Raw genomic sequence first — 288358 nt, 5'->3', positions numbered from 1 at the left:
GCTGGAGTGGGTTGCCATTTCCTTCTCCAGGGAATCTTCCCGACCCAGGGATTGAACCCGGGTCTCCTGCATTGCAGGCAGATGCTTTAACCTCTGAGCCACCACTAGTGCCACTAATATAATCTATAACCATAAGCTAATATGGAGTTTTTAACATATCAAAATCTAACTATTACCATAACCTGATGTCAGTTACTTTGAGAAAAAAATACATTCAAATAATACTGCCTTGATTCAAACTATGTTTGCTGTTCTTTTTTTTTTGACTTGTTTTCAGAGCCTAGAGCAAATTGCTTTGACTTAGAGTAGCAGATTTTCATGCTTTGAGGGTAGATTTGGTTTTCCAAAAGATCCAGAAATTATCCAGAACAAAAGATATCAAATCCAATAGTTAAATAAGAGTGCAAAGTTATTTTTGTTGTTTAAAAATTATAATAAAATAACAGATACAGCAATCAAACAAGAGTGTGACTATGAGGCAATGAGTTTCATTTTCTTCTGTAATTGTACACTGACTGTAAAGTAAAGGCAGTTTCAAAAAAGTGAAAGTGAAGTCTCTGTCGTGTCCGACTCTTTGCGACCCGTGGACTGTAGCCCACCAAGCTCCTCCGTTCATGGGATTCTCCAGGCAAGAATACTGGAGTGGATTGGGTGTTATCAAAACATGCTACATTGTAGCAGCAATGCTAGTATATGTTGCTTCAGTAACAGCAACTTTATAGTTGTAGTGTGTATGTATTATTTGAGTAATAAATGACTTATTGTTCAGTTCAGTTCGGTTCAGTCGCTCAGTCCTGTCCGACTCTTTGCAAACCCATGAATCGCAGCACGCCAGGCCTCCCTGTTCATCACCAACTCCCAGAGTTCACTCAGACTCATGTCCATCGAGTCCATGATGCCATCCAGCCATCTCATCCTCTGTCGTCCCCTTCTCCTCCTGCCCCCAATCCCTCCCAGCATCAGAGTCTTTTCCAATGAGTCAACTCTTCGCATGATGTGGCCAAAGTACTGGAGTTTCAGCTCTAGCATCATTCCTTCTAAAGAAATCCCAGGGTTGATCTCCTTCAGGATGGGACTGGTTGGATCTCCTTGCAGTCCAAGGGACTCTCAAGAGTCTTCTCCAACACCACAGTGCAAAAGCATCAATTCTTCGTTGCTCAGCTTTCTTCACAGTCCAACTCTCACATCCATACATGACCACTGGAAAAACCATAGCCTTGACTAGACGGACCTTAGTCGGCAAAGTAATGTCTCTGCTTTTGAATATACTGTCTAGGTTGGTCATAACTTTTCTTCCAAGGAGTAAGCGTCTTTTAATTTTATGGCAGCAATCACCATCTGCAGTGATTTTGGAGCCCCCCAAAATAAAGTCTAACACTGTTCCCACTGTTTCCCCATCTATTTCCCATGAAGTGATGGGACCGGATGCCGTGATCTTAGTTTTCTGAATGTTGAGCTTTAAGCCAACTTTTTCTATTATTATTTGAGTAATAAATGACTTATTGGGTGCAGATGGTAAAGAATCTTCCTGCAATGCAGGAGACCCGGGTTTGATCCCTGGGTTGGGAAGATCCCCTGGAGAAGGGCATAGCAACCCACTCCAGTATTCTTGCCTGGAGAATTCCATGGACAGAGGAGTCTGGTGGGCTACAATCCATGGGGTCACAAAGAGTTGGACATGACTAAGTGACTAACACACTAAATGACATTGCAAACTTTTAAATATTCTACTAGAATAAGGAATATCAGATTTTCATAAGCCCTCTTCTAGGGATTCCCTGATAGCTCAGTTAGTAAAGAATCCTCCTGCTATGCAGGAGACCCTGCTTCCATTCCTGGGTCGGGAGGATCCGCTGGAGAAGGGATAGGCTACCTACTCCAGTATTCTTGGGCTTCCCTTGTGCCTCAGCTGGTAAAGAATCCATCTGCAATGTGGGAGTCCTGGGTTCAATCCCTGGGTTGGGAAGATCCCCTGGAGAAGGGAAAGGCAATCCATTCCAGTATTCTTGCCTAGAGAATTCCATGGACTATATAGTCCATGGGGTCACTAAGAGTTGGACGTGACTAAGTGACTTTCACTTCACTCACTTCTAGTCTATGTACTTAGAGGTTTGGATTGAAGAGGAAAGCAGCTGGGGTTGAAGAAGAGGAGAAGAAACTTTATATGCCGCCAAGGAATGGGTGAAGGTGTCAAGAAAATCTGGCCTAGATGGGAGAGAATTCAGAGAAGATATGGTAATTGTTTGAAATTATCTGAAGGGCTTTCATGTAGAAGAATTAGGATTATTCTGTGTGTTCTAGAGAACAAAGCTAGAGCCAGTGAACATGTGATACAGAGATACAGTTATCTTCATTGGAAAAGGCCCCTTCAGAAGCAGTAAGCTCCTCCTCACTAGAGGTATTCAGATAGAGAACACGTGATCAGTTGATTATATTGAGGGGGAATTGAAATATTAGATGATAGTGTTTTGTCAACCTGTGATTCTGTCTGTGACAGCTGAAGATTTTCTTTTCCAAAATAGACTTTACTGGTGCAGGGAATCCAAAACATTCTTTACATACATTTCAATTCTCATATCTTGGAGTATAGTCAGGTTATAATATAGTCTCTTGGAATGCATTACTTGGTTTTATTTTTTTTATCCCCAGAGAATATGGATATGCATAATCTTCCCCCTTTTAGAGGAGTCTTTTATAGAAGATTTCTAACATTAATTTATCCTTATTCTTGGTTCTCTGTCTTAAATTTGTGCACAGAAATAAGGCTGCATTTTCACCTTTCAATTTGTTTCACTTTGAATGTTCTTCAAGATGCCATATTTCATTAAATTAAAGCATTGTGTCATGCTATCAAGTTCTAGTTTCTCATGATTTATGCTAGGAATTTTGTGTGCAAGTTTTCCTCCCCTTTGAGTGAATCAGTTTGTTTCTGTTTCATGCTGAAGTTTGCTTTCTGTCAGTATTTGTGATAAACTAGCGTCTGAATGGATCTAACAGAAGCAGAAGATATTAAGAAGAGGTGACAAGAATATACAGAAGAACTGTACAAACAAGATCTTCATGACCCAGATAATCAAGATGGTGTGATCACTCACCTAGAGCCAGACATCCTGGAATGTGAAGTCAAGTGGGCCTTAGGAAGCATCACTATGAACAAAGCTAGTGGTGATGGAATTCCAGTTGAGCTGTTTCAAATCCTAAAAGATGATGCTGTGAAAGTGCTTCACTCAGTATGCCAGCAAATTTGGAAAACTCAGCAGTGGCCACAGGACTGGAAAAGGTCAGTTTTCATTTGGTGATGGACAGGGAGGCCTGGTGTGCTGCAGTCTATGGGGTGACAAAGTCGGCCACGACCGAGAGGCTAAACTGAACTGAGCATCTGAATATAATTTGAAATGCTGGATACAAGCTATATGACTATAAAACAGTTCCCACTATAGCAGATGAAACAGTTATTTTTGGCCCACTGGTACTGCTGCTAAGTCACTTCAGTCGTGTCCGACTGTGCGACCCCCTAGACGGCAGCCCACCAGGCTCCCCCGTCCCTGGGATTCTCCAAGCAAGAACACTGGAGTGGGCTGCCATTTCCTTCTCCAGTGTATGAAAGTGAAAAGTGAAAGTGAAGTCACTCAGTCGTGCCCGACTCTTGGCGACCCCATGGACTGCAGCCTACCAGGCTCCTCCGTCCATGGGATTTTCCCGGCAAGAGTACTGGAGTGGGGTGCCATTGCCTTCTCCTTTTGGCCCACTAATATGACTTTTTCCCCCATTTTTTTTGTGGAGAAGCAAGGCAATTCAGTGTCTTTGTTACCAAATTGGGATTGTGGGACTGGGTAGGATTTGTGGCCCTTGTAGACAAACATTTCCTATCCAGAAACACTGAAAGATATCTCTAAGTAAAAAGGCACTTGATCTGTTTCCCTTATTTGAGATTATATATTTTAAAAAATACAGATTAGTGTTTTTTGGACTTCCCCTTTTCACATCTAAGCAGATTAATTTGGCAGTTAAATGTGCCATGGTTACTTTTGGTGCAATTAATTTGCTACACAGGTACTGTTATACACAATGCTAATACGAAGGCTTCCCTGGTGGCTCATTGGTAAGGAATCTGCCTTCCGATGCAGGAGACACAGGTTCGATCGATCTCTGGGTTGGGAAATCGCCTGGAGAGGAAAACGGCAACCCACTCTAGCATTCTTTCCTGGGAAATCCCATGGGCAGAGGAGGCTGGCGGGCTATAGTTCATGGGGTCACAAAAGATCGTGCATGACTTAATGACTAAACAACAGGTACACGACGATAATGTGAATAACACATTTGGGTTTAGGGCTCATTTTATATGATAGGTACCTTGTATAGTATTAAATTGGTAATAAGAATGTCACGTGATATATAAATGTAAAGCCCAGTTGACACTTTAAAATGTGATTAACCCTCACTATTCATCCAGAGTAGGCAGAGGAAAGTATGTTACTCTTTATTTTTATTTTAAGGATGAGGCAACAGACGCTCATTGTTGCTGTCACTCTGTAAAATAGTAGCGTGAGTCATAATTTGATTTCCCATCCAGGTCTTCAACTGGGTGACTCAGTGAAACTGACTAGACACATTCTGAAGCTGTGGTTTGATACATTCTCCAAAGGCTGAGGAAAATGACCTCCTTTTCAGGGTTATAAGTGCAGGGCCTGGAGTCAAATGGTCTGTGTTACAATTCTGGTTGCACTGCTTACTGTCTGTATGCATTTTGTTGTCATTTTGATCCTCAGTTCTTGTATCCAAGAATTTGTTATAATAATTGTACCTACTTTTTTGAGTTGTGGTAAGGATTACATGAATTGTTACATATAAAATGTTTATAACTATGCCTGGCACAGAGTGATAAATGTTATTGTTTCAGACTCTAGGGTTACAGTATCTGTCTTTCTGAAAACAACCTTTTAAGTTGCTGTTTCCAGTTTTCCCTTCCTCCCTTTTTTCTTTCACAGGCACTTATTGAGCATTTCCTTTGCTGTAGGCATTGTATATGAAGGGGAGAATATTTCCTTTCCCCTGCCTGTTTAGAGTGAACAATCTGCTGGTCTAGAAGGCCTCTTGTTTTGAATTGTTCTGCTGTCCAGAGTGAAGGAGGCAAGGGTACTAGACTCTGATCCCCTCATTTCTTCTTGTCTTTCAAATTTTGAGTCCTTTCTGCTCTTGGCTAAATTTTATCCTACATCCGCCTAATTTACTCCCCTGTTAACTTTGCTTTCAGATCATAATCAGGTCAGAAAATTAACTCTGTCTGCAAGTATTTTTTTTTTTTTAAGTCTGGCCCAACCTAATTTTCTTAGTTTTTCAAAAATTATGATTATTTCTCTTGAGCATGTTTATCTCTACACCTTTGCTTACATCGTTAATTCTTCTTGAATATAGTGTTTCCTGTGGTCAGGTAATTACATTCTCCAGATCCCAGATCAAACCTCATTCATCAATAAAGCCTTCTTAGATCACTCTAAGTGCAATTTATCTTCCTTCTTTGAGAGCCTGTTGCTGAACATTCTTTGAATGTGGGAGCCATTTTAATATTTCTTTGTATCCTTCCTTCTGACATTTGGTGCTGAGCAGGTAAAATAATAATACTCTTCAGTAAATATCAGTTGATTTCATTTATTGACACATGAGGCAGTTTCTTTATATTACACATCTTAGTGTTAAATATAATGTAAATTCCATGTCTGAATATAATTGAACTATGTTAAATCTTTTTCATAGCAATTCAGAGTTTAGGGAATTTTTAGCTTTTATATTATAATCATAATGCTAGGTATTGTGGGGGTATGTAGAAGGTTAATATGATCTTTGATCTCAAGGTACTTACAACTCAGAAACGGAGGGAAAGCATAAATCAAGGCTGAAAGGAAAAGATTCTTAAGAACTGGTATTACTGGTGTGGGGAAAAGACTATTTAATTTTGATTAGGGGGATGTTTTATTAAGAAAATTGAGCTGAGCTTTAACTCCCAAAAGGAATTTGTTAGAAGGAGAATGGGGATGTTGGCAAACTGTCATGATAGGAAGGTAGGTCCTTGATGGGATGTACTGAGGTGAGGCTGGTGATGTAGTTGGGAATCAGTTCATTAAAGATTTGATGGCTTTTGAGAAGTGAAATAACATGGACCAAACTGGTTAAGCATGACAGCCCTGCTGGACTCTTTATTTAATGATAAATAATATTTGAATGGTTTGAAAAGGGAATTTCAATTTTATTGTAAGAAATTTTTCTGCCTTATGCATTTTTAGAAACTTGAAAAATATCTAAGGAGCGTCTTTCAAAATTTAATGTTGTGAAAAAAGCCCAGCATTTCTAATGAGAAATTAAGTAACAAATATCTCCCTGCCCTCTCTGTTTTGAATTAGAGGCAGCAGTCTTTCTGATTAACTGAGTTGTTCCTTTGCCTTATTGATCTTCTGTATTATCTTTTACTTTGAGGGATGTTAGAAGTATGAGAACATTTTATGTCGTACTACTTACTTAACTTTTTGTGTATAGAGTTTTGTTCTTTCAAGATAAACAAACAGTTCACAATTTAGCAGAATTAATTGTGGCATTAACAACTGAGGTTGTCAGGCTTCAACCTAGGATGCAAATTATGATCTAATTCTTAATCATTATTAAATTCCAGTGCTAAATTATACCAAAGTGACTGTCTAATTTTATACTTGTTTAGGTATAAAGAATGCTATGAAGGATTTTTTTGACTTTTTTCACTTAGCTGTAATTATTATGGTTATTTTAGAAATTTGTGTTCAGAGATACAAGGTAAAAGAAAAACATCTTGGAATGGTGCAGCTCTAGAAATAAGGACAGTTATTTTAGGTCATCAAAAAAAACAAAAAAAACAAAACGCAAACCACTCTGGAGTTTCCTGAGACTCAGACCAATGCTTATATTGTCTGGGTATGTTAATATAGTGTTATCTCATTGGGAAACTGCCTCAGGCAGGGAGCTGAGAAATGGATTGTACAATAACTGATACACTAAACTATAGAGCTAACACTCTTGAAGGGGTGGAATAACTAAGAATGGAATTAGCAACATGGAATTAGCTACAGCATTCCTGGATGGATGTTGAAAATGTCCAAGTTTATATTTGGCCTCTTTCCCTAACTCACTGTGTGACCTGGAGATTTCAGTTTCCTCACTTTAGAACACAGCATTCATTGCCTCGATTTCACTTGGTAATGGTTTTGTCTTGAGGGTTAGTTTCATCAGATCAAGGTGTTCTTTGAAATATTTGATAGAAATAACAGTGAAATAATAATTCCAATGATGGTAGTTTTAAAAAAAAAAAGAGAAATTAGCATTAATTCTGAGTAAATTGCTGGAGTTGGAAATGGGGAGGGGATGGATAACCATTTTATCAAAACCGTCTAAAAGATGCAATCTGGTAAGATTTTCCCTGAGAGCAATGAGTATGGTTTACTTTGGCAAACAAATTAAACAAGTAAACACAGCCTCTGCTTCTATATTTCATTAAAATGCCACATAATATTTTTTTAAAGTTGCCTTGAAATTGGGTATATTAGATAACAGTGCATTTTTTTCTTAAATGAAGACTGCTGCTGCTGCTGCTCCTGCTAAGTTGCTTCAGTCGTGTCCGACTCTGTGCGACCCCATAGATGGCAGCCCACCAGGCTCTGCCGTCCCTGGGATTCTCCAGACAAGAACACTGGAGTGGGTTGCCATTTCCTTCTCCAATGCATGAAAGTGAAATTGAAGTCGCTCAGTCGTGTCCGACTCATAGGGACTCCATGGACTGCAGCCTACCAGGCTCCTCCATCCATGGGATTTTCCAGGCAGAGTACTGGAGCGGGTTGCCATTGCCTTCTCCGAATGAAGACTAGAAGTTCATTATTTGAAAAAAATCTATTTCCAATCAGACATGTTTAAAAAAAATAGAATCTATTAATATATTTAAAAATAGATACTCTTCAATAAAATGTTCACATTTATTATCAGGTGAAATGGTTAAACATCATTTAATGGATAAATATTTATTAAATATTTTCCTAAGAAGGCAATGGGGTGTACCGAAATGATGTGGAATGTGGCATTAAGCAGGTTTGAATTTGAAATCCGGATCTAATATTCCTCTATGTGAGACTTTAGGAAGTATCTTGACCTCTCTAAACCTTAGTGTTCTTTTAATTTTTTTTTAAATTGAAGGATACTTAATTTACAATGTTGTGTTAATTTCTGCTGTACAGCAAAGAGATTTAATTATATATGTATACATTCTTTTTAAAATATGCTTTTTCATTATGGTTTATCACAGGATACTGAATATAGTTCCTGGTGCTATACAGTAGGATCTTGTTGTTTATCCATTCCATATATAGGAATTTCTGTCTTCTAACCCCAAATTCCCACCCCATCCCTCCCCCATCATCCTCCCCTCTTGGCAACCATGATTCCTGTTCTATCTGTGAGTCTGTTTCTGTTTTGTAGATAAGTTCATTTGTGTCTTATTTTAGATTCCACATATAAGTGATATCTATTGTATTTCTTTTTCTTCTTCACTTAGTATGATAATCTCTAGGTCCACCCACGCTGTTGTAAATGGCATTATTTCATTCTTTTCTACGACTGAGTAGCATTCCATTGTATATATGTAACCACATCTGTTGATGGGCATTTAGGCTACTGCTGTGTCTTGACCGTGGTATAAACAGTGCCGCAGCACACATTGTAGTGCATCTTTTCGACTTATGGTTTTGTCTGGATATATGCCCAGGAGGGAGATTGCTGGATCATAAGGCAATTCTATTTTCAGTTTCTTGAGGAACATCCATGCTGTTTTCCATAGTGGCTGCACCAACTTACATTCTCACCAACAGTGTAGGAGGGTTCCATATATACATGATAATATCAGGTATTTGTTTTTGTCTTTCTGGCTTACTTCACTCTGTATAACAGGCTCTAGGTTCATCCACCTCACTAGAACTGACTCAACTTCACCCTTTTCTATAGTTGAGTAATGTCCCATCACATACGTGTGCCAGACCTTCTTTATCCATTCCTCTGTGGATGGACATCTAGGCTGCTTCCGCATACTGGCTATTGTAAATAGTGCTGCAGTGAACACTAGGGTTCATGTGTCTTCTAGAATTGTAATTTTCTCAGGGTATATGCCCAGTAGTGGAATTACTGGATCATACGGTAGATTTATTTCTAGTTATTTTTGTTTTTTTAAGGAATCTCCATAATGTTCTCCATAATGGAGAACACCAACGTGTAGGAGGGTTCCCTTTTCTTCACAAAATTTGCTAGAATTTTGTTGAGGATTTTTGCATCTATGTTCATCAGTGCTATTAGCCTGTAATTTTCTTATCTGGTAGTATCTTCATCTTATTTTGGTATTGGGGTGATGGTTCCATTGATTCTTAAGCCTATTTTTGTGCCAGCATCATGCTGTTTTGATTATTGCAGCTTTGTAGTATTGTGTGAAGTCTGGGAAGGTTATGCCTCCTGCTTTTGAACCTTAGTATTCTTAACTGTAAAATGGAATAAAATTCTTACCTAACAAAATTGTGAAAGTTAGGAATAGCACATTTAAAGTACCTAGTACCTGGTAGGTACTAAGTGAGTGATGTATTATAGAAGATACTTAATAGATAGTAACTATAAATATTTCTTCTATAAATATGTAAATAGTTTTGTTGAGCGTGTACTTGACACAAACTACTGTATTATCTCCTAGGGATATATCAGTGAATAGGATAGAAATGACTCTTGCTATTAACAGGTCTGCATTCTACTGAGACAGACATAAAGAGCTAAGGTTTTTTGTTAAGCTAACTCAAACATTAAAAAAGAAACCAAACATCTTCATTTACAAGCATCTATCTTTCAAGCATAACATATCTCAAAATGTGCAAGCATCTAGTGCCTGTTTCTCCTTTCAGGTTATAGCAGCTTAATGGGACTTTAATAAAAAGTTCTTAACACTGCAGACCTATCCCATTTCAATAATCTTAAGAAAATAGAATCTATTTCAAGATTAGAATTGTGAAGTTGCAATCGAACCAGCTCACTGTAGGTGTAATTAACTTTGTGTGACAGTGTCCTGTAAGGCCAGAGCCTGTATTATGTGATGAGGGATAACTTCCACTTGGCCACTGACTTAATTGTGCCCTTGAGGCCTTCTTGAAACCTCATGAGTTTCCTCTCATTCTATTTTTGTATTTGATTGCCCTTACCGTATACTAAAGATGACCTTCATCATGGTGAATATCTTTCTGACAGAGAGAGGATAGACCTGAAGCCTTCCTGCACAGTGTCTGTCCAGCTTAGAGGGCTCAGAATATCAGTTGCTCTGTTAGTTTTTTTCAAATAATAATCTTTTCAAAACTAAAAAAAGGCTTTGTTGCATTTTTTTATTTTGAAAGATAGTTATATGATTAAAAAAATTAAGATGTAAAAGTAAAGAAAGCATAATATATGCTATACTTGTTAGCTATGTATGTGACTTTAGGCAAGGCTTTTCACCTTTTTGGCTTTCCCTTCGTCTATCCGATACAAGGATTCTAATATTTTCTAAGTACTTTTCTAACTCCCAAAGAATTCTATACTTTTGTAGTTCTTGGACTCTTTTTCTTATATATTATTTTACATTTCTACATTTTGTCTGTTTAAATATAAAATAGTTATATTTTGCTGCAATTCACTTTTACCAAAAAAAAAAAAAAAAACCCCGTGAGAAATGTGTAAAGCATAAGCTCTTAATTTAGCATTTTTATTTCAAAATAAATACCGTATATCTTGGCTTTGCTTTTCTATGCCTATTTTTAAAATTCGCTGTCACAAGTGTTTGAATCCCTCAATGAAATAATGTATCTTTTCTTTGGATTTTTATTCAAAATTAGATTACCATTTTTGAATTAAGCAGGCTGGGAAAGCACCATTTATACTAAACCTCTAGAGTAGAACCTGAGGGCCAGAGGGCATGGACACGTTTCAAGGTTCCATGAATCACTTGACATTGTAGGCACAACACTTTGTGGATGTGTCTTAAGTGTATATGATAAGAGAGCTGTTGTCAGATTACAAAAAGCTGTTGTCAGGTTATGTTGCTGTTCAGTCACTCAGTTATCTCCGACTCTTTGTGACCGTATGGACTGTAGCCTGCCAGGTGCCTCTACCCATGGGATTTTCCAGGCAAAAATACTGGAGTGGATGCCCATATCCTCCTCCAGGGGATATTCCTGACCCAGGGATCAAACCAGCGTTTCCTGTGTCTCCTGCATTGCAGGCATATTCTTTACCTGCTGAGCCAGCAGAGAGGCCCCCAAAGAGGTCATAATCCCCCCACATTTAAGAGCTACTTACTGCTTCAGGTAGATTAGCAAAAAGGTGTTATTTTGAAAGAGAGAGGCCTTTTTTCTCTTCTTCACCAATCTCATTTTCTTCTTTTCTCTCTTTTGCTGTGTATTTTAAAATGTTGACTTTAGACAGATTCATTTTTCTCATAACCTGAATTCCTCCAGCTGAATTTCTTTGAGGACGAAGTTTGGATGCTTAATTTAGATAATGAACCTGGGGGAGTTAGGAAGTGATTGAGTATGAAATGGGAATACAGCATTGCATTCAAGCTCTGGATACTTCCAAAGAGATGAAGAAAGTGCTTTACCTACATGAAAAGTAGTTCATTTCTGCTGTTTATAGAGAGGAAATATTATACATATGAAGCTAGATGCTCATATTTCCCCTCAAAATGCAAGTTTGTTTTTATTAATGCCAAAATGAGGGATGATATAAATATTTAAAATTTGTATTGAATTATAATATGCACATGATAAAATGCATATATATATCTTAGTTGTGCAGCAAGTGGATGTTTGCATATGCATACACCTGTGTAACTACCATTGTAGTGAATAGATACAATTTTTTTCATCACCTAAGAATCATCTCTCTTGCCCCCTTTTAGTCAATTTTCTCTCTTATACAGAAGTAACCATTTTTCCAGTGTCTATCACCATAGATTAATTTTTCCTTTTCTTGAGCTTCCTATACATGGAAATCATACGGTATGAATTCTTTTTCCTTATAGCACTTTAAAAAAGATTTGTTTGCTTATTTACGGCTTTTCTGGGTCTTCGTTACTGCATGTGGGCCTTCATTTGTGGCAAGTAGGGGCTGCTCTCTAGTTGTGGTATGTGGACTTCTCATTGCAGTGGCTTCTCTTGTTGTGGAGCACGGACTCTAGGCACTCAGGCTTCAGGAGCTGTGGCTCTTGGCTCTAGAGCCACAACTCAATAGCTCACGGCTCAATAGTTGTGGCCCACAGGCTTTGTTGTCCCCTGGCATGTAGGCTCTTCCCGGGCCAGGGATGGAACATGTGTCCCTTGTGTTGGCAGGCAGATTCTTTACCACTGAGCCACTAGGGAAGCCTCCTGAATTCTACTTTTGATTATCATTATATCTTTGAGATCCATCCATGAGCTTTCATATGGTAATATTTCACTCTTCTGTCTGTACAGTATTCTATTACATTAATATACACACTATTTTTTACCCATTTTACTTTTGATCAATATTAGATTATTTCCATTTTTAGCTATCATGAATAAAATTGACAAGAACATTCTTGCATATTTCTTTTGTAAAAAATATTTATTTATTTATTTGGCTACTCTGGGGCTTGTTGGTGGGATATTTAGTTGTGGCATGTGGGATGTAGTTCCCTGATCAGGGATTGAACCTGGGCCCCCTGTATTGGGAGCTTGGACCTTAGCCACTGGACCACCAGGGAAGTCCCCATATTTCTTTTTTATAGACATATAAACTTCTTCCTCCTGGACATATAACTAGGGCAAAAATTATTGGGTCATAGGGCTTTAGTACCTGTTGCCCAACAGTTTTCCAAAGTGGTTTTCACATTTCCACCAGTTACATATGAGAATTCTATTTGTTCCACATACTTGCTAATCCTTGGTATTGGTAGCCATATTTTAGCCATTCTGGTGATTGTTTGGGTGACATAGATAGTTTGTTCATGCACGGGGAGGAATTTAAGACTTGTGTATCTTTAATTTGTTTTTCTGTTCAACAAATATCAATATATATTTCAAGCTTCTTGTGTTCAAGGTGTTCAAACGTATTTAGACCAAACTCATAAAGTCACATTTTGGTTAATGGAGCATAAAATAATTTATTAATTAGACATTTACTCATGGCATCTGGTCCCATCACTTCATTGGAAATAGATGGGGGAAGAGTGGAAACAGTGTCAGACTTTATATTTTGGGGCTCCAAAATCATTGCAGATGGTGATTGCAGCCATGAAATTAAAAGACACTTACTCCTTGGAAGGAAAGTTATGACCAACCTAGACAGCATATTCAAAAGCAGAGACATTACTTTGCCAACAAAGGTCCATCTGGTCAAGGCTATGGTTTTTCCAGTAGTCATGCGTGGATGTGAGAGTTGGACTGTGAAGAAAGCTGAGCGCCGAAGAATTGATGCTTCTGAACTGTGGTATTGAAGACTCTTGCGAGTCCCTTGGACTGCAAGGAGATCCAACCAGTCCATTCTAAAGGAGATCAGTCCTGGATGTTCTTTGGAAGGAATGATGCTAAAGCTGAAGCTCCAGTACTTTGGCCACCTCATGCGAAGAGCTGACTCACTGGAAAAGACTTTGATGCTGGGAGGGATTGGGGGCAGGAGGAGAAGGGAACGACAGAGGATGAGATAGCTGGATGGCATCACTGACTTGATGGACGTGAGTTTGAGTGAACTCCGGGAGTTGGTGATGGACAGGGAGGCCTGGCGTGCTGCGATTCATGGGGTCACAAAGAGTCGGACACGACTGAGTGACTGAACTGAACTAAACTGAATACTTGTTAAGTACTTAGTAGTGTGTTTAGTGGTGAGAAGGATACAAAAAGTAAAAGTAGAAAAAAAAGAAGTAGAGTGCTTGCTCTTGATGATTGTACAGTCTGTGTAGGGAGATAAAAACAATACATACAAAATGCAAAGTCCAAAATGACATGATGGGATGTAAACGCTGAGTTGTATGTGATAGACTGAGTAGTATGGAAAAAAGGAATTGACATTGGTGTTTTTTAAGATAAACTTTACAAGCACTTTTCTTCCTCAGTTTCCCATATTGAATCAAGTACTAAATGCTATCAATTCTGCTTTCTGAATATCTGAAATTTCTTTGCTTCTTTTACTGTAACTTCAGGTCAACATTTTTGACTTGCTGGTTTGTGTGTCTTATATTGAAATTGCCTTGGGAGTGGTATTTCTCCCTTCATTTCAAGTCCCTTTTGTCTATTTTCCCATTAGAATGTTCTCTCTAAAAGCTAGGTCTCATCATTTGAAGTCACTCTCCTACTTAATATTCTTCAATTGTTTCCTATTATTTTGGGGGCAAAATCAAACTCTTTACCAAATTACTTAAAATTTTTATCGTATTCTAGCTCTGGACAATATTTCTTGCCTCATATGTTGCTACCTCTCACAGGTATACAAATAATTTTCTGTATACCCTGAATAACTTCCATGTTTTGGAATCTGCTATCATATTTCATACTTTTGCATATGATAGTTTCTTTTGTGTTTCTATTCCTTTAAAACTTGAATGAAAGTTTACTTCTAGGAAACCAGTTTTGATTGACCATATCTGGTTTAAATGTTCCTTCTCTGTGATCCATGTATTCAGACCTCCATGTATTCTGCTCACAGAGTATTGTAATTGTTGGTTCATTTATTCATTTTCTCTAGTTGACTGTGACCTTCTTGAGGGCAAGGCTGCTGTCATTTATAATTAATAGGCAGGCAATAAATATGTAGATTGGCTTGAATTTTAATTACTTACTATATAGAATTTTTAGAAATGAACAGGATGGGGTAAAGTATTTTTGAGAAGTGGAACATATACGAAAAGAATGGAGGTGGGAATTAACATTTTGTGTATGGACAACAGGAGAATTAAATGGAGAGGTGTCTGGAAGAGTGGCCTCTACTGGACTGAATGTATAGTTTATGTTGAGGAACAGAGGAATAGAGACTGAAGAGGTGGGATGAAGTCAGATTATGGAGGCCTGTAAGAGTTTTATTAAGATGTTTAGGCTTGATACAGATAGCAAGAGGAAGTCATCAGAGGTCTTTGAATAGGGGAATAAAGTAATGAAAGAAAGTTTTAAGGAATATTATTTTAATAGAAATCTGCAGAATGAGTATTAGAGGAGATATTAGAGCCAACGAGATCAAATATAAGTTTTTCAAGGTAATCAAGATGAGATGATGAGAATGTAGTAACAATAATGACCCTGTGGATACAGAGGAAGAGATAGATCAAGTAATATTTTAAAGAACATATTGATATGACCAAACAATAGACTGGGACATAAATTCATTTCTCTTCAACTCTTTTCTGTTCAGTAAGAAACTGGGGATATTGGCCTACTCAGTTTTACATGAATATCAAATTGTACACCTTTCTTTCCTTCATCTTGGATGAAGTTGATACCCCTTACTTAAGATCCTTATTATCATTTACTGTCCACCCAATCCATTTATAACACTCATAGGGAACATAATGGACTGACAATCTTCCTTTCCCTGCAGTTTGCTGTGAACATCATGCTCATGACACATAATTCCTCACTGTCAGCACTTCAAGTCAACCATGCAGTGTTGAAAACCATCATCGTGTGGCAGGAATCCACCTTGAACCAGAGGCTCATAGAAGTTTGAAAACAGAAAGAATTTTCTACTATATATATATATATATATATATATATATATATAGTATATAACTATACAGTTAATATTCATTTTTGAGGTGAGAATCTGAGGCTAGAAATATTCCCTGATTTATCTAGTGTAATACAGCTAGTTACTTCTTATTCTTCTGAATTTTAGTCCAATAAGCTTTTAATTATATCATAATGTATTTTCTAACCCTAATATTCTTTATTCCAAAACATGATTAGATCTTTCTTCAACCAAAATTTTAAAAGATTTACTCCTTTATTCCTGTACTAACTGAACAAGCTCCTCATCTTTACCAGGGTCCGTATCTTCAGGAGCTACTTACCAATTACACACCTTCTATTAATACCTCCCTACACATGACTGCCTGTTTGGTCTATAGGACATATATAGCTGTTATAATACACTCCTTACTAATGTACTAAGCTTTCCTCGTATTTTAAATCTGTTAACATGATTCAGTTCAGTTCAGTTCACTCGCTCAGTCGTGTCCGACTCTTTGCGACCCCATTGACTGCAGCATGCCAGGCTCCTCTGTCCTTGGGGGATTCTCCAGGCAAGATACTAGAGTGGCTTGCTGTGCCCTCCTCCAGGGGATCTTCCCAACCCAGGGATTGAATCCAGGTCTCCCACATCATTGCAGGTGGATTCTTTACCAACTGAGCCACCAGGGAAGCCCTGTGTTAGTTGCTCAGCTGTGTCCAACTCTTTGTGAACCCATGGACTATAGCCTACCATGCTCTTCTGTCCATGAGATTCTCCAGCCAAGAGCCATCCCTTCTCCAGAGGACCTTCCCCACCAGGGATTGAACAAGGATCTTCCACATTGCCACCCACCTGGAAACTGTTTCTTGATCTTAGTATGTCACTTTATCTTTACTTTGTCCATTTTCCTAAAGTGTGTTTAAAAAGCTAGTCCCACCAAATACTTTGTGGAAAACAGAATTCCAAATCAAATATATTTGGAAACTACTCATTTTATATTTCTTTCTTAAATTCAGTGAACTCGATAGCAAAGATTATAAGAAATCTAATAGTAAAAACAATTTCATAATTTCATATAATCCATTGTTTTTCAAGTTTACTTGTTTGTGGAATTATTTTTGTTCTAACAATTAATATCCATTAATACTAATGCACCTTAAAAGGAGTAAATACAGATGATGTTTTTACACTTCTATACTTGTAAGAATGGTAAGTGCTACAGGGAAAAGAAAGCTGTCCAGATTAAACTTGAATGGGAAGATAGATGAATTCAGTTTATAGTTTCTAAGATTGAGAAGTTAATGTGTATTTGAAAATTTACAGGATTTAAGTATGGTGAGATGCTGTTTTGTTTATCTAATTCTGCACAACAAACAACCCCCAAATTTAAATACCAGTCATTTTATTTGCTCATGATTCTGCAGTCTGGACTGGGCACATATTGATGCCTGTTTGGCTGTTCTTGAGAGTTCTCATCTAGGGTTGGCTAGGAGCTGGGCTCGGCTAAGACTTGGGGTGGCTGGGTTTTTTGCCTCACTCCATATAGTCGTGGAACCTCTCCTAATTGTATCTCCTGTAGGGTAAACAGACTTTTTACATGGCAGCTCATGGTTTTCAACAATGCAAAAGTGGAAGCTGCCAGGCATTCTGCAGACATTGACTCAGAATTGGCACAACATAAATTTATTCTGCATTTTTCTGTTTAAAGCAAGTCACAGGCCTAGCTCAGCTTCAAGTTGAGATGACTACATAAGGATGTAAATACAGAGTAGCATCGTTGACGGGGCCACCAAACAACAGATTACTACTGATACCATGCAGCAAAGGGAATAGAAAGTGGGTCCATTTGAGAAAAAGTTTTAAATTTCCTGTATAGTTGAGTTTTCCCACACTAGAACTTTGAGTCAAGGGTTGTATTTGGCTTTCTATTACATTCCTGGGCTTCCTAGGTGGTGCTTCCCTGATAGGGCTTCCCTGATAGCTCAGTTGATAAAGAATCCGCCTGCAGAGCAGGAGACACCGGTTCAATTCCTGGGTCGGGAAGATTCACTGGCGAAGGGATAGGCTACCCACTACAATATTCTTGGGCTTCCCTTGTGGCTCATCTGGTAAAGAATCTGAATGCAATGTGGGAGACCTGGGTTTGATCCTTGGGTTGGGAAGAACCCCTGGAGTAGGAAATGGCAACCTACTCCAGTATTCTTGCTTAGAGAATCCCACGGACAGAGGAACCTGACAGGCTACAGGTCACAGGATCACAAAAAGAGTCGTAGATGACTGAAGTGATTTAGCACACATTATATTCCTAGCTATTTGCACAGTGCTAAGTACTTAGGAGGGATTCAATAAACTTTTGTTTAATAAATGAATATATCTAAAGAGAAGAGCAGAGGGTTAAGTACTGAAAACATAGAAAATGATTCACAGATTGGGATGTGTAGAAGACAGAGAATTAGCCAAAGGGACAGTTTCAATGGAAAGGATGGTGGATGATAGTAGTCACTGTAAAAGTCAAGGAGAATTAAGGTAGAGAAAAGCCTTTAAGATTTTATTAGCATTCCTTAAAGGAGCAAGTATCATTCCTATTCTGTTTTACTTTATTGGTTGGTTGAAGAGATTTCTCAAATTTGTAAATCTCTAATCTAACTAAATTTCTTGCCTTTGGCACTTTAAAGTGTAATGACCGCAGTGAATTCATATTATGATAATTAGACTTAAAAGGGAATAATGCTTTTTAAGTAACTAAAACATTTTTTTGTAAAATGTTATAATTTTTTAAAATCTTTAATAATATGTATAAAAACTCGTAGGATCAGGAAATACAATAAACTCTAGAGTCACAATCAGCAGTGGAAATCATATCTAGGTTTTTTTAAATTGTGATAAAATTTACCATTTTAACCCTTTTGAATGTACAGTTCAGAGGCATTAAACACATTCACATTGTTGTGTAATCATTATCACTGTCTATCTCCAGAACTTTTTCATCACCTAATTCTGAAATTCTGTAGCCATTAAACATGAACTCCCCATTTTCCCCTCTGCTCCTTATGCTGCTAAGTCACTTCAGTCGTGTCAGACTCTGTGCAACCCTGTAGACGGCAGCCCACCAGGCTCTCCCATCTCTGGGATTCTCCAGGCAAGAACACTGGAGTGGGTTGCCATTTCCTTCTCCAGTGCATGAAAGTGAGAAGTGAAAGTGAAGTCACTCAGTCATGTCCGACTCTTAGCGACCTCATGGACTGCAGCCTACCAGGCTCCTCCATCCATGGGATTTTCCAGGCAAGAGTACTGGAGTGGGGTGCCATTGCCTTCTTCCTGCTCCTTATAATTCCTGGTAATACTACTTTACTTTCTTTCTCTATAAATGTAATTACTCTACATTCCTATATAAGTGGAATCATACAACAATTTTCCCTTTGCATTTGGCTATTTGACTTAGCATGATGCTTTCAAGCATGATTCAGAATTCCATTCCTCTATAATGCTGAATGATATTCCATTGCATGTATACACCACAGTATGTTTATCCATTATCCATTCACCTGTCAATAGATTGTTTCTACCTTTTACTTTTTGTCACTTTTTTCTTTTGTTTTTTTTGCATGAGAATAGTAATTTTGAATTTTTCTTAGCTTGAAGTCTATTTGAATTCTCCATATTTCCTTTCCTAGTTCTGCTTATTCAGGAAATTTTCTGGAAAGATGCTCTGGAGAGAACAGTGAAAGACATATTACAGCTATAGATAGAAAGCAGGGCCATGCTTTTCTTATGGTTGGAGAAGGGCTTGAATAAGATGATGATATTTGTGTGGAAATAGAGTTTTTATAAAAAGAAAGGGACATAATTTTCCCACTTAGGTAGCTGTGTGATCTTGGATAACATACCAGATCTATCTGAACTTTGGTTTCTTCAACTGTAAAATGTAGAAATAATATCTATCTCACAGGTTTGTTGCAGGAATTAAATGAAAGTACTTAGCTCATTAGAGGTTAATAAATTGAATGAAGTTCTGCATGTTTTCCCTCGGCATCATGGATTTTGGATTTCACCAATATTAGATCAAATTCCTGGGATGATATAACTTAAAATGTGAATTTGTTGCATAATCTTTCAGGGGCTAGAGAAAGTGTAGTGAAAAATGGGTAATCATCTTCTTCCAGAGCTATTGATACTGAAGTCCAAAAAGAGACCAGCTAAGAAGTCACATGGTTCACATATTAAGACGCTGTGGGAGGAGAAGATAAGCAACAGGTTCACATATGGACCCCGTAGAGAAGCATAAGGCAGACAGCCTGGTTGCAGGTACTAAGTTGCAATTGAGCAGCTTTATCACCTGGGAAACTCAATTTTGCTAGACTCAGGGTGATTCCCAGCAGAAATTTATTTATTCAGGTGTGGTTAATGATTATTTTACGCAACACTAGGTAGATCAGTTAAAAACTGATAATAGCTACCACTTATTGAATGTTTACTATGTTCCAGACCTTGTGTTAAGTGCGTTACCTGTGTCATCTCATATAATCCTCACAGTCATTCTGTGATGTATGTACCATCATGAATCCCATCTTACAGATGAAGAACTTGAGGTTTAAGTAATTTGTCTAAAAAGAGGCGAAGTTGAAATTTGAGCTCAAGCACTTTGTCTTAACTGAGCTTTTAACTACTACACAAAAATGATTTTTCCCCTTTTTATATCCTGATAACTATCATCCAAAGTTATTTGACTTAATACCAAATACATTTACCCAGAATTTATCTCAAAGATTCTCAGTTACTAAGTTATAAAAGGAATAATTATTGAGGTTAGAATGAGAAAAGAATCAGTATTTTGCTTAATGTTAATTTTTAACTCTCTACATTTCTACAGAGAGAAGTACTATACATCAAAATAATTCAGGGGCAAAGATGTTGCATTTAAGCTTGAAGAGGATGCTATGAAATCACTGAATATTGTCTTTTTCAAGTAATATTTATATTCTTAAATTTCCTTCTCTGGAACTTAAACCAGAGCAAAGGAACGTTCTTTCATTACATTCATCTGATAAATATTTATTAAACATCTCCTGGAGATTATGTATTCTCCATATTTTTTTAATTATAAAGGCTTCGATTTACAATATTAAGAAAGGAGTCTTGACTTCATGGAGGTGATAGTCTGGTGGTGGGGATGGACAGACAAGTATTATAATGAAGGATGAGGTCCTGGGGGCAGAAGAGTTAGCCCTCGACATGGAGGTGGAGAAAAAAGATAGAGGAAAGATAATCCAGTTGAAGCTGAGTTGCCTGAAAGATAAGGAGAAACAATTAAACAATAAAACTAAAAACCAAGTGACAAACTTGGAAAAAGATGTACAGTATATGTGATACAAAATATGTGATATTTTTAGTATGTATACCATTTTTATAAACAATATAAAAATCAAACTTCTTAGACTAGGTTTGGAGAGAGGAAAGTAACAAAGCACATTGTTAATATCTTTGTGGAAGAATAAAAAGAACAAGCAATTCTCAAAATAATTACAAATAACCCTAAAATAATAGAAATGACAAAAATGATATCTATTTTTCAAATATCAACTTATTAAAAATGAAAAGCTTGATAATAACCAGTGTTGATGAGGCAAGGGTAAGAGAAAGGGGCACTACCATTCTCTTATAGACACAGATCAAATAGTCTCATGTTTCTTAGAGGATCCTTTGCCAACATGTACTGGGAGCATTCATTTCTTCTGTAAGAAAATTTACTACTAGTACTTCATTTGAAGGAAATACGTAATCAGAAGTCTGAGCAAAATTGTATGGGAGTTATATTGCAGCATCATTTACATCGGTAAAATGATGGAAATCATGTTGGTTGATTGATGAGGTTTGTGTTTGTGACAGATTGGTATCCTGCCATTAGCAATGGGTTGTAGAAGACTTTTTGCGTGAGTGTAAGACTTTTCAAGAAAGTAACAAAAAACATCCATAATGAATTCCTAAGTTAAAAAAGGTGTGTGTGTGTATACATTCCTAATATATACACATATATACACATACCTATATTCCACATATATACACATATATATATGTGTGTGTGTGTGTGTATACGTTCCTAATCTATACCTTTTTCAGAATATGTATATATATATATTCTTTTTTCAGAATACATACATATACTCAAACACATATACGTACTCTGATTCTGTGGGTGCCTTTAAATATTGGAGGGACATACATCAAAATGTTTGCAGTGGTTCTCTCATTGTGTTAAAACTGCAGGTAAATTTTTCTTCTCTGTGCTCTGTTTTCCATAACAAACAGGTATATTTTAGCAATTAAGAAAAAATAAATGGACATAGTTTAAAATAATATCTTGGATTTATAAGTTAAAATGATCATATAAGTTAATTTAGTGTCAGTTCAGTTATGAAATTAAGTGAATTATAATAATTTAAAAGTTTAATATAGCCTTTCCTAACTTCACTGATTTTTTTCTCCCTAATCTATACTTTTTTCCAAATAAAATGTCTTATAGACATTTATTAAGCAATGACTTCATGTTAAGAGACATGGTCAACTATGATCATCTTTTTCTCAATACAGTTGTTCTTTATTGCTCATTAAAAAATAACAGTATAATTGTAGTTTATTCAGTTATCAAAGTGAAAGGTCTTAATTATAGTAAGAAAACCACTTATAAACAAAGTTTTTTTTAAATTTTTTTTTTCAAGTAAACACTAAACAGTATTATCAAGGATAAGCTCTCCATTCTAAAAATTATGTCTAAAAATAGGATAGAAAAGCCATCTGCTTTAGAAGGCTTAGGTGTTAATCCTTACTGAGGCAGAATCACTTGACTTAATGACCTCTTGCTATTGCTTATAATTTTTAATTTTATAGTCTTTAAGAAAGAATATTTTCTCCATTTTTGTATTTAGAATAATGAAAAGTATATCCTAGAATAATGATTATAAAGTTACTGACTCAAATAGAGCCTCTAAATGTATCTTCTGTGTAGCGTCTGAAATGCATTAGTACTCACTGAGATTGGATAGTTAAGATGACAACTATTACATTGTTTTACCCGTTAGTTCTATAAAATTATTAGGTAAAAACTTTTACCATCAAAACTATGGTTTGAAAATTATTCTTTGAAACTATTGCTTTCATGTTAAGGGATGATGTTTTCATTGGGTAGGAACTGACTAAAGTATCTCTTTTGGCATTTTTATCTCCTTTCCTTAGTCTTCCACTCACAACTAAGTGATAACGTATATTCACAATTTGTTGATGTAATTTAGTGGTTGCTTTCACTATTCAGGAAGGAATAAACAGAAAATTATGAAAGCAAGCAGAGTGCTATCAGACATTATTGATTTTCTAGTACTTAAGATTTAGAGATCATTGTCTTTTAAAAGCAAGATCTTTACAGATGTTATAATAAATTTTTAATTTATGCTTCTGGGCACCAAAGCTTTTTGCTATTTAAATCAACACTTTAGTGGGCAAATCAACTCTGCAGTAAGAATGGCAGGCTCTTGGCAAAACTGTGAAGTAAAACAAACACATTTCTGGACCTTTCACCTTTTCTTTTGGGACATTTCTATTCAGATTCTTTATCTAGATTCTACTTGGCATGCTCTGCCCTGAGTACCCCCATTTTCCCAGACTACTTAAAACTTGCTCAATTTCAAAGAAAGTAGTGGATTCATGACACATACTTCATCTTCAAAATGAATTAAAAGTTCCATTTAAGTATCATAATTTCTTAATCCAGTAAAATATGGAATGACAGCTGGTGCTGAGAATTTCAGGCACTGTTCGGATTTTTCCTGTGTCTTAAATCCCAGTGTGTGAGCCTGCCCAGTCCATCTTGGTCTGTTTCCAAATCTACTCATACAGAACCTTGCTTACTTGGTTTCCTTTTATACTATGGCAGGTGCTGTTTGTGTAATAAAAAGATCTGGAGTCAACAACATAGAATCAATTTTCTTAAACTGGAATTTTAAAGAGGTGAGGGTCCCATTAATATAGATATTAATAGATATTAATTTTATTTCTGTGTGAATATACAGTATATATACATGTGTGTGCTTGGAGTCTGTATAAAATATCTTTCACAGTGTGTTTTATTGTCTGCAATCAGATATACAGAGAGATGAGAATATAAACTTTTATTGTACATCAAGAGAATAAAAAGCACATTTATGCAAATTTAGCCCAATAGTTTATTGCCTTAAAAAGAGAAAGTTTAGAATTTAATTTTAAAAACTGGAGACTGTATTCCTACAGATATATAACTAATATTTTCATCAATAAAAATATTACTGAACACTTATTATCCACTCCAATCTGTGATTTTAAATAATCATAAAATGTTTCATGCCATAACTAAGTTTATAATCTAATTGAAGTATCAGATAGCCTTTTATTCTTTGGTTCAGCAGATATTTATTGAATGTTTATATAGGTACAGATAAACCTATTTGCAAAGCAGAAATAGAGACACAGATATAGAAAATAAACATATGCATACCAATGAGGGAAAGAAGAGATGGGATGAATGGGAGATTGAGGTTGATATACACACACTCGGAGAAGGCAACGGCAACTCACTCCAGTACTCTTGCCTGGAAAATCCCATGGATGGAGGAGCCTGGTAGGCTGCAGTCCATGGGCTCGCTAAGAGTCGGGCACGACTGAGTGACTTCACTTTCACTTTTCACTTTCATGCATTGGAGAAGGAAATGTCAACCCACTCCAGTATTCTTGCCTGGAGAATCCCAGGGACAGAGGAGCCTGGTGGGCTGCCGTCTACAGGGTCGCACAGAGTCGGACACGACTGAGCGACTTAGCAGCAGCAGCAGCAGCAGCAGCAGCAGCATATACATACTACTATGTATAAAATAGATAACAAGAACCTACTGTATAGCACAGGGAACTCTGCTCTGCTCTGTGGTGACCTAAATGGGAAGGAATTCCAAAAGACAGGGGATATGTATGTGTGTATAGCTGATTCACTCTGCTATACAGAAGAAACTGTCACAACACTGTAAAGTACTATACGCCAATAAAAATTCTTAATAAAGAGTCTTAACAGGTAAGGATGGACTGTTCAAAATATTGTTTTTATTTAGACCTTGTTGCAGCTGTGCCTTTTCTCTGACGTGTTCAGCTACACCATCGAACAGTTACATATGAACTGCCTAAAGAGTTTTAACCATATTTGAAGTCATTTATTACAACGTCTTCTTTCTCACCTACCAAAGAGCCAGCCTTCTGCTGCAGTGTACAGAGCATGGTTTGAAACACACTGTGCATCCTTGGGTTCCATATGCATCAAGACATAGGCAGTTAAAAGACTCCCATTCTTTTGCAAGTGCCTTGTAACAAATTTTATTTGTTAGAAGAATCTTTGAATTTTATCAATAAAAAAGCTGAATAAAATTTTTAAAATAAAAAAATCCTTTATCTGAGGAGTTTACAGGCTAAGGAGGAGATAAAACACACACATGAATATTATGAAACAAGCCTGTGAGTGGTAAACTACATTAAACAGACTTTCAAATTAAATGTTATGTATTTGGGAGCTCATGTGCATAAAAAGAAAGATGTCAATGGAGTGTAATATAGGCTAAATGCCAAGTAAGTGAGGTTCATAACACAGAGCTTTAGAGGAAAGAGGAAAGAATAGTCACTTAGATATGGGTAATCAAAGAAAATTCCACTTATGAGGTAAGACTTAAATTCTCCTTAAAAAAGCAAAAAATACTAAGTAGAGCCTATTGGTAGAACACTCTAGAATAAGTACTTAAAAACATATTGTTCCACTCACTGAAATTTGCCTTTTCATAAATCAGCATTTTTCAAAGATTTTTAAAAGATATTTTTAAAAGATATTGTTGATACATAGAAATATAAAATCAAATTATTCAAATAAAATGTGTAAGAATAGTGAAATATTATACATTTTCCTATGGGATGCAATTTTATTTATTTTTATTTTTTAATATAAATTTATTTATTTTAATTGGAGGCTAATTACTTTACAATATTGTATTGGTTTTGCCATACATCAACATGAATCCGCCACGGTTGTACACGTGTTCCCCATCCTGAACCCCCCTCCCAACTTCCTCCCCATCCCATCCCTCTGGGTCATCCCACTGTACCAGCCCCAAGCATCCTGTATCATGCATTGGACCTGGACTGGCAATTCATTTCATATATGATATTATACATGTTTCAATGCCATTCTCCCAAATCATCCCACCCTCTTCCTCTCCCACAGAGTCCAAAAGACTGTTCTATACATCTTGTCTCTTTTGCTGTTTTGCATACAGGGTTATCATTACCATCTTTCTAAATTCCATATATATGCGTTAGTATACTGTATTGGTGTTTTTCTTTCTGGCTTACCTCATTCTGTATAATAGGCTCCAGTTTCATCCACCTCATTAGAACTGATTCAAATGTATTCTTTTTAATGGCTGAGTAATACTCCATTGTGTATATGTACCACAGCTTTCTTATCCATTCATCTGCTGATGGACATCTAGGTTGCTTCCATGTCCTGGCTACTATAAACAGTTCTGCGATGAACATTGGGGTACATGTGTCTCTTTCAATTCTGGTTTCCTCGGTGTGTATGCCCAAGAGTGGGATTGCTGGGTCATATGGCAGTTCTATTTCCAGTTTTTTAAGGAAACTCCACACTGTTCTCCATAGTGGCTGTGCTAGTTTGCATTCCCACCAACAGTGTAAGAGGGTTCCCTTTTCTCCACACCCTCTCCAGCATTTATTGCTTGTAGAGTTTTGGATAGTAGCCATTCTGACTGGTGTGAAATGGTACCTCATTGTGGTCTTGATTTGCATTTCTCTGATAATGAGTGATGTTGAGCATCTTTTCATGTGTTTGTTAGCCATCTGTATGTCTTCTTTGGAGAAATGTCTATTTAGTTCTTTGGCCCATGTTTTGATTGGGTCGTTTATTTTTCTGGAATTGAGCTGCAGGAGTTGCTTGTATATTTTTGAGATTAGTTGTTTGTCAGTTGCTTCATTTCCTATTATTTTCTCCCATTCTGAAGGCTGTCTTTTCACCTTGCTTAGTGTTTGCTTTGTTATGCAGAAGCTTTTAATTTTAATTAGATCCCATTTGTTTATTTTTGCTTTTATTTCCAATATTCTGGGAGGTGGGTCATAGAGGATCCTGCTGTGATTTATGTCGGAGAGTGTTTTGCCTATGTTCTCCTCTAGGAGTTTTATAGTTTCTGGTCTTACGTTTAGATTTTTAATCCATTTTGAGTTTATTTTTGTGTATGGTGTTAGAAAGTGTTCAAGTTTCGTTCTTTTACAAGTGGTTGACCAGTTTTCCCAGCATCATTTATTAAAGAGATTGTCTTTTCTCCATTGTATATTTTTGCCTCCTTTGTCAAAGATAAGGTGTCCATAGGTGCATGGATTTATCTCTGGGCTTTCTATTTTGTTCCATTGATCTATATTTCTGTCTTGTGCCAGTACCATACTGTCTTAATGACTGTGGCTTTGTAGTAGAGCCTGAAGTCAGGCAGGTTGATTTCTCTAGTTCCATTCTTCTTTCTCAAGATTGCTGTGACTATTTAAGGTTGTTTTGTATTTCCATACAAATTGTGAAATTATTTGTTCTAGCTCTGTGAAAAATACCAGTGGTAGCTTGATAGGGATTGCATTGAATCTATAGGTTGCCTTGGGTAATATACTCATTTTCACTATATTGATTCTTCTCATCCATGAACATGGTATATTTCTCCATCTATTAGTGTCCTCTTTGATTTCTTTCACCAGTGTTTTATAGTTTTCTATATATAGGTCTTTAGTTTCTTTAGGTAGATATATTCCTCAGTATTTTATTGTTTTTGTTGCAATGGTGAATGGAATTGTTTCCTTAATTTCTCTTTCTATTTTCTCATTATTAGTGTATAGGAATTCAAGGGATTTCTGTGTGTTGATTTTATATCCTGCAACTTTACTATATTCATTGATTAGCTCTAGTAATTTTCTGGTGGAGTCTTTAGGGTTTTCTATGTAGACGATCATGTCATCTGCAAACAGTGAGAGTTTTACTTCTTCTTTTCCAATTTGGATTCCTTTTATTTCTTTCTCTGCTCTTATTGCTGTGGCCAAAACTTCCAAAACTGTGTTGAATAGTAGTTGTGAAAGTGGGCATCCTTGTGTTATTCCTGACTTTAGGGGAAATGCTTTCAATTTTTCACCATTGAGAATAATGTCTTTGGGTTTGTCATATATAGCTTTTATTATGTTGAGGTATGTTCCTTCTATTCCTGCTTTCTGGAGAGTTTTTTTTATTATAAATGGATGTTAAATTTTGTCAAAGGCCTTCTCTGCATCTATTGAGATAATCATATGGCTTTTATTTTTCAATTTGTTAATGTGGTGTATTACATTGATTGATTCTCGAATAGTGAAGAATCCTTGCATCCCTGGGATAAAGCCCACTTGATCATGGTGTATGATCTTTTTAATGTGTTGTTGGATTCTGATTGCTAGAATTTTGTTAAGGATTTTTGCATCTATGTTCATCAGTGATATTGGCCTGTAGTTTTCTTTTTTTGTGGCATCTTTGTCAGGTTTTGGTATTAGGGTGATGGTGACCTCATAGAATGAGTTTGGAAGTTTACTTTTCTCAGCAATTTTCTGGAAGAGTTTGAGTAGGATAGGTGTTAGCTCTTTAAATTTTTGGTAGAATTCAGCTGTGAAGCTGTCTGGACCTGGGCTTTTGTTTGCTGGAAGATTTCTGATTACAGTTTCAATTTCCATGCTTGTGATGGGTCTGTTAAGATTTTCTATTTCTTTCTGGTTCAGTTTTGGAAAGTTGTGCTTTTTTAAGAATTTGTCCATTTCTTCCACGTTGTCTATTTTATTGGCATATAATTGCTGATAGTAGTCTTTTATGATCCTTTGTATTTCTGTGTTGTCTGTTGTGATCTCTCCATTTTCATTTCTAATTTTATTGATTTGATTTTTCTCCCTTTGTTTCTTGATTAGTCTGGCTAATAGTTTGTCAATTTTATTTATCCTCTCAAAGAACCAGCTTTTGGCTTTGTTGATTTTTGCTAAGGTCTCTTTTGCTTCTTTTGCATTTATTTCTGCCCTAATTTTTAAGATTTCTTTCCTTCTACTAACCCTGAGGTTCTTCATTTCTTCCTTTTCTAGTTGCTTTAGGTGTAGAGTTAGGCTATTTATTTGACTTTTTTCTTATTTCTTGAGGTATCCCTGTATTGCTATGAACCTTCCCCTTAGCACTCCTTTTACATTGTGGGATGCAATTTTAAATGTTGAACATATTTGACCCATTTCATTGTGGGAAAATATTCCTTGTCTGCATTATGGTAGAATTTTCTTTCAGCATGTTGCACCCAAATTATTTAAATACAAGGTAATAAGTACCTTATGAGAGTTAAACCTTAGAGCCAACATATAATACATAGAGATATGAAATACTGATTTAAAGGGACCAAATGACTCTCAAATCTAAGAAAGTTTATTCAACTATTAACATTGGTAAAGACTATCCAGTCAGAAGGAGGAATAGTCAGCAGCTAAACATGGACAACAGAAGGGGACTAGGGCAAATTCTGATAGTACCCATAAAATCCAGTGTAGGGAACTGTGTCCTTGACCTGTCGAACACTTCAAATGACTGATGGATATAGATGGGATGTCTTGAAACAATCAAACATTGTACTTTATAACGTAGTCATCTAGGTTTCATGCTATCCTCACTAAAACAGGACTTCCCTGGTGGCTCAGATGATAAAGAATCTACCTGCAGTGCAGGAGACCCTGGTTTGATCCCTGGGTTGGGAAGATTCCCTGGAGAAGGGAATGGCTACCCAGTCCAGTATTCTTACCTGGAGAATTCCATGGACAGAGGAGCCTGGCGGGCTATAGTCCACAGGGTCCCAAAGAGTTAGACATGATTGAGCAATAGTACTTTCATCTGGGCTTCCTTTGTGGCTCAGCTGGTAAAGAATCCGCCAGCAATGTGGGAGACCTGGGTTTGATCCCTGGGTTGGGAAAGTCCCTGGAGAAGAGAAAGGCTACCCACTCCAGTATTCTGGACTAGAGAATTCCACAGACTATATAGGTCATGGGGTCACAGAGTCGGACATGACTGAGCAACTCTCACTCACTCACTCACTAAAATACTTTCTAATTACAATTTTTCTTTCTATGGTGATGTATTGGAGAGAGTTACTCCACAGTCATACACTTTTAAACTAATAAATCTTGGTAAACAAACAGAATTGTATTCCATAGGGTGGAAGTGCCAGTACTTTGCTGTTTTGATTACTGTAGCTTTATAGTATAAAGTCAGGGAATGTGATTCCTCCAGCTCTGTTAGTCTTTCTCAAGATTGTTTTGGCTATTTGGGTCTTTTGTTTGGCTATTTGGGTCTTTTGTGTTTCCATACAAACATTAAGATTATTTTTTCTCATTCTGTGAAAAATACCTTGAATATTTTGTTAGGGAATGCCTTGAATCTGTAGACTACCTTGGGTATGACCATTTTAATAATATTAATTCTTCCTATCTAAGAATATGGTATATCTTTCCATGTGTTATTTCTTTTTCAATTTCTTTCATTAGTGTCTTTTAGTTTTCTGAGTACAAGTCTTTTACTCCTTATGTAGGTTTATTCCTGGTTATCTTATTCTTTTTGATACGATGGTAAATGGAGTTGTTTCCTTAACTTCTCTTTCGAATAGTTCATTGTTAGTGTATTGAAATGCAACAGATTTTGGTATATTAATTCTGTATCCTTCAACTTTACTGAATTAATTGATGAGCTGTAGCGCTTCTTAATGGACTAATTCTTGCATTCTACAACTATAGAACTAAAGAGAATAAAAATTCAACAGAACAAACGTTTTGTGACATTTACTGACGTTTATCATACTTACCTTATTGAATCTTCTTTGAAACTGCTCCTCTATTTGCCATTAGAGTACCAGTTTTGAAACAACTATCCCAGAAAGGAAGATATGGATTTCATTCTTTCACTAATTCCGTTGATATTTTCAAGTACATTTTAAGTTCAGGAAACTATATTAAGTGCAATATAAAAATGATAAAATATAGATTTTTATCTTAAAGAACTTAATAATTAAGAGAGATTAGATAAGGGCATGTATAACTCTGAAAGAAAGCACAAATATTTCAGAGAAGTCAGAAAGGATGATTGAGGATTTGTTAAAGAGCTGTGAGAGAGCTAGGTAAGACTGAAAGTTTGTGGTAAGAGGAATCATGGAAGATGTGTTTTATTAAATTTTGATGAATTTATATGTGTGTGTGGAGAAACAAGCTAAATTCAGTGTCTAATAAATTTAGGCCTATGGAGATGAGGGGAAGAAGGCATGCATTCTAACAATAACAATAATACTTCTAAAGCATTTATTATGTTCTAGGTAGTTACTGTGTGCATTAAGCATTTTATATTTTTCTATCATCTAATCCTCCAGGAACACTATATAGATAGGTGCTGTTATTTTCTCCACTTTACTAATAGGGAACCTGAGGCCCGTGGAAGTTCTATAACTTTTAAAATGGTCTTCAGTAATAAATAGCAGCACCAGGATCTGAACCAAGATCAAAATGTAATAGCATGAACAAAGCTAGAGGCCTCAAGCACAGTATGATTACTGGGAATGGTGAGCTATTGAGTTTAGGTGCAATATCAGACAACTTAAGGAGGATCCTGTTAATAACATTGGAAAGTTATTTCAGGGTCAGACCATGGAGGTCGTCAAGTGCTAAACTAGAATATTTGTAGAGGGTTCCTGACTAGGTAATGACACAGTAGTTTGAGATAGGTTGCAAATAACAAAGATAAAAAATGGTTGCTGGATTTGGTGACTCAGTTCAGTTCAGTTGGGTAAGGAAATAGAGAATGTGTATAAGGCTACATGCACAAAGGTGTTATTATACTATTATTTATAATATTGAAAAATGGAAAAAAATAAATGTCTAAGAATAGGGGATTGGATGAAATGTGATACATCTATTTGATAGAGTAACATTCAGTTCAGTTCAGTCGCTCAGTCATGTCCGACTGTTCGCGACCGTATGAATCGCAGCACGCCATGCCTCCTTGTCCATCACCAACTCCCGGAGTTCACTCAGATTCACGTCCATCGAGTCAGTGATGCCATCCAGCCATCTCATCCTCTGTCATCCCCTTCTCCTCCTGCCCCCAATCCCTCCCTGCATCAGAGTCTTTTCCAATGAGTCAACTCTTCGCATGAGGTGGCCAAAGTACTGGAGCTTCAGCTTTAGCATCATTCCTTCCAAAGAAATCCCAGGGCTGATCTCCTTCAGAATGGACTGGTTGGATCTCCTTGCAGTCCAAGGGACTCTCAAGAGTCTCCTCCAACACCACACTTCAAAAGCATCAATTCTTCGGCGCTCAGCCTTCTTCACAGTCCAACTCTCACATCCATACATGACCACTGGAAAAACCATAGCCTTGACCAGATGGACCTTAGTCGGCAAAGTAATGTCTCTGCTTTTTAATATGCTATCTAGGTTGGTAATAACTTTTCTTCCAAGGAGTAAGCGTCTTTTAATTTCATGGCTGCACTCACCATTTGCAGTGATTTTGGAGCCCCCCAAAATAAAGTCTGACACTGTTTCCACTGTTTCCGCATCTATTTCCCATGAAGTGATGGGACCGAATGCCATGATCTTCGTTTTCTGAATGTTGAGCTTTAAGCCAACTTTTTCACTCTCCTCTTTCACTTTCATCAAGAGGCTTTTTAGTTCCTCTTCACTTTCTGCCATAAGGGTGGTGTCATCTGCATATCTGAGGTTATTGATAATTCTCCTGGCAATCTTGATTTGGTGACTAGCTGATTATTAATAAATCAGCCACATTTATTCTTTGGTTACATTATGCCAGGATTTTGAGGCAAATGCTGCCAAGATTGAGAATAATGAGGGCAGAGGTGTTTACTGTATTTGACAAAGGGAAAGGAACTGGTCATCTTCCCTTGTATATTATATACTATCTCCCCATACCTTTAGCTTAACAACTTTTAAAATGATCTGTTGATTCTTCTTTTCCCTGAACCAATAAACAATAATAGTATTATTATTTTTTATTGTTTATTGAGTTTATATTGTGTTGGCCAAAAAGTTTATTTGTGTTTTTCTCTACCATCTTATGGAAAAACTTGAATGAATTTTTTGGCCAACTCAATATATTAGTAGTCAGTGCTGACTGCCTTATGTATATTCTCTTACTGAACCTTCAAAACAGCTTTGTGTGATAGATGAAATGATTAAGCATGATTAAGTGTATTTTACAGGTGAAGAACCAGGTGAGGAGTTTAAGCAACTTGCTCATGGTCACTAACTGGTGAATCTAAGATTTAATCAATGTTTGTCTGACTTCAAAGCCACTATAGTATAAAAGTTGTGTTATATATCTAATTTTTTAAAATATATATTCTGCTTACCCAGGTCTGGAGGGTCTACACTCTCATCCTCAGATCTTGAACTCAATCATTTATATACTTCCAATTGTTTTATAATCTTATTGTATGTAGTTGTTTTTTCTTCTTCATTTTTTGACATTATAAGAAGCTTGTAACTATGTCTTTCTTAGAATGGCAATAGCAAATATTTATTCAGTGATTCCTCTGTGCCAGGCACTGCTTTAACTGCTTTATATGTGTTAATTACATTTCATCCTTACAACAACCCTAGTAGGATTATCATCATTTTACATAAGCAAACTGAGTCAGGGGCTTTCCAGAACCTGTCTACCAGTGCAGGAGACAAAAGAGACTGGGGGTTTGATACCTGGGTTAGGAAGATCCCCTGGAGGCAGGCACTGGCACAACCCACTCTAGTATTCTTGCCTGGAGAATTCCATGGACAGAGGAGCCTGGAGGGTTACATCCATACGATCACACCACACAGAGTCAGACAAGACTGAAGTGACTTAGCATGCAGGCATGCACAAACTGAGGCAGACAGTATATAAATATTCCAAGTTTGTAAAACCAGGATTTGAAGTTCACAGTTTGCCTCCATAGCTTGTGCTGTTAGCTGTAAGCCTGAATCCTTTTGACAAAGGTTGTTTAGAGGTATTTTTTGAGCAATTTATTTTTAGTAAATAAAATTTATTTTTAATGTGACTCAGCCTATATTAAATCAAAAAGGACAAACTGGTTTTCAATTTTTCATAATCTTCCCTTTAAATACAATTTTAGTATTGCCCAAATTGTATTTTAATGATAGCTAAATCTATCAGAAAATTCTACTAAAAGACTGTTATTTTATTGATTAAAAAAAAATAGCAATAGCTTTAAAGATCAAACACATTGTACATTTTAATTTGTTTTTCCAGCATTTACTCATCTCTGGAATGAATGATGCTTGGAGAAACTACATTTACATACAAACATTGTTTTTTACACATGATATTTTGAGAAACTTTGTGGTTCTTCTGAGTGGTTCCTTGGTTGAAGGTGTATCTTCTATTTGAAAGATTTCCTAAGGCTGAAAACTCTATTTTTATGTTTGTGTGTTTCATATTTTGTATGAGAGAAATCACATTGTGCTGATTAAAATGATTTCCCTTCTGTAGATTGATTTATTCAACACATGTCACAGAGGAAAAAAAAAAACAAAAACAACAATGTTCAGATGTATATTTGTTTTAAATTAGTCTTTGCCACCATTTAGTAACTTGTATTCAAAGGTTGTTGTTTTGCTTTACAATTCTAGGTGTATTCCCTAAGGAACGTGTTCTATCCTTGTCAATAAATATAGAAACTAGGAAAGTTTGTTTTTTTCTAGGTTTTTGCTATTGTTTTTGTTAGAATAATAACAATATAGGCTTATAAAGATAAATATATTTGGTTTAATTAAATTTAAGTCTTTGACTTAATGTGTTCCTGATTTCCCTTTATTTGCTTCTTAACTTACTGAGACTACTATTCTGCATAAAGTCTGTATGATAATACCTGGTTCTGGCAAAACAATGAAAAGAGAGGGTTCTTCTTTTGGAGAATGTAAATGGATATAGCCTATCTGTAAGGTAATTTAGCAATTCTTATCTAAAACCTCAAAAATGTTCATATCCTTTGATCCAATAAGTCTATTTGTTGGAGTTTATCCTAAGGAAATAGAGAATGTGTATAAGGCTACATGCACAAAGGTGTTATTATACTATTATTTATAATATTGAAAAATGGAAAAAAAATAAATGTCTAAGAATAGGGGATTGGATGAAGTGTGGTACCTCTATTTGGTAGAGTAACATTCAGTTCAGTTCAGTCGCTCAGTCATGTCTGACTCTTTGCGACCGTATGAATCGCAGCACGCCATGCCTCCTTGTCCATCACCAACTCCCGGAGTTCACTCAGATTCACGTCCATCGAGTTAGTGATGCCATCCAGCCATCTCATCCTCTGTCATCCCCTTCTCCTCCTGCCCCCAATCCCTCCCTGCATCAGAGTCTTTTCCAATGAGTCAACTCTTCGCATGAGGTGGCCAAAGTACTGGAGCTTCAGCTTTAGCATCATTCCTTCCAAAGAAATCCCAGGGCTGATCTCCTTCAGAATGGACTGGTTGGATATCCTTGCAGTCCAAGGGACTCTCAAGAGTCTTCTCCAACACCACAGCTCAAAAGCATCAATTCTTCGGCACTCAGCCTTCTTCACAATCCAACTCTCACATCCATACAAGACTGCTGGAAAAACCATAGCCTTGACTAGACGGCCCTTAGTCGGCAAAGTAACGTCTCTGCTTTTGAATATGCTATCTAGATTGCTCATAACTTTTCTTCCAAGGAGTAAGCGTCTTTTAATTTCATGGCTGCAGTCACCATTTGCAGTGATTTTGGAGCCCCCCAAAATAAATTCTGACACTGTTTCCACTGTTTGCCCATCTATTTCCCATGAAGTGATGGGACCAGATGCCATGATCTTCGTTTTCTGAATGTTGAGCTGTAAGCCAACTTTTTCACTCTCCTCTTTCACTTTCATCAAGAGGCTTTTTAGTTCCGCTTTCTGCCATAAGGGTGGTGTCATCTGCATATCTGAGGTTATTGATAATTCTCCCGGCAATCTTGATTCCAGCTTGTGTTTCTTCCAGCCCAGCGTTTCTCATGATGTACTCTGCATAGAAGTTAAATAAGCAGGGTGACAATATACAGCCTTGAGGTACTCCTTTTCCTATTTGGAACCAGTCTGTTGTTCCATGTCCAGTTCTAACTGCTGCTTCCTGACCTGCATACAGATTTCTCAAGAGGCAGGTCAGGTGGTCTGGTATTCCCATCTCTTTCAGAATTTTCCACAGTTTATTGTGATCCACACAGTCAAAGGCTTTAGCATAGTCAATAAAGCAGAAATAGATGTTTTTCTGGAACTCTCTTGCTTTGTCCATGATCCAGCAGATGTGGGCAATTTGATCTCTGGTTCCTCTGCCTTTTCTAAAACCAGCTTGAACATCAGGAAGTTCATGGTTCACATATTGTTGAAGCCTGGCTTGGAGAATTTGGAGCATTACTTTACTAGCATGTGAGATGAGTGCAATTGTGCGGTAGTTTGAACATTCTTTGGCATTGCCTTTCTTTGGGGTTAGAATGAAAACTGACCTTTTCCAGTCCTGTGGCCACTGCTGAGTTTTCCAAATTTGCTGGCATATTGAGTGCAGCACTTTCACAGCATCATCTTTCAGGATTTGAAATAGCTCTATTGGAATTCCATCACCTCCACTAGCTTTGTTCGTAGTGATGCTTTCTAAGGCCCACTTGACTTCACATTCAGGATGTCTGGCTCTAGATGAGTGATCACACCATCATGCTTATCTGGGTCATGAAGATCTTTTTTGTATAGTTTTTCTGTGTATTCTTGCCACCTCTTCTTAAAATCTTCTGCTTCTGTTAGGTCCATACCATTTCTGTCCTTTATCGAGCCCATCTTTGCATGAAATGTTCCCTTGGTATCTCTAATTTTCTTGAAGAGATCTCTAGTCTTTCCCATTCTATTGTTTTCCTCTATTTCTTTGCATTGATCGCTGAAGAAGGCTTTCTTATCTCTTCTTGCTATTCTTTGGAACTCTGCACTCAGATGCTTATATCTTTCCTTTTCTCCTTTGCTTTTCGCCTCTCTTCTTTTCACATTAGGGGCCATCTTTTAAAATTTAAAACTTTATCTGTTTTTCCAGTGTATATTTTCCATAGCTGAGATCGTTCAGTTCAGTTCAGTCTCTCAGTCGTGTCTGACTCTGTGATCCTTTGGACTGCAGCACACCAGGCTTCCCTGTCCATCGCCAACTCCTGGAGCTTGCTCAAACTCATGTCCATTGAGTTGGTGATGCCATCCAACCTCCCATCCTCTCTTGTCCCCTTCTCCTGTGTTCAATCTTTCCCAGCATAAGGGTCTTTTCCACTGAGCCAATTCCTCGCATCAGGTGTCCAAAGTATTGGAGCTTCAGAATCAGTTCTTCCAAAGAATATTCAGGATTGATTTCCTTTAGGATTGACTGGTTTCATCTTGCGGTCCAAGGGTCTCTCAAGAGTCTTCTCCAGCACCATAGTTTGAAAGCATCAATTCTTTGGCGTTCAGCTTTCTTTATGGTCCAACTCTCACATGCATACATAACTACTGGAAAAACCACAGTTTTGACTATATGGACCTTTGTCAGCAAAGTAATGTCTCTGCTTTTTAATATGCTGTCCAGGTTGGTCACAACTTTACTTCCAAGGAGCAAGCATCTTTTAATTTCATGGCTGCAGTCACCATCTGCAGTGATTTTGTAGTCGAAGAAAATAAAGTTGTCACATTTTCCACTGTTTCCCCATCTATTTGCCATGAAGTGATGGGACCAGATGCCATGATCTTAATTTTCTGAATGTTGAGTTTTAAGCCAACTTTTCCACTCTTCTCTTCCATCTTCTTCAAGAGGCAGTTTATTTCTTCGCTTTCTGCCATAAGGGTGGTATCTGCATAGTGAGGTTGTTGATATTTCTCCTGGCAATCTTGATTCCAGTTTGTGCTTCATCCAGCCTGGCATTTCCCATGATGTACTCTACATGTAAATTAAATAAGCAGGGTGATAATATACAGCCTTCATGTACTCCTTTCCTGATTTGAAACCAGTCTGTTGTTCCATGTCCAGTTCTATTTCTTCTTGACCTGCCTACAGGTTGATCAGGAAGCAGGTAAGGTGGTCTGGTTTTTCCCATCTCTTTAAGAATTTTCCACAGTTTGTTGTGACCCACACAGTCAAAGGCTTTAGTGTAGTCAGTGAAGCAGAAACAGATGTTTTTCTGGACTTCTTTTGCTTTTTCTATGATCCAACAGATGTTGGCAATTTGATCTCTGGTTCCTCTGCCTTTTCTAAATCCAGCTTGAACATCTGGAAGTTATGGTTCACATACTGCTGAAGCCTAACTTGGAGATGTGTTACTTTGCTAGCATGTGAGATGAGTGCAGTTGTGCAGTCATTTGAACATTCTCTGGCATTACCTTTCTTTGGGGTTAGAAAGAAAACTGACCTTTTCCAGTCCTGTGGCCACTGCTGAGTTTTCCAAATTAGCTGGCGTATTGAGTGAAGCACTTTCACAAAATCAATTTTCAGTATTTGAAATAGCTCAACTGGAATTCCATCACCTCCACTAGCTTTGTTCATAATGGGGCTTCCTAAGGCCCACTTGACTTCACAGTCCAGGATGTCTGGCTCTAGGTGAGTGATCCCACCATCATGGTTGTCTTGGTCATTAAGATATTTTTTGTATAGTTCTTCCGTTTATTCTTGCCATCTTTTCTTAATATCGTCTGCTTCTGTTAGGTCCATACCATTTCTGTCCTTTATTATGCCCATCTTTACATGAAATGTTGCCTTGGCATCTCTACTTTTCTTGAAGAGACCTCTAGTCTTTCCCGTTCTGTTGTTTTTCTCTATTTCTTTGCATTGATTTGAGATTGTACTACATAAATATATTGGGATTTTGTTTTTCATTCAATATTCTATTACAGTACACGTTTTCCTTGTCATTAACATCTTTATTGGTTACCAGTGCATTCCATTTTGTTGTCTCATAATATAGTTAACATTTCTCTTATTATCTCTATTTTTTCTCTTCTAATAATGTAGCACCAAACATCTTTGTACAGAAACCTTCATCTGCCATTTTTTTGGGTAAATTCTCCAAATAAAATACTAGGAAGGACTCAATGTTTTTAAGAATTGTAATATATTTTGCCAAATTACTTTGAAAAGTGAACTAATTTATACTTTAAAAAGCAAATAAATAAAAAGCAGTATTACATAAAACAAAATAGATTACTTAGGTTTCCAGAGATATTTTCTGGAATAAGCTGTTTTGGGGGGAGGAGGGCCAGCTTCGAGCAACAGGAGCAGCCCCAGCATGCCACCCAGCCACACCTTGGATGGCTCCAGAGTCTCATACATTTGCTTCACGCTGAATATTTTATTGTAGAGGATGCTACCCTCCCATTAGTAGTTGTCACCCACCATGGCTTGTGGGGTCAGTAGCCTGGTTGTATCTGAAGTGAGTTTTTTAGATTATATAAGTTTCTTGGGTATAACATTATAATTTGGTATCTGTGGACAAAGTGATCACCACCACAAATACAGTTGCCATCCATCACCATGCACCTCCTTCATCTATTTTGCCCACCCTCCAAGCCCTTACCCCCAGTAACGACTGATCTGTTCTCTGTATCTGTGAGGTTGTTTTTTATTTTATTTTGCCTGTTTTGTCCTTTTAGATTTCACATATGGGTGAAATCATACAATGTTCGCATAATACCCCCTAGGTCCATCCATGTTGTCACAGATGATAGGATTTCATCCTTTTTATGGTTGAGTAGTATTCCATTGTGTATATGTACCACCTCTTCATTGACAATTCACCCACTGATGGACACTTATGTTGCTTCGAGATCTTGGCTATTGTAAATAATGCTGCAATGAACGCAGGAGTTTCAAATTAGCATTTTCATGTTTTTCACTTAAGTGCTCAGAAGTGGAATAGCTGGGTCATGTAGTTGCTTTATTCTTGATTTTTTTTTTTTTTTTTTTTTTAGGAATCTCCATGCTTTTTCCATTCTGGCTATACCAATTTGCAGTCCCACTAACAGTTTAGGATTTCCATTTCTTTACATTCTTCCTAACATTTTTCACATCTTGTCTTTTTGATGATAGCCATTCTAACACATGTGAGGTAATAGCTCATTGTGGTTTTTGTATTTTCCTAATAATGACATGATATTGGACATAGTTTCATGTGCTTGTTGGCCAGATGTATGTCTTTTTTGGAAAGAATGTCTGCTCAGCTACTGGGTCCATTTTCAAATCAGGTTGTTTGTTGTTGTTGTTGTTGAGTTGTATGAGTTGTTTATATATTTTGGGGTATTAACTTCTTATCAGATATATGATTTGCAAATATCTTCTCTCATTCAGTATGTTGCCTTTCATTGTGATGATGGTTTCCTTCATTGTGCAGAAGATTTTCAGTTCGATGTAGTCCCATTTGTTTGGGGCTCCCCAGGTGGTGCTAGTGGTAAAGAACCCATCTGCCAGTGCCAGTAGATGCCAGATAACGGTTTGATCCCTGGGTCAGGAAGGTCCCATGGAGGAAGGCATGGCAAGCCACTCCAGTGTTATTCCCTGGAGAATCCCATGGATGGTGAAGCCTGGCAGGTTATGATCCATAGCGTCTCAAAGAGTCGGATGCAACTGAAGTAACTTAGCATGCACAATCCCAGTTGTTTATGTTTGCTTTTAATCCCTTGCATTTGGAGTCAAATCCTCAAAACCATTGCTAAGACTTATGTGCATTAGGTTACAGCTTGTGTTTTCCTCAAGGAATTTTATGGTTTTAGTTCTTACATTCAAATATTTAATTCATTTTGAGTTAATTTTTGTGTATGCTGTCAGATAGTGGCCTAGCTTCACTCTTTTGAACTGAACTTAACTGATCCAGTTTTCCCAATACCATTTATTAAAGGGTCTGTTGTTTCTCTATTGTATGTGTTTTTGCTTCTTTATCATAAATTCATTGTACGTATACATGTGAGATTTCTATTCTGTTCCATTAATCTGTGTTTCTTTTTTTGTGTCAGTACTTATAGTGTTTTGAACACCATAAGGTTCGTAGTATAGTTTGAAATCAGGGGGCATGATACCTCCAACTTTTTTCTTTCTCAAGGTTGTTTTAGCTATTTGAGATATTTTGTGGTTCCACACCTACTTTATTTTTTAAAAATTATTATTTTAAATATTTATTTATTTGGCCATGCCATGCAGCATGCAGGATCTTAGTTCCCTGACCAGGAGTGGAACCCATGACTCCTGGAGTGGAAGCACAGTCTTAACCACTGGACCGCCAAGGAAGTCTCTTCATACACATCTTAGAATTATTTTTCTAGTTTTGTGAAACAGACCATTGGATTTTTGATAGGAATTGCATTGGACCTGTAGATATCTTTGGGTAGTGTGGGGTAGTATGGATCTTTAAACAATGTTAATTCCTGCATTTCATGAACACGGGATATATTTCTATTTATTTGTGTATTTTTCATTTTTTTTCATCAGTCTTATAGTTATTGGTGTACAGCTCTTTCACCTTCTTGAAATATTCCTGGATGTTTTATTTTTTTGATACTAATGGTGATGCAGATATAGAGAACAGACTTGTGGACACAGTGGGGAAAGAAGAGAGTGGGATGAGTTGAGAGAGTAGCATTGAAACATATACATCTCCATATGTAAAACAGATAGCCAGTGGGAATTTGCTGTAGGACACAGGAAGCTCAAACCTGGTACTGTGTGGCAACCAAGAGGGGTGGTTGATTCACGTTGATGCATTGCAGAAACCAGCACAATTTTGTAAAGCAATTATCCTCCAATTAAAAAGAAAATTTTGTAAAGCAATTATCCTCCAATTAAAAAGAAAATTTAAAAAAGAGAATGTCACATCAATTTGTCTTTCTGATAGTTCACTATGAGTAAATAGAAATGCCAAAGATTTCGGTATCTTGATGTATCCTCTGGCTTTACTGAATTTATTTATTATTTCTAACAGATTTTGGAGGGTTCCATCTTTAGGGTTTTCTATATATAATACCATGTCAGTTGCAAATAGTGACTGTTTTACTTCTTTCGTTCCAATTTGGTTGCCCACTACTTCTTTTTCTTGCTGAATCGCTATGGCTAGGAATTCCAATTCTTTGTTGAAGAGAAGTGGCAAGAGTTTTTTCCTGATTTTGAGGAAAAGATTTCAAATTTTCACCACTGAGAATAACAGTAACTGTTGGTTTGTCATATATGTTTTTATTTTTATTATGTTGAGGTACATTCCCTCTATGGGCTTCCCAGGTGGTTCAGTGGTAAAGAATCTGCCTGCTAATGCAGGAGACATGGGAGATGTGGGTTTAATACCTAGGTCAAGAAGATCCCCTGGAAAAGGAGATGGCAACCAACTCCAGTTTTCTTGCCTGGAAAATTCTATGGACAGAGAAGCCTAGTGGGCTACAGTCCATGGGTCGCAGAGAGTCAGAGATGACTTTTCTACATTTGAAATGACTATATGATTTTTATCCTCAATTTTGTTAATATGATGTATCACATTGATTTGTAGGTGTTTGAGCTCTCCTTGTGCCCCTGGAATAAATTTGACTTGGTCATCATGGTGTATGATTCTTTTAAAGTATGGTTTTATTTGGTTTACTAGTATTTTGTTTAGGGTTTTTGCATCTGTGTTCATCAAGAATACTGGACTTTAGTCCCTCCCCCTTTTTTTTTGGTGTTCTTATCTGGTTTTGGTTTCAGGGTAATGCTGGTTTCACAAAATGTGTCTGTAAAGTTTCTCTCCAGTGTTTTAGAAGAGCTTGGGAAAGATAGGTATTAAATCTTCGAATGTTTTGTAGAATTTCAGTGAAGCCATCTGGTCCTGGATTTCTGTTTTGGGGAGATTTTTGAGTACCATTTTAATCTTCTTATTAGTGATCAGTCTATTCAGACTTCTGTTTCTTGATGATTCAGCCTTGGAAGATTGTATGTTTCTAGAAATTTATTCATTTCTTCTAAGACATCCAATTCATTGGTGTATAATTTTTCATAGAAGTTTCTCATGATTCTTTGTATTTCTATAGCATCAGTTATAACTTCTCTTATTTTATTTCTGATTTTACTTATGACAATCCTCTACTTTTTTCTTAGTTAGCTAAAGGTTTGTTGATTTTGTTTATATATTCAAATAAACAGTAGTTAGGTTCATTTATTCTTTAAAAAAATGTAACTAAAGTTGATGTATAATATTATGCTAGTTTCTGATGTACAGCTCCACATTCTTTTTTCTTTGATCTTTTCCATTTTTTTAGTCTCCATTTCACTCATTTACCCTCTGGTCTTTGTGTATGTGCCTTTAAAAAATGATTTATTTATTTACATTATTTAATTTTTTATACAACTTTAAATACACAGAAGAACTGTACAAAAAAGATCTTCATGACCCGGATAATCACGATGTTGTGATCACTCATCTAGAGCCAGACATCCTGGAATGTGAAGTCAAGTGGGCCTTAGAAAGCATCACTACGAACAAAGCTAGTGGAGGTGATGGAATTCCAGTAGAGCTATTTCAAATCCTGAAAGATGATGCTGTGAAAGTGCTGCACTCAATATGCCAGCAAATTTAGAAAACTCAGCAGTGGCCACAGGACTGGAAAAGGTCAGTTTTCATTCTAACCCCAAAGAAAGGCAATGCCAAAGAATACTCAAACTACCTCACAATTGCACTCATCTCACACACTAGTAAAGTAATGCTCAATATTCTCCAAGCCAGGCTTCAACAATATGTGAACCGTGAACTTCCTGATGTTCAAGCTGGTTTTAGAAAAGGCAGAGGAACCAGAGATCAAATTGCCCACATCCGCTGGATCATGGACAAAGCAAGAGAGTTCCAGAAAAACATCTATTTCTGCTTTCTTGACTATGCCAAAGCCTTTGACTGTGTGGATCACAATAAACTGTGGAAAATTCTGAAAGAGATGGGAATACCAGACCACCTGACCTGCCTCTTGAGAAATCTGTATGCAGCTCAGGAAGCAACAGTTAGAACTGGACATGGAACAACAGACTGGTTCCAAATAGGAAAAGGAGTACCTCAAGGCTGTATATTGTCACCCTGCTTATTTAACTTCTATGCAGAGTACATCATGAGAAACGCTGGGCTGGAAGAAACACACGCTGGAATCAAGATTGCCGGGAGAAATATCAATAACCTCAGATATGTAGATGACACCACCCTTATGGCAGAAATTGAAGAGGGACTAAAAAGCCTCTTGATGAAAGTGAAAGAGGAGAGTGAAAAAGTTGGCTTACAGCTCAACATTCAGAAAATGAAGATCATGGCATCCGGTCCCATCACTTCATGGGAAATGGATGGGGAAACAGTGGAAACAGTGTCAGAATTTATTTTGGGGGGCTCCAAAATCACTGCAGATGGTGATTGCAGCCATGAAATTAAAAGACGCTTACTCCTTGGAAGAAAGGTTATGAGCAACCTAGATAGCATATTAAAAAGCAGAGACATTACTTTGCCAGCTAAGGTCCGTCTAGTCAAGGCTATGGTTTTTTCTGTGGTCATGTATGGATGTGAGAGTTGGACTGTGAAGAAGGCTGAGAGCTGAAGAATTGATGCTTTTGAACTGTGGTGTTGGAGAAGACTCTTGAGAGTCCCTTGGACTGCAAGGAGATCCAACCAGTCCATTCTGAAGGAGATCAGCCCTGGGTGTTCTTTGGAAGGAATGATGCTAAAGCTGAAGCTCCAGTACTTTGGCCACCTCATGCGAAGAGTTGACTCATTGGAAAAGACTCTGATGCTGGGAGGGATTGAGGGCAGAAGAAGGGGATGACAGAGGATGACATGGCTGGATGGCATCACTGACTCGATGAATGTGAGTCTGAGTGAACTCGGGGAGTTGGTGATGGACAGGGAAGCCTGACGTGCTGCGATTCATGGGGTCGCAAAGAGTCGGACACGACTGAGAGACTGAACTGACCTGAACTGAAAGATTACTTTCCGTTTACCAAATATTGGCTATGTTCCCTGTGTTGTGCAATACATCTTTGAGCCTGTCTTGCACTCAGTAGTTTATATCTCCCTCTCTTCCGCTGCTCCATTGCCCCTGCCTTTGGTAATGACTAGTTTGTTCTCTGTATTTGTGAGTCTGCTTCTTTATTGTTAAAGTTTGTATGGAAATACAAAAGACCTTGGATAGCCAAAACAGTCTTGAACAAAAAAGAACACAGCTGGAGGAATCATGATCCCTGACTTCAGACTACTACAAAGCTGTAGTAATCAAAACAATATGATTCTGGCATAAACCAGATACATAGATCAATGAAACAGGATAGAGAGCCTGAAAACAAACCCATGCACTTATGGTCATTTAATCTACAACAAAGGAGGCAGTAGTATACAATGGAGAAAAGACAGTCTCTTCAATAAATGTTGCTAGGAAAGCTGATCAGATACAAGTAAAAGAAGGAAATTAGAACATTCTCTAACACCGTATATAAAAGTAAACATAAAATGGATTAAAGACCAAAATCTAAGACTGGATATTAAAAAACTCCTGGAGGAAAACATAGGCAGAACACAGCATAAGTCACAGCAGTAATTTTTGGATCTACCTCCTAAAGTAAAAGAAATAAAAGCAAAACTAAATAGCTGGGGCCTAAATAAAAGCTTTTCACAGCTTTTATTTAGGAAACCATGAAAAAATGAAAATGGAACCTGCTGCTGGTGAATGGATAAAGAAGATGTTGTATATACACACAATGGAATACTACTCAGCCATATAAAAAATAATTAAATTTTGCCATTTGTAGCAACATGGATGGACTTGGAGGGCATTATGCTAAGTGAAAAAAGTCAGACAAAAAAGACAAACACTGTATGACATCACTTATATGTAGAATCTAAAAAATACAACAGAGTGGTGACTATAACAAAAAAAGCATACTCTGGCCTGATCATCAGTGTTGTGACAAAATATATGAAAGAAAAGTACAATTTTCAGTTTATTTTTTGTTTATTCATTTATAATAATTTTGCTCAAATTTAAGCACATTTTGGAAGTCACAGAATGAATGTCAGATGAGCTTTCCTTCTCAACACTTTCTGGCTATTTTATAAAACTAAACACATACATGTGAAATAAATTAATGACAGTACATTGGAGCATGTGATGAAAGTATATGAACTGTCAAAATGAAATCTATAATAATTTAGGAGGTTATGAATAAACCTTGACACTTCTCTCTACCTCATTTCTCACATTTAGTCTCCCATCACATTCTTTCTAACTAAAAGGTGTATCTGGAATCTTATCAATTTCTCTCCATCCCTACTGCCACCACTTTGGTTCAGGCCATCATTATCCCCTGCCCCAAATTATATATCTTGTCTTTTTCCAGTTTTATTTTACTCAATTGATTCTCTCCCACAGCCAGAATAATATTAAACTGCAAAAATGATTGTGTTTAAGGATTCTCATTCCCCTGAAGTTTAAGTCCGTCCTCTTTAAATGGTTTCTGAAGAGTCCTGTGGTTAGACCTTGGTTTATCTTTCAGCCTTATCTCTTCTCTCTGTCCTACTAATGGTTCATGGTCTCACCATGCTGTATTCAGCATCCCTCAGATATCATCTACTCAAGATCTTCTCAGCTTTAACAGTAATTCCTTAGGAAGACCTTTTCTGATCCTTAGGTTAGGGATCTGTCCTACTAATCAGTCTCATATCCCTTGATCTTCTGTCATGGTATACTTGTTTAATTATCTGCTTTTGTGATGGCATATCTTAAATTGTCATGAATTCTGTAGCACAGCATCTGACACAAAGAAGATGTTTATTATTTTCCACATGAAGAAATAAATATAGAAAGGGAGATAGATGTTAAGATATCTCTTAAAGAAAACTTACCTATTTTGATTACAATAAGAGAGTAAATACTGTATGTATAAATCATAATACATATGATTTTCCATTCAGGTATGTCATTGGGTACATACAGCCAAAACTACCAAACGCTTTATCTGAACATGTGCAGTGAGGGGCAGTAATTTCTCTAAGGGCATAATGTGGATCAGACTATTAAAGACAACTAATTTCTTTCTTTTTACAAATAAAAATTAGATCTATTTAAGGTATAATCATTTACCTTAGATTTATTGAGATATAATTGACATATAACATTGTATAAGTTTAATTTGATATACTTACATATTGCAAAAATTACCACCATATGTAACTTTCAAGTATATAATACAATATGATTAACTGTAATCACTATCCTATGCATTTGATCCCTAGAACTTATTCATCTCATTAATTGGAAGTTTGGACTTTTGACCAACATCTCCCCTGTGCCTCTACCCATCAGCCTTTTAAAGAAGCCCAATTTCTAAGACTCATTAGTCTCCATGATAGTACAAATTATGCTCAGATGTTCATCAGATGCTATGAATGGGAGAAGGGAAGTTATACTGGTTTGTAATTAGTTTACACTTAAAAAACAGTTTCTGTATAGTTCTTTTAGCTATCATTAAATTTCATTTAGTTTATATCACATGTATACACATAAAGCATTCATAGGTATATAAAGAAAGTGTCCATTAATTCAGGCTATATATAATGTGAATACTCTTTTAGGGTAATATGTTATATTTGGTGTCCTAATTTTGCATTCAATTAAATATAAGTTTAGTCTTTGTTTTATTTCTAAAACATTATTTTTTATCACATGGTAAAGAGAAAGTATGTCCATTTATAATCTTGGAGGACATCAGTTTTCTATCAACAGACTATTTTATTAATCTGAAAATTCCTTAATTCTACTCTGTTGTGGTAAAAGAGAGCATTATAAGAATCTCAATGAACACAAATAAGATGCAATGAAAAATCACAATAAAAATGCCAATAACATAGGTTTAATTTCCTAGATTTAGATTTAACCATGCAGTTTTGGAATTTGATAATAGCATTTTGTGTTTTGCATATTAAGTTCTATAGGAGATTTTGTGCCTTTTATTAATAGTATAAAAATTATGTTGATTTGAAGTGTGTTGGTCTGAAAGATATGAAATAAAAATAGTTCCTGAGAATTAAAAAGTGAATATGCACTTACTTATTCTTAGCTATCTTCTATTATACACAATTATCAAAGATTGCCAGAAGAAAAATTCATCATTTTTAGGGACTTCTAATTTTAATGGGTTGGATAAGTGATGATGCACATGGTTTGGAAGAAAGAGTCCTTTAAGAGAGAGTACAGTGTTGCTTCTTAAATCATTAAAGCTTAGTCATACATGGAGAAAATGCACAATAATTAAGAACTAATGTTTTAACATGGCAACAGATGCATTGGACAGGTAATTAAATAGAACATTGCTTATTTGTAAAGAAATGACAAAAAATTCAAACTTTCCCAGGCACGTGAAATCTTTATAGTATCAAAAGTGGGAAACCTGAAAGACGTGACTCATTCTCTGTTTGGATGATGCAGAATTGCTCTAAGCAGTAAGCTTACTGTTTTCAGACAGCATTAGCAGCTTCAGCACATACAACTGTGTCATCCTCCCTAATACGCAGTGTTTATAACTGCAAAGGGGAGATGATAAACAGCATATGAGATCTGATATTTTCATGATGACTTAAACAGATACTGATGGACAGATCTGCTGTTTGATGTTTTCTTCACTAGCCCTGAAGATGCTGAGACATAGAGGTGGCTGTGATTATCTTTTGTAAGACAGGAAATGCAATCTTTAGGGATCTCTGGAAATAGAAAGGTCATGCAGTCTGGAACCTGTGAGTCTTTTCAATCTCTAAGTCATCAGGTATGACCTCATGAATTATAATGATGCTGTTAGACCGTAGAGTTATTGCTTTTTCTAGCTCATTTAGAATAATCAATGTAATTGTTTATTATTAGATTCTCCCTAGGATATTTGAACAAGTAATATTTATAGTAATAGATGCCAGATAAACAATATGAATTTTAGAAATATGTGTGTGTTTAAGTTTGTGTTTACTTTAGCTTTTTATGGGGATGTGGGAAGTAAAGAAAGAGATCCTTTGTATGTAATTAAGGGCAAGGTTTTGGGCTCTACAGATTTTTCCAGATTAAACCTGAATACAGTCAAATTGCAGCTTTTATTTTAAATGATAAAAATAGCATAAATCTTTCATACTGATAAGTATACACCATAGCTAGCTGCTTATATATAGTGACATATTAAATTTTTTTATCTGGGATTTCTTAAGCAGAGAAATAGATGTTACTGCTACTGTACTGTGCAACCACACAGCAACCCAACTGTGATGAGTAGAATTATCTTTATCAGCATCTGAGCTATTTTCTTGAAATTATCTTTCAGTATCTAAATTGTTTTAAAAGGCATAGCTTTTTAATTATTTTTCAGATTTATTGACATAATGATGCTTTGGTTCTCTTAATGCAGATCTGCTAAGGCACTGCTTATAGACTAAAGCAGATAATAAATCTGTTTTATTCTTTGTTTTGTTTTTTTTTTTTTTTTTTACAAAGAAATCGGGTGCCGTATAAGCTTGTTTAAGATTTTTGACCCAGAGATATTCTACTTTTGATTGCTTTCATTTTCAAAATGAAAGACTTAATTATATTAAACATGTTAACTACAAAGAATAGAAAATCATCACATCAAAGAATGTGGATTTATATATCCATTTTATTCTGAAACTCTGCTATTTATTTTAAACCATTTTCACCTATCATGTTATAATGCATTTAACTTTGGTTTTTTATAGCATATCCTCAGGGTTACATGCTTGGATAAGAAGCCTTGATTCTGTTTGACATTCAAGTTTTGAAGGAATTTTTTTTTTTTTTTTGTATTACACATACTTCTGCCTCAGGATTAGGGGACCTGGCAGATACTTGCCAAGGCATCCCATATTAAATGAACAAAAACAGAGAACATGTTGCAGCATTTCTCAGAAGATAGTTTTGTCTTCATGATTCCATAGTTTGATTAGGATTTAATGCCCCATCAAGGTAAAATGTTGTATTAAATATGAATATACTTATCAAAGACTAAATGTGATTTGATTCAGTTAAGGGGTCAGTTTCTCCTTTTTAATTAAAAGCACACTAAAATTTATACCTACTGATATTGACTATTATTTTTTATATGTTATTCAGACTACTTAGCCTGCTTAGATTCTTATTAGCAGGGAAGTTTGCCATATTCTTAAGCTTTATTAGTTTTGGAATGATTTGAATATACCTTTTAGTTGCTACAAAACCTGTTTAATCTGTTAGAATTTATTTCCAGTATTTGCATGTATTAGTCACTATGAGTACATTCTGTTTCTTGGCATTGCTTTGGGATTCCTCTAAGTATTGGTTTCACAGCATTCTGCTAGATTTTTCACTGTGTTTGTGACCTTTCAAAAGAACCAAACCATAAAGATTTTTAGTTACTTTCTTCAGTGACACTTAAATGAAGATATCTCAATAATTCTATAAGGTGAAAAAATTACAGTCTTAGTCTCATTTCTTTTACAAGGTGGAGAAAAGTGTTTCTCTGTTGGTATGTCAGAATATATAACATTAAAAAGTAAATATTGGTTAGAATGTCAGAGACATTTAATATAATGTCAATCTTTTTCCTGTGCAGCAAGATGATCTTGACCTTTTGAATGGTGAAATTGATTGTAAATCTGCTCAGTAATAATTGGTCATCTTCTTTTTGTAAAGGTTGTCTTTATTGGTACCATTTTATACATGCATTTCATTATACATTGTAAAGATTTCTAAAGGTAAGCTGTCTATAAACAACTATTTGGGTAATTGTTCAATTCAGTGAGCATTATGTGAAAGCTGATCATTTGTACAACATTGTATTTGGTGTTGAGAGGAATACGGAAAAGAAAGAGTTGTTTCCTGCTTCCAAGATTATGAGAAAATGTACATAATGAATTATGCTCACATTTTGAATTGACTTTTCAAAAGTGGTATGCTACTATCAGTTCTAATTTATTAATTGGTGAACCTTAGGATGAGTTACATATAATTCTTTTTTCCTCATGTAAATCTCTTGATGTTAGAGACATTAAAGATTGGATCAAACTATAAAATCAAGCATTATATAATTTTGATAACTGCATTAACTTCTATGATACATAAAATTATTTTTATTAGGGCATTATAAACTGTTAATAAAATTCAGTTCAGTTCAGTTCAGTCGCTCAGTCATGTCCTACTCTTTGCGACCCCATGAATCGCAGCACACCAGGCCTCTCTGTCCATCACCAACTCCCGGAGTTCGCCCAAAGTCATGTGCATCGAGTCAGTGATGCCATCCAGCCATCTCATCCTCTGTCATCTCCTTCTCCTCCTGCCCCCAATCCCTCCCAGCATCAGGGTCTTTTCCAGTGAGTCAACTCTTCGCATGTGGTGGCCAAAGTATTGGAGTTTCAGCCTTGTATGTTTTATAAGCCATAGTTTTCAATTTGAGAGCAAAAATATTGGCAGCATGCAGAAGCAGGGACCCCAACAATCATTTCAAAACAGGGATGTGACCAATTTTCTATAATTCCACTTTGGGGGTGGTTTAGTCACTTAAGTTGTGTCTGACTCTTGCGACCCCATGTACTGTAGCCTGACAGGCTCTTCTGTCCATGGGGATTCTCTAGGCAAGAATACTGGAGTTGGTTGCCATTTCCTTCTCCAGGGGATCTTCCTGACCCAGGAATTGAACTCAGGTCTCCTGCATTGCAGGCAGATTCTTTACCAACTGAGCTATATAGGTTATTATGGAAGGGGATTTTGATTTCATAGGGATTAAGTTTTGGAAGTAAGGAGTAGCAAGTTTTGGACTGTTTGATGCTAGGTAACCCACTCTTGCCTAGAAAATCCCATGGACGGAGGAGCCTGGTAGGCTGCAGTCCATGGGGTCGCTGAGTCAGACACGACTGAGCAACTTCATTTTCACTTTTCACTTTCCGGCATTGGAGAAGGAAATGGCAACCCACTCCAGTGTTCTTGCCTGGAGAATCCCAGGGACGGGGAAGCCTGATGGGCTGCCATCTATGGGGTCACACAGAGTCGGACACGACCGAAGCGACTTAGCAGCGGCAGCAGCAGCAGGTCAGGGTCATTTAGGGAGTCTGTTGAATAAATTGGGGAGGATAGGATTTATCTTAGGCTCTGCCAACAAAGGTCTGTCTAGTCAAGGCTATGGTTTTTCCAGTGGTCATGTATGGATGTGAGAGTTGAGCTATAAAGAAAGCTGAGCACCAAAGGATTGATGCTTTTGAACTATGGTGTTGGAGAAGACTCTTGAGAGTCCCTTGGACTGCAAGGAGATCCAACCAGTCCATCCTAAAGGAGATTAGCCCTGGGTGTTCTTTGGAAGGACTGATGCTAAAGCTGAAACTCCAATATTTTGGCCACCTGATGTGAAGAGTTGACTCACTGGAAAAGACTCTGATGCTGGGAAGGATTGGGGGCAGGAGGAGAAGGGGACGACAGAGGATGAGATGGTTGGATGACGTCACTGACTCGATGAACAAGAGTTTGAGTGATCTCTGGCAGTTGGTGATGGTTAGGGAGGCCTGGCGTGCTGCAATCATGGGGTTGCAAAGAGTCAGACATGACTGAGTGACTGAACTGAACTGACTGAGGAAGGGCACTGGTAGGAACTAGTAGGGAAGTAGACCTTAACCATCTCGCTGTTGGACATACATGCACAACTCTGTTCTCTTTCATACCAGTGTGCTGGCTGAAAGCAGCATGGAGGTGGGTTGTTGTTCAGTTGCTCAGTTGTGTCTGACTCTTTTCATCCCCATGGGCTGCAGCATGCCAGGCTTTCCTGTCCTTCACCATCTCCTGGAGCTCGCTCATGTCCATCTGGTTGGTGATGCCATCCAACCATCTCATCCTCTGTCGTCCCCTTCTCCTCCTGCCTTCAATCTTTCCCAGCATCAGGGTCTTTTCCAATGAGTCAGTTCTCATCAGGTGGCCAAAGTATTGGAGTTTTAGCATCAGTCCTTCCAATGAATATTCAGGACTGATCTCCTTTAGGATGGACTGGTTGGATCTCCTTGCAGTCCAAGGGACTCTCAAGAGTCTCCTCCAGCACCACAGTTCAAAAGCATCAGTTCTTCGGTGCTCAGCCTTCTTTATGGTCTAGATCTCACATCTATACATGACTATTGGAAAAATCATACCTTTGACTATATGGACCTTTGTTGGCAAAGTAACTTCTCTGCTTTTTAATATGCTCTCTAGGCTTGTTTTAGCTTTCCTTCCAGGGAGCAGGCATCTTTTAATTTCATGGCTACAGTCACCATCTGCAGTGATTTTTGGGCCCAAGAAAATAAAATATCTCACTGATTCCATTGTTTCCCCATCTATTTGCCATGAAGGGAGGTGGGTAGAGAAGATCCAAAAACCTTATTTCTCTGGAATCCCAGGCTGTTGCATGCTGCCCAGTAATGCTTATTTTCTTGAATTAAAGCAATAGAAAATTATTTACAAGTTCTCCTGGTTTGTATGGTATGGTAGTTAAGCATCCAGACTGCCATCCATGATCACTAGATTCAAGTCTTAGCTATACCACTTACCAGCTGTATGATTGTGGGCAAGTTACTTAACCTTTCTGGCTTTCAGTTTCCTCAGTGTGATACAGACGTAGTAATGGTGTCTGTGTCAAAGAATTGTGAAGGTCAAATGAGTTAAGGCATGTAAAGCACCTTAAGAGTTCTGAAATATACTAAGCACACTACTGCCAATGTTACTTAGTGGCAGACATTGTTATATACATTCTTAGAGCTTGGATGAGCTATTGGTAACGGTCATTGTGAGTTTAATTTTGACCTCTCACCCTCATTCTTCTTATCAAGTAAGAAATTCAGCTAAAAACACTTCATAACAGTAGATTACTGAGTCTTTGGGAAAGCTTAACAGCAATATCAGGTCTTTTTTAAAGTACTAGTTAGAGATTAAAATTAAGGAGTAAAAATCAAGGTTTAAATAATAGAGAAGTTATAGAGCTTAGGTTTAATGACCTGAGTTATTTTTTAAATCGTAAAAAATATCCTTGATGAAGACTCTTCACTCAAATTTATACACAGCTTGTTTTAGTAATTTTATTTGTTAATGAAAATTTATATTCTAGATGAAAGACTAAATTGAAATATAAATACAATACTATATATGAATACAGCAGTTCAAGTTCCTGTTTGATAGAGTATAATATTTTGAATTACTGATGCTTATTTAATGTAAAGACATCAATGTGCTTAAAAATTGTCAAACTCCTAAGTACAAGTGTGTAATTTGGTGCTTAGATGAAACCTAAATCTAAATCTTAAGTAATCTTGTGTTATATTTTGTGACATTTTTGCATTTTACTTCTGTTCTCTTGAGCAATTTTCTCAGTGTGCAGCTATTTCCCTCGAACACAAGGTCGATCAAATTACTGATCAAATTTCAGCACAATGCAATTTGTTAAAGCAAACAATAAGCCAAACATGCAAAACCCTGTAGTATTGCAGTAAGCGCAGTACAGGGCAAGGATATAAAGACCAATAGGTCCTTGCCTTCAGGAAATCATAGATAGTGAATTGTAAACACTAAATACAAATGACTATAACAGAATGTGAAAAGTAGTGAGTGCCGTAGAGGCTCAAAAATGAGATGAAAGAGGCATAAATCATTCTGCTGAGTTCAGCTGGCAGAATATTTCAAGCTAAGTGAGGAGAGAGAAAGAAAAGCTAGATGAGGAGTTGGGGAAGTATGTCAAGGGGCATATGAGGTAGACCTTGAAGACTGGCCAAGACAGGAAAAAGGCCATTTTGGGTAGAGGAAATGACATGAGCAAAAGTTGGGAGACAGAAAGCAAATAATATGTTTGAGTAGTATGCAATGGTTCATTTTGGTCTATATAGCCCAGTCGGGTAACTCAGATTATCAAAGGAAAGATTTGTTGGGACCAGATAATGTAGAATCTTGAGTGTTATATTATGAATTTCTAAACTGAAAACATTTGTGTACTGAACTAATTATTTTGGGGAGAAAATAAAATAAAAGATAAAAAAACAGCACTATATTTTGCAGTCATATTCAGAGCTCTAACCCTCCTGAGACTTTGAAAATGAAAATTAAATTCCTGAGTAGATTTAGTAGTTAGTAGACAAGGTAGGGGGTAGAAGCAAAATGAAGGATTTTAATCAAATTCTCTATCAGAGTTGCACGTGAGAGCATTTCTCGGTCTGTCCACAACCACTCAGGAGTCCTAGATTTCAGACCCTAAGAGACCTCCTGCTTGTCCCTGATGTAAACTCCATTTTATTGTTAAGTAATCAGCTTTAGCTTTGGCTTTATTTTAGACATTTCCTAGACCAAGGACAATCTAGAAGGATCATTTTAATACAATGAATATGCATGTCACTATGGTGAATATTTGGCTAATAAAGACTTTGTCTTAGGAAAAATTGGAAGGAGAAATTGCTACTGATAATCATGGAAGTTACAGGGATATTTAAGCTCTGCTTATTGCTAATATAGCAATGATAAAGTAAGTGTAATTGCTAATACATTTAATATCATCTATAAATTTTCTATTCCATACACCAGAACTTATTTAGTATTGTGTGAGGTTAGTAGCAGATCTCCCTTAGGTGTGACATCTGAGATGTGACTTTTGTTATCAGGAGGATAGCATTTGTGCATGGGAATTGAAAAAATTGGAATTGAATACTCTTATTTAGTACATCATCCATATAAACGATGTCAGAAGTAAACATGGAATTCCACAGTGTAAGTAAAAATGAAACCAGACACTGTTGCTTTTCTGGCCCTTTATTTAGAGCAATAGCAGACCCATGTAATTGAGAATACAAGGTTTCTTTCTGTAGAATACTGCATTATTTGAAAAACCTAATTTTCTAGACGTTTCTATGAAGTTGTTCTTATTAATCCTGTGACTTCATGTTGCCTTGGGAAATAGCTATACATATGGTAGTGGTATTGGCCCAGCAAATTTTCAATACTTATTTTAGAACCATAGGTCCATTTGTGGGAGAAACTTTGGAGAATATTGGATTTTAGGTTTTTTAAAAAAGCTTCTAAACATTCAAACACTTTTTACCTTGCTTGCATGCTCAGTCATTCAGTTGTGTGCAACTCTGCGACTCCATGGACTATATAGCCTGCCAAGCTCCTCTGTCCATGGGATTTTCCAGGCAAGAATACTGGAGTGGTTTGCCATTTCCTCCTCCAGAGGATCTTCTTGATCCAGGGATCAAACTCATGTCTCCTGCATCTCCTGCATTGGCAGGTGGATTCTTTACCATTGAACCGCCGGAAAGCCCTGCTTAAAAAACAGATAAAAGACATTGACTGAAATGATCCTTTCCTTATCCCAAGTCTTTTAGAAAATGATAATATAGGAATATAAATAAGTTAAAAAGACAATTGAATAATCTTTGATTAAATTTCTCTTTATAAAAGGCAACAGAACTTGGTTCATGAAATATTGCAATGCAAAATATGCTGCATATAAATATATATTATCTATTTCTCACCAATCCTTTTTTTGGTCAAAATTTTATTCAAACTCGTAATAATTTGTTGAGTCTATTGTATAGTGTGGAGGGAGGCAGTGTAGCACAGTAGTTAAGAGCCAGAGCTATGGAGCTGGATCTGTTTGTTTAGATCCTATATTCTCCATTTACAGACATAGTTTACTTTAGTAATGTTATCTAATCTCTCTCTTCCTCAGTACTGTCATCCATAAAATGAGGATACTAATGTGCTAATCTCTAGGCTTGTAATGAAAATCAATCAAATTAATGAATTAGTATAAGTAAATTACTTGAAACAGTGCCTAGCTTAATAAATATTGCTTATTAAAATTAGTCCCCACTGAACTAGGTAAAGTTGAGGAGAAAGCTACAAAAGATAAACAAGATATAAAATAAATCATCACCTGAAGGAATTTGGGGGTGTGTGTGCTCAGTTGTGTCCAACTGTTTGCAACCTCAGGGACTGTAGCCCGCCAGGCTCCTCTGTCCATGGAATTTTCCAGGCAAGAATACTGGAGCGGGTTGCCATTCCCTCCTCCAGGATCTTCCTGATCCAGCGAGCGAACCCCTATCTCTTGCATCTCCTGCATTGGCAGGCAGAGTCTTTACCACTAGATTCACCTGGGAAGGAATTTACATTTTTGTACGTGTAAAGTATCATATATAATGTTATATATATAATATGCATACATAAATACACATATTTAGTACATATGTATGTATAGTGTTAGTTGCTCAGTCATGTCCGACCTTTGCGACCCCATGAACTGTAGCCTGCCAGACTCCCCTGTCCATGGAATTCTCCAGGCAAGAATACTGGAGTGGGTTGCCATTCCCTTCTCCAGGGATCTTCCCAACCCGCGGATTGAACCTGGGTCTCCTGCATTGCAAGCAGATGCTTTTACCATCTGAGCCACCCAATAACACCCATATATACATACATACACACATATTATATATAATAGCTTGTCTAAGATCAAAATTGCCTACAAAAGATAGGATGATGTGGGGTTCAAACCAGGAGGTCTAACTGAGCTCTTGTTCTTAACTACTGTGTTATATATATGGCTTAGAGCTATGTACATTCAAATTATATTTTAAATAGCCATGTACAAGTTCATATGTTGTAAATGCCAAATTGAGACGAGAGACATCAAGGTAAACTGAAAGTGCTGTGGAAGACTTCATGGAAGAAGGGTGATAAGTTTCATATGACCCACTCTTTGATCTCTTTTTTACTGCAAATAACGTGTGTAAAGTCTTTAGCACAGTTTCTACCATAGGTACTCAATAAATTATAGTTATTATTATCATAATCTTTCTGATAATTTCTTCTAGATCTCCCCTAATTGGACAATGTGTGTTTGAAATCCTTAATTCTAATCTGTACTCATGACTTAAATTACCCACCAGTGATTCTTAATTGTCATTATGCATCAAAATAAAATGTCTAGCTTTTAAAAAATATTGATACTCTAGGCTTATTTCAGAAGTATTAAATAATATGGATTTATAACTCATGTTTTTATATTTGCAATAAACTTTCCAAGTGAATCTGATGGGCAGCCAAAATTGAGAACTGCTGCTTTACATGGTGATGAATTGCAATTCTGTACCTTAAATTTGCACCTTAACCTCTGTCTAGTGTTCCAGACATAGCATCTCTGCTCATTTATCTTATCAATATCTCAAACTTGGTATATCCTAAGCAAAACTTACTATTTAATCTTCAAGACCTCTTTGTTTTTCCTAGCATAATGACCTAATAATAATTCTCAACTTTTTAATCCCAACCATAGGTCCAATTACTCACCAAGTAATGTAGAGTGTTTCTCCTAAGGAGTCTAAAATTTACCTTTTCTTTCCATTCCCCATTGTCTTGACCTCAGTGTAAATTCACATTCATTTCTCACCTGGACTGTTGTAGTCATTTCTTAATTGATATTTCTTTTTCTTCCCATTGCTCATCTCCAAAGCAGCCTACTCACCAATCAGCTGCCAGAGTATTCTTCCTAAGATGGAAACCAGAAACAGATATTTCCCTCCTTAAATTCATTCTAAGGCTCCCCATTACTTTCATAATTTTTGGAGTTCAGATAAGTGAGAACATGCAATACTTATCTTCCCCTCTGTGACTTATTTCACTTCGCATAGTGCCCTCAAGCTTTATCCATTTCACTGCAAATGGCAAGCTTGCCTTCTTTCTCATGGCTAAATGATATTCCGTTGCATTTACTCCATTCATTCATTTATTGATATACACTTAGATTGTTCCCATATTTTGGATATTGTCAGTAGTGTGGCAGTGAACATGGAAGTGCAGATACCTCTTTGAGACAGTTATTTCATTACCTTCGAATACATACCCAGAAGTGGTACTGCTAGATCATATGGTTGTTCTATTTTTAATTTTTCGAGGAATGAGGAAGTGACATTTAAACTTAGCCATTTTTAGTTAAACTCACTCTAAATTCTACAAGTTAGAGACAGGCTCTCTCAAACATTTTAAAATGCTGTTCTCTTTGCCTATAATGTCTTTAGTCCCTCATTGCACTTGTTTTTACCTGGTTAACTATTTCTTATGTCTCAAGATTTATTTATATTAAGCACTGCCTCCTTTTGAAACATTCCTTCATCTCTTCAGAGTGAATTAGATGTTTTTTACATGGGTTCTTATGGATTTTTTAGCTATTTACCTTAAATGAAGCCCAATACATGCTGTATTGAAGCCGTTGATTTTCCTGTCTTGACTGTGAGCTGTTTCAAAAGCCAGATGTGTTTTACTTTTTCACACCAGCACTAATGTTGTTCCTGGCACACCATAACTACTTAATAAATTTTTGTTGAATATCCAAATGGGTAATTAGTATGAAATGTTGGTGTAAACATATAGTCTAGGTCACTTTGGACACCATTAGGAATTTATATTCACTGAGGTGTGTAAGTCTTTCCCATATTCTATTTCCTATCTCTGCACTGTTCACTGAGGAAGGCTTTCTTATCTCTCCTTGCTGTTCTTTGGAACTCTGCATTCAAATGGGTATATCTTTCCTTTTCTCCATTGTGTTTTGCTTCTCTTCTTTTCTCAGCTATTTGTAAGGCCTCCTCAGACAGCCATTTCTCCTTTTTGCATTTCTTTTTCTTGGGGATGGTCTTGATACTGCCTCCTATACAATGTCACGAACCTCCATCCATAGTTCTTGAGGCACTCTATCAGATCTAATCCCTTGAATCTATTTGTCACTTCCCTTGTATAATCATAAGGGATTTGATTTAGGTCATACCTGAATGGTCTGGTGGTTTTCCCTACTTTCTTCAATTTAAGTCTGAATTTGGCAATAAGGAGTTCATGATCTGAGCCACAATCAGCTCCCAGTCTTGTTTTTGCTGACTGTATAAAGCTTCTCCATCTTTGGCTGCAAATAATATAATCAGTCTGACTTTGGTATTGACCATCTGGTGATGTCCATGTGTAGAGTCTTCTCTTGTGTTGTTGGAAGAGGGTGTTTGCTATGACCAGTGCGTTCTCTTGGCAAAACTCTATTGGCCTTTGCCCTGCTTCATTCTGTACTCCAAGACCAAATTTGCCTGTTACTCCTGGTGTTTCTTGACTTCCTACTTTTGCATTCCAGTCCCCTCTAATGAAAAGGACATCTTTTTTGGTGTTAGTACTAGATAGTGTTATAGGTCTTCATAGAACTGTTCAACTTCAGCTTCTTCAGCATTACTGGGCGGGGCATAGATTTGGATTACTGTTATATTGAATGGCTTGCTTTGGAAATGAACAGAGATCACTCTCTCATTTTTGAGGTTGCATGCATGTACTGCATTTTGGACTCTTTTGTTGACTATGATGGCTACTGCATTTCTTCTAAGGGATTCTTGACCACAGTAGTAGGCATAATGGTCATCTGCGTTAAATTCACCCATTTAAGTCAATTTTAGTTCGCTAATTCCTAAAATGTTGATTTTCACTCTTGCCATCTCCTGTTTGACCACTTCCAATTTGCCTTGATTCCTGGACCTAACATTCCAGGTTCCTATGTAATATTGCTCTTTACAGCATCGAACCTTGCTTCTATCACCAGTCACATCCACAAATGGGTGTTGTTTTCGCTTTGGCTCCATCTCTTCTTTCTGGAGTTATTTCTCCACTGATCTCCAGTAGCATATTGGGCACCTACCGACCTGGTGAGTTCATTTTTCAGTGTCCTATCTTTTTGTCTTTTCATACTGTTCATGGGGTTCTCAAGGCAAGAATACTGAAGTGGTTTGCCATTCCCTTCTCCAGTGGACCACGTTTTGTTAGAACTCTCCATCATGACCTGTCAATCTTGCGTGGCCCTACACACAATGGATCATAGTTTCATTGAGTTAGACAAGGCTGTGATCAGATTGGTTAGTTTTCGATGATTGTGGTTTTCAGTCTGTCTGCCCTTGGATGGAGAAGGATAAGAGGCTTATGGAAGCTTCCTTATGGGAGAGACCGACTGAGGGGGAAACTGGATCTTGTTCTGATGGGCGGGGCCATGCTCAGTTCAGTTCAGTTCAGTTCAGTCACTCAGTCATGTTCGACTCTTTGTGACCCCATGTACTACAGTACCCCAGGCCTCCCTATCCATCACCAACTCCCGCAGTTTACTCAAACTCATGTCCATTGAGTCGGTGATGCCATCCAACCATCTCATCCTCTGTTGTCCCCTTCTCTTCCTGCCTTCAATCTTTCCCAGCATCAGGGTTTTTCCAAATGTCAGTCCTTCCCATCAGGTGGCCAAATTATTGGAGTTACAGCTTCAACATCAGTCCTTCCAATGAATATTCAGGACTGATTTCCTTTAGGATGGACTGGTTGGATTTCTTTGCAGTCCAAGGGACTCCCAAGAGTCTTCTCCAACACCACAGTTCAAAAGCATCAATTCTTTGGTGCTCAGCTGTCTTTATAGTCCAATCCTCACATCCATACATGACTACTGGAAAAACCATAGACCTGATTATACAGACCTCTGTTGACAAAGTGATGTCTCTGCTTTTGAATATGCTATCTAGGTTGGTCATAACTTTTCTTCAAAGTGTAAGCATCTTTTAATTTCATGGCTGCAGTCAGCATTTGCAGTGATTTTGGAATCCCCCAAAATAAAGTCTGACACTGTTTCTGCTGTTTCCCCATCTATTTCCCATGAAGTGATGGGACCAGATGCCATGATCTTAGTTTTCTCAATTTACTGGGCCATACTCAGTAAATCTTTAATCCAATTTTCTGTTGATGGGCGGGGCTGTGTTCCCTCCCTTTTATGTGACCTGAAGCCAAATTATGGTGGAGGTAATGAAGATAATGGCGCCTCCTTCAAAAGGTCCCATGCATGCACTGCTACACTCAGTGCCCCCAACCCTGCAGCAGGCCAGCCCTGACCCTTGCCTCCACCAGAGACTCCCGGACCCTCATGGGCTAGTCTGGGTCAGTCTCTTGTGGGGTCACAGCTCCTTTCTCGTGGGTCCTGGTGCACACAACGTTTTGTTTGTGCTCCCCACGAGTCTGTTTCCCCAGTCCTGTGTAAGTTCTCACAGCTCTGAGTGAGTGAGTGAGTGAGTGAGTGAGTGAAGGCGCTCAGTCATGTCCAACTCTTTGCAACCCCATGGACTGTAGCCTACCAGGCTCCTCAGTCCATGGAATTCTCCAGGCAAGAACACTGAACTGGGTTGCCATTTCCTTCTCCAGGGGATATTCCTGACCCAGGGATCGAACCCAGGTCTCCTGCATTGTAGGAATATGCTTTTCCATCTGAGCTACCAGGGAAGCTCACAGCTCTATGGTGGGATTAATGGCAACCTCCTTCAAGAGGGCTTATACCATACCCAGATTTATTGCACCCAGAGCTGCTGCCCCTGCAGCAGTCCACTGTTGACCCATACCTCCTCAGGAAACACTCAAACACTGTTCTGTCTCAGTCTCTGTGGGGTCTCTGGGTCCTGGTGTATACAAGGTATGTTTGAGCCCTCTGAGCATCTCTTGGGGGTATGGGGTTTGATTCTAAATGTCATTTCACCTCTCCTACCATCTTGCTGGGGCTTCAAAGACTAGAGATCTCTTCAAAAAAATTAGAGATACCAAGAGAATATTTTTCATGCAAAGATGGGCTCAATAAAGAACAGAAATGATATGGACCTAACAGAAGCAGAAAATATTAAGAAGAGGTGGCAAGAATACACAGAAGAACTATACAAAAAAGATCTTCACTACCCAGATAATCATGGTGGTGTGATTACTCACCTAGAGCCACAGATCCTGGAATGTGAAGTCAAGTGGGCCTTAGGAAGCATCACTGTGAACAAAGCTAGTGGAGGTGATGGAATTCCAGTTGAGCTATTTCAAATCCTGAAAGATGATGCTGTGAAAGTGCTTCAATCAATATGCTAGCAAATTTGGAAAACTCAGCAGTGGCCACAGGACTGAAAAAGGTCAGTTTTCATTCCAATCCCAAAGAAAGGCAATGCCAAAGAATGCTCAGACTACCACACAAATGTGCTCGTCTTACATGCTAGCAAAATAATCCTCAAAATTCTCCAAACCAGGCTTCAACAGTATGTGAACTGTGAACTTCCAGATGTTCAAGCTGGATTCAGAAAAGGTAGAGGAACCAGGGATCAAATTGCTAACATCCGCTGGATCATGGAAAAAGCAAGAGAGTTCCAGAAAAACATCTACTTCTGCTTTATTGACTATGCAAAAGCCTTTGACTGTGTGGATCACAACAAACTGGAAAATTCTTCAAGAGATGGGAATACCAGACCACCTGACCTGCATCCTGTGAAATCTGTATGCAGGTCAAGAAGCAGCAGTTAGATGGAGATGGAACAATGGACTGGTTACAAATCGGGAAAGGAGTACATCAAGGCTGTATATTGTCACCCTGCTTATATGCAGAGTACATCATGAGAAATGCTGGGCTGGATGAGCACAAGTTGGAATCAAGATTGAAGGAATAAACATCAATAACCTCAGATACGCAGATGACACCACCCTTATGGCAGAAAGCGAAGAACTAAACAGCCTCTTGATGAAGATGAAAAAAGAGAGTGAAAAAGTTGGCTTAAAATTCAGCATTCAGAAAACTACGGTCATGGCATCTGGTCCCATCACTTTGTGGCAAATAGATGGGGAAACAGTGACAGACTCTATTTTGGGGGGGGGCTCCAAAATCACTGCAAATGGTGACTGAAGCCATAAAATTAAAAGATGCTTGCTCCTTGGAAGAAAATTTATGAACAACCTAGACAGCATATTAAAAAGCCAGCGAATGTCTGTTTAGTCAAGACTATGGTTTTTCCAGTAGTCATGTATGGATGTGAGAGTTGGACTATAAAGAAAGGTGAGTGCGGAAGTATTAACTCAATGGGCATGAGTTTGATTAAACTGGGCGAGTTGGTAATGAACAGGGAGGTCTGTCGTACAGTAATCCATGGGGGTCGCAAATAGTTGGACATGACTGAGTGACTGAACTGAACTGAGCTGAACTGATTCCCACTGCTTGTATGATAACTGGCATATGTTAAATTATTAGTAAATATTAACTTAATAGGTGGATTATGTGATGTAAGTTTAAGAATAGTGAGTATAAATTTATTGAGGGGTTTTTGTGCTGTGAATTAGAGATTAGAAAATTTGATAATAGTTACAATGAACTATAATAGTAGCTTAATAAACATTAATAATAGAATAATTTTAAGAAGATAATATTACCCTGGTAGATATTTTCTGAAAGAATAGCAAAGATAAAGGAAAATCAGGAGACTTTTTGTAAAACTACAAAGTAGAATACCCACAGCTAGTTTTCCTTTCTCCCAAAATCCCATGAAGAAAAGAAGTAATGGTATTTTTAACCTTTTTTCTAGGCTAAAACTATATTAAGGTGTGGAGAATGGGAGAGGAAAAAGAAAACAGTGGCATATTTTGTCAGTCGAAAAACAGGAGGAAAATGCCAAATGATGTGGCTAACAGAGAAAACAGAATTGTTAACTGGCAGTGGCAAAAGCTGAGAAACAGCCCAATATATATTGAAATATCCTGAACAGGACCAGATACCTCTGAAAGAGAATCAAGCTGCTAGTGTAGTGCATTGAAATTCAGTTATATTTCTGGATCATCTTCCTCCTTCACTTCAATCAACCGGCAAATATTCCAATGCCACTCCATTAATCAACTGAAGTTTTATTCTATGGAGGGGGTAAAATAGAATCTCTTTGGAGTGAAAAGCCCAGGAACAGATCAATTCGTAAAACACATATTAAAAACAACTTCAGTAAGAATACTGTGATCCCAACTCTCCTCCATTTTGCTCCTAGAAAGTTGACAGCCAGGCCTTCATCTGCCAGGCAGGATAATAAAAGATACAAGGGGACTCAACAAGCTCAGGACGAATGTCCCAGACATATTGACATCAGGTTCCCCCAAGAAACAACCAAAGCAAATCACTGTACAATATGCTGAAAGCTGACAAGTCCTATCCAAATACACAGGGCTTCCAAATTCACTTTTTGATTTCATCCTTGTACGTATGAGCATGAAAGCAAAGAAAGCAAGACCTCTGAGGAGAACTTCTAACATAAAAGATAGAGACCAGTGAATTTTTTTTTAATTTGATATGAAAAACAAAGGTAACTAAAGAAAAAGTAAACAAGTAGAACTACATCAAATTAAAAAGCTGTAAAGGAAGCTATCAACAAAAAAATCAGGCAACCTACTGAATGCAAATCATATATCTGATAAGGGATAAATATGTAGAGAACTCACACAACTCAGTAGCAAAAAGGATTGGATTAAAAAGTGGGCAGAGCACTGGAATAGACATTTTTTTTTTTCCACAGAAAATGTGTGGACACCCAACAGGTACATAAAAAGTTGCTCACTAATTATCAGGGAAATGCAAATGAAAACCACGTAAGATATCACTTCATACCTGTTAAAATGGCTGTTATCAAAAAGCCAACAAATGGCAAGTGTTGGAGAGGATGTGGAGAAAGGGAATCCCTATGTACTGTTGGTGGAAATGTAAATTGGGGAAACCACTATGGAGACTCTTACAAAATTAGAACTACCAAATGTCCCAGCAGTTCCACATCTGGGTATTTATCCAAAGAAAATGAAAGCACTAACTCAAAAGATATATATGTATGTCCTAACATTCCTGAAAGTAATGTTTATCTTATTTTAATTTTTTTTCTTTATATCCTTCATTTTCTTGGCTCAGGGTTCTTTCTTGCATCTCAGACATTCTTTCTGGGGCAGTTTTATTTCCTCCTGATGTATGTACTTAAGTTCCTTTAGAAAGGGTGCCTTAGTGATAAATTCTCTTAATTTCTATTTGTCTAAAGTATGTTTCTTGAATGTTAGCTTAACTAAATATTTACTTCTAGAGTAATGATTTTTTTCTTAGTATCCTGAATATATTATTTTACTGTCTTCTGGCTTCTATTTTTATTAGTTTGTTATTCCTTTGTAGGTAATCTTTTTTTTTCCTTGCTACTTTACAAATGTGTCATTCTGCAGTTCCATGTGATATGTGTATGTGTGAATTGTCTTTTAATTATTCTGTTTGTAATTCATTGTGATTCCTGAATCTGAGGATTCATGTCTTCTATCAATTTTGGAAGATTTTGACCTATTTTCAAACAGTTGGAGGAGGAAATGGCAACCCGCTCCAGTATTCTTGCCTGGAGAATCCCATGGATGGAGGAGCCTGGTGGGCTACAGCCCACAGGGTTGCAAAGAGTCGGACACGACCGAGCGACTTCACTTTCAGTTTACAAACAGTACTTCATTTTCTCTATTCTCATTTTCTAGAACTCCAAGTGTATGTTAGACTTTATCATATTATCCCTCATTTAAAAAATATCTACTTCTTATTTTTCACAATGTTTTTCTGTGATACATTCTGTATAATTTTTTCAGATATTTTCCCCAATTTCTTAATTGTCTCTCCAGCCCACTGTTTTACCCATTCATGGAATTTTAAATTTCAAGAATATTATATATGTGTGTGTGTGTGTATATATGTAAGGCATTTTATATGCAAGTAATAAACTGTGGAAAATTCTGAAAGAGATAGGAATACCAGACCACTTGACCTGCCTCTTGAGAAACCTATATGCAGGTCAGGAAGCAGCAGTTAGAACTGGACATGGACAAACAGACTGGTTCCAAATAGGAAAAGGAGTGCGTCAAGGCTGTATATTGTCACCCTGTTTATTTAACTTCTATGCAGAGAACATCATGAGAAACGCTGGGCTGGAAGAAGCACAAGCTGGAATCAAGATTGCTGGGAGAAATATCAATCACCTCAGATATGCAGATGACACCACCCTTATGGCAGAAAGTGAAGAGGAACTAAAAAGCCTCTTGATGAAAGTAAAAGAGGAGAGTGAAAAAGTTGGCTTAAAGCTCAACATTCAGAAAACGAAGATCATGGCATCTGGTCCCATCACTTCATGGGAAATAGATGGGGAAGCAGTGGAAACAGTGTCAGAATTTATTTTTCTGGGCTCTAAAATCACTGCAGATGGTGATTGCAGCCATGAAATTAAAAGATGCTTACTTCTTGGAAGAAAAGTTATGACCAACCTAGATAGCATACTGAAAAGCAGAGATATTACTTTGCCGACTAAAGTCCGTCTAGTCAAGGCTATGGTTTTTCCAGCAGTCTTGTATGGATGTGAGAGTTGGACTGTGAAGAAAGCTGAGCGCTGAAGAATTGATGCTTTTGAGCTGTGGTGTTGGAGAAGACTCTTGAGAGTCCCTTGGACTGCAAGGAGATCCAACCAGTCCATTCTGAAGGAGATCAGCCCTGGGATTTCTTTGGAAGGAATGATGCTGAAGCTGAAGCTCCAGTACTTTGGCCACCTCATGGGAAGAGTTGACTCATTGGAAAGGACTGTGATGCTGGGAGGGATTGGGGGCAGGAGGAGAAGGCGACAACAGAGGATGAGATGGCTGGATGGCATCACCGACTCGATTGATGGACGTGAGTTTGAGTGAACTCCGGGAGTTGGTGAGGGACGGGGAGGCCTGGCGTGCTGCTATTCGTGGAGTCGCAAAGAGGCGGACACGACTGAGCGACTGAACTGAACTGAACTGAATATGAAGAGAGTAAAGACAGCATGAAGCAGCAGCAGGAAATTTAGCAGCAGTTAGCATCGTTTTTCTGGGTACAAAGTTGGGTTAATCTGGAGAAATGAGGATGTAAGAGGACTCAGTGACAAGGCAGGAGTTGAGAATTCAAAACAAGCAAACGAATCTGGAGGATCACATGGGCAAACAAGACAGAGAATTATAAAGAATGATTGCCCATTAGAATATTTTTGACTAATTGAAATTGTTCTTAATGTCTCATACACTTTTTATCCTTAAACCATCAGATGTAAGGCCCCCTAGGAGGCCTAACAGGAGAGATAGTATTCTTTGAATCACAGTGATGGTAATAAATACAATTTTATAGGTTGTGATGAAGGTAATCCTGAGCCAGAGATAGCTTAGCTTTGCAAGATTTTCATCACTAAGCTTCTCAACATTTTAACCTTTCAGTATTTCGAGCCTGACTCTGGACTACTTCATTTCCCTGTCATAACTCTACAGTCTCTAATAGGTCTTTAAAATTTGCATGGGTGAAGTTTTCCAAGTAAAAGAGAGAAAAATCTTAAATTTCTACATGATGAGTGATTAGTTTATGCCTTCTTATCCCTATTCCTATGACAGAGGGTTTTACTCTCCAATACTTAGTCTCAGTTCTATTTTTTCTTGTATGTGTAAAGATGAAATAACACATTTACTTTGCATAAGCAAATGAAACCTAATTGCCACCTCCCCAATTAGACACTTTAGAAGTGGACTTATTGCCTTTTTATTAAAAAACACTGAGAGGAGAAAGATTTCTTGTGCTACTTTAGAATAAATAAATATATTTCATATAATTCAGGTGGTACAGTGTATAAATTAGATGGATTGAATTTATATTACCATGAAATGGTATAGTCTATATTTTAAAGTAGACACAAGATTTAAATACCTAATTTCAAAATAATATGCCAGTAAAAATATATGGTTTCATTTATTTTATTGAAATATAATATACTAAGTGAAACTCAAGCCTGGTATATGCTTAGATTTCAGTTCAGCTAGTATTTATTGAACTCTTATGAAATGTTAATCTCTGAGCTAATGCTTTCTCATATATTGCACTGTGTAATACAGCATAATATAATTAGAGGTTAAACAATTAACCTTTTTCAATTTGTATAATGCTTTAGCTCACATGGAAAAATGAAAAAAAAAAAAAGGACCTCTCCAGAGTAAATATGGACACATATGATGAATAGTAACATTGAATTCAGTGTTAATTTTCACTTTTTATATTTTCACAATTTAAAATAAAAAGTAATGAGATGGATAAGAAAAGCAAGAAATTAAAATTCTGCAGGTTTTCATTGAAACAGTAGCAACCATTATTAAAGCAAAGTATGATAATAATGTAGTTTGTGACACGTTAAAGTTATAGAAAACATGTTTTAACATTTGTGAAGTGAAATGAGCTCTCAGGTCATGTTTATAAAATACATGTGTCTGTATGTTCCTGCTACTGCTGCTGCTGCTAAGTCGCTTCAGTCGTGTCCGACTCTGTGCGACGCCATAGACGGCAGCTCGTCAGGCTCCACCGTCCCTGGGATTCTCCAGGCAAGAACACTGGAGCGGGTTGCCATTCTAATTCTTAAATCAATACTGGAAAATGTTTCATTAATATTAACCAAGATATTAATCCATAGGTTGAAAGAAACCCTGTAAACTAAATTAAAAGGTAATTTCTGTGTAGAGCCTCATGGCTAGAAATATGTACACATATTACTTCTTTGCAAGTGTTTAATACTTATATTTGATTAGTTACTCTTTTTATTCCCTTTTGCACATCCAGAAGTTCATTCTATCACTTATTTTTGATTTATTTAATAAATTAAGCATTCCTGAGTTATTTATGCTACTGACAGTTGTTTGGTGATTCAGTCTCCTCCCTACTATTTTTTCCTCTAATCTTCATTAGATTAGGTTAATTGTTTAAAAGTATTTTTGTTAATCATAACATTTTTTGAATTGTATGCTATTGTTACAGATTGTTTGTATACAAAAAGATTGTATATTTGTAAAAAGACAGATGTGATTATTTATTTAGGTGATATGTGTTTTTTATTCAAATATAGTTGCTTTACAATGTCATATTAGTTTCAGGTGTACAGAATAGTGATTCAATATTGTTACAGATTATACTTCTTTTAAAGTTATTACAAAATAGTGGCTACATTGTCCTGTGCTGTATAATATATCTTTGTTGCTTATCGATTTTATACATAGTTCAGTTCAGTTCAGTCGCTCAGTCATGTCCGACTCTTTGTGACCCCATGAACCGCAGCAGGCCAGGCCTCGCTATCCATCACCAACTCCCGGAGTTCACCAAAACTCATGTCTATCGAGTCAGTGATGCCATCCAACCAGCTCATCCCCTGTCATCCCCTTCTCCTCCTGCCCTCAATCTTTCCCAGCATCAGGGTCTTTTCCAATCAGTCAGCTTTTTGCATCAGGTGGCCAAAGAATTGGAGTTTCAGCTTCAACATCAGTCCTCCCAATGAACACCCAGGACTGATCTCCTTTAGGATGGACTGGTTGGATCTCCTTGCAGTCCAAGGGACTCTCAAGAGTCTTCTCCAACACCACAGTTCAAAAGCATCAATTCTTCCACACTCAGCTTTCTTCATAGTCCAACTGTCACATCCATACATGACCACTGGAAAAACCATAGCCTTGGCTAGACAGACCTTTGTTGGCAAAGTAATGTTTCTGCTTTTTAATATGCTGTCTAGGTTGGTCATAACTTTCCTTCCAAGGAGTAAGCATCTTTTAATTTCATGGCTGCAATCACTATCTGCAGTGATTTTGGAGCCCAGAAAAATAAAGTCTGACACTGTTTCCACTGTTTCCCCATCTATTTGCCATGAAGTGATGGGACTGGATTCCATGATCTTAGTTTTTTGAATGTTGAGCTTTAAGCCAACTTTTTCACTCTCCTCTTTCACTTTCATCAAGAGGGTCTTTAGTTCTTCTTCACTTTCTACCATAAAGGTGGTGTTATCTACATATCTGAGGTTATTGATATTTCTCCCAGCAATCTTGATTCAAGCTTGTGCTTCCTCCAGCCCAGTGTTTCTCATGGTGTACTCTGCATATAATTTAAATAAATGGGGTGACAATATACAGCCTTGACGTACTCCTTTTCCTATTTGGAACCAGTCTGTTGTTCCATGTCCAGTTCTAACTGTTGCTTCCTGACCTGCATACAGGTTTCTCAAGAGGCGGGTCAGATAGTCTGATAGTCCCATCTCTTTAAGAATTTTCCACAGTTTATTGTGATCCACACAGTAGTTCGCATCTTATTAATTCCATACCCCTATCTTGCCTCTCCTCCTTCCTTCTCCCAATGGTAACCACTACTTTGTTTTCTGTGTGTGTGAGTCTGTTTCTGTTTTGTTCTATACATTCATTTGCTTTATTTTCTAGATTCCACATATAAATGAAACGTAGTATTTGTACTTCTCTGATTTATTTCACTAAGTATAGTATACTGTAGGTCCATGCGTGGTGTTACAACTGGCAGAATTTCATTTTTTTAATGGCTGAATAATATTTCATTGTATATACATACCCCATGATCTTTATCCATTCATCTGTTGATGGACACTTGAGTTGCTTCCATATCTTAGCTAGTGTAAATAATGCTGGTAAAGCAAACTTGAGAAAAAAGAATAAAACTGGAAATGTGCATCTTGACTTCAGGCTATGCCACAAAACTTCAGAAATAAAAGCAGCATGGTACTGACACAAAAACAACACGTAGATCAATGGAACAGAATAGAAAGCTCAGAACTAAAGCCATTGACTGATCAATTATTAATAGACTATTACAAAGGAGGCAAAAAACAATTGGAGAAAAGACAATCTGTTCAATAAGAAATGCTGGGAACCCTGGACAGGTTCATATAAAAGAATGAGATTAGAACATTCCCACACAGCATATAGAAAAACAAACTTAAAATAGATAAGACCTAAATCTAGGATTTGAAACCATAAAACTCCTAGAAGAGAACATAGGCAGAACACTCTATAACATAAATGGTAGCAATATATATATTTTTTTGATCTGTCTCCAAAGACAAGAGAAATAAAAGCAAAAATAAACAAATATACCTAGTTGAATATTAGACAGTGTTTCTGACAGATATTTTATAGTCAAAGTTCTCTAGGTAGGTAGCCATTTTGATTATATGTTCATCTCTACAAAACTTCATGTCATAGTATTTAATCATTAAAACAAATGTGAAATGTGAGTCAGAGTCATAGCAAGAGAGATTGTCACTCAAAAAGTGTGAGAAAAAAATTTAATGAAAGGACTGATTTGGATGAAATATATATACTGCTATATATAAAATAGATAATTATTAAAGACCTACTGTATAGCACAGGGAACTCTACTCAGTTCTCTGTAATGACCTATATGGGAAAAGCACTGGTCTTGGCAAACACCCTCTTCTAACAACACAAGAGAAGACTCTACACATGGACGTCACCAGATGGTTGACACTGAAATCAGATAGATTATATTCTTTGCAGCCAAAGATGGAGAAGCTCTATACAGTCAGCGAAAACAAGACTGGGATCTGACTGTGGCTCAGATCATGAACTGCTTGTTGCCAAATTCAGACTGAAATTGAAGAAAGTGGAGAAAACCACTAGACCATTCAGGTATGACCTAAATCAAATCCCTTCTGATTATACAGTGGAAGTGAGAAATAGATTTAGGGACTAGATCTGATAGATAGAGTGCCTGATGAACTATGAACAGAGGTTCGTGACATTGTACAGGAGACAGGGATCAAGACCATCCCCAAGGAAAAGAAATCCAAAAAAGCAAAATGGCTGTCTGAGGAGGCCTTACAAATAGCTGTGAAAAGAAGAGAAGTGAAAAGCAAAGGAGAAAAGGAAAGATATAAGCATCTGAATGCAGAGTTCCAAAGAACAGCAAGAAGAGATAAGAAAGCCTTCTTCAATGCTCCATGCAAAGAAATAGAGGAAAACAACAGAATGGGAAAGACTAGAGATCTCTTCAAAAAAATTAGAGTTATCAAGGGAACATTTTATGCAAAGACGGGTTCAATAAAGGACAGAAATGGTATGGACCTAACAGAAGCAGAAGATATTAAGAAGAGGTGGCAAGAATACCCAGAAGAACTGTACAAAAAAGATCTTCATGACCCAGATAACCACAGTGGTGTGATCACTCACCTAGAGCCAGACATCCTGGAATGTGAAGTCAAGTGGGCCTTAGGAAGCATCACTATGAACAAAGCTAGTGGAGGTGATGGAATTCCAGTTGAGCTATTTCAAATCCTGAAAGATGATGCTGTGAAAGTGCTGCACTCAGTATGCCAGCAAATTTGGAAAACTCAGCAGTGGCCACAGGACTGGAAAAGGTCAGTTTTCATTCCAATCCCCAAAACAGGCAATGCCAAAGAATGCTCGAACTACCACACAATTGCACTCATCTCACACGCTAGTAAAGTGATGCTTAAAATTCTCTGAGCCAGGCTTCAGCAATACGTGAATCGTGGACTTCCAGATATTCAAGCTGGTTTTAGAAAAGGCAGAGGAACCAGAGATCAAATTACCAACATCCATTGGATCATCGAAAAAGCAAGAGAGCTCCAGAAAATCATCTATTTCTGCTTTATCGACTATGCCAAAGCCTTTGACTGTGTGGATCACAATAAACTGTGGAAAATTCTGAAACAGATGGGAATACCAGAGCGCCTGACCTGCCTCTTGAGAAATCTGTATGCAGGTCAGGAAGCAACAGTTAGAACTGAACATGGAACAACAGACTGGTTCCAAATAAGAAAAGGAGTGCGTCAAGGCTGTATATTGTCACCCTGCTTATTTAACTTCTATGCAGAGTACATCATGAGAAACTCTAGACTGGAAGAAGCACAAGCTGGAATCAAGACTGCCGGGAGAAATATCAATAACCTCAGATATGCAGATGACACTACCCTTATGGCAGAAAGTGAGGAAGAACTAAAGAGCCTCTTGATGAAAGTGAAAGAGAAGAGTGAAAAAGTTGGCTTAAAGCTCAACATTCAGAAAACGAAGATCATGGCATCTGGTCCCATCACTTCATGGGAAACAGATGGGGAAACAGTGGAAACAGTGTCAGACTTTATTTTTCTGGGCTCCAAAATCACTGCAGATAGTGATTGCAGCCATGAAATTAAAAGACACTTACTCCTTGAAAGGAAAATTATGACCAACCTAGACAGCATATTAAAAAGCAGAGACATTACTTTGTCAACAAAGGTCCATCTAGTCAGACCTATAGTTTTTCCAGTGGTCAGGTATGGATGTGAGAGTTGGACTATAAAGAAAGCTGAGTGTGGTGTTGGAGAAGATTCTTGAGAGTCTCTTGGACTGCAGGGAGATCCAACCAGTCCATCCTAAGGTAGACCAGTCCTGGGTGTTCATTGGAAGGACTGATGTTGAAGCTGAAACTCCAATCCTTTGGCCACCTGATTCGAAGAGCTGATTCATTGGAAAAGACCCTGATGCTGGGAAAGATTGAGGGCAGGAGGAGAAGGGGACGATAGAGGATGAGATTGTTGGATGGCATCACCGACTAAATGGACATGGGTTTGGGTGGACTCCGGGAGGTGGTGATGGACAGGGAGGCCTGGCCTGCTGCGGTTCATGGGGTCACAAAGAGTCAGAGATGGATGAATGACTGAACTGAACTGATATAGGAAAAGAATCTAAATAGACTGCATATATGTATAACTGATTCACTTTGCTGTATGCCCAAAACTAATACAGCATTGTAAACTAACTATACTCCAATAAATTTTTTTTTTAAAGTGTAGGCCGGATAAAGGGTAATCCTTAATCAAATTCTAGAAATGTGTAACATCTGAAACTGTTACTACTCCTAGGCATAAAGGAGCAAGAAGTAGTTAATGCAAACCAGTGAGATCTATAGCTGTATAAGTCACATGACAAGAGCTTTTTTCTTTGATAAAGGATCACAGTCGTTGCCAAACTATGGTCCAACAGGGGCTATGTTTCTCTGATCTCACTCTATAGTGCTCTGTCATTATAGGAAGCTAAAAGTCAAGGGATCCTAGTAATGCAGTCTGTAAGGAAACAGAGCATGGTAAGAGTGGAAAGTGGATCTGTAAGTATTGGTGGAGAATACATAGGTCACCATAATATCCAAATGTATGATATTTTTTTAAAAGGCAGAAAAAGTGGTTACTTTTTAAAAAATATGGTAAATAGTTATAAGGAAGAAAAAGTTCTGAACTGAAAATGAACTGCTTTCTCCTCTATTAATCCATTTTCAAGTGAGATGAGAATTATCAGAAGGACATGAAAAAGTTTCAATTTTCCTGCCCAGAAGATTGCTGTTAGATTTTGGCTTGTAAAACCAGAAAGGTTTATTTCACTGATGACTGTGCTCAAGAGCCATGGTAAATCAGAAAAAGGTGTTTTTTGCATACTCTTAAAGCTGGTGATATTTATAAACAATTTTAGAAGAAATTTCTGTGTGAATGAGTTAGTCTGTCCCAGGGTCATAGTCTATACCAATGGTTTTCAAATTGCAGGTCACAAGCCATTTTTCAGTCCTTACATAAATGTAATGGGTAGTGACTAGGACTTCTGAATGAAGTAGTATACCCTTGAACAGAAAATATCAGAGTGCATTGTTTGTAGTAAGAATAAATGCTAGTTTGTGAAACTTTTGATTACATGTATATGAATATGTGACTATGTTGGGATATGTATTTTTCGCTATGGACCATGTTCCCCCGCCCAATTAAAACTCTATTTGCTGGACTCAACCATCTTAAAACTGTTTACCCAACAGTATAGCAAAGGTGAATTGTATTGAAAGGCAGTGTAATATATTTATGTGTTGTCTCTCTAACATAGTGCTAAGATTTGCTCCTAGATGAGTAAATATTCATACATATGGAAATTAGGGCACACTAATATATATCTGATTTTCACCAATTCTAAAGATAATGACAGTTCAAGATGAAGTAAAAATTTTGCTTATTGCTCTATTTGATTACCACATAGACTGGACCCAGTGCCTTATGTTGCTCTGCATTTCCCTATATCACACCTCATGTTTGCCTGCTCCTGGTCATATGGGGGAAGGGAACTACTATGTTAAAAGTCTTGAATAATATCAAAGCAATCTTTTGAGCTATAGCCAAAGTTGAGGAATTTCAGTATATATATTAGCATTAATCTATATCTTCAGAATTTGGGGTTGAAAATATGGAACAACTAGGGAGTATTTAAAGAGGATAATGTGAAACTACAAAATGAGTCACTTACATTGTTATATTCATATTCTAGCTTCTAGTTCTTTCTCTTTTAAAGAAAAATTAAAATTAGGTCACTTCTGTTAGTAACCTGCATAGTATTTAATCAATCAGCTATTTCCTATTTAGATTCCACTTCTACTTCTGATGCAGAATTTTATTTTATCTCAATATCTTAACATTAGCTATTCAAGAAAATTAACTTTTGTATACAGAGAGTATACATGCTTTATATAAATAATGGGAAAAAGCATTCTGTATAAGTTGAAAATTGCTTCAGGTCTTTGAAATCAAAATCAAATGTTTATGTATGGGGAAAAAGATCTTCATATATTCTATATAAAGCTTTCCATTTTGCAGTTGTTTTCTGAGCCTGCCATTTTGAGTTATAGTGTAACAGTGCTCTTTCTGACCTTTGAACAAGTATGCATGACTTAGCTTTTGGCATTCTTCCTAACAATACCCCAGAGGGCAGAGTTGTATTCCAATGTGACATGTATTTGAAAATGTCTTGCACAGAGGATAAATTTCATTTGTAAATGTATCAAGAGCAGATTCAAAATAGGCTGAAGCTTGCATTTATTTGGTTCAAGAAAATGATATGTCTCGACTTTGGCTATTGCTATTATTGCTTAAACCAACAGATTTTCTTAAACCTTGCCAAACAGAAGAGCAATGGGTTCTGAAATCTATCTTCATTTTAATTCTTTTTCTCATTATATTGTAAGTTTCTTTAATTCTAATTTCAAAGACTTTACCCTGCCTTGTGTCAGCACAAGTTGTCAGAAAGACAACAGGGTATAAAGCATGTCCTTCTGCTACATATTTTGCTGCATTTGAAGCATATGAGAGCTGATCTTTTTGGATTGAAATATGTCTATAATCTGGGTTTCCCTGGTGGTTCAGATGGTAAAGAATCTGTGTGCAATGCAGGAGACCTGGGTTCAGTTCCTGGTTCAAGAAGATCCCCTGGAGAAGGGAATGGCAACCCACCAGTATTCTTGCCTGGAGAATCCTATGGACAGAGGAGCCTGGTGGGCTATAGTCCAAGGGGTTGCAGAGTCAGACATGACTGACTGACTAACACTTTCGCTTTTCCCATGTCTGTAATCCTAGAACTGAAAGTACTGATTTGCTGAACGTGGAGGACAAATCTTTATTAAGATTATGATCAGGAATTAAAAGACTTTCAAAGAAGAAACAAAAATATATTACTTTTCTAATAGTTATAAACTTGAATAAGCTTAGACATAGATCTTGAAACATTCATTCGAATTTATTCTACCTTTCATTTCTCCTTTTGTGCCCAGTGTTCACTTTTAAGGCAGTTTTTACATAGATGTTAACCACCAGATACAAGTTGTAAATAATCTGTATTTCTCCTCATTCAGTATTTTGTATTTTGTATTTTGTCCATCCTACATGGTCAAACTGGAATATACTCACACCTCCCCCATTATTTTACTGAATACCTAATCACTGAGTCTGCTGGTTTGAGTATGTGTACAGTGTTCAAAATACAGAACCTATGTCCAGTTCTTCTAAATAGGTAAGAAAATTTAGAGAAACTGAATGAAGGTTTAATGCATATGATTGTAATTTAGTTTAATTTGAATAAAATGCATTATACTGAAGTAAAGTCACTAGAGTTGTATTTTATGTAGTAATTACTACTAATTGCTTTCAAGAGGTTAGTTCTCCTCAGCCATGTTTATAATGGCAAAGGAATTATTTGTCCCTGCCATAGCATTAGTGGTGTTCATATTAATGATTTTCATATTTCTTTTGTACAGTTCAAAATGTCATCTTGTTAACAAGAATTCTTTATCAGAGATAAAAATGCATGTTACTAAATTGACAGGATAACTATTTTCTATTTTTCATCTCACTAACAAATGATGCCAACTAGAATGTTTGACTGCCCTCAGTTTCATGGAAAATCAAGCGACATTCCTTCTCTGAATTGTGGTCAGATTAGTCTTTTCTTTTGTAAACTAACACTTGATAATCAAACAGAATAGTCATGTGCAAGTAGGTTTATGTTAATGAATTAGACCTCTAAATTATCAGGTCACATTGAAATTTATTTTCTGAAATTAAGAGAATATATAGTGCTATCATTTAGTCTTCTTTCTCTCTCTTCCAGAGAAATGATGAAGAAGCAGTTGTGGATAGAGGTGGAACTCGTTCTATTCTCAAAACACACTTTGAGAAAGAAGATTTAGAAGGTAAGACTTTTGGGGGGAAGGGGATACTTGTTGGTATTTCAAAGAAATGTGAAGTTTTCGTAATGTGGAGAACGGCAAAAGTTGAACTCAGAGTGGTGGTGGAACATGGATATGACGGTTTTGGTGTAGTCTGGAGAGCCAATAGGCAGTCCTGCAAACAATGAGAGCATTAATTCATTCAACAGACCTTTATTGAACCTCTCCTGTATTCCTATACTATATTGTGTGCCAGTCTTTCAGTAACCCTTGCTTCAAGGAGTTAAAATTAATTGGGAAATGAAAAGAAAAAAATTATGACAGATTAGCCACTCCAGTGTTCTTGCCTGGAGAATCCCAGGGATGGGGGAGCCTGGTGGGCTGCCATCTATGGGCTTGCACAGAGTCGGACACAACTGAAGCGACTTAGCAGCAGTGGCAGCAGCATCTTGGGTGGGGCTGCGTGACGGAGGAGAACAGGAGAAGCATCTCACTGTGTTGTCAGAGTAGACTGTCACTGGGAGTTAAGGACAATTGGTGTTCTAGTTTTATTGCGATATCTGTGAGAGAGGGCTCAAGGTGTCATTTGTGTGACCAGATAATTCAACAGGGAGATTCTGAACCAGAATATCCTGGGTTTAGATATCAGCTCTGTTCCTTATATGCTACAGAACCTTTAGCTAGTTAATTAGTTAGCTTCTCTGTGGCTTCTCTAGTGGCTCAGATGGTAAAGCATCTACCTGCAATGCAGGAAACCCAAGTTCAATCTCTGAATCAGGAAAAGCCCCTGGAGAAGGAAAGGGCAACCCACTCCAGGACCTAGCCTAGAAAATTCAGTGGAGGGAGGAGCCTGGCAAAGAGTCGGACATGACTGAGAGACTTCACTTTCACTTTCTCAGTTTTTTTCTCTGTTGTTAAAATAAAGATAACAATAGAATGTGTTTCCTAAAGTTCTTGTGAGAAAAAAGGGAAAAACACTTAGAATAGTACCTGGTGCAAGAGTTACATAAGTGTTGGCAATTTTTCAGTTCAGTTCAGTCACTCAGTCATGTCTGACTCTTTGCGACCCCATGGACTGCAGCACTCCAGGCTTCCCTGTCCATCACAAACTCCCAGAGCTTACTCAAACTCATATCCATTGAGTTGGTGATGCCGTCCAGCCATCTCATCCTCTGTCGTCCTCTTCTCCTCCTGCCTTCAATTTTTCCCAGCATCAGGGTTTTCTCCAATGAGTCAGCTCTTTGCATCAGGTGGCCAAAGGACTGGAGTTTCAGATTCAGCATCAGTCCTTCCAGTGAATATTCAGGGTTGATTTCCTTTAGGATGGACTGGTTGAATCTCCTTGCCATCCAAGGGACTTTCCAGAGTCTTTTCCAACACTACAGTTCAAAAGCATCAATTCTTCTGTGCTCAGCTTTCTTTATAGTCCAATTCTCACATCCATACATGACTACTGGAAAAACCATAGCATTGACTAGACGGACCTTTGTTGGCAAAGTAACATCTCTGCTTTTGAGTATGCTATCTAGGTTGGTCATAACTTTCCTTCCAAGGAGCAAACATCTTTTAATTTCATGGCTGCAGTCACCATCTGCAGTGATTTTGGAGCCCCCCCCGCAAATAGTCTGTCACTGTTCCCACTGTTTCCCATCTATTTGCCATGAAGTGATGGGACCAGATGCCATGATCTTCATTTTCTGAATGTTGAGCTTTAAGCCAACTTTTTCACTCTCCTCTTTCACTTTCATCAAGAGGCTTTTTAGTTCCTCTTCACTTTCTGCCATAAGGGTAGTGTCATCTGCATATCTGAGGTTATTGATATTTCTCCCGGCAATCTTGATTCCAGCTTGTGTTTCTTCCAGTCCAGCGTTTCTCATGATGTACTCTGCATAGAAGTTAAATAAGCAGGGTGACAATATACAGCCTTGAGGTACTCCTTTTCCTATTTGGAACCAGTCTGTCGTTCCATGTTCAGTTCTAACTGTTGCTTCCTGACCTGCATACAGATTTCTCAAGAGGCAGGTCAGGTGGTCTGGTATTCCCATCTCTCTCAGAATTTTCCACAATTTATTGTGATCCACACAGTCAAAGGCTTTGGCATAGTCAATAATACCACAATTTATGTGTACACACCGTTAGTTGATTTTTTATATATAAAGAACATTCAGTTAGAAAATTAGGGAAGAAAATAGGTTACTACAGTGCAATTTCTACAGACTTTCAAATACAGCTGTACTTCCAAAATCTTGGAATTAATAGCACTCAAAATTCCTCGGCCTTCCGTTTATCAAGCAGCAGGGTGTTTAGCAAACAGAGGGCGAGACGGAAACTCAAGAGACCTATATTTTAGCTTTGACCTTGTACTAAAGTGTATAGTTTTAGGCTGAGCCATTAAACCTACCAAACAATGAAGGGGGTGAAACAGACAATGATTATTACTAATGGGATCCAAGGTATATGATATTTTTCATCTCTTTGTTAAAAAGTGATACCCAAATCATCTGAAGTAAAATGAATTGGAGATAGCTCTTAATAATCTACTGCAGTCTAAAGTGTTTATTCCCCTTAAGAATTGTAATGTAGCCACTTAAATTACAATTAAATCATTATTCTTGGGTCTTAACTTTAGCTACAACAATTAAATAAGAAGAGAGGTAATATACTATCTAGAGACAACTTTCAAACTATACCTACTCTATGCCTGACATTTTGCTTGATTCACAGAAAACCCTCGAGGTCTAGAAAGTTTATACTTAATGGGTGGGCTCAGTAATTTGCATGCTATCCATATTTATTATATAAGTTGAAATGAGCAGAAACTTGAAAAATCTAACCCAGTAATGAGTAATATAAAGGTAATTTTTCTTTAGATTTGAAATGCTATTGCTTTTTTCTCAGCAGTGTATTTACTGTCCTGCTTAAGTTGTACCATGACTTAAACTATGCTTATAGTCACTAAACTCACACAAGAAAACCTAACAAAACAAGAATTTAGTGTAAGAATATACTCCATTCCAGGGAAAAATCATCTTGGGTTTAAAGATTATGGTTGATAATCCACATACAGATAAATGGAAGTTAACAGTTAGTAATTTATAAATGGGGCTTCCCTGGTAGCTCAGAAGGTAAAGCATCTGCCTGCAATGCAGGAGACCTGGGTTCGATCCCTGGGTTGGGGAGGATTCCCTGGAGAAGGAAATTTATTAATAGCTAAAGTAAAATGGTAAAGGGTCCCTTTGAAAATACATAATGCTAAAATAAGATTTACTAAGGTCATTTTAGTTATTGTGTTAACATATATTACATACATTTCCTTTTACTGGGAATGATTAGGAAATGCGCATAATAGTGCACAATGCTGTAAAAGAGATTTCTGATTGAAAAAACACAATTGGATTAAATCATATTTGTTTCATTTGCTGATGTCTATAGTGGGACTTTTAATCCCAAAAGTGAATAATTGTGACCAAGTCACTGGTGATTGAAAATAACACCACAGAATGCAAACTTAATATTATATTACAGAATTTTAAAAAATGAAGAAAACCTTATTTATGTTGGTTTTATAAGTATTTGTTTTGCTCCCAGATCATAGTGAGTAGATAAATATTCCAGCATTTGAGGATGCTGTAGAGGATTCTGTTGTGATGCATGCAAAGAATAAACACATCTGTTAGTGATTCCCAAGTTGATTACCCTGCATCAGAAAATAATGCAGGAGCAATGGTTCAGAAAAAATCATGGTTCAGAAAAAATCAACTGGCAGCATAATATATTGTAACATGGGTAAGGCGAGAGCACCAGACGGAAAGGTGGCATTACTGAGGATAATGGAGGGAGTATGGTAGTTTCTCCTTTTGTGTAATTAAAAGGAAAAGACGAGAGTGACAATTTCTAAGAGCTTCTTTAGTAACATAGATAAAATATACCAACAGATACTTACTTGAAATGAAATAGAAGTTCTTTGTGGTAAAAAAGCCTAACATAAAATTTATCATCATAACCAGTTCTAAGTGTACAGTTCAGTGTTGTTAAACCTATTCACAATGTTGTATAAGCCATCTCCAGAACTTTTTCATCCTCAAAACTGAAATTCTGTAAAACAACAGCTCCCCATTTCTTCTCCCCTGGCAACCACCATTCTACCTTCTGTTTCTATGAATTTGGCTACCATTATACACCTCATGTAAGTGAGCTCATGCAATGTTTGTCTTTTTTGACTGATTTATTTCACTTAGCATAATGTCTTGAAGGCTTATCTATGTTGTAGCATGTGTTAGACTTACTTTCCTTCTGAAGACTGAGTAATATCCATTGTATGTATATACTACATTCTATTTATCCACTCATCTATTATGAACATAATTGCTTTCATCTCTTTGCTGTTGTGAGTAGTGCTGTTATGAGCATGAATATGCAGGTATTTCTTTGGGACCCTGCTTTCAATTCTTTTGAGTATATACCCCTACGTGGACTTGCTGGATCCTAGGGTCAATCCTAAAGGAGTATCCATTGGAAAAATATCCATTGGAATATCCTGAATATTTAATCCTGAATATCCATTGGAAAAACTATGATACTTTGGCTACCTGATGCAAAGAGCTGACTCGTTGGAAAAGATCTTGATGCTGTGAAAGATTGAAGGCAAAAGGAGAAGTGGGTGGCAGAGAATGAGATGGTTAGATGGTATCACCAACTCAATGGACACGAATCTGAGCAAACTCTGGAGAGAGTGGAGGACAGAGAAGCCTCCACTATGTACTGTGGTCCATGGGGCTGCAAAGAGTCGTATACAATTTAGAGACTGAACAACAACAACAAGGGTCATTCCGTTTTTAATTTTTAGAGGAATTGTCATTTTGTTTTTCATAGCTCATGCACAATTTTACATTCCCACCAAACTGCACTAGGGTTCCATTTTTTTAAAACCTCCTCACTAATACAGTTTTCCAAGTTTTCTTGATAGTAGCCATCCTAATGGATGTGAGGTGATTTCTCATTGTGGTTTTCATTTGCATTTTCCTAATGATCGGTGGTATTAAACATCTTCTCATATGCTTGTTGGCCATTTGTGTGTCATCTTTGGAGAAGTGTCTATTCAAGTCTTTTGTGCATTGTTTGAGTTTTTAATGTTGTTGTTGATACATGATTTGTAAATATTTTCTCTTGTTCAGTAGATTGCCCCTTCTGTCTGTTGACTGTGTCCTTTGGTACACATAAAATTTTAATGTTTTGATGTAGTCCAGTTTGTCTAGTTTTGCTTTTGTTGCCTATGTTTTTGGTGTTATTTTCGAGAAATACTTGCCAAATCCAATGTCATAAAGCTTTTTCCTATGTTTACTTCTAATTTATAGTTTTGGGTCTTACCCTTAGTTCTTTGATTCATTTTGAGTTAGTTTCTGTATATGGCATAGAATGCTTGCCCTTTTATCTTTCATATTCCTTTGTTGCCTAACTTTATACTTGTTACAGCTTGCATCCCTCCACACAGGTTAAACTTCACCCCAAATCATTGATATATATAAATAAATTCTTTAGTGAGTGAGATACAATTTGTTTTCTGTGTTTTTAGCACATATTTCTAAAATAATACCTGCTATTTTCTACAGCTTGAGAACATATAGGAGGCAGTAAAACCTTAAGAATATTATTAGAAACTTTGTGTTCAAAACCTTTTAGTTGTTCCATACCAAATTGGGGGCTTCCCAGGTGGCTCAGTGGTAAAGAATCCACCTGCAGTGCAGGAGACCTAGGTTGGATACCTGGGTTGGGAAGATCACCTGGGGGAGGGCATGGAAACCCACTCCAGTATTCTTGCCTGGAAAATCCCCATGGACAGCGGAGCCTGGTGGGCCACAGTCCACAGGGTTGCAAAGAGTCATTCACGACTGAGCAACTAAGCACACAAATTGGGAACTTCCCAGGTGGCTCAGTGGTAAAGAATCCACCTGCAATGCTGGAGATGCAGATTAGATCCTGGGTAGGGAAGAGCCCCTGGAGAGGGAAATGGCAACCCACTTCAGTATTCTTGCCTAAACAGAAATCCCATGGACAGAGAAGCCTGGCGGGCTACAGTCTGTGGAGTTGCAAAGAGTCAGACACGACTTCGTGACTAAACAACAACAATACCAAATTGGTGCCTTCTCATCTTCTCCACCAGAGAAGGCAATGGCACCCCACTCCAGTACTCCTGCCTGGAGAATTCCATGGATGGAGGAGCCTGGTGGGCTACAGTCCATGGGGTCACTAAGAGTCAGACACAACTGAGCGACTTAACTTTGACTTTTCGTTTTAACGCATTGGAGAAGGAAATGGCAACCCACCCCAGTGTTCTTGCCTGGAGAAACCCAGGGATCGGGGAGCCTGGTGGGCTGCCGTCTATGGGGTCGCACAGAGCCGGACACGACTGAAGTGACTTAGCAGCAGCAGCAGCAGCATCTTCTCCACAAAGAATAGAATGTTCATTCTACCCACCCGTTAGTGTTACTTGATCCCTCCTGGCAGAATAATTATCCTCCTCCTTCAGATAACTCTTTCTGAATTTACATAATTTCATATATTATTATTACGTATATATTTCTTATCATTCTTATTTGATTACAAGCTTGTTCAGGAACAAATTTTTGTCTTACCTGTTATTTGCATTATATCATGGTATCTATCCAGCACTTTTTCTTATACTCGATAGATACTAAAAAATGTGTTGCATTGAATCTCATTTATATGTAATTCAATAATATTGTCACTAAACATGTAAGAAGTTAAGTTTATGTAATATAATTAGATGCATAATCAACACTCATCAAATATTTAATTACCTTTCAAGCATTTAACATGTAAATACAGGAGGTTCTGATTATGCACTGTACTAAGATAAATAAAACTAGTTACATCTTAATTGGATGTTCAGGAATTCATAAATTTTAGTTTAATGGAGAAGTTAAGCTAACATTTAAATCTTGGCCTACAAATTAAATTAAAAAGACATTTTGTTTATTTTATGTTGCTTTTAGCAGAGAGCAAAATACTTTTAAGTCATGGATTTAATAGAGAAAATTATACCTATATCTTGATATTCTTTTGCTCACTTTATTTTAGACAAAAAATTAGGTTTACTAGTTTATTTCTTTTAGGACCATTCAATATATTGTGGACCCAAAGTCCAGAAAATATAAGTAAAATACGTAGTGCAAAGCTGTCATGCAACATAATTTTATCAGTGATAATACCTTCCCACTTTCTTCACTTCACCTAATGCATTCCTGCACTCTTAAGATAACTAAAATGCTTTTCTGACCATAATTATTGTAATGTCAAAAGTATTTTTCACTAAAAAACAGAAGATAAGTTCTGATTCTATGATTATGATATGATATTTTTCAACCAAAGTAAAAAATAATTTAAAAAATAAAGAAAAATCCAAAATTTAGGCTTACATATTTTTCTTTCTGATTTTTTAATCTCCAAAAATTGCCGTCAGAAGGCAAAAATGAATTCTGGTGAGAGAAACAAAAGTTGCCTTCAGAGAGATTGAGATGGGCTTAGAAGGATGAATGAGAGTTCTGAGGACAAAGAAGGAAGGATTTATCATATTCTGGGAATGGCAAATATGGTGTGGCTAACACACTGGAATTGTGTACGTGGAGGTAAGGAGTGACTGGAAATGAAGTTTAAATATTTGCATAAGGTAAGTCAAATAATGAAGAATGAATTAAAATTTTAAAGTTACTCAGTGTGATAAGTGCTATTATCATCTCAATTTTATGGATAAAGAAACCAAAGCCCAAAAGATTGGGCTGCCCAAGCCCTGACTAGCAAGTGTAAGAGCAGGGATTCAGACACTCAGGGGTCTGGGCTTTTAACACCTAAATGTAAACATAATGTGGAGACTTGTTTTTTAGGTGACTGAATGGGGCAAGATGTGTATTAACTGGAAGACTGGGGCATATTTACTCAATCATAACTATTTTTAAAAAGTTGAGATTATCCAATGAAGCAATAAAGAATTTGATAGTACCTGCATTGCAGCAGCTTTCCAAATAATTTTGCCAAAATTTGAAAAATTTAAAACTAGTAAATTCCCATTAGACCGATTCATTTCCACAAAAGGAAGAGCTCTGTCCCATTGGAGACAATTTTTAATGTAACCTCATGTTCTCTTATTTTAAATTCTTGTCTCTGCTGTACCACAGAATGAATAATCTTATTGTTTCGTTATTTCAAATGCCTTTTATTTGAAAAAGAAAGAACCATTTTTCCTGCTATCTTTGTTTGCTAGCTTTTGTGCAATTTAATATTGTGATACAGGTTCAAAGTCACTTGATGGAGAAATTCTAACTGGTATTTGGTTCATTAGTAATAATTAATGGACTTAATTAACTACATAGGATCCATTTAAAATTGTACATTCTGCCTGCCAAACACTTCAGATATTTGAGGATGGAAATTGGGCAGATAGTCTAATAGTTAAGATACCAGAAAAAAAAAAAAGATAGCCAGTAGTAAATTTTATTTCCTAATTGACTATCTTGGCCACCTATGTGCATTTCACAATGAATTGTTTTATTTTTCTCCTGGATATCCTAAAAATAAAAACTAAATAAGACAATATTTATTTTTAAACAGTCTAATAGTGGAATTACTTTTATTCCAAAAATTAACTCCCAGGTGAGCTATACATCATGTTCCATGTTTCTTCATACTAATTGTTCCACATGAATTTTGTGTGACCCACATCTTTATTTTGATATATAAATTTATTTGTGATATTTTTTCTATTTGGAGTGGTAGCTTGATAGTTATTTATAGTCTGTTTTTAGAGTATATTGTAAATTTTAAAGATCTATTTTTCTAAATTTGGTCATGGCTTATTAGATCATTCACAAATAGTTATATCATTTGCAAGTATGTCCTTGCATGAGGATAGTAATAGTAACAAATATTATAATGTGTATATGTGACTAAGAAATCCAGCAAATTTATGGTTTCATAATTTAGGAGTCCTTGTTGTATTTTTTCCATCCCTAGTTTATGATGTCAGTTTTTAGGGAGCTGATTTTAGAATAAGAGCATATATTCTTAATCTCCCTCATTATTCCTTATAAATCTGTCTCTGTTTACTACCTGTTCTCTACTTATCAAAGGCACAGTACAGACTTGAAGTATTTTCTATGTAATGTGACCTAAGACATATCCTTTGTGAATAAGGAGAACTGTATGTTTGTGTGTGTATATGTAAAATTTTCAGTCATTTGCTATTTTAGTGATATAATAGATGAAAAGAAATCCATTTTCATTACCTTAAATATAATCCTATAAATATTAAAATAGGGTATTTTGCAGCAACGAATTTATTGCTTTAATCCTTCTATATTTTTCTTCAGAAATATTTAATACTTTGAAGACAAACCACAAATGACTAAAGCTTCTTAATAGTTTATATTAACACTATACTTCTGAGTTTTCCAGACATCTGAGACTTAAATGAGTTGATTAGTTATACGGTTTCATAATGTGGGAGTAGTATTCTGAAAGTGACATTGTGAAGGAATCAATTTAGTCTACTTCTTGATTAAATTCTTCAATCTCTATTTCCACTAGCTTCCCTCTAGAGCTATCCTACTTTAAAAACCGCTGGCTGCATGTGATTGGAACCTCCACAGGTTATCCCCTCACAATTGAAGCACAGGTGGGCTACCAATCAATTTGGACTTCCCTTGTGAAGTCATCATCATTCACCAATATTAATTGCATGCTAATGGTATACAAGCAGTGAGCAAAACTTCTGCTTTATGCTCTTTATTTTCAAAGGTGGTTTACATACTGGTGCTATCAAAAGGGCACTTGACTTCTAAACTTCCTTGGGAAAAATTACAGTGGCCACCTTGCACATAAATGTTTACATTTAAAATATAAACTGCAATAAATACTGATGAGAGTAAGTGTTAAATAGTAATTGAAAGAGGTGATGTTCTTAAATTTCTGGATTTTTTTTGTTGTTGTCCAGTTGCTAAGTTGTGTACGACTCTTTATGACCCCAGCACTGCAGAATTCCCTGTGCTTCACTGTCTCCTGGGGTTTGTTCAGATTTATGTCCACTGGGTCTGTGATGCTATGTAACCATCTCATCCTCTTACTGCCCTCCTCTCCTTTTGCCCTCAATCTTTCCCAGCATCAGGGTCTTTTCCAATGAGCTGGCTATTTGCTTCAGGTGGCCAAAGAACTGGAGCTTCAGCTTCAGCATCAGTCCTTCCAATGAATATTCAGGGTTGGTTTCCTTTAGAATTGACTAGTTTGATCTTCTTGCAGTCCAAGGGACTCTCAAGAGTCTTCTCCAGCACCACAGTTTGAAAGCATCAGTTCTTCAGCATTCAGCTTTCTTTAGTCCAGCTCTCACATAGGTACAAGACTACTGGAAAAACCATACCTTTGACTATACGGACCTTTGTCAGCAAAGTGATGTCTTTGATTTTTAATATGCTGTCTAGGTTTATCTTAGCTTTCCTTCAAAGGAGCAAACATCTTTTAATTTCATGGCTGCAGTCACTATCTGCAGTGATTTAGGAGCCCAAGAAAATAAAATCGGTCATTGCTTCCATTTGCCATGAAGCAATGGGACCTGATGCCATGATCTTCAATTTTTGAATGTTGAATTTTAAGCCAGTTTTTTCACTCTCCTCTTTCACCCTCATCAAGAGGCTCTTTAGTTCCTTTTTACTTTCTGCCATTAGAGGGGTATTATCTGCATACCCGAGGTTGTCGATATTCTCCCAGCAATCTTGAGTCCAGCTTGTGAACCATTGGAGCCCAGCAATGGATCCAGCCTGTCATATTGCATGATGTACTCTGCATGTAACTTAAATAGAGTGACAATATACAACCTTGTTGTATTCCTTTCCCAAGTAACTTTAGTCATGTCCGACTCTTTGTGACCCTATGAACTTAAGCCTGCCAGGCTCCTTTGTCCATGGGATTCTCCAGGCAAGAGTACTGGAGTGGGTTGCCATGCCCTCTTCCAGGGGCTCTTCTGCCTCAGTTTGAACCCATATCTCTTATGTCTGCTGGATTGGCAGGTGGGTTCTTTACCGCTAGCACCACCTGGAAACCCCTTTCTGTATTATACACATCTATACTTTTATCACACATTTTATAATTTTATTTTATACTTTTATTTTATACCTTATTTTCTTGGGCTCCAAAATAACTGCAGATGGTGACTGCAGCCATGAAATTAAAAGATGCTTGCTCCTTGGAAGAACAGCTATGACACATTGAAACATGTATATTATCATATATGAAACAGATCGCCAGTTCAGGTTTGATGCATGAGACAGGGTGCTCAGCGCTGGTACACTGGGATGACTCTGAGGGATGGGTTGGGGAGGGAGGTGAGAGGGGGGTTCAGGATGGGGAACACCTGTATACCCATGGCTGATTCATGTCAATGTATGACAAAAACCACTACAATATTGTAAAGTAATTAGCCTCCAATTAAAATAAATTAATTTTTAAAAAAGAAAGAAAGCTATGACAAACCTAGACAGCATATTAAAAAGCTGAAACATTACTTTGCCAACAAAGGCCCATCTAGTCAAAGCTATGGTTTTTGCAGTAGTCATGTATAGATGCTAGAGTTGGACTATGAAGAAAGCTGAATGTCAAAGAATTGATGCTTTTGAACTGAGGTGTTGGAGAAGACTCTTGAGAGTCCCTTGAACTGCAAAGAGATCCAATCAGACCATCCTAAAGGAAATCAGTCCTGAATATTCATTGGAAGGACTGATGCTGAAGCTGAAACTCCAATACTTTGGCCACCTGATGTGAAGAATTGACTCATTGGAAAAGACCCTGATGCTGGGAAAGATTGAAGGCAGGAGGAGAAGAGGATAACAGAGGATGAGGTGGTTGGATGGCATCACCTGCTTGGTGGACATGAGTTTGAGCATGCTCTGGGAGTTGGTGATGGACAGGGAAGCCTGGATTGTTGCAGTCCATGGGGTTGCAAAGAAACAGACATGACTGAGGGACTGAACTGAACTGATACTTTATCAGTGCTATTAATAGTATCACTGGAACCTTAATAGAATTAATTCCATTTTGTATACCAGTATTCTGAGGTTGCTTTTTGGAACGCTCTTTTATATTTTCTTCTGGTGACAATACCCCATTCTATCTTTCCTCTTTCCTAACCTACCTGCTGCTGCTGCTGCTGCTGCTAAGTTGTTTCAGTTGTGTCCAACTCTGTGCGACCCCATAGACGTCAGCCCACCAGGTTCCGCCATCCCTGGGATTCTCCAGGCAAGAATGCTGGAGTGGGTTGTCATTTCCTTCTCCAATGCATTAAAGTGAAAAGTCCAAGTGAAGTCGCTCAGTCGTGTCCGACTCTTAGTGACCCCATGGACTGCAGCCTACCAGGCTCCTCCATCCATGGGATTCTGGAGTGGGTTGCCATTGCCTTCTTCACCTAACCTACCTAGTCATCCCTATTACTTTTAGTTTGTCAGGACTGCTGAAAGCAGAATGAAAATGACTAATTGTTTCTTTCTTTCTCTATCATCTCTACCCCTCTATCATCTCTACCCCTCTATCATCTCTATCCCTCTATCATCTCTATCCCAACTGAGATCTTAAGTTGGGAAGATAATACACCAAATCAAAACAATTGAAAGTATGATTAAAAGAAAATAAAGATTTGATTTTCTGCTGATAAATTTAGCTTTTATCTTGTCTCTGCAGCAGGAATTTTATGAATATCCTTTTTATTGAAGTTAAGTTGATTTACAATATTGTATTTACTTCAGATTATAGCATAGTCAATATTTTTATAGATTATACTCCATTTAACATTATTACAAAATGGATGCTATAATTTCCTGTGCTGTACAATATAGCCTTGTTGTTTATCTACTTTACACATAGCGGTTTGTATCTCTTAATCCTCTACCCCTAGCTTGCTGCTTCCCCTTCCCTCTCCCTGATGGTGACAACTACTTTATCCTCTGTATCTGTGAATCTGTTCGGTTTTGTTATATACATTCATCTTACTTTTTAGATTCCACATATAAATGCTAACAGAGTATTGTCTTTCTCTGACTTCTTTCACTAAGCATAATGCTTTCTAGGTTCATGAATCCTCGTTGCTATAAATGGCAAAACTTCATTCCTTTTTAAGGCTGAGTAATATTTCATTATGTATTATACATTGTATATTATATATAATGACTTTAAGATTATATACAGTGTCCTTAACTATTAATATTCCTTTTGACTTTTCAAAGCTGCTTCTAAATTACCTTTGGAGCATTTGTGAATAACATATTAGTCTTATTACCAAAGGATTTATAATACCTAGCTAAATTATTTAGAATTATACCTGTTTTTTCCTTTGCATAACTCAATTTTTTCTTATAATAGCAAATTGCTATTATTTAATAGGGTGACAATATAGTGGGAAAGTATTTTTTGATAGTCTAATGCAAATGATAGTAGTACTGATCATGAACATGGAAGTCATGTTTACTAAGTTGAAATAGTGATCGCTTCTCTCATGCTACTCACTTTGATTTTCTCTTAAAGTTTATTAATATGCATTCTATCTATTAAAAAGGTGCTCTTGATTGCCAACTACAGTGGTCCCCTGTTGTCAGTCCCTTTGAATTCTCAGATGCTTGTAAACCTTTTGACTATACCTTTGCTTTTAGATCTTCCTTCTCCTTTCTCATCTCCCTTCCTGTGGCTTCTCAGAGCAGTCTTCCTTAGTGTTTTTTGTTGTATCCACTGGCCCCTCTTAGTCTACTTGACATTTCTATGTTTATTACCAAAATTAAAATAGTTTTTATTGTTTTAAAAGTTACTAAAACAATATTTTAAAACAAAAAATGACTTGAGTTAGAAAAATCCAAGAAATATAAAAAAGTATAAAGGAGGCAAACAAAACAAAACAACAGCCCCCAAAACTCACCACTTAGAAGCAAAAATTAATACTTTTGAACAGAATTAATATTATAAACAGAATACACTTTAATTATGTACATAAACAGACAAGGGTTCAGTTCAGTTCAGTCGCTCAGTTGTGCCTGACTCTTTGCTACCCCATGTCCCAAAACCCATGTCCATCGAGTTGGTGATGCCATCCAACCATCTCATGCTCTGTCATCCCCTTTTCCTCCTGCCCTCAATCTTTCCCAGCATCAGTGTCTTTTCCAATGAGTCAGCTCTTTGCATCAGGTGGCCAAAGGATTGGAGTTTCAGCTTCAACATCAGTCCTTCCAGTGAACACCCAGGACTGATTTCCTTTAGGATGGACTGATTGGATCTCCTTGCCATCCAAGGGACTCTCAAGAGTCTTCTCCAACACCATAGTTCAAAAGCATCAATTCTTTGGCACTCAGCTTTCTTCACAGTCCAACTCTCACATCCATACGTGACTACTGGAAAAACCATACCCTTGACTAGATGGACCTTTGTTGACAAAGTAATGTCTCTGCTTTTTAATGTGCTGTCTAGATTGGTCGTAACTTTCCTTCCAAGGAGTAAGCATCTTTTAATTTCAGTGATTTTGGAGCCCAGAAAAATAAGGTCTACCACTGTTTCCACTGTTTCCCCATCTCTTTGCCATGAAGTGATGGGACCGGATGCCATGATCTTAGTTTTCTGAATGTTGAGCTTTAAACCAACTTTTTCACTCTCCTCTTTCACTTTCATCAAGAGGCTCTTTAGATAGCTAAATTACATGTAAGTGAATTATAGTATAATTCACAATCTTTTAAACAACTCTCTTCATTAAAAAAACCAGCATCATTCCATGTTAATATTGATATTGTCCATATTAATTGTACTTTGTATTTCATTGCATGATTTTATCATGCTTTATTTAACCAATCCCTTATCAATGGACATTTTATTTCTCATTTATTTCTTTTAAACAAAGTTCCAATGAATTATTATTATATATATATTTTTGTGCACTTGGGTTTCCTGATGTAATTCTCAGAAGGATCACTGACTCAAAAGGTTATAGAGTTTAAAAATTTTGATCTATGTTTTACCCTCCCACTGACATAATGTGAGAGGTTCCATCCATTTCATCAAAGCTTTGTCTATTCTCATCTGTCTTTCAAATGTTGGTTACTCTCTATATATCTGTCCTTGATTTTTTTCTTCTTATTCTTTGTTCTATCTGGGTATGATTCACTTCTGGGAATGTTATTCACTTCTTGGAATGTAATTTCCACCTATAAGAGCTACAGGAGTCTGTATGGATGCATCCAAAGCATTCCATGTGCATCATACAGACCTTCATACAGTGAACATGCCTAAAGTAGGCACTGAAAAAGGTGAACATTACCAGAGTAGCGGTCGTCTTATACAAACATTAGTCGAGGGAAATGCTAAGGGAATACTTAGATCATAACTGCTAAATAACTGAGTATTTGAAAGACTGTTACATGAACGATGAACTGTATCATTTTTTTATGTTACATGGAAATAGTAGAGTTTTGCATGATGAAAGAAACTTAAGTTTTTAAAATTTCCCTATTGGATACAATTACTTAGAAATGTTTAGTTTTAGCAGTGTTGGGTTAAATTCTTCAACTTCTGTTTATTTCACATTTATTTCTATTTATTCCTCTCATGAAAATGAGAGAATCAGTCAGGTGCTCTCTAAAGAATTTTGCAGCTCTAAATTCTATGATCTTTAATTTCTAGGGTATGCTTTAAAATTTAAATTTCTTGTTAACTTTGCTTGATATTTGAATACTTTGAAGTTTTCAGTTCTCTTACTGACAAGAAAAGTTCATTGGTTTTGAATTTGAAAAGGACTGCTTGCTCTGTATAAGTGAGTGAAAGTGAAAGTCACTCAGTCATGTCCGACTTTTTGCGACACCATAGACTATACAGTCCATAGAATTCTCCAGGCCAGAATACTGGAGTGGGTAGCCTTTCCCTTCTCCAGGGCATCTTCCCAATCCAGGGATCAAACCCAAGTTTCGCGCATTGCAGGCAGATTCTTTTACCAGCTGAGCCACAAGGGAAGCCCAGGAATACTGGAGTGCGTAGCTTATCCCTTCTCCAGCAGCTTTTCCTGACCCAGGATTCAAACTGGTGTCACCTGCATTGCAGGCAGATTCTTTACCAACTGAGCTATCAGGGAAGCCCTCTGTGTAAGTGAAGGGTTTAAAAAAATGTCCTATTAATGATTCATGCTTCCTGAAAACATGAAAAATTATCCTTTACCTTTCTTGGGGAAGAAAGAAATTTGAAGTAGAAAAGATGGGCCAACATATCATCAAATATAAATTTTTTATGGAAAGGGTATATTTGGCTTTGTTATTTTGAGATGTAAAATTAGGTCATATTTGGTTAGCATTGACAGAGGTACATCCTGTCTGGATATTCCAAAAGTATGGCATTTCTCCTCGGGTTCTCCTCCCAAGTTCCATAGGGTTACTTAGACTAAATGGTTTAATCAGTCCTTAATATCTCTAACCAGTTGCCACCTTCAGTGAGAATTAATGGGACTTCAGATTCACTAATTTATTCTTTCCTCCAATTCTACTTAATGCCTATTATTAACTGCTGGCTCAGTGGTAAAGAATCTGCCTGCCAACACAGGAGACGCAGGTTTGATCCCTTGGTCAGGAAGATCCCCTGGAGAAGGAAACAGCAACCCATTCCAGTATTCTTGCCTGGGAAATCCCACGGACAGAAGAGTCTGGTGGGCTACATTCCAGGCAGTTGCAAAGGAGTTGGACCTGACTTGGGAACTAAACAGCAACAACAAAGATACTACTCTAGGTACAAGTAATATAGCAGTGAAAAAAGAGATAAAATATGGACCTTATAAACTAGATATCTCCCTCTTGGTTGATCTCAACAACTGTTTAACTCTAGCAAACTTAACATATTAGTCTCAGTATCTTCTACCACCAAGTAGAAATCTTTTGGCATCCAGGGAGTTGGGTGATGCAAGCTGCACTGGAGTTTGTGACTACTCACTATTATTTGGAGCAAGGCCCTGTCCACCAAGGTTTTTGATCCTTCCTGGTTTATCTGTACAGGTTAATCCAGTCAGCTACACAGCTTCCTTCTCTACATATATGCATACCAAAATCAGCCTTGAGACTTGAGTGTATACTTCAAGTTTTCCTCGCATAGAATAGGCTCTCTAGTACCTAAGTGACTCTGTCAGAAAGGTGTTTAGCGTCATTCACATGATGGACGTCAAACCATCAATACACACACACCCCCACCCCCCCACACACACAGAGTAATCTGGTGGCTGCAGATGAGTCTGGAAAAGGGTCCAAACTCTCCTCCCATCTATGGAGTTTCCTTTCAACAGAGAATGGAAGTGGGAAGCCTAATGCATTCCTGCTTGTCTTCATTTAGGGTACCATACGCCTTCAGAAATTATTTAATGACTTTACATCTCAAAGCAAAAGGATTTGGGTGCAGCTTCCCTTCTTCCTAAAATGCTCTCATGATCCTATATAAATGAGAGGATGAAAACAGATGCCCCCTAATGTCACTTTTCACCATCATCTTAGCTCTATGGTTTTGTATTGCCCCAATAATTTTTTTATTCTCTTGACTTAGAATTGGGTACTTGTGCTCCACATAATTACAAAACCGCACAAGTGAACCTTTCTAGAAAATGAAATCAACCTTATTAAGGTAAATTGATCAGGTCACATCTGGGTATAGACAGTTGTCAACAAATTAAAAAAGGAAGTTCCATCTTTATGTTCCACTAGGTACCAGGCAGCGGTGTTCTGATAGCCCTCCCTCCTCCTCTTCTCTTGGTTGCCTCCATAGCCTCAGTTTATAGCATTTTCCATTTTTCATGGCTGCTTTCACATCATTGAAATGTTTTCACTGAATACAGAGTTAGGAAGAGACATGCCCAACTAGTTCTGGCAAATTGACATAAGCCCCAGTTTCAACACACCATTGCTGTCAGGTCATATGTGGTAAAGTCATGGGCTTCATCTAAAATATCCCATAAATTTTTTTTTAAATAAGATATTTGGTTTCTATATGTAGTATGCTGCTGCTGCTAAGTCACTTCAGTTGTGTCTGACTCTGTGCGACCCCATAGACGGCAGCCTACCAGGCTCCCCCATTCCTGGGATTCTCCAGGTAAGAACACTGGAATAGGTTGCCATTTCCTTCTCTAATGCATGAAAGTGAAAAGTGAAAGTGAAGTCGCTCAGTCGTGTCCGACTCTTCGCGACCCCATGGAGTGCAGCCTCTGCCCATGGGATTTTCCAGGCAAGAGTGCTGGAGTGGGGTGCCATTGCCTTCTCCGATATGTAGTATAGGTATATGTTTATTCATGAGCAATGAATAAAGCATTTAATGAATAAAGTGTTCATTAAGCAATGGATATTTAAAGAAATAAAAATTCTGTTTACTTCCTGATAAAAACAAGTTACATATGTCTCTGGACCCTCTCTGTGCTTGTGCCTCCCTTCACAAGACATGCTATCTTTGTTTCACTTAGCAATACACATCCTATTTTCCTCAAAGTTCTCTCCCCTCTGAGCTAGTTTTTAAAATTTCTAGCCTACTTCAGCATAAAATTCTTTAAAAATGAGTTTTAATTTGTTGTCATTTATTCAGCACGTACTGAGCTTTTAATATGCCAGGTACTAGGAATGAGAACATGATTGTACAGACCTTATTACTGCCTCTAGAGCCTATCATAGGCATTATGTACCTGATTATACAATTAGTTATTTAACTGAATTTTTGAAAAATGTTATAAGGAAATATAAGGTGCTCATAGAATATATGGGCTTCCCCAGTGGCTCAGTGGTAAAGAGTACACCTGCAATGCAGGGGAGGCAGGTGATGCGAGTTAGGTCCCTGGGTTGGAAAGATCCCCTAGAGGAGGGCATGGAAACCAACTCCAGTATTCTTGCCAGGAAAATCCCATGGACAGAGGAGCCTGGCGGGCTACAGTCCATGGGATCTCAAAGAGTCAGACACAACTGAAGTGACAGCACCCACACAGGCATGCATGCATAGAATGTATACTGGTGATGGTATGTGATAAAATTAGACATATTTGATACATATGATTACATGGTGGCATAAGAGGAAAAAAACCACAAGCTTTCTTGTGGAAAGCAGTAGGGAAAAAAGCAAAAGCTTTCTCTAAGTCTTTTTTGTATCACATATGCCAGTGTCCCAAAAGTCAAAATAAGGTACATGGCCAAGCCAGGATTCAAGGATTAGAAGAACAGATTCTACTATTTGATGGGAGAATCTCCTAAATACTGTGGCCATTAAAAAAAAAATCTGCAACACTATTTCCTATTTGTAAACTTCTGTGTAGAAATGTTAAAAGTGTTTTCCTCTTTGCTTTCAGATATTTTAATTTTTTCTTTCCTTCAGTTTCACAGTTTGAGTTCCATCAACTGTCTTCATGGAAATCTTTTTTTCTTCAAAAAGTCTTCAGTTTTTCCAGGCAACCCTTCTGTCTTTAATTACCACAATTCTCAGAATGAGCTACTTTCTACATATGTACATGTCTTTCAGATTAATACAAGACAAGTCTAAATCTGGAAAATTTTACAGTTTTACTTTTTTGCTCAGTTCAGTTCAGCTCAGTCGCTCACTCGTGTCTGACTCTTTGTGACCCCATGAATTGCAGCACGCCAGGCCTCCCTGTCCATCACCAATTCCCGGAGTTCATCCAAACTCATGTCCGTCGAGTCGGTGATACCATCCAGCCATTTCATCATCTGTCGTCCCCTTCTCCTCCTCCCCCAATCCCTCCCAGCATCAGAGTCTTTTCCAGTGAGTCATCTCTTCGCATGAGGTGGCCAAAGTACTGGAGTTTCGGCTTTAGCATCATTCCTTCCAAAGAAATCCCAGGGCTGATCTCCTTCAGAATGGACTGGTTGGATCTCCTTGCAGTCCAAGAGACTCTCAAGAGTCTTCTCCAACACCACAGTTCAAAAGCATCAATTCTTTGGCACTCAGCTTTCTTCACAGTCCAACTCTCACATCCATACATGACTACTGGAAAAACCATAGCCTTGACTAAACGGACCTTTGTTGGCAAAGTAACATCTCTGCTTTTCAATATGCTATCTAGGCTGGTCATAACTTTTCTTCCAAGGAGTAAGCGTCTTTTAATTTCATGGCTGCAATCACCATCTGCAGTGATTTTAGAGCCCAGAAAAATAAATTCTGACACTGTTTCCACTGTTTCCCCATCTATATTCCATGAAATGATGGGACTGGATGCCATGATCTTCGTTTTCTGAATGTTGAGCTTTAAGCCAACTTTTTCACTCTCCTCTTTCACTTTCATCCAGAGGCTCTTTAGTTCTTCACGTTCTGCCATAAGGGTGGTGTCATCTGCATATCTGAGGTTATTGATATTTCTCCCAGCAATCTTGATTCCAGCTTGTGCTTCTTCCAGCCCAGCATTTCTCATGATGTACTCTGCATGTAAGTAAAATAAGCAGGGTGACAATATACAGCCTTGACATACTCCTTTTCCTATTTGGAACCAGTCTATTGTTCCATGTCCAGTTCTAACTGTTGCTTCCTGACCTGCATACAGGTTTCTCAAGAGGTAGGTCAGGTGGTGTGGTATTCCCATCTCTTTCAGTTGATTGTGATCCACACAGTCAAAGGCTTTGGCGTAGTCAATAAAGCAGAAATAGATGTTTTTCTGGAACTCTCTCTCTCTTTCCATAATCCAGTGGATGTTTGCAATTTGATCTCTGGTTCCTCTGCCTTTTCTAAAACCAGCTTGAACATCAGGAAGTTCGCGGTTCATATATTGCTGAAGCCTGACTTGGAGAATTTTGAGGATTACTTTCCTAGTGTGTGAGATGAGTGCAATTGTGTGGTAGTTTTAGCATTCTTTGGCATTGCCTTTCTTGGGGACTGGAATGAAAACGGACCTTTTCCAGTCCTGTGGCCACTGCTGAGTTTTCCAAATTTGCTGGCATATTGAGTGCAGCACTTTCACAGCATCACCTTTCAGGATTTGAAACAGCTCCACTGGAATTCCATCACCTCCACTAGCTTTGTTCGTAGTGATGCTTTCTAAGGCCCACTTGACTTCACATTCAGGATGTCTGGCTCTAGGTGAGTGATCACACCATCGTGATTATCTGGGTCATGAAGATCTTTTTTGTACAGTTCTTCTGTGTATTCTTGCCCCCTCTTCTTAATATCTTCTGCTTCTGTCAGGTCCATACCATTTCTGTCCTTTATCGAGCCCATCTTTGCATGAAGTGTTCCCTTGGTATCTCTAATTTTCTTGAAGAGATGCCTAGTCTTTCCCATTCTGTTGTTTTCCTCTATTTCTTTGCATTGATCACTGAGGAAGGCTTTCCTAACTCTCCTTCCTATTCTTTGGAACTCTGCATTCAGATGCTTATATCTTTCCTTCTTTCCTTTGCTTTTTGCTTCTCTTCTTTTCACAGCTATTTGTAAGGCCTCCTCAGACAGCCATTTTGCTTTTTTGCATTTCTTTTCCATGGGGATGGTCTTGATCCCTATCTCCTGTGCAATGTCATGAAACTCCGTCCATAGTTCATCAGGCACTCTATCAGATCTAGTCCCTTAAATCTATTTCTCACTTCCACTGTATAATCATAAGGGGTTTTATTTAGATCATACCTGAATGGTCTAGTGGTTTTCCCCACTTTCTTCCATTTAGGTTTGAATTTGGCAATAAGGAGTTCATGATCTGAGCCATAGTCAGCCTGTCTTGTTTTTGCTGACTCTGTAGAGTTTCTCCATCTTTAGCTGCTGAGAATATAATCAATCTGATTTCAGTGTTGACCATCTGGTGATGTCCATGTGTAGAGTCTTCTCTTGTCTTGTTGGAAGAGGGTGTTTGCTATGAACAGTGAGTTCTCTTGGCAAAACTCTATTAGCCTTTGCCCACTTCATTCCGTGTTCCAAGGCCAAATTTGCCTGTTACTCCAGGTGTTTCTTGTCTTCCTACTTTTGCATTCCAGTCTCCTATAATGAAAAGGACGTCTTTTTTGGGTGTTAGTTTTAAAAGGTCTTGTAGGTCTTCATAGAACCGTTCAGCTTCTTCAGCATTACTGGTTGGGGCATAGACTTGGATTACTGTGACAGCTCATATCCTACCAATTTCCCTGAAGCAAAGTGTCAAGGCTAATATTTAGTTAAAATGAGGTTAGGAGATCAGGAGCACAATCTTGTCTTTTGCATTCATTTTTTAAAGTATCCCAGAACATATGTTGATCTCTTTTCCTTGTAAAATAAAATAGCAAAACATGAATATTTGAAAATAATAGTGAAATTGCAAGCTTTTGTAATTACAAAAATGCATGCTTTATCTCACCTTACTTTTCTCCTGCTGTAACATGCACCTCACATTATTCCTCAAAAGTGTTCTTCTATTTTTGTGGGATTTATCTTGTTTTTCTGGATTTCCCCTCCTCCATTTCCCATTCTCTAGTTTAATACTCAAGTCCTTCTCCATGAAACTTTCCTTGATTGCTCAGGTTACCTTTGATTTCACTTTGTTATGAACTCCTACAGCATTTAATGTGTGATACAACACAAGAATATTAGCTTTAATACAGATTTTTTTTCTACTTTTTATTTGTTTGATTGCTTGCTATTTTCTTTTCTGGCATTTGATTTTTGAGCGATTGGATGACTATCTTTTTCTTTAGGTGCAGGGATCATATCCTATAAGCATTTCTTATTATTCCTGTTTCTTGACTGATTTTGACTAAATTCCCTTTGAGCACCCTAAACATCCATCATCAAGCTCTCTTACAATCTATCAAAATGGGAAATTCTCTTTTTTTTTTCTTAGAAAATACATGTTATGAACCCTAATAGTGAGGCTTATTATCCTCCAAGATAAAAGCTAACATTGATATCTCAAGGTACAAAGTAATGTAGTTGTTATGTTTTGCTCAAGATAGTGTTATAAACGTATAAGAGATAGTATATTTTAAAATATCCCACAGTATCTTCTAAACTAGTAAACCTCAAACTGTGATTTCTTTGATGAACAACTTTAGCACATTCAAGATTTTTATTTTCTGTAGAGAATAGTCACAGTCACGTGGTCTTTGGTTTTGTAATCATTACATATATGGTCTTAGCGTCAGGTGACTATGACTAACATTGGTGTGGCTTATTAATTCTTTCAGCAAAATAGCACAAGAAACAACAGTGCAGTAGTGGTAAGTAGCCTAATAGTATCTCTTTGCAATGTACACATATACACACTCACTTAACACCCTCTTGGTTTCTTTTCTTGCTCTCTATAGCTCTAATCTCAGAAGAGAATTTCTGTTGGACTTACAGCTCTTTGATGTGCTATGATAAATGATGCCTTGTTGTGTTTTCTGATTCTTTTAGAGTATCCATGGAATTAAAGATCACATGCTTATTCAGCTTAATGTACTTGACCTTTCCCCATGATTGACACGTCTAAATAAATGGCTGTAGCAACTCAGTAATTATGCACCAGCTGTGTTATATTTGTTTCACAGAAACAACACACAGTTCTCTTCAAGAGTAGATAGCTTGACCCCTTTCCTGCCAGCTAAATAAAGCAGAGTAGTTAATTAGTATTATTATGAATCATAGTAGGATTCCTTTCCATCCCAAATGCATCTCTTTTCTGAAAGCATTTTGTAAACACTCAGTATACTATGACCACGGACACATAAAGTGTTGTTTCAGTCCTGGTATTTCTTACATAATGAAAATATTTACAATAATTCTGGACCTGCTCAATATTCCACACAATATAAGGGTCAGAAATCCAGGATTTGTTAACAAGATTTGTGTTCAGAAAGCAGTATTACCTTTAATGAACCCTTTGTTTTTCTAATGGGGAAACTATTTTCCCTCAACTGACATACAAGTAAATTTCAAATAAATTCTTGTGTTCAGTGCTTATTTCTTTTAATAGCAGTGTTGCATTCTCACTTCTTTAAAATATATTCATATCTAAATTTTTATTAAATTGGGTTTTTTAACATTATGTAAAATTAATTCTTATTGACCATTTTGATGAATTTAAGAAATGCTCATTGGAAACAATTCCTTTTTAAAATAAAATTCTGGACTTTATCATAAAATAAAAATTGTTCTGTATCTAATCTTGAAAAATAATTCCAGTTATGTTTAATAAGTCATTTCAGAACCATGTCATTTATCACTAAGTTTCTTGAATTCTTTATCTTCTTAAGTGGTGTCTATTAAATTTTGAATATAATATTGTAGGAAATTTTTATGATAACATCAACCTGGAAATGTTACTTGTATATGTTTTTCTACAGAGTGTAAGGTGTTTCTCTAATTTCTTAGGCCAGGCTTTATATAGTTAGGATTAGAAAAGTTGGCAATATATCGAAAAGCTGGAAGACAATGAAATAAGACAGAAAATTTGTCTTCCTCTTTCTTTAAGCCATTGACAGTGAGTAGCATGAAGCGGGAACGGAACTAACCCGTGTCTACCATGTGATACAACATGTTCAGTATTTTATACCAGTTATATTATCTCGCATAATCTTTGTAGAAAATCTCCTAAATCTATTGGTAAATTTTTAATGCATATAATATTTAATTCATCCTAAAATCAAGCACAACATTTCTGTAGCAAAGGAGGACTATTATTATTTATCAGCAGTAACCACATTTGTTCTTCACACCCCATTCTTCCCTTTCAGCATAATGAGATGAGAACCAGATGGTAATATGCATAGAAGGGGAGCCCCAAAATTATGAGTCTGGAAATTTATATAGGAACTACTATACAACAGTCTTTTTCCACCTTGAGAGGCAGATAAATCTTTTCTACCTTATGTAAAAGAATCTCAGGGAAGATAAGGGTAAGATCCCCAGTTTAAACCCTTTGGAATACAAACCAGTAGCTCTTGGACTTTTATTATCTTTTGAAATGTAAACATATAAACCTGGGAGATAAGTGTCTATATCTCTTTGAAGGTCTCTATTTTTTAGGCAATCTTTAACTTCCAAAATTTACCCTTTAACCTAGGTTTCACTTTATTTGGTATATAAGTCTCTAACCATACAGATAATATTTTCTCTATTTCATAGCCATGAATTATGGCAATTTCAATATATCTACACTGAAATATGTGGCCATTAACTTTGTTTCTATTCTTAAGTTTTTTAGTGTGTTTAGTAGCATAATGCATCATTTTGTCTGTTATCTATGCATTTTACTAAAAATGAAAAGATTTATATGTGCAATAAAATTTTTTTAAGCATTAGAAACTATTGAGCACCATTCTAGATACTTGGGATACATCAGTGAACAAATTAGAGATCCCTGCTCTTCTGAAATTTAAAAACTTTCAGAAGAAACTAGAAATTCAACACTAAACATTTATTATGCTTATGTAAATAACTTAGTATAGAAAGTTCCCGGCTGGTAGTGAGAATGCCAAGGAAGCCAGTGTGGCTGGAGTGGAGTGATGAGGGAATCAGCAGAGGAGGCGATGGAAGAGCTGGCAGGAATGGGGAAACCTCAGGGGATGTGCAGATCTCAGAGGGTCTCATAGAGCGTTAGAGAAACCTTGGCCTTTTCTCTGAGTGAAACAGGTTAGCAGAAGATTTAGCTGAGGAATGACATAATCTAACCTGCCTTTTAAGAGGGATACATTAGCTGCTGCATTTAGAAGAGATTGTAGGGGTTAAAGGTAGACTCAAGAAGACCTGTCTGGAGGCTAATGCAGTAATTCTGGTTGGGTGTCATGTGGCTCGACCAGAGCAGTGAAATGAAATAATAAGCAGACAAATTTTGGATATATTTTGAAAGTTGTCCCAACAGATTTTCCAGTGGATTTGGTTGTAAGCTTAAGAGAGGTAAAAAATGATTCCAAGGTTTTTGTCCTGAGCAACTTGACAAATGTTTTATCATCGACTGAGATAGACAAGATTCTGGGGGAACAGTTTGTTTGGGGAGTTGGGTTGGGGTAGATTAGGAGTTTAGACATGAACATGTTGATCTTGAGATGTCTTTTAGACATGCAGTGGAGGTATCAGGTAAGCAGTTGGATATGCTAGTTTGGAGTTTGGGAAAGAAGTTTGAGCTGGAGATAGAAAATTGGGAGCTGCTCACATAAGGTTGTATTAGCGGCAGATTGAGACTTTGTATGTCCTGAAGCTTAAGCAATTTTGAGGATTCTCTAAGAGAAAGAATTCAAAATTTGAATTTAAACTACATACAAAGGTGAATATTTATAATGAGAAAAATCAAAACACTTATTTGGAAACTGATAAACAGTGCAAAATCATAACATTTGGAGAAATGGCATAATATTTTTAATAACTGCCTGACATACCTCTGCTCAATGGACATGAGTTTGAGCAAACTCTGAGATAGAGTGATAGGAAAGACTGGTGTGTTGTAGTTCATGGAGTTGCAAAGAGTCAGACATGGTTTAGTGACTGAACAATGGCAACAACGTATATCTGTAATACTTTTCTTCCAATATTCTTGAACTTTAATGTCAAATATTTTAAAACATTATTTTCTGTAGAGAATATGGAAAGTTAAATCAGTCTTTATCATGATTAATTAAAATTTAATTTTTACTAGTGATAGTCTAGAAAGATTTCTTTCATCTTTACAACTTATTTACAATTTTACGAAAATTTTCAGGGTTGTCTTAAAGTTTAAAACTTCTGTGAAGCTTCTTGCATACATAACCTGAAATATTTGGAAGAATTTTCCAAAGACTAACTCTGACTCTATGCAGTTGAGACCATGCTTCTTTTCTATTGACCACATGCTTCCAATACTAGGCAGATTATGATACCTCTGCATATTATGACACCATTTCAGCCCCGAACATTCATGTCACAATGTAGTACAATGAGTACTAAGCCACTGGAAACTATTCCTACTTTAGGATAGTCGGGATAGCTAACTAATAATTTACTCATATCTGGAAGTGATTGTGAATCACATAAATATGTTCATTTAAACCCAACCTAAATATATCTCCAACTCTATTTCCTCTTGTTATTGTTGTTTAGTTGCTAAGTCATGTCCAGCTCTTTTTGTAGTCCCATGGACGGTAGCCTGCCAGGCTCCTCTGTCTGTGGGATTTTCCAAGCAAGAATACTGGAGTGGGTTGCCATATCCTTCTTCTGGGCATCTTCCCTACTAGGGATTGAACCTGTGCCTTCTGCATTGGCATATGGATTCTTTACCACTGAGCCACCAGGGAAGCCCCTATTTCCTCTTAGTTTCCCCAAAATGTTTCCAGATACACAATCCCCCCCCCCCCCATTGTGAAGGTATTTTATATTTACAAATTTTCCTAAAATATATGACCGTGAGAACACAATTTGTTTTTAAATTAAAAGACTTCACTTTTCAGAGCAGTTTTAGGTCTGGGGAGATTATACAGAAAATACGGAGTTCCCATCTGCTCTTTCTCTCCCCTGCACACAGTTTTCCTATTATTAACATTTTGCATTAGTGCAGTACATTTGTTACAAATGATAAACCAATATCAATAGATTATTATTAACTAAACCCCATGGTTGACATTTGGATTTACTCTTTGTTTTGTATATTTCTGTGGGTTTGGGGGAGTATACAATATTACATATACATCATTACAGTATCATCCAGGATAGTATCATTTCTGTAAAAATGCCTGATACTCCACCTCTTCATCCCTAATCCCGCTCCCTGAACCCCTGGAATCTCTGACATTTTTAACTGTCTCTGTGGCTTTACCATTTCCAGAATATCATATACAGGTTAACATCTTAGAGTATGTTGCTTTTTCACTGACTTCTTTCACTCAGCAATATGAATTTAAGTTTCCTCTGTGTCTTTGTTGTTGCTGATACTCCATTGCATGGATGTACCACAGTTTGTTTATTCACTCACCTAGTAAAGGACGGAGAAGGCAATGGCACCCGACTCCAGTACTCTTGCCTGGAAAATCCCATGGACAGAAGAGCCTGGTAGGGTGCAGTCCATGGGGTCGCTAGGAGTCGGACACAACTGAGCGACTTCACTTTCACTTTTCTCTTTCATGCACTGGAGAAGGAAATGGCAACCACTCCAGTGTTCTTGCCTGTAGAATCCCAGGAAAGGGGGAGGCTGGTGGGCTGCCGTCTATGGGGTTGCACAGAGTCAGACACGACTGAAGCAACTTAGCAGCAGCAGCAGCAGCAGTAAAGGACATCTTGGTTGTTTCCCGGTTTTTGATGATTATAAAAAAAGCTGCTATAACAATTTGTGTGCACGCTTTTGCATGGGCATTAGTTTTCAACTCATAGTGTCAAATGGCTAGTGAGTAAATTAGCACTTAGATTAGGATCTAGACACAGACTTTACGCCTTTCACAAAAATTAACCCAAAGTGGATCATTTACCTAAATGTAAAACAAAATTATACAACTTCTAGAAGATAACAGAGGAGAAAATCTAGGCGACCTTGAGCTTGGAGGTGACTTCTTATATGCAACAACAAAAAGCACAATCCATGAAAAAATCTTGATAAATTAGACTTCTTTACAATGATAGCTTCTACTCTGTGAAAGACACTGTTACAGGATTGAAAAGACAAGCTGCAGACAGGAGAATCCACTTGCAGAAGGGAACTGATAAAGGACTGTGGCCCCAAGTATACAAAAAACTCTTGAAATTCAACAATAAGAAAATAATCCAGTTACAAAATAGGGAAGGATCTGAAGAGAAATCTCAGCAGAGAAGATATATAGATGGTAAATACGCATATAAAAAGAGGCTCAACATCATATGTCATTAGGGAATTGCAAGTTAAAGCAATTAGGTACCATTACACATCTATCAGAATGGCTAAAATCCAGAACGTTGACATCAGCAAATGTTGGCGAGGATGTGGTACAACAGGATCTCTCATTCTTTGCTCACTGGAATGAAAAATGGTACAGCTACTTTGGAAGATAGTCTGGTAGTTTCTAATGAAGGTAAGCCTATGTTTACCATATAATCCATCAATTAAACTAATAGTGAAAAAATGAAATGAGTCTTTTCTTTTTAACCAACCCTGTAGGATTCTGTGTCAGGAAATTCCTGCAGAGTGTTCTTTCTTTTCTGAACTAAAATGTTAGGTCAGCTCTGTGTCTTGGCATCCTCCTCTTATCTGAATATATTTGGATATAGTTTCAGATTGTTTATTTTCAGCCTTGACTTGGCGACTTCTTAGGATGTTACTTCTGGCAATTGCCCATGATATTCACATTCTACCAACAAAGGCAATATTCATTACCCTCAACCATGCCCTCTGGACTGGCCGGTCAGGTCCACGATTCTCCTTATCTTTGTCTTTCTGGTAATCAGTTCAGTTCAGTTCAGTTTCTCAGTTGTGTCCAGCTCTTTGCGACCCCATGGACTGTCTGGTAATTGCTTTCTTGATTAACAATTGTTAGAAACCTTTTCAACCTTTAAGGCTTAGCTCTAGGAAATAGTCACTGTCTAAACTTACACAACTTTTATTCATTTCCCTATCCACTGAAACTGCTCTCAAGAAAGTTACAGATAAACATTAATTTCCAAATGTAATAGCTAATTTTTAGTCAATTTTGTTTGACTCCTTTATAGCATATAGCTGGTAACTCTCACCTTCTTAAAACTCTTTTTCTTTGGTTTCTTTTAAAATTTTTAAAATTGTGAGCTGAAGCATACATATGGAAAAGTGCACAAAGTTTAACAAATATTTTTAAAGCAAAAACTTGTATCATGAAACAGAACATTTTTAGCACCCAGAAGTTTTTCCTGTGGTAAGAAGCAAGTTTAATCTCCCATGTTTAATTTAATTGGAAATTCACTCTTCATTTTTTTAAATTGTTTCTTAAGTCTTTGATTTTTTTTCTGTAACTCTTTAGTGTTAGTTTTATGCAAGTCTCAATCTTTGTTGTTTTATACCCTCTCCATGATTAATAGCCTTCAACTTACTAGCATAGAGGATTACAATGTAGTGATGGCCAAGTAATTCAAAATTATTAATGTTAAATACCAATGTTTGTGACTTATTTTAAATATTTAACTTTGTGGTATGTCCTGTTATCTTGTAAGGTAAGTTCTCCTTCCCAGAGCTTCCTCAAAAGGTTTCTGTTATTTTCGTTTTAATTAATTCATTAAAATTTTATTTTTATATGTTTTAAAGCTACAGTCCATTTACAGTTATTACAAAATATTGGCTATATTCCCCATGTTGTCCGATATATCTCTTAGCCTGTCTTATGTCCAGTAGTTTGTACCTTCCCCTCCCTCTCTTCTATGTCCCCCCCCCCATTGGTGACTGCTAGTTTGTTCTCTAATCTGTGAATCTGCTTCTTTTATCATTGTATTCACTAGTTTATTGTATGTTAGCTTCCACATATAAGAGATATCCTACAGTATTTGTCTTTCTCTGTCTGACTTATTTCACTTAGCACAACGCCTTTCAGATCCATCCATGTTGTTGCAAATGGCAAAATTTCATTCTTTTTTTAATGGCTAAGTAGTATTTCATTGTGTGTGTATATATATACACACATACAGGGCTTCCCTGATGGCTCAGTGATAAGAAATTAACCTGTAATATAGGAGATGCATGAGAGGAATCTTTGATCCCTTAGTCGGGAAGATCCCCTGGAAGAGGGCATGGAAACCCACTCCAGTATTCTTGGTTGGAGAATCCCATGGACAGAGGAGCCTAGCAGGCTACAGTCCATAGGGTTAGAAAGAATTAGATATGACTGAAGTGACTGAACACACACACACAGATATATATCACAACTTTATCCATTCATCTGCTGATGGATACAGGTTGCTTTCATATCTTGGCAATTGTAAATAATGCTGATTATTTTTATTAAAAGTTTTTTGTGTATATTTTAGATTGTTCCAGTTCTGTTAAAATAATGATGTTGGTAATTTTCAATTTTTTCAGTATATAGATTAAATCATGTCTTTTTGAGGGGGTGGGTTCACATCTTCAAATTGTTTCTAATATATACATTCAGAGCAATATACCACACTTGTGAATGTTAGTTTTTGTATAAACTGGAGAAGGCTGAAGCCAGCTGATTTGTAAGAATTAAATAATGTCTTATGTCTATTTGCATCCCTGATACCCATCTCAATACCATTCAATAACTTGTTCATTTCAGTAAACATTTGCCAGGCATCTGTTATATGCTCGGCACTGTGTCAGGTGACGAAGATACAAAATAACTGACACATGGACCTTCCCCAGAGAAGATTCATAAGAAAACTACTTATAAGTAAACAACTACAATCAAGTGCTTTGACTTATATGATTAAGCACCAGAGGATGCTAAGGGGAAAAACGGTCATGTATATTTAGACTGAGGGAGTATGAAAAGTCTCATACATGGCGTAATCCTTGAACTAAGACTTGGGAGATGAGTTAGGTATTCATCAGGAAAGACAAAGATATTTCATACAATTTGGAGAACAGTACCAACATTAAGTGAAAGAGAGACTTGAGAACACCTGGCAATTTAGGAATGAAAGGATACATGCTGCCTTATGCTGTGTGTGGCAGAGTGGAAGCCTAGAGAAATAGGCAGATGCCCGCTATTGTTTGGCTTTATAGATACTAAAAGCTTTATCCTTTAGGCAACAGAAAGCAATCAATGAGTCTAAAACAGGGGAGTAATGTAGTCAGATTTGCATTTTGGGAAAAAAATGGCATCAGTATTCAGAATGGGACAAGATTGGAATTAGAGAAGAACATGCTAGGGAGAATGCTCTAATAGTCCTGGTGAGAGATGAGGGTCCAAATTAAGACAGTGACACCAGTGATATTGAGGAGAGAATGAATTAATGAGATGTATAGAGGACCTGGTTACAAACTGGATGTGCTTTGAGATGACTAGACAGATCTTGCATTTACTGAGATAGATGTTGGATAGATGATACTTGGGGGACAAAGTAAAGGACAAGTTCCATGGAATTTAACATGCTTATGGAAGGATATCTAATAGATGGTTATGTAAGTCTACAGTGTAAGAGAGAATTGGTGTCAAATCCTGGGGATCCCAATCTTGAATGAATAAATAGAAACAGAGCTAGAAAAGGAAACTAATTTGAGCAAAAAAAGAAAAATAAAGGAGTAGGATGACCTAGAGAAAGTTAAATCATAGAGAAGAGAATGGTCAATAGTATCAAGTGCCACAGATAGAAACAGTAGAGCCTAAAAATTCCACAGGATTTGACGTTACTAGGATCTTGGTGAAATCTGTTTTAATTAGAGATAATGATCGTTTCACACACTCAACTGTGAAGGGAAGTGAACTGGTAAAATAACTGGTTAGTTAAGTGCAGGGAGAAAATAGAACAAAAAATTTTTAATGGAAAAAATATAAATTATGGGGAATAGACACAGGGGATTAATGTGATAGTTAATAAAATAATGGTGGTTATAAAATACTGTATAACCAAATACTTAGTATTGTAGATGTTTGATAGACCTATGCACCAAAGTACACTGCTAAGCTGCAAGCTTATCACATCATAAATACTCAAGAACCATTTGATGGATTGAATTGTATTGGGTTTCCAATAACAAGTAAATAATCATCTTCTGTGCCTTGGAATAATTCAAAGTTTAATTTGTATATTTACTTCTGATAAAGGTCATCGGACACTATTTATTGGAGTTCATGTGCCCCTGGGAGGAAGAAAAAGCCATCGACGTCACAGGCATCGTGGTCATAAACACAGAAAGAGAGACAGAGAGAGAGATTCAGGACTAGAGGATGGAAGGGAGTCACCTTCCTTTGGTAAGAATCTTCCTCTTTGTTTTAATTAAATTTATCATTGTAATATTATACTTGTTTAGACAATCCATAATTAGCAGTAATGCTTCATACTCATAAAATTGTTTATACCTTTATAAAAGATGTTGGGCAGATTGGGGAAAAGTGGGAGAGAGAATGTTTAATCTTTTTCTCTTGTGCATCTGTTTTGTAAAGGTGAGAATTAGCTTAGATTTGTGATTGAGGAAATACACTTAAATAGTAGAATTTATTGTATTAATTCTTGATAATCTATACAAATAATAGTGCTTGCTCTAAGTAGTTTGAAAATCCAGACAGAAATGTCTTTATCAAGTTCCCATTTAAACTACTGCTGATGCTCTCCAAATTTCACTCTTAAGATGTGAAATTTCTACTATTTTAAATGTTATTCTTTTGAAAATGTACAGTTGACCTTTGAACAATACAGATTTGAAGTTGGAGTGTCTACTTGTACATGAATTTTTTTTTTTCAATAGTAAATACCACACCACTACATTGTTCGTGGTTGGTTGAATCCATGGATATGGAATCAGATATGAGTGACCATAAATTATATATGAATTTTCAACTGGGAGGAAGGTCAGTTCCCCTAATTCTCACATAGTTCATGGGTCAACTGTATACAGAATATCAAAGCACAGTGATATGGAAGTTGCTAACAATTCCTGAGTGCTATGAGAGTCTGTGTATATGACATAATTAAGAACCTGACTTTCAGTTGTCTGACTGTCCCACTTCCTATGCCCTCCTTCACTGCGCCTTGTTCACTTACTCACCTGTAGTCATGCCTCCTCTGAAGTCACTAAGGCATTCATTTTGCTCTCTGACCACAGCTTCTCTCATTTGCTTGTTCAACTACTTGGCCTCTCTCCTTTTTTTCTATCCATGTTACGTTTATTTCCTTATCCTACTCTGATTTCATGGCCAATTTTAGTGGTGCTTTTGCTAATATTCTAAATTACCTTAGCTTCCCTGTTTTAGTTTTATCCATACCTTCACCTCTACCTTAAAAACCATATTTATGTTGGGGCTCCTCCATGTGCCTACTTCCCCTGGTAGGCATGCTCGGCAAGATATAGTCATTCAACAGGCAGATTGTAGCAATTTATATTCATTACTCAAGTGGGAATTCCCCAGTGGTCCAGTGGTTAGAACTCAGCACTTTCACTGTCAAGCTGGGTTTGATTCGTGGTCAGCACAGGTGTGCCCCCCCCCAAAAAAAAAAATTGTTAGTAATGTCAACTTTCAACACTGTCTCCCAATTCTATTGCATTTTTTCAATTTTTGTAATAATTATTTTTCAATCTCCTTCATCCTTCTCTAACATCTCTTTTGTCACAGTCACTTGGCAGCCACTTTCTACTTCAAAAGGAAAATATGTCACCAGAAAAAATTCACTCACCTTCCCTCTCATATAGACATAAACATATACCTATATCTGCAACTATGCTTTTCCACTTTAACAATAATGAAGTTTTCTTTTCAATTATGTTTATTTCCTATTCCCTCCCACCTGGAAATTTATACATTTTATAATCTAGTTGATTTCTTCTCAACTGGATTATTCTTGTCATCTGTCCTTCCAACTGCCTCAAACCCACATTCCCCTGTCAGATTGTATTCAAATTTGAGAGTAAGTTAGCATATGAAGTTTGGGGTACAGTTCTACTTTTAATACTCTATAGGCATAGCTTCAGAGAAGGCAATGGCACCCCACTCTAGTACTCTTGCCTGAAAATTCCCATGGACGGAGGAGCCTGGTAGGCTGCAGTCCATGGGGTCACTAAGAGTTGGACACGACTGAGCGACTTCCCTTTCACTTTTCACTTTCATGCATTGGAGAAGGAAATGGCAACCCACTCCAGTGTTCTTGCCTGGAGAATCCCAGGGATGGCAGAGCCCAATGGGCTGCCATCTGTGGGGTCGCACAGAGTCGGACACGACTGAAGCGACTTAGCAGCAGGCATTGCTTTATTCAATACCTGGTTTTGCTAAGTGTTGCAGAGAAGTTTTTGGTCTCTATATTTTTTCATTTTTGAAATCTATTTCTTTTAAGCTTGAATGCTTATAGACAGTTTTTAGGTTTTTTTTTTTTGTTGTTTTTTGTTTTGCATTCTCTTATTTAAGAAAACTTGCTAAGATAGGCCTAATGGTGAATATATTAAAAAGCCTTTACAGTCTGCACACACTGATGTATTCCATTTAGAGAACATTTTCTTGTCTTTTCTGATTTTGTTCCACTTACTTTGGTCTCTTCTTTGTGAATTATGAATACATCTGCATCTCGGATTTATGATATCTGCTCTTTGTCCTTTTTTGTAGCTTGAAGTTAGTTTCTCATTATTCATTTGATTATCTGCAGTATCAGTTCTGCATTTTACTACTTCTATTAGGGGTTTTGATTTTGTTGTTGTATTTTTAGTTTTCTTGAGTTAATTTCTTATCTCATCTGATTTTTCTTTACATTTCCTCATGTCCTTTCCTAGATTTTGGTTTTCCTGCTTGATGAGCTTCCCTGGTGGCTCAGATATTAAAGAATCTGCTTGGAATGCAGGGAAACCCAGGTTTGATCCTTGAATTGGGAAGATCCCCCTGGATAAGGGAATGGCAACCCATTGCAGTATTCTTTTTTTTTTTTAAATTATTTATTTTAGTTTTGGCTGCACTGAGTGAGTGAGGGCTACTCTTCGTTGTGGCTCACAGGCTTAATTGCTCTGCAGCATGTGGATTCTTCCCGGACCAGGGATCTAACCCGTGTCCCAGCAGGGTTGGCAGGCATATTCTTAACCACTGGACCATCAGGGAAGTCCCCACTCCAGTATTCTTGCCTGGAGAATCCCATGGACAGAGGAGCCTGACAGGCTACAGTCCATGGGGTCACAAAACGTGAAACACCACTGAACGACTAACACTCTTCTTGCTTGAGAGCCTGTGTTTTTAGTCCTTTTATGGTCTCCATTATTTCTGGACTTTTTCTTTTGATTCTGAAGCAGATAATTTTCAGAGGTATGATCTTCTTTGGGGTCATCAAGATTATTTTGACTTTCCATTGATTTGTAGTATTTTTACAGGCTCCCAGATTTTTTTCCTTTTTACTCGGCAAAGCTAAAACTTTCCATCTTGTTATTTTTAATGTCATCTTTCATTCACCTAATATAATTTAAAATTGCATTTTCAACTGGTAGCATGGGTGAGTTGTTTAAAAATAAGTTTGAAGCATAAGCTTGAAGTCAGTGAAAATATAAAAGATACTGAGGGAAATTCAGAACACTTTAATGTTAATTTGCTCCTCAGCCTCCCAACAAAGAATATAACAGGAATATGTACATTATAATTAGTTAGTGTATAAGCACTAGAAATGAATACTAAAGATATACACTTTATTAAATGCTTATTTAAAATATGGTACTCAAAGGTACTGTGTGAATTAACACAACCCTGGAATTAGGCTTGGGATTTTTCTTTTCTTAGATGTTAAACTGTATACATGCTTTAGGAAAAATGAAGAAAACACAGAAAATATCTAAGTTCAAATCTGTTTATTGATGGCAATGGCTTTCTGTTCCTATTTAACTCGCAGCTGGCTGATAGATGAGAATATCAATTAGTTTTTTAAAAAATATTTTTAATAAAGTATAACACAAATATTTATAAATGTTAACACAGAAGTGTAAATGTACAACTCAGTGGTTTATCACAGAGAAACATCTGTGTAACCGTTAATTTGGCTAGTGCTCCAGAAACCCGCTTTGTCCTCACTCCCAGTTACTACTCTCTCCCTTCTCCCCAAAAGGATCTCTAGTCTATCTTCTTACATTGATTGGGTGTCCTGCCTATTTTTTAATTTTTTATAAATTATGTCATACAGGAGGTATATGTGTCTTGATCAGTTGCTCAACAGTGTGTTAGTGGGATTCAAAATGTTTTTGACTGTAGCTTTGGTTTATTTGGGCTTCCCTGGTGGCTCAGAGGTTAAAGCATCTGCCTGGAATGCGGGAGACCTGGGTTTGATCCCTGGGTCGAGAAGATCCCCTGGAGAAGGAAATGGCAACCCACTCCAGTACTCTTGCCTGGAGAATCCCATGGAGGGAGGAGCCTGGTAGGCTACAGTTCTTGGGGTCACAAAGAGTTGGACACGACTGAGCGACTTCACTTTCACTTTGGTTTATTCATTTTTATTATGGCATAGTGTTCATTCATTTGTAAATACCATGCATTCTACTATTTATGGACATTTAGATCATGTAATTTTTGAAGATACTATGAAGAATGGTGCTGTGAACATATGTCTCTTGGCTCTTGGTGCATATATGCATTTCTCATACCTAAGAATGAAATTATTTATTACTGAGTCATAGGATATGTGTATTTCAATTTTAGGAGATGATATCAGTTTCCAAAGTAGGGTGCATGTCTATACTTTCACCAGTAAAGTGTGAGAGCGTTTGTTGTTTACATTCTAATGAACACCTGACAATTTCGTTCTGTTAACATTAACCATCTGATCAGGAGCATAATGGTATGTCATTGTCTTAATTTGCATTTCTTGATTACCAGTGAGGTTATGTAACTTAGCATTTGCCTTTTGGCCATTTGGATAGTCTCTTCTATGAAGTGCCTATTCAAATATTATGCTTGTTTTTTTTTTTAATTGCTTATTTTTTCTTTTTGATTTGTGGAAGTTCTTTACATATTATGGATATAAGTCTTTTGTTTTCATATTTCAATTATCTTCCCACACTTGTGGCTTATACTTTCATTCTTTTAATGATACTGTCTTATGTATCTACATATTCCAGAAGAGGCTACTAAGAGGCTGAGACCCTTATTTACTAGTGTAGTTTTCTATATTTTGTAATTTATTTCCATTATAATTTTACTAAATACAGAAACAAATTCTTATCTTAATCTATTAGAGCCTTAGCTACAGTTTGTATTACAGTGATCTATGGACAGAGGAGCCTGGCAGGCTATATAGTCCCTGAGGTTGCAAAGAGTCGGGCATGACTGAGCATGCAGGTCAGGATGTTTTCAGTGGCTATCTTAAAAATAAATAAAATCGCTATCAACATAAGAAAAATATTTATGCTTAAAAATTTTTTTCTGATATTGATATTACTATAATTTACATGATTTATGTCATATAATTTTAAGTTGAATAGACATTTAAAAGGTCATTGAATAACACATTTTGAACATTTGCTGTGTTGAAACATAATCTGAATCTCTTTTTAAGACATTATGGTGATAGGATGATCATAAAAAGATTTTTGTGAGCATAACCTAATATCTGAAAAATCATTTCTACTTTGAAGAATGAAAAGCCAGATACAAGAAGTTCTATTTATTTAAAACCCAAATAAAATATCTTTTGTCTAAGAATAAATTATCCTACTTTTTAAATTATTTCCTATGCTATTATCATTGTGTCTTTGAGAAATCTTTTATATATATGATGCCCTACCTCAGACTTTCAAAACCTCCTTATTCATAACTGTGAGGTTCTTATTTCTTCATATTATTTCATGGCTATGTTGTGATGAGTGATCCTCATGCTTTATTAGGGGAAACACTAAGAAGTCTTAAACATAAGGTTCCTGCACATAGTAGAGTTAGGGAGATTGGGTACATGGTAAATATTATAGCTCCCCATATTACTGATGCAGAATAAACTGAAATAAGTCACTGAAAACAGTGATGAGAGAAATTGTTTCAAAAGCATGAGAAACATAATGCCAGTGTTGAGGTATGGCTGCTCTGGAATGTGATAAGTGAGTTAGTAGTTAAAATAGGCTGTTGTGAGATATAAAACTGCTATGTCTTGTCACATGGGTAGGTCTAATAGAAAAATATAATTGATTTCTTAGTGTAACTATAAAATTGCAATTTTTTCTCTTTTTTTGTAGCTATTTGAAACTCTGATTTAAGGGTGGTTTTTGTTTTTTTTTTTGGTCCAGAGCAACCAGTCATAAAGGTAACAGGCTGTCTTGACTCTAATATTGGGTTTAGTATTTATTATTATCACCCAGATATTATGCTTTTAGGAAAAATATAATATTAGCATCTTATCTCAGATAAACTAAATCATAAATGTATTTGCTACACTGTAATTTCCTTAAGGACATTCATGGGAATTCAGCAGCCTCATTTCAAAATCAACATTCATATTACATCTAGGAATTTGGCATCTTCTTTTGAATTAGTTAAGCTGGAGACTTTTCTATTGACTTAATTCTTATTCATTTTGCTGTAAAATTTAGTTATCAAATTTCTTAAAATATTTGGTAATAAAACCAAATCTTACATATTAGCATTCTAAAAGAGAAATGTTTTGCCAATGCCTGAAGCAAATAAACTATGTAAATGTAGCTTCTTTTTCCTTTTTCTTATAATTTCTTGAATATGTATCATTATATGTATGATACAGTGGTGCATATTGGTGGGAACAATTAAACAATTTGAAAACTGAGGAGCCGTACATTTTAAACCTTTATTTTTTAGAACAGTTTTAGGTTTATGTCAAAATTCACAGGAAGGTAGAAAGAATTCTCATATACTCATTGCTCCCATTCCTTGTGTCCCCTACTATTAATATTGCTCACCAGAATGGTACATTTTTACCAAGGATGAACCTGTGTGGACACATCATACTCATGTCCAAAGCCATAGTTTACCTTAGGGCTCACTTTGGTGTTGTGTATCTATGGGATTGAACAAATGTATAATGGCATATGTCTGTCATTTTAATATCATACAGAATGCTTTAATGCCCTAAAAATCCTCTATATTCAGTCCTTTCATCCCACTCCCACTTCCAACAACCACTGACCTTTTTACTCTCACTGTGGTTTTCCAGAATGTCACATAGTTGAAATCATACAGAATGTAGCCTTTTCGGATTAGGTTCTTTCACCAATTAATACACATGTAAGATTCCTCCATGTCTTTTCATAGCTTAGTATCTCATTTAACTTTAGCATTGAATTATATTTTGTTGTCTGGATGAGTCATAACATATTTATCCATTCACCTACTGAAGGACATCTTGGTTTCTTTCAAGTTTTGGCAGTTATGAATAAAGCTGCTATAAACATCCATGTATAGAGTTTCTTTGGTAGGCATCAGTTTCAACTCCTTTGGGTAAATACCAAGTAGAGCAATTACTGGATCATGTACTAAATGTATGGTTAGTTTTATAAGAAGCTAAGTCATCTTCCAAAGCGGCCGTAAGGTTTTACATTTCCAGCAGCAGTGAATGAGAGTTTCTGTTGCTTCACATCCTTGCCGGGATTTGGTGTGGTTAGAATTCTGGATTGGGGGCATTTTAATATGTGTATAATGTTATCTCGTTGTTCTGAATTTCCCTGATAACATATGATGTGGAGCATCTTTTCATATATTTACTTCCCATCTGTATATCTTCTTTGGTGAGTTACCCATTAAAATTGTTGACCTGTTTTTTAAAAAGAAGTTGTTGGTTTTATTCAGTTCAGTTCAGTCATGTCCAACTGTTTGCAACCCTATGAACTGCAGCATGTCAGGCCTCCCGGTCTATCACCGACTCCTGAAGTTTACTCAAACTCATGTCCATTGAATTGGTGATGCCATCCAACCATCTTATCCTCTGTCGTCCCCTTCTCCTCCTGCCTTCAATCTTTCCCAGCATCAGGATCTTTTCCAAGGAGTCAGTTCTTCGCATCAGGTGGCCAGAATATTGGAGTTTCAGCTTAAGCATCAGTCCTTCCGATGAATATTCAGGACTGATTTCCTTTAGGATGGACTGGTTGGATCTCCTTGCAGCCAAGGGACTCTCATATTGGTCTTATTAATGTTGAGTATTAAATGTCTTTGTGTATTTTGGATACTAGTCCTTTATCAGACGTGCCTTTTTCAAGTCTGTAGCTGTCTTCCAATTTTTTTGACATTGTCTTTCATTCATGGATAGTTATCTTTGGTGCTGTATCTAAAAAGGCACCACCATACTCAGGGTCATCTAGGTTTTCTCCTGTGTTATCTTCTGAGGGTTTTATGTGTTTGTGTTTCACATGTTGATCTATGATCCATTTTTGGGACCTCCAGGTGGTGCAGTGGTAAAGAATCCATCTGCCAATGCAGGAGGCTCAAGAGATGTGGGTTTGATCTTCGGGTGGGGAAGATCCCCTGGAGGAGGAAATGGCAACCCACTCCACTCTCACCTGGAAAATCCCATGCACAGAGGAGCCTGGTGGGCTACAGTCCCTGGGGTTGCAAAAGAGTCAGACATGATTGAGTGCACGTGTGTGCACGTGAATGCACACACACACACAGACAATCCGTTTTGAGTTTATTTTGGAAAAGTGTTGTAAGGTCTGTGTATAGATCTGTGTTTTTGCATGTGGATGTCCATTTGTTGAAGAAACTCTACTACCCTGGCTCCTTTGTCAAAAATCAGATGACTGTATTTACAGAATTCTATAGTTGGGCTCTTTATTCTGTTCCATTGGTCTATTTGTCTGTTCTGCCATTGTCACACTGTCCTGATTGTTGTAGCTCTATAGTAAGTCTTGAAGTTGTGGAATGTCAGTCTTCTAACTTTGTTCTGCTGCTGCTGTGAAGTTGCTTCAGTCGTGTCCAACTCTGTGCGACCCCATAGACTCCCACCAGACTCCCCCGTCCCTGGGATTCTCCAGGCAAGAACACTGGAGTGGGTTGCCATTTCCTTCTCCAATGTAGGCAAATGCAAAGTGAAAGTAAAGTCGCTCAGTCGTATCCACTCCTTCAGTATTTTGTTGGCTATTCTGGGTCTTCTGCCTTTACCTTTCCATATAAGCTTTAGAATCCGTTTGTTGGTGTCCATAAAATAACTTGACGGGATTTTGATTGGGATTGCATTAAATCTACAGATCAAGTTGGGAAGAACTGTCATCCTGTTAATATTGAGTCTTCTTATCCGTGACTTAGGTGTTCTAGCTCTTTCATTATGTTCATTGCATTTTCAGACTGAGTGATGTGTGTCCTTTTGAGTAGGTTATTGCTCAGACATAAAGAGATATTGTATGAAAATGCTTGATCCATAGAAGATATTGATACTTTAAAAAATCAATTTTGGCTTTTTCCCTTGTCTTATAGTCTCACCATAGCCAACCACTTTATAATTAGCATGTGAGAGACTAAATCAGTTTGAGTAACATAACTAGTAATGAAAAGATTAAAGTTTGCAAAGGAACTTGCTTATTTCCAATTATGATTCTATTAGTGGTTTTCTTCCCATAGTATAACTTTGTAAATTTGATTTTAAGTAACCATTTGTTGAAAATATGGTCTATATTCCAATAGACATAGTTTATTTGTGATTATAAAAGTAATATATGGTCTTTGGAATTCCAGTGCTATTGAATATTAAGCTATTAAAATCCTATTGCTCTTAGTTCTCATCAATGATTCTACAGCATCTGACATTATTGACTTGTTCTTTTCTACCTTGACCCTGTTATACTACTCTTTTCATCGAATGTAAGTTTTATAAGGGCAGAGGGTTTTTTTTTTCTTTCTGTTTATGTCTGTCTAATTCACCTGACAAATGGAGGGTGTTCATTATATATTCGTTCAGTGTACCAATCCTTTTACATATCTGTCTAATCCTTTTCTGATTTTTTAACTCCTCTTCCTCATCCTAAATATTAAATCATATAATTCCCTTGATACTGAGCCTTCTCTTGTCTTTGATTTTTGAGTCCTCATTTGTTGTAATCATATTACTTCTCTAGTTAAATGCAACCTGTGTCTTTACCTCTGACTTTGTCCTCTTTACTGAATCAAATATCCAGCAGGCTTGTGACCATCTTTATGTGTTTGAACTATAATCACCTCAAAGTCAGCATATCTAAAAGATGTCTCCTGTGCTCTCAGCCTACAATACTGGCTCCTCATTCTGACAACCCTTTTTTCCCAAGTTTTGTTGAAAAATAACTGACATACCTCATGGTATAAGTACATGATGGTTTGCTTTACATATGTTGTGACATGACTGCCATGATAGGTTTAGTTAACATTCATCACAGATGAGAACTTGTAGAATTTACTCAACAACTTACTTACATATCATAAAGCTGTATCAAGTATATTCATCATCTTGTCTATTACATCCCTAGTACTTAAAACTGGAAGTTTATACCTTTTGACCATTTTTCTCCACTTTCTCCTCTTCCCACTCCATAGTGCTGGTAAGCACAAGTCTGAAATCTTTTTCCATGAGTTTAGCTCAGATGGTAAAGAATCTGCCTGCAACACAGGAGATATGAGTTCAATCTCTGGGTCAGGAAGATCCCTTGGAGAAAGGAATGGCTATCTACACCAGTATTCTTGCCTGGAGAATTCCATGGACAGAGGAGCCTGGTGGGCTCTAGTCCACGGGGTCACAAAGACTGAGCAGCTAATGCTTTGGTTTTACTGTTTTGTCTTTTTTTAGATTCCACATATAAGTAAGATCATATATTAATAGTATTTGTGTTTCTCTGTCTGACATTTCACTTAGCATCTTCAAAGCTCATCCATGTTATAAACCTGTTTCAATTAATGGCACTGGTATTTTCTCATTCTCCCTGCTTCAAATTCTAAACCTCTCTGTTTTGACAGGGCTATATTTTCATTGTATCCATCCCCACTACCACTAGCATCAGCATCAGCCATCATTAATAATATTTGTATGATGCTTGATAATTTTAAAAGTATTTTTTGCATGCATTATTCTTCTTTAGGAACTTGATCCTGTCTTCTAGGAAACGAATTCTGGCAGCTGGAAATATTTTCTACTTAAAGGATTTAATTTGTTATCGAACAGTAAATTTTAAATTGCAATTAAGGAAAGTATAACAAGGAGAAATGTAGAGTGCTGTGAATTAAGACAACAGGTGCCTGACTTCATTGTTGCATATGAGTGCTCGTGTGTGTGTTTCATGAGTCTGATTAGGTAGGCTTGCCAAAGTATATTATAGTGAAGTAGGCGATGAAAGACACGGGAGAGCTAGAGGAGACAGTATGTGCAGTGGCCCTGAAATGGGGAGGAACATGCTATTTTTAAAGATCTGAAAGATAACTAAGGTGCCCAGAGTGGAATTACAAGGCAGAAGGTAAGGCTATTAAGGTAGGCAGAAGCTAGGGCCCCACTGCAAACATTTTGTAGAGTCTCATACAAAAAGTGTGAGACTATATCATATTTTATATTATATGTATCTTTTTCACTTTTGACTTCCAAAATCCTCCCAGTTGTGACTTAATTATAACCTAATCCTTTAAGTTACTTATTAATTGGTTTATTTTCACAAAATATTTAATATTATAGATTTGAGTGATCACTATGGTTTGTTACTGATTTATTCATTCTCTTGTGTTTTAAAAAATAGTTGAAAATACCAGATATTTTATTGTGATAGCATTGAATTTATAAGATGGTTTTCCACTTTTGGGCTTTTCCATTAATATAAATATATTCATTTATTTAGGTCTACTTTTATATCATTCAGTAAAGTTTTTATAATTTTCATCACAAATGTATTGATTGAACATATATTTACCAGGTAACCAGCAATTCTACTCCTAGGTATTTACCCTAGAGAATAAAAATTTACACTCACAAAAAATTAGAATATTTATATCAGTTCTATTCATAATTGAAAAAACTGTAAATTTAATATCCTTCAACAAATGAATAGATAAGCAAAACAAGGTACATTCATATAATGGACTATTACTTAGCAGTAAGAAGAATGAATTACTGATATATTCCATGACACAGATAAATTTCAAAACCTTAAAGGCATATTGGTAAGTGAATAACAGTCTCTAAAAGCTATACACCATATGTTTCCACTTGTATGGCATTCTGTAAAAGGCAAAACTATAGCAGTAGGGACCAGATTAATGGTTGCAAGGGGTGAGGGGAAGGATAAGGGTGTAATTGTCAAGAAGCCTCGCAAAGGAGTTCTTTTTCGTGAGTTATATTCAGCACAGTTTTAATATAAGTGAATTTTATCATAGTTTGCTCTTCTGAATATGACCATAAAGTGTAGCAGTGTGATAAGAGAAACAGTGCATGTGTATGAGAGATGTGGAAATATTTTCCATGATGCTTAAGTAATCCAAGATAATCATTATGTTTGATTTTATCTTTGATAATATAATACATTATATACTTACATTTTATGTGTTTACGATCCCATATTTTACTGGACTTAATGTAATACTGAGTTCATCTTAATTTCTCAAGTCTATTCTGGGTGAGTGCTGCGGTCGGGGAGATGCGAGTGGTGTGAAGGTGGTAACTGGGACATTCGCAGCTCCAGGTCTTGTTGATGCGTGTTCTTGTCTCTGGCATCCATAGACACCCCATCACAGCGAGTACAGTTTATTCTTGGGACGGAGGATGATGATGAGGAGCACATTCCTCATGACCTCTTCACAGAACTCGATGAGATTTGCTGGCGTGAAGGTGAGGATGCTGAGTGGCGAGAAACAGCCAGGTGAGGAATTTTTGGTTGAAGGGGGAAGTGATGCTAAGGAATTTTAATACTATCAGAAAAAAGAGATTTCTGTTGCCACAACTTTGCAAACATCCATCAGTGCTGCTGATTTCTGAAATTGCTCATCTGGCCTGGGCATAGCCTATAATGGCATATGGGTCAGAATGAAATCCGAAGGCTGTAATTATAGTAAACAGTGACGCAGAATCAGCAGCAGCTGCAGTCTTAAAGATAAACAGTAGCATAATTTGTGTGTCATCAGGGAAACAATAGCTATCTAACAGTAATTTATTTGTATCTTTTCAATTATTAACTTGTGCTCCAACTGGTAATATTATGTGGGACTTTTTAAAAGAAAGGACAAAAATTTTAAGAGATTTTAGTTGGAGTCCTGGATTTATGTACTATTTGTTGAGGGTAAAAATATTTGTAATGTGTTTCTATGAAATGTATACATTTAAACATAGTGGTTTTTAAAAAATAATTCTTAAAGGATTACTTTTTCTGTCACTTACAATGAATATTTCTATATTGCCATTTGATGACTTGTGATAAAAGAGCAATAAATTTGCATTTATTTACTTATAAATACAATAAATTTATTTGCAAAATAAATAAATTTGCATTTATTTTTTCATTCTTCTTTTCCAACATTTATGTTCTATTGTGTGCTAAATGCAATAGGACAGCAACAACAACAAAAATCTTAGCGAATACCCTGGCTGTTCAGTGGTTAGGACTTCATGCTTTCACTGCAGAGGGCCCGAGTTCAGTCCCTGGTTGGGGAACAAAGATCATACAAGCTGCTCTGTGCAGCCAAACAAGGAAAACAAACAACTTAGATCTTTCTTTTAAGAACCTCACCTCTAATGTGGGATTTAGATAAGTAAACAAAGTTGTGAATACTGTATAATGAATGCTGTGATCCAGCTGTGCACAAGGAACTGCAGGCATACATAGGGTTAACAATAAAATGGGAAAGACTAGAGAGCACTCCAAGAAAGGTAGAGACACCAAGGAAACATCTCATACAAAGATGGGAAAAATAAAGGACAGATGGTATGGGCCTAAGGGAAGCAGAAGATATAAAGAGGTGGCAAAAATACACAGAAGAACTATACAAAAAAGATCTTCATGACCCAGATAACCACGATGGTGTGATCAGTCACCTAGAGCCAGACATCCTGGAATGCAAAGTCAAGTGGGCCTTAAAGGAAACATCATTACGAACAAGCTAGTGGAGGTGATGGAATTCCAGTTGAGCTATTTCAAATCTTAAAAGATGATGCTGTGAAAGTGCTGCACTCAATATGCCAGCAAATCTGGAAAACTCAGCAGTGGCCCCAGCACTGGAAAAGGTCAGTTTTCATTCCAGTCCCAAAGAAAGGCAATACCAAAGAATATTCAAGTTCAGTTCAGTTCAGTCGCTCAGTCGTGTCTGACTCTTTGTGACCCCATGAATTGCAGCACACTACCAAAAATCATCAAACTTGTAAAAATTTTAGCTAACTTTATAGGTGCAAAATCAATTTCATTGTTTTAATCTTTGTTGTATTTTTAATTATTAGTGAGATTGAACATCTTTTCATATGTTTTTATGTTTTTCCAGAGAACTAGCTGTTTATTTTCTTTACTGGTTTTATTTGAAGTCATTCATTTTTGTTATTTGTGTTTTTTAATGCCTTAAAACTAGGGTATGTTATTCTGTGTGAATTACCCTTTTTAATGAAAAAATATATATAATTTCTTTCTAATGCTATTATAATATTTTAAATATAGAACTAAATTTGAAATAGTTTTTATTAATATATGACCTGGAAAATTTTAAGATTAAGAACCATCTGCCTAATTTTTTTCTTCCAACTGCATCAAAACCTAAGTACTATTTTCAAAGACATAATATGTGTGCTCATCTTTTTTGATGACAGAAAAACAATATATGATAGTATTCTCCACCAACTAGTTTTATAAATTTTGCTCTTTTATGATGAAAAGTTGTTGATAAGGAATTTAAAGTACAAACCTCCCTGTTTAAGGCTAGAATCATCCATCCTCAACTAGTTCTAAGAAACAAGCGTTCCTGGATGACTTAAACGAAGAAGATTGATGGTTATGATGACTGTATAGCTCTGATTACAGTTTCTTTAATCAATTGCTGAGAATTACTTCTTGGCAGCATCTTTAAAAAAATGTATTTCTTCTTTCTCATCCCTCAGAATAGAGCAGAGAATTAAGATAGGAATATGTGTTCTGATGTAAAAATCTAGAGTTTTTTTTACCTTCTAGATCAAATGGTGATCTATTCCTTTTAAACACTAACTTCTTGTAACTTTCCCACTCTCTTCAAGCTAAGAGATAGCAGAGTAATACCAGAATCTGGCTCTCTGCCTATCACAGTTGAGCAGGTAGGGTTTCATCATGCTCTAATGGATTAACTTGAATAACATTTTATTCTAAGTCACCAAAAATGTTGCTACTTATTTATAAAGAATGTAAGAGATGATCTAGTTAATTATTAGTATGCTCTAATATTATTAGGTAGGACCTGTGTTCTTAGCCCTGCTTCTGGTGCATATATTTGAGGTTCAAATAAACATCTGATAAGCAGTCAAAATAGTAACAGACACTGAAGAGAAGAGTAGTAAATTTTGGCTGAAGCACAGTACTTCAGGAAAGAACAGAACATATTTATTGAGGACTTAGAAATGAAGTAGGTTTTAAAGTGGTGAAAGTAATTTTGTTCTGGATAACCTAGTTCATCTAAAAAGACTAATTTTAGTTACTTCATGACTCCATCTGATTTTTCAAATGCAGTTTAATTCTAATAGATTATTAGCCTAACCATTTGAACTATTTCTTTCTTTTGATTAGTATTCCGAGGGTAATTAAAATTTGTCACCCTAATAGTAGAAATTAAAAAGGATATTTTATCAGCACATTGCACCTGCCGTATATCACACCTAGAATTTTCATGCCCACTGTTGTTGCCAATTAAAGCTTAGGTAAAGTTTTAGATTTTGAAGCTAAATTTTGAATCATAATTATTTAATAAATGTTTGTGAAAACCAGCTGTTCACTTTTAAAGACCCTAAAAGAAGCCATATGACTGGGCTCATGAAATCAGCACAATTACAATGTCCTACTTATAAATAACATGTAATGTTATTAATAGAAAAGTACGCAAAGGTACCACAGCTGTACAATGGTGGAAACAACATGTTTGACTCACTGTGGTTGCCCTTTAAAAATGTTCCCCACAAATGAGCTTAGCAGAGGCAAACCAAGGGATTTGATGATACATAGATGGTAATGTGGAATAGGATGATTAAATCAAACCAGTTTTATTCATGATGTGGAGGTATTCAATATTTAATATTGGTAGAGGTTCAAGTCATCAAGATTTTTCAGTGGAGTGTAAGGTGTGAAAATAATATGGTTAAGAACAGCTAATGTCAATAAACTCTAAGTTTGGATATATTTTATTTTCCCTTTCCCCTTGAAATAGGCACTTTATGATCACATATGTTATTCTCCAGCCCCTATCCTAACCATGTTCCCTTTTAACCCTCAATATCCTTAACTCTACCCCATAAAAAGATGTTTTCTCTTGAAAATTCATGACATTCCCCAAGGCTATGATTTTAGAGGATACAGTAACTCCCTATTTGGATAGAGTCAGAGAATAAAATTATTAGAAAAGTTAAACTGAATTAGTGAGAATAAAATAAACAGAAAGAGTTAAATTCCATAGAAAAAGTCCATTTCTAATTTACAGAAGAATTTTATTTTGTAGATTTCTTATATGTGTATTGTAGAGGAGATTATCATCAACTTAATCCTCAAAGAATTCAGGAAACACCTATTTTATGTTGTTGTTGCTTAGTAGAAAGAGATTCCAATGTGTTAATTATGGATGAAAACAGACCCAGAGTTACTGAAGGAAATGAAAATAAACTCAAAGAGTTTAAATCCGCCCTTCCCCCATAGAAAATATCATGCAATTGGCCTACAATTTCAGTTTTTCTTATTGTCTTTCACGTCTCATTCATGCTCATGAGACTCCTGTTTGCTTTGGTTTGCTAGTCAAACAAGTGTCAGCTGAGTTTATTGGAATAAACTGGAATAAATTACAGCAGTTTAGGTCATTAACTGCAGTCAGGCATTTTGCAACTGACAGTGTATTCAGTGACTACAGATCTTGAAACAGGATTTGGTGTGTTCTCAGGCCTGCTAATTTCTATCTTTAGAGTATGAAATGGAATGAAAAACAGAAAAGAGAGATATACGTATATATCTTTAAAATATATTCATTTAAATATCTTTCAAAGCTTTTGGCATCATTCTGGAGTTGGCATAAAGCACTGAATCTTGAAGTGTTTAGTAACTTGATATTTGTAACTTGTGGGTTCCTTTTTATGGGAAGCATCTGATGTTTCCTCCTGAAATACTCATAATGGTTATATCAAACCATCCATGCATATAACTTATATTTGGTCATCCAAACTGCATGAAACTCCCAAGAGTCTCCATTCTTTTCTGAAAGACCAAACTCTAAATTTGAAGGACATTATTCTAAAGGAAGTAGTTTTGTTTTTAAAATGTCTTTTCAGAGACATGTAGATCAATGGAACAGAATAGAGAATTAAGATAGACTAACTCAAGTTCTACGGTGTTGGAGAAGACTCTTGAGAATCCCTTGGACTGCAAGGAGATCCAACCAGTCCATCCTAAAGGAAATCAGTCCTGAATATTCATTGGAAGGATTGATGTTGAAACTCAAACTGCAATACTTTGGCCACCTGATGCAAAGAGTTGACTCATTTGAAAAGAAAGATTGAAGGTGGGAGGAGAAGGGGACGAGAGAGGATGAGATGGTTGGATGGCATCACCGATTCAATGGACATGAGTTTGAGTGAACTCCGGGAGTTGGTGATGCCTGGGAGGCCAGGCGTGCTGCAGTTCATGGGGTCGCAAAGAGTCGCACACGACTGAGCGAGTGAACTGAATCCAAGTTCAACTAAGCGATTTTTGACAAAGGTGAAGGAAGAATTGTCTTTTCAAAAAATGGTACTAGCACAATTAGAGTTCTATAAGTAAAAAACAAAATTAATTTCAATATAAACTCAACAGTGTACACAATGTTAATTCAAAATAAATTGTAAATCTAAATGTAAAACATAAAGCTGTACAAACGTTAGAGAAATGTAGGAGAAGATCTTCAGGACCAAGGGCTAGAAGATGAGTTTTTAGACATGATATTGAAAGCACAGTCTTTTAACTAAAAGAAAATATTTTTAAATTTGACTTCATTGGAATTAAAAACTTGTTGCTGTGAAAAAAACAACCTGTTAGAGGATGAAGACAAACTACTGACAGAGAGAAAATATTTGCAAACCACATATTTGACTAAAATATTATGTCCAGAATATGTAAAGAGCTTCAAAGTTCAACAGTATAAAAACAAATCAATTAGGAAAATGTGCAAAAACAAGCAAACAAACAAAAAACCTTTCAGAGAAAAGATAACATGTCGCAAATAGAGATGTAAACAGTGTTCAAAATCATAAGTCATTAGAGAAATGTAAATTAAAACCACTGTGAGATACCACTGCACGCCTAAGAGAATAACTAAGATAAAAAAATAGCCATAATAGCAAATGCTGGTGAGGATTCAAGAGACTGGATCTCTCCGCTATTACTGGCACAAATGTAAAATGGTAGCACTACTCTAGAAAACAGTTTGACAGTTTCTTATAAAACTAAGCCTGTATTAGTAAATAGGACTCAGCAATCACAGTCTTGGGCATTTACCCTAGAGAGATGAAAACACATTCACACAAAAACCTCTACATGAATGTTCATAGCAGCTTCATTTGTGATAGCAAAAACCTATAAACAACTCATTCTTCATTGGGTGAGTGGTTAAATAAACTGATACATCCATACAGTGGAAATCTTTTCACCAATAAAAAGGAACAATCTACTGATATATACAACAGCTTCGACAGATCTCAAAGACATTGTGCTTTAGTGAAAGATGTCTATCTCCAAAAGTTGCAAACTGTATGATTACGCACTTTGCCAACAAAGGTCCGTCTAGTCAAGGCTATGGTTTTTCCAGTGGTCACGTATGGATGTGAGACTTGGACTGTGATGAAAGCTGAGCGCCGAAGAATTGATGCTTTTGAGCTGTGGTGTTGGAGAAGACTCTTGAGCGTCCCTTGGACTGCAAGGAGGTCCAACCAGTCCATCCTAAAGGAGACCAGTCCTGGGTGTTCATTGGAAGGACTGATGCTGAAGCTGAAACTCCAGTACTTTGGCCACCTCATGCGAAGAGTTGGCTCATTGGAAAAGACCCTGATGCTGGGAGGGAGGGATTGGGGGCAGCAGGAGAAGGGGGCGACAGAGGATGAGATGGCTGGATGGTATCACCAACTCGATGGACGTGAGTTTGAGTGAACTCCAGGAGTTGGTGATGGACAGGGAGGCTTGGCGTGCTGCGATTCATGGGGTTGCAAAGAGTCAGACATGACTGAGCGACTGAACTGAACTGAAGTGGACTGAATGTCCTCAAAATGACAAAACTATAGTGATGAAGAAAAGATTAATGATTACTAGGGGACAGAAACAGGGTGAAGACTGAGAATATAAGGGAAGCTCATTTGTGATGATGGAACAGTTACATATTTTGATTATGGGGGCAGTTACTGAATCTTTTGTTGTTCGGTTGCTAAGCTGTAGTTGATGAGCTGTATTAATGACTGTCACATGGTCTCTGATGCATAATGACGCCGAAAGGGGTAAAAATTGTGTAGGCAAAAATACATATATATGTTGTATATAGATGTATATATAAAATTGCTATAATATTGCCACCATTTGAAGAGATGCTGTCAGCCTTTTGTGCTCAAGTGTAAGTTTTTTCAACCTTCAAACATTCTATAAACTCATGATAGGCGTAGGCATACTCCCCTCTCTAAACTTGTGGCAGACATAGCCATTTTTCCCTATTAATTTCCTTTTTACTTCCTGACATTTTGGTCCTTGAACACGAAGAACAGATCCAGAGTTTCTTTATCTTTCTTGGAACTCTACACATCAATCTTTCTGACTAGCCCTTTTGGTTAGCTTTTTTAGCTGGCCAATATACTGATTCTTTACTAGACAACATACTTGTCCTCTGTTGGAGTTGCAGTGTTTGAATGTATAATTTTTTAATGTAAAACAGTAATAAAATATCATATAGAGAGGAAATTTAAGTGATATTGCATGGCAAGAGGAAGTTAGGGCAAAAGTGACAAGGGGAGGGAAAAAAATGAGGAAGATGGTATGGAGTGAAGAAAGGAGAGGCATTTAGGTGAGGCTTTGTTAGAAATGGTGGAATTAAATTGGTTATCTGCTGAGATTTAAAAGGAAGTACTTAAAAGAATAAGATATTTAGTATTTCTGCCAAGCAGTAAAATCATCAGTTTCTCTTTATTCCTTCCATTTATCTTAGTTAGAAAAAAATCTCAGATATTACTGTTCATTTCACTCTAAGAAGGCAATGGTTTCCCATTTGGCACTGTATATCAAGAATCTTCTATTCTTAGCCCTGGCAGGAACACTTAGGTAATGCAATCTGAGCTCAGTTCTCATAGATTTAGTCCCTAGAAGTGACTGCAATCACAAGATTTTATTCAAGCAGGCCTAAAAGTATTTTTCCTGCAGAATAATCCCCAAATATACTAGTTTCTCTAAAAATCGAAGGGCAAAATTTTCAAAAGATTCATATATTGTTTTTAGACCTTCCACTAAATAAAAATGACTACTCTTTCATTTCCTTTTGCATTTTATTATCATTCTATGAAGTATATTCTCTTTATTAGTTCTATTACAGATTCCCTGTGACCACTGAATAAACATTTGTTGTTGTTTACTTGCTCAGTACTGTCTGACTCTTGCCACCCCATGGACTGTAGCCCACCAGGCTCCTCTGTCTGTGATATTTCCCAGGCAAGTATACTGCAGTGGATTGCCATTTTATTCTGGAGATCTTCCCAATTCAGGGATCAAACCCACATCTTCTGTACTGGCAGGCAGATTCTCTACCACTGAGCCACCAGGGAAGACTGATTAAACACTTATATTAATATAATTCTCAGTTCAGTTCAATTCAGTCACTCAGTCATGTCCGGCTCTTTGCGACCACATGAACCGAGCACGCCAGGCCTCCCTGTCCATCGCCAACTCACGGAGTTCATCCAAACTCATGTCCATCGAGTTGCAGAGCCATGCAACAACCTCATCCTCTGTCGTCCCCTTCTCCTCCTGCCCTCAATCTTTCCCAACATCAGGGTCTTTTCCAATGAGTCAGCTCTTCACAACAGGTGGCCAAAGTATTGGAGTTTCAGCTTCAACATCAGACCTTACAATGAACACCCATGACTGATCTCCTTTAGGATGGACTGGTTGGATCTCCTTGCAGTCCAAGGGACTCTCAAGAGTCTTCTCCAACATCACAGTTCAAAAGCGTAATTCTTCGGCACTCAGCTTTCTTTGTAGTCCAACTCTCACATCCATATGACTACTGAAAAAACCATGGACTAGATGGACCTTTGTTGGCAAAGTAATGTCTCTGCTTTTTAATATGCTGTCTAGGTTGGTCATAACTTTCATTCTAAGGAGTAAGCGTCTTTTAATTTCATGGCTGCAGTCACCATCTGCAGTGATTTTGGAGCCCAAAAAAATAAAGTCTGACACTGTTTCCACTGTTTCCCATCTATTTGCCATGAAGTGATGGGACCAGATGCCATGATCTTCGTTTTCTGAATGTTGAGCTTTAAGCCAACTTTTTCACTCTCCTCTTTCACTTTCATCAATAGGCTCTTTAGTTCTTCTTAACTTTTTGCCATAAGGGTGGTATCATCTGCATATCTGAGGTTATTGATATATCTCCCAGAAATCTTGATTTCAGCTTGTGCTTCATCCAGCCCAGCATTTTTCATGATGTACTCTGCATATAATTTTAATAAGCAGGGTGACAATATACAGCCTTGACGTACTCCTTTTCCTACTTGGAACCAGTCTGTTGTTTCATGTCCAGTTCTAACTGTTGCTTCCTGACCTGCATATAGGTTTCTCAAGAGGCAGGTCAGGTGGTCTGGTATTCCCATCTCTTTCAGAGTTTTCCACAGTTTATTGTGATCCACACAGTCAAAGGCTTTGGCATAGTCAATAAAGCAGAAATAGATGTATTTCTGGAACTCTCTTGCTTTTTTGATGATCCAGCGGATGTTTGCAATTTGATCTCTGGTTCCTCTGCCTTTTCTAAAACCAGCTTGAATATCTGGAAGTTCACGGTTTCACGTATTGCTGAGCCTGGCTTGGAGAATTTTGAGCATTACTTTCCTAGCGTTTGAGATGAGTGCAATTGTGCGGTAGTTTGAACATTCTTATGGACTTCCCTGGTGGCTCAGATGGTAAAACGTCTGTCTACAATGCAGGAGACCTGGGTTCCATCCCTGGATCAGGAAGATCCGCTGGAGAAGGAAATGGCAATCCACTCCAGTACTATTGCCTGGAAAATCCCATGGGCAGAGGAGCCTGGTAGGCTACAGTCCACGGGGTCGCAAAGAGTCAGACACAACTGAGCGACTTCACTTTCCTTTCACTTTGAATATTCTTTGGCATTGCTTTTCTTTGGGATTGGAATGAAAACTGACCTTTTCCAGTCCTGTGGCCACTGCTGAGTTTTCCAAATTTGCTGACATACTGAGTGAAGCACTTTCACAGCGTCATCTTTCAGGATTTGAAATAGCTCAACTGGAATTCCATCAGCTCCACTAGCTTTGTTTATAGTGATGCTTCCTAAGGCCCACTTAACTTCACATTCCAGGATGTCTGGCTCTAAGTGAGTGATCACACCATCGTGATTATCTTGGTCATGAAGATCTTTTTTGTACAGTTCTTCTGTGTATTCTTGCCACCTCATCTTAATACCTTCTGCTTCTGTCAGGTCCATACCATTTCTGTCCTTTATTGAGCCCATCTTTGCATGAAGTGTTCCCTTGGTATCTCTAATTTTCTTGAAGAGATTCTAGTCTTTCCCATTCTGTTGTTTTCCTCTATTTCTTTGAATTGATCACTGAGAAAGGCTTTCTTAGCTCTCCTTGCTATTCTTTGGAGCTCTGCATTCAATTGGTGTATCTTTCCTTTTCTCCTTTGCTTTTCGCTTCTCTTCTTTTCACAGCTATTTATAAGGACTCCTCAGACAGCCATTTTGCTTTTTTGCATTTCTTTTTCCTAGGTATGGTCTTGATCCCTGTCTCGATGGTGACTCGTGATAGAAGTCACCAGTACAATGTCACGAACCTCTGTCCATAGTTCATCAGGCACTCTGTCTATCAGATCTAGTCCCTTAAATCTATTTGTTACTTCCACTGTATAATCATAAGGGATTTGATTTAGGTCATACCTGAATGGTTTAGTGGTTTTCCCCATTTTTTTCAATTTGAGTCTGAATTTGGCAATAAGGAGTTCATGATCTGAGCCACAGTCAGCTCCTGGTCTTGTTTTTGTTGACTGTATAGAGCTTCTCCATCTTTGGCTGCAAAGAATATAATCTATCTGATTTCGGTGTCGACCATCTGGTGATGTCCATGTGTAGAGTCTCCTCTTGTGTTGTTTTTATAGGGTGTTTGCTATGACCAGGATGTTCTCTTAGCAAAACACTATTAGCCTTTGCCTTCTTCATTCTGTATTCCAATGCCAAATTTGCCTGTTACTCCAGGTGTTTCCTGACTTCCCTCTTTTTCATTCCAGTCCTCTATAATGAAAACCACATCTTTTTTGGATACTAGTTCTAAAAGGTCTTGTAGATCTTCATAGAACCATTCAACTTTAGCTTCTTCAGTGTTACTGGTCAAGGCATAGACTTGGATTACCGTGATGTTGAATGGTTTTCTTTGGAAACAAACAGAGATCGTTCTGTCGTTTTTGAGATTGCATCCAAGTACTGCATTTTGGACTCTTTTGTTGACTATGATAGCTGCTCCATTTCTTCTAAGGGATTCCTGCCCACAGTTCAGTTCAGTTCTGTTCAGTCGCTCAGTCGTGTCCGACTCTTTGCGACCCCATGAATCGCAGCACGCCAGGCTTCCGTATCCACCACCAACTCCCGGAGTTTACCCAAAGTCATGTCTTAGTAGATAAAATAGTCATCTGAGTTAAATTCACCCATTCCAGTCCATTTTAGTTCGCTGATTCCTAGAATGTCAATGTTCACTCTTGCCATCTCCTGTTTAACCACTTCCAGTTTGCCTTGATTCATTGACCTAACATTCCAAGTTCCTATGCAATATTGCTCTTTACTTCATCGGACCTTGCTTCTATCACCAGTCACATCCACAACCGGATGTTGTTTTTGCTTTGGCTCTATCCCTTCATTCTTTCTGAAGTTATTTCTCCACTGATCTCCAGTATCATATTGGGCACCTACTGACCTGGGGAGTTCATCTTTCAGTGTCCTATCTTTTTGCCTTTTCATACTGTTCATGGGGTTCTCAAGGCAAGAATACTGAAGTGATTTGCCATTCCCTTCTCTAGTGGACTGCATTCTGTCAGGCCCATATGGCACGGACTAGCTTCATGAGTTAGACAAGGCTGTGGTCCGTGTGATCAGATTGGCTAGTTGTCTGTGATTGTGGTTTTGGTCTATCTGCCCTCTGATGCCCTATCTCAGTGCCTACCTGCTTACTTGGGTTTCTCTTACCTTGGACGTGGGGTATCCCTTCACGGCTGCTCCAGCAAAGTGCAGCCGCTGCTCCTGACCGTGGACGTGGGGTATGTCCTCACGCCGCTTCCTGTTCCTGCACCGCCCAACAGCTGCTAGCCACTCCTGTGCCAAAAAATTAATAAAAATAACAAAGTTTTTCTTTGTTTTCAATATATCTTTCAATGACAGATACAATGTTAAATGTAACTGAAATGAAGTAAACCAGAGGTCTTGGGGTGGCTTTTACTTCTAAAACTCTTGAAACCAGGAAATAATGTCAATATCTTTATGTGTCTACCTTTTATTATTGAGATAAAGATTCATTTATCTACAGTGTAACTCTCAATGTGCTGATAATATTATTTATTTGTATAGGTGGTTGAAATTTGAAGAAGATGTGGAAGATGGAGGGGAAAGGTGGAGCAAGCCTTACGTGGCTACTCTTTCACTGCACAGCTTATTTGAGTTAAGAAGTTGTATTCTGAATGGAACTGTGTTGCTGGACATGCATGCCAATACTTTAGAAGAAATTGCAGGTATATCTTTTATTCTCCTTAGTCTATTTCATCCTTACGGTGCAGCTGAATTTTTTTACTCTTTTTTTCCATACAATTCTGTATATGTATAATTTTTAGGAAAGTAATTCTCATGATCAATGTATGAGACCTTAAAAATAACTTTGTTTTACCACCTCATTTAAGATAAAAGAAGTTAAATCTCAAAGATATATGGCCTAACTTTCAGTGGCAAGTAGAACAAGAACCTATATATCTTGGCTCCTATCTAGACTATACTGTTTTTGTTTTTCAACGTAGTATGTAATTAGGCAGCCATGAGAAAATAGAAAGAAAAATCCATAAAACTAGAGATTGACTATTTTCATTATTCAGATACATGAAATAACCAAATGAAAAAATTTCAATAAATAGGAAAAATATTAGCTTAGAATAGAACAGAAAAGTATGGCAATTTATTTTAAATTATTTATTGATTTATGACTGTGCTGGATCTTTGTTTCTGTGCACTGGCTCTCTCTGGTTGTGGTGCACAGGCTTCTTATTCTGGCTTCTCTTGCTCTGGAGAACCAAGCTCTAAGTGCACAGGCTTCAGTAGTTTCAGCACATGGGCTCAGATTGTGACTCACCAGCTCTGGAGCACAGGCTCAGTAGTTGTACACCGACTTAGTTGCCCCAAGCGTATGGGATTTTTCCAGACCAGGGATGGAACCGGTGTCTCCTACATTGGCAGGAGATTCTTAACCATTGGACCACTAGGGATGCCCTCGGGCATTTTTTTAAATTTATTTTTTATTGAAGGATAATTGCTTTACAGAATTTTGTTGTTTCTGGCAAACCTCAAAATGAATCAACCATTAGTTCAGTTCAGTTCAGTTGAGTCGCTCAGTCGTGTCCGACTCTTGCGACCCCATGAATCGCAGCACACCAGGCCTCCCTATCCATCACCAACACCCAGAGTTCACTCAAACTCATGTCCATCAAGTTGGTGGTGCCATCGAGCCATCTCATCCTCTGTCGTCCCCTTCTCCTCCTGCCCCCAATCCCTCCCAGTGCCAGGGTCTTTTCCAATGAGTCAACTCTTCGCATGAGGTGGCCAAAGTACTGGAGTTTCAGCTTTAGCATCATTCCTTCCATTGAACACCCAGGACTGATCTCCTTTAGAATGGACTGATTGGACCTCCGTGCAGTCCAAGGGACTCTCAAGAGTGTTCTCCAACACCACAGTTCAAAAGCATCAATTCTTCAGTGCTCAGCTTTCTTCACAGTCCAACTTTCACATCCATACATGACCACTGGAAAAACCATAGCCTTGACTAGGCGGACTTTTGTTGGCAAAGTAATGTCTCTGCTTTTGAATATGCTACCTAGGTTGGTCATAACTTTCCTTCCAAGGAGTAAGCGTCTTTTAATTTCATGGCTGCAATCACCATCTGCAGTGATTTTGGAGCCCAAAAAAATAAAGTCTGACACTGTTTCCACTGTTTCCCCATCTATTTGCCATGAAGTGATGGGACCAGATGCCATGATCTTCGTTTTCTGAATGTTGAGCTTTAAGCCAACTTTTTCACTCTCCTCTTTCACTTTCATCAAGAGGCTTTCTAGTTCCTCTTTACTTTCTGCCATAAAGGTGATGTCATCTGCATATCTGAAGTTACTGATATTTCTCCCAGCAATCTTGATTCCAGCTTGGGCTTCTTCCAGCCCAGCGTTTCTCATGATGTACTCTGCATAGAAGTTAAATAAGCAGGGTGACAATATACAGCCTTGACGTACTCCTTTTCCTATTTGGAACCATTCTGTTGTTCCATGTTCACTTCTAACTGTTGCTTCCTGACCTGCATATAGATTTCTAAAGAGGCAGGCCAAGTGGTCTGGTATTCCCATCTCTTTCAGAATTTTCCACAGTTTATTGTGATCCACACAGTCAAAGGCTTTGGCATAGTCAACAAAGCAGAAATAGATGTATTTCTGGAACTCTCTTGCTTTTTTGATGATCCAGCGGATGTTTGCAATTTGATCTCTGGTTCCTCTGCCTTTTCTAAAACCAGCTTGAACATCAGGAAGTTCACAGTTCACGTATTGCTGAAGCCTGGCTTGGAGAATTTTGAGCATTACTTTACTAGCATGTGAGATGAGTGCAATTGTGTGGTAGTTTGAGCATTCTTTGGCATTGCCTTTCTTTGGGATTGGAATGAAAACTGGCCTTTTCCAGTCCTGTGGCCACTGCTGAGTTTTCCAAATTTGCTGGCATATTGAGTGCAGCACTTTCACAGCATCATCTTTCAGGATTTGAAATAGCTCAACTGGAATTCCATCATCTCCATTAGAATCAGCCGTAAGTATACATATATCCCCTCTGTTTTGAACCTCCCTCCCATCTCCCTCCTCATCCTACCCGTGTAGATTGATACAGAGCCCCTGTTTGAGTTTCCTGAGCCATACAGCAAATTCCTGTTGGCTATCTATTTTACACATGGTAATGTAAATTTTCGTTTTACTCTTTCCATGCAGCTCAGTCTCTCCTCCCTTCACCCCATGTCCATAAGTCTATTCTCTATGTCTGTTTATCCATTGCTGCCCTGTAAATAAATTCTTCAGAACCATTTTGCTAGATTCCATATATGTGCTATCGAATATGATATTTTCCTTTTCTGACTCACTTCATTTGGTATAATAGGTTCTAGGTTCATCTGCCTCATCAGAACTGACTCAAATGCATTCCTTTTTATGGCTGAGTAATATTCCATTGTGTATATGTACCACAGCTTCTTTATCTATTCATCTGTTGACGGGCATCTAGGTTGCTTCCATGTTCCAGCTATTGTAAATAATGCTGCAATGAACATTGGGATACATGTGTATTTTTCAATGCTGGTTTCTTCAGGGTATATGCGTAGGAGTGGGGTTGCTGGGTCCTATGGTGGTTTTATTCCTAGTTTTTTTAAGGAATCTCCGTACCGTCTTCCATAGTGGTTGTATCAATTTACATTCCCACCAACAGTGTAAGAGCATTCCCTTTTCTCCACACCCTCTCCAGCATTTATTGTTTGTAGACTTTTTGATGGTGGCCATTGTGACTGGTGTGAGGTGATATCTCATTGTGGTTTTAATTTGCATTTCTCTTAATAATGAGTGATGTTGAGCATCTTTTCATGTGTTTGTTAGCCATCTGTATGTCTTCTTTGGAGAAATGTCTGTTGAGGTATTTTTCCCACTTTTTGATTGGGTTGTTTGTTTTCCTAGTATTGAGTTGTATGAGCTGCTTATATATTTTGGAAATTAATCCTTTGTCAGTTGTTTCATTTGCTATTTCTCCCTTTCCGAGGTTTGTCTTTTCACCTTGCTTATAGTTTCCTTTGCTGTGCAAAATCTTTTATGTTTAATCAGGTCCCAATTATTTACTTTTGTTTTTATATTCCACTTATTTTAAATTGAATTAAAAGTCTTGAATTCCAGAGGAAGCCAAGTGATATAGTTGAGATTAGTTTATAACTGAAAACTGTGACTTGCCTCTGGGACGGATGATTTGTACTAGAAGCCTATTGTCACACAAGCAGTTATATTTAGGAAGTTTCTTACTGTTACTCTGGAAATAAAAGAAAAGAACTCCTGTATCTTTTGATCTGGAAGTAAACACATTTTAGTAAAAACAAAATAATATGAAAGAAACCCCTACAGAAATGAGTTTTGAAAGGGTGTAAATAAAATGGTTAATGAAGGTTTTTTCAAAATAGAGACAAAGCTAGGACTCAAGCAGTTTTAAAACGATTTCTGGTTTGGAAAAAAATAAAAGCAGTTCCATGTGGAATTTATTTGTAGAATAGAAAGACTTCAGAGAGATTTCAATGTCTTAATTATATTGTAGGGATGGGGTAAAAACCCAAAACACTGTTTTCTGATCACATGAGAAAATATTGAATTAGAAAAATAATGTATGTAATTTAATCTTCAAATAGCCTCATAAAGTGTCACTCCCATATTCAATAAGAAAATAGAAATTCTAAAACTTTCACAGTGCAAGTTCCATTTAAGGTCCTCTGACTTTAACCTCCATGTTCTTTCTTTGGCATTACAACGACTGTCTGAAGAAAGAGATGGCTTGAAATGGATGTCGTTAATTCCTCTAAAATTATTTATTTGGTCGTTGGTGCTAGTAGGTATACATACATTGCAATATGTGGGGAAAAAAGTAAGCATGGAGAGATATTTTGTTTGTTAAATCACAAACAAAACACACACACACACAGGGAAGATAAGCTTCCTTCCCCTCAGTCATACAACACTTAGAAAGAAGTTACATTTTAAAATACAGAACTAGAGCCTAAATAACTGTATAAAATATACACAGCATACTTTTTGGAAGAACACAGGGTACAGTAACAGGTCACATTAACCAAGACTTACTGTGGGGTTGCAAAGAGTTGGACGACTTAGCAAATGTAACAACAATGTGGAAATTAGCAAACTTCCTGAGAATGTTGGTATAGTAGCCCTCCAACTCCATCTCCTAGCTTTACATTATGGAGTATTGCTGATACCAATAAAAATTTTATTTTTTAATTAAAACTGAAATGATAAGGCTTTCCCTAGCACTTTGCCATTTAGGAAGCTCTTTTTAGTAATTCTACAGCTATCTTTTTGATTCTCAGAACAGACTTGGAACCAAGTACTATTATTATTATCCTTCATAAATGAAGAGACTCAGAAGGTTAAAGGTCTTGTGAAAATAAGGAGTTTATTTCTGCTACTTAGTCAGTGATGGTATTACCTTTGAAAATGGATTAATTCAAATGGGTTTTATATTGGCTCTTTTTAATGAAGCTGTCAAATTCCTCAGCATGACAAAATTAGCCTCAGAAAGTAGTCCTCATAGTTTTACCAGGCTTTAAATTTCTTAAAACATGTAATTTCGAATGGCTTCTTTAGGAATTTATTTCCACCGGAGAATACTCTGTTATAGTTTGACTAAAACACTTATCATCTTAGCTTGGTTTTGTTGTCTAAATTTATGTTTCATTTCCCTAAACCTGCCCTCTTCCCCAGGCTCAGCTCTGTAGAATATGTAAAGGTCGTTAGCTGTGATGAATCTGGTCTTTTAAAGCAGATTACATTTTCTAAGTCTGTTCTTAAAAATGAAAGTAGTTCAATGGAAGTCTCTGTACCCCAAATATTAATAGCTTTTTAGTATTCTTTATTCTCTTCTAATTAGTCTGTATCTTTCTGGCTCTAAAGTAGACTAACTTTTTTAATGTCTCATTTTCAATGTACAACAGTCTGTAAATTGCCATTCGGAAAAGGTCAGTAGTTTAGAGCTAATACCATGTAGAAAAATATGATTACAAATACTTGTGTAGATGATTGTTACTTTTTAGGTTCCTTTTCAGTCATTAATGAGAAGAGATTCTCTCTCTTTGAGTAATTTTAATTTGGCTTATTTAATCCAAATGTATTTATTTCTGTCCTCAATAAAATCTGATTAAAACGTTTTCTCCTGATAGCTTGTAATTATTTTCTTGTTGTTTATTTTGCTATTTTTACTTTGTGACAATTTAGCTGTATTATTGAGTATGTAGTAAGTATGTTTTACATTTTGAAGACTTCTAACTTTGTATTTCACATTTGTTACTATATTTTATTATCAAAGACACCTTGTGAGGTAGAGAGGAAACTATTTCCTCCATTTTATAAACAGATTAATAGTGGTATATTACAGGTAACACCTGCAGGAAATGGGAAATAGCTTCTTCTGATTAACCTATAATCATAAATTTTGTTTTATTCTATTTCATGATAATTTGGGACTGTAGTGATTGTGATTAACTTTAAGATTTGGAAGGTTTTCTTCACCTCTTATTTATTATATTTTTCTATACATTAGGCAGTTACTAACATATTAGTCACTAGTTTTTGTCTTGTGAGAGCTAGATATAATTGTTTATCTTTAAGAGTTCTAAGCCCTAGTACTTTGTAAATGAACAGACTCTACAGCTTTATGTTTTCTAGACATTTCCTAGTAGAGGAATATGGCTCAGATATTGTTTTAGAATGGTCAAGGATTTTTATATCAATGTTCTGATATGTTTTTAATCGACTCTTAAGTAATTCCTTAAAGAGATTTTTGTAGACTTAGTAGGAGAAAATCCCATTTGTATCTGGCAGATCTGTCAAGAATTTCTGGTGTAATTAAAGTAGGATTTTCTTCTGTATAAAGTTAATTTAAAAATGTCTATTTCCCAATGTTTTAAGGAACTGAGAATAAATTTAATCTTATTCCTTCAAAATATTACTTAACCTTTTCAAATCCAAGATTCTACAGATATATTTTCTTATCATAATTTATTTTGATATAAATTATATTAAAAATGCTGCTCAATTATATTCATATAAATTATAGGTAATCTATGTTAATCTCTTTTAAATTCAGCGCTAAAAAGATTAATAATGGAAATATTACCTCTGTGGTATTTATATTTTAACCTAATTCTTTCAATGAAGGTAAGATATTAAAACCAAACCAAGTTAGTATCATGGACAGATTAGCAATCATAGATCTCAGTTTGTTAAAACAGCTTTTGTTGTTTAAAATCTTTCATCCAAGGAAAATCCATAGTTTGCTCCACTGAATATACTCTGCAGATTTGGGAGTATGAGAATAGCCATATAAATGTTTTGAATGCCTATACTGTTACCATTCTTGATCAGGAAATTAAGTATTTTTATAGTAGTTTATATCCCCTGAAGAAGGGCATGGCAACCCATTCCAGTACTCTTGCCTGGAGAATCCCAAGGACAGAGGATCCTGGCAGGCTACAGTCCATGGGATTGCAGAGTCAGACACAACAGAATCGACTTAGCACCAGCACCATGGTAGTTTCCATTTTTATTACACATACTGCTGTTGGTACTGTCAACCGAACTATACAATTTAGAAGCCTCTATCCTCCACTTCTCCTCCAGGATCTTTTAAGTTAAGACAACAGATTATTAAGACAAAACAATTATATGATCATCTTTAAAGAGGCAGAGATTTATATAGAGTCTGTAGAATCTCATGGTCTCTAGAGGCTTTCATTCAATAGTCAAAATGGACTAATCATGGTGACATTATTGCCTTATTAGGACGAGAAGTATTTTTTCACTTCCTGAGGCCTTTTTACACAAATGCTGTTTTTCTGGAGCCCGTTTAGTGCTAGAAGATTGACCGATTTATCCTTTTTCTTCCTGCTCCTTCTGTTACCATCAGATCCTGGCATTGTACTCTGGCAGGCTAGACTGTGTTATTTAGGCATCAGAGCCTGTGGAGATGGTCGGTCTTGACTCTGGGCTGAAAGCCATTATGATCCATTATCCTTTCCTATTCTTCAAGGTTAATACTAATGTATATTATAGTGGTGACGAGAACAATGTAAGTGATTAGTGAATCACACTCCCTTTAGTACTTAAATTCCACCTTTAGTATGAGTTATATTTTTAAGCAAGTAGATTAACTTTTATAGTTCATTAAGGCATTTCTAGATGCAGTTACTTCCGAGGAGTTTACTGTGTATTTATTTCTGTGTGACTAATGAGCAGATGAGGTGTTTTTCTTTTTTTTTTTTTTACTATTTATTTTCTCTTATACAACTGTTTTATATAAAGGCCTTATTTCTGAAAAACTTTTAAGCCAGTGACTTATTGTTTTTCATGGTGCTCAAGCCTGGAAAGCTGTGCTTTGGTAAGAATGAAAAATTATAAGCATGTACATGTTTTATTATATGATTAATTTTTATTCTGATTAGAATATTAAACATGGGATACATATCATGACTTATAGATAAAACTGCTGTGTGATGGTATCTGAATAACCTACTTTACAACTCCTATTATGAAGTATATAATGCATATTTGGAGAAGATTACCTGGAGAAGGAAACGTCAACCCACTCCACTATTCTTGCCTGGAAAATGGACAGAGGATCCTGGCAGGTTACAATCCATGGCGTTGCAAGAGTTGGACATGACTTGGCGACTAAAACAACAACAATGATACATGTTTTATATATGTTTTTCACTCTTGGCAGGCTTGCAGTGTGAAGTCATATATGTTGACAATTTACCATTTCCTTTATTTCAAATTAATCCAAGTGTATTATAACTACTAGTCTCCAAAAAATTGAGATATAAGTTTAAATATATTATCCTACATTTTCAGAAGAGGCTTTGAAGGTAATTATAGAGGATTTTATGGCTTATTCCCAGACATGCATTCTACCTCTTTCCACTGTAAACAGCCAAGTGATAGAGCAAAGGCTGGCAAATTATGCTGTCTGTGCAAATATGGCCACTGCCTGATCTTGTTAGGCATGTGTGCTAACAAAGAATATTACAGTTGATATTATTAAAAGCAATAAAAAGAAAATCAATATTTTGAAATGTGAAAAATTTGTGAAATCCAAATTTAGTGTCCATAAAAATGTTTTATTGAAGCACAGTTATGGTAATTTGTACATGTTGTCTGTTGCTACTTTCATACTATGTAAATGGAGTTGAATAGTTGTGACAGAGATTGTATGGCTTGCAAAGGCTAAAATATTTATTATCTGACCCAGTACATTGGGCTTCCCTGGTGGCTCAGAGGTTAAAGCATCTGCCTTCAATGCGGGAGACCCGGGTTCGATCCCTGGGTCGGGAAGATCCCCTGGAGAAGGAAATGGCAATCCACTCCAGTATTCTTGCCTGGAGAATCCCATGACAGAGAAGCCTAGTAGGTTACAGTCCACGGGGTCGCAAAGAGTCAGACACGACTGAGCGACTTCACCTCACCTCACCTCACCTTACCTCTGAATTAGGGAAATGACTCCAGAGTAATGGGAAGTTGTTGATTAGCCTAAAGCAAGTGGGGATCCCATCTTCTTAGTGATTGGCTCAGCAAAGATAGACAGGACTATGTCAGTCGAGCTTAGAGTTGTCACTAGGAAGGGGGAAAAGGAATTCTCTTTTAAGAGAAAGTCACAAACAAGCAAACAAATTCTGATATGAAAGAATATGTGTATTTCTTAGTTACTGCTGCCAGCCACCTTATGACAATGAGGAAAACAGCCTGAGGCTGAACCTCACCCCTCCTCACCATGAGGAGGGGGAATCTGATAGAATCACCGAAAAAATGAAATGAATCCAACTTAACTTTGATTTTTCTGCTATGTGAGCCAATGAAATTTATTCTTTTAGATAGTTTGATTTGGATTTTCTGTTACTGATAAATCCAGCTTTGCCTCTGCTTGATATACTATTGTAAAATATAGATAAATGAATTAAAACTATCCAAAAATTTAAACCACAAACCCATAACCTACTTAAAGGAAATTGCAAAGAAAATCTTGTACCTGGAAATTACTGATGACCTCCATATTCCAATCATGCCTTATGCCTTGGCAACAGTGCTGGTATGAGATAGCTATTATCTCTGTCTTAGAAATAAGGACACTGCAATTATTCAACATCACAAGGCCACACAGCTGGAACGTGAGACAGGACCCAAGTCTATTTCCCCAGTCATTTGCTTTTCACATGGAAGGAAGACATTGTTTGGAAGGAGGATTCTGCTAGTTTTCAAATCTTCAGTATAATCAATGGGGCAGTAGAAGGCAATTCATTGTAATCTGCTTTATATAAGAAAATCAAACAGTTAATATTTGGTCATAGGCAGATTAAGTACACTGATGTTTAGTGAGGTGAACTTTGTATTACCAAGAAACCTAAAAATGCCTTTACTCATCTACTTATTTTATAGGTATTTCTGACACTTAGATATGATAAATATCAATCTGCCTAACTGTAGCCTTCTGAAAATCTCATCTTTTATTCTTTATTTTATGGATATAGAATGTTTTTTTTCTTAAATATAAACACAGTATCAAGGAAGAGTTGAGAGGATTGATTTTATATTAATGTGAAAGAGTTGTTTACTTGACTTCTCAGGTGACTCAGTGGTAAAGAATCCACCTGCCAATCAGGGTTCGATCCCTGAGTCAGGAAGATCCCCTGGAGGAGGAAATGGCAACCGTCTCCAGTATTCTCACCTGGAAAATCCCATGGACAGAGGAGGCTGGCTGTCAATAGTCCATGGGGTTGCAAAGAGTCAGACATGACTAGCACACACACACAGATAGTTGCCTAAGCCACCTTGCATCAGACTTTTACAGGTGGACTTTTGTTCATTTAAAGAAAAAACATGGAAGTTATTCTCTACTGGAAAAGGAGAGGAAGATCATATTAAAATATAAGTATGAGGCTATTTTCCAATTTTAGACATCTATTTGTATTTATATTACCCCTACTACTATTCCCTCTCATCAGTGTAAATAAAGGAGACAATAAAACATTTTGTTCTCAATACAGCTGTTCATATTTGAAAAATAAAACTCCATATGGTACATGTTTTAAAACGTTTGATTTATAATGAAAAAATTCCCATGTCTTTCTTGTGTAACACTTCTACAAAGACAAACTTCTGTTTCTAAGATTACCTAGGGTATGCATATTTGGACTCAGTGGTTCACTAATGTCACTTCACAGGAAAGCTGTGCTTATATCTTCTTTCTGCCTTCACTCTACAGATATGGTCCTTGATCAACAAGTGAGCTCCGGTCAGCTCAATGAGGATGTACGCCACAGGGTCCACGAGGCTCTGATGAAACAGCATCACCACCAGAATCAGAAGAAGCTCACCAATCGGATTCCCATTGTTCGTTCCTTTGCTGATATTGGCAAGAAACAATCAGAACCAAATTCCATGGATAAAAATGGTAAATGTTTCTTTATTGTACTCATTGTTTATTATAGTTATCTGAAATATCAAAGTCCTTTAAAATATATCTTTACTTGAAAATGATCTATTGAAATTCAAATAGTAGAAATTTTGACAAAGAATTTAAGTTTCCTGTAAGGCTCATGAAAGAATGCAAGGGAAACTTTTTTCTAATAGGAAGTTATAGACTCCAGTGTAGCAAACATAAACTGTCAGTTGCATCCCAAATAAGATCGTAGTCTTTGTGTCATAGCTTAATGAATATCTCATAGCTTAACAGTGCTTTGACTTAATGTCTTTTAGTTAACAAGAATAATCATCAACATTTAGTGATGGTGAGAGAAAAATATTGGCTTCATGTTGTTCATGGTCAACGAATCCCTTTTGAGATCACAATTGAAAAGAGCAGCTAGTACCTTGCTTGTGTCTCTACATATATTAAGCCTGATTTCTAGCTCACAGGCTCATTGCTTTTTGCAGTACTGTTTCATTAGTGTCCAGCCACCACACTTACCATCTTGGCACACCAACATACATAGTGCCCACCATTGTTATCTAGTACTCATTCATGACTGACTTCTTAGCAATCATGAAGCCAAAACAGTGTTTCTGACTATTTATCCTTTCTGTGTATTTTGTTCCCTCCTGGTATCCATTTGACCCTTCATCTTTTACACTAAAGAAGTTGCTTAGAGATCTCTCACTCATCCTTTCCATCAGTCCTGTGAAGGAAAATGAAGTTATCACGCAGATGATATGAGTTGATTATACTTCTACTAGCTAGAAAAGTTCCCAGTTTTAAAAAATACAAATTAGTGAAAAATAATTTCAGATGTTTTACTAGAGAGACTGATTTCCACAAATGGACTGAAGCATGTATATTGACAGCATAGACTTTATGTAATTTCTTTCTTGTTTTCAAAAGCTTCAAAGATGCCTTAAATACAAATGCATGAAAATGAGGTTTTTCCAGATTCTACTTTATATAGGTACTTTGGTAATTTCCATATTACCAAATCAAATACAGACAGATAGAAGAAATACTTTAATAAATCAATAAAGGTGGTTAGATGTACTATTGTTTCAGAACACAGAACCAGTTCTAAATGGCAAGATAATTTTTGAAATACTCATTTGACTTTTTTAAAGAGCCTTTAATGACTGAATGTAAATCATTGTTATATTGAAAACTCTATAGCTGTGCATATATTAAGTTCAATAAAAGTGTTATGAGTGCTTTGTAGAATATACCATATTGTATGAGTATTTGTAGCTTGCTTTGAATTGCATCATATATTTAAAATATATTTATATTCTAAATCACAATTTGTTTTAAAATATGTTATATATGAAAATGACAAAATGAAGTTTTTATATTCTGAAACTTATTATAAATATAGTGCTTTTATTATGCTCACAATACTAGCATTTATTTGATATTTTTTAAGAAAACAGATTAAGAAACAAAAAACAGATTGAGATATTTGCTAATTTTGACTATTGACTTATATCTAGATGATTCTAAAGGCCTTATTAAAATATTATCATGATGTAAATCTCTTTGAATGCAAGCAAATTTTATAAAAGTTAACTTCTGCCTTTTTTTCATTACCTTTACTGGAAATCAGACAACAAAATATATATCTGTAAGAATAACATGTGTTTATTCAAAGATGTAAGGACTTTGTGAGCTAGCCATAATTTGTATCTCAGGTTTTCACTGGGGATAACATTTACTATAAATTGGTTTTATTACATTATACTTTTGGAGGGAAAGGGCACTGAATTCACTGGATGAATTATTTATTGTAATATCATATAGACCTAGACACATTATCTGTTACAGCTTTAAACCTTCATTAAACATAAGAAGAGGTGATAGAATTATAGCTTTAAATAAAAAAATCCACATATAGATACAAAGTTTTTCTGAGAGCCTGCTTTTTGTCTTATTGACACAATTGCTTAGTTTTTCTCAAAACTAGAATATGAATAGTTCTGAAGTGGTTCTGTCACCATCTGTATAATCAGTCTTTATCTGGACACATAAGATCTTTTTGAGGCATATATTAGGGTAATAAAAACTTGGAAACATTTCTAATAAAATTCATACACCCAATTAAGTATTGTCATAAAGTACACTGTCAGGAGTGGTTTTCTAAGCCTAGGCTTATAACACCTCACTGTGACTCTGTTTTGCTTCCTCACACACTTTGCATAATTATGTGTGTTAAGAATTCTGAAAATGTGAATAGAAATCACCAATTTAGAAATAAATCTCCTATCCAGAAGTGAAAGAGGGTGAAAAGTGAAAGTGAAAAAGAGGGTGAAAGACCTTTATTACTAAGGTTCTCAATTCACTTATGAACTCTAAAAACTGATTAACTCTAAATAAGCAAATCAAAATTCATAACTATAAATATAGATTTGACATTCTGCTTCAAAATATGTAATAGAGATTACATTTTTTTGTGCAGTATACTACAGAGAGATATAAAAGGGTTTCAGTACATCCAAAATGGTAAAAATGATATTCTCATTATTTTAAAAAATCTCTTTGCTATTTTATGCAAAAAGAAACTTTTAAAAATTAAAACTATAGGAGTTAAATAGAGTGAGGATTTCCTAGAAACTTGAAAACATCAAACCTTTTCCTTGTCAACAACAGGGATGGAAACAAGCCCCCTCTTGTTTAAAGTATTATATAATATATAAAATATTATATAATACCTTTATAGAAGTGAAACAGTTGATACTCCCTCACCAACAAACTGATGCTTGTATAGGGAACTCTGTAAAAGAGTCATATCGAATAAAGTTTCTGCTTCCTTGGTTGACCCGTTCCTTGAACATGCTACCTTGGTAGTAGTCCCAAGGGTTAAACGTTTAGACATTTTCAACCTGAAGATCAAGTGGGATTCTTCCCCAAGTTGTAGATTAGACTTACAAGGTAGTGATTTTGTTGCTTTTCTCCCCATCTGCTGTATTTTGTTCATACATTTTTTAGTAACTTGTGATCATTTATCAATCTTATCTCCAAGTATGCTAGCTTAACATTTTCGTATAATTTTTTTCCTGGTGTACTGCACATTCTCCTAAGGGCTAAGACACAGGATGTTATGGATTCACCATGCATTTTTAATGCCACCATGCTGTGTTTAACTTTCACTTTTCATTAAGCATCAAAACTGTGAGAATTAAATGTCTGATTCTGATGTTTCAATAAAAAGTGACAGTTCTATCTGGCAAAACAAAAACAAAAAGATAATAGAAAACTCATATCTTCTTTAACACTAGAACTCAAAAGAATATTGTGGAAAGTACTCAAGAATAAAGTACTTTATATAAATAATATTTGAATAATTTCCTGAAACTGGAAGGACTTTCCAAAATAAAACAAAGGCTTTTGTATTTAATGATTTAGAAAGCAAGATATATCAGTATTTGTAGTAATCACTTAGATCATACATTCAATTGTATTTTTGAGACTCTGGATTACAAATCTATTCTAAAATATTATTACCCGTGTGGTAACTTTTACATTAAAAAAATAACTTAGACTTAATTTCCTTAAGTGTAGGGTGTCTTCATTCCACTGTTTCCTTTACTAATAATTCTAACTCTTATTTCTTTTCCTTCACTTATCTTTTCTCTCTCCTGTTCTGAACACTTTCCAGTTGTACCTTTTATTTAGGATCTTAAAAGGAATTGCAGAGCAGAAGGTCTCTGACTTACTTTCAAAACTGTAGGTTTCTGGAGAACATTTAGATTTGGAAGGATGAAATGACTTGACTCTTTAGGCCGGCACAGATTTCACCCCTTAAAGTGATGTACACGTCTGTATTGTGAATGATTCTTTTTATGGCTTTTAAAATTAGTATTATGTCTTTATAATTGCATCTTTTACAAAAGCTGTACTTTTTCCAGATATATAATGTTTTATGTGTTTACATATTTATGTGCTTTCTTATTTTTTAAATACCATTATCTCGTAAGAGATATCAAGAGTTTAAAAAGTATCTGTTTATAATGTTTTACCTTGATGGAAAAAAAAGCTAGAATAATAATCCTTAGAATTACTTGAGAGAAGACATTTAAAAACTCATGTAGATGATACAATTAAACATTATAATAAAAGTATTTTCCATTTCTCAAAAAAAAATCAAGATGATGTTGACACAACTCGTTTGGTCTGTTGAGAAACTGTACTGTCGCTACTTAGTTTTGGAAACTCAAGAATATGTCTTAACAGCAAAAATATTTCTAGGATGATGTGTTTAAATTTATTTCTTATGTTACATAATTATTTTCAGACATACTAATTTTTCTCCAAGTTTTTATGTGCATATTTTCATGTTTTTGAAGTATAGCTCACCTAATCAACATTTTCTAAATATTTAGCCTTTCTTTCTTCATGTTTTCTATTCCCATGGATAAATGTATTGTTACACATGTATGTAACTTTGTCATTCATTTTTACATTTCTTTATTTTGCTCTGTCTTGTGTCTGTCTCTAACAGGCTCATCTCATCTCTGTACCTCCCTCATCTCCTACCCTTTGGGTACTCTAAATGCGTTGAAGGTTTCTGAGGTAGTGTAAACCAGCTCGGTCTGTAGGTTAACAGCATTGTACCTCCATGTCTTCATCCCAGTTTCCTTCTATTACATGTGATTTTCAGTGGATTAAGCAATAGAAAATACTGGTTTACTTCAGTGATATATTTTTCTCCTATTGATTTGAATTTGGCCAAATAGAAATTTAAAAGCTGCTGTTTTATATACATAATTTATTTAAAGAGGAAGAAAACTATAAGTAAGGACTTAAATGAATTAATGTAATTTTAATAATCTTTTTGAGAACTTTTTTATGGTTGTGTTTCAGTATTGAGAGGCTTTAATGATGCTGACACTACTTAAAGTAAAAAAAAAAAAAAAACAAAAAACTAATTCTTTTGAGATAATCTCATGTTCCTCCCCCACAACTTTATGGTGAGGGAAATGATTCTGCTAGTCTCACAACAGACTTGGTGAAAAATTTTTGTGTAACAAGCAGAGCTTCTATTTTCTAGTTAGAGGTTGCTTGAATTGCTCTCAGTTTCCTCCTGTGCTTGCCCATATCTTTTATGATTTGCCTTGAAAAAGTACATGGCATATAATAACTTTTTATTTAACTTATATATAATCCCTATGTGGAGGTCCAGAGGAAAAAAATGAATTCATGACTCAAAGGAAAATTAATTCAAGCAGTTGTTGATGTGAATACTAATATACTAATATATACTTTGATATAGATGTATAACAAATACTGGAATTTTGGATTTAAGATGATGAACTCTTTGAATTTGAAAGGTTGGAAAAATAAAAGTACTGGTTTCTTAAGTGTTTACATTTAAATAATCATGAATGGTAGCCATTCCCTTCTCCAAGGGATCTTTCTGACCTAGGGATTGAACCCAGGCCTCCTGCATGGCAGGCACATTATTTACCATCTGAATCACCAGGGAAACCCAATCATAAACATGTCTCAGCTAATTTTTAGCTAATTAATCAGTTTCTGAATAATTTACCCTAAATATAATAAAGTTTTAAGTTAATAAATGTCTTTTTTTGGATAATCATCTTAATCTCTAAAAGTTATTTAGATATTATAATAATAAACTGATTAAATATTTCAATGACATTTACTTATAGAATATATTAATATGGACAGTGATCAACGGTCCAAGTAAAGGTAATACAAAGAAACAGGCAAAAACATGTATGTTCAAAAACATTGTGGCATATTGATTGGAAAAATTAAAATAAAAATAGCATTCATAGAACTTCTACATGTGTATGGGAGAAGGAAATAGCAACCCACTCCTATATTCTTGCCTGGAGAATCCTGTGGACAGGGGAGCCTGGTGGGCTGCTGTCCATAGGGTTGCACAGAGTCAGACATGACTGAAGCGACTTAGCATGCATGCATGCATGCATTGGAGAAGGAGATGGCAACCCACTCCAGTATTCTTGCCTAGAGAATCCCAAGGACAGGGGAGCCTGGTGGGCTGCCCGTCTGTGGAGTCGCACAGAGTCGGCCACGACTGAAGTGGCTTAGCAGCAGCAGCAGTAGCTACATGTATATGTGAATGCTAAATCCTAACTCTATACTCTTTCATCCTGGAGTGGGGAAAATCCTAGCAAGTTCTTTGTTATCCTTTTAGGAAACATATTCACTTCTGGCTGAGTATAAAATCCTGTACCTGAAAATTGTATTCTGTGAACTAGTATTGCTTTAGATATGAATGAGAAAATAAGGGATGCTCTTTCAAAAGCTAAAATTACTGACTCTTCTTATATATTTGAGTTAATGAGAGTCATTTTGAAGTCTAAGCCATCACCTTCTTCTGAAAGGCAGTGATAACTGGAATAAACTAAAGAAATCAGTGTTTAGACAGAAAGATAGTTGATAACAGAATTATAAAAATGATTTAATTTATAAAATTTTCAGTAGTTAAATAGACTGTAGTTCATGTGCACATTTTAGACAGGTGGTAGGTAGATACAACAAATAAAATTTTAAGCTTTATTTAAAGGCTTCAATTTTTTCAAAATAACCCAAACCAAACCTTGTGTTTAATTTTTCAATAATAATATTATACCTGTGCATTTTTCTGTATCCTGTTACTTTCAGATACTGCCTTAGAGTATATACATGTAATATGTGTTGTTTCATTTTAACAAATTAACATACACATTAGAAATAAGAATTGGAGTACTCTTTAAACTTTGATGAGATTAAATGTGTTGACTAATATTTGCTAATATTTAACTATTATCTCTGACATATGAGTGATATCAAACTTTTGAGTTGTATTCATATGTCACACACTTATAGTTTTTTTGCTTTTGTCCCCTGCATTGGCATATGCATTCTATGCACATACTTAGAATCTGGAACTAGTAGGAAAATTATCATCTAATATGTCTCCTGCTAGTTAAATACTCTCTACTGGTTATTATCCATGTCACAAAAACAGTTATAGAAAACATTTTTCAAATCCCTTCCTGAGATTCAACTTTATGAGGTAATATTTTATAAAAATTTTTAGAATAAGAATAGCATAGGACAGTAAATCTCAAAATACATTAATATATATAAGAGGAAATACAAGTGCCAGTTTTAAACATATCTCATGAGTTAAAGGTAATTTATGAAATAGTCTGCTTTTTGAGTATATATGTGAAAACATAGGCTGTGCAATTTCTTCAAATTTTAAGTTGCAGCATATTTTCTATCCCATGAAATCTCTTTAAAGTTGATGATTTTTTATTAGGTTGACTATTTTTGTGTCTGTTCATTGAATAAAATAATTGTTCTTCCATGTGGTTTTCTATCACATGAAATAAATTATTATAAGAAAGCAGATATATGTTTATTTAATTTATCCATGCCTTGAATTTCACCATTCAGTTTTATGGAACATTCAGTAAATTTAGGTTTAAATATATCTAATGTTCTAACTCATATGGAGAAATGATGTGAAACTGGTGATTGAAGACATCTGTTAGTAGCACAAATGCATTATGTAAAAGGTTTTTTTTTAAGTATAGTTATTATTTTGAGAATGATAAATGAAATGTCTGCTAATGAACAGTTCACAGTCATAGCTGCACACTGCAGTTAGAAATGGGAGAATGAAAATAACTGATGAAGCTTAAGTCTGTCACCTCTCTAAAATATAATTTTTGGAATTTGCTGTAATCAGAATTGGTATACATGATTTAAGGTGAATTTTCTCTTAAACTCATTTAAAAAATCTTCATCAAATGTGTTGCTTTACTTTGTTTAATGAAATCAGTGAAATATTTATAGAAGAACCTTAAGCCCATTACTCTCTGGCAAGATAATAATTTTAAACCATAAAAATTGTACCTATTAAAAAATGACCCCTGCCTGAGAGGCTTAATGTTCAAAAAGCAAAATGATAGTAATATTTGAAAGTAAATTATTAGTGTTTTACATCACACTTGGTAATTTCTAGGTATCAATGAGTAAGTGGATTTCAAGAGAGAATTTAAAGAAGTATTGTTTGTATGTGCACTAGCAGTTTAGAGAACTTCAGTTAAGTGCAGACTGCAGTGATTAGAGATGAGTCTAAAAGTAAACTTTGAATAAAGTTGGGATTTAGGGAGGTAGAGAGAAGAATTAGGCAGAGAGAAATGAGAATATTACCATCTAAGGCAGTGGAGAATAAGACCAGTATTTTGGAGTAACTGAGTAATGGTCATAAAATATGATCAAGGCTTCAAAGCTGGGTTGTTATTACTCATATCACAGTAAAAGTAACAAGTGAGGGTAGGGAGAGGTTAGGGAAAAGAGAGATACATGTGAGATTAAGCAAACATTTATTTTTATAACTGAATTCCTAAATATGAACAGATTTCAGATAATGTGACTGAAATGAATGTTTCATCTTTAGTGAATAATGAAATGTAATTATCCTTCATTAACCATTGTCACATTCTTAGGTGTACTGTCCGCTTAACTAATATCATAATCTTTCTTTTAATGGGAAAAAGACTACAAAGTAATTAAGTTGCTAGTCAGTATTAATGGAAAACAAATACAATTCAAATTTATTGATCTTTTGCAGACTAATATCAATATATTTACACAATTGAATAGTGAGAAGCATAATATATACACAGTATTTGTAATATATGAGGTGAAGGTATTTCTAACTGAATCTCTCATATAGAAGTTTCCAAAAGCTGTTGTCAAAGAACTTTCTCTCTTTGGTTTGTTTTTCAGATGCAGTAGAAAACTGTAAATATGCTATGTACTTTTCAGATAAATATTTGCTCTTTTAAAAAATTACCTATAAAATTATTCAGTCTGAGTTTAGATCATAAGAGATTATATATATCATTAGTTTTAGATAAAATTTAAAAATCACTGATGTTTCAAGACTGTAATTAGATTAAAATCATTTTTGTAGTTGTTCTTTCTTCTTACAGAGTAACTGTTTAGTTTTAATCTGAGAATGAATTTTCATTTCCTTGACTGAATTCTCCCATTTCTATCTGTAACTGATAAATAAGAATATTTGTATTTCTTGATATCTATTTATATTGACCCTTCATGCTTACCTCATAAATTCATTTAAAAAGCCTATGTTAGTTTAGTTTAATTCATATTGCATGCAGTATGCCTAGAATTATGTAAGTAATTGTTTGTATTTTGTAATAACAATCTCTTTAGCAGGCCAGGTTGTTTCTCCTCAGTCTGCACCAGCCTGTGTTGAGAATAAAAATGATGTGAGCAGGGAAAACAGCACAGTTGACTTTAGCAAGGTAAGGTTTTCTCCCTCTCATTTAAGTAATCTGTTAAGTTATTACTAGATATTACCACCCATTTTAAGAGGTGTTGACACAATTTTTTGCATGCATATATGTTTTGTTTCTTAGCCAAAGCTTGATATTGTTATAATGTTAGCGTTTAAGTTCACATGTAATGTTTTGCCTATTCGTAAAATCAAATGTGTAGATTTTACACATAGTCTTCAGGTTTCAGCCACTTGGTATGATGCATCTCTTCCAGTAAAAAGGATAACTGAACTTCATAGGGAATTTAACAGAAGTTTACTGTTTAAAACTTTCACTGGTTTCATTTTTCAAAATCATTTCCCCCTCTATTTGTGGAAAAGTAAATTGTATAACTTAAAGCTTCATTGTTGTGGTTAACAGAAAGGCATTACTGTTAAGAAACACTAGAACATATTAAGACTGGCAGAATTTTGAATAAAAACATAATAAAGACTGACTCTCTTGAGGGATCCATCTAATTGGAGACAATTCAAATGAAAAATCATTTATTTGAATGTATTCTGTGAAAATAATGTGATTTTGCTCAGGAAATTCCTGATATCCTATATGTGCTATTGTCGGCTGTGGCAAACTAAACAATCATGGAAGAATTTTAATATTGACCAGGGGGAGTCAACAGTTTGCTTTATTGAAGTGGCTGAAACAGCGGTACCTCAGAGTAATTTTTTTTTTTCCCCAGAAAGTCCTTAGCACTGGCAATGTTTCTAACAGTGGGAGGAGATGGGAATGGGAGCAGTGGATAGGAGGTTGCCTGCATCAAGCTTCTGAAAAGAGTAATAGCGACCAGCCCCTTGTTGCTGTTTCAGAACCCCTCTGCCAAGGCCCAGATTGTCTGGATCTAGTCACATGCATGCTCGCCCTCTGGTGCCTGGCAGAGTCCCTGTGGGAGCATGGTGTACCAGCTTAAGTCTGTTACTTATGCGTGCAGGGGCTGGGAGGCCAACAAAAGGGGCATACTAGCCCATGTGGGATGAAACAAAGACATGAGAAAGGACCTCCACACCAGCAAGACAGAGAGGTGAGGGCATCCTTGGGCTCTGTTTCGACAGTGGCGCGAAGCTCATCTCACTGTATGGAGGCATGTGATTCAATATTAAGCCAGTTCAAGTGTATTCCATTTCTGCTCCAAAAAATATCTTTTTTAAAGCATTACATCTTCATTCATCTGCGAGTTGGAATAAAATTGTCGCAAATTGCCATACATTTAATTTCTTGATGTTCTTCATTTGAAATAATATCTTAAAAGCAATGACATAAAAAGTTGCTTACTTATTTGTGCAAGCATTAACAGTATAACAAGGGCACAGTGAACATTCTCAAAAACAGTGATAATAAGTCACATATTTTCAAATAAATTACCTTTTACCTTTTCTTAAGGGATATAACCCATTGACACTGAATTTTATATCTCTATATCATTTTGCTTTTAGTTGTCTGACCTATTTTTGCAGCCTTCAAAAATGCTTCAACACATTTGAAAGAAAATGAATATAGCCAATGGGAGACAGTAGTCTTATCTTCAGGTTCCCTAGAACAATTTGAACTATAAAAGAGTGAAAAATAGATTTTCTTTTCTTTAATCCTTTACTTTCTTATTACATTTCATATCACTGGACCACTCCAGTTTTTAATGGGAAAGTTAAATTTCTAGAGCTCTCTCTGCAGTGCCAACCATCTGTATTTCTTGGTGTCTTGCCCATAGCATGGCACATTGAAAAGAACATGTTTTTTGAGAACAAGTGTGGGATCTTAACTCTACAATTTACAAGATACCTGATATTGGAGAAGATCTCTGAACTTCACCTTTGTCACTTGTAAAATAAGAATAACACCTGTTTATAATTTTTTGTGAAGATTAAATGAGAAAATAGAGAGAGACTGTCAGAGTGCTAGGTTTATAGTGTTCCTGTTGCTCAGTCCCTGAGTACTGTCTAACTCTTTGCGACCCCCATGGACTGTAGCCCACCAGGCTCCTCTGTCCTCTACTATCTCCTGGAGTTTGAGTCAGTGATACTATCTAACCATCTAATTCTCTGCCAACCCTTTGGGTGTTCAATAAAATGTGGCTGCTACTATTATTGCTGTGTTGTTGTTGATATTAGTGGAAACAGTAGTGCCAAAAGTAAACACTAGAGCAAAATTTAATATGATTTAGTCTCTACTGGATCTTTAGTGTCTTGAACAGTGTCTTGGATGTATGTGTACAATGAATCCTGTGAGGTTCAAGACAATTTAAACCTTAGGCTCTGTATTTTTTTTTTTTCCACCAAAGTAATACTTCTTACCTTATATTGTGGAAAGATACTTCTTACCTTATATTGTGGAAAGGTAGAGAAGTAGGATTTGGCAAGAACAAAAGTGGTACATCATTATGGAAAGAGACTTTAGTGCCAGATTTTGCAGATATATGAATTAAGGATTTTTAACCTAGGGATTTCAGATTGGTAGTAAATTTATCAAAGTGAATCAGTTAGTTTACATATTACCTTAAGTATTTTAAGTTTAATATGTAGATTCCAAACCCCGGTAGAATTTTGAAATATGAAGGTGAAAAAAAGTCTTTTTTCATTTCATGTTACTTGATCCTATGTTCTATCTACATGCAAACCATGTATCTTTTAACCCTTCCAGTGGTTAGGCCCATCAAACTTACTCATTTAGGAGTGTTTTTGAATATAATCTGAACTGTCAGTTTCTTTTTTTTTTTGATTCCTATAATGCTTTTAAAAAGCAGATATGTTGTGTTTTTAAACTGACATAGAGACTATTTTATTATTTGACTATATATATATGACTATATGACTATTTTATTATTTCCCAAATGTTGATCAGTTCATTTCAGTTGCTCAGTTGTGTCTCTTTTCAACTCCATGGACTGCAGCACAACAACTTTCCCTGTCCATCACCAGCTCCAAAATCTTGCTCAAACTCATCTCCCTTGAGTCGGTGATGCCATCCTACCATCTCATCCTCTTGTCATCCCCTTCTCCTCCTGCCTTCAGTCTTTCCCAGCATCAGGGTCTTTTCCAAGGAGTCAGCTCTTTGCATCAGGTGGCCAAAGTATTGGAGCTTCAACTTCAGCATCAGTCCTTCCAATGAATATTCAAGACTGATTTCCTTTAGGATGGACTGGTTGGATCTCCTTGCAGTCCAAGGGACTCTCAAGAGCCTTCTGCAGCACCACAGTTCAAAAGCATCAATTCTTCAGTGCTCAGCTTTCTTTATGGTCCAACTCTCACATCTATACATGACTACTGGAAAAACCATAGCTTTGACTACATGGACCTTTGTTGGCAAAGTAATGTTTCTGCTTTTTAATATGCTGTCTAGGTTGGTCATAGCTTTTCTTCCAAGGAACAAATATCTTTTAATTTCATGGACTGCAGTCACCATCTGCAGTGATTTTGGAGCCCCTAAAAATAGAGTCTCTCACTGTTTCCATTGTTTCCCCACCTATTTGTCATGAAGGGATGAGACCAGATGCCATGATCTTAGTTTTCTGAATGTTGAGTTTTAAGCCAACTTTTTCACTCTCCACTTTGACTTTCATCAAGGCTCTTTAGTTCTTCGCATTCTGCCATAACGGTGTGTTCATCTGCTTATCTGAGGTTATTGATATTTTTCCCGCAATCTTGGTTTCAGCTTATGCCTCATCCAGCCCGACATTTCACATGATATACTCTGCATATAAGTTAAATAAACAGGGTGACAATATACAACCTTGACATACTTCTTTCCCAATTTGGAACCAGTCTGTTGTTCCATGTCCAGTTCTAACTGTTGCTTCTTGACCTGCATACAGATTTCTCAGGAAGCAGGTAAGGTGTTCTGGTATTCCCATCTCTTAAAGAATTATCCACAGTTTGCTGTGATCCACACAGTCAAAGGCTTTGGCATAGTCAACAAAGCAGAAGTAGATGTTTTTATGGCACTCTCTCGCTTTTTTGATGATCCAATAGATGTTGGCAATTTGATCTCTGGTTCCTCTGCCTTTTCTAAACCCAGACTGAACATCTAGAAGTTCACAGTTCATGTACTGTTGAAGCCTGGCTTGGAGAATTTTAAGTATTACTTTGCTAGCGTGTGAGATGAGTGCAATTGTGCAGTAGTTTGAGCATTCTTTGGCATTGCCTTTCTTTGGGATTGGAATGAAAACTGACCTTTTCCAGTCCTGTGACCACTGCTGAGTTTTTTGAATTTGCTGGCATATTGAGTGAAGCACTTTCACAGCATCAATTTTCAGGATTTGAAATAGTTCAACTGGAATTCCATCACCTCCACTAGCTTTGTTCATAGTGATGCTTCCTAAGGCCCACTTGACTTCTCATTCCAGGATATCTGGCTCAAGGTGAGTGATCACATCATCATGGTTATCTGGGTCATGAAAATCTTTTTTTGTATAGTTCTTCTGTGTATTCTTGCCACCTCTTCTTAATATCTTCTGCTTCTGTTAGGTCCATACCATTTCCGTCCTTTATTGAACCCATCTTCGCATGAAATGTTCCCTTGGTATCTCTAATTTTCTTGACGAGATCTCCAGTCTTTCCCATTTTATTGTTTTCCTCTATTTCTTTACATTGATCACTGAGGAAGGCTTTCTTATCTCTCCTTGCTATTCTTTGGAACTCTGCATTCAAATGGGTATATCTTTCCTTTTCTCCTTTGCCTTTCTCTTCTCTTCCTTTCTCAGCTATTTCTAAGGCCTCCTCAGACAAGCATTTTGCCTTTTTGCATTTCTTTTTCTGGTGGATGGCCTTGATCACTACCTCCTATACAATGTCACGAACCTCTGTCCATAGTTATTCAGGCTCTGTTGTCTATCAGATATAATTCCTTGAATGTATTTGTCACTTCCACTGTGTAATCATAAAGGATTTGATTTAGGTCATCCCTGAATGGTCTAGTGGTTTTCCCTGCTTTCTTCAGTTTAAGTCTGAATTTGTTAATAGGTAGTTCATGATCTGACTGTGGCTCATATCAAATGTTGAGGGCTTCTTTTAATTTCAAGTGACTTAAAGGAACTGCCACATTATTTTCTATGTAGAAGGAACTCACTTCATCATCAGTCTTTAACGTATGAAATATGAAGAGTTGTTGCATTATAAAATCCTAGAATTCTAGGAAACCTTAAAAATCTCATTGAGAAGGGGTGAAAACTGAATCCCAGATTAAGAGAGCTAATAGAGATCACTCGCTGGTTACTGTTACAAGACCATGTCTCCCCAGGGAATTTCTGTTCATTTTCCTGTACATTCTACAATGGACTTGAGACTTAAACTTTCTCCCTAAAGACTCCTGTGTATTTCCTTCACATCTTAGTGTGTAGCTTGTCCGGAAACTTCTGGTTCCACCATTATCTTCAGTCTAACCTTGTTCCCCAGAGATAGAACTGTTTCTCATTCACAACTTAAGTGCCAAATAACCAGAATAAAGCATGTTTTCCTTCCTAGCATAAAGGTCTGGAGACCCCAGATGCATAAGCCCAGATCCATAAGAGTATATAGCTTGGTTTCTTCAAGATTCCCTTCAGAGGACTAGAAAATTCCGGGATTTCTTTATTCCATATTTGCCACTTCATGAGAAGAGTTGACTCATTGGGAAAGACTCTGATGCTGGGAGGGATTGGGGGCAGGAAGAGAAGGGGACAGCAGAGGATGAGATGGCTGGATGGTGTCACTGACTCGATGGACGTGAGTCTGAGTGAATTCCAGGAGTTGGTGATGGACAGGGAGGCCTGGCGTGCTGCAATTCATGGGGTTGCAAAGAGTCGGACACGACTGAGCGACTGAACTGAACTGAACTGAACCGAGGACTGTCTTAGGGATGTAGGTCAACCTAATTCCTCAGAGCTATTTTTGATATTTGTAGTTTTATAAAAAGTTAAACTGTGTTCCTTAAATGTGACCTTTTGTTGTATTAAAAGTTAGATTGCCAAATAAGGTTCTTTATGAATTGTACGTTAACATAAAAATAAAAATATAGGGCTATCCCAGGAATAATGTATAATTGTATAATATAATAAAATAAGTAGATAATATATATCCATTACCCCCAAATATATGATTAGTCCAAGAATAATAAGTACTATGATGTAGAGTGGGCTTCCCTAATAGGTCAGTTGGTAAAGAATCCGCCTACAATGCAGGAGATCCCAGTTTGATTCCAAAGTTGGGAAGACTCGCTGGAGAAGGAATAGTCTGCCCCCTCCAGTATTCTTGGGCTTCCCTTGTGGCTGGCTGGTAGAGAATCTGCCTGCAATGCACGAGACCTGGGTTTGATCCCTGGGTTGGGAAGATCCCCTGGGGAAAGGAAAAGCTACCCACTCCAGTATTCTGGCCTGGAGAATAGTATTATACTATATATATTAGTATATAGTATAGTATTATACTATATATAGCATACAGTATTACAATAATATAATGGGTCTTTTGATATATGTTATTTAACTATAATTTGTTACATTTTAAGTCAGAATAAATTTCTTAATCCTGAAATTAAATTCTAAATATTTTAGTGGATTTTCTAAGTAACAGGTATCAATCAGTGATATATCAAGTATTATATAATGCAAAAAAAAAAAATTAAGGACCATGTATTTTCTTTCATAAAACTAAGCTACTTTAGCATACTAGGTTGGAGAAGGCAATGGCACCCCACTCCAGTACCCTAGCCTGGAAAATCCCATGGACGGAGGAGCCTGGTAGGCTGTAGTCCATGGGGTCACTAAGAGTTGGACACGACTGAGCGACTTCCCTTTCACTTTTAACTTTTCATGCATTGGAAAAGGAAATGGCAACCCACCCCAGTGTTCTTGCCTGGAGAGTCCCAGGGACAGAGGAGCCTGGTGGGCTGCCGCCTATGGGGTCACACAGAGTCGGACACGACTGAAGCGACTTAGCAGCAGCAGCAGCATACTAGGTGGGCTTCCCAGGTGGCGCTAGTGGTAAAGAACCCGCCTGTAATACAGGAGACACAAGAGATGCACGTTGGATCCCTGGGTTGGGAAGATCCCCTGGAGGAGGGCGTGTCAACCCACTCCACTATTCTTGCCTGGAGAATCCCATGGGTGGAGGAGCCTGGCGGGCTACAGGCCATAGGGTCACACAGAGTCAGACATAACTGAAGCAACTTAGCACACATGCACACAGCATACTAGGTACTCCTTGATTTAATTAAAGTAAATCTTAAAGCAGTCATGTGTGTAGTTGTCTCGTGCCTGAGGCACAGACATCAATAGTTAAGGTTATGGCATATGTCAGGAAATATTGAATAAAGGAATTTACACAGTCTTCCAGGTTGAACTCAAACTTCTCACTAGAGTTATGACAGATATTACCAATATGATTCATATTTGCTTACCAGTTGTAGATTTTCTTAAAAAGCTATTTTCTCTTTGTTCCAGTGTATTAATATCATATTTCTATTGGGGGAAAAAGCTTAATAGTTTATTTTACTTTTTTAGGCTCTGAAAGACTTGTGGAGATTTAATATGTTTTTCTCACAGAGCTAATAGTGTATAGGTATTACAAGTTTACAAATTTATATTTGGAAATATATTTATAGGTTAAAATTTCTGAAATTTATAACATTCATCAAATTTTATAGGCAGTTTTGCTTTGTTAAATCATTTTCTTTTTCTTTAAAATAGAACATTACTTCTATTTGATATTTTAGTGGCATACTAGATTATTTTTATATTTAATCCTTATGATAAAATAAATATTTCATATAATAGGTTTTATGTTTTGAGGCACCTTTATCTCATAGAAAATTAAGTAGTTATAAACCTTCTATACAAGTGTGCTGAGGTCTTGATTTCAGAAAGCAGCAAATTTAATATAGTCACTATAGTCTGGCTATGGACTTCCTAAGTTATTCCTCCTAAAAGTTTTAATTTTTTTTTCATTTTAAATTGCTTGAAAAAAATTCTAAAATCATTAAACAGAGGGAGTATCTGGCCTCCAAAAGTCCTGTTGACCTCAAGTATTTGTCAGAGCTCTTTTCTCTCTCCGTCTCTCTCTTCTTTCTCCTCTTATTTTCCCTCTCTTCGTTTCTGCTTCCTCCTCATCTTCTCATCTCCCTCCCTCTCCTTCTTTCTCCTTCTCTTTCTGTTCCTTCTCTCTGCCTCACTCTCTCCTATTCCCACTTTGGTCTTTAGTCTCCATTTCATTAGGAGCATAGAAAGAATTATTACAGCAATCATTATTACCTACCAGTAGGTTTCCATTGAAAGCAACTCAATGAATTAGAAATAAGAAATAGGCTTTGTAAAAGTGACTTTAAAAATCACTACTTCATTTTCACTGAGGCTCTCTATATGAGAATTGATAGTTATTCTTTGAATATTTTACATTCATTTTCAGATTTCACCCTTTAAGCATTTGTTTTTATTAATGATGGATTTGTTTTGTGTGCATTCATTTCAGTCATAGACATCTCATATCAGAAATTCAACTGTGGCTCTTCACCAGCTCCAAATGTTTATGTTTTTATTCTTGTTTCCTCTACTCTGCCATATCTAAATACTCTGATGAGAAATTAAATTTAAAGATTAATCAGGACAAGTATAAAATGTGAAGGATATAGAACAATTAAGATAAAGTTGAATACTAAAGTCATAATTTATATTATAAGGAAAATTTTGATTATGTTTCTTTTGAAATAGGCATATTTTGCATATTAATTGAAATGTGTTATGTACAAAATTAAGATAATGTAGTATACAAATATTTAAATATATTGGCAAATACTAATTAAATTATGATTAGAGTATATGCATTTAATTATTGAACACATAATCTTTTCACCCTGAAAATTTCAAGATTACTGATGCTGAAAAGCATCTTTGAAAAGTATTGAGCAGAAAACAAGAGTATTCAGTGTATTATTAACAAATTCCAAAAAATACAGAAGTAAAAGAAAAAAAGTATTTTTAAAGGGCAAGAAAGATGTTTAACTATTTTAAATTTGATTTAAATAATACTTATATAAGCTATATTTATTTAAACTATATTTAATGATGGGTTACCATGTGTGAAGTACTCTGCTAGGAATGATTTAACAAATCTTTCCAGTTTTGATGTATTTTACTTTGTGATGCTCCCAGGTTGATCTGCATTTTATGAAGAAGATTCCTCCAGGTGCTGAAGCTTCAAACATCTTAGTTGGGGAATTAGAGTTTCTGGATCGAACTGTAGTTGCGTTTGTCAGGTTGTCCCCAGCTGTGCTGCTTCAAGGATTAGCTGAGGTCCCCATCCCAACCAGGTAAAAGTATAAGAGCATCTTTTGCACTTTCTTAAGCCATTTTTTTTTGTGTGTGGGGGAAAGGTATAAATATAATTTCCTCTGAGAGTTTTTTCCTTGAAACTAAAGTATAATCCACAAAACTGTTGTTTCTTCTTTATGGAGGAGGGCAAAAAGTGCTTTAAAAATTGTTCTGTTCTTTCTTTCTTCTTCTCAAATTTCTATGTTTTCTTTTAGGCACGCTCCTTATCTCTGAATACCCTGGTCTATATCATCATGAAGTGAAGTGAAAGTCTCTCACTCATGTGCAACTCTTTGCGACCCCATGGACTGTACCGTCCATGGAATTCTCCAGGCCAGAATACTGGAGTGGGTAGCCTTTCCCTTCTCCAGGGGATCTTCACAACGCAGGGATGGATCGAACCGAGGTTTCCCGCCGCATTGCAGGCGAATTCTTTACCAGCTGAGCCACAAGGGAAGCCCAAGAATACTGTAGTGGGTAGCCTATCCCTTCTCCAGGGGATCTTCCCAACCCAAGAATTGGACTGGTGTCTCCTGCATTGCAGGAGGATTCTTTTTATCAACTGAGCTATCAGGGAATCCCTCAAAAGGTGTATAATCATTCTCTAAGCCAGAATAATGGAACTCCTTTTTTAGACTTTTGGTGAAAAGTGATAAAGTATAGGCTTTTTTCAAAGATTACATTAGACTATGGGCTAACCAGGGCACCCAGGTGCTGCTAGTGGTAAAGAAAGTGAAAGTGTTTGTCGCTCTATCCTGTGCAATTTTTTGCGACCCCATGGACTGGAGCCCCCTAGGCTCCTCTGTCCATGGAATTCTCGAGGCAAGAATACTGGAGTGGGTAGCCATTCCCTTCTCCAAGGGATCTTCCCCATCCAGGGATGGAATCTGGGTCTCTTGCATTGCAGGCATTCTTTACCATCTGAGCCAGTTGTAAAGAACCCGCCTGCCAATGCAGGAGACAAAGAGAGGCGGCTTCCATCCCTGAATCAGGAAGATTCTCTAGAAAAGGGAATGACTACCTACTCCAGTATTCTTGCCTAGGGAATCCCATAGACAGAGGAGCTTGGCAGGCTACAGTCCATAGGGTCGTAAAGAGTTGAACATGACTGAAGCAACTTTGTAGGCATGCATGCATGGGCTAAAGAGGATCTTGTATATGAGTGTGATCATATTTGAAAAGATCAAAGTTTTCAAGGCTTGGTTTATACTTAAGTGCCATCATTAGGATACTACCTGCTGTGTCTTAATACTATATGTTTCAATCTTAGTCATAGTATAGTTCCCATACATAGATTCTTAAGAATCATTGGTAGTTACTGTGGTTGAATCTGAATCAAAAGGACAAATTTAACTTGATTACCTGAACTTGTTTTTCATTTAGGTGCACATAAAAACTAACAACTTTGCCATAATACAAACTGAATTTTGTTATTTATTATTTATCTCCATGTTATAGAGATGAGACTGTCCATGGGCAAATTCATGAAGAGAAATGAATTTTGGCCACAACACATTACATTCCTAGCCATTCTTCAAGGGCACCTTGTTTTCTTCCCTTCTCCCTCCATCAAACGTGATTCCTGTGTGTAGACAGGCTTTCACTCTGATCCTGTTCTGCAGCAAAACTTATCTATGCATGGCCCTGCTTCCGTCATGACTGGTGCCCTTTGTGTGATGCCATAATCGTCTCTTGGGCTTCCCTGGTGGCTCAGTCAGTATAGAATCCACCTGCAATGCAGGAGACCTGGATTCATTCCCTGGGTTGGGAAGATCCCCTGGAGGACGGCATGGCAACACACTCCAGTATTCTTGCCTGGAGAATCCCCAAGGACAGAGGGCCCTGGTGGGCTGCAGTCCATGGGGTCACAGGAGTCAGACATGACAGAGCAACTAAGCACAGCACAGCATATAACTGCCTCAGATGCTGTTAATTGTCTCCTCTTCCAAACATTGTAGGTCTTAGTCAAGTTAAGCTGATGATAATTTCAGGTGCTGTGGTAACTGGCTTGGTAGAATGTTTCTTCTATGAACCTTTCAGCCTTAACTCAAAACAACCAATTACATCAGTCTGTGTTTTGATTGTGGATATGATATTCCAAAAATATAGAATAGTTTAGTCAGAAGAGGCCTCATTTCATCAGAGCTCAGCTGACTGGAAAGGAATTCATTGTTTGAGAACCTCTGCCTGAACCTGTGTATGAACAGATTTGAGTCAGGAAACTAGCTACCAAGTCAAGTTATAGAGAAAAGTGTGTCTGTTCATCTGGAGGGCTACCAAGACTTCTGATGCATACCAAGTTTTATTAAAAAGGAGAAGGTGAACTGAACACATTAAGGTGGTGTCTGACATATGATTAAGGCTACATTTTTCCATGTACACCCTGTAATCTATTCAGAGTTTCTGGGAATTTGGGATTCAGATTTAACATGTGAAATTTACTAACCATAGCGGTATTATTTTAGTAGATTAAAATTTCTTTGTGTCTTCCAAGCAGTGCATTCTTGTTCCATCAGCTAAGAAGGTGTCCGATGAACTCTGAGTAAATGATGGTTATTTATGACAATGATAGCTCTTGTATTTCAAAGGAAATGAAAAAAAAAATTCCCAGGAGTAGCAAAAAGCCATAATGGGGTTATATACCCTCACTTTGAAAACTGTCAAGGTTTAAGTGACCTCATTTCATACTGACATAGCAAAGTGTGTCTAGAGAACAGTGGAGGAAAAATTAGGGGCACGGTAGAGGCATGGTATAAAGAGAGATTTAAAAGGCTAGACTGTTTAGTTAGGAAAGGTGAAAAATGGAAGAAGATTAGTTAGACAAATAGAATAAAGAAAGCCATTCAAGGTTCCTAATTATCCTTTCTTAGGAGGACAAAAGGGCACACTGTGTATATAACAGTAACACATAGTAAAAATACCAGAAAATAATTTTAGGATTTATAAATAGTCCATGGAATAGAAATGTGAAAATAGTAAGATGTACATAGGTTAGGAAATTTCTTAAAAGTACTATAGTTGGTAAAGCATCTGCCACCACACTAAATTATTCCTGTTTTAAATGTATAGTGGACATTTCTGTATAGTAGAATTGGATTCAGTTACAACTGACACAAAAAAAATTGTCAGATCCTCTATGACTGTAATATATGCATCATGTAAAAACATGTACAATCTCTAAAGTTGATAACTGAATGAAAGGTATAATTGTGATATCTATTTCAGTATACCTTATAAAGTCATTAGTCTTCATACATACAAGCAGAAACCATTTAACAAGTGAATGCTGTAGTTATATAATGAAATACAGGGCATCTTAAAATTCTCATAATTTCCTTGTAGAATTGACCTATTCAGAGACCGGACAGTAATTGGTCCTCCAAAGTTAAAACACGTGTTGATTTCTTCAAAATTTCCAGTTGTGATGATGAATTTGCTAAACTTTCAACCTTAGATAGATGGAATATCACAGTGCAGCTGCTATTATTATTACTCCAGCATTGGAATGAATGGATTTTTTTAATTCTAATTTTTGATTCCTGGCAATCATTTTTTCTATTTAATGTAAATTTTCCACACACCCACTGTTTTTTTTTTACCATATATTCTTTCTTTGTTTATGCTACTGTATTACCATTCCCCTCTTCTACCTAATTCTACAGTTTACATATGTGATAGTGAATTCTCTATCTTACAATTCAAAAAGGTTTAATCAGATTCTATTTTTCTTAACTTTCTCCTCTAAGAATTATAGAATCCTTAAAATTCACAGTAACTGCTTAAGCATTATAGGTAACTAAATGAAAGAAACAGCAAAATACCCCAGATTCCAATTGCTCAAGGATCTTAAGCATGAGTCGTTTTGAAACATAAAATATTTCAAAATATTATATGTTAATAACCTGTGGAAAAATATAGAAATCCTATATTTACATCGAAATCCTATCTTCACTAATTCCTTTGAGATGAGTGATGCTGTATTACTAAAATTATTTTTTATTTCTACCTTGAAACACATGTTTTTTTCTTCTTCGTTGCAGATTTTTGTTCATTCTTCTGGGACCCCTGGGAAAGGGTCAACAGTACCATGAGATTGGCAGATCGATTGCAACCCTAATGACAGATGAGGTATTTATTCAAGTTCATTGGGAACATTTCCCCCTACTAGGTACACCTAACTTTTGGAGTTCTGTATTCATGACAATTTACTGTGAATCAGATTTTTCTGTATTGAATCCCCTTTAAATACTTGTACTATAAAATTTCCCTTGGAAAAATTTGTTCAAAAGGGGAAATAAATTCACACACATGAACATTTTAAAACCCTATATTTTAAAGAAAATCTGTTGTTTAGTGAATTTTTAGAGTGTATTTATTAATATTCCCTTAATAGCATTTGTGTTGCCAAAGTAAGCACCATTGTTAATATCACTGAGGGTCTTGTTTGGGGCAAAATGGTTTTAAGTTCTCAAAAAATAAAAGAGGCAGTTTATCTGGATGGTATACATGACACCAAAAGCCGTAAGACATCTATCAACTCTCTTTGTAATTGCCTAAATGTAGATGTTTTTAACCTTGGAGCCTTTTAACCATTAGAGGAGCTGAAGATAGATTTCAAGGAGGCCTGTGATCTCTGACTCAACACACAATTTTTTCTGTGTACAAAAACTGTATGTAGTTTTTTGAACTGGAAAAAACCTTCATCAGCTTCTCAATGAAATATGTCTAAAAAATGTAAGATCATAAAAATAAACATAAAATATCATATCATATAACTGGTTTCTTGAATTCTACAATGCCTTGCAAAAATCTATTTTTATTGTAAAAGAAGAGCAGATGAAAAATCACAGAAATGACATAAATTCAAAATTCAGTAGTAAATACCAGATGAGATTATACATTTCTGAAATCTCATCTAAATAATAATTTATTGAAATATTTCAAATATCTATGAAAAGAACTAATTAGTATTGTGTATAACTTTTCCTAGGTTTATGAAATCTGAAAATTTGAACTTATGTTTGGAGTTCAATATAAATTCTTCTATTATATCTGTTCAAATTATGTTTATTGATTTTATATGAGTTAGTTATTGATGTTTACACATAGGAAACCAAAAGTTAGAACAAAACCAATTTTTTCATCTGTTTTAGAAAGAACCAACTTAAAGAGAGTATTAGTTTCCTATATATACATGTATAGGGCACGACTTAACAACTGCTGCTGCTACTAAGTCGCTTCAGTCGTGTCCGACTCTGTGCGACCCCGTAGACGGCAGCCCACCAGGTTCCCCTGGGATTCTCCAGGCAAGAACACTGGAGTGGGTTGCCATTTCCTTCTCCAATGCATGCATGCATGCTAAGCCACTTCAGTCGTGTATTAGTTTCCTATATATACATGTGTCCATGTATAGGACACAACTTAACAACTAAACAACAACAAATGAGCCCTTGACGGCTCAAACATGAATCCTTTAGACTTGAAAGTTAGCTTGGAGCAATTTGTAACTCTATGAGGAGCGAAATAGAGAAGAGGAAACTCAACCAGAAAGTTACTGCAAAAGATGAGAGCTGTTAATTATAATAGGATATGTTAATTATGAAGTACATTCATTGAATATTAAAAGAAAATTTAAATACTTTTAAAAGAGAATGAAAGGTTTTTATTGTTCAAAGCTCAGGTGGAGAAATTGTTCTGCCATCTAACTGCTTTGAAATACATTGAACAATTATATTCAAGAATAAGATTCAATATGTTGATTCATACAATTTAAGACAATGATGAATTGATTTCATTATTAAGCTCTAAATTCCATGTGAGCAGTTACCATTAATATTCATTTTTGTTCCTTGATTTTGTCAGGTGCTCAAATAATTATTTGTTGACTAAGCTGTTCTTTTCGTCTCTGTACTGGGGACTTCTTGTAGGCAGACTGTCTTTTCCTTTTGTATCTTCATATTTAGCATGGTGTCTGACCTTCAGTCAGGGTTCATTACATTTTTTTAAAATGAATTAATGACTGAATGTTCTAGTCATCCTAGCAACACCTTATCTTGAATTAAGCTAGCCTCTTTTCTCCCTTCCTGTTGAGCATGACTGGAGATAAATCATATGATTTTGTTTATTGGCACTATTACCAATTTATTAATCCCTTTATAGTCTTAAAGGTTATTAAGCACTCCAAAGAGCTTTTGTTTATATTGATAGTATGCTGATATTTATAAGAGAACTTAAAAATGAGAATTAAAAAAAATATGTTTGTGAATTTATTTTAAAATAATAAAATAATTGTATATTAACATAAATAACTTTTATAAGAACAAAAGCAAAAAAAAAGAAAAAAGAAACTTCTTTTTCTTGTTCTGGACTTTTGTGTCAACAGTTTTCTCTCTCTGTCACTTAGCTAAATCAACACTGACTGCTTTGGTACATTTAGCAAACAGGCCTAACATATAGTAGCTACTTAGAAAATACATATGAAATAAAAGGCCAGGATTTTCCCATCCTTAAAATTTCTTACCCCTTAACATAGCATGTCCCACTGAAGTGTTGATTGAACCTGAATCCTAAGAGTTTTGAAAGAGTAATCTCTACTTGGTCCTGAATATCATAATTTCATTTATCTCAGTGTATTACAGTGTAATTTTTGTCACGACCACTCTACTGAAATTGTTTTCTGTAAGGTCATCATTTACAAAATATGCTATCTTATATTCAGTACTCACGTCTGAACACGTAGTTTTCTTTTCTCCTTGAAGAACAGCAAAAATTAGTTATGTGCTTGTTTTGACACTACATTAAATCTTTGAGATTTGTATTACTGTTTACTCTGAGGTCATAAATATATCCTTCTATATTATGTCCAATTAATTTAATAGTTTAACACTCATATTTAAGTTTTTAATACCTAGAATTGCTTTTTAAGTGGGATATGGATAAAGATCCTGTTTTACTTTTATATAGATAATAACTTGGCTTAGTACTGTTTATTGATTAGTCTATCATTTATTCAATAGCATTATTTTATGCCATGGTATAAATATTATTATAAACTTTTATCTCTTATTTTAAAGCAAGGGTTTGTTTCAGAAAGTTTGATTTACATATATATAAACAATGTTTGTCAAACCTGAATCATTAACTCTAGTTTAATGAGCTTCTTTCTATTCTCCTTTTCCTTCCTTTTCTCTTTCCACCAGAAATTTCAACATTCATCTAGCATTCTAAGAAAAGATAAACATCTGTGCAATCATAGAATAAAAGAGGTTATAATATTTTACACTAAAACTTCTTTAGTTAAGAGTTTCGTATTCAAATTGTTATAGTCACATGTGTGCTACCTGGGAAATGAAAACACAAAATACATTAAGATTTTAGGTGCATTTTTTAAATCTATGAATGGTTGTTTTCTCTCTATAGGTGTTTCATGATGTTGCTTACAAAGCAAAAGATCGTAATGACTTGGTGTCAGGAATTGACGAATTTCTGGATCAGGTGACTGTCCTTCCTCCTGGAGAGTGGGACCCAAGCATTCGAATAGAGCCTCCCAAAAATGTTCCTTCCCAGGTATGTATATATGAAAATACTCTTAGGACTACCATCATTTTTTTGCCTTTTAAATATATGTACTAAGATAGTATAGCCGAAGATTCAAATGATTTAAATTATAACTTCTGCGATGTGATTATAATAAGAAATATTTATCTGGTCTCTGTCCCTATTTCTGGCACAGAGCTCTTAAAATGCTTGGAATTTTCTAAGTGATGAAAGCAACAAAGATGTCTTTGTTATGTTAATGAGGTTACTTTAGAAATTCTTAAGAAGGAGGGCTGATTGCCAGGTGGAGCCTTACCAAGAGATTAGAGTTTGGAACTTTCAGTTGCACCCTCCTGCCTCCAGGGAGGGGAGAGGGGAGCCTTGTAATGAAGCCTCCATAAACCCCCAAAGGGGCCGGGTTCAGAGAGTTTTCAGGTCGGTGAACACGTGGAGATTGGAAAGAGTAGTGTGCCTAGAGAGGTTATGGAAGTTTCTCTCCCTTTCCCCATGCCTTGTCCTATGCATCTCTTCAATATGGCTGTTCCTGAGTAATATCCTTTAGTAATAAAACTGGTGATCAAGTAAGTAAAATGTTTCTCTAGGGACTTCCCTGGTGGCTCAGACGGTAAAGCATCTGCCTACAGTGAGGGAGACCTGGGTTCGATTCCTGGGTCAGGTAGATCCTCTGGAGAAGGAAATGGCAACCCACTCCAGTACTCTTGCATGGAAAATCCCACGGACGGAGGAGCATAGTAGGCTACAGTCGATGGGGTCGCAAAGAGTCGAACATGACTGAGCGACTTCACTTCACTATGAGCCGTTCTAGAGTGGAAGTGAGAAATAGATTTAAGGGCCTAGATCTGATAGATAGAATGCCTGATGAACTATGGAATGAGGTTCGTGACATTGTACAGGAGACAGGGATCAAGACCATCCCCATGGAAAAGAAATGCCAAAATGCAAAATGGCTGTCTGGGGAAGCCTTACAAATAGCTGTGAAAAGAAGAGAGGAGAAAAGCAAAGGAGAAAAGGAAAGATATAAGCATCTGAGTGCAGAGTTCCAAAGAATAGCAAGAAGAGAAAAGAAAGCCTTCTTCAGCGATCTATGCAAAGAAATAGAGGAAAACAACAGAATGGGAAAAACTAGAGATCTCTTTAAGAAAATTAGAGATACCAAGGGAACATTTCATGCAAAGATGGGCTCGATAAAGGACAGAAATGGTCTGGACCTAACAAAAGCAGAAGATATTAAGAAGAGATGGCAAGAATACACAGAAGAACCGTACAAAAAGGATCTTCATGACCCGGATAATCATGATGGTGTGATCACTCATCTAGAGCCAGACATCCTGGAATATGAAGTCAAGTGGGCCTTAGAAAGCATCACTATGAACAAAGCTAGTGGAGGGGATGGAATTCCAGTGGAGCTATTTCAAATCCTGAAAGATGATGCTGTGAAAGTGCTGCACTCGATATGCCAGCAAATTTGGAAAACTCAGCAGTGGCCACAGGACTGGAAAAGGTCAGTTTTCATTCTAACCCCAAAGAAAGGCAATGCCAAAGAATGCTCAAACTACTGCACAATTGCACTCATCTCACATGCTAGTAAAGTAATGCTCAAAGTTCTCCAAGCCAGGCTTCAACAATACGTGAACTGTGAACTTCCTGATGTTCAAGCTGGTTTTAGAAGAGGCAGAGGAACCAGAGATCAAATTGCCAACATCCGCTGGATCATGGACATAGCAACAGAGTTCCAGAAAAACATCTATTTCTGCTTTATTGACTATGCCAAAGCCTTTGACTGTGTGGATCACAATAAACTGTGGAAAATTCTGAAAGAGATGGGAATACCAGACCACCTGACCTGCCTCTTGAGAAATCTGTACGCAGGTCAGGAAGCAACAGTTAGAACTGGACATGGAACAACAGACTGGTTCCAAATAGGAAAAGGAGTACGTCAAGGCTGTATATTGTCACCCTGCTTATTTAACTTATATGCAGAGTACATCATGAGAAACGCTAGACTGGAAGAAGCACATTTGGAATCAAGATTGCTGGGAGAGATAGCAATAACCTCAGATATGCAGATGACACCACCCTTATGGCAGAAAGTGAAGAGGAGCTAAAAAGCCTCTTGATGAAACTGAAAGAGGAGAGCGAAAAAGTTGGCTTAAAGCTCAACATTCAGAAAATGAAGTTCATGGCACCTGGTCCCATCACTTCATGGGAAATAGATGGGGAAAAGTGGAAACAGCGTCAGACTTTGTTTTTCTGGGCTCCAAAATCACTGCAGATGGTGACTGCAGCCATGAAATTAAAAGACGCTTACTTCTTGGAAGAAAAGTTATGACCAACCTAGATAGTATATTCAAAAGCAGAGACATTACTTTGCCGACTAAGGTCTGTCTAGTCAAGGCTATGGTTTTTCCAGTAGTCATGTATGGATGTGAGAGTTGGACTGTGAAGAAAGTTGAGCACCGAAAAATTGATGCTTTTGAACTGTGGTGTTGGAGAAGACTCTTGAGAGTCCCTTGGACTGCAGGGAGATCCAACCAGTCCATCCTGAAGGAGATCAACCCTGGGATTTCTTTGGAAGGAATGATGCTAGAGCTGAAACTCCTGTACTTTGGCCACCTCATGCGAAGAGTTGGCTCATTGGAAAAGACTCTGATGCTGGGAGGGATTGGGGGCAGGAGGAGAAGGGGACGACAGAGGATGAGATGGCTGGATGGCATCACAGACTCAATGGACGTGAGTCTGAGTCAACTCCAGGAGATGGTGATGGACAGGGAGGCCTGGCATGCTGCGATTCATGGGGTCGCAAAGAGTCGGACACGACTGAGCCACTGAACTGAACTGATACATCCTCACACTAACAGTATTAATAAAGAAAGTATAATGCTCCTTAAAGTAGTAAGAAAGAATCTCTTTAATTGATATTATTTGGAAAATTCAGTAAAAATATTAATATGCTGAATGTGAGAGTTTGAAGGACACTTGTTAGCACCAATTTGTTTTTCAAACATTAAGACTAAAGTCAAGCATTTTTCGAAACACCTTGCCTTTGAGAAATGATGATTCTGAGACAAGTGGAGACATGGGAGCTAAAATTAATTTTATGAGACTTTAAGACCAGGATTAATTATTGGATGTTGGAGTATGGGTATTGAGAAGCAGTAGGCTCAGTATGCCAATGCAAGAGTGAAGTGAAGTGAAGTGAAAGTCGCTCAGTTGTGTCCAACTCTTTGTGACCCCATGGACTGCATAGTCCATGGAATTCTCCAGGACAGAATACCGGAGTGGGTAGCCTTTCCCTTCTCCAGGGAATCTTCCCAACACAGGGATCAAACCCAGGTTTCCTGCATTGCAGGCAGATTCTCTACCAACTGAGCTATGAGGGAAGCTTCCAGTAGAAGAGACTCGGGTTCAATCCCTGGGGTCAGGAAGGTTTGCTGGAGAAAGAAATGGTAACTTACTCTAGTATTCTTGTCTAGGAAATCCCATGCGCAGAGGAACCTGGCATGATATGGTCCGTGGGATCTCAGAAGAGTCAGACATGACTTACAGACTAAACAGTGACAACAGTAGAAAGAACACTGAACTAACAATCAAGGCACCTGGGTTCTGATATTATCTCTTTTTATTACCTTAAAACATGTGCTGTAACCTCTCTGTACTAATGTTATATAACAGTGTGTCCAATAGAACTTTCTGCAATGATAGAAATGTTCTATATCTATGCTATCTGTTAAGTCAGGCCATTATTGAGCACTAGAAATGTGCTTATGCAAGTGAGGAACTGATTTTTAAATTTTAATTAATTTAAATTTAAATAGCCACCTGTAGTTAGTGGCTATCATGTTAGACAACACAATTTTATATAATGAGTTTGAATTAGATATGCTCTGTGTTTCTTTACAACATTAGTATTTTTAAAATGTATGTTGGAATTGAATAATAGATTCTATGAACCTATGTTTTCTTCTATGATGTGGAACAAAATGAATCAAAATAAATTAAGTACTGAATTCATATTCATTCAAATATTTTCCTCTCTGGGATTAACTCCATGGTTTTTATTCTTCCAGAAGTATGTAAATCACAGAATTTTTAAAAAATATTTCTTACTTTCAGTTAAGAGAATAATAACCAGTCACCTCATGGGATACCCCTGAAAATACTCATTAGAACTTTATGTCAGTCATTATAATCACTCCCTTATGTATACCCTCAACTTCCTTGCTTTTCTCTCATGCCACTTACCTGCTTAGATTCCCCAGACCACAGTTATCTACCTGCCAGCATCTGCACCTGCACTCTCTGCCTGCTCCTATATTACTATTGATGAATTATCCAACGTTAGTTTTCTACCTGTGCAATAGATCCCATCTCTTTATACCTACTCAAAGAGATTACCCCACCAAGTCCCTGTTTGTCCCCTATGTCATCAGTTCTTTCGCTCCAAGCCACCATCATTTTTCTCCTGGATTACTGAAATAGCCCCCTAACCGGTCTCCTTGCTTCTTACTCTTATTTCCTAGAATCTGTTCTCGAAACAGCAGCCAGAGTGTTAGATCATGCTCTCCTTTCCTTAAAATCCTGCAAAAGCTCCTCATTTCACTGAGAATAAAAGCCAAATACTTAAACTGATCTACTAAACCCCCACAGTCTGGCTTCCTTTTGCTTCTAAGTCATCTCCCATCTCTTTCTTTCTTGCTCACTCCTCTCCTTGGCCTCCTGCCTCCTTATTCTTCAATCTCTGCAGCACACTCCTGCCTTAAGTCTGTCCCACTCACTGGCTGTTCTTTGCCTGGATGTTCTCCCAGTTATTTCATGGCTAATTCTCTTGACTCCCTCAAGTTTTTCTCAAATGACTCTCTCTCTCAGCCTGCCTGACCACTCTCTTTATCATTGCCATTTCTTCCTCCCCACACCTCGCAGATACCTTTAGTATGCTCTAAATTTTTGCTTTTCCATCATTTTTATTTCTTTACTTTTTATTATTATAAATCCTGCATAGAAAAAATAAGTTTAACATCATAACTGTCCTTAGAATCTGGCATGTACATAATGCTACATAAATATGGACATCTTGGGGATCTTATTAAATATATCAAACCTCTCTCAACCCCCAAAAGGAAGAAACAGATCTGTTCAGTGTTTTCTTCCAGTAATTCAGATTGAAGATATCAGAAGAAACTCAGAAATAAATTTTATTTATTTATTTTAACTTTTATTGAAATATAGCTGATTTACAATGTGTTTGTTTCAGGTGTATGACAGTGATTCAGTTTTATACATATACATACAAATATACATATAAATGTGTGTGTATATATATTATTTTAAAAATTATTTTCCATTATAGGCTGTTATAGATATTGAGTATAGTTCCCTGTGCTGTGCTGTGGGCCCTTCAGTCAAGTCTGAACAACAAAAAACGTTTCCTGTGTTTCCCTCAGAATATTCACCAGTACACAATTATTTTTTCTAAACCCTTTCTCCCTACTGTAAGAAGGCACTCCTTGAGGAAATAGGTACTTTAGAATGATGAATATCTTTCATGGTTTATCATTTGCCTTATCAGTGTATAAGGCAAATAGCTTTTCCTGTAGTAAAACAATGACTTAATTTATGCAGTAAGGGATAATTCCCCAGAAAGAACAAATAATACCCACTTGCCTTCTTAGACTTGCTAAGAAATGTTTTCCCAGGTGATTATTGGTTATGAGGGTATTAAGGGCCACTGTTAAAGCCTTTTACTAAGATATGATATTTATTTACCTGTAAAGGCAGTTCCTTCATCTGTTGACAGACATATTATTGTCTTTTATCTTTGAACTTAAGTTCATTGTATCTATTTATATACCTGGGAAATTATAAAATAACAGTCAATGAACTTTCTTATATTTTTTGCATTTCAAAATATGTTTTTTGTCATATTTTAAATATGTACCATTTTATCCAAGTGTCCCATTGTAATAAGATTATTTGATAATTCCCACTTGTTCAGTTTACACTAAGCATGAAGAACATATTTATATGTTTACACTATTTTGGAATGGCAGTTAAGTAAAAAACTTAATTTCACCATTAATTTTTTTTCCTTTTTAAGCATTTTTGAACACATCAATATGCTCTAAGATCACCAGCAGGAAGGATTTTCTGATTTTTTAAACTCTCTATCACTGACAAAAGTGGGTGGAATAGATCTGAAGAGAAACAGCACTTACATAACCTCAGTATTTTGTCGTTGGCTCTATTAAAAGCTTCCTTTTGCAGTAGTCTTTCTGACTGCTTTGTATCAGAAAGAAGCTTGGGTAGGAAGATATGAGCCAGAATCAGAGGGGGAAACATACTTTAAAAATAGCTAATGATAACAGTTAATGTTCATTGAACAGTTGAACTAGACGAGGTTTAAACCACCATTAACACCTCCTTACCTCAACCTATCCTAATCCCAATCTCCTCTCACCCCTTCTTGTTTTAGTTTTTTTCGGATCTCTATCTCAGAGTAGTAGTGAGAGTATTAGTTGCTCAGTCATGTCTGATTCTTTGCAACCCCACAGATTGTAGCCTGCCAGGCTTCTCTGTCCAAGGGATTCTCCAGGCAAGAATACTGGAGTGGGTAGCTATTCCCTTTTTTAGGGGATCTTCTGGACCCAAGGATTGAACCCAGGTCTCCTGCATTGCAGGCAAGTTCTTTACCCTCTCTGGGTAGGGAAGATCCCCTGGAGAAGGGAATCTTTGCACTCTCCTTGGACTGTAGCCTACTAGGCTCCTCCATCCATGGGATTTTCCAGGCAAGAGTATTGGAGTGGGTTGCCATTTCCTTCTCCAGGGGATCTTCCCTAACCAAGGATCGAATCCATGTCTCCCGCATTGGAGGCAGATGCTTTGCTGTCAGAGTTATCACCAGTAAAAGGAGGTGAGAACTGAGGCTTTAGGTGGCTAAATAACTTTCTAGAGGTTGTAGAGCAAATAAGTACAGAGCCTGGATTCTTAACTGCTCTGTATATTGCCTCAAGGAAAATAAATTGTTTTTATTGTTTACAACTAGGGCCTGAAATTAAAAACAAAAATCTTCCCACAGGAGAAGAGGAAGATTCCTGCTGTACCAAATGGAACAGCAGCTCATGGGGAAGCTGAGCCCCATGGAGGACATAGTGGACCAGAACTCCAGCGAACCGGAAGGTTAGTGAAAAGCCCTTGTATGGGACTTCAAAGACCAAATGGTATATCACTTTTGTGTTGGGAATTATTGTTTTGAGGACTAATTTGTTTTTATACGTTGAATACCTACTCTTTGGGGGTAAATATGCTAATAAATTTGATATCTCATCATTAATGATTGTCATTATTATTAAACCAGAACAGTGAATACACTATTCCATTATATACATAGTCTTTCACATTGCTGTGCATAAAACACATTCACAGATTCTTAGAATGAATGAGAAAACTGTCAGTTGCCCCTTCCAAAAGAGCCTGTTGAAAACTTCAAGTTCAAAATGGAAATGAAAATAAATACCGAAAACTCAGTCTTATAGACCCTGTCTCATTACATGCAAGTAGGATGTATATAGTAATATTTTTTATTTTTATGATAGTAATCTGAAAAGCTATATGATTTATTTTTCTAATCACACATCTTTGAAGAGATGAAAGCTTCAATTTATTTCTTAAAATGATTCTTTATGGTTTTTTTGACAGCTTGTCTCTCTCCAAGAAACGTGTGAGCAGAAAATCAGAAACCTTTGGGTGGGTCTCTCTTCAGGGAATATGTGCACACAGCCTCCATTATAATTGAAGGGAATTGCAAAAACTTGCAGGCTTGGTGCTCCCCTCTCCTCAGGGCCATCTCCTATTCTGCTCTCACTGTGTCCTCTAAAGTGACTTTCCAGTTCCTGACAACTCTGTGCATTTTAATTCTCCTCTGTTCTTTCTCTTTTTCTATGCTTTGTCTCTAGAGGAAATGTCTTTCTCGGTCTGGTACCTAATTTGAGATGATTCAGACAATTTTTTCCCTTTCCCTTTACTGGAAACATTGTAACTCCTTCTGTTTACTTCCAAATTTTCAAATGCTGTCTTTTTATTTTTGGTGTTTTTTTTTCCCGTCTCTCTCAGGTGTAACGTGCCACATAGCTTAGATTTTTTTTTTCAAAGTTCACTTTTCGTTACTGCTTCCTAAATCCTCCCAGGTCACCAATATCTGGTATCTTCGCTCCTCCAGAGTTCTTCCACAGATTCTGTTACTGACAGGACTTCAAGTATCCATTACTCATCTGCTCTCCTGGAGTTGCTGGTGCACACCTGGGCTGCTCTTGTACTGTTCTCTGCAGTGACCTCCCACTTCCGGATTTAGATTTTTGCTGCTAAAAGCACATTTATTACACTGTAATATAACAGCTATTTAGACTAATGTATGGCCTAATAAGTAGTTAATTAGAAAACAGTAGTCTAATAGAAAGTACTATCAAGCCTATAAATATTAACTACGAAGTGATCATTCATAACCACCTCACATTCTTTTGGGGATTAGGTGGGATGTAAAAAATAAGTACATGAATAAATAGACTAGTAGATTAAATCTGTTTTGAATTATGACTTTGAGAAGTTAACACATCATTCAGAAATGATCCCCCAAATAAAAATTATGCATGTGTTTTACTAAACACAAGTAAGAGAACCTAAACTAAGGTGATCTTTGTGTACGTGTGTGAATTTTCATAGGTTCTTTGCAAACTTCTCTGAATATTAAATGTCCTTTCTTTTTTCAATTGAAATTTCATCCTTTTCAACCTCTCCTGCTCCGCATCCCTTTGGTGGACATGGAAAACGTAATGATTCAATCACTCAAATAATAATAAGATAGTTATTAATATGTTACTATTGTGTCTATATCAGGGCAATTAAAAATAATAGAATTTTCAGTTATTCTGAAGAGGTACATTTTTCAAGGCAGATAGGAATTTGCTTCTCAAGAGAACCATCATTTTTGAAGTGATTCTTAGATTGCCACATTATATTCCTATTTAGAAAATAAAGAACAAACCTTTAATATTTTTCCACAACCCTGGTGTATTTAGCATACTTGCAGTATGTTGAACATAACAGTTTTTTTAACCTCCAAGTAGAAACTTAATCATAGCCTTATTCATTTTAATATGACATCTCTATTCCAAAGAACACAAAGAGCTTTTAGTAGTCAAATGTTAAATCTGCATATTGTTAGTAAATGTTCAAAGAATGAGAATACCTGTTTAATGCTCTCATTACTAATAGATTAAAAAATTTCATCCTCAGATTTTAGACATTTCACAATTTAATGCTTCTCCCACTCCCCTCCTCCTACCAAAACATCATCCTTTACATGTTTCTAATGTGTTTTTTTGATATTTTTAGAATACACTCATTTACCCCAAGTAAGGTCATTATTCGGAGAAGGCGATGGCACCCCACTCCAGTACTCTTGCCTGGCAAATCCCATGGATGGAGAAGCCTGGTGGGCTGCAGTCCATGGGGTCGCGAAGAGTCAGACACGGCTGAGCAACTTCCCTTTCACTTTTCAGTTTCATGCATTGGAAAAGGAAATGGCAACCCACTCCAGTGTTCTTGCCTGGAGATTCCCAGGGACGGCAGAGCCTGGTGGGCTGCCGTCTATGGGGTCACACAGAGTCAGACACGACTGAAGTGACTTAGCAGTAGCAACAGCAGAAGGTCATTATTGTCTTGTTAATTATAGATGTTTGAATATGTTTAGCAATAGTGGATCAAAAGTACATTTATCTAGGTTGCTTATTATAAGGCCCCTGTGTTAGTTTTCCAAAAATGAAAACAATAATGGAACTTACCTCTGTCTACTAAGTATTATTGTCATCCATAAGGCCATTTAAGTGCCTGTATGAAATATTTTTTGGCAAGCGATTTTTTTGACAAAGAGAGTGGATAGCTGGAGCCATGGTTATATACCACCTTTTCTCTCTAGGTTGATGTTCACTATTAGGCTGTATAAAAATCAGTTTACCTTCCCTCCTTCACTTTCTGCTACACTAAATGGAATGTAAACAATTCCAATATTGCTAATGACTGAGGATAAGAGGCCTGATTTTAGGACTAGGTTTTTGTAAAATGGAACAGAGATTAGAGTAATCCTTAAATCTCACTGTTTGAATTTTGATTGTTGAACAGCTGAGAACCTAGTTTGAGAAAACCTAGGGTTTTTGAGGTTGTTGACATGATTTTTCACTAGGAATTGAAGTGCCTTAGTGATACAAAGCTATTCCTGTAGATCATGGTGTAAAACCTAGCAGGTTAATATGGGTCTCATCTCTGCTGATGGAAAACCTATACTGTGACCTGGCAACAAAGCAAATGAATATTTTGACTCATGTGTTTTTTATCTTTGTATGTCACTATTGTGTTTTCCCCCCCTGTCTTAGGATTTTTGGGGGACTTATTTTAGATATCAAAAGAAAAGCTCCATACTTCTGGAGTGACTTCACAGATGCTTTCAGCCTGCAGTGTTTAGCATCTTTTCTGTTTCTCTACTGCGCATGTATGTCTCCCGTCATCACATTTGGAGGACTGTTGGGAGAAGCAACTGAGGGTCGAATAGTATGTATTATTCTTTTCTCTGAACTTGAATTTGAATCAGCATTTAAGATTCGTAGTTAGATGAGTGTGCGTTTCATTTTGAATTCCTTTATGAGGAGAGATTTGATGTATGGTCTAGCAGATAAACTTCATATGAACTTCTTGACTAGTGGAACTGGTAATCTCAGAACAGATAATTCTTACGTTGCACAAGGTTCTGATCTCATCCCTGGCCCCCAGTCTTAGGCTAGCTTTAGATTGGTTCTTACCTCTTAAGAGGTCCATTTCCCACTTATATAGGCCATGCTTCTGCCAGACGTTTGTTGTGAATACATGTAAACTTTTAGTAAGTGAAAGAAAGGTAAGATAAAGAAGAGGGAGATAATGTATCCTTGTCTACTACCATTCCATATTTTGATGGCCTGCCCCTTTTTTAATTCTCCCACCCCACCTCCTGCCCAAGGTTGCTGGTAGGTGCTTCATAGAATAGACCCCATGTATTTTATATATATTTTTCCCCAGTTATAATGGTGGCCTATACAGCTTAGATAATGGAATCATTTATATCTCCACACAGAGTGCAATCGAGTCTCTCTTTGGAGCATCCATGACTGGAATAGCCTATTCTCTCTTTGGTGGACAGCCTCTTACCATTCTAGGCAGTACAGGACCAGTTTTGGTGTTTGAAAAGATTTTGTTTAAATTTTGCAAGTAAGTATTATATACTTTTCGCCCTTAGTCCCTGTCTATCCCTCTGCTGTGTTTATGCTTCTCTCAACATCACATTTGGAAATCTGCTGGCAGAGGTGGAAGTTGCTGATTTGATTCAGTTTGCCATTTTTGTCTCTCCATGGAAATAAAGAAACAGTAAAATATTTATGTATTTTTATGTAATATTTATAAAAAATTATCTTCAGTTCTAAGCACTGAGAAACCTCTGTGAGTTTTGTACCCTTCGGTGTTCCCTGTAGACAAAGTTTTGAGTTTAGATACTCATGGGATGTGAAGCTTATTTACTTTCGCTTCCTGAATTAAACTTATTTCCATCTACTAAAAATGGTGACAAGCTTGAAGTTCAATGACCTTCTTTCCCCTATTCTTTCCCTCCTCCTAGAGAATATGGGCTGTCATACCTATCATTAAGAGCTAGTATTGGACTTTGGACTGCAACCCTGTGTATCATACTTGTGGCCACTGATGCAAGCTCCCTTGTCTGCTATATCACCCGGTTTACTGAAGAAGCTTTTGCTTCTCTTATTTGCATCATTTTCATTTATGAGGCCCTAGAGAAGTTGTTTGAACTCAGCGAAGCATATCCAGTCAACATGCATAATGATTTGGAACTGCTGACACAGTACTCGTAAGTACCATTTCCCCTGTTGGCTGTGGGGCTTTTCTTTATACAAATATTACTATTGTTACAAGAAACATGAGAAACTTAGTCAGCAGATCGACTTCCTTGAATTGATTCGTGACCTAAATCTTGGTCTCTCAGTGCTGTACAGGATTTCATCTAATCAGCTACTCATCTGATACATGAGTTTTCTTTATAACATCTATTCCAAGAATATCTTTTTGAAGTTCTATTTGTCCAGCATTCTCTGTTAAGCGGATAATGAACCATGATCAATTTTGCTATACAGAGATTGCTTTATTATGAAATATTTTTGATTTTGGTCTTTCTTAGGACCTTTTCCATTTAATATAATCTGAATAATCATAGTAGTAAAAAGCTAAGATTCCAGATTTAAAGCAGTGAGGTAAAAGATACTCATTGGGTCTAAATTGCGTTAGCTTGGTGTTTGAAAATATGAAAAACTCTTAAATAAAATAGCACTGAATTGAAATGTAATTTTGCTCTTGGAACCTATGACATTTATGATGAAAGTACCCTAATATGGTTGCTGAGGGTGATGTTACAATTTAGGATTAAAGATGGAATTTCTCTAAGGCCATATTAACAGAGTATATGTGAACACTATATTACTCTTCTTTGATTTAATTTTAGGATTTTTTTGTTGTTATTATATATACATTTTAAATAGCAAATATTTAAAGCAATACGTTCTTTACCAGGCAGTTATAATCTCTATATCAGCTACAAATACTTTTCTTATAAACTGCTCAGATATGCCCTCAAAATCTTCCTTTGAAGATTTTTCATCTTTGTTTACTATTAGAAGTTGGTATTGTTAATATTAAGCCAAAATAGTGCAATGTTATAATCTTGTTAAGAATGATGTAATGATACAGAGTTGAAAACAAGATGAATTAGTATTTTGATGTTTTCTTGGTCATTGCAGATATCTTTAACAGTGCATCTCTGTTTTAGGACCAAAAAAAAAAAAAAATCAGTGGAATATAAAATAACTTCCCCAATAAAAGTAAATGGTGAGGATGTTGTGAATAGGATTCAAAAGTAAATGAAGGAGGTGTCAGGGTCATTCAGAAAACAGGCAGATGGGGAGAGCAGTTTGATCACAATGAGCGATAACATTGATACATGCCTTTTCATTTATGTTTCATTGAAAAGAGAGCAGTGTCACCTAATTTGGGTATCTTTGCTGAATATAAAATTATCTCTGCTTGGGACTTCAAACCTACTACATGCCCTAAGCTAGGTAAATCATGAATAATAGTCTGTTTTCAGTGAGCTTCCAGATTAGTAGGAAATATAAACCAACAGACAACCAAATAAGTATTGTGTTAAAGGATTTGTTCAGAATCCTATGGTACCATGTCAGAACACCTAGCCCAGATCTCAGATTCAGAGAAGACTTCCTGGAGGAAGTGACAGAACACCAAAAAATCAGTAGGAATTAGAAAAGTACTGGGGAGTAGAGCTGGAGAGTAGTTTAGGTGGAGGGAAGGACACAAGCTTGGATTTAGAAATTTATTAATGCTTTGAAATATTTGTCCAAAGTTATATAGATAGTGGTAAAAAAAAAGAAATTAGATTCAGGTTTTATGATTCTGATGTAGTTTTCCGTAAATTAGTGAAGCTCTCCAAAATAAACAATATGGAACAAATAAACAGATAAAATCAGAGCTATTCTGTTTGAAGTAGTGGGAAGGCACCAGTTGTCCACACTTTCATTCATTCCCTGGGTTCTCAGTGGCAGCTTCTAAGGTATTTTAGATCAAGGAACACAATTTAAAATCCCCTGGTCTAGAAAGGAAGAAAAACAGAGAAGCAAGGACTGAACTGTGAGTAATGGTCACAGCTTGAGGGAAAAAGAATGAAAAAATGCAACCAAGAGATAAAAAACAAGAGAGTCATCAGAAAGGCAGAAAAACATGAATAATTTCAGACTATCGAAGGCAAGGGTCAAGACTATATCAAGAAATTTTTAGAGAGGACAGTGGTATAGAGATCAAACAGAATAAGGAAAAGAGGTCATTGTTAGTTTTAAGGAAAGGTATTGGGTGAGGAGGGGAGCAGGACTAGAAGCTGTTGGCAAAAAATTCAGAAGGGAGGAGGTGGTAAAGAAATGGAAAAAGCATTGCATAGGCCATTTTGGTGTCAAAAAATGAAAAAAGTGCCTCTGGAAAAGGCAATGAGATCATGAGAATGGTAACTTGTGATAGAAAAAGAGCTACATGTGTTTGAAAATGAGAACAGAGAGATGAAGGAAAGAGAAAGGTTAAAGATCATGTAGAGAGCGTAGATAAACATGGATTGAAGACTCCCAGCAGTCAAAACGTGATGAGAGCAAGTCGAATTGTGGGTTAAGACAAATGATCAGAGGATATTTTGAGCATGAAAAATAGCTGTATTTGTCCATGATTCCTTCCTATCATGGCAGTCAAGAGAAGAGTGGCACAGGTCCTCTCCTTTTCCATCTCCATGTTTTAAAGAAAGATCCCCACAAGTTTAAGTTATGGTGTATCACAGTGTGCTTGTCTGAAAGCTAACAGTTTGAAGATTGAGCAAGAATGGTGTGCTAATCACTGTGTTCCGTTGCCCAACTGTCCTCCCCAACCCAAGTTAAGAGGTAGAAGTGATGCAAAGACTGGTTCATCCTGATAGTGAGGTTTTAGTGGTGCTTGACCCTGAAACGGGTGAAAGAAAAACATGTAGAATAAAAGTCTCCCTGAGAACTGTGGTGCTGACCACATACCCTTACTGCGTTGTCTTCAGCTTTCATACCATGATTCCCTAATTTCTGGAACCACTCACACTGTATACATGAATCTGCTTAGGTACTGCCATTACTTACTCTTTGGAGTAGTAAAACAAATCTCTTTTGCTATGCATATAATGCTTGTGTTTATCATTGTACTTTTAGTCATGTGCATTACATGAAAGTTATTGCTAACTATAGTGACTACTCTAATGTATTATATAACCTCACACTTCTGCACAAGACATTTGCTATTTCATGAACTCCACATGACACTTTTGGTGGCTGTCTTGTTCTTGTCACTGTGACCTTTCCACACTAATCAATCTTTAAGCATCATTATCTTTCATTTTCTCCTTTGATTTTCACAGCTATTTGTACAGCCTCCTCAGACAGCCATTTTGCTTTTTTGCATTTCTTTTTCTTGGGGATGGTCTTGATCCTTGTCTCCTGTACAATGTCACAAACCTCCGTCCATGGTTCATCAGGCACTCTGTCTATCAGATCTAGTTCCTTAAAGTTATTTCTCACTTCTACTATATAATCGTAAGGGATTTCATTTAGGTCATATCTGAATGGTCTAGTGGTTTTCCCTACTTCCTTCAATTTAAGTCTGAATTTGACAATAAGGAGTTCGTGATCTGAGCCACTGTCAACTCCTGGTCTTGTTTTTGCTGACTGTATAGAACTTCTCCACCTTTGGCTGCAAAGAATATAATCAGTTTGATTTTGGTGTTGACCATCTGGTGATGTCCATATGTAGAGTCTTCTCTTGTGTAGCAAGACTAGCAAGGAGAGATAAGAAAGCCTTCCTCAGTGATCAGTACAAAGAAATAGAGGAAAACAATAGAATGGGAAAGACTAGAGATCTCTTCAAGAAAATTAGAGATACCAAGGGAATATTTCATGCAAAGATGGACTCAATAAAGGACAGAAATGGTATGGACCTAATAGAAGCAGAAGATATTAAGAAGAGGTGGCAAGAATACACAGAAGAACTGTACAAAAAAGATCTTCATGACCCAGATAACCACGATGGGGTGATCACTCATGTAGAGCCAGACATCCTGGAATATGAAGTCAAGTAGGCCTTAGAAAGCATCACTACGAACAAAGCTAGTGGCGGTGATGGAATTCCAGTTGAGCTATTTCAAATCCTGAAAGATGATGCTGTGAAAGTGCTGCATTCAATATGCCAGCAAATTTGGAAAACTCAGCAGTGGCCGCAGGACTGGAAAACGTCAGTTTTCATTCCAATCCCAAAGAAAGGCAATGCCAAAGAACGCTCAAACTACTGCACAATTGCACTCATCTCACATGCTAGCAAAGTAATGCTTAAAATTCTCCAAGCCAGGCTTCAGCAATACGTGAACTGTGAACTTCCTGATGTTCAAGCTGGTTTTAGAAAAGGCAGAGGAACCAGAGATCAAATTGCCAACATCTGTTGGATCATTGAAAAAGTAAGAGAGTTCCAGAAAAACATTTCTGCTTTATTGACTGTGCTAAAGCCTTTCACTGTGTGAATCACCACAACTGTGGAAAATTCTTCAAAAGATGGGAATACCAGACCACCTGACCTGCCTCTTGAGAAACCTGTATGCAGGTCAGGAAGCAACAGTTAGAAATGGACATGGAACAACAGACTGGTTCCAAATAGGAAAAGGAGTACATCAAGGCTGTATATTGTCACCCTGCTTATTTAACTTATTTGTAGAGTGCATCATGAAACACGCTAGGCTGGATGAAGCACAAGCTAGAATCAAGATTGCTGGGAGAAATAACAATAACCTCAGATATGCAGATGACACCACCCTTATGGCAGAAAGTGAAGAGGAACTAAATAGCCTTGATGAAAGTGAAAGAGGAGAGTGAAAAAGTTGGCTTAAAACTCTGCATTGAGGAAACTAAGATCATGGCATCTGGTCCCATCACTTCATGGGAAATAGATGGGGAAACAGTGGAAACAGTGTCAGACTTTGTTTTTTTGGGCTCCAAAATCACTGCAGATGGTGACTGCAGCCATGAAATTAAAAGACACTTGCTCCTTGGAAGAGAAGTTATGACCAACCTAAACAGCGTGTTAAAAAGCAGAGACATTACTTTGCCAACAAAGGTCCATGTAGTCAAAGCTATGATTTTTCCAGTAGTCATGTATGGATGTGAGAGTTGGACCATAAAGAAAGCTGAGTGCTGAAGAATTGATGCTTTTGAAGTGTGGTGTTGGAGAAGACTTGAGAGTCCCTTGGACTGCAGGGATCTCCAACCAGTCCATCCTAAAGGAAATCAGTCCTGAATATTCATTGGAAGGACTGATGCTAAAGCTGAAACCACAATCCTCTGGGCCCCTGAGGTGAAGAACTGACTCATTTGAAAAGAGTCTGATCCTGAGAAAGATTGAAAGTGGGAAGAGAAGGGGACAACAGTTATGAGGTGATTGGATGGCATCACCTACTCAATAGACATGAGTTTGAGCAAGCTCCGGGAGTTGGTGATGGACAGGGAAGCCTTGCGTGCTGCAGTCCATGGGGTCACAAAGAGTCAGACATGACTGAGTGATTGAAGTGTGTAAGCTTCGTTATACTCATGCTCACCTAAGGTTTTGTACTGATGTTACTGGCCTCATGCTTTCACAGTTTTTATGAGAAAAATTATTAGAAAGTGTCGTAGCTAGGATGCAGAATATCTGAGATTGCAGTCTTTGTAAGCTTGATATGCTTGTGCTGCCACATATTTTGTTTAAATGTGAGATATTGAAAAAGAGGTTTTATATTTACCACCTACATTTCAGATATTCTTTACACTTGGGCTTCCTATATTCAGATATCTTTAAATTCATAGTTATACCAATCAAATAACAAAATGTCTTTAATTTTTTAAAAAGAGTTTCTAAGCTCCTCTGTCATCCTAACCTTATAATGTGTTAATATATAACCCTATCTTTGAAGCAATAAGATTCCTCTTTTGCCAAGAACAACTGTCAAGATAATTTAGTTTCAAGAATATACCAATTACCTGAGATGATCAAGGTGAATATTTTGTTATCAATAAGTAATCATTTTGTGGAAATAACTTTCTCTAGGTGGTTGTGATTTTAACAAATGGCCAAATAGAAAAAATCATTCTGCTTATGAAAGATGAAATATTTCTTCAAAATAGTAGTAAGCTAAAGCTCTCAAGATAGCTAGCTAAAGAAAGACTAGAGATGTATTCATCTTTGCAGTTGGTTGGGTCAACACAAAGAAGAGGATCTATTACTCTAGTATCCAATATATTAGCAGACTATGTTTTATGTGTTTGTGTGATGCATGTGTAACTCCAATAGATTAACCTCCCTAATTTAGGTCCATGACTAGTTAGCACATCTTTGTACCCACCGTGTTTAGCACATATAGCACTTAGCACATATAGAATGAACATGTTTGTTTACATTTTTTGTTGTTGTTGTTATTAATGTGCCCATAGGCTTCACAGATTAGTCAGTGTTTATTAGATTATCTCCTCTTTATCCTCATTTATTCTCACTCTCATAGTATTGAAGCAATTCTAAATTCTATTAAAAAATAACGAAGCAATAGCACACCCCTTTCTCCCCCCTTCTTAATAATAGAAGTTGATAATAATACATTTAAAATTTTTGAAAATGTATCTTATAACCAATATACACATTTAGCATAGAATTTAGAGGGTTTTTCTCCCTTAAAAAAGCTGATATTAAGAAACTGAATTATATGACATTTCAGAATCAAAGAAACATGATAGCAGATACTCAATAAATGAATCAGTCAGTTCAGTTCAGTCACTCAGTCATGTCTGACTCTTTGTGACCCCATGAACTGCAGCACGCCAGGCCTCCCTGTCCATCACCAACTCTGAAGTTTATTCAAACTCATGTCCATTGAGTCGGTGATGCCACCCTACCATCTCATCCTCTGTCGTCCCCGTCTCCTCCCGCCTTCAATCTTTCCCAGCATCAGGGTTTTTTCCAGTGAGTCAGTTCTTCACATCAGGTGGCCAAAGTATTGGAGTTTCAGCTTCAACTTCAGTCCTTTCAATGAACACCGAGAACTGATCTCCTTTAGGATGGACTGGTTGGATTTCCTTGCAGTCCAAGGAACTCTCAAGAGTCTACTCCAACACCACAGTTCAAGAGCATCAATTCTTTGGTGCTCAGCCTTCTTTATAGTCCAACTCTCACATCCATACATGACCACTGGAAAAACCATAGCCTTGACTAGATGGACCTTTGCTGACAAAGTAATGTTTCTGCTTTTTAATATGCTGTCTAAGTTGGTCATAACTTTCTTTCCAAGGAGTAAGCATCTTTTAATTTATATTCAACAGCTAAACTTCTGGTAGCCCATCTAATTCCTGATTCTTAATCTAAACACTTGCTGTCCTTGGTTTCCCATCTTACTTTTGAACAAAATTCTTATCTTGATGAGAAGTATACGTGTAATATTTATTTGTCTTATCCTCACGGTTCCCAATGGATTATGAGTCTTTTGTGTATGACACTGTCCTTTTAACTTTTTGCCTCCAGAAAGCCAGGGAGGTTGGTAGAAATCAGTAAGACTTTCTCAAATGTTTTTCAACAATATTACTTCTCAGATTCACCTTTAGCTATTATTTTTCTTCTCTGTAACTACAGATATACAGAGCTTAAAAAAATTATTCTTATACTTTCTTATCAAGTAGCTATGAAAGGGCAGAAATTTAAATGAGCATCCCGTATTAGAGTGAGAGCACTAAGCAGGAATTGATGGTTTCTTCTTCAAGGCGCATTGAATGGCCAAAAGTCATGTGACTACATATCAGATACAGAGTATTTCACTTTGTGGAAATGTGATGACCATTATCAGAGTTCACAGGCTTTGAAGTACTGACCCCATTTCTCTTCCTGAATTGACCTACGTTTAAGGGTATAATCTGAAATATTTAAAATGTGGAATGTTACGATGTTTTTTAAAAAAATTTTACTGGCATATAGTTAAGTTACAATGTTGTGTTAGTTTCAAGTATACAGCAAAGTGAATCTGTTATACATATACACATATCCACGTTTTTAGATTCTTTTCCCATATAGGCTGTTACAGAATATTGAGTATAGAGTTCCCTGTGCTGTACAGTAAGTTCTTATTGATTATCTATTTTATATATAGTACTGTGTGTACATGTGTGTCAATCCTAATCTTCCAATTTATCCCTCCCCCCCCATCCACTTACCCTCTGGGAACCATAAGTTTGTTTTCTGCATCTGTAACTCTATTCCTGTTTTGTAAATAAGTTCATGTACAGCCTTTTCTAAAGATTCCACATGTAAGTGACATCATGCTATATTGTCTTTCTCTGTGTGACTCGCTTCATTCAGTATGGCGGTAACTAGGTCCATCCGTGCTGCTGCAGATGGCACTATCTCCTTCCTCTCTATGCCTGAGTAATATTCCATTGTATATAAGACACGGTACAATATATGTACCGTGTCTTTATCCATTCCTTTGTTGATGGACTTTTAGGTTGCTTCCATATCCTGGATATATATAATGATGCATTAATTTATGTTAGAACTCAGCCCAGACCCTGAGGTGGCATGTGTATGTATGTGTCAGATTAAGTTACAACCATGTGCAGGTAATATTTTGACCAGGAGTTTAAACTCCAGAGGTGGTTAGCTAATATTAAAACTGAAAGTCTAAATTCCAGGAAAGGTTACTATAAACCCACCTGGTATCCACATCTCAATCAGCACTAAGACTTTGCTGAATGACTGAAATGGATGTTTACTGGTGAAAGTACTAGCTTGTTAATCAGTGTACTGAACTGTACTGGTAACATTAAAGGTAATCACTTTAAATTAAACAAAAATGAAAACACAGCTTATAAAAAGTTGTTGGATGCCATAAAAGCAGTGCTTACAGGGAAATTTTGGCCCATGAACAGAGGAGCCTGTTAGGCTACGGTCCACGGGGTCGCAAAGAGTTGGACACGACTGAGCGACTTCACTTTTGCTTTCACTTTCACAAGGAAATTTATGGCAATAAATTCATTTGTTTAGAAAAGAATATCTAAAATCAATGATCAATGAGCTTCAGCATTAGGAAACTAGAAAATAAAAGGAAAATTTATCATAAAATAAGCAAAAGAAAAGAAATGATTTATAAAAAAGAAATCAATGAACTCAAAAACAGAATCAATAGAGAAAATTAATTGTCTAAAATATGTTTTTGAGAAGATCAATAAGATTGATAGCCTCTAGCCACACTAATTAAGAGAAAAAAAGAAAGGATACAAATTGCTAATATCAGAAATGAAAGAGGGAACATCACTAAAGGTCCCGTGGATAATGAAATAGTACCATAAACAACTGTATGCCCCCAGAGTTGCTACTGTAGATGAAATGGACCACTTCTTGAAAGACACAATATGCCAAAATTCACACAAGAATAAATAGATAATAGATAAAATCTGAATAGGCCTATATCTATTAAAGAAATTGGATCAGTAATTGGATCCCTTCCAAAAAAGAGAGCACCAGACCCAGATGAGTTCATTGTTGAGTTACTTTCAGAGTATAGAAGCAGAGAAAATACTCCCTAACTTGTTCTATAAGGCTAGTCTTAGACTAATACCAAAACCAGATGAATACATTATTAAAAAAAAAATTATAGAAAAAAAAGAAAAAAAAAAGAAATTAAAGGCCAATATCTCTCATGAGCATAGATACAAAAAATTCTTAACAAAATTTTACAAATCAAATCCAATGATGTATTTAAAAATTATACATGACAACCAAGTGGAATTTATCTCAAATGTGCAAGCCTGGTTCAGTATCTAAAATCAAGTAAGTAAGGCATCACATCAACAGACTATGGATGAAAAAAATCACATGATCATACCAATAAATAGAGTAAAAGCATTTGACAGAATCCAACACCCATTCTCAGTAAACTGGTAATAGAGGTGAACTTCCTCAAAATGTTAAAGAATATCTATGGAAAACACATTAGTGTCATATTTAATGGTGAGAAACTAGAAGTTTCCCCATTAAGATCAGAATCGAGTCAAGGATATTGAGTTGTATGAGCTCTTTATATAGTTTGGATATTAACCCTTTATGAGTAATATAATTTGCAAATATCTTTCCCAGTCAGTAGGTTGCCTTTTTGTTTTGTAGGTTAATTTGGTTTTATAGCCCATGAACTTTTTTCTATGAGGTATTAAATTAAAAATAATAGTAAGGGTTCATTTTTATTATAATTCTTTAAAGGCAATAACTGTCATGTATATTCCCCATACTACTTAGCATAACACTGTACAGAATAATTTTAAACTGTTAAATCATTGAATCAACAAACAAGACTACAAGCTATGTGCCAGACACTTGGGTGTAAAAGTAGCAGCATAGGTGAGTCTCTGCTGCAGTGTAGCATATTATCTACTGAAAGACATAAACATTAAATATCATATAAATAATTACTAATTATACTTGGCATAAGTGTTATCACATAAAGGTACAAAATGCCATGAGAAATACTTCCAAAGTTATTTGTATTTGGGGACCAAGGAGAAACTGGCTATATGAACGGAGATAAAATTCAGATGAGAAAAAGTTTAAGAAGAATTTCATGGAGAAAGTATGTTTTTAGTTTTAGCTAGTAGTGATGGTGTTTTGCAGAGTTATTTTACATATTTTGAAAAGCTGTTTCCTGCATAATATGGTATAGCTATAAGTTTAAATAATTTATTAAAGAGAGAAGTATTAAGTACTTACAGAATCTCTTCTAAGAATAAAATCTGAAACATGGAAATAGATGTACTCAAAAGAGACTTTTATTTACATAGTTATCTTAATGGAAAACAGATTAAAAATGTAGTAATAGAAGATTGAGTGAACTATATCACACCCATTAAAAATTGTGGTTATGAAGAGTAATGAGGAAATATTAATAGAAAGTACTTATGTTATGGTTCTATATCAAATAGATTAGAAACATATGCTCATAAATATGTTGAAAATATAAATAAGAATTACTTAAGAAATATACCAAAAAATTAGTTACTGGTGGGTTCTGAGAGATTTCTTTTTCATTTTTTATTTTATAACTATTCTATAATGTGGCTTTAGTTCTTTTGAAATTCATAATACTTTTTGAAAAAGAAAAATGTATAGGCATACAAACAGGTTTGACTTCTATAGATACATCATAATTCTCTGATGTTTGTATTAATACCTAACTTGTCATACAGCACTCTTAAGATGATTTAATAAATAAATAGACTTAAAAAAAAAGAACCACAAACATCACTGTTCAGTGCACATAGGATGGTACTAATAATTTACAAAGGCAAAGCAGAGCATCTGCAGCTCTGGGACTAAAATTGGTAATAGTGCTGAAGGGAATTGTTTTCTAGAAGGCAGCTGGAGGCCCTTCTCGTGTAAGGGAGACTGATCACCTTCATTAGCCTGGTAACAAAAGCAGAGATTTCTGGATGAAGGCATTTAATTATAATGTTTATCTAATCACTCCATAGCCATTTATATATATATATAGTTACAGTGGTTTAGAGCACATACTTTTCTTTGGGTAGTAAAGGATAGTAGGGGTTGTTTTTGGTGAATAATATGTTTTAAGCCGAACAGTCCAACACCAATGACGGCATTTTAGAAAAATGTAGGATAAGTGCCAGTACTGCCCATTCTTTTGCCTTTGGATTGTTGAACTTTCTAATCTACGAGCTGTCAATAGCTCAATTGTAATAACCACCGCAACAATGATGACATCTAACACCTAATTAGTATTTCCTTATGCCAGACCCTGTTGTAGGTGCTTTTACCTATATTAACTCATTTTACTCTCATAATAACCCTATGAAGTAGATTGATATCACTATTCCGACTTTAAGAAAACTAAAACATAGAGAGGTTAAGTAATTTGTCTAAGGTCACGCAGTTAAGTGCTTGGATTTGAATGATATAGGAACTCTGGCTGAAGAATCCAAAGTCCATTGTTGTCATAGACACCAGGCTATCTTATGTACCTAAAGAATTTTTTTTGCATTAACATTTCCACCTTAAGGACAGAGGCACTAAATTTTATTTTAGTACTTAATAATATTTATTAACAGAAAGTCTATTCTAAACTCATATTCTGTCTCCTCACATTGCTTTCTCTAGTTCTTTTTTCTTTGCTTTTCTGTAGGTGTGGATAAAAAAAATTATTTGGACTAAGTTCATCAATATAGGTGAAAAAAAAGAAAGTGGGATTTTTTCCCCTCATTTTATATTATTTATTTAGATTATCTGCTCAGTTCAGTTCAGTCGCTCAGTCGTGTCTGACTCTTTGCAACCCCATGAATCGCAGCACGCCAGGCCTCCCTCCCTGTCCATCACCAACTCCCAGAGTTCACTCAGACTCACGTCCATCGAGTCCGTGATGCCACCCAGCCATCTCATCCTCTGTTGTCCCCTACTCCTCCTGCCCACAATCCCTCCCAGTGCTAGGGTCTTTTCCAATGAGTCAACTCTTCGCATGAGGTGGCCAAAGTACTGGAGCTTCAGTTTTAGCATCATTCTTTCCAAAGAAATCCCAGGGCTGATCTCCTTCAGAATGGACTGGTTGGATCTCCTTGCAGTCCAAGGGACTCCCAAGAGTCTTCTCCAACACCACAGTTCAAAAGCATCAATTCTTCAGTGCTCAAACTTCTTCACAGTCCAACTCTCACATCCATACACGACCACGGGAAAAACCATAGCCTTGACTAGACGGATCTTAGTTGGCAAAGTAATGTCTCTGCTTTTGAATATACTATCTAGGTTGGTCATAACTTTTCTTCCAAGGAGTAAGCGTCTTTTAATTTCATGGCTGCAGTCACCATCTGCAGTGATTTTGGAGTTGTCCTCACTAACACAGCACATTGAAAAACAGGAGACCCAAGCAAAGTGAATGGAGAAGTGATACCAGCCTGGTGGCCAGATTTACCCTGAGGCTGTGAGGAAATAGGAATCTGGAAGTTGGACAAGGGAGATGATAGTGGTGTAGTTGTCATGATATGAAGGCTGGGCTGCATGGTGTTTGGCGGGGGATAACTTAAAGAAGCTGCTGCGGTTCAGTCACTCAGTCGTGTCCAGCTCTTTTCGACTCTATGGTTACAGCCCACTAGGCTCCTCTGTCCATAGAATTCTCCAGGAGTAAGAATTCTCCAGGAGTCGGTGGCTATACCCTTCTCCAAGGGATCTTCCTGACCCAGGGAGGGAGCCATCCTGGGTTTCCTACATGTAGGCGGATTCTTTACAGTCTGAGCTTCCAGGGAAGCCTATATATACATATACCTATGCAGATATTTAAAATAATTATTTTGATCTCTGCAGCAGCTTAAATACTTTCTGTGAGCCGAAGAATTGATGCTTTTGAACTGTGGTGTTGGAGAAGACTCTTGAGAGTCCCTTGGACTGCAAGGAGATCCAACCAGTCCATCTTAAAGGAGATCAATCCTGGGTGTCCGTTGGAAGGACTGATGTTGAAGCTGAAACTCCAATACTTTGGCCACCTCATGCGAAGAGTTGACTCATTGGAAAAGACTCTGATGCTGGGAAAGATTGAGGGCAGGAGAAGGGGATGACAGAGGATGAGATGGTTGGATGGCATCACCGACTCAATGGACATGGGTTTGGGTGGACTCCGGGAGTTAGTGATGGACAGGGAGGCCTGGCGTGCTGCTGATGGGGTCACAAAGAGTTAGACACGACTGAGCGACTGAACTGAACTGAACTGGTTCTAATAAGATGTCTTTAGGGAGCATACTCCAGTTTCAAAACCCAGGCACATGTTCACATGGCTCTGAGTTCGAGATCCCTGACCAAAGGATTGGACACCATCTGTCAGGAGGACCTTGAAGTTTTTTAGTTGGCAGGTCGAGTGGCTTTCCAAGGTGCTTGCTGCTTCCTCACTCGCGCAAACTTAGTTAGCTGGGATTCCCCATTGGGAAGTGAAGGTAGGTAGAATTTTTTCCTTCCCCTCACTGCCTTCGGTATACTTTATTCTCAAAACCATCCCCAGAGATTTAAAATATCTCTTCTTCACAAAGTTGGAGGCCCCAGAACTGACCCTGAGAAGATTTATTTTTACCTTTATTCAAGAAATGAGAATTTAGGCAGAAAAATATAGTAGATACCTGTTGTTAACATTTTGGAGGGCAATATTTGTTACATTAAAAGAGTGTAGGAATAAGGTGGTTGATACATATTTGTTTTCTAATTATAATTTGGAACATAGTTATAAATACTATGGTTTATGGATTAGAATGTACCCTGTTATCTCCTAATCTACTCTGGAATAATAAAATATATATCACTGGGGACAATATCCATAGTTCTAGAATATTCCTAGCCGTTTGGTTCTGTTACAGAATAAAGTTAAACTGCAAATAAGACAATGTTAAGTAAAAAAGCTTCCTTTGCCCACCTCACCTTACATGGCTCCATTTTGGGGGGTATATACCATAATGATTAAATGATATATATTATATTGTGAAATGATCATCACAGTAAATTTAATAATAACATCCATCACCACACATAGTGAATATTTCTTTTGTGAAAGAAATTTTAAGATCTCTCCCCTTCAGTTCAGTTCAGTTCAGTCGCTCAGTCGTGTCTGACTCTTTGCAACCCCATGAATCGCAGCACGCCAGGCCTCCCTGTCCATCACCATCCCCCAGAGTTCACTCAGACTCACGTCCATCGAGTCAGTGATGCCATCCAGCCATCTCATCCTCTGTCATCCCCTTCTCTTCCTGCCCCCAATCCCTCCCAGCATCAGAGTCTTTTCCAATGAGTCAACTCTTTGCATGAGGTGGCCAAAGTACTGGAGTTTCAGTTTTAGCATCATTCCTTCCCAGGGTTGATCTCCTTCAGAATGGACTGGTTGGATCTCCTTGCAGTCCAAGGGACTCTCAAGAGTCTTCTCCAACACCACAGTTCAAACGCATCAATTCTTCGGCGCTCAACCTTCTTCACAGTCCAACCCTCACATCCATACATGACCACTGGAAAAACCATAGCCTTGGCTAGACCGACCTTAGTCGGCAAAGTAATGTCTCTACTTTTGAATATACTGTCTAGGTTGGTCATAACTTTTCTTCCAAGGAGTAAGCGTCTTTTAATTTCACGGCTGCAGTCACCATCTGCAGTGATTTTGGAGCCCAGAAAAAATAAAGTCTGACGCTGTTTCCACTGTTTCCCCATCTATTTCCCACGAAGTGATGGGACCGGATGCCATGATCTTCGTTTTCTGAATGTTGAGCTTTAAGCCAACTTTTTCACTCTCCTCTTTCACTTTCATCAAGATGTTTTTTAGTTCCTCTTCACTTTCTGCCATAAGGGTGGTGTCATCTGCATATCTGAGGTTATTGATAATTCTCCCGGCAATCTTGATTCCAGCTTGTGTTTCTTCCAGTCCAGCTTTTCTCATGATGTACTTTTCAGAGAAGTTAAATAAGCAGGGTGACAATATACAGCCTTGAGGTACTCCTTTTCCTATTTGGAACCAGTCTGTCCCCTTCGAACTTTCAAATATGCAATACAGCATTGTTAACAATATCCCCATGCTGTATATTACATTCCCAGAATTCATCTTCTAACTAGAAGTTTGTACCTTTTGATCATCTTCACCATTTCATCTTTATTCGTGATGAATATTTGACTAGTTATAGAGTTCTGGGTTGCCAAGGGTTTTCTTTTAACCCATTAATTACCTTATTCCATTGATTTCAAGTTTGCTGCTGCTGCTACTGCTAAATCGCTTCAGTCGTGGCCGACTCTGTGCAACCCCATGGAAGGCAGCCGACTAGGCTCCCCCGTCCCTGAGATTTCAAGTTTAGGTCAGTTCTATTTTTAATTTTTTGAGGAATCTCTATATTTTTTTCCATAGTGACTTTACCAATTTACATTCTTGTCAACAGAGCATGAGGGTTCCCTTTCTCTTCATTCTCGCTGATGCTTGTTATTTGTTGTGATTTTGAGAAGAGTCATTCTGACAGATGTGAGGTGATATCTCACTTGGTTTTCATTTACTTTCCTCTGATGATTGGTGATATTGAGCATCTTTTCATGTGCCTATTGGTCATCACTATATCTTCTTTGGAAAAATGTCTCTTCATACTCTTTGCCCATTTTTCACTTGGGTTGTTTGTTCATTTGATGTTGAGTTGTATGAGTTCTTTGTATATTTTGGATATTAACCCCTTATTGGATATATCATTTGTAAATACATATTTCCATTCAGTAAGTGGACTTTTCACTTAACTGACAGTTCATTTGCTGTGCACAGTTGTTGTTTTTTGTTTTTTTTTTTAGTTTGATCTAGTCCCATTTGTTTATTTGATGACCATTATCTAAGAGGATGCCACCTATGTTTTCTTCTAGAATGTTTATTCTTTAAAGTTTTACATGTCTTTAATCCATTTTGAGTTTACTTTTTTATGTAGTGTTAGAAAATAGTCCAGTTTGATTCTTTTGTATGTAGCTGTTTAGTTTTCTCAGCACCAGTACTGAAGAGGCTACCTGTCCTTTTGTATATTCTTGCCTTTTTCATCATAGATTAAGGCCCATATGAGTTCATTTTTTGGCTCTCTACTTTATTCTATTGATCTGTGTTTCTGTTTTTGATACCATTTTGATTATTGTACCATTGTAGTATAGTTTGAAATCAGGGGGTGTGAACCTCCAATTTTGTTCTTTCTTAAAACTATTTTAGCTGTTCAGGGTCTTTTTGTTTCCATACAAATTTTAGAATTATTTTTTCTAGTTCTGTGAAAAATGGCATTGGTATTTTGATAGAGATTGCATTAAATCTGTAGATTACCTGAGGTAGTTTAATCATTTTAACAATATTAGTTCATCCAGTCCCTGAACATGGTATGTATGTTCATCATTTTTTGTATTGAGTTTGGTTTCTTTATTCAGTGTCTTAATAGTTTTTTTCTGAGTGCAGGTCTTTTACCTCCTTAGTTAGATTTATTCCCAGGTATTTTCTTTTTTTTTTTTATGCAATTGTAAATGAGATTATTTTTTAAAATTTCTCTTTCTGATGGTTCTCATTGTTAGTATACAGAAATGCAACAGATTTCCATATATTAATTTTATATCCTGCAATTTGATCAATTCATTGATTAGTTCTAGTTTGTGTGTGTGGTGTCTGTAGAGTTTTCTATGTATGATATCATGTCCTCTGCAAACAGTGACAGTTTAATTACTACCTTTCCAGTTTGGATTCCTTTTATTTCATTTTCTGTCTGGTTGCTGTGGCTAAGACTTCGGATACTACCTTGAATGTAAGTGGCAAGAGTGGGCATTCTTGTCTTATTGCTGATCTTGGAAGAAATGCTTTCAATTTTTTTGCCATTAAGTATGACATTAGCTGTGGGCTTGTCACATGGTCTTTATTTTGTTGGGATGTGTTGCCTATGGGTTCCATTTTTAAAAGAGTACAGACCAGAAATCCTATGCCCTACTAGAGCCTTTCCATGGTACCAGACTGCTGGTGAGCTTTAGTTTCTTATTTTTAAATGGGGACAAAAGTACCTGTCCTAGCAGTCATAAGAATGACTTATAAATTTAATTCAATTATACCAAAGTACTTTATAACTCATGATATAAACTTATAAAATGATAGCTACTTTGTATTAAGCATCTGCTAAATTCTTAGGAATAGTACTGGAAGTTTTACTTGTATTATGGTACTTCTTTTAAGGCTCAACATGGTCCTGAACAACTGTTAAAATACATTTGATATATAGTAGTTAATAAAAGCTCAAAGAGGTTGTGTAATTTTCAGAGGTCAAATAGACCAAAAGGGCAGAGTCAAGATTTAGTTCAATATTACTTCCAAATAGAGATGTTACTTTTCTTTGTACTCAGAACTAAGGCAACAGGATTATTTAATATTTTATGGTAGGTGGCATTAAGAAGGTGGCAAAAGTCACTGAATAATCTGCTCCTTCAGCAAAGCTAGCAAAGAAAACACGCAGATAAAGTTGTGCTTATATTTTAGAGCAGATCACCTGAAAACCCCTGGGCTTCACACATTTTTAAAATAGTTTTTGTGTATTTGACTCCACAGTAAGAAGGGAAAGAATAGATGTTTTAGATGCAAAAGGAATATGGCATGCCATCCCTGCCAGATTCAAGCTTATAGTTTTTATTAGTTTTATTTTGCTCATTTTATCAAATCACAAGTGATGAAACAGGAGAAACATAAGGACTTCATTGCTTTTGGCTAACAGATGGGAAACAACAGAAAATTCTTTCCATAAATGCAGAAAAATAATTTTCTTCATAATAGCTAATATGCCTTCTTTAGGCATTAAGATATGTTTCTGTTTATAATCTTAAGACAGCTATATTTTTACTCTTTATTAAAATGAAGCCTCCCAGGAAAAACGGTATTTCAGTGAGTCTGAGTGAACTCCGGGAGTTGGTGATGGACAGGGAGGCCTGGCGTCCTGCAATTCATGGGGTTGCAAAGAGTCGGACACGACTGAGCGACTGAACTGAACTGAGCTGAACTGAATCTTTATTTTTTTAAATTAATTTTTATTGGTGTATGGTTGATTTACAATGTTGTGTTAATTTCTGCTGTATAGCAAAGTGAATCAGTTATACAAATGCGTATGTCCATTCTTTTCTAGATTCTTTTCCAATGTAGATCATTACAGAGTATTGAGTAGAGTTCCCAGGGCTACACCGTCGTCCTTACTAAGTTATCTATTTTATGTATAGTAGTGGGTATATCAACCCTAATTTCCTAATTTATCACTCTTCTCTTCCCCTTTGGTAACCATAAGTTTCTTTTCTACATCTGTGACTCTATTTCTGTTTTGTAAATAAGTTCATTAACATTTTTTTAAGATTCCACATATAAGTGACATCATGATATTTGTCTTTGTCTGTCTGACTTACTTTACTCAGTATAACAATCTCTAAGTCTGTCCATGTTGCTGCAGATGGCATCATTTCGTTCTTTTTAATGATTGAGTAATACTCCATTGTATGTATGTATTGCATCTTCATCCATTCCTCTGTTTATGGAATGCTTCCATGTCTTGGCTATATTTTCTCCAGATACATGCTCAGGAGTGGAATTACTGAATCATATTCAGTACTCTAATCTTTAAATTTGGTTAGAAATGGTTGGATTGCTTCACTGATTCAATGGACATGAATTTGAGCAGACTCCAGGAGATAGTGGAGGACAGAGGAGCATGGTATGCCACAGTCCATGGAGTTGCGAAGAGTAGGACATGACTTAGTGACTGAAAAACAACAATCTTTAAATTCCATCATTGAAAATGTAGGTGTGCAGTCCAGTTTCTAATCTCTTAGAACATTTTTCATGGTAGGTTTTAATCACTGGAGTGAATAATTCCCTAGGAAAGCAGTACAGCTTCATGCAATATGACTTGGTAGTCAACATTCTCATTTTCCAATAAAAGGGAAATTTCATGAACAGAAACATTGGATTCCTTGAAATTTCACCTGTGAAGAGAATTTTTCTGAGCAGCTTCTTGAGAAAGTATATCTTGATAGCTTTATCACGAATATGGGGTCTTCATTCCTTATAATATCACTGACAGACACAATCATGTTAGCCACTATGTTTGCATAGTTATGGAGAGTATCGTGATCTGTTTTACCATTAACCTGTCTGCCAAAAGACAGGAACTGTGTTCTCAACCAACAGACTTTGGTATCATATCTTCAGTAAACTCCTACCCTCAAAATCCATGTTCAACTGACATATCCAAGACCATGTCTATCTGATTAGCCCATGGTACCAAATACTCAACTATAGTTCCTAGTTTGATGGCAAGTCCAACCTTTATCTCATTGCCCCAAATGTCTTTAAGGAAAGCCCCTGGGTTCTTGTATATATGGATTGACTCCTATTATAGCCATTGGCTTTACCTACTCTTCCAGCCTAGAAACCATCCTGTGCATGTCAAAGAAAGGATCCTGTCCTCACTGCTTTTGGAGACTCTACCATAGGGTGGCCAAAAGTAATATGAACAAAATACCCATCTGTTGTATCCAGGTACAGATAATCAGCCTCAGAGGCCAGCCTTTAGAGATTTTCAGCCCCTGAATTGGCCAGGTTGCTGTTGAAGATGGATGGGTCAATCTCATAGCTAGGCATCATGATCCTGGTTCCCAGGAGCCAACTTACATGAGTCTTCCAGTAAGATAAAGGCTTTATCCTGATTTCTTCTTCTTTTAAAATGTACTAATTAATACTTTAATCTTTGAACAATGACTAGTAAATACATTAATTTTTCAACAAGGACTAAATTTTCATTTGAAATAATGATTAATTTTCCCCAGTGTAAAGTAAAGGGCATGAGTTATAGCTTTAAAGAATTTATTTTACAAACAGTTAGGTCCTAAATATATTTGCCTGTTATTCAAATGAGTCAGAACTAGTAGTTTGCTTGTTTTTTGTTGCTTTAGTGGGGTAAGTTAACAGAAGAGTTGACTAATTTAGTGATTTTTGTAAAATATGCACATAAATAAATAACCTGAAATATCCATGGATGAGCTGTTTGTTAGTATCTTGCTGCTGTTGTTCAATCACTAAGTCATGTCCAACACTTTGCAACCCTATGAACTACAACATACCAAGCTTCCCTGTCCTCTGATTTAGTAATATAAATGGGATCAAATTGCTAGCTAATAAATGTTTTTGTTCCCGTTTTCTTTCAAATAAAATTCTGTTTTATATATATAAATATATATATGCATGTATATTTATGTTAGATGTATGTTTAATGCATACATTTACTATAATGCTAGTTCTTTCTTACTGTATTCTCCTGTAAGATAAGATATTTGGCATATTTTCTTTATTTTGCATTTTAGTTTTCTTTTGTCATCAATAAACTTATCAAGTTCTCTGAATATAAAAGTATTTTCCCAGATTTTTCCCATTAAGTTCCTATGGTATTAGGCCTTTTTTTTTTTTTTTTTTTTGAGGCAAAGTAACTGTATGCAGGTCAGGAAGCAACAGTTAGAGCTAGACATGGAACAACAGACTGGTTCCAAGTAGGAAAAGGAGTATGTCAAGGCTGTATATTGTCACCCTGCTTATTTAACTTATATGCAGAGTACATCATGAGAAATGCTGGGCTGGAAGAAGCACAAGCTAGAATCAAGATTGCTGCGAGAAATATCAATAACCTCAGATATGAAGATGACACCACCCTTATGGCAGAAAGTGAAGAGGAGTTAAAAAGCCTCTTGATGAAAGTGAAAGAGGAGAGTGAAAAAGTTGGCTTAAAGGTCAACATTCAGAAAACGAAGATCATGGCATCTGGTCCCATCACTTCATGGGGAATAGATGGGGAAACAGTAGAAACAATGTCAGACTTGATTTTTTGGGGCTCCAAAATCACTGCAGATGGTGACTGCAGCCATGAAATTAAAAGACGCTTACTCCTTGGAAGAAAAGTTATGACCAGCCTAGATAGCATATTGAAAAGCAGAGACATTACTTTGCCGACTAAGGTCCGTTTAGTCAAGGCTATGGTTTTTCCAGTGGTTATGTATGGATGCGAGAGTTGGACTGTGAAGAAAGCTGAGCGCCGATGAATTGATGCTTTTGAACTGTGGTGTTGGAGAAGACTCTTGAGAGTCTCTTGGACTGCAAGGAGATCCAACCAGTTCATTCTAAAGGAGATCAGCCCTGGGTGTTCTTTGGAAGGAATGATGCTAAAGCTGAAACTCCAGTACTTTAGCCACCTCATGCAAAGAGTTGACTCATTGGAAAAGACTCTGATGCTGGGAGGGATTGGGGGCAGGAGGAGAAGGGGACGACAGAGGATGAGATGGCTGGATGGCATCACCAACTCGATGGGTGTGAGTTTGAGTGAACTCCGGGAGCTGGTGATGGACAGGGAGGCCTGGCGTGCTGCAATTCATGGGGTCGCAAAGAGTCGGACACGACTGAGCGACTGAATTGAACTGAACAAAGATTCATTTGGAGGAATTTCCAGTCATAGAAGTACACTACCCCTTACTAGTGAACTGCCTTAAAGACAGATGTTGGCAAGTTCATATATGTATGAGCAGGACAGCAGCAAAACATTTGTATAGCTGCAAGTCTTGCTTTTTCACCTAATCTAATCCTAGCACAAGTATAAAGTTGGAACAAGGGATTTAAGACAAGACATTTGTAGACACCATGGATAATTTTTGGAAGCTACCATAAGTGTAATCTCTAAGCCTCCATTTAGAGGAGGATTCACGATCAGTGTGGATAATTTTTTTTTTCTTTTACTTTTTTATTTTTTATTTTTTTTAGGGCTTCCCTGATGGCTCAGCAGGTAAAGAATCTGCCTGAAATCCAAGAGATATAAGAGACATGGGTTTGATCCCTGGGTTGGGAAGATCCCCTGGAGAAGGAAATGGCAACCCACTCCAATATTTTCGCCTGAAAAATCCCATGGATAGACGAGCCTGGTGGGCTACATTTCAATGGGACAAAGAGTCAAACACAACTAAATACACATTTTTTTTAAAAAAAACATGTAGTCATATTACTTCACACTATAGACATGCTACTTGGAGCTCTTTTCTTAATTTTTTTGTTCCCAGGCCAGTGTCTGGGTATCTTCATTAAGAGTGGAAAGGTTTTTCATATTAGAATTTGTCCTTGGATCTCAACCTGGGACCCAGAAATCATGTCTTGGGTAACATGGGTTAGGCATCTGTAGTAGCTCACCTGATCTGACTCCTAATCATGCCAGAGGAAGGACCTTTTCTACCACAATTCCCTGCTATGTCCACTGACTCTTCTTGCAAGACCTCTCAGTGACCTGAGTACTTTCCTTTAATGTCATTTTTTGAGAGCTTGAGCTACAATTAATCTATATATGCCTAGATCTGATCTTTTCAACTAATGATTTTAAGTACTGTAAATGAGGGCTGCATAACCAACATAGATTACAAAAACCACAGTAACAATAGGATAAAAAAACCTTTCACAGAATCCTTCAAAGGCTTCCTACGGTTCTCATTTTAGCATTCAGAGTGCTTACTAGGACCTTCAATGCTCAAGTCATACAGTCTGGGCCCTGCTTATGCCACAGTCCCACCCCTCATCTCTTCCTGACTACCCTTCTCTTTCAGCTGTGCTAACCTTCCTGTGCATGTCTGCTCCCGACTCAGGCTTTCTACCTGCTTTTTGCTGTCTCTAGTCCACCACCCCCAACCCCCCACCCCCACCACTGTGTCCACACCATTTCTTACTAAATTTTGTTAATCTTTTAGACCTCAACTTAAACCTTATTTTCTTAAAGTTTTCTTTGAGTATCCAGACTCAAAGTGTGGCTCTCCTTTTATTTACCTTTTTAGCAACCTAGACCTCTTCATAGTACATTTCGCAAATGTCTTTATATAATTATAATTGACTGTGTTGTATTTCTCGTCTACATTAAAAAAAAAAAAACTAGGATCATGTCTCTTATTTAATACTACACTTAGCATGGTGTCTTAGCATGGGGCTTCCCTGTGGTTCAGCTGATAAAGAATCCACCTGCAATGTGGGAGACCTGGGTTCAATCCCTAAATTGGGAAGATCCCCTGGAGAAGGGACCAGCTACCCACTCCAGTATTCTGGCCTGGAGAATTCCCTGGACTATATATAGCTCATGGGGCCACAAAGAGCTGGACACGACTGAGCAACTTTCACTTAGCATAGTGTCTTGCATGATACTCATTACCTTTGGCATTGTGAATAATGCCTCATGACTGTACTTTCTATGAATCCTTTTTTCTGTTATCACACACATGGAACAAAACATACTGTAACCTCGGTTCCCCTGAAAGCATAGCCTAAGTCAGAGGCTTCCTTGAAGGTTAGTTGATCTTAAGGAGCAGGGGTGAAGAACATTAAGAGTGTGATTGCTATGGACTGAATTATGTCCCTTCAGAATTCATATTTTGAAGCCCTAACTCCCAGTGACTGTGTTCGGAGACAATGTCTGGGAAACTAATCAAAATTAAATAAGGTAATAAGTGAAAGTGAAATTGCTCAGTTATGTCCGACTCTTTGCGTCCCCATGGACTGTAGCCTATCAGGTTCCTCAGTCCATGGGATTTTCCAGGCAAGAGTGCTGGAGTGGATTGCCATCTCCTTCTCCAGGGGATCTTCCCAACCCAGGAATCAAACTTGGGTATCCCACATTGCGGGCAGACGCTTTACCGTCTGAGCCACCAGGGAAGCATGGGGCCCAAATCTGATCAGTTGTGTGCTTGTAAGGAGGGGGGAAGTGCTCTTATCTCTCTCTGCCATGTAAGGACACAGGGAGAAAATGGTCTTCTGCAAGCCAGAAGAGTGTCTTCAGAAGAACTCAACCATGCTGGCACCCTGGTCTTGGACTTGCAGCCTCCAGGTCTGTGAGAAAATATATTTATATTGTTTAAACCACTCAGTATATGGCATTTTGTTATGGCAGCCTGAGTAGGCTAATACAGTGACATTGAGAAAGAGATAAAGCCGGTAAGAAATTGTGTTACTGCATTGGTTAAAGTATAGGTGAGTGATGCTTGATTTGAAGAGTTATGAAATTCAGCTCAAAATTGTTTTCCCTGGGGGTGAAAAGGGGAAGCATATATCTATCAGCCTTTGTAGCCCATTGGTTAAGGATGGCAGAGGTATAGGAGCAGGAAGTAAGATATGTGATGCAACCTGAGGAAAGGCATCAAAGCATCGCACTTGAAAGTGAGCTGTTGAAATCCATAAAGACTGGATCACTGCAGCAGAGGCTAGAAGAAGAGGTGTGGCTGATAGGATTCGAAGTGGTATACAAATTATCTGATACATAGACCACCACAAAAGTGTCCTGTATTCAATATCCACAAGTAATTTATGTTTTTAGTATTTCTACAAAGCTTATTCTACATGGAAAAATAAGTGAGGCAGTTTTTATAAACTAAAACTGATAAAAAGTTTGATTGCAAGTAAATGCTAACTCTGACATTAATGTAGTGATTCTTACAAATAAAGTCTTGAAACATAATTTCTCAAGGTGTCAAAAGAAATGTTAATGACAATTTAAGCATTGTTTATCTCAGAATCTGAACAAATGGATATGTTACTGACCAGAAAGCAAATTTAACATGTTTCTTTATCACAGAAGCAGTAAGCTTTGAATGACAGTGAAAATGGCATTGAGAAATAACCTGTTTTAAGAGCTACCAGGGACAGATACTGCTAAAGATAATAATTTTTTAACATTAGTTGATTTTCAAAATAATTATAAGTTGAAAACAATCCAAATAGCTTTGAGAAGATAATTCTGATCAATCTCAGTATGATTTAAGAGAAATACTGGAATAGTTCCCCCATGATTGCAAAACTTTTGAATATTTTAAAGAGAGAAAAAAAGATAAAACTAAATACAAGAGGGACCTCAAGATAATTTGTACACATTGAAATAAGAAAGTAAATATAGAGCTTCCACAAGGGGAAACAATTATTTTTTCAGATACATTTTATTGTTATCAAAATAATCCATATATACCCTAAAAAATGCAAATAGTAAAGAAAGATTATAATCAAAGCACCAGCTCACTGAAAGACAACACTTTTAACCTAGATTTGTGTTTATTTTTGGTGTTACATAAATTTCTCTAGGAGAAGGCAATGGCACCTCACTCCAGTACTCTTGCCTGGGAAATCCCATGGATGGAGGAGCCTGGTGGGCTACAGTCCATGGGGTCGCTACGAGTCAGACATAACCGAGTGACTTAACTTTCACTTTTCACTTTGATGCATTGGAGGAGGAAATGGCAACCCACTCCAGTATTCTTGCCTGGAGAATCCCAGGGACGGGGGAGCCTGGTGGGCTGCCATCTATGGGGTCGCACAGGGTCGGACACGACTGAAGCGACTTAGCAGCAGCAGTAGCAAATTTCTCTAAATAATATGCTTATATTACTATTTCTTTGCTTACCAATATTAAATGTGACTAACTTACTTTTGCTGTTATGCATATGGATTTAATTCCCTTTCTACTCCCACTTCCAGCCTTGTTGCTCTGGCTCTGTTTCCAAAATAATTCTATCATATCTTAAGTTCCATCATTCCTGTAACCTTGGTAACTATAAATAAACAAGTAACCACAAGTAACGTAGACTTCTGTTTCTGTCTCCACAGGTTGTAGATAATTCTCTTTACTTTCTACTTTGTATTGACTTAAACAGACTGCAAGTTATTTCTCTAGCAAAAATGGGTTTATTCAGGATCAGCAAAGAATTTCAGTTTGGGATCTGAAACCATGGCAAGCCATGTACAGGACCCATGAAAAAAATGGAGAGAATTCTTTTATAGAGTGGAAAGGAAATTGGGAAAGCCATAGTAACCCAAATAGTCCATGACTTTCCATTGGCCGAGTTCTGAAGTCTCTCATTGGATGAATTCTTGCCTGGAAAAAGAAACAAACCTTTTCTTCTCCCTGTTGGGTTCTGCTGTTGTGATAAGACATGAGAGCTTCACTTTCTGGTCTCCTGACCCTATTTTGTTGAGCTTTCTGTTTATCGGTTTTTTACATTTTCTCCTTTTGATCAACATCTTCCTCTGAAAATACTACTGGTCAAGAGTGAGGTTTTCTGCACGGTTTGATATAAAACACAGCAAGATCCTGTATGACCCACCATCAAGAGTAATGGAAATAAAAGCAAAAAATAAACAAGTGGGATCTAATTAAACTTAATTAACAGAAAATAATCGATAGAAAATTAAAGATTTACTGAGCATGGCCCCACCCATCAGAACAAGACCCAGTCTCCCCCAGGTTAGTCTCTCCCATCAGGAAGCTTCCATAACCCTCTTATCCTTCTCCATCAGAGGGCAGAGAGACTGAAAACCACAATCACAGAGAATTAACCATTCTGATCACATGGACCACAGCCTTGTCTAACTCAACGAAACTATGAGCCATGCCATGTAGGGCCAACCAAGACGGATGGGTCATAGTAGAGAGTTCTAACAAAATGTGGTCCAGTGGAGAAGGGAATGGCAAACCGCTTTAGTATTCTTGCCCTGAGAACCCCATGAACAGTATGAAAAGGCAAAAAGATAAGACATTGAAAGGTGAACTCCCCAGGTGCCCAATATGCTACTAGAGATCAGTGGAGAAATAACTCCAGAAAGAATGAAGAGATGGAGCCAAAGCAAAAACAACCCCAGTTTTGGATGTGACTGGTGATAGAAGCAAAGACCGATTTATTTTATTTATATAAATTAAATAAATTTATATTAAAAAATAAAAGAACAATATTGCATAGGAACCTGGAATGTTAGGTCCATGAATGAAGACAAATTGGAAGTGGTCAAACAGGAGATGGCAAGAGTGAACGTCGATATTTTAGGAATCAGCAAACTAAAATGGACTGCAATGGATGAATTTAACTCAGATGACTATTATATCTACTACTGTGGGCAAGAATCCCTTAGAAGAAATGGAGTAACCATCATAGTCAACAAAAGAGTCCGAAATGCAGTACTTGGGTGCAAACTCAAAAACAACAGAATGATCTCTATTTGTTTGCAAGGCAAACTATTCAATATCCGAGTCTATGCCCTGACAGTGATGCTGCAGAAGCTGAAGTTGAATGGTTCTATGAAGACCTACAAGACCTTCTAGAACTAAGACCCCCGAAAGATGTCCTTTTCGTTAGAGGGGACTGGAATGCAAAAGCAGGAAGTCAAGAAACACCTGGAGTAACAGGCAAATTTGGCCTTGGAGTACAGGATGAAGCAGGGAAAAAGCTAACAGAGTTTTGCCAAGAGAACACACTGGTCATACCAAACACCTCTTCCAACAGCACAAGAAAAGACTCTATACATGGACATCACCAGATGGTCAATACCAAAGTCAGACTGATTATATTCCTTTCAGCCAAAGATGGAGAAGCTCTATACAGTCAGCAAAATCAAGATCGGGAGCTGACTGTGGCTCAGATCATGAACTCCTTATTGTGAAATTCAGACTTAAATTGAAGAAAGTAGGGAAAACAACTAGACCATTCAATAATCCAAGTCACTCAGTTGTGTCCGACTCTTTGCGACCCCATGGACTGTATAGCCCACCAATTTTCCAGGCAAGAGTACTGGAGTAGGTTGCCATTTCCTTCTCCAGGGGATCTTCCCAACCCAGGGATTGAACCCAGGTCTCCCACACTTCAGGCAGACGCTTTACCGTCTGAGCCACCAGGGAAGCCCCATTCAGGTATAACCTGAATCAAATCCCTTATGATTATACAGGGGAAGTGACAAATAGATTCGAGGGATTAGATTTGATAGAGTGCCTGAAGAACTATGGATGGAGGTTCATGACATTGTACAGGTGACAGGGATCAAGACCATCCCCAAGAAAAAGAAATGCAAAAAAGCAAAATGGCTGTCTGAGGAGGCCTTGCAAATAGCTGTGAAAAGAAGAGAAGTGAAAAGCAAAGGAGAAAAAGAAAGATATACCCATTTGAATGCAGAATTCCAAAGAATAGCAAGGAGAGATAAGAAAGCCTTCCTCAGTGATCACTACCAAGAATAGAGGAAAACAATAGAATGGGAAAGATTAGAGATCTCTTCAAGAAAATTAGAGATACCAAGGGAACATTTCATGCAAGGATGGGCTCAATAAAGGACAGAAATGGTATGGACCTAACAGAAGCAGAAGATATTAAGAAAAGGTGGCAAGAATACACAGAACTATACAAACTAGATCTTCACGACCCAGATAATCATGATGCTATGATCACTCACCTAGAGCCAGACATTCTGGAATGTGAAGTCAGATGGGCCTTAGGAAGCATCACTATGAACAAAGCTAATGGAGGAGATGGAATTTCAATAGTTGAGCTATTTCAAGTCCTAAAAGATGATGCTGTGAAAGTGCTGCACTCAATATGCCAGCAAATTTGGAAAACTCAGCAGTGGCCACAGGACTGGAAGAGGTCAGTTTTCATTCCAATCCCAAAGAAAGGCAATGCCAAAGAATGTTCAAACTACTGCACAATTATACTCATCTCACATGCTAGTAAAGTAATGCTCAAAATTCTCCCAGCCAGGCTTCAGCAATACGTGAACCGTGAACTTCCAGATTTTCAAGCTGGATTTTAAAAAGGCAGAGGAACCAGAGGTTGACAGGTTGACACAACATCTGTTGGATCATTGACAAAGTTAGAGAGCTCCAGAAAAACATCCATTTCTGCTTTATTGACTATGCCAAAGCCTTTGACTGTGTGGATCACAACAAACTGGAAAATTCTTCAAGAGATGGGAATACTAGACCACCTGACCTGCCTCTTGAGAAATCTGTATGCAGGTCAGGAAGCAACAGTCAGAACTGGACATGGAACAACAGACTGGTTCCAAATAGGAAAAGGACTACATCAAGGCTGTATATTGTCACCCTGCTTATCTAACTTATATACAGAGTACATCATGGGAAATGCTGGGCTGGATAAAGCACAAGCTGGAATCAAGATTGCCGGGAGAAATATCGATAACCTCAGATACGCCGTTGACACCACCCTTATGGCAGAAAGTGAAGAAGAACTAAAGAGCCTCTTGATGAAAGTGAAAGAGGAGAGTGAAAAAGTTGGCTTGAAGTTCAACATTCAGAAAACTAAAATTATGGCATCTGGTCCCATCACTTCATGGCAAGTAGATGGGGAAACAATGGAAACAGTGACAGACTTTATTTTGGGGGGGGGGGGTCCAAAATCACTGCAGATGGTGATTGCAGCCATGAAATTAAAAGACGCTTACTCCTTGGAAGAAAAGTTATGACCAACCTAGACAGCATATTAAAAAGCTGAGACATTACTTTGCCAACAAAGGTCCGTCTAGTCAAAGCAATGGTTTTCTAGTAGTCGTATATGGGTATGACAGTTGGACCATTAGGAAAGCTGAGTGCTGAAGAATTGATGCTTTTGAACTGTAGTGTTGGAGAAGACTCTTGAGAGTCCCTTGGACTACAAGGATCTCCAACCAGTCCGTCCTACAGGAAATCAGTCCTGAATATTCATTGGAAGGACTGATGCTGAAGCTGAAGCTCTGATACTTTGGCCACCTGATGCGAAGAACTGACTCGTTGGAAAAGACCCTGATGCTGGGAAAGGTGGGAGGAGAGGGGACGACAGAGGATGAGATGGTTGGATGGCATTAGTGACCTAATGGACATGAGTTTGAGTAAACTGCAGGAGTTGGTGATGGATAGGGTGGCCTGGCATGCTGCAGTCCATGAGGTCGCAAAGCATTGGACACAACTGAGCGACTCAACTGAACTGAATTAAACTTAGAAAAGCTTTTGTACAGCAAAGGAAACTATAAACAAGGTGAGAAGACAGCCCTCAATGGAATAAAATAGTAATAAATGAAACAACTGACAAAGGATTAATCTCCAAAATATAAAAGCAGCTCATGTAGCTCAGTGCTAATAAAACAACTCAATCAAAAAGTGAGCAAAAGACCTAGACAGACATTTCTCCCAAAAGACATAGAGAAGGCAACAAACACATGAAAAGATGCTAAGCATTGCTCATTATTAGAGAAATGCAAATCAAAACTACAATGAGGTGTCAGCTCACATCAGTCAGAATGGTCATCATCAACAAGTCTACAAACAATAAATGCTGGAGAGGGTATGGAGAAAAGGGAACCCTCTTGCACTATTGGTGGGAATGTAAAATGATACAGCCACCATGATGAACTGTATGGAGATTCCTTTAAAAATTAGAAATAAAACTACCATATGACCCAGCAATCCCACTACTGAGCATATACCCTGAAAAAAACAGAATTAAAAAAGACACATGTACCCAATATTCATTGGAGCACTATTTACAATAGCCAGGAAATGGAAGCAACCTAGATACCCATCAATAGTTGAATAGACAAAGAAGTTGTGGTACATATATACAATGGCATATTACTCAGTCACACAAAGGAATGCATTTGAGTCAGTTCTAATGAGGTAGATGAACCTAGAGCCTATTATACAGAGTGAAGTAAATAAGAAAGTGAAAAACAAATATCGTATACCAGCACATATATATGAAATCTAGAAAAATGGTACTGGCGAACCTATTTGCAGGGCAGTGGTGGAGACACAGACAGAGAAAACAGACTTATGGGCACAGTGGGGGAAGGAGAAGGTGGGACAAATTGAGAGAATAGCATGGAAACATACATTGCCTTATGTAAAATAGATAGCCAGTGGAAATTCCCTGTATGATGCAGGGAGCTCAAACCCATACTCTTGACAACCTAGAGGGTGGGAAGGTGGGAAGTGGGAGGGAGGTTCAAGAGGTGTGGGACATATGTTTACATATGGTTGATTCATGTTGATATATGGCAGAAGCCAACACAATATTGTAAAGCAGTTATCCCCCAGTTAAAAGAAATACATTTGTTTAAAAAGAGGTTTTCTGGTTTCACCAGTTTTTTGTCCTTCAATACAAGGAAGGACCTTACTTGAATATAGTGTCCCAGGTTAGAAAGCGCACAAATTTGAAACCTATTTATGTCACATTTGAGTAACGAGGAGATCTAGGAAGAACTCTTAGATACTTTTTATCTAAGTCCATGTTATCAAAATCACAGACATTAAAAATCATCTGAACATATGACATCATCAAAGGTTTGGTGACAGATATCCAATGGGCCTGGTTTGTATAACTTGGAAAAGATGTCTCATCAGATGTCATCTGCTTCAATTCTGGAAAATCTTTACTTTGAAGTCAGTAGATAATATGCAATCCAGTTAGGATTTGTTGCTTTTTAGGTTTGTCATGTGAACTCAAGAGTCTATTCCCTGGAGTTTGGTAGCACAAGGGTCAGTTAGCAACACCTAATAGGAACCTTTCCAGCAAGGTTGAAGAGAGTCCTTCTGGATGTGTTTTTTCCAATGACAAAATTTCAGATTTCAAGGTCTGATGCTCAAGGTCTTTGTCTCCTGAGAATGAGCTATGAAAAGATTGCTCCACTGAAGTATTTTGCATTTTTAATAGAAGTAATCAGGCCTTTGAAATATTGGAATATCTCCTTTCATTAGTTTGGAGAAGGAAATGGCAACCCACTCCAGTATCCTTGCCTAGAGAATCCCATGGACAGAGAGCCTGGCGGGCTGCTGTCCATGCAGAGTTGGACACGACTGAAGCGACTCAGCATGCATTAATGCATTGGAGAAGGAAATGCCAACCCACTCCAGTATTCTTGCCTGGAGAATCCCAGGGATGGAGGAGCATGGTGGGCTGCCATCTATGGGGTCACACAGAGTTGGACACGACTGAAGTGACTTAGCAGCAGCAGCAGCAGCCATTCATTGGTTATGGCTTAAAAGAGGCAAGGAGCCAAGTGCATTGGGCATCCAGAAACTGCCTCAAAGAGTGAGAATTTATGAATTCTAGCAGAGGTGAATCTGAGATTTAAAAAGACCAATAGCAATGCTTTTGGCCAATATATTTGGAGGAATTTTACAAAATTTGCCAACTGAGTCTTAATAATGCCATTAATGGGCTTCCCAAGTGGCACTAGTGGTGAACCTGCCTGTCATTGCAGGAGATATAAGACAGGTGAGTTCAGTTCCTGGATGGGGAAAATCCCCTGGAGGAGGGCATGGCAACCCACTCCAGTATTCCTGCCTAGAGAATCCCATGGACAGAGGAGCCTGGCAGGCTATAGTCCATAGCATTGCAAAGAGGTGGAGAAGACTGAAGCGGCTTAGCACACACACACAATGCCATTCATGCATTCAGCTAAACCAGAGGACTGAGGTGGTATGCACAGTAAAAATGTTGTAAGACAAGCCAAACAGTTCAGACTTGCTGAAGTGCCTGACTAGTAAAATGAGATCACTATGAAGTTCAAGAGGAGTTCCCTAGATGAGGATACTCTTTTCCAAACGAACTTTAACCTCAGAAGAGACAGGGGCTTGTCTGCAAGAGAAAGCTTCAGTCCAGTGTGAAAACATACAGACCATGACTAAAACATACTTATATTCATGAGACAGAGGAAATTGTATCACTCCATTTGCCAGACCTCAAATGGTCAATTAGGTGGTTTTAAATGTCCAGGAACAGTACAAACAGGCTTCCCTGGGTTATATTTCAGACAAGCCAATAAGGAAAGTAGGCACTTCTTGTGGCATTGTTAAAGTTTCCCTACCAATATTAATTCATGAAGGCTGTCATTTTTTCAGTAGACCAGAGAGTTAATGCATGTACAGTGGTGAGGAGTGGGAATTTTAGAGTCTCCAGTAGAGCCAGATTGTTATTTCGTGCAAACCAGAGCTTTCTCTTTTTATCAAACCAACAATTCTTGAATTTCTAGTCTTGCCTTTCCTTTTCAAGGTCAATTGTTGGGCTTCTCTAGCCAGTTTTTCTAAGTTGTCATTTGGAGAAATATCCCTTTGGACCATGGAAAGGTTTCTCTGCTGTTAGTTCCGATAAGGGCAGCATTCCTTGTGAAAATGTAAGCAAGGCAATTTCCCTTAGCTTTCAGAGAGTCAAGTTTAGAATGACCCAGCATATTGATAATAATAGCTAAGGTGGCAGATGGTTCCCCTGGTGACTCAGACGGTAAAGAGTCTGCCTGCAATGCAGGAGACCCGGGTTCAGTCCCTGGGTCAGGAAGATCCCCTAGAGAAGGGAATGGCTACCAACTTTAATATTCTTGCCTGGAGAATTTCATGGACAGAGGAGCCTGACAGCTATAGTCCATGAAATCACAAACAGTCAGACATGACTGAGTGACTGATACTTTCACTACTTTTTACAAAGTGACAGATAAAAGTAATGCATCAATAATTCTTAATCATAGGGGCCATGTTAAACTGTATTTCCAGTGGAAGTAAAGAATCCATAGTGTTCCATAATATTAAAAAATCATGAGTTACTCTGAAAGCATATCTATTGTCAGTCTAAATATTGACAGTTTTGCCCTTGGTTAAAGTACAACCCTGTGTCAGCGTGTATAATTCAGCCTTTGGGACCAAAGTACTCAGAGGAAAAAACGCTTCCTCAAAAATATTAAAGGCAGTTAGTTGCAATAGCATAGCCACCACAATATATGCCATTTTTACCTTTAAAATAAGAGCCATCAGTGAACCATGAGAAGTCAGCATTACCAAAATGAATTTCCTGCAGATTATCATGAGTAGTAGGAACCATGATTCATCAGCATTAAGCAGTTGTGAGAGACTTCATCAATGATAGAGGAGAAAAGAGTATCAGGGTTAAGGTTATTACAACATAAAAGAGGAGGAGTTAACAAAAGGACTTCATAGGAGATGAGGAAGCCAGTTGAGAAATGTTGAGTGGATTGAGAATTCAGGAGGGCTTACATTGCCTGAGGTACAAAAATTATCAAAGGGATCCCACATTTTTCTCATGGCCTTAACCAAATGGGCAGTGTTCGTAATGGCTCTAAGACAATGGGGTTTCTCCTCTTGCCACAGGATCTAATTACTTGCTAAAGTACCCAGCATGTTGATAGTGGTCCCCGTGTTTAGTTGAGTACCCTAAAGGCATTCCCTTCCTTTTCACATACACAAAGGAAATATGAGAATAGGGATGCCCGGGCGCAAGTGGGTTTATCAAACTCTCCTTTAAGTATTAGAATATTGTATCATCTTATTCCTCCATAAAATTGAGTCAGGATGGTTATTTATCAAAAAAATACAGAATTTTGGCCATAGGAGAGAAATAGAAATCCAATTTCAGCAATAACCAGCTAGAAAACCTTGCAGTTGGTGCTTAGTTTTGGGTTTGGGGAAACTTAGACACCATGAAGCCTATCCAGATTTAGGTGTAACCCTTGTTCTGATATTAGATGTCCCAAATATCAAACTTGGGTTTGGGAAAACTGCAGTTTTTCCTTGGAAATCTAATGTCCCTTTAAGCTAAAAGCTTTAGCAAATGGATGCTGAGGAGGCTTGAGACAGAGAGTGAAGAAGCAAGTTATCCGTATATTACAACAAAGTAGAACCCCTGGGAACTTTATGTCAACCAGATCAGCCTTCAGAATTTGTGAGAAATAAAAAGGACTCTCAGTAATACTCTGAGGCATTACTGTCCAGGTGAATTGTTTTTCTTTCCAAGTAAAGGCAAAAAGGTATTGGCTAGCTTCATCAACTGGAATACTATAGAATGCACCACATCACTCAACTAGAGTAAAGAATTTATTTCCAAGGGGAATGGATGTTAGAAGCATATGAGGGTTAGAAGCAACAGGGTGTCAAGGGATAATAATATTGTTTATTGCTTGGACATCCTAGACAAACCTCCATCCTTTTTACCAAAAGGAACTACTGTTATAATTTTCTGTAAAACTTGTCTTTTCTTTTGCCCCAACTTTTTTCTTTTTGGTAAATAAATAAAGCTTGGTTCTTACTTAAGGAATAAACTCTCTCAACACCCACTGTGCCCCACCCCACAAAAATTAGGAGTATCATAGGAACTAACTGACAAGGACAAGGGATAATGCAGTCTTGAGCCTTGTAAGCTTTTATTCTTGTTGTTCAGTCACCCAGTCATGTCCGACTCTTTGCAACCCCATAGACTGCAATATACCAGGCTTCCCTGTCCTTCGTAACCTCCCTGAGTTTGCTCAAGCTCATGTCCATTGAGTTGATGCCATCCAAACATCTCATCCTCTGTCGGCTCCTTCTTCTCCCGCCTTTCTCAACATCAGGGTTTTTTCCATTGAGTCAGTTCTTCTCGTTAGGTAGGCAAAGCATTGGAGCTTCAGCTTCAGCATCAGTCCTTCCAATGAATATTCAGGACTGATTTCCTTTAGGGTTGACTTGTTTGATCTCCTTGCTGTCCAAGGGACTTTCAAGAGTCTTCTCCAGCACCGAAGTTCAAAAGCATCAATTCTTTGGCACTCAAATTTCTTTATGGGCTTTATAACTTGAAGGATTTCCCTAATTATAGGCTATTGACTAATTCCAGGAAGAACTTGTGAAGGATGTATTTGAATCTTGATGGGAGTTGTGCTATGAATTTTGCCAATATTAGTTGGAGATTTTCTCCACGAGAAGGATGGTAGCTGATTCGAGAGGGAGAAAGGATCAGTGTTTCCTGAATTCAGCTGTAGCACCATCAGAGAGAGAACAAGTAAAAAATTCCAAAGAGCCATTTAAATCGTCTTCTTGGCTTCCTAGACGACTACTATGAAGTTCTAGAATTATTTACTCCTTTTGGGAGAAAGAAATTCTGGCATGATAGTTCTATAAGAAGTCTCAGCCTAGCAAATGCTTTGCTTAGAGGTGGAAGAACTAAGAAGAAAGGGTGTGTATCTCTCAAAGAGCTTAAACAAAAGGAAATAGCATCAGAGACAGGAACCTCTTGAGGTTCACTAGAGATGCCCACTGTTTGGACTGTTTTAGTACACCAAGGCAGAGGCTGCTTTGTTGTAGTTGGATTGAGGACCCGGAGTGTGGTTCTCTTGTCATTTAGGACTGGGAGAGTGTCATCCTCAGTCTGAAGAAAGGTTTCTTTAAATCTGTTAGGAAGAAGGTTGGGGAGAGCCCCTGTAGTCCCTCAGAGTTACATCATTGAGAATTGAGTGGACATTGGAAAGGCTGGTTAGAGGGCTGAAGGTAAATTTGTAACAATCTCCTTTCCAATATTCCCTTTGTAATACTAGCAGAAACTAGGAGGGTTTTGGTTTCATTAAGGGGATTTAATTTGCTGGAGTTGAAGATTAAGAATTTTAGCAGTCTTCTTTTTAGGTTACTCATCTAGACCATGAAAGAGCTGGTTTGCCAGATTAAATCTAGAGTAAACACAGTTTCCTATTCCATCCTGTTCCTTCATACTAGAAGGGAAAGATCCAGGGTCATCCCACTAATAAATACAGAGTTAAAAGCTACCTTGGTGAAATGAACATCTGAAGGAAGACCAGAATTTTCTTTAAAAATAATCTGAAGTTGATTGTAATAGTAATGAACAGAGTTATTAGGATTTTGTGTATAGGACCAAATTTCGTTTCAGTTAATAAGCTTTGGAAAAGCCCTAGGAACTGCCCTATGAAGACACCTAGTAATTGCCTGAGCCTGATCATATAATTAGCTTTTCAGGTGGCACTCGTGGTAAATAACTTGCCTGCCAGTGCAGGAGACATAAGAGACGCAGGTTCAATCCCTAGGTTGGTAGGGTTGTGTGACTAAATGAAATAGTGCATATGATGTACTTAACACAGTACTGGGCCTATAAAAATAATGTCAGCTTTTACTATCACTCAACCCCAAGCTCTATAAGACAAGGACTGTATCTATCTTTATTATCACTGTATCATTTAAGGCCTTAGGAGGAAATTGAGGTTCAGCTATCTCAGGCAAAGAGTTAACAAGAAAATAGTTAATCATGTACTTAAAAGTCCAACACCATCACTTTTCAAATGATGGGCGTGAAATTTAGAAAATCCATGTTTCAAGCCCAGGGGCTTCTGAGATGGCACTAGTGGTTAAGAATCCACCTGCCAATGTAGGAGACATAAGAGATGGGACTTTGATCCCTAGATTGGGAAGATAGCCTGGAGGAGACCATGGCAATCCACTCCAGTATTCTTGCCTCAAGAATCCCATGGACAGAGGAGACTATCAGGCTACAGTCCATAGGGTCACACAAAGTCAGGCACGACTGAAGCAACTTAGCTCGATCATATAATGTTAGTGGGCTGCTCTCTGTTTGTAATTCTAGAGACCTTTCAGGATTTTCCCAGTTGGCATTTTTCATCTAATGCTGAGTCTGGTCATCATGACAAGTATATGAACTAGTTGATATTAGTCAGAGAAACTTAGTTGATAAATTTGACTGAGTATTAAATCCCTGAGCAAATCTGTGAGAATCTTAATTTATTTTGGGGAAAATCTTTGGCTATGGCTGGCAGTTCTGCTTTAATCCAAGGAGTAGAAGAAATTAAGCATTTAGCTTCTGGATCCTTAGAAGGTTTAATTTTAACGGACAAGTTCAGAGGAAAGGGAGAGTGTGTTGTTTCAGAGAAAAAGGAAACTTCATTGAGAGAATTAATATGGAGGAACTAAGTGTATATAGATAGTGTGTTAGTCACTCAGTCATGTCCAGCTCTTTGCAACTCCATGGCCTGTAGCCCACCAGGCTCTTATATTTATGGAATTCTCCAGGCAAGAATACTGGAGTGAGTTCCCGTTCCCTTCCTCAGGGGGATCATTCCCACCCAGGGATGGAATCCAGGTCTCCTGCATTGCTGGCAGATTCTTTCCATCGGAGCCACCAAATAGAGGAGCTGTCTGTAGCACAGCAGGAAAGGAGGAAGATAGCACAAGAGGTGAGGCTTGAGATAAGAAGCCAAGGGAGATCATGAGGCTCAGGAAGCCATTTTATCTTTGTTTGCCTCAGTAAATCTTCAAATCTTATTGTGTGGTGTGGTAAATTTAAGCTCCTGATAACGTTTGGAAGACACAAATGACTGATTGAAATATGAATTCCATTCAGTTTTGGAAATTTAGAGCTGTGGTTGTCCAATTCAGCCTTAAGAAAAGTTAAGGGGACTTCAAAAATTTCTCATAATGGCCATAGATACTATACATTGTCTTTGATTGGGTCAATACATTTAGTTAAATATGTGCCTGAAGAACTTTCATGGTTTTCAAATAAAAATTGGCTGGAGTCCCTGTAAGAGGAGTACCCTCAAAATATTTAGATAACTGGGATCCCAAATCTTGGAGGGTTTTCTCTAGAGTAAGAGAATAATTTTCAAGCAGCTCAAACAACTCAAATAGCTCAGATAGCATAAACGGTGCAAATAGCCTGCAGGCCTAATACCAGCCAGTTGTAAGGGAACAGTCTGGTCCCAGAGGAGCCAGGCCAAAAGCTGCTCTGCACAGTTCCAATCTAACAGCCCCTATTCAAAATGGAATGGGGCCAAAGGCTGAATCGGCACAACTCCAGTGAAACATCCCATGTTCCAAAAGGAATGGGCCGAAAGCTAGCCAGTTCCAGCTGGAACAGTCTGATTTCAAAAATCAGACCAAAGTGCCAAATGAATACTCACATACAGAACAAGGCCTTAACCAGAATGGAAGAAACCTTAAAATAGATACTGAGTAAAACCTGGAGAGCTTCAAAATGCAAAGTAGATGGAAGCTCAGATCCAGGAGAAAGACCCACCCTCAAACAACAGGGTTGGTGAGAAAAGCAGTGAGAAGCAATAGGCTCAATGTTGGTACCACACCTGTTGGCTCACCAGCTTCAGAGCTCTTGGGGGCTTTCTGGGGATCCTCTTTAAGGGCCACTAAATTGTTGACCTACAACAAATAGACTACCAGTTATTTCTCTAGCAAAATTAAAAAAAAAAAGAATTTATTCAGGACCTGCAAAGAATTTCAGTTTGGGATCTGCAACCATAGCAACATGTAAGTAAGCTCCCTGCAAGAATGGAAAGGAGAACTCTTCTAAAGGGGGAAATGAAGTTAGGAGGGCCATAGTGACCAAACAGTCCATGGCATTTCATTGGCTGAATTGGATGAGCTGTTGCCAGAGAAGAAGAGGAAATGTTTCTTCTTCTTATTCAGGTCTGCTTTTATCTCAGGATGTGAGGCTCCCCTAACTGGTCTCCCAAGGCTATTTAATTGAGGTTGCTGTTTATTAATTTTTTACACTTGTAAGAAGAGATAAATAAATCTATCTTTCCTTGCAATTCTCTGTTCCTCCTCCGATCTCCCTACCTCTTATTCTATTGTGGTGGTCTTTTATTCTGTAACCAAAGTTAAGTGTTAAGTAATTTGCCTAATCTCACATGCTAGCAAATAAAAGGTCAAAATTCTTCAAGTGAGGCTTCAACAGTAACTGAACCGAGAACTTCCAGATGTTCAAGCTGGATTTAGAAAAGGCAGAGGAACTAGAGATCAATTTGCCAACATCCACTGGATCATTGAAAAAGCTAGATTGTTCCAGAAAAACATCTATTCTGCTTTATTGACTATGCCAAAGCCTTTGACTGTATGGATCAAAACAAACTGTGGAAAATTCTCAAAGAGATGGGAGTACCAGACCACCTTACCTGCCTCCTGAGAAATCTGTATGCAGGTCATGAAGCACCAATCAGAACTGGACATGGAACAACAGACTGGTTCCAAATTGCAAAAGAAGTATGTCAAGGCTGTATATTGTCACCCTGCTTATTTAACTTATATGCAGAGTACATCATGAGAAATGCCAGGCTTTGTGAAGCACAAACTGGAATCAAGATTGCCTGGAGAAATATCGATAATCTCAGATATGAAGTTGACACCACCCTTATGGCAGAAAGCAAAGGAACTGAAGAACCTCTTGATGAAAGTGAAAGAGGAGAGTGAAAAAGCTAGCTTAAAACTCAGCATTCAAAAAATGAAGATCATGGCATTGAGTCCCATCACTTCATGGCAAATAGATGGGGAAACAATGGAAACAATGAGAGACTGTATTTCCTTGGGCTCCAAAATCACTGCGGATGGTGACTGCAGCCATGAAATTAAAAGACATTTGTTCCTTGGAAAAAAAAGCTATGACAAACTTAGATAGCATATTAAAAAGCAGAGACATTACTTTACCAACAAAGGTCCATCTTGTCAAAGCTATGGTTTTTCCAGTAGTCATGTATGGATGTGAGAGTTGGACCATAAAGAAAGCTGAGCACTAAAGAATTGATGCTTTTGAACTCGGTGTTGGAGAAGGCTGTTTAGAGTCCCTTGGACAGCAAGGAGATCCAACCAGTCCATCCTAAAGAAAATCAGTCCTGAATATTCATTGGAAGGACTATGCTGAAGTTGAAGCTCCAGTACTTTGGCCACCTGATCAAAGAGCTGACTCCTTTTAAAAGACCCTGATGCTGGGAAAGATTGAAGGCAGGAGCAGAAGGGGACGACAGAGGATAAGATGGTTAGATGGCATCACCGACTCAATGGACATGAGTTTGAGTGAGCTCTGGGATTTGGTGATGGACAGGGAAGCCTGGCGTGCTGCAGTCCATGGGGCCACAAAGAGTTGGAGACAACTGAGCAACTAAACTGCACTAAATTTGTGTAAAGATCAGTTCTAAAATTTTTTTTAAACACCTTTACATAGTTATATTGATATGAGTATTTCTCCCTCTAGTCAAGTAGTGTGCCTAGGTTACATTTTCTTCTCTATGGCTCTAGCACTGTGACTCCTTTGGCATTCAGAAAACAATGTTCTTTCAGAACGGTATCATAAGGAACTCTAAGGACCCTCACACTGGTGAAACAACTGTACTGGTTAAAAAAAAATCATTTGGGGAAGCAATAATAGCAGTTGTTTTAAGGGCATAAACCACTTTTATGGGGAATCTAAAAAAAAAAAAAAAAAAAAGAACATTTCCAGAGCAGAAACTGGCTCACAGACTTTGAAAACAAACTTAGGGATACCAATGAGGAAAGTTGAGAGAGATAAATTAGGAGTTTGGAATCAACTCATACAGATACTGTGTATAACATAATCAACAAAAACCTACTGTATAACATAGTGAACTGTACTCAGTACAGTATTCTATAATAACCCATATGGGAAAAGAATCTGAAAGGAAATGGGTATATGTATATGTATAAGTGAATCACTTTGCTGTACACCTAAAACTAACACAATACTGTAAATCAACTCTACTCTCATATAAAATAAAATTTTTACTAAATTTTAAAAGTATTGGAAGTTTTGTTAAGAAGCAATTAAGAGAAGGTAGGTAGCTTTATGAGAGACAGACTAAACAACAGGGCAGTTACTGTGCCAGAGAGAGCCAGGGAAAGAGACAGCTGAGGAAAGTCCTCTTGGGGTCAGAAAACCTCAAACAGCAACCTCAGTTACAAAGGAGCTAGAGTTTAATTGCATCATGAAACCAGAGTGTTTTATGCCCTAGGTTTCTTAGCCTCCAATTAAAATAAATAAATCAATTTTTTAAAAATCTTGATAAAAAAACAACAAACAATAGAGTAATCACCCAGCAGTTAATGGAGCCTAATAACTGACTGTATGTGGTAACCCCTTCAGCAAGTCCTAAGAAAATAACTGAAAATATGTATAGTGAAGAATAAAAACCCAACAATGTTCATAACATCATGATAAAAGGAATTTTCCTTTGAACATTTCATGAGCTGCTCAAAATCATTATATATACTTCAGTTTTCTTCCTGCTTGGAACATGTTTTTCCTGTAAAGCTTCCCCCCAGCCCCCACCTTGTATTGCTAACTGTCCTTTCTCCAGCCTTCCATGCTTGAATGTCCTCAAGCTTTCTCAAGAATTCAATAATTCTACCGTGTTAATTGCTTATTAAAAGTATAAGTATATATTACAACAGATGTGGCACAGCAGATCTCTAGAACTTTTTCATGGTGCGTAGCTAAAGTTCTATACCTTTTGAAGCAACTCCTTATTTCTCTCTTCCCATCTTTGGAAAACACAATTCTACTTTCTATACGTTTTACTACTTTAAATACCTCATGTAAGTGGAATTATGTAGTATTTGCCCTTCTGTGGCTGGCTATTTCACTTTGCACAATATCCTCAATGTTCATCCATGTTGCTGCATATGAGAGAATTTCCTTCTTTTTTTTAAATGGCTGAATAATATTCTATTGTATATATAATTACACTTTAAACAAAGTTCAGTTGTTGATGGATATTTAGATTGTTTCCACTTCTTGGCTATTTTGAACAATGCTGTAATGAATATGGGAATACACTACGTCTTCAAGCCGAGTCTCTTTGCATCCAAAAATGAGATTTCTGGATCCTGTAACTCTCTTTTTATTTTTTGGAGGAAACTATATAGTATTTTTCATGATGGCTGCACCATTAAACATATGCTTTATTGCTGTTGAGTTGTAGTTACTCCTTATACATTTTGGATATTAATATCTTACCAGATTTAGTTTGCAGGTATTTCCTCACTCTGCTTATTGTTTCCTGGCCATGTAAAAGCTTTTTAGTTTAATGTAGTGCGATTGTCTTTTTTTTTTTTTGCTTATATTACCTGTGTTTTGGTGTCATATCCAAGAAATCATTGTTAAGGCCAATGTAATAAAGCATTCCCCCCTGTTTTCTTCTAGAAAATTTTTAGTTTCAGGTCTAATGTTTAAGTCTTATATTCATTTTGAATTGATTTCTGTGTATGATAAAAGGTCCAGTTTTATTCTTTTGCTTGTGGATATCCAGTTTTCCCAGCATTATTTCTTGAAGAGACTTCAACATTTCCACATTGTGTAGTTTTGCCTTTCTTGTCGAAGATCTTTGACTGCATAGGTGAAGGTTTATTTCTGGGCTCTCTGTTCTGTTCTGTTGGTCTATGTACCTGTCTTTGTTCCAGTACCATACTGTGGTGTTTTTTTTTTTTATTACTCTAGCTTTGCTATATATTTTGAAATTAGGAAGTGTGAGACTTCCAACTTCGTTCTTTTTGCTCAAGATTGTTTTGACTGTTCAGAATCTTTCATGGTTTTATATGAATTTTAGGATTAATTTTTCTATTTCTATAAAAAATGTCATTGATATTTTGGTAGTGATTGCACTGAATTTGTAGATCCCCTTGAGTAATGTGGGTATTTTTAACAATGTTAAATCTTGCAGTTCATGAACACATTTCTTTCTTTTCAGTTATCTGTGTCCTCTTTAATTTCTTTCAGCAGTGCTTTGTAGTTTTAAGTGTACAAGTCTTTCACATTTTTGGTTAAATTTATTTCTAAGTATTTTATTCTTATTGATGCTATTGTAAATGGGTTTGTTTTCTTAATTTCCTTTTTAGATTATTCATTGCTAGTTTATAGAAACTCTACTGAGTTTTTTAATGTTTTAGTGTTGATTTTGATCCTGCAACTTTGCTGAATTCATTTATTCTTACAGAGTGTGTGTGTTTATGTGTGTGTGGGGGTGATCTTTAGACTTTTCTTTATATTAGATTATATAATCTGCAAGTAGAGATAATTTTCCCTTCTTCCTTTCCAATTTGGATGCTTTTTTTTTTCCTTAACTGAATTGCTTTAACTAGGACCTTCAGTACTGTTTTGAATTGAAATGGCATGAATGGGCATCTTTGTTTTGTTCTTTATCTTAGAGAAAAAACTTCTGGTTTTTCCCCATTGTTTATTGTGTTAGTTGTGGGCTTGTCATACTGGATTTTATTATGTTGAGATAATGTCCTTCTACTCCTAGTTTGATGAGTACTTTTATCATGAAAGGATGTTGAATTTATCAGATGCTTTTTTGTGCATCTATTGAGTTGATCATATGATTTTATCCTTTGTTCCATTAATGTGGTGTAATACAATGATTGATATTTGTTTGTTGAACCATTCTTGTGTTCCAGGATAAATCCCACTTGGTTATGGTGTATGATCCTTTTAATGTGTTGTTGAATTTAGTTTGCTAATATTTTGTTGAAGATTTTTGCACCTATATTCATTAAGGACATTGTTTTTTAGTTTTCTTTTGATGTCTTTTTCTTTGGTATCAGGATAATTTTGGCTTCATAAAATGAGTTTGGAAGTGTTCCCTCCTCTTCAGTTTCTGGAAGAGCTTGAGGATTGGCACCAGTTCTTTAAATGTATGGTAGAATTCGCCAGTGAAACCATCTGGTCACGGGCTTTTCTTTGTTGGGAGGTTTTTGATTACCCATTCAGTCTCCTTGCTAGTTATAGGTCTGTTCAGAATTTCTATTTCTTCATAATTCAGTCTTGGTAGATTGCATGTTTCTAGGAATTTATCCATTTCTTCCAGGCTATCCAAATTGTTGGTTTGGAATTTCTCATAGTAATCTCTTATCATCTTTTTAATTTCTGTGGCATTAGTTGTAATATCTCCTCTCTAATAATTTTGAGTCTTCTTAATTATTTTCTTCATCTAGCTAAAAGTTTGTCAATTTTGTTGATTTTTTGAAAAAAAAAGAAAAAACACAATACATTTTCATTGATCTCTCCTATTGTTTTTCTATTTTCTATTTCATTTATTTTTGTTCTGATGATTATTATTTCCTTCCTTCTGCTTGGGGATTCATTTGTTTTTATTTTTTTAGTCTCCTGTGTTTTAAAGTTAGGTTGTTTATTTGTGAATTTTCATCTTTTTAGTATAGGCAATTATTGCTATAAACTTCCCTTTTTGTGCTGCTTTTGCTGCATCCTATAAGTTTTAGTATTTTTTTGTTTTCATTTGTCAAGATACTTTGTAATTTCTCTTTTGATATCTTCTTTGGCTTATTGGTTGTTCAAGAATGCATTGCTTAATTTCCATATATTTTTGATTTTTTAGTTTCCTTCTGTTTTTGATTTCTAGTTTCATTGCACTGTGCTTTGAAAGTACATTTACTTTGATTTCAGTCTTCTCAAATTTGTTAAGTCTAGGTTGTGACCTAAAATGTGATCTCTTATGGAGAATGGTTTGTGTGTGCTTGAAAAGACTGTATATTCTGCTGCTGTTGGGTGAAATGCCCTGTATATGATATTCGGTTCATTTGGTCTATAGTATTTTACAAATCCTCTGTTTCCTTCAGTTCAGTTCAGTCGCTCAGTCGTGTACGACTCTTTGTGACCCCATGAATTGCAGCACGCCAGGCCTCCCTGTCCATCACCGTCTCCTGGAGTTCACTCAGATTCACGTCCATCGAGTCGGTGATGCCATCCAGCCATCTCATCCTCTGTCATCCCCTTCTCCTCCTGCCCCCAATCCCTCCCAGCATCAGAGTCTTTTCCAATGAGTCAACTCTTCTCATGAGGTAGCCAAAGTTTCAGCTTAGCATCATTCCTTCCAAAGAAATCCCAGGGCTGATCTCCTTCAGAATGGACTGGTTGGATCTCCTTGCAGTCCAAGGGACTCTCAAGAGTCTTCTCCAACACCACAGTTCAAAAGCATCAATTCTTCAGCGCTCAGCCTTCTTCACAGTCCAACTCTCACATCCGTACATGACTACTGGAAAAACCATAGCCTTGATGTGTTATTGATGTCAAAACATTACACCCTTCTAAATTATGTATCCATTAACATATTTTTATGGTAATAGTTTTTAAAAATACTTTTGTCCTTCAACCCCTATACCAGAATTAATTAGACAGACCTTAGTCAGCAAAGTAATGTCTCTGCTTTTGAATATGCTATCTAGGTTGGTCATAACTTTTCTTCCAAGGAGTAAGCGTCTTTTAATTTCATGGCTGCAGTCACCATCTGCAGTGATTTTGGAGCCCCAAAAAATAAAGTCTCACACTGTTTCCACTGTTTCCCATCTATTTCCCATGAAGTGATGGGACCTGATGCCATGATCTTCGTTTTCTGAATGTTGAGCTTTAAGCCAACCTTTTCACTCTCCTCTTTCACTTTCATCAAGAGGCTTTTTAGTTCCTCTTCACTTTCTGCCATAAGGGTGGTGTCATCTTCATATCTGAGGTCATTGATATTTCTCCGGGCAATCTTGATTCCAGCTTGTGTTTCTTCCAGTCCAGCGTTTCTCATGATGTACTCTGCATAGAAGTTAAATAAGCAGGGTGACAATATACAGCCTTGACGCACTCCTTTTCCTATTTGGAACCAGTCTGTTGTTCCATGTCCAGTTCTAACTGTTGCTTCCTGACCTGCATACAGGTTTCTCAAGAGGCAGGTCAGGTTGTCTGGTATTCCCATCTCTCTCAGAATTTTCCACAGTTGATTGTGATCCACACAGTCAAAGGCTTTGGCATAGTCAATAAAGCAGAAATAGATGTTTTTCTGGAACTCTCTTGCTTTTTCCATGATCCAGCAGATGTTGGCAATTTGATCTCTGGTTCCTCTGCCTTTTCTAAAACCAGCTTGAACATCTGGAAGTTCGCGGTTCCTTATTCATCTTCTATCTGGATTCTATCCATTATTTAAAGTGAGGTATTGAAATCTCCTAATATTATTGTGTAATTATCTATCTTTCCTTTCAATTCTGTCAGTGTTTCCTTCCTATATTTTGGTGCTCTGCTATTAGGTACATATATCTTTTTAATTGTTGTATCCACCCAATTAATTGACTCTTTTATTATTTATCATGTCCTTCTTTGTCTCTTTTGACAGTTTTTGACTTAAAGTCTATTTTGTCTAATATGATTATGGCCCACCCTGGCCCCTGGTCTCTTTCAGTTACTGTTTGCATATTTTTTTCTATACTCTAACTTTCACTCTATGTGTGTTCCTAAATCAAAAATCTTTTCTAGATAGCATATAGTTGGATTTTTTCTAATTCATTTAACCACTCTATATCTTCTGATTAGGGAATAAAATCCATTTACATTTAAGTAGTTATTGATAGAGAAGAACTTACTATTGCCATGTTGTTAGTTGTTTCTGTCTTATATTTATCCTTCACCCCCTTTCCTCTCTTTTTTCCTTCCTTTGTGTTTTGTTGATTTCTTTTGGTAGTGATATGTTTTGATCCCTTTTAATTTTCTTTTGTGGATGTTCTACACAAAATGGTACTTTCTTGATGGTTACCATGGGGCTTACATAAAGCATCGTATATTTACAACAATCTATTTTAAGCTGATAAAACTTAACTTCATTGCATACAAATGCTCTTCACATTGACTCCCTCTTCCTTATACTTTCTGTGTTATTGATGTCAAAACATTATATCCTTCTAAATTATGCATCCATTAACATTTTTATAGTAATAGTTTTTTAAAATACTTGTGTCCTTCAACCCCTATACCAGAATTAAAAGTGATTCATGTACCAGTATTACAGTATTTTGTATTTGTATATTTATGGAGGAGCCTGGTAAGCTGCAGTCCATAGGGTCGCTAAGAGTCAGACACGACTGAGCGACTTCACTTTCACTTTTCACTTTCATGCATTGAAGAAGGAAATGGCAACCCACTCCAGTGTATTTGCCTGGAGAATCCCAGGGGCAGGGGAGCCTGGTGGGCTACCGTCTCTGTGGTTGCAGAGTTGGACACGACTGAAGTGACTTAGCAGCAGTAGCAGTAGCAGCAGCAGCAGCAAGCTTTATACTTTCATATGCTTTTGTGTTGTTCAGCATCCTTTTGTTTGAGCTTGACGGAATCCCTTTAGCATTTCTTGTAGGCAATTATAGTGATGATGAACTCCCTCAGTGTTTGTTTTTTTTTTTTTTAAACATGGGAAGGTTTTCTTTTTCCTTCATTTTTCAAGTACCACTTTTTTTTTTTTTTTTTTTTGCCACATATAGTGTTCTTGGTTGGCAGTTTTTCCCTTTTAGCACCTTGAATATATCATCCCACTGCCTTCTGGCCTGTAGAGTTCCTGCTGAAAAATTCACTGATGGTATTATGGGACTTCTCTTGCACATGGTGATTCACTTTTCTCTTGTTGCTGTTAGAATTTTCTCTGTATTTCTCTTTTGACAGTTTGATTATAATGTCTCTTAGTGTGGATTTGTTTGGATTTACTATGGTTGGAATCCATTGGATTTCTTAAATATGGATATAATTTCCTTCCTTAGTTTTGGGAAGTTTCGGGGCACTATTTCTTTAAATAAGTTTTCTGTTCTTCCAGGGTCCCATGATGCATATATTGATTTGCTTATGATATCCCATGTGTTCCTCAGACTTTATTCACTCTGTTTCATTCTTTTTTCTGATCTAGTCTTCTGACTGGATAATTTCAAGTGACCTGTCCTCAAGTTCACTGATTTTTTCTTCAGCTTAATTGAACCTACTGTTAAATCCTCCTACTGAATTTTTTTACTTCAATTATTGTATCCTTTCACTCCAAATTCTCTGTTTTGTTCTTTTTAATACTTTATTTTTTGCTGATATTTTCACTTTGTTTATGTGTCATCTTGATCTCATAGTGTATCATTATAATGGTTATTTTAATTCTCTGTCAGGTAATTTATATGCCTCCATTTCTTTAAGATAAATTTGATTTATTTTATTCTTTTGTAGAGAGGCAATGGCAACCCACTCCAGTACTCTTGCCTGGAAAATCCCATGGACTGAGGAGCCTGGTGGGCTGCAGTCCATGGGGTCGCTAAGAGTTGGACATGACTGAGCGACTTCACTTTCACTTTTCACTTTCATGCATTGGAGAAGGAAGTGGCAACCCACTCCAGTGTTCTTGCCTAGAGAATCCCAGGGACGGGGGAGCCTGGTGGGCTGCCGTCTATGGGGTCGCACAGAGTTGGACATGACTGAAGCGACTTAGCAGCAGCAGCAGCAGCAGCAGCATTCTTTTGTATGGGCCATGTTTCCCTGTTTCTTCATGTATCCCATAACTTTGTTTTAGGATTGGCACACTTGAAACAAAAGCCACATCTCATAGCCTTTATAGACTGGCCTTTTCTTAGAGGGAAGGGAATGCAAATTCTTTGAGCCTGTGTGTGTAATTTCTCAATTAGGTAGAGCTGGCTGATTTCTTTTTCCAGGGACTCATAATTTTTTGCTCTACCTGGGGTCACTCTGTCGTACTGCAAGTTCTCTGGTTTTACGATGTGTGTTGGTGTTGAGCTGTGTCTAGTTCTTCATGACCCCATGGACTGTAGCCTGTCAGGCCCTCTGTCCAAGGAATTTCCCAGGCAAGAATACTGTAGTGGAGTGCCATTTTCTGTTCCAGGGGATCTTCTTGACTCAGGGATTGAACCTGCATCTCCTGCAGGTCCTGCATTGGCAGGCAGATTCTTCACCACTGTGCCGCCTAGGAAGTCCTGGTTTTTCAGTAGCAAGCTGCTATGATGTCCCATATTCTCAGAGACCTCCAGATGTCTGCTGTATGCTGACTCCTCATCAGCAGCCTGAATTAGGTGAGACAGATACCAGCCCCTTCTGCATTCTTCTAAAGAGCTTGAACATCAGACATATGCTCCTTTCAGTCCTTCCAGAGGGAGAAGCCTCAGATTGTTCTACCCCTAACTGCATTGAGCCATCCTAGTCCCTGAATGCCAATTTACCCATTCTTCTTTGTTCTCAGTGGCACCAAGGCATCCAGACTACAATGGTTCTGTCAGTACTCTGAATTAGACAAGACAGTTACCAGTTCCTCAGTAGCCCTCTGAAGAGCTGGAATGTCAGATACTGCGTCTACTTTTTTCTTCACCCCCAGGGTAAAAAGTGTGAGCCAGGTTATTCTCTACCATTGCTGAGCTGTGCCAGCTTAGAAAAGGGGCTGAGGCAATTGAAGTGAAATTGCTCTTCTCATCCATTTGAATGTGGCTTTTCACAGCTTTGCATTCTGGTATGGCAACATCTTGACTAGAGTCTAGAATTCTCATTGTAGTATTTGGAACGTATTTTGTTAAATTGCAGTTTCTGTGGGGGAGAGAGTGGAACTTTGCATTCATCCATCTTGTGATTCACTCCCTCTGTGATTTACTCTTGGGCTCTGCTACCTTTGCCATTCTGAGAGTCCTTTCACTGCTTTCTTAGGTTGGAAGCCCTCTTTCCTTCATCCTATATCTTCTTTGTTTCCTTACAAGTTATGCTTTCTAATTAATGACACATGCACAAAAAAGCTGGAATCTGCAAAGAATAAACATTTTTTTTCATTCTTCCTTACATTTGATTTGATGATTTCATTCGATAAAGACCTCTAGGTCCAAAGTAATTTTGCCTTACAGTGTTGATGGTATTGCTTAGAGAAAAGACTGAGGCTATTCTTGGAGTGGTATGTATGTAAGTCTGTAGCAGTTGGGGATGGATTTCTGGTATCAACTATTGTATAGTCAAACTTTAAACTAGTTCTCATGTTTTTGGCTTCCTCTTTTTACTCTGTTTCTTTTTTGAGTATAAACTCTTCTCTTAGTCAAGACCCTCCTTGATATTTTACTCATCAGGACAGCTCCCTCTTTTACTGCAGTTGGAAGAATATATATATATACACACACATATATATATCCTATATAAATTTATAAATTTTATTTTTATATATAATTACATATATCTGTTTATATATAAATATACATATATTTATGAGTGAGTGAGTAAGAGAGCACTACCTAGGTTTAAATTCTGGCTCTGGAGTTTCTAGCTGTGTAAACTTGGCCATGTCACTTGTGTCTCGATATATTCATGTGACAACCTAGTTTAGGGATTAAATTAAAAGGTACTGTTATTATTGCTCTTCTGTTCTGCTTTTTCAAAAATCCTATTTTCATATGACTTTCATATTTTGTTTGTTTACATATCTCTCTTTTTGATGTATCTCCTTGTGTCTCTTTTTATATTATTCCTTAGCTTAGTGAATTCTAGGTCATAACAAAATAAACATGTGTATTCAGTCCTCTTTTTTAAGGTAGAAGCCAAATCTGATTTTTAATTTTAGAAAATAATCAGTGATTTAATGGTTTTAATGTAATTTTAATAATTTAAGCTATTTTTAAAATGAAATTATTCTCTCTATTCATATATTATCTTTACTATATTTGCCTAGTGATCTAATAATGACCCAGAGTCAAAATTGAATGGGAATTTTCTTCCTTTTGATAGATTCTTAGTAATAGTAGTGAAACTATTTTAATGCTGGTCAGAATTTAATTCTCTTTAAAGAATTGGAAACAAAAAAGAATATCAGCATGTTACAGAAAAGCCTATTGTTCTTTTTTGTATTACATCAATTGAAAGTTAACAGTTTTATTACATCTTATGAAAAACCAAAAAATGAACCAGAAAATAATGATGATAATCATGATGATGATAGGAGCAACAGTTACAAAATGCATAAACATATACATGCCATTTAGTATATATCATGTTACATATTCTTCATAATAGCTCTACTAGGTAGGCATTTCAGTCCTCATTTTACTTTATGAGGAAACCAAGGTTTAGAGTGCTTAAATAACTTGCCCATGCCACACAACCAGTAAAGCACAGAGCTTTCTGATACAAAGACCTGTGTTCTGTGATTATGTACAACTAATCCAGGACTTTGGTATGGAGCAGAGGCAATGGCAGCCCACTCCAGTACTCTTGCCTGGAAAATCCCGTGGACGGAGGAACCTGGTAGGCTGCACTCCATGGGGTCACTGAGAGTTGGACATGATTGAAGGACTTCACTTTCACTTTTCACTTTCATGCATTGGAGAAGGAAATGACAACCCACTCCAGTGTTCTTGCCTGGAGAATCCCAGGGACGGGAGAGCCTGGTGGGCTGCCGTCTATGGGGTCGCACAGAGTCGGACACGACTGAAGTGACTTAGCAGCAGCAGCAATCCGGGACTTGGGAACCTATAGATTTGAACAAATTGCGTTAATGAATGACTATTACTGCCTTTCAAAGACCTTTGTTTCCCTTGTGCTATGTCTCCTCCTTCTGATACCACAGTGGTCACTGCAGCTACTCATAGTGGCTAATACTTCCTTTTCTCATTCCCTTAAAGTCCTCATTAACAACTTTCTCATTGGACTCCTCTGTGTTTTTAGTGCCCCAGTCCCAAGTGAGCCCAGGTGGGAATACTCTAACCATCCTTAGTGAGAAAAGGTGCAGGCCTGTCTGTATTGCTCAAGTCAAGTAGAATTTCTTATAATAATAGACACTGAGTACGCTTTGAAAAATGAATGAGTGGTGATAAAAAAGAACAGACTAAAATTCCTGATGTAGAAAGAGAGACTGTAGCTCAGGCAAAGGAATTTATCAAGTAGAAACTGTAATATGTTTTCCTATAGAAATAATAGTAGTTGAGTTCTACAGTTCAATTGATATCACTAAAATAGCAGTCCAACCTATTTTTAAGTTTTGTAGTATATGTGGGTTAACCTGGGAGCCCAAATACAATTTTTATAAAATGCTTCTAGAAGAAAATGCTCTCTGAAGGGCAAATAATAGACAACGAATTTTTTAAACAAACCATTTGTAAATTGAAGTTAACATCTAAGACTATTAACTTGTTGATAATCTTTGCTTGTGTCTTCTCATCTACTTACAAAGTTATAAAGAATGTGATATCAAAAGCTGTTTTTTATTACGTAGTAGTAAGAATTGCCCAAATCTTTCCCTTTCTTTCTGCTCTTACCCTCAGCATTCATCATGTTACCTTGTATGTAGCTGTTGTTCAGTCACTCAGTTGTGTCCTACTCTTTGCAACCCCTACTCTTTGCGTGGACTGCAGCAGGCCTGGTTTCCTTGTCCTCCACTATTTCTTAGAGTCTGCCCAAACTCACGCCCATTGAGTCAGTGGTGCCATCCAACCATCTCATCCTCTGTTGTCCTCTTCTCCTCCTGCCCTCAATCTTTACCAGTATCAGCGTCTTTTCTAATGAGTCGGCTCTTTGCATCAGATGCTCAAAGTATTGGAGCTTCAGCTTCAGCATCAGTCCTTCTAATGAGTATGGGGATGACAGAGAATTGATTTTCTTTTCTTACTGGTTTGCTCTTACCCTCAGCATTTATGTTGTTACCTTGCATATATAGTAGCTATTCAAAAAGTTTTTGCATATTGATTGTTTGAGTTTTAATAAGACTATCACTCATCACAAAGAAAAGTATATCCTGAGATACACCGGGTTCTTACTTCAACTTAGCTTTAATTTAAAATTACATAGCATAATTCTAAGTGATCTTTAGAATATGAAATATATATATAAACATATATATGTTTTTACAATATTAATAAAAATACATAAATTATAAAAATACATTTGGATGTTTATCATTTTTTCCCACTTGACTTATAATTTAGGGGTAAATGGTTGTTGTAAGATTTAGAAAGCATCTTGATTTAAAAGGCCCCCAAAGCCTTGTGTTCTAACCTATACTTTAAAAAATTTCCTCTGACTGGAACCTCTCATTCCAGGAAACATTAAAAATGCTCTAATGTCCTAGTAGTATATCTATCATATGTCTGAAAATAGTGTGTTTTGGAGTATTTAGGATGACCGAACTACTTATCTCTCAGATGGAGGAAGGCTGTGATTGGGGAAGAAGGACGACTTACACATCTATTTTAAGTCTGGTCACAAAAAGATACTTATTTCATAAAAGACACTGTTTTGTCTTTGCAGATGTAACTGTGTGGAGCCACATAATCCTAGTAATAATACATTGAAGGAATGGAGGGAGTCCAATATTTCTGCCTCCGACATAATTTGGGAGAACCTAACTGTTTCGGTAAGTGAAACATGTCTTGAATCTTATTACTATAAGGTCTTTTTTGACATTCTGAATGTTAAAATTATTGCCACTAAGGCAAATTATTTTAAATAAATACTATTACAAAAGTGATAGTTTTATTTCATCCATTCAAATATGCATAAGTTAACTGGGGGTTTTCCTTCATTATTAAGCTTTTCCAATAGTTAGCAGTCCTGAATTACTCTAAAAGCACACATATATGGCATAATGTGACTAGATTAACTGAAAGCACATTAAATAAGAGTAATGTTGACCTAAATTAAACCATATGACAGAACTAAGTCAGCCTTCTGTGTAAAGAATGCTTTTACTTCACTCCGTAATCCTGCTCCAGCTGTTCAGAATATGTTGAGGGGGAGGGGATGTTTGTTAATATTTTGGTATAAATATTGAACTTTTGGGGAAAACCAAAGTCAGTTTTCTTAAAATTTTGGCGTCTCCCTCAGAAAGAGTTTTCGTACTTCCATTTTCTCCTTATCTTCCTTCCATTTAAGAAAGAGAATGACACATATTTTTCATCTATCAAAGTTAAATCTTGTACCTTTAAAAACATTTGTCTTTTCTTTTTTTAATGATATCTTTTTTCCCCCCTCATAGTTGAATATCTCTGTTTTTCTTAATCTCTTGTAATATTTGTGCATACCTATTTTCATCTATATTTACATCCTTTACTTCGGGTCAATCAAATCTCATAATTGCAAAAATACAAATATTCTGCTTTTAATAAGGATTAAAATCTGAGTCATTCTAGTTTCTTTTCTATTCTTCTCAGTTACAAACATTACAGTCCAAAGCTTCTGCCAATTTACCTACCTGTATAAGCTCAAATCCCATTATAACCATCAGCATAAAACTGTATGAATTCTAGTTCATTTCATGAGAAACACATTTTAGTAAGTGAGCCAGTTAGTGATACACACAAACCGTTTTTGTTGTACGATTATAAAACTCTAAACACAGTTCTTCCAAAAGTACTTGACCTGTTGCCTATTTTTCTCACTTTTCCTCATTAAGTATTTTTTTCAGAATCAAAATTTTAAAAATTCCACCTTTGACCTATATTTTACTACCTATCTTCTTACCCTAGTCATTTGCTCTAAAATGTCTTCACTTTCATTTTTTTTCTGTTATAGTTAACATTTATTCTGTTGTATTTTTCCTTAGAAAAAAGATTACCGAACTTCTGAGAGCTCATTTAAATTGTCCAATAAAAGAAATGATGAGCTGAACAAGAATGCTACAGTTGTTCAGAATTTAGACATGGTTGATCCATTCAGCAATGCATCTTCCATTTATATTCCCCTTTTATAAACTATAAGGATATTATATTTTAAGAGTTCCTTGCTTTTATCCCTCATCTTGGTGTCCCCTACAATACACTTACCCAATAATTTCATCTCTAAATTATTATTTTTGATAAATAAATTATGATAATTTACTCTGTGTTTTATAGTCTTGAATAATTTCATATTAAAACGTGTCCAACTCTTTGCAACCCCATGGACTGTAGCCTACCAGGCTCCTCCCTCCATGGGATTCTCCAGGCAAGAGTACTGGAATGGGTTGCCATTTCTTTCTCCAGGGGCTCTTCCCGACCCAGGGATCAAACCCGGGTCTCCTGGATTCCAGGCAGACACTTTAACCTCTGAGCCACCAGGGAAGTCCAATATTTATTCCATATAGTAGCAAATCCTGAATCATACATTTCTAAGAGACTCATAGCACAATTGATCTACTTAGGCATGAGTTAATTTTAAATATTAGAAGTTTTAGGGTCAAGCAGAGTACAGTGAAAAATACTTTGCAATCAATCAAACAAAGCAAATCTAATCCTGAGGTGCTTTTTTTTTTTTTTCTTTGTTAAGTTCTGTACTAGGTGTTAACAGTCTGGCAGAAATTTTAATATTATTTTTCATTAGGTAAAAGCACTGTTTATAATAAATAATTGCTAGTCTTGACCAGAAATAGCACTTATCACCAAAGGGTATTCTACATAATGAAAAAAACTTACAATTTTAAGTCATTGAGTGCCATAACAATTTGTCTTAATTGTTATTCTATTTTTTTCTGAGCATAACCATCCGGATCATCAAAAGCATTTTATTAATTTTATTAACAGTGCTAATGGCTGTTATAACTAGTTTTGTAAAAATGGTCATGTAATATTTACTCTATGTATTAGTCACTTGATAACTTTTAATTGAATTGTTACATAGCTCATGAACTTTAATTTTTACTTTGCTAACTCAGCAATGGCAAGAACTTCAGCTTTCTTTGATTCTCCCAAATAACTGTATGCATAGTAAGTGTTCAATAAACATTTAATGATTATTTTGAAAAGCAGTCTCAAACCGCAGATTTACTATTTAATGTAAATGTCTTGGTTTATTTTGTTTTCTAGCTTTATTGAGGTATAATTGACAAATAAAAATTATATATTTAAGGTATAAAATATATTTTGATGAATGTATACAAGGTGAATGGTTACCACAATCAAGCTAATTAACACACATATCACCTCACATAAGGAACCTTTTTACTTGGTGAAAACAATTAAGATCTACTGTCCCAGCAAATTTCAATTATTTAATGCAATTTTATTAACCATAGTCACTGTGGTATACACTAGCACTTCATAGTTTATCAATCCTGCATAACTGAAACTTTGTTCCCTTCAACCAATATTTCCCCATTTTTCCTCTCTCCCTAGTCATTGGTAACTATCATTCTACTCTCTGCTTCTGTGTTTGACTTTTAGCTTCCACATAGAAGATAAATCATACAGTATTTGTCTTTCTGTGTCTAGCTTGTTTCGATTAGCATGTCTTACAGGTTCATTCATGTTGCTGCAGTGACATTGCCTTCCTTTTTAAGGGTGAATGATATTCTATTGTATGTTTATACTACAGTTTCTTAATCCATTCATCCATTGACAGACATCTAGGTTATTTCCATATCTTGACTATTGTGAATAATGCTTAATTCAAGTGTTTTATAGCAAGCTAGAGTACTTAGGTTTCTATGTTTATATATATATTTTAGCAGTATATCAAAATCTGTCATTATAAGGAATTCCTAGACAAGGTTTAAAATATTCACAGGCAATTAACTAGCAATTGGTTAAGAATTGTTTCAATGCCAGAATTACATATTTAGCTTATACATAAATAAGGGGCAGGACACTAATGCCAACTCTAATTTCTTACTTTATCAAACTTAATTTTTACCAACTTATAAAATTGTTGAAGCTTAAAACGTGTTGAAGAATAATTAGTAGAAATGAGTTTGTCAACAAGCGTTTTTTTCATTTTCGTAAGTGAAACCATATGTGAGACTCAAAATAAGAGACCAGGATTTAGATGTAGTTTTCTCTTCCAAATCTCAGGACTTCATGTGTGTGTGTGTTTTAAGGGTACAGTTGGTATAAACCAGAAAATAAATGTAGAATATAGTAGCTCACAATTTTTCCTTTTTAAATAACATACTGCCCCCCTAAAAGAAAGAAAAACATACTTTTCAAATTTGCTTTGAATTAAAGTGACTAGGCAGGCTAATGGCAATGTATTATAGCTTATAAGACACTTAAATAATTCTTTAAATGGTTTCTATATTACTAAGAATTGAGAACAAGACTCAGCCAAGTCCAAGACTTGGAAGACTTTTATATCTGCACAAAAAATTGAAGATGATCACACATATATAGGTAATGTGTTTACAAAGGAACTTTTAGCTCCTCTTTGTATTTATCCACTCTTTTCTTTATTTACTTTTAATTGGAGGATAATTGCTTTACAGTGTTGTGTTAGTTTCTGCCATACAACAGCATGAATCAGCCATAAGTATACACATATCTGCTCCGTCTTGAACTTCTCCCCCAGCATCCCACCTTTCTAGGTCATCACAGCACCGGGTTGAGCTCCCTGTGTTATACAGCAACTTCCCACTAGCTATTTTGCACGTGGCAATGTATCTATTTCAGCGCTGCTTTCAATTCATCCCATCCTCTCCTTCACCCATTCACAAGTCCAGTCTCTATGTCAGGGCCTCTATTCTTGCCCTGCAGATACGTTCATCAGTATCATTTTTCTAGCTTCCATATATATACATATTCCATTACTTTGCTTAGTAATTGCTTTACTAGTAAAGCTGAACAAGGGGCAAGAGAAGGGACTAAAAATTTCAAGGATTTGTTTTTGCTTCTTTATCCATTTTAACAGAGTTTTGAGAGAAGGAAAAACTAAAGCTATAATTAAGGCTTGGGGATTTTTTTTTTTTTCCAATTAGCAAAGTTTCTGTGCTCTGTATTAACTTAAAGTGGTTAATTGGAATTCAACTTTAGCTAGCAAAAAAAAGTAGCATTTGCAGTTAGATTAGAAAAAGGAACAGAATTGTTTTAGATAATTATAAAGTATACAAACAATATTTCTCAAAAATCTCAGCCTTACAGGTAACTGTCCCAAGTGATTTTACTAGTTTGTTTTTGGATAACAAGGTAGAGGTCTGTGATTTAGTCTAGAATCTTTCAAAGGTATGTGTTTCCTTCTGTACTCCAGGGCTTGAGGCTTTGTTCGTTGGACAGTCTCTGCTGGTGATCAATCTGGCAGTCCATATTTTCTCCTAATATCTTTCTGTACCATGGCCCAATTCAATTCCTAATTCAGGTTCAGAATATCTCAGGTACTAGCAAGGTCACTGGATCCCATTCTTTTCTGTTTTGAAATAAAAAATTAAAATTTAATGTTCTAATCTTTAAAATGAAATGGCACAATCCAATCTAATATGAGCTTTTTAAAAAAGTCTTAATTTCAAAATAATATTGTTTAAAATGCTGTTTTTTTTCTCCAAGAAAGAAAAATTTTTTGACTTTGCTGCCACCTCATGGCTAAGACAGCAATTAGAAATGATTCTTCAGGGGCTTAAAAATATATACCAGGAGAAAAAAAAAAGAGAAAGATCATGAAGTTATTTGTTGTTGTTATATAGTCGCTCAGTCGTGCCTGACTCTTTGTGACTCCATAGAGTATAGTTTGCCAGCCTCCTTTGTCCATGGAATTCTCCAGGCAAGAATCCTGGAGTGGTTTGCCGCTTCCTTCTCCAGTGTATCTGCCCTACCCAGGGATGGAACCTGGGTCTTCTGCATTGGCAGGTGGGTTCTTTACCCCTGAGCCACCTGGGAAGCTCCTGAAAAAGTCATAGTAAATATGAACTTTGCCCTGCTCCTATAGTACTTTTTCTCTTTTGTTCTATAATTTAAGTTTGAGCCCCATCTTTGACTTCTAGTTTCACTTCAGTAATAATATATCGTATTTTTTTGTTGTTGCTTTTCTCACCTTTCTTGGGAGCTTTAGGACTAGATAATTCTGAGAATCACTGTTCTCCTTTAATATGCAATAATATTCCCACCAGCTCTGCTGCTGTCCAGCAGTGGTGAGGCTATAGCAAATTACTTACCTTCTTTATACCATAGTTTCCTCAGATACAACATGGAAATCATAGCAACTACATATTTTATAGGGTTGATGTGATACTTAATTAAGTTGATGATTGGTGAATCAATCAGTTTTATAGATTTAATTTTTAAAAGTCAAAAATTTTAGGAAATGGTTCTGTCACGCGAGTGTGTGTTCCTGGGTTCTATGTCTCGTCACAACAAAGATTTGGAGTGACGGATATTAAAGCCCTCGGCGCGTCACAGCTCTCGGGTCTTGGACAAACCGTGTTATAGCTCTTAGGCAAATCAGTGTTACAGCTCTATTTTATTTAGAAGATAGCAGGAGAATCCATCCTCAAAGCATGAAGGCATGCCAACCCAAACACTCCAAGAGAAGAGAGTGGAGGAGCAGGTGGGGGAGGGAGAGAGAGAGAGTGAGAGAGGCAGAGAGAGAGAAAGAGCGCATGCACACAGGAGAGAAAGAGAGAGAGAAAAGCGCTTTGGCTCCACCTTTTATATGTTTTTTCCTCCACATGGGCCTGCCCTATGCAAATTGGGCTTAGCCAGGAGTGCTGATTGTTCTACCTGAAGTCTTCACTCTGGTCCTCGGACCTTCCTTTGACCTTTCTTGTCTTTTCAGTTCAGTTCAGTCGCTCAGTCGTGTCCGACTCTTTGCGACCCCGTGAATCGCAGCACGCCAGGCCTCCCTGTCCATCACCAGCTCCCGGAGTTCAATCAGACTCATGTCCATCGAGTCGGTGGTGCCATCCAGCCATCTCAGCCTCGGTCGTCCCCTTCTCCTCCTGCCCCCAATCCCTCCCAGCATCAGAGTCTTTTCCAATGAGTCAACTCTTCACATGGGGTGGCCAAAGTACTGGAGTTTCAGCTTCAGCATCATTCCTTCCAAAGAAATCCCAGGGCTGATCTCCTTCAGAATGGACTAGTTGGATCTCCTTGCAGTCCAAGGGACTCTCAAGAGTCTTTTCCAACACCACAGTTCAAAAGCATCAATTCTTCAGTGCTCAGCCTTCTTCACAGTCCAACTCTCACATCCATACATGACCACAGGAAAAACCATAGCCTTGACTAGACGGACCTTAGTCAGCAAAGTAATGTCTCTGCTTTTGAATATGCTATCTAGGTTGGTCATAACTTTTCTTCCAAGGAGTAAGCGTCTTTTAATTTCATGGCTGCAGTCACCATCTGCAGTGATTTTGGAGCCCAAAAAATAAAGTCTGACACTGTGTCCACTGTTTCCCCATCTACTTCCCATGAAGTGATGAGACCAGATGCCATGATCTTCGTTTTCTGAATGTTGAGCTTTAAGCCAACTTTTTCACTCTCCTCTTTCACTTTCATCAAGAGGCTTTTTAGCTCCTCTTCACTTTCTGCCATTTTGGACTCCTTTTCCCTATTCTACCTACCTGACAGTTCTTACTGCTCACTACCTATCCAAACATGAGCCTTAATGAAAAACCTTGGCAACTCAACTACAAGTGATCCTAAGACATTAGTTTTCTGAAAGAACTGTGTCCGCCTTTTTTTCTTAATAGCTCCGTTTGTTTTACTCTCTGGCAGGAATGCAAGTCCCTGCACGGGGAGTATGTTGGACGAGCCTGCGGCCACGAGCACCCCTATGTCCCAGATGTTCTGTTTTGGTCAGTGATCCTCTTCTTTTCCACAGTTACTCTGTCAGCCACACTGAAGCAGTTCAAGACTAGCCGCTATTTTCCAACCAAGGTACTTACTACAGGTTTTCTGATCAAAATGTCTACCAGCATAAAGCGTGGTACGGTGATATGTGTATTTTGGGACAAAAGAGAGAGCAATTACTGTCATTAAAGGGGCCACTAAAAGGCTTTTGTGTGACTGAGCTGCCATATTTGGAGCGAGGTGTGGTGAGGTGGGGAAGAGGAAGCATTCTGTGAGACTGGAGCTGGGAGTGCAGATTGCCTCCAGGCTTATCTCCTAACTTCAAATCCCAGAGATAAACTCCCACTTTCCGACTTTCATTTTTGGAACTCAAAAGCACACGCTGCATTACTGATTGTCACTTTCTTGCCCAGTGAACAGTGGGAACTATTCCAGCCTGACAGACACCTCATAGGAGCCACTGTTACATTTTGTAATTGGGAAAGCCCCTGCAAGACTCATTGGAACACTATCCCCTTTTTCATTTTTGAAGTGTCAGTCCCTCCCCCTAACCCACCACGTTTGCATCTGCATATTTGGAAAAGAAAGTAAACAGAGAAACAGCTTAGTTCAATATTTAACACTGCAAAGTAACACCTATAAGGCCTGACTCAGCCAAAAAAGGACTACGGAAGGAAGGGAGGGAGAGAGAAGAAAAGAAAGAAGAGAAACAAGAAAACAAGCTTTTGAGAGATGAGCTAAAATTTGTGATGAAAATTCTACTCTGGGAAAATGTTTTAAGAACTGTTTGAGAGAAGCTTTTTTTTTTTTGTTACCTCTTCCTTCCCTAAGTTGGAAGATTCATTTCTTTCCTCCAAAAGCTTAATTTGATTAATATAGAATTGATTTTTTTTTATTAAACTCCTGAATTTTGTATGTGTTTGTGTGTGTGACATAAAGGCATCCTAATAAAAGCCAGATCTTACTGAACATTGTTTAAGGATTTTGCTCAAAGAACACTTTATAAATGAGAAATAGAATAACTTTAAAATTTACTTACTCTGTTGTGCACATTACCTGCTGCTATACTTATATCTCAGATAAACTATTATGATACTTCAATAAAAACAGATTTTATTTTATAGTGTTTGGGGTTTATCATATTCAAGTGTTACCTGTGTGAGACAGAGTATTAAAATTTAGCCAAATTCTCTGCATGCAGTGTTATTCTGTATTTTGAATATTCACACACTGGAATTCATAATAAATTTAGATTTTTATCATCATCACTGGTGTGCATGTACCATGCATGATTCCCATAATAAACTTAGATTTTAAATAAATACTGAAAACAGCACAATCAGCATTGTAGCTATTCCATAATGCCTCATTTTGAAAAGGTTGAGTGTATATTTATCTTAATGACAGAGGTACATAAATATAAACATGACAAAATTAACAGTAATATTATAGTATGTATACAATGTAATATTATGATATCATGTCATAAAGTGTGATTCTAGATTATATTCCTGAGTATTCCTCACTATTTATAGTTCCTTCAAGTGACAAGTGTTTTAATTATCTTTAGGTTCGATCCATAGTGAGCGACTTTGCTGTCTTTCTTACGATCCTATGTATGGTTTTAATTGACTATGCCATTGGGATCCCGTCTCCAAAACTACAAGTACCAAGTGTTTTCAAGGTGAAGTTATCATAATATTTACTATTTCTCCATCTCTGTAGGTCTAATTTTTATTCAGATGATGGCTATAAACCTACCACTTGGGATTTTCATGAAAATATAAAGAATATTGATTAATATAACAGAAAATAAAATGCCCACAGCCCAACTACAATTTTGGTCTAATATTAAAAAATAAATAGTAATCACAGAAATAGAGACCTGGAAGCCACTTGAAAAAGTTTCCTGTTAATTCTTCCAGTGGGAAAGTCTATATTCCTAAAAGATAAGGACACATTTTGAAAATAAGGGAAATGCATTTTCTTTTTGCAGAATTGCACAATGGATAGGGATTGGAAAACAAATAAAATTAGGTCTGGAATAGAGTTTAAACCACGTTACAGCTATGACCTTGGGCCAGTTACTTAATCTCTTTGAACCTGTTTTCTCGCCTATCAAACAGAGCTGGGGACTTCCTCAAAGAATTGTCAAAATGAATTCATTTGGGACTCATCTCAGGCACCAGCCATGTTTAGAACCCTTCCCTGAGTGTCTTTTGGCTGTTTTTACTTAGTGGCCTGGATACACATCTAAAATGAGTTATACACAGTTGTCAATGTGATATTTGTAAAAGTGAATGACTTTGCCAATCTAATAGCACATATGATAATGGTAATATGATTTTATTTAATGTTGATTAAGAACACAGATTTTTGAGCCAGTCTATCAGAGTTGAAATATTGTCTTCACCACTCACAAGCTTTGGGACCTTGAGAAATTTATTCTCTATGCCTGTTTCCTTGTCTGTGACTTCTTTAGACTGTTGTGAAGGAAAAAGTGAGTTGAAATATTTAAAACACTTAGAATGGTGCCTGGTACCATGTTTTGTGATATTGTTATTAAGTATAATTCACTTGGCATATCAGTTTATAATTAGGGCTTTCCTGGTATTATAAGACTTCATTTGATTAGATATTTATTAATCCAGTTAATAACTATGCATTCTTTAATTTTTCACAGCCCACAAGAGATGATCGTGGCTGGTTTGTTACCCCTTTAGGTCCAAATCCATGGTGGACAGTAATAGCTGCTATTATTCCAGCTTTACTTTGTACTATTCTAATTTTTATGGACCAACAGATTACAGCTGTCATTATCAACAGAAAAGAACATAAGCTAAAGGTATATTTTAGCATCTATTTTAATGTAAATCATTATGATTTAACAGATCAATTGATGTTTTTTATGTTTATTATGCTTTGTATTCTATATTATACTTTGTATTCTATAGTCATTTGCAGAGTGAAATATTAAAATTTTCAGATTTATAATTTTATTTTCTATATTCATGGTACTTTGTCTTACAATAAGCTTAAACTGATTATTAATTAATTTATTTATGGCACTTGGCTGAGCTCTAAATTCTAAAACCCTACCTCTAGGACTTAAAATTTAAAAATGTTGCCAAAGTTCTAGTGTTCTTTACCATGTTTAACACATTTTAATGAAGTGGTCTATTTTGGTGAAGTGTAGTTTTACCAATTTGTCTTACATCTGAGATTCTTCTATTTCTATATTTAACTCTAAGTATGTCTATTAGATTGCATTTATTTTGGAACAAATTACATCTTCAAATAATTCTCATTTTTCTTTAGTTATTTCTCCATCTATAATGTCTATGACATCAAAACCAAGTTATAAATGTTATAGTTTTTAAGTGACATCTTTGTTTAGTTTTACTGCAGATTTCAGTGATTTTCTTTTACAAAGAGAATAAATATAAATATATTTTATTTATTATATTCTGACCCTGCCATTTTGCAACTGTGAATAAAGTTGTTCATTGGTATGAGATATGTAATGGGAGCACTGTCATTTATAGGAATATATTAAGTTAAATTGAACCAACAAAATCACTGAATGGTTAAAAGTACTCTGAATCAAACCTTATAAAAATTAGAACACTCACAATGTTGTTTTTTCTGGTATCATGGGATAATAGTGAGCTATCATCATATATTCTTTAAATTCTAGGAAAAATTTTGTCAGAGCAACAGAAATTATACTTTATAGAATTTTTAAGTATGTACCTCAGGAAGATTTTAAAAACCTGATTGAACTATTTGATAGGAAGGAGAAGGAAATGGCAATCCATTCCAGTACTATTGCCTGGAAAATCCCATGGACAGAGGAGCTTGGTAGTCTACAGTCCATGGGGTCACAAAGAGTCAGACACAACTGAGCGACTTCACTAGTAATGACATAGTAAAACCTGATGACTTCACAAAAGTTAACAAAGGACTGAATGAACCAGAGAATATTCTTACAACTTTTATGGTTTCTATCTGAAAAATTACAGGTTTGAATCTTGTGTTTTCCGGGAGTAGGGAAAACCTTCCTCTCAAACTAATTATGAAAATAATTTGGTAAAATTATACATTATAAACAAAACAATTATATTTTCTCTCTTTCTGACTTCTCCAGAAATTTGAAACTCTTAGGTTTCCAGTATGGAGAAGGCAATGGCACCCCACTCCAGTACTCTTGCTTGGAAAATCTCACGGGCTGAGGAGCCTGGTAGGCTGCAGTCCATGGGGTCTCGAAGAGTCGGACACAACTGAATGACTTCACTTTCACTTTTCACTTTCATGCATTGGAGAAGGAAATGGCAACCCACTCCAGTGTTCTTGCCTAGAGAATCCCAGGGACGGGGGAGCCTGGTGGGCTGCCCGTCTACAGGGTCGCACAGAGTTGGACACGACTGAAGCGACTTAGCAGCAGCAGTAATGACATAAATATAAGAAACCAGTTATTTGCAATAAATCCTACTGAAAAGGAATTTTGTCTATTATATTGGGGAGAATGTGTATCTGTTTTAAAATAAAGAGCATTTTTTAATTCTGTTTTAAGAAAGTAACAAGAGTGCTCAAAACCTTTTTAAAAAAATGAGTTCATATTAACTTCTTGTTTTTGTCAAAGAACAATTTTAATTATTAAAGATATATTCTACAAAAATATCACAAGAAGTCTTAGGAACTAGACCAATGATGTGCTGGTACATGTTTAACAACCAGTTCTCTGTGTGTAAAAAAAAATACCCTGATTTATAATATTTGCTGATTTTCATGATGTGAATACTCCCATCATGGCCCATTTCAAGCTACCAAAGTGACATCAATTGGCAGGAAGAAAATTGAAAATTAAACAATTGGCTCTTATAAGTCTATATAGGTGGCTCCAAAATACTGCTGAACTACATTATTCAATATTAGAAACTTTGAATCATTTACAGCTCTCAAAATAAGAAATTCAGATTTCCAAGTTAGTAGTCAACTTATTTAATATCAATCATTCAAAAATATTTGATATTAAAATATCAGCCTTCTGCAAAAGCAAATACTGCCACAACCTAATTATTAAAGTTACAGAGGTAAATAATCTATAAAGCTGGTGTTAAGAACTTTATGTTGAACATTTTTAGTCTGCTATTCTCTAAGAAGTAGGAAAACATTTTTCCTAGACACCAGTTTATTTTTTAAAACTGAAAACATCTCCATTTTTCTCATCTCTATTTTTATTGTATACTGAAATATGTATTTTCATACTGCATATGTTGCATTTTTTTTTTGCATAAGAGCATTATCATGGTAATCTTCCCATGTCAACAGTATAGGCTGCATTATCCTTTTAATGGAAGTTTATATATTTCCTTGTATGACACGTGTTTTTAAATGAACTAAAAGACTCTTGTTTTAGAAAGAAAACTATATAATCATTGTTTCCCTTTCAGAAGAAGTTGTTTTTTTGTTTGTTTGTTTTTGCTTTTATAATTAGGCAGAAATATTACTAATTTCACTGAAAAATTCTCTTTGTATATTTGTGTTCCAAATATTAGTGGAATTATATTAAAACAGAATGTAGAAGTAAGTGAAGAATTGCCAAGGGTGATGTTACCTCTTTGACTGTCCTGTATGCTTGCCCTTTCCAAATCTCTCTACCTTATAATCACATAATGCTTGCTCTTTGTTCTTCCTGAGTCCGTGGTAGGCCCTTGACATTCACAGACTTTCCAAAGCTCCCGATCAATAAATGTACTATGTTATTCCACCTTTATATATCATGTAGAATAGCTAAATATAGTAAAGCATTCTTTAAGCTGTCCTTTCAATTACTTCTTTTCTAGAATTAAATGCTTTTGTCAAATTAAAGCATTTAATATTTTTGTCACTAAAATGAAGTTGAGACTATATTATTAAACTATATTATATTATTTGTACTTTACTTTTTATTGTACAAATTGCTGTTTAGTCGAAAGATGCCTATTTTACCCCTTAATAGCCTGGATTTAATAGACAGAGCAAATCTGGTTTAATCATAAAGCCAGATAAGGCTTTGCTGTATTGTCACAAGAAGAAGAGTTGGTCTTTTCTTGGCCATTATGAGTCTGAACACCCTCAATTTCCTTTGGATACGGATATTTTCAAAGTAAGTTCTGTCCAGTGAAGACATATTTTATCTACACTGAATATTTTTTTTTTTTTGCCTCTAACCTGTGTTCTCTAAGCTTCAGTATCATGTGGCATGCTGCTACTGATTTTCCTGTTAACAGCAAAAAAATCACTTTCTCAGAATGTTCTTTGCTCAGAGTAACGGTCTGTTCCATAACCGCTCTCCCCACCTGTTGCTTCCCTGAAATGTCTGCACAGCCTCTGGCTTTTACTTGAACCACATTGTCACAAAAAGACACCTGTTTCTTGATTATATCCCCAGACCACAAGTTAACCACATCATCAACTTTTGCTGATTCTCTTTTCTTATTTGGAAACCTGTTTTTGTCTTGATTGGAGCATTCCCTGAGATAGTTAGATGAATGACGATTTCTAGATGCTGTATCAAGCATCTGGTAGAGGTCATGTTATATATTTAAGTCGACATCACATGGCCAAGTCACCTAGAAATTTCATCATTTCATTCTTTATCTCTTCCAAACTTATGTTTTAGATCTTTTCACTTTTTCTTCCCTTCCATTACCAAAACCAGTTGCTGAGGTTTTTTCCCAGAGGAATTTTTTTATTTTAGAGGATTTTTCTCCTACTACTAAATTTTTTTTTTTTTGTCATTTTGTGTTACTACATATGCAATAAGTCTGTGTTTAGCTGAAGAGTCTAGTGCCAACTCACAGGGTAAGTGACTGACTCCTCCCTCAGAATGAAGAATTTCAAGACCCGCAAAACTTTAACTCACGACACCTCATGATCTTTAGGTCACTCAAAAGCATCAGAAGTTGCAAATGTAAAAAGTCGAGAATGCAAATTACCATTCATATTATATGTAGATGTAAATCCATACTCTCTCTAGCATTTCTCATTTGTTTGTTTCTACCCTAGAGAAGTAGAATAAACATTGGTTAACTGACTCCCTTTGAAAATCATGAAAATTTTCCACTTTTAAAAGAAATATATTCTCTAAAAGTGGGAAGCTACTGTCTTTCAGAAGAGAAAGTTTCTGTTAGGATATAACTGTGGGCTTTTCTTCATGTTTCTGCAGACAGCTCAGGCTTCTTTTGACATCATTTTTTAATAAACAGCAATACAATCCCAGATCACTGGAGTAAATGAATACATTTGCCACATTCATTTGGCACCACATTCTCTTGATGATCATGGCATTTGATATGTTCTTTTTTGCCCTCTTTGTCAGCCTGGTTCTTCATGTCAATCTATAGTCTCTTATGTGGTTAACTTGACAGATGCAGGAAATTGCTGCCAAGCTTGGAACGAATTTTTTCAGCAGTGGCATCTGGGCATCAGATGGTCCTCTTGGCTGGCCTCTTGTCTTGCTGCATGTTGGTTTCAGTGGGGTCTGGTGTAGCATCACCTGTTGCTAGCTCCCTTTTCCTCCCATATGTCCATTTCCCGTGTTTCGTGGATGAATGTGAGAATAGAAGCACTGATTCTGTCTTTATTTCAGAAAAAAAACTCTACAGAAATATGTTAGAAGGTACAGAGTTCTCTCTCTGACAAAGGGATACTTCCTTTTGGCTGGCATGCCTATCAGCTAATAATTTGGTTGCAGAGACCATGGTTTTGAAGACGTTTTAAATGGAAGGCAAGACGAAGGATGATGATTAATTAGTGGAAGTGCCAGAACTGCTTTATTTCCTTTGACTCACATTAAATTAAGCTGCTCCCATTGTTGTACAACATAATCAGGGGAAATTGTATTTTTGATTTTATTATCTGCTTGGACTTTACAAAGCTAGCTTTCTAAATTTAAAAAGGAAAGTATTCTCTTGGAAAGTGTTATTTTGTCTGCTTACTGCAGTCTAGCATCCCACAGTTTACATTTGTATCTTTTTTTTTTTTAACAGCAAGCAAGTGATTTTATTTTTTAAAAACTTATAATTTTGTTCTGGGGTATAGCCAACTAACAATGTTGTGATAGTTTCAGGTAAACAACGAAGGGATTCAGCCCTACATTCTCCTCCAAACTCCCCTCCCATCCAGGCTACCACGTCATATTTTTGAAACACTAAGACAAGAACTATAGGAAATGGTTGTCATGAAGAAGGCCTTCCTCCTATTCTTATGCCATAGGGAGCATATACCGTGGGAAAGACCGGGGTGTCCTGAAAGCATAAGCCTGACTCTCAAGTCCCCATGTCCTCTACCCTCCTCTCCTGTCTCTCTCTCAGCTGCTAGCACCTCTTCCATCCTCTCTTAGCAATACCACAGATTTGCAAAACAGCCCAGGGGCACCGTTTACATTGTACTGCCTCAGTGTCAAGGGCTCGAAGATCAGATCCTCTGCTGTCCTATGTTCTTCACACTGCACAGTTCCTAGGACAAGACTGGTCTAACTGCGAAAGACCGCCTTCTTCTTCTTCGGGACTAGAAATCTTTATTTAATTAATTAATTTATTATTTTGGACTGCGCTGGGTCTTCGTTGCTATCCAGGCTTTTCTCTCGTTGTGATGAGTGGGGGATACTCTAGTTGCAATGCACAGGCTGCTCACTGCGGTGGCCTCTCTTGTTGTGGAGCACAGGTTCTAGAGCACGGGGACTCAGTAGTTGCGACTCGCAGGCTCTAGAGAACAGGCTCAGTAGTTGTGGCATGTGGGCTTACTTGTCCCTCAGCGTGTGGGATCTTCCTCGACCAGGCATCGAACCCATGTCTCCTGCGTTGGCAGGAGGATTCTTTTCCACTGAGTCATAGGAAGCCCAATGGGACTAAAATTTGAGTTCTATCCTATGCAACTACATCTTCCAAGATGTTCTGCAAAAGGACTAGGGGACCAAAAGGACTAGGCTCTGGTGAAGCTTCTTATACTTTCTTGGTCATGCTGACACAAAGGTGTTTCCCTTCCCACCTTCCAGCTCTCTCCAGAACACCTCTCCAGAGTTATTAGCAGAAATCCTCTCCAGATTTATTAGCCAAAAAATTGTCTAAGGTCATATTCACAGGTGAAATTGAGTTTAGGCATTTGGGTGAACCTGGAGCATTACCGCAGCTAAGCTGACCCAAGGGAGAGTGCCACTGAATTGGTGACAGTGCAGGAGGAAAAAAGGTTCTTGTGTGGATATGTCTCAGTTTCTTTTCTCTGTCATCTCCTGCACGTTTATGATTTGGCACGGATAAGCAGAAAGGGAAGGAAGTACAACTGATTTTAAGGGTGTTTTTCTTAATAAAACAATGAAATAAAACAGCAGAAAGAAAACACTACCATCACAAATACACATCAAGTACTCAGTATGTTTTACCTTCAAGGCTATATTGGCTTTCAGATAAATTAGAAACTCTTGCAGCTTGGTAAAACTGCCTGTAAAAAAAGTCAAAATTACTCCTCTAGAATAATTAGTAATTTCTGCTCACATTCATAATAATAAATTTAAGTTATATTTATTTTAAAATTACACCTAAATTTGATTTTAAAAATGTTTCAGTTATGCATATTTCCTTTTAAAATTGTCAGTCTGTGATTTTTTGATTGCTTATTGTATGTTAATGATTGCACTAAAAATTGGGATATACTGAGAAATTATGTGATAAGTTTACCTGCCCTTAAGAAACATATACATATTTTTATTAAGGAGCCTTGAAACAAGTAAGTGCAAAAGAAGAAAGTTTTTGTTCAATTGTGAAAACATGATAGTCCCTAACATTTACTTGGTGCTTACTAATATATCAGACATCGTTCTAAATGATGTGAAAATCATTTGTATATTATTTAATTATCAGAACAACTCAGCACTATGTCTCTTGTCATCATCATCACCATTTTCAGATAGGGAAACAGAGGCACAAAAGTTTAGATGATTCGTCCAAGATCATTGCTTAAGCCAGCATTTGATTCCCAGCTGGATCATGGAAAGAGCAAAAGAATTCCAGAAGAACATCTATTTCTGCTTTATTGACCATGCCAAAGCCTTTGACTATGTGGATCACAATAAACTGTGGAAAATTCTGAAAGAGATGGGAATACCAGACCACCTGACCTGCCTCTTGAGAAACCTATATGCAGGTCAGGAAGCAACAGTTAAAACTGGACATGGAACAACAGACTGGTTCCAGATAGGGAAAGGAGTACATCAAGGCTGTATATTGTCACCCTGCTTATTTAACTTATATGCAGAGTACATCATGAGAAACACTGGGCTGGAAGAAGCACGAGCTGGAATCAAGATTGCCGGGGGAAATAACAATAACCTCATATATGCAGATGACACCACCCTTATGGCAGAAAGTGAAGAGGAACTAAAAAGCCTCTTGATGAAAGTGAAAGAGGAGAGTGAAAATGTTGGCTTCAAGCTCAACATTCAGAAAACGAAGATCATGGCATCTGGTCCCATCACTTCATGGGAAGTAGATGGGGAAACAGTGTCAGACTTTATTTTTGGGGGCTCCAAAATCACTGCAGATGGTGATTGCAGCCATGCAATTAAAAGACGCTTACTCCTTGGAAGGAAAGTTATGACCAACCTAGATAGGATATTCAAAAGCAGAGACATTACTTTGCCGACAAAGGTCTGTCTCAGTTCAGTTCAGTTCAGTCGCTCAGTTGTGTCTGACTCTTTGTGACCCCATGAACTGCAGCATGCCAGGCCTCCCTGTCCATCACCAACTCCCAAAGTTCACTCAAACTCATATCCGTCAAAACGGTGATGCCATCCAGCCATCTCATCCTCTGTCATCCCCTTTTCCTCCTTCCCCCAATCCCTCCCAGCATCAGAGTCTTTTCCAATGAGTCAACTCTTCGCATGAGGTGGCCAAAGTATTGGAGTTTCAGCTTCAACATCAATCCTTCCAAAGAACACCCAGGACTGATCTCCTTTAGAATGGACTGGTTGGATCTCCTTGCAGAGAAGACTCTCAAGAGTTCAAAAGCATCAATTCTTTGGCACTCAGCTTTCTTCACAGTCCAACTCTCACATCCATACATGACCACTGGAAAAACCATAGCCTTGACTAGATGGACCTTTGTTGGCAAAGTAATGTCTCTGCTTTTGAATATGCTATTTAGGTTAGTCATAACTTTTCTTCCAAGGAGTAAGCGTCTTCTAATTTCATGGCTGCAGTCACCATCTGCAGTGATTTTGGAGCCCCCCCCCCCCCCACCATAAAGTCTGACACTGTTTCCACTGTTTCTCCATCTATTTCCCATGAAGTGATGGGACCAGATGCCATGATCTTCGTTTTCTGAATGTTGAGCTTTAAGCCAATCTTTTTCACTCTCCACTTTCACTTTCATCAAGAGGCTTTTTAGCTCCTCTTCACTTTCTGCCATAAGGGTGGTATCATCTGCTTATCTGAGGTTATTGATATTTCTCCTGGCAATCTTGTTTCCAGCTTGTGCTTCTTCCAGCCTGTGTAGTCAATGGTTTTTCATGTGGTCATGTATGGATGTGAGAGTTGGACTGTGAAGAAAGCTGAGCGCTAAAGAGTTGATGCTTTTAAACTGTGGTGTTGGAGAAGACTCTTGAGAGTCCCTTGGACTGCAAGGAGATCCAACCAGTCTATTCTAAAGGAGATCAGTCCTGGGTGTTCTTTGGAAGGACTGATGCTAAAGCTGAAACTCCAATACTTTGGCCACGTCACACGAAGAGTTGACTCATTGGAAAAGACTCTGATGCTGGCAGGGATTGGGGGAAGGAGGGAAAGGGGACGACAGAGGTTGAGATGGCTGGATGGCATCACTGACTCGATGGACATGAGTTTGGGTGAACTCTGGGAGTTGGTGATGGACAGGGAGGCCTGGCATGCTGCAATTCATAGAGTTGCAAAGAGTCAGACATGACTGAGCGACTGAACTGAACTGAACTGAACCTGTCTCCAGAACTTAGACTCTTAACCATCTTATTATATTGCCTCTCGTGAAGTAGTCATTAAAAGTTGGAATAGAAAATAGCATTTGCTAACTCTTGGGCTTTACACTGTCAATTTCCTATGGGTGATGGTGACAGCACTGTTCCCCATCTTGTTTGTGTCCTCTAAGGACTCTTAGCCAATCAGTTTCCTCAAGGGAAGAATCTTCAGTTCTCCACACCTCTGCATGTCCCATGCATCCATTTTTCCTTATTTACATTTCCTATCTCATTCAAGAGAGCACTCAAGTTTGCAGCATCTGGAAGTCAGTGATGGAGTAGAATCATATAGGGGATAGAAAGCACAAAACTATCGTTTTAAGGAGAGGGCAAATTTTTCTAGTGCTGCAAGAGATGAGAACAAGATAGTTCTATGCTAGGATAAAAATGAGTATGTAAAAGGAAGTTTAGCTTCTATGATATTATTTTTCACAATAAAAGTCAACGAGACAAAAGAGGGTAAATGGAAAGGACTTAACAAGAGTTTATCCTTTCAGAGTTCTTAGCAAGAGGGCTTCCTGGATATTGTCAGGAAGTGGTGTCTAGTCACAACCAGGCCATTCTTAGCTCTACTGGGGACACAGTTGTTACTTTTGTTTTCTCAACCTAATGCCTGATATATAATTGATGCTCAATAATTTTTTGTATAAATTAATGATGAAAGACTTGAATTACAAATTAACCTGCCCATTTAAGGAACCAAAGTAAAGGGACTGTATTTGATAATGACTTTACCTATTCAGTAAAAATAGAATGGAAACTAGTGTACTAGTAAGCCAGAATTATATCTATTAAAATATGTAGAAGTCACTATAATCATAATTGCAGTAGGAACATCTGTAGCTTTTCTTTAAGTGGACTGTATATTTTGAGACTATTCTCTTTTTATCTTTAATTTATTTTGCATTTCAGAATCAGTTATGTAAGATTCAAAATAGTACCTCTTTTCTCTTCTTTACTGTTCTGTGGTGGTGGTGTCATTGGTATTTATGCCAAATTCAGGTAGAATGAGAATCCTGTTTTCTTTCTCTTAACAGAAAGGTTGTGGGTACCATCTGGATCTGTTAATGGTGGCTGTCATGCTGGGTGTGTGCTCCATCATGGGCCTGCCATGGTTTGTGGCTGCCACTGTCCTTTCTATCACTCATGTCAACAGCCTGAAACTGGAATCTGAATGTTCAGCTCCAGGAGAACAACCCAAATTTCTTGGCATTCGGGAGCAAAGAGTTACGGGGCTTATGATTTTCATTCTCATGGGCTCATCAGTCTTTATGACTAGTATTCTAAAGGTAATGAAATCTCCCTTTGTGAATCTGAGAGAAGGCAGAATATATATATTATTGTTTAAGAAATTTCATTTGAGTCTAAGCCATCAATTTGTAAATATTGTATGGCATGTGATGAAAGTGATGAATTTTTTTTTTTACCATGTTTATATAGCTTCTTACCGAGGGAAATTATGTGCTATATTTTAGAATCCTTAAGTATGTGGAAAATTTAATCTGGCAAAGTAAATTTGATGTATAAATTATTATTGTAATTTTGAAATGGTAATCCAGTTCTGGGAAGCAGTCACTCATCTCTGACTAGCTTGTGACCTGAGTTTACTGTATGCCTACACAAAAGAAAGTTTCTAATTTCTTGTCAGTGGATAGATATGTTTGAAATTAATATTACTTCATCAAGGGAGAGGCATAGAGATAAGCAGCGCCATGATCAGGGCCACGTGTACAGTTTCGTATTTTAAATGTTCCATAAAATTACGACATGGACATCGTTAATGGATATACTTTTTTTTATGTTTAAAATAATTGAATTCATTTTAAAGATTTTAATTCTTTTTAAATAATTGAATTCATTTAAATTTCCCTAATGTAGCATAATAATATACTTGATATTTATTATTATACATCATGTGATTTTATTGATTTTGACCTATTAAATATGTCTAATAGACTTATTATTATCTCTTTTTAGATATTGGGAAACTAAGGCACAGAAAGCTTAGGTAACTTACCTGAGGCTATGCAGCTAAAAAGTGCTAGAGCTGGGATTTGAGCCTGTGTCTTCTGACTCTGCCCCATACTTCTAAAATATTTACCTTTCTGTGTTTTTCTTTGGAAGTACAAAATGTCTCAACCACATTATATTTGAAAATAACCTCTGCCTTTTTTCTAATTGTTCTTTTACAGTTCATTCCTATGCCAGTGCTATATGGAGTGTTTCTTTATATGGGTGCTTCATCACTAAAAGGAATTCAGGTAAATTACTTTATAATAATATAATAAGTAAAGTATATACAGTAAAGCTGTGATGACATATCTTACGGTCTGTTGATGCAAAGTCACTTGAGAGCTAAGAAAATGTCGTTATCTGAGGAGTAGCTTTCAGTCTACCGTTAAATTTCTTTAAAATTTCTTAAAAATGGTTCATAATCTGAGGGTAATTCTGTTTACTATGAGTGTATTGAAACTGTGGGGCTTCCCTGGTAGCTCACACAGTACAGAATCTGCCTGCAGTGTGGGAGACCCAGGGTCAATCCCTGGGTTGGGAAGATCCCCTGGAGACAGGAATGGCTACCCACTCCAGTATTCTGGTCTGGAGAATCCCATGGACAGAGGAGCCTGGCAGGCTACAGTCTATGGGGTTGCAAACAACTGGACATCTGAGTGACTAACACACATACATGTTAAAACTGTAAAAAGTTTATACTTTATAATCCTTTTAGAAAAGGATATCAGTATATTTAAAACTATATAAAATATTAAAATGTTTTTAATCTTTGATACTGTGATGATATATGTGGATCAATGAAAATAGTAAAAAAAAATATACACAAAGATGTTCCTTGTAACACATATTATCAAAATATTGGAAACAATACAATTACTCAACAACAGTAAAATTAAGCAATCTATGGTTAATATAAATTTGATAAATTAATTTGAAATTTATAAATACAATGACCATAAGAATAACACAGTAAAAATGCTTATGACAAAGTGAAATGTGAGGTGAAACAGTGGGAAAACAAGTTGTAACTACCACAGGTTTAAGAAACTGTGAGTGTGGGTAGATTAAAAAGGAAGGTGGAGAAAGAAAAACAATTTGTTAAGGTAATAAGATTCTGGGTGATTTTTGCCTTTTATGTTTGCTTTTCTGTTATTATTGCAATTGTCTTTATAGAATTATTTTTATAAATTAATAAGGAAAACCTCATAGATTGTTTAATTATTGGTTAAATAAATATAGTTTTCACATTAATTTCCCATTGTTACCTAAAAATTTCTATAAAACTTATTGGCTTAAAACAGTAAACATTTATTATCTCACAGTTTCCATGGGTCATAAACTTGGAAATATAATAGCTGGGTGATTTTGGCTCAAGATGCCTTATGTGGCCGCTGACAAGATGTGGACAAGAACTGCAGTCATCTGAAGGCTTGGATAGGACTAGAAGGTGTTTATCCAAGATGGCTTATCCCAACGCTGTGGGCAAGAGATGGTAGTGCCTCTCTGCCTATTGATAAGCGGCCTCTCCATCAGACACTTAGGTGTCATCACAACAGAGTGTCATCACACATCACACCCAACGTCCATCCGAATGAGAAATATGAGGCAGAGTGAGGCTGAGGTCACTGTGCCTACTGACAGTCTACAAGGTCGCACATGGTCACTTCCACTTTTCTTATATTTGTTAGAAGCCAGTCATCGTGGCCAGTTTGCACACACGAGGAGGGAAATTTAGACTCCATCGCTTGAAGAGAATAATCAAAGAATTTGTAGACACATTTAAAAAATACCGCAAGAGGAACTTCCCTAGTGGTACAGTGGATGAGAATCTGCCTGCCAGTGCAGGGGACACTGGTTTGACCCCTGGTTCGGGAAGATTTGACATACCATGGAGCCACTGAGCCCGTGCGCCACAGCTATTGAGCAGCACTCTAGGGCCCCAGGTCACAATTACTGAGCCCGTGTGCCCTAGAGCCCATGCTCTGCGACGAAGGGTAGCCCCAACTTGCAGCTGGAGGAAGCCTGCATGCAGCAGTGAAGACTCAGAGCAGCCCCAAAATTAAATGAATAAAATTTTAAAACATTTTTTTAAGTGCCACAAGATTATTTAAATTTTGTACTGAGGCTGTTGGCAAATTATTCCTGCTTATGTTATTATAGTGGGTTGAATAGTACCCCTTCCCCGCACATCCACCTGGAATCTCAGAATGTGACCTTATTTGGAAATAAAGTCTTTGCAGATAAAATCAGTTATGGATTTCAAGAGGAGCTCACCCTGAATTTAGGATGAACCCTAAATCCAATGACTGGAGTCCTGATAAGAAGATGAGAGGGCACAGAGAGACACAGGGAAGAAAGCCACATAAACGTCTAGGCAGAGATTGGAATTTTGTCACCACAAGTCAAGGTATATCAGGAACCAACAGAAGCTGGAAGAGGCAAGAAAATTTTCTTCCCTTCAGCCTTCAGACAGAACAAGGCCGCACCAAAACCTCGAGTTTGAAATTCTGACCTCTCCACCTATGAGAAAATAAATTTCTATTGTTTAAGCCACCAAGTTGTAATCTGTTACAGCAGCACTAGGAAACTAACACAGATTTCTATTTAAAATTTCCTTTGAATAATCTTGTTTTATGACAAGACTGTTGTCATAAATTTTCTTGAAAAAGAGACTAGTTTGAGGATTATTTATTGTATAATTTATTTTTGTTGGCTAAAAGAAAATATAAATTGCCACTTTTTCTTTGACAAGATAGACTCATTACTGTTCAGTGACCTATAAAGGAACAGTCATCTGACTAAATGTTATTAATTCATCAAATTAACACTTTTTAAGTGGAGCACAGGGTGTTAGATGGTGAACTGGCACTTTAACAACAGACCACAAGAGAAACAGAAATAGAAGAGTTTTATCACTCATAGGTCTTCACAGGAAGGACCTGGCCTTGAGGGGCCATGCGGGGAGGCCAAGACGAAATAGAGAGAGAGAGAGAGAGATAGGACCTAGGGCAGATGCCTTTATTAGGGTCAGTGGGTGGAACACTTTGGGGTTGCTTGGCTAAGGCTGAAACTGGGCTTTTCAGATCGGAAGAGCAGGGTTTGGTGAGCTTTACAGAGGTCTTATCTAAGCGGTGCATAAGGAGGAGAAGGCACGGGAGGTTGTTGATCACAAGGCCCATTGGGGAAATTATACTAGGAACTTGTATTTACTTGTGACTCTGCAGGTAGCTATCTAAGGTATGCACTTGCATGAGGGGCTAGGGTAATTTAAGGTCGCTGCAGCCTGCTTGATCGGACAAAATGGGTGATGAGGCAGCAGGACCGTGGAAGATCTTGTCTAAACTCTCAACGCTGAGGGACAGGCAGTACAGGAACTCTTTTCCTGAGAAAATAATAAATCAGCTTCTGACCTTGGGAGAAGGAAAACCTCTTAGGCCCGAGGATGCTATTGGATGTCAGAACCAAGACATAACTTTAACATGATATTACTGTAAGATCACTAATCACCCAAAGTCGATAGGATGTGTTCATCCTGATACTGGATAAAAGTAACTTGGGAGGAGATGTGTTGAATCTTAAGAAATAAAGTACAATCCTCAGGGTTATAACTGAATGTTAATCACTGTTATAACACTTGAGAAGTGTTATGCATTTAATTTTACTCTAACTACATTTAATTTGTTCATTTATAACTTTATATATGAAAAATAAATTTTAAAAGAATTGGTCTGGTAAGACAGATAGGGAAGAGTGCTGAAGAGGTTTTGTTTGTTTGTTTTGCTGGGGTTTTTTTTTGCCTTTGGCAAAAGTTCTATGAGTACTAATTTCATCTGTAAGTGAAAAGTATTTATTATTAGGCCTCAGGCTCACATAAATACAGCAGCATAATTTTAAGAAATAAAGTAAAATCATTTTGATAGCTTCAACAGATTTTCTCCCCTAATTCCACTCACATGATTTTATTATACCCATGAACTTTGGAACTAAACAAGAATGTCAAATTTTGGAATTATTTGGGGCTGTGAATCTTTCAGATGAAAGTTGAGGAAAATATTATCAAAGACCCACGAGAAGAGTATAATGAGTTCTAAATAGCACAAATGAAACATCAAATAGGGTCTCACACTAAGAAACAGAGTTAGTGAAAATTTTAGTGAGCCCTGAACTCAGGGAGCTGAAATTCCTATTTGGAATATTGTGGCTACCTGGATGGAGAAATGGGATGCTGATATTAGGATAAGATCAAAGGTACATGCAAAACTCAGAATACATTTATCATGACTATCATTAGGTACTTGAGTAGTAATAATTAAAAATGTGCAGAATATCAGCAGTTCAAGAGACATGTTAATTCGTTACCCCGTTTGTTTGAAGAATCTTGTACATTACCTGTTTGGCAATATTAAGAAATTTATCTAGGTTTCTTATTGTGCAACATGACAGGAAAAACAGAACATAGTGTTCTTATGAACGCTGTTTCTGTACTCAGATATATAACTACATTTATATTCATTCCAGCACTTTAAGGATCCAAAGTAAAGCAAATGTGCCATTTAAGCAATAACAATGGAATCACCCACACACTGAAGTACAGTTATGCAATAACATAACTTCACACATGGAGAAATGGTAGCTGGGGAAAAAATTAGTTCTATAGAAATTGAAACATTCATTTATAGCCCTGAGGATTTAACTTTATTTTTTTCCCTATTCCTGTCTCCATCATGCACTGAGTTTTATTTATTTAATGACATGTAATTTTAAGAGATATTTAGGAGTTAGAGATAAAAAGACCCAGTGAAATATTTATGGACAATATAGAGAAGAACAGACCAGGAACTAATTCAGCACTTAGTACTCTGCATAGGTTTTCAACAAATTTTTTGGAAGGTATAAATGAATATAACTAAATAAATGGACACTGGATGGACTCAACTATGTGTGATTCTGGTTTAGATGCCCCAGGGAAGGTCATGCTGTGCCATGAGACAGGTAAAAACAGAAGGAAAGTGTTGAACTGGGGATATGAGAAGGTGTCATCATGTAAAACATGATGGATGACACTACACTGACACTTATTTGACTCTATGGGCATTTTTGTTCCTTGGCGTATTCGAGTAATTTTGGAAAGTTTGATGAAGATTGCTTACAATATTCTCATATAAATTAGCTAAGGACTAAATCTAATGTTACTCTTGAAACACATAGGAGATATTCCATGGTATGAAATAGAACTGACAGTGATTGAAACTGTCATTTTCTAAATCATCACTTCTTGTTGGAAACATTGAAAACTGTAAAATTTGGCCTGAGAAAAATTAAACAAAATGATCTGCATAAAACAAAGCTAACATGCAGTACATTTTGTTAAGTAAAATATGATTGAAGATTTCAGATTCTTGTGGACATTTAATCTATAAAGTTTGAATTGAGAAAATTAACTTTGATGGATAAAAATGTCAAGGCTATTAAAATAATATCTAGTCCAAAAATAAAGTACTGTCTTTATGATAAAGTTTAAACAGAAATAACCTTGATCCAGATGAAAATAATGTTAATAAGATACAATTGAAAATATATATAAATGAGGAAACTGATCAATAAATTAAACTGTTAAAATGTGCTCTTTATTAATTATTAATACTTTATTAATAATAATTCATCTAGGTTAAAACTTTATGGCCAAGGCATTTGTATTTTTAGAAACAGCACCAAAACCTTTTATGGGGATGAAAGTGACAAGGTCAAAAAAGCAGAGTCAAAATAAGGAGGTCCATCCTAAACAGCAGCTGCATGTGAAGTTAGAGCTCAAGACAGAAAGAGCTGCAGTAGAGACTGAGGGCTGAGAATCTAGCAAGTATGTGAACGTTGAAACAGTGGGTATGGATGAAATATTCAGTAAAGAAGGATGCAGGGAACCCCAGTACTTAAAGGACAAATAAAGGAAGAAATTGACATGAGATGATGAAGACGAGGGTGATGATTATGTTTTGTCTCAAGGCTATACTCTCTGAGGGAGCAATGTTTAGCATTGGCATCAGTGTTATTAAACTCTTCCAAATTATAACCTGTATCCACATTGGAGAAAATATGGGATATTATAAAACTGAAGTTGTGGTATTTCAGAAAGCACACTTAACAATCCCATAGTCCTGATGCCCAGATGTCAATGTAAGTGTGATCTAGGTGTACCATATATTGGACTATATTATACATTTACTTGTCCTACTTTTATTGTTGTCTGTAGAAAGCAATTTAGTCTGTTTATCTTTTAGTTCTTTGATAGAATAAAGCTCTTCTGGATGCCTGCAAAACATCAACCAGATTTTATATATCTAAGGCATGTGCCACTTCGAAAAGTCCATCTCTTCACAGTTATTCAGATGAGTTGCCTCGGCCTTTTGTGGATAATAAAAGTTTCACGAGCTGCTATTGTCTTTCCCATGATGGTATGACACTTCTAAGTCAGCTCTTTTTCTCCCTCTGATTTTCTGCTCTCACTAAAAATCCATGAACAAATTGGAACAATAGAATAATTTTGAACAGTTATTGGAAACCTTGGTATAAACTTTAGCCACTAAAACTAGTAATTAAAATTGGGTTTTAGATTATATATGAATTTCAGTGATTCATACTAGTTTTATCTCTATCATTCTGAACATTAGTTTCAATTAATTAAAGTTGGGTGGAAAATGTAAAGTTTCACAATTTAACTTTAAAGATATACTAGCAAATCTGAAAAGTTAAGGAAACTTTAAAAAATTAAATTTTATTAAATATTTTAGATGAGTTTCAAATATTTCAAAGCTAAAGTATTAGAATTTGAATGACTATGAATGATTAAAATATTATCAGCATAGTTATTAAAGGTTTAATATTCTTAAAGTGTTTTTCAGGAAATGGTCAAAAATATAGTTTTTTTCATTGCTTCTTTAAATGCCTCCTATAATGGGTAAAATCATAGCCATTATTCTGGAGATGTGGTAAGAAAAGAAATTGAAGGAAGCAAAAGTTAGACAATATCTATTATACACACATATATCAAAATTTCACTTTAATATCAGACCTAATTGTAGTTGACTTGTTTCTACCAAAAAACAAAACAAATCTAAATCTCCCTTTTATATTTTTTCCTTGTTTTAAAATCTTTTATTATTTCCTTCAGGTGTTAGCTCTGGTATTTGTAAGAAAATTGATGGACTTTTTGTTTACCAAACGGGAACTCAGCTGGTTGGATGATTTAATGCCTGAGAGTAAGAAAAAGAAACTAGAAGATGCTGAAAAAGAAGTAAGTCAGAGCAAAATCAATATCTTATAAAGAAAAAGCAACATGTGCACAGTAACAGCTCTGCAAAATAAATTATTGTGTTTGTCTTTAGTGATTACTAAGAAGCACAGGTGGACTACTATGAAAGATGAGTGTATCAAATCATAAAGCTGAAACTTGAACAGAGAGAGCACATATCTTATATGAGCAAACTCTAGTGAAATATGCAAATACTTTGTACTTCATTATCCTTCGAATTATAAGGTTTATTTTTCTGATTTCTCCCCTTAGGATGGCAGAAACTTGCTGATCCTTAACTGTTTCCAAATTGTGATCAAACAGTGATTGCTTTTTGGTTGAATATGTGAGAAGAAAAAAAAGAGACATTATTACTGTTGATATGTTCCTAGGGAACAAAGTTTTAATCAAAAGATTCTAATTCTAGTTAAAGATAAAATTAGTTATTCTTGAAATATATGGAAATGTTTAATAGGAAAGCATGTTGCTCTGATTTGCTTTCATCACTTCGTGGCCTTTTGGTTAGATCAAGTGTGAGTTTCTTTCAAAGTGCTTTCAGTTCAGTTCAATCACTCAGTTGTGTCTGACTGTTTGCAACCCCATGAACCGCAGCACGCCAGGCCTCCCTGTCCATCACCAACTCCCGGAGTTCACCCAAACTCATATCCATTGAGTCGGTGATGCCATCCAACCATCTCATCCTCTGTCATCGCCTTCTCCTCCTGCCCTCAATCTTTCAAAGTGCTTTAGGACTGAGTAAATATTGTTTGAGAAACTTTGGGGATTTTATTACTTTCACAAACTACTGATTTATCCTATTCTGTTTTACATGTTAAAACAATTTAAGTTTTATGACATTTAAAATTCATGTATAAATCTGGATCTATTTTGAAGGCTAGTAGTCATAATATTTTTAAAGTATTGCAAAGAGTATAAATGAAAAATAAATGACCAGTGCATCATTTAGCAGAATGACTGAGTCCATAAATTGTAAATCAGAAGAACAAAATTTCTGTGTAACTGGAAATGAATTTGAAAGAAAATACTTAGTGAGACTTGTGCATTATTCCCTCCATTTTTTCTTCTACAAAGCATTCAGTAAATGTATTTAGTTTCCTCTCTGTGGTATATTTTCCCAAGCCATGGGCATATTCCTCTTTCTTCTGGGGAGTTTGTTTGCAAACATTTCAATGGTCTTAGGTTTTACTTAACCATTAGATGAGTCCAGATTAGGCCATGAAGTCTAATGGGATTTCTGCTCAGATGTTTCTACAAACATCTCTACATAATATGTGACTGTCTGGCATTTCTTCACGTTTCCATGGTGAAAAGATTGTCCTATATGTTGTAGAAGGCATACTTTGAATTATACTTCTAGCCATACTAAGGGAATGGCAGATCACTCCAGTATTCTTGCCTCAAGAACCTCATGAACTGTATGAAAATTAATACTGATATAATGTTGAAAATGTCAATATAAAGTTATCAAGCTTCTTTATTTTTCTAGGGTTGATATACTCATATTTAAGTATGAGAAATGTTTTTTTAAATAGTGCTTTAACTGTTTTTCTGTTTTTTCTAAGCTTTAACTACTTTTCTAAGTTTATACTCTCATTTAAGTGTGAGAGATATTTTAATAGTGCTTTAACTAGGATATTTGGATAATCTGTATATGATTTTAGGGCTTTATTAAAGGTTTGCAGTCCTCCTCAGGTACTATTCAAGAAAAATGCAACAGAATTTGGTATAAAATAAATGTAAATAAAGTGAACATGAGTATAGAAATATTAAAGGCTTAAACTATTCATACTTGACATAATTAAAATTTATTTCGGTTGAAAATAATTTCTAAGAAGTTTCAAATTCTAAGGAAGACAACTTTGAATACAAAACTCGTTGACCACAAGGTTTTCCTTAGATTCCCTGATAATGAGAATGTTAAGTATTCTGATGCAGTAACTTGTAAATGTAATTTTGCCTTATTTTCCTGCTTTGATTTCCTGTCAAATGTCTTTACTATTTCTGTAGGAATCAGCTAGCAACAGCCCCAGGCATACAATCATATCTTCTACAGCATTCATGTTATGCCATATCTGTACCATGGAGTATTCTTGCCCTTCTACTTTGTAAAAAGAAAAATACCATGTATATATCATTGTTATCATCTTTCAGTCACTAAGCCGTGTCCCACTCTTTGCAGCCCCATGGACTGCAGCATTACAGGCTCCTCTGTTCTCCAGTATCTCCTGAAGTTTGCTCAGATTTGTGTTCATCAAGTTGATGATGCTATCTAACCATCTCATTCTCTGCCACCCCATTCTCCTTTCGTCTTCAGTACTTGCCAGCATTAGACTCTTTTCCAGTGAGTTGGCTCTTCGCATCAGATGACCAAAATATTGGAGTTTCAGCTTTAGCATCAGTCCTTCCAATGAATATTCAGGGTTGATTTCCTTTAGGATTGACTGGCTTGATCCATATGAATAGTATATACAATATATTATGCTTAATATTTCTTCCCTTTTTTCATTCAAAGAAAGTTTCATATTCTTCCTTTATATGTCTGTGAAATAGGAGAAAGCAAATTTGACAGTAATCATAAATGTATTAGAATATGCTATTTCCATTGCTGAGAACCATTCACATAGCTGCATATGTATGGTACTCATATGTATGTGTGCCATATGTCCATTTTGGAATTTAGTAACTTCAGATAGGCAGAGATGCTATGGAATGAGCTTCTAATCTTTTTACATTATAGACTCATTATATACCAATGGTTATTGACTGTTTTATGATGTAGATAAAGAATTTAGAAGTAATATTACTAAATCTTCTAAGTATTTTCTAAAAGGATTCAAAAAGAGGTAAAGGATTTATTGAGGAAAAGTTACAGCTGTATCCTTCAGTTCAGAGTATGAGAAAAACTAAAGGAAAATGCCTTACAATACATTAATCAGGTAGGTTAACAGACCTTTAAATTCTCCATTAGATTAATATGATGTACTTTAATGTGATCCTCAGTACTTATAAAAAAACAAGTAAACCAATAATATAGTCATGAAATAATCCATAGTAGGACATTAAAATATAGTTCTGACCAGTGCAACGAAAGATAATTCTACATTTGACAACTGGAGAGAGAAAGTATAATTTAAAGATATTAACTTTCTAAGCTGGAATTAGTATTAAAAGAATATGATCAGTATAGAGAGTAGGAAGATTTAAGAAAGATTATACTGAAACTCAGAGAGGGCAATGGCAATGCACTCCAGTACTCTTGCCTGGAAAATCCCATGGACGGAGGAGCCTGGTGGGTCGCAGTCCATGGGGTCGCTGGGAGTTGGACATGGCTGAGTGACTTCACTTTCACTTTTCTCTTTCATGCATTGGAGAAGGAAATGGCAACCCACTCCAGTGGTCTTGCCTGGAGAATCCCAGGGACAGCAGAGCCTGGTGGGCTGCCATCTATGGGACCGCACAGAGTTGGACACGACTGAAGCAACTTAGCAGCAGCAGCTTACTGAAACTAAAATTCTGGTTGATTTTCTACTTGGTAACCCAGATTTCGATATTTCATTTGCTTGAGGCTTATGGACTCCACTGAAGAGTATGATCTTACTGTAGCATCTTATACCAAGGCCCAGTCTTCCAGGAAAAGACTGGAGAAGACATTTACATGAATGTGGTAAATGAACAAGTTCTACCCAAAATGTTGCATTTCTGCAATTACTTAAATTAATTGAGTAACTCTGATTGTGATCCGGAAAGATGGTAAAGAGCAGAAATGTCTCAGTTCACTGAGATTTGAATTTTAAGTAGACTCACCTCTTGTCCTTTTGATGATAGTTACAAGCTTGTACCTTTATCTTTCGGGGCTTTACTATCAGTAGCCCACTTCTGGTCTTATGGCATTGAGAAAACATTAGTTTGACCTTAAAATTCAATAATGAGTTAAGCAGAATAAATAGCTACACAGGCCAGTCCAAGGTCGCAGAGCTTCTGTTCCAAATTTTCATGTACTTCATGCATATGCATATGCATATGGTTCAGTTTTTAGAAAGAAAGGATTATAATCAGGATAGAAATGAATATTGGAACCCTGACATTTTGCACATTGCTCTGTGTAAAGGGAAGACTGCAGAATCAAATTCTGGATGTCCAAATGTGCTCAGAGTACCAACACACTTTACTTCCTACTTCAGTATTCTCTAGGACATTGTACACATTTGACAAAAGGGCTGCTGATAAAGCAGAAAGCCCCCCAGAATGTTTGCTCCTTGGTGAGGGAGGAGGAGGAGGTTAATGTTAGATAAATCCTAGAAATTCACCTCTGCTCAGTGATCATGATATTGACATCTCTTGGTTTGTGGGAGGTTCACTCCAACATATATGCTATGGTGAAGAAAAGGAGGGGTGCAATTGGGACTTACGATCTGTCTGAAACAGGCTTGTGAGCAAGGCCAAGATTATACATATTAGAGAGCATATCTTATGCTAAGAAAGATCAGCATCAGTTGTAGATTTAGGAAGCATGGCCTAATTATTGTACAGGCAAATCTTACTTCTAGTTGAATCTCAGAGCAAGGCAAGCATATTATTCTTCCTCAAGCAGTGGTTTTCAAAGTGTGGTCCTAGGATCTCTGTGGTATCAGCCAACACCTGTCAACTTGTCATAAATCTGAATTCTTGGACCCTACTCCAGAGCTACTGAATCAAAACTCTGGATATGGGCCCAGAAATCTGTGTTAACAAGACCTCCAGGTGATTCTCATGAGTTCTGAAATTTGAGGTATGACCTTTCCTAAACCCCCAAGCTCTGTATCACCAGAATATATTCCTCTAAATCCAGAGTTACTCTGTCAGAATTTTTTAATTTTATAATAATTTTGATAAGTCAATTAGAGAAACTGAATCAAATATGCTGATGAAAAACGTATGTTGCATCCATCTGTTTATATGAATTCTATATGGACTACTCCTCCCCCCCCATTTTTTTCTTTTCAGTTTTCATCGTTCAAGTGAGTAGTTGTATGTATTGGCCCTTCTGCATATTGGAAGTCTTAAGGAATATCTCTTATAATATTTTATGGTTTACAAATAATTTTAGGGGTGTGCATGTATGTTTGTATGTGATGTTTGTAGCATTATCTATCCTATTAGTAATTGAGGAAGGAGATGCTCAGGCACTTCATGCATTCTGTTGCATTTCATATTCTCTTGCATGAAATTGAAGGGGTTGAACTTGATTTCTGAATTCCCTTCCATTTTTTAATATCTAAGAATTCTAAAATTGCTGAATGTTTTCTCTAATACTCTGGACACCTTTGTGAACATTGGCTCTGTGCTGCTGCTGTTTGTACTTTGAGCTGTTTTAGGACTCCTCCATAGATACAGATTTTACATGAAAAATGGATACAGTAGCATGCTATCTGTTTCACTAAAGGTAGAGCATTTATTAGATATCATAATATATGAATTGTATTTTTTACACTATCACAAACCATAATTCAGATTCATGATCTAACTATATGTAAACCCTTCATCAAAACACACAATTTACCTCTGATTTTGTTTTCCTTTCCTACTTAGCACAGGCCTTTCGCCCCAGCCAGGCTAGCTGTTTGTTATTGTGAAAACATGTCTTATTTATTCCTACCGTTTATTACCTTGTTTCTTCCTACTTAAATTTCTTACTTTCTATTACCAAACTGATCAAATGAGACTGGCCCAGATACCACTGCCTCTTGTTCTATTCTTCTTACAGTGATCCTTCTTGTCCTCTAAGAGTAAGGTTTATGACTCTCTTTTCATTGTATGCCCAGTACCTAGCATACAACCTGTCATGAGAAATGTATTTGCTTATTGGATTCATGAATAGCTCCTGGATTATTCTTTTTATTCACTGTGTGCTTAGCACATGATACATACCCAGTAAATGTTTGAGTGCTGTTGAAGAGATTCATTTTTAAGCCTCTATATTTCTGCTTTTTACTGGGTATAGAATCAACTATCCTTCACTTGTTTAGTATCAGAACAATGCTTTGGCTATCTGAATAAAAAGTTGGTGTTCAAATCAGACTATGAACATTCCCGTAGTCAAATTGGCAAAACCTCGTCAAGTGCTCTTTGGTAAACTTTGATCATCATCCTTGTAGAACTCAGCAGATTTTTGATGGACACTGTGTAAATGAAATGCTGAATGGAACTCATTTTAGGATATTTCAGACTAACAAAGTTAAGGATACCCAGTAAGCTTTTTGCTTTCTCTCTCATTCCTTGTATGATGGAGATAAAAGAGGTTGTGATTGTCGTGACGGCTAGTGCCTGATTTGACTGCTCCTCCCCAGAAAGTCTCGATTTTTGGCTTCCTCACAGAGCTGCCTGGGATGCAGCCGGCCCTCTATCCCCAAGCTCTGGGGCCCACCCAGCTTCCTTCTGGCACTGAAGGCAGCGGCTGCTCCGCCACCCTTCTCTTCAGATAAGCATGGCTTGGAAATGCTATCTTTAGAGGTGATGAGTTTTTGTTTGGATAGAATTATGACTAGTATAAAGCCCACACATGCTAACAAGCCACAGAGTGCAAAATAATTATTGAAAGTAATTTGAGAGAAAAGTGGAAAATCATCTGAGGAAAAAAACAAAATTGTTCCCAAAGCTTTGATCCAATTTTTTCTTTTAGATTGAATCTTGAGCCTTAGTTTTCTGTTGCCAGGTAATCCAGGCATTGATGGCACCGTTGTCTTCAGTTCCTTTATTTTTTCCCCAATTTTTACTCTTTATTATACCTTTCTACCTGGCTTATTTACATTTTATTATGAGTTGGTCAGAAAAGATACTACATACCAATCTTACCTTTCAATAGACAACCAAGAAAAGAATTACATATTGTTTGTATTTGGTTTTACTTAAATAACATTGGGGATTGGTGATTGTTTTCTCTTTATGTCCCTCCATGTGCCTCATCAGGGCTTCCCTGATAGCTCAGTCGGTAAAGAATCCGCCTGCAATGCAGGAGACCCCAGTTCGATTCCTGGGTCAGGAAGATCCTCTGGAGAAGGGATAGGCTACCCACTCCAGTGTTCTTGGGCTTCTCTTATGGCTCAGCTGGTAAAGAATCTGCCTGCAATGTGGGAAACTTGGGTTTGATCCCTGGGTTGGGAAGATCCCCTGGAGAAGGGAAAGGCTACCCACTCCAGTATTCTGGCCTGGAGAATTCTGTGGACTATATAGTCCATGGGGTCACAAAGAGTCGGACACGACTGAGCAACTTTCACTTTCACATGTGCATTAAGATAACCTTTTCTATAGAAAAAGTAACCTTTTCTTCCTTAAAGGATAAATGTGTTCTACCCATGGCCTCAATGGTGTGCATATAAATTAATATGGTCCATGTATCATTGCCATATATAGAAACTAATCCATTTGCAAGGCATGCGTCATTTTAGACTACGGATTAGCTCTGCACAAGTGCTTAAATATATAATTTCAAACCAATGATACTGTCTACTCACTTTGAATTAGTTCTGATGGTACCTCCACATGATAACATGGGGAACAGGCATAATACATAAGAAATAATATATATCTTAGAGGTCTTCAAAGAAAAATTTTCCTTGAAATGTAACAGAGAAAGAGAATAGAATAAATTCCCATAATGCAAAGGGATAACAGCTACATGTCAATAGTATCACAGAGTACAGATATAACACTGGGTTGGTTGGGAGGGCAGCTTCTAAGCAGAGAAATAACAGATCCCATACAGTCCTCTGACCTCTCCTTTATTACATAGCATAGGTTGGGCAGAGGTATTCTAGGGCCTAAGGCCTCAGCAGAGGCTGAGGGCTCAGCAGAGGGGAGCCTGCCTGGTCACAGGTTAGATCTGTACAGAGAGCATTTCAAGAGTGAAAACAAGACCTGCCCCCACATTGCCTCATAAATTCATAGGCTAGCTGAAGAGGAGGTAGAAAAACACCATTTCTTTTAAGTAACAAGAAATATGGTTGTGGTTCTTCAGATTAGGCAGCATGCAAGTTGAGGACCCTAGGAATAGACTTGTATGCCAGAAAAAATAACATCAACCAAAGCTGATTTAGACCAGCCAAGCTTCTGCTAAGCTACTGAAAGAGGGAAAGCAATGACCCTCCAGGGCCTTCCTTCTTCTCTCTCTTCAGTTCCCAGTTTGGTCAGGAAAGTGACCTAGCTCTTCATCTCTCCACAACTTAAAATTTCATTTCTGGAGTTAGGGCCAATAATTCTAACAGTTTTAAATGGCCCCAAATAGTTCTCTAAACTTGAACATTCCTAATTAACCCATTTGAAAATAAATGTATGAAATAGGAGCTATAATCTGTAGCTACTACATTTAATTTTTGGTACATGGAAAAAGGCTAATGATAACATTATTGCAAATTAAACTAGGGTGTTTCAGTGCTACATAAGTTTATCTTCATCCCAAAGATATACTTTTAAAACATTTGTTGTTCAATTGCTAAGTTATGTCTGACTCTTTGTGACCCCATGAACTTCAGCACATCAGGCTTCCCTGTCCCTCACTATCTTTTGGAGTTTGCCCAAACTCATGTTCATTGAGTCTGTGATGCCATCCAACCATCTCATCCTCTGCTGCCTTCTTCTCCTCTTATGTTCAATCTTTCCCAGCATCAGGGTCTTTTCTAATGAGTCAGCTCTTCTCGTCAGGAAGCCAAGGTATCAGAGCTTCAGCTTCAGCATCAGTCCTTCCAATGAATATTCAGGATTGATTTCCTTTAGGATTAACTGATTTGGTCTCCTTGCTGTCCAAGGGACTCTCAAGAGTTTTTTCCAACACCACAGTTTGAAAGCATCAATTCTTTGGCACTCGGCCTTCTTTATGGTCCAACTCTCACATCCATACATGACTACTAGAAAAACTATAACTTTGACTATATGGACTTTATATATGAAGAAATGAATATATGAAGCATTTCTACCCTTTGGAGAAGGGTGGACTATTGCACTGAAGAAGAAATCTGAGGCCTAAAACAAAAGCGTATAATGAGTCTTAAGTGGAAAGCACTCCTGTGTTCTGGTCCATACAGGGGCTTCTACTTCTCCATATCATCTACTGTCTGTTACCAAGTCTCTAGAGCAATGGTCCTCAGACCAGTGTGGTCTTCTGACCAGCATAATCAACATCACCCAAGACGTGTACTTAGGCCCTACTCCAAGTCTACTGAATCAGACTCTGGAGGTACAGCCCAGTAATCTATATGTTTAATAAACCTTCCAGGTGATTCTGGTGTAAACAAAAGTTTGAGAACCACTGCTCTATTAAATACGTCTCTTGTTGCTTTCTAATGGAGCATTCTGGGACTGTAATTTCAACTTTACAATAATGAAAATGATTACCAATACATTTGTCCTTGTAAAATTTAGATTTTTGTTTTAATCTGCTTGGAAATTAACCATATTTTATATTGAATGACATGAAGGAGATTGTTGTTAGCATTTAAATTGCTTTGTGGTATGAGACTCTCATTAATTACCTGTTCTTGGTAGCTGATACTTTATTGAAAGGACCTGTGCTAGCATTAATAAATGCAAACAAAGTGGAAGGTTCTGAGGTTAATGAGATAGTGAAATATTAATTTCTGTTTCTTCTTTAATGTAAAATGGAGGCTCATCAGATTCACATTGTATATTTTACATTTGTCTTTCCAGGAAGAACAAAGTATGCTAGCTATGGAAGAGGAGGGCACAGTACAGCTCCCACTGGAAGGGCACTATAGGTAAGATATAAATGTGAAAACACACCACCTGGAGTAATTAATATGTTGTTATATACACTACTTGAGAATTTCATGTGTGTGGATTCCTACTGAGGTTTGTTGAAATTGTGTTAGAGTGGAAAGAACTAAAACTGGGTGTTCGATTATCCTGCCCCAGTTCTGCCACTAGAAGCCGTGTGACTCTGGCTAAGTAGCTTAGAATGAAGTGAGGTGGGAAACTGTTCTCTTAGGTCTCGTATTTTATAATGAGCATGAAAGTTCTTGCGTATTCTCTTAAAGTAGCACCTGAAGACAGATCAGTCAGTATTCAGTTCTGGAATAAATGAGTTAGGTATTCACTAAAGCCATCACATGTAAATGTTTGAACTCTGGGAAAAACATAGGATTTACCCCTACTGAAAGACACTTCCAAAGAGATAATCTATTTCCTGAATTGAAGGATTCAGTTATACTAGTAATTTTAGGAAATATTTATGTAACTCTCCAAAATATGCTAATCTTCTTCATGTGCAGAGACATAGCAAAAAAAGCAAACTTCTCTAAGTTATAATAAAAAATGTTTGAAAGTATTTGGCAAAAAATTATATATATATGATCCCAAAGTGCTTAAGGATAATTTAGGGCCATGCCAAGAAAAAAAGCATAGAAGGCTTTTGACTAAGGAGGGAATCTTTCATAGCTTTAAAAAAATAGGAGTGGATCTTCAGGGTCTGACTGTCAGATCATATTTCCTAGAAAAAATACACTTATCATCTACCACTTCAGAGTGAGCACAAGTACAGAAGACGTTTTTCCCTTTCTCTCTCTTTCTTTTTTTAAAATAATATTTAAGTTTTAAAATCCTGTTGATTGTTTAGTTGAATCAGCATATTCTCAAATGTATTCTATAGAAATCTGCCTAGTTTCCTATGGTACCCCTCTTAAAAGGATTTTGTGGTTTAATAAGTCTGAAAAATGTTCTATACCACATTCCAGTTTAGAGTTTCACAATGCACATTGGCATGTTAAAGAATCTAACCTATACTGGCATTTTTTTTTAAAAAGTTTAATTTTGTTTTAGCCAGCATTTTTAAAACTCTTTTGCTCACAAGACTCTTTCTCACATAATATTATGAAAAACTTGTATTCTCCATGACTCTTTTGGAAGCTAGTTGATCTCATTCTTTGTTACCAAGGGCTGAATTAATGAGACATATTAAGGAAGACAGATTAGGATGTCCAGATTAGGAAGGAAGGAGTCTGTGAGAACTGTTTTGCTCCAGACTCTCAGTGTTCCTCTTAAAAATTTAATTTGTTGCCCTCTTGTGAATGTTCACAATGAGGGGTATGAGAGGTCAGTTTAGGATTTCTGTAGAACATGACTTTTTCCATAGCAGAGTATCATTTTTACCTGTGGTAGAAAAGAGTACTGATTTCTCACGCAATGACACTTTATTTGGCTTGGCCTGTGTTTTATCTCTGTTGATATTTGGTTGCCTTTCTGGCCCTGGGAATGTTTTAGAGAGTTCTAAATGGACTTATAATTGGTGCAGTTTTAAAATGTAAAAAAAAAAAAAATGCATTCAGCATAATTACAGGTCCTAATATTACAGACTCCCCCAGCCACTGAATAAAATATTTGTTGAGTGGATATCAAACATCAGACTTTGTCTAGGTCATGGCGAAACAGCAGAGGACCAATGTTCAAGAATCCTTGTTCTCATGAAGCTTGCATTCAAGGAGAATAGAGGTGGGGGAGACAGAAAATACATAAATGAACAAGTAATATAATATATATTTCAAATGGTGAAAAATGAAACAAAAACACAAAGCAGAAAGAGGGATGAAGTTGCTACGGGGAGATGGAAACAGAAATTTCAAATAAAGCAGTCAACAAAGGCCTATTGGAGCAGGTGACATTTGAACTAAGAATGGAAAGGGTTATTTATATTTGGTTGGCAAAAATGTTTGCTTGGGTTTTTCCTTAAGTTATGGAAAAACCCTTACACACTTGCAGCCAAACCCATACCATGTAAAGGAACATTATAGGCAGAGGAAGAGAAGTACAAGACCATGAGGGAGCACCGAGCCTGTGGGGTCCCAGAACAGTCAGGAGGCCATTGCACTGTAGCTGGAGAGGAAAGAGCAGGGGGGTAATAGCAGAAGGTGAAGCTGCGGGGGGAGCAAGCAAGGGGCAGAGCCTCAGCCCCGTCCACTGGGCTCTTACTTTGAGTGGCTGGGAGCCAGTGTGGAGTCTGAGCAGAGGGGCGAAGTGCTATACTGGGCTATGGATACAGGGACAAGAGGCCCAGCAGCGGCCACGCAGAACCTGAACTCCGCCGTTGGGAAAGAACTAGGAAACCTGTACCCCAAACCAGTTTCTGTATAACTGGAATCTTTCATTTAGATTTTAATTTTTCATAGTTGTGAAATTGTTTGGAGAGAACAATTATTAATAATACTTAATTTTTAATTATCAAAAATTCTGCACAGAGGCATAATACTGTCCTATATTTAGTATCTATAGATAGATAACTGCAGTTTCTTATTTAATGTTTATTATCTCATTTTGGGTAAACTCCTATCTAGAGATGATCCATCTGTGATCAATATTTCTGATGAAATGTCAAAGACTGCCTTGTGGAGGAACCTTCTGATTACTGCCGATAACTCAAAAGATAAGGAGTCAAGCTTTCCTTCTAAAAGGTTTGAATTCTAAAATAATGTGAATTTGTACTGAACCCAGTCATTTAATGACATGACTCCATGAGCAAAAGAATAGTATTGGTTTCCATTTAACTTAGTTCTAAAATATTTCAGAAAATTAAAAGGTGGTTAGAAATTACAAAGATCCCATTTGTTGGTATGTTTTCAATATCTCCCTTTCAAATTAAAAGCTCACTCCAAAACTATGACAGTGGGGAGAAGTGGGGCTATAAATGAGTTTCAATGCAGGACATTTTTGGACATTCATTTTGGCCTACTCTTTGACAGTAGGATTTTAGTGTATTCCTTCATCATCCACTTCTTAGGACCCCCTTAGATGTCTGACCATATTTTGCATTCTCCTGTTGTTCTTTTTAAAACCCATATGGCACCTGCAATGGTAATTTTGTATTTAGTTTATTTCCAGTCCCTTATTCCAGCCCTGAAAAATCTTCCCTAACCTTTTTACCCCCAAACTTTCAGCTCCAGAAAGTTTTATGCATTTTTCTTCTCTGTATGCAAACATTACATACAACTCCTATAGCTGTGGATGACAGTTTTAAATGCATGAGGTGGGAAGAATGTGTTCTTAAATACCAAGAGTCATCACAGGATTTCCAAAATGCATTTTCCAGAATTTATAAGTAAGAGTTCAAACCATCTTGTCTTCTTAGATGTTGATCTGAAGAAAAATCTCTGTGTTATGCTAATATTTCTTATTAAGAGAGACTGAGGGATTTGGAACAGTGTTTAATTATTAATTTCCTTTATTTTTATGACCTTAAATTAACTTTTTCTACTTAATTTTTTATATTACATTTTTGTCATAAGCTCCCCTTCCTAATCACTCTAGAAGCTGATTTCCCAAAGGTAAGACCCTTTCCCTCAAACCTATTCCTTGGTTGCATTTCCTTTTGTTAAGTGGTGTCTTCTGGAAACCTGGTCAGCCTGTGTTCTTTGTGTGAGTTTTGGGGAGGCAAAAGGCATGGAGAGTCTTGGGCTTAGGTCCAGTATCAGACTGTTTACAGTGTTCCTGTAACTGCTCAGCTCCTTAAGAGAGTTTGCAACTTGAGTACTTTTTTCCCCCACATGACTTATACAAATGCATTGTATATAAATCAATAAATCTAATAGAGCTGTATTTTGTAATTCATCAGATTTCTATATTGGAAAAAGAAAATTTATCCCTTGAATTAAGAAATTGTAAAGCTGAGAGCTTCCATTTAACATGCCTCCAAAACTGCAAGCTTTATCTTCATGAGAATTATTTGGAAGCATGGTTTAGAAGAAGAAGCAACATTAAACTTAGAGACTGTCTCCTGTTGCTGGTTTTTTGTCACCCCAAAATGGCATGCTGCTTCAGTGTCATATCTATGTCAAACAGCAGTGGATGTGCAGAGAGCCTAGGGGTCTTCACCCCGTAAAGCTAGGGATTACTTCCAGTTATCTCTCTCTCTCTCCCTCTCTCTCCCCATCTCCCTCTTTCCCTCCTCAGATAGCTCCAACACTTGTTCCAAAAGTTACTTGAAAGTCTCTTTCAAAGACTTCTGGTCGATATTTTCTGTCTTTTAACAGGGCTTTAAAATCTTCATGTATTTCTTTGCTTGGCTCAAGTGGAAGTAATATTTTATTCTAAGCCATGCTTGATCTTCCTTTCCCAAAGATCCCTGCTGCAGTCTTATAGAGTCATCCTCGCAGTAACTCTGTTTTGTTAGAAGTCTTGGAAGAAAATCAGAGTCATGAGAAGCGTAGTTTCTCAAAAATATTGAAATATATGCTTGGGGACCCTTTCTCATTAAAAATATGGCATTTTTCTGATTTTTAAAAATGTGAACCCCAAGTTTATGAGTTCAAAATAAAATTCCAGGCATGAGAATATGTGGGAAATTTGAGGCAATCAAATTTAGAGATTGCTTTTCTTCCTGCAATATAGATGAAAATGCTTTCCCTATTTTCCTTTGGTTCAAGCAGCAGTTTTATGTCATGATATTTTAGGTACTCCTTAAAGTAAATGTCATGTGATGCTTTTCACCAGAAAAATTCAATTGTTTAAAATATCTATGTCAGATTACTTCTCACAGTAGATTAATTCTAGTGAACCATGTACCATGCTTAAAAGCAGATCCAATTTTAAATAGATCATCCTTTATATTTTCATATAACCACTTTTTTTTCTTATTCTTTGAACATATGTTCCCACTAGCATAAGATTCAAACTATTGTGGAATGAAAGTTTGCCCAGTTTTCTTTACCTTTAAATGTGATAAAAATCTGTAGCTTTCCATGTGATAAAATGTCTATTGGTTAGTGATTAATGTCTTCGTAACGGTGGAAACTGGCAGAAAGAGTGTGGCTTCTGGAAATCCTAAAACCACCAATACTAGTAACAGCAACACTCTCCCAAAGCCACTGCTCTCTCTTGGTATGTGTTGAAGGCACTGCAGTCTGATGACTAGGAACTGTAGGAATGCTATACCTGCTAGAGTTTCCACTGGCAAGAAAAGCCCTGAAGACCAGCCTCCCAGGGTCTGACTCTCGAGACCTAAGCTGGCTTCCCAGTGTCTCTGGCTCCCCAGCCCTAGCTGTTTCCCTCCTGTCCCCACTATAGGCCCTACTGCCTATCAGAGAAGCCCAGATACCTTCTTCTGAGTGGCAGAATATAGCAGTTATATTTTCTCCATTATTTCATTTACTTTACTTGTCTAAAAAAATTCATCCAGTTTAACTGAAAGAAGGATCCAAGAGCTGACTGTGGGCTCTACCACATCTGTGGGGTGTCTAATCTGATCCTAGCTCAACAGCGCTATGCAAACCTGTGACAAGCTCCTCCACAGCTTTTTTAAATGAACCGGTGAAGACCGGTCCCATTAAAAACCGCATTGACTCCGAGTAGGTGGGCAACTGCTCTGAAAAACTGACACCCAAGAGCAGCTTTTCTTGGGCAGGCACCTGGCAGCACTAGGTTTTGTTTTGGTGGCAGAGGTGGGGTCTAGGGACTCTCTCCCCGCTTTCCTCTGTCCCTCCACCCCACCTCCCTCTGTGTTGGGTGTTTCTTAATGCTGTTTTGCTAGGCCTCAGCCCTCTCATGACTGCTTGGTAAATGTTGTGTATATCAGCTATTATGGTGTCATTGACAAATAACAGTTTCATAGCTTGCCTGGCAGCATGAAGGTAGTGGGTCATGTTTTGCCCTTTCTTGAAATATGACTTCCTTATGTTTTGTCTCATCCATCTTGTGTCCCCTGGTCCTTATAGAGTACCTGGTATATAATAGATATGCAATATGTGTTTATTGTGGTAGCATGTAATAGATATGATATAAATTTAATACATACATCTAATGTATTTGTTACAATGGGAGTTTAGAATTGGTTGGCATCCTGAAAATGATGTAGCAAGGAATCGAGTAATAGCCATGCACTAAGAAGATTCAAGTCAATAATATTTTTCATGAAAGTCTTGAGTGAGTTTTAAAATTTTTACTTCACTGATGAAATCTGACCTGATACCAAAACTACTGGTTTTAAAGAGCAGGGTGGGCAGGGAAGGGGGAAGCCCAATCATTTAATTGGTTATTGTTTTGTCACAAACAACCAGTATGACCAAAGCAGGACATCAGAAGGAAGCATGTCTGTGAATTAAACTGACATTCTGAATGGCTTTTTTTTTTTTTTTTTTTGTGGCTAATGGTGCCGTGGGAGTTTGCTCATTTATCAAAAGGTTATGGAACATAGTGCACATGGGAATTGTGCAAGTGTAGAGACCAGCGTGTCTCCGTCTCCACAGTCTCCCATAGATAGAATGTGCTTTTCTATCTTTCAAAAGATAGGGCTCACTGGAATTGAGACGATTAGCCTCAGGATTCTGATATTCAGGCTGCAAGAAAATGAGAAGCCATTTAGTCCAAAACTAATTGACAGATGAGGAAACCAAGTCCCAGATAAATTAAATACCTAGTCCAAGGTCACATAGCTCCGTCTTCGCTCCCGGAACTGAATGTCGTCATCTGACTCTAAGCCCAGGGCTTCCTCCACTGCCCTGTGCTGCCCCTTTTCATTGGCTTTGTTTTCCAGAAGAGATAGGGAGTCAGGTAGTAGTACCCAGGGAAAAGTTAATTTGGAAAGTAGGGTAGCAGACACTTGTCATCTGAAAGGAACTTAAAGTAGAAGAAAGTGAGTCATGCAGATAGAGGAGTTAAAAATACAGAGTTAAGCCTCTCAACACATCATGTGCACACTGTCATCTTTTCTCATGGAAGGAGAAAAGAAAAGAGAAAAAGTTGCTTTGCTCTGACCTGTAAGGAGTGTGTGCTGTGAAGTGTGGCAGGCACAAACCCGGGTGCCATAGACACCCGCTCACACCAGCTCTCAGCGCTGGCAGCATGCCACAGATGGCAGAAGCTCCAGCACTTCTTACCTGATGGCGCCGGGTGGTGGTGACAACTGAGAAGGGCTGTTTCTAGCTTGAATTGGAGGAAAAAACAATTTAAAAAACACATTCTTAAAATGTGTCTAAGTTATTGACCACTAAGAAAGCTGCACAGGAAGCCCCGTAGGAGAACGGGGGTTTTAACTGTCACTTTTTTACTTGGAGGAGAGTTATATAAAACCAAGGGTTTCCCCACCATCAACCATTTCATAGTTACATTGAGCCAAAATTAGCACTAAAAATGTATGGGTTCTTGCAGCTGAGGGACCCAAAGGCCGACTGTGGGTTGCCCTCGAGTCAGCAGCAGGAGAGGCCGGGGAGAGGCCTCAGTGTGGGGCTCGCCTGTGCTGCACATGGTTGGGAAGGAGCCGAGCTGCCCTCTGGAGCATGTGCTCTTGGTGTGAGCTTCCTGTGTGTCAGCACCTTATTTGAATTTTGCATAAAAACTGTCAACTTGAGATTAGGTAAAGTATGTATTGGAAAAATATTTTTTAAAAAAATGAGCGAGTCACATTAACAGGTTGCCCATTGATAAAGTTAATTGGAGGATAGTTAAAACAGAAGCCACTTGGGAATGGGTTTGTTCCAAAAGGAGTGAGGTGAAACATGATTCCTCTAATGGACAGGAGGAGTTTGTGGGGAGATGGCATGGGTGTTTGGAGGGCAGTGTGCGGGGTGACCAGGTCCTCCAGACCAGCGGAGGCATGCCTGTTCCCCTAACACTGCAGTTCTCACGCAAGATCAGAATCCAGTCTGTTCACAAAGGACGCGGCACTTGCAGCAGGGCCCAGAAATACCTACTGCGACATCTCGTTTATGTCATTCATCGTACAGTGCTATCTTAAGACAGGGAGGGGCATGACTGGCATTTGCAACAATCATCAATGATTCATTTGGCCAAATGAGGACCATGGTATTAATCTTGCATGCTTTGGGGGCTGCTTTTAAAATGTCTGGTTTTGTTTTTTAGTTTCTGTGTTTTGAATTTTCCTTTTTCTGCAGTTCTTGGTTTCTACCTCACTGAGTGCAGAGGATTTTAATCGTTGTTATCTATTGATGCTTCACAGCATGAAAAAGCAATGCCTAAGGGCCCTTGTGGTCATTGAAATTGATGGGTTTTGTGTCTGAATGAGGTCTCCCAGGGGCCTCACTGGATTGAAGTAATACATTTCTCCTTTTTCCCCTGTAGCATTGAAAGCCGAAAAGAGAAGAAAGCTGACTCAGGGAAAGGTGTTGACAGGGAAACTTGTCTATGACTGATCTTCAGTTTATTTTTTACATATAGAAGAGAAGAGTGCCACAATTATTCATAAAACCGCTTTGATCATGTATTATAAATTCTGTCTTTCATCTCAAATCCACCTTCATACTGTAAGTAGTGCAATACTTGTTTCATTACTGTGTTTAAACTTCTGAACAGTGAGACACCCTTGTGAGCATATATAAAAGCTAATGCAAGAATCTCTGTGTTCCTTGCTGTATTTTAGACATTTGTAAACACTAGATTCTCATTGTCAGTTTTACGAGAGCAATAGCTTTCTTAAAGAGATAAGTCATATTTACCTAGTTTGTATTTTCCTACTTAGGGACCCGAAGATACCTGATAATTTCATTCAGAAGAATTTTGGAAGGTAGTCTTACTTTTTATTTTTTATAGCTTAGCATTAGTGACTTATTTCAAAATACCCAAATCAAAAAGTTAGTTTGAAAGCATTTTTAATAATTGTATTTATGCATTTCCTTGATTTAATATGATATTTAATACTTAAGAATTTATACGTAACTAAAACTTAAAGTCATTTTGGAAAATATATATGGAAACCTATTCACAACTTGTTTAAAAGAATCAGATACTAATGCAAAGAACCAAGTAGTATTTGCTTAATATTCAAGTTTTGATTACATGATCAAATACTAAGCTTGTATGAAATGCTTTAGAAAAACTTTGTAGGTTTTGTGAAATTTTCAATATAAATCTTTATCAGAAATATATTGTTAAATTTATCTCCCATTGACAACAAGTCTTTTTCCAAATAAGCCTATTATATACATACTTATGGAATGCCACGTGGTGAGTCATTGTATGTGAAATTCCATTCCTGTACATTTATTCCACTTCTAAAGGTCATAGACTGCTTAATGCTGCCTCTGAATCATGTTCTAATGTTAGACTGATGGTCTCCAATTGTTTTTTCTGCAGAGCTCTTTTCCACTTCTTAACTAAATGCATGTTGTAGAAAAATAATCTTTTAAATGAAAATCTCAGATTCTGTTTGAGAAGCTTCTATAGATATTTCAGTCTATATGAAATAATTCATCTTTGCTGAGTTTATACAAGAGGAAGGAAAATATAGAATTTTTGAGTAATGTGAATAAAGACGAAATCTCACAGTGCTCTTGTTTCTTAAGAATTACCGATGATCATCAACCTTATAATCTTCAATGTCTAGCTTAGCAATAATTCAGAGCCTTGTAGCTTTTCCAAACTATTTGTTAATATTCTGAGTATAAATGTACATGAAAGTGAAAAAAAAAACACAAATCCTTTTGTGATTAAGCTTATGAAGGAAATAAACAACAGGGCCTCCACTAGGTTCAACATTTTGATACCTTCTGTAAAATTCCCCTTGCAGTTTTTCAAGGAGCCATTTCTTCAATGGAGCATAAGCCTAAAAAATATAAGAAGAGTTTGTAGTTAATAAAGTCTGTGTTTATAAACGCCAAGGAAAAACTACAGAAACTTTCCATTCCAAATTCATTGCCTTTGTGTATTTTCTAATACAGACACTAGATGTAAACATTCCCATTGTTTGATGAGTTAGACTAGCTGTACCTGTCAGTCAGTCCCCAAAGCAGCCTTCTAGTGTTTTAATATATTAATAACTATTCTGTTTAAGATGATCATAGTGAATTAAAATCTTCACATGATCACCTATTTGAATAAGCACTCATATCCAATGAAATTCTGTATTTCTGAGTACTTTTATAGTCATTTTGTTCTTGTGTGAATTTTAATGCTATCCCTATGTTAACCTTAATATTTTGAAATCATATAAAATATAAGAAAAGCATAGTGTTATATATTTCCTCCTAATTTCAGATTCCTGGTCAAAATTATTGAATATCTTGAATGTAATTTATTGCAAAGTTTAAGTAATGTGTAAATGTGACTAGGATATTGTGTTTTTCACAACTAAGACATGTTATGTGGAAATAAATATTTATCCTAACTAATTTCCTTGCACATTTTAAATTGTGGTGCAGAGTGTCTTGTCTTTTTTCCATTAGTGTTAATCAGTAAATCAATGTAGAACATTTTGAACATAATATTTAAATTTAGACACAAGTAATGATGTTAAGAAAACTGGGTGGTGTAGATGTTTCAAGAGTATTGAAACAATTTGAACTTCATGAACAAACTATGACGAGAGCTATATTAGGATGTACCTCTTCATTTTCCCAGAAAGCAGTGACTTAGATACAAATGGCATTGTACTCATTACTAGTAAAATCTTCCAAGATCATTAGTATGGTTTCCCATCATTGAAACTCTTTAGACTTCTGTTTTTAACCCTCTTGGGAAAAGCATTTCTTAAAACTTTCATCCTCATTTTTTACAGTAGTTCAGATGGTGTCACTGTTCTTTTGTAGTGATCTGGCAATACGTTATGGAGGTAACTGCGTTCAGGACTCTAATGTACTGGTTAGTAGTTTTTTCTTGACTTATGAATTGACTTTGTAACTGCTATCACTTAACAGCCTTCAATACTGGGAAGTTTTCTCCTAAATAAAATTTGAGTATCTCCTTGTAGGTTAGCATGATGGAAACTCTCCAGTGATGATTCACTAGCAACTTGTATTTAAAGACAATCCCTAGATCTTTCAGGACTTTTCTTGGCTCTTAAATGTGTGACTCAGTTTTTTTCTTTTTTTTCCACCAATCTACCTCTGTTTCTATTTAACTTTAGCCTGTTTGCTCTTAGATGAAGGACTATTTTACTATCATTGCAAGAATGCTCTCCAAATTTTCCTGTATATCTCTCTCACATATTCATACAATGAAATGAGATTATAACCATTTGAAAAATTTATGAGAGTAATTTGGGTAATATGATGATTCACTAATATCTACTTTGAAAGGCTACTTGTAATCAGCCCCCTTGAAGAAACCCCAATGTTCAAGGATTACTCAAAATACTTTTAGAGAGATCCTTGGGAGTTTTCCTTAGAAAATTGTAGCTCATGGACACAACTGTCACTTCATTACAGTTTCTATTGGTATATTAGCCACTACTTTCTGTGCTGGAACTTTGAAAATAGGACCGTGATCCTTTCTTCTAAGGGCAAGGTAGACACGTAGCTTTAACATAATGTGATGTGTACAGAGTTGGTTGTACAATAAAAGCAATGAATAACTCAAGGATGGAATTTTGAGTATGGCAAACTTTGAAGAAAATGTTATATGAGGTAAAATATGAATTAGGATGGTAATGGGGAAAGAAACCTACTCCAAGAACTGCAGTGATTCTCAAACATGTCAGTATTGAAAACAATAAAATTAAAAAGTAAATATATACGGTAATTCA

The 288358-nt window shown here is 36.9% G+C and overlaps 1 protein-coding gene across 1 annotated transcript; it reads left to right on the top strand.

The window, feature by feature from the left end:
• The first annotated feature begins 48600 nt into the window (after positions 1–48600).
• Positions 48601–285028, top strand: SLC4A10 (solute carrier family 4 member 10). Its single transcript, XM_052663982.1, has 26 exons — positions 48601–48681; positions 78030–78111; positions 110742–110888; positions 123265–123403; positions 135534–135694; positions 146271–146459; positions 155706–155797; positions 156759–156848; positions 164937–165094; positions 169136–169223; positions 172515–172661; positions 179725–179825; positions 183074–183248; positions 183805–183938; positions 184342–184587; positions 238356–238461; positions 245495–245656; positions 247140–247253; positions 248253–248414; positions 258632–258883; positions 259787–259855; positions 265883–266056; positions 266773–266895; positions 276592–276659; positions 279228–279344; positions 284962–285028. Exons 1-26 carry the CDS (start codon positions 48601–48603, stop codon positions 285026–285028), a joined length of 3444 nt encoding a protein of 1147 aa, XP_052519942.1.
• Positions 285029–288358: the final 3330 nt, after the last annotated feature.

This window comes from Budorcas taxicolor, chromosome 2, assembly GCF_023091745.1.
Source record: "Budorcas taxicolor isolate Tak-1 chromosome 2, Takin1.1, whole genome shotgun sequence".
Lineage (NCBI taxonomy): Eukaryota > Metazoa > Chordata > Mammalia > Artiodactyla > Bovidae > Budorcas > Budorcas taxicolor.
The sequence above is the reverse complement of the archived record's forward strand: the minus strand, read 5'-3'. Positions and strand labels throughout refer to the sequence as shown.

Coding starts and splice junctions, on each gene's coding strand:
- SLC4A10 (XM_052663982.1), top strand. CDS start 48,601: ATGCAATCTTTAGGGATCTCTGGAAATAGAAAGGTCATGCAGTCTGGA. Junction 184,588..238,355: donor GAACTGCTGACACAGTACTC/GTAAGTACCATT, acceptor TTGTCTTTGCAG/ATGTAACTGTGTGGAGCCAC. Junction 276,660..279,227: donor CCACTGGAAGGGCACTATAG/GTAAGATATAAA, acceptor ACTCCTATCTAG/AGATGATCCATCTGTGATCA.